At 45.7% G+C, this 205,408-nt stretch overlaps 2 protein-coding genes across 2 annotated transcripts in view; one reads left to right on the forward strand and one right to left on the reverse strand.

Moving 5' to 3' along the window:
* The first annotated feature begins 1,243 nt into the window (after positions 1–1,243).
* Positions 1,244–172,161, forward strand: ARHGAP45 (Rho GTPase activating protein 45). The gene is made up of 23 exons (XM_073547080.1): positions 1,244–1,547; positions 3,241–3,541; positions 118,074–118,217; positions 118,300–118,384; positions 118,467–118,539; positions 118,897–118,969; positions 126,002–126,139; positions 126,798–126,862; positions 128,115–128,225; positions 128,339–128,419; positions 128,510–128,677; positions 129,520–129,657; positions 138,641–138,825; positions 138,920–139,023; positions 144,984–145,064; positions 145,188–145,265; positions 147,952–148,121; positions 149,355–149,543; positions 149,723–149,860; positions 150,148–150,371; positions 161,815–162,037; positions 167,583–167,679; positions 171,528–172,161. Exons 1-23 carry the CDS (start codon positions 1,464–1,466, stop codon positions 171,878–171,880), a joined length of 3,303 nt encoding a protein of 1,100 aa, XP_073403181.1. The 5' UTR covers positions 1,244–1,463; the 3' UTR covers positions 171,881–172,161.
* A 7,024-nt stretch (positions 172,162–179,185) lies between these two features.
* Positions 179,186–205,408, reverse strand: part of POLR2E (RNA polymerase II, I and III subunit E) — a 27,241-nt gene continuing 1,018 nt past the window's right edge. Inside the window, exons 2-7 of the mRNA XM_073547146.1 lie at positions 193,623–193,797; positions 193,424–193,539; positions 193,187–193,267; positions 191,856–191,914; positions 184,259–184,337; positions 179,186–179,518 (exon numbers count right to left, since the gene is read on the reverse strand). Coding sequence (XP_073403247.1) covers positions 179,453–179,518; positions 184,259–184,337; positions 191,856–191,914; positions 193,187–193,267; positions 193,424–193,539; positions 193,623–193,797 — 576 coding nt within the window. The 3' untranslated portion in view covers positions 179,186–179,452. The remainder of the gene's footprint in view (positions 179,519–184,258; positions 184,338–191,855; positions 191,915–193,186; positions 193,268–193,423; positions 193,540–193,622; positions 193,798–205,408) is intronic.

Consider the following 205,408-nt stretch of genomic DNA (forward strand, 5'->3'; position numbering starts at 1 on the left):
CCTTTGCCTTTGTATCGGAGACCCTGCGGCGTGACGTGACATCCCGATCATTGCCATGGTGACCGGATGCTGTCATGACTACATCAGTGTCACCAGAGCGTAGTGCATAATCAGCAACTTTCTCTCATTGCAGAGCTGACAGTTTGCACAGCACAGGGATGCTTCTGCATCCCATGCTATGCAAGCGATTAGCCTGCAAAAAATGATAGTCCCATAGTGGGACAAAGTAAAAAAGTTTAAAAAGAAGTTAACAAAAGTAAAAAATAAAATAAAATTGAAAAATAATTGTAAAAATATAAAAAAAATAATGATAAAAGAATTAAAAATATTGTATCTATAAATAAATATTTGTATGAAAAAAATAAACAATAAAAGTACACATCTGGTATCGCCACGTCCGCAACAACACGACCTATAAAACTGTTCCACTAATTAACCCCTTTAGTAATCAACATTAAAAAAGGCAAAAAACAATGATTTATCATCATACCGCCAAACAAAAAGTGGAATATAATGCGATAAAAAAAAGGATATAAATAAACATGGTACCACTGAAAACAGCATCTTGTCTCGCAAAAAACGAGCCGCCAAACAGCTCCATCAGCAGAAAAGTTTGAAAGTTATAGCTCTTAGAATAATATGTTTAAAAAATTATGCAGGTGTAAAGAAAACATGGGGGAAATGTTATTTGTTAAACACTTGGTGTGGTATTACTATCTGATTTAAGGGCAAAATTTGTCAAATTTTTGATATTTCAATAGATGTACGCAAATCATATTGACCAAATTTTACCACCAACATGAAGTAGTAGCGTTCAGAGTTACCACATAAAGTGGCAAAGGTCGGATTTAAAAAATTTGGCCTGGTCATTAAGGTCAAAATTTGCTAGCAAATTAATATAAGATGTATTTATGAAAATCATTCATGGTGAACTGATATTATAAAAGGAAAAAAAAACAAAGTCTTTACGCTTCGTTTTTCCATCTTACTTTGTACCACCACCGCGTTAGGCCATACTTCCCTCTAGCTTCATGCTGTGCGTAGAGCTTTTTTTTTTTCAGAAGTTCTGTAACTCCTTATAACCTCTCCCTATAACTTCCTCTATTGTCTCACTGTCACATCACAAATGCTAAGTCTGTACAAAGAGACACATGACAGGCACACAAAGCTTTGGGAGGGGACAGGATGCTGCTGGGGTCCCAGCACTTACAGGGTTAACACCCTTTACCTCTTCCTGTCTGTGTCAGTTTTGGGACTACAATCGTCCAATCAGGAAACGCCTCAACATCACATGGCAGATGACAGGAGTTGTGTTGGGCACACAGCACCAGCTTTCTGAGTACCCCTAGAATCTGCCCCCCCAGGTGGGGTCGCAGGGGTTACCATAACATCAGATCTACTAAGGTGCTTAATAGAGGTGATAACACCATTAACGAAAGGGGCAGAGGCGACCTATATTCAGGATGTTTTCAAGGAAGAAGCGGGAACTGATGAAAACTCCGTCCTTATCAAAGAAAAGCAGAGCAGGAAGCCCAGCACCACAAAGCGTGAGTCTGAACCCTACACCCATCGCCTTCTCACTACTGACTACTAACAGTTCTCATTATGCTTATCATACATAGCACGGCTTTTCAATTATCTGTATGAAGTCCATTTTAAAGCATTTTTAAAAGATATATTAAAAAGCGTGTGTCACATGTCTAAAGAGATGATATACCTTTGGTGTATATTTTAAATATCTATATTAAAGTAGAAACTGTAAGTTTTGCTGTAATAGTTAGTTTCTATGTAGCCAGTAGATTCCACGCTTTATGGAAGAAGCTCCATGCCCATTTCACTGCTGCCCTACTACATGGGTATCTTAATAGTTGCTTAGGCTGTCTGGCTTCATTTATGCCCTAGCCGATATAGAACAGTATGCTTCCGTACAATATCTGCACCTGCCAAAAGGCAATCGTGGATTTGAGATATCGTGACTTTCTCTAACCACCTGCTGAGGTCACACATAAGCTTCTTTGTCAACGGACTTACATATTTGATTTTAATTTAAGAACATGCGAGTTCCTAATACGACAGTTGCTCTGGCCATGAAAGATGAATATAAGTTGGCCAAAATGGCAAATTTAGCGCTAACCTGTGAAATTGCTACTACCGATTGCATCAGAGTGGCTAATAGCATCTAACCAAAGAGAATAATAATAATAATAATAATAATCTTTATTTATATAGCGCCAACATATTCCGCAGCGCTTTACAGTTTAACAGTTTCAAAACACAAGTCATAAGTAACAACGCTAACAATACAATAATTAAAGCAAAATAAGACGAAATAAGACGACCCTGCTCGTGAGAGCGTACAATCTACAATGAGGTGAGGGAGATACAGAGTACAGGTGTGTATTTACAATGGTGTATTTACAATGAAGGTCCAGCCATCTTGCGGGAGTGAAGGATGGATGGAGATAGTGAATGGGCTACACACGCACACTTACACAGAGAATGACTTTGATTAGTGAATGTGATAAGCCGCTCTGAACAGGTGTGTTTTGAGGGAGCGCCTAAAACTATGCAAATTGTGGATAGTCCTGATTTCTTGGGGTAGAGCATTCCAGAGGATAGGAGCAGCACGGGAGAAGTCTTGGAGTCGGGAGTGGGAGGTACGGATTAGTGCAGAGGTTAGTCGAAAGTCGACTAACTCGACTAAGTCGACTAAGAGAAGCATAAATCAGGCTAAACTGTGTTCCAAATATGTAATGATGGTGTGAATAACACGTCAGGTCACAGGGCGAGTACATGAAATGTCAAAAAGTGCACATAAATTTGGACTTAAATGAAGCCTCATTAGGTTCGGTTTACATCTGCATTGGAAGCTTCATTTTGAAAATCAAGAAAACAAGAGTAGAAATGTTTAGCGCAGATGTGAACAGCCCTATGCAGGGATCATCGTCAAATAATTCTGTATGTAATGTAAGTTCATCTTTATGTTGATGCTTTCTAAAAGTGTTCCTGTGGTCACCATTGTATACAAACCTTCCAGATGTTATGATGCTGTCATTTCACAGATATGTAGAGGAAGGGAAGCTTACCATGTTTCCAAGAAAAGAAAACGTATTTATTATCCTAAACGTTGATATATATCTATGTTTCGGTATGAAAACAGATATGCTAATCCTTAGAAATTGTCGTATTTATTCCTCGTCTTAAGTTTCGTGGTTTGATTTTGCCTTCTCATCCATGTAGGAAGCTCCACGTAAAGATGCCATTGAGTCCTCAACGGAAGGATCCGGTAACCCTGCGGTTAGCAGCCCTCTCCCAAGTGGAACCCTGAAAAGACCGACAAGTTTAAGTCGCCATGCTAGTGCTGCAGGAATCCCCTTGTCTTCTCCCAGAAACAAAGCCAGTAAACCAGGAGGAGCCCCAAGCCCTCCCGAAAGTGGAGAAGGACCGTTTATTGAAGTGGAAGACATCTCACAGCTTCTTGGAGATGTAGCAAGGTTTGCAGAACGGCTTGAAAAGCTACGAGATGTGGTACTGACAGATGGTAAGTACTACTGTGATTGACCACATAAGTATCAGCTTTAACAAGGACATGATAAAAAAAATGGACACAGTTGCGATTACATTTTTCTTCCACTAATATCACATTATAGTGTAGAATGATAGTATAAGTAAAGAATGAAAGTCACTTCCTACAGCACAAGCAAAGAGAACCTGTCAGGTCTGATAACGCTATTAAACTGCAGATATAGGATTACTCTGGAGGCTATTGGTGTTATCGACGTACTTAGAGTGTGGGACCCGGGAGAAAAATAACTTAATTCCTCCAGGAGCCGCCGACGTTCAGTCATGCAGGCGTGCTGACGCGGCTACAGTTGCCGCTCACAGCACTGACAGCAGAGGCTGTAGGCACGCCCCAACACTTGATTTACAGCTCATTCAGCAGTGTATCAGTGCAGAGTCAGCTGTCAGTCACTTTCATAACTCTTTTAACCTGCAAATTAACCCTATAGTTGCAGGGTAATTATATTATCTAACCTGATAAAGGTTCCCTTTAAACTCCAACAGACCCATTAAATCCTCTCCTAAACAAGCACTCTTAACTGTGGCCTTCTAGCACCCTAATGTCATTTGTAAGGTTAGTTTCATACTAGCGTATGGAGGAGCTGCGGAGGGCTGCGGACTTCCTCCATGAAGCTCCGCCCATGGCCGCACCAACTCCGGTCAGCTTCGCCTCCGTCTGTATGCGGCCTGCGTGCCCTATCTTTAGCATTAGGTAAGCAGGCCGTGCCGATGTATGCGAATGCCTCCTGCATGCGTGGTTTTGACGGTGCGGCGACCACACCAAAATGCAACACGTTGCGTTCGGTGCAGGTCACTGCACCGTCAAAACGACGCATGCGGAGGCATCCGCATACATTGGCATGGCCTGCATACCTAATGCTAAAGATAGGGTACACAGGTCGCATGCTGACGGAGGTGAAGCTGACCGGAGGAGGTGCGGCCGTGGGCGGAGCATCACGGAGGAAGTCCGCAGCCCTCCGCAGCTCCTCCATATGCTAGTGTGAAACTAGCCTAAATTAGTGATTATTACTAGTTGTGTAGTAGTAATTCAGTCTTGGTTGTAGATCCCACCATCTGCATGCAGTCAATCTTGTATCTACATATTCCACAGTGCACCAAGGGAAATGTGGCCAGATCATTACAAATAGTGAGGAGGATTACGGGGATAAGACATATGGGAGTCTGAGGACTGAGCTTATGTAGCAGCATTTATATAACAGTTCACACACAAGCTCCAGCCAACTACATCCAGGCAGATCTGCAGTAATTGGCAAAGATGACTGGCCGCCAACAGCTTTACGTCACCAGCAGGAGTAACCCAGAAGATTCAGTGACAACAGCAGAATGCAAGGTGCAGGAAAATTGTGTGTTGTCACTTAGAGCAGATATGTTGGAATGAAATAGCCACTCACATCCTGCCTGATTATTAAAACTCATCAAACAGCATCATTTCTGGAGAGACTTCACATGTGAAACTATGGCTTTCCCCATAGTTTTTCTGTAAGAAAAGCAGGGTTAGAGTACAGATACAGTATAACCACGCTGATCAGACGACTAAAGGCCCCGTCACACACAGCGATCTCGGAGATCGCTAATTTTGTGACGCCACAGCGCTCACCAGCCAGATCGCTGTGTGTGACGGGGATCGGCGACCGGCCCCCCTGCCGATTATTGCTGATCGTGCAGCATCGGCCTGGGCCATTTTCCGATCGCTGGTCTCCCGCTGGCCAGCGCGCATCGCTGCGTGTGGCAGCGAGAGACCAGCGATCAACAGCGCTGGACGCTGGTTTCTAATGTAAACATCGGGTATCCAGGAGCCGCGGCTCCTGGATACCCGCTGTTTACCATGGAAACCGGCATACACGCTGGTTTCCAAGGTAAACAGCGGGTATCCAGGAGTTGCGCGGCTCTTAGATACCCAATGTTTTCCTTGGAAACCAGCGTGCATGCCAGTTTCCAAGGTAAACAACGGGTATCCAGGAGCCGCGGCTCCTAGATACTCGATGTTTACATTAGATACCAGTGTCCAGCGTCGCTGATCCTGATCGCTGGGGCTGTCTATGTGACAGCTCACCAGCGATCAGCCTACTGATGTCCCAGCAAACCCATCATGTCGGATCATTGGTGGGATCGCTGGGACATCGTTATGTGTAACAGGGGCTTAAGGCCAGGGTCACACTTGTGAGTGTGATGTGAGAAACTCGCACGAGTCTCTCGAATAAATGCCCGGCACTGCTGCCGCACTCGGAACCAGAGTTGCGCCTGCACAGAAATACATGCAGCCGCACACTCCGGTCCCGAGTGCCAGGTATTGATGCGAGTTTCTCGCATCACACTCGCAAGTTTGACCCCGGCCTAAGCCTCGAGTACTGCGTTATCCTTCTAAGGGCAGAGACAGACTGCCGTATTTCACGTGCGAGAATCGCATCATAAACCTCGTCCTGGCTGTCGGCTCTAACTAGTGTGCTCAATCAGGAGATCACAGGGTGAGCCGATCTGGAACTTGGGGTGGAGACATCAGGTACTCAGGTTGGAGACATCAGGAATTACACTGGTACTAGTATCTGATTTACCAAGGAACTGTCCAGTAAGATGAATAGCTCAGAGGGAAGAGCTACCGCCTTGTGCACAAAAGTTGCTGGGTGTGAGTCCTGACAGAGTATGTGTGACCATGCTTCTAGTTATGGGGTTATTATAGATAGTAGTCTTACTTGGCTTTTCCTGAGGTTCTTAGGGGTACACTGCACTGTAAGGTTAATTTCACACTATCGTTTGGGAGGGCTGCGTACTTCCTCCTTTCTTCCTCCTTTAAGTCCCGCCCACCACAGCACCTCTTCCATTCAGCTTCGCCTACATCGGCATGCGTCCTGCGTACCTATCTTTAACATTGGGTACGCAGGCCATGCGAATGTATACGGATGCCTGTGCATGCGTCGTTTTGACGCTGCTCCGACAGCAACAAAATGCAACATATTGCGTTCGGCACCGCGTTAAAACGATACATGCGCATACATACTTATGGCCTGCACACCCAGTGTTAAAGATAGGTACGCAGGATGCATGCCGGCTTAGGCAGAGCTGAATGGAAGAGGTGTGGCAGTGGGCAGAGCTTAATGGAGGAAGAAAGGAGGAAGTACGCAGCGCTGCAGAACGCTAGTATGAAACTATCCTTATTTAGACACCGCTGGAACATTGTAACATCCCTGCCGGCATTACTGCATGGCTTTCCATTTCCCATCTTACTCACCACTCCAGTCCGTGCTGTGAGTTCTGTCCTCTGCCTGCTCCATCCTGTGAACCTCATGTCCCTGTTTGCTGCATACTTCCTGGCTGTATGCTTAGGGCAGCAGCACCGGCACTTCATGAGTCTTAAAGAGACAGTGTGCACACTTCTAATTTGTCCCCAGCCTATTGCCAAGATGTATCGGGTACTTAAGGCATCTCCACCCATAAGGAGATGCCTGAGCAAAAAACTCTTGCAGTTCTTGTTCTGCTTCTGAGTTACCAACTTGTTTCTGTCACCCTGTGGGCTGTATACCCAGGCCTGAATCCTTCATCCTGAACTTGTTCCATTGTCCATCCTTGTCTGTACTAAGTCCGTTTCCTATACCTGTTTGTATCCTTGTCTGTTGCCTTCCCTACTCAGCTGTGTGTATCCTTGTGTCTGCGGCTCTGCTGTGCTTCCATCCCGCATTTTGCGGCTCTGCTCTGCTCCCATCCCGCATCCTGCAGCTCTACTCTGCTCCCATCCCGCATCGTGCGGCTCTGCTCTGCTCCCGCTCCACATCCTGCAACTCTGCTCTGCTTCCATCCCACGGCTCTGCTACCGCTCTGCATCCTGTGACTCTGCTCTGCTCCCATCAGCATCCTGCGGCTCTGCTCCCATCCCACATCCTACGACTCTGCTCTTCTCCCGTCCCGCTTCCTGCGGCTCTGCTCTGCTCCAGTTCCACATCCTGCAGCTCTGCTCCAGTCCCACATCCTACACCCTGCGGCTCTGCTCTGCTCCCGCTCCACATCCTGCAACTCTGCTCTGCTCCCGTCCCGCATCCTACGGCTCTGCTCTGCTCCTGCTCCGCACACTGCAGCTCTGCTCTGCTTATGCTCCACTATCTGCAGCTCTGTTATGCTCCTGCTCCACACTTTGCGGCTCTGCTCTGCTCCCACTCCACACCCTGCGGCGCTGTTCTGCTTCAGATCCGCAACCTTGCGACTCTTTGTCCCTCTTGTCTGTACTGGTTCTTACAGGTTCATTTATCCCTCTAGTCTGAACTGGTTCCTACCTGTTCCTATATCCCACTCACCCATGTTCCTGTCCTTCCCAAAACAGTTCCTATTCCTCCAGTCCGAACTAGTTCCTACCTCTTCCCTTATCCTACTCGTCCCTGACTGTGTTCCTGCCCCACCTGAAACGGTTCCGGTTCCTCCAGTCTGAGCCGTGCCCACCTGCCTGCCAGAGTGCCAGCCGTGCCCGCCTGCCTGCCAGAGTGCCAGCCATGCCCGCCTGCCTGCCAGAGTGCCAGCCATGCCTGCCTGCCAGCCAAAGTGCCAGCCGTGCCCACCTGCCTGCCAGCCGTGTCTGCCAGAGTACCAGTTGTGCCCGTCAGTACTTGCCCGCACCTGACATTAGTGTTTTGTCCCCCTGTGGGGTCAACTGCTACTGCCAGGCACAGCCCTGGAGTGGTACCTGACAGCTACCTGCTGCACAAGCCTTACCTCACCACTAGAGGCTCCAGTGAACACCATGGTAGCTGCTAAGTCACACCACTAAAGGGTAGTCTGGATCGTGGTACAGTGGGGCCACAATCCTCGCTCGTGCCAAATCTGGATGGATCTTACAGACATTTACTTATGTTCACCTTATGTGCTGGGAGCAGTCACGTGATCACGCACGTCATAATGTGAAATTACATTCGTTGGTATATCCTTCCTGCTTCACATTGATGTCACTTAAGAGGTTGTGGAAGTCGGCACATGCTTGCCCTATCAAGTGACATTACTGTAATGTTTTGTCAGCAGCTGAAGTAGCCTACAAGCACAGTGGTCATGAGGCAACATAAGTAAGGAAATGTATTTGTAAAAGTGTTCCTTTTGCAGTCATTAGTGAAGAAAGGAAATGTGAAAAAGTAGTGGACAATCCCTTCAAAGTGCTACTGTTGTCTCAGGTGACATTTCAGGATAATCTGCTGTGTATATGAAGAATGTGTTAAGATAATGCCAAAGACCTCAATTTTTGTCTCCTCTGTCTCATCTGACCACAGCACCTTCTCCCAATCATTCACAGAATCATCCAGGAGTTCATTGACAAACTTCAGACAGGCGTGCACATGTGCCTTCTTGAGCAGGGGGACCTTGCGGGCACTGCAGGATTTTAAACCTTAAGGCCTAATGTGTTACCAATGGTTTTCTTAGTGACTGTGGTCCCAGCTGCCTTGAGATCATTAACATGTTCCCCCCATGTAGTTTTAGGCTGATCTCTCACCTTCCTCATGATCTAGGATACCCCACGAGGTGAGATTTTGCATGGTGCCCCAGATCGATGTTGATTGACAGTCATTTTGTATTGCTTCCATTTTCTTACTATCGCACCAATATGTTGTGAGTTCATTTTCCCCTCCGTCACTGAGGCCTGGTGAACTCACTATTCTAGTGAAGGAAGGTAGTGAGCCTGATTATCAGACACCTGGGACTGATGAGGACGATTGGCTGAGTGGAGTCACTGACTGGATTTAAGGCAGCCTACGCCCTTTCTGCCCTGCGGGTGATTTCTCTGTGGACTCTTGGACTCCAGTCTGATTCCTGCTCTCCTAAAGCTAAGTTTTCTGTTTTGCCTTTTTGCATCTAAGATTTGTTTTGGTTTTTCTTGCTTGTTGGATTCTGCCACTCCCTGCTGGAGTGTGCAGTGTTCCGTGAGCTCTGTCTTCTGAATGTACCTGAGTGCTGATTTAGTTTTTGAAGCTTAGTTGCTTCAGGGCCATTTTTATATCAGCTTGTTGGCTTTTGTCTCTGATAGGGTTTTGGCAGATTGCAGACAGCAGCCTTCCGATCCGTTCCTATCTAGGTAGTTTTTGGGCCCCTTCTTTGCTCAGCCTGTCTTTCTGTCTGTGTAAGTGTTTTCATCTTGCTTCACCGTCATTATATGTGGGGGGCTGCCTATTGCTTTGGGGTCTGCTCTGGGGCAGTTAGATTTCCCCTTTCCTTCTTTAGGCCTATGTATCTCTCCGGCTGTGATCGAGGGGTCTAGGTCATCGTAGGAACCCCCCACGGCTACTTCTAGTTGTGTTGATAGGTTCAGGGGTCTGCAATCTGATAGTTGCCAACTTCTCTGGTTTTCAGGACTTAGCTAGCATGTCTGGTTTTTGCCTCCTACGGTGACTCGATCATAACACCAATAGTTGTCTCCTTCTCACCCCGCGTCTTACTTATGGTTTTGTAGCCCATTCCAGCTTTATGCAGGTCTATCATCTTGTCCCTGACATTCTTATAATGCTCTTTGGTCTTGCCTATGTTGTAGAGGTTAGAGTCTGACTGATTAATTGAGTCTGTGGACAGGAGTCTTTATACAGGTAACTATCTAAGACAGCTGTCTAATGCAGGTAACGAGTTGATTAGGAGAGTCTAACTGGTCTGTAGGAGCCAGAACTCTTAATGGTTGGTAGGGGATCAAATACTTATTTCTCGCTGCAAAATGCAAATACATTTATAGAATTTATACAATGTGATTTTCTGAATTTTATTTTTGATATTCTATCTCTCAATGTTAAAATTAACCTACCCTTAAAATTATAGACTGTTCATGTCTTTGTCAGTGGGCAAACGTACAAAATCAGCAAGGGATCAAATACTTATTTCCCCCACTGTATATACTTGTCTAATTGGGCTGCATTTACACAAACGTAGAAAAAAGATTGTATGGCATCTGTTTTAATACATCAGCAGTTATTAAAATTTACAAGACCAAAAACAGTTTTCTATGTTAATAATGGCAATGCTCCCATACAAACTGGATGCTATACAGTTGGTTGGTATTGGATTCCACTTATTTTGCGCATCCATAGACTTGAACAAGTGAGTCTCATCCGAAATATGGAACAGACTAACACATGCTGCTATTTTTGTTCATGCTGACTTTCAGTCCTTGAAAAAATAGGTATTTTATACAGCCCAACTGAATAACATTGAGTTCTGTCAGTTTTTTCCCATGGACAAAAATAAGGTCGTGTGAACCTAGCCTTGTGCAGTTGCTGTAGCTGTTGTTAAGCAGGCCCCATTGAATAAACGTAGGCCTGTGGTCCCAATCTTTGAAGAATGGCTATTTTCACATACTGGCTTATTGCTGCTGAAATTAGCAATTAATATAGTGCACAATGCATATAAAACACGATTCTCACACACCGGGTTTGAAGTACTCCACATGCTGTTTCCTGCTTCAGATCTCTTACAGACTTTGCCTTGGGGCCGGACTGGCCATCTGGCAATTCTGGCAAATGCCAGAAGGGCCTGTCTGGTCGTGGGCTGCCTTTTCTACTACGCTGTTAGCAGAATCTGTGTTCTCAAGACACCCACACTGTTAAGAGTTGTGACAGAACACAAACTCGCTGACTCTGTCACTTACCCCACTGTTGTGAACACTTTTGACCTGGCTTCTAAACAGTTTGGGCCCCATCATTTGCTTACTGTATTTTCTGCCTCATCTTGTCTCACCGGCAATATATGATCAGGGGCTATCTATTCCTTTGGGGGTCTACTCCGGGGCAGTTTCGCTTTCCCCTTTCTCTCTTTAGGCTTAGTTAATTTCTTTGGCTGTGCCGAGGCGTCTAGGGCATCGTAGGTACGTCCCAAGGCTAATTCTAGTTGTGTTGTCAGTTTAGGGGTCTGCAATCCGCTAAGTTACCAACCTCTCTGGTTATCTGGTTGCCCAGCCTATTCTCCTGCTATCCTCCTCAGTTACCTAATCATAACACCCCACCAGGCCACGGGAATAATTAATAATATTGGTCTTGTAGTAAATCTTGCTTTCCTCCATCCAGGGTAATATTAGTAATAGATCACCATCTGGTGTTTGGGGATGGGGACAGCTTGGGCCTGTTTGATTTCAAATGCCAGGGCTGAATTTCAGCCCCAGTCCGTACCTGCTGGGATCTCATGTATAGTAGAACATGGCACTCCTTAATGAAAGCGCTAAAGTAGGGGCCCAATCCATAATCCAATATATGAAGAACTTGGCATTCAAGTATAATGCGAGAAGATAATTTTAATTGCAATCGACAGTAAAATATATGACGTTTCGGTCTATTGTAGACCTTCTTCAGAAAAACTGTGTACAAGAAATAACAAAGCACATAATCAAAAAGTGATGTGTACAAGAAAAATAAGAAAAATGTAAGTAACACCATAACTGCAATAATGTGTTTTGCTATTTCATGTACACAGTTTTTCTGAAGAAGGTCTACAATAGATCGAAACGTCATATATTTTACTTATTATTTTCTCGCCAAGTTCTTCATTTATTTGCCTTGGATTACATCTGTACATTAGCACATCTGTATGTAGAGCGGATTTTCTCAGATTCTATTGCACATTATTTTCAGCAGTGGGAGAACGCAACCTCTACAGGCAAGCATGTTGCTTCATGTGCTTCTTTATGATTATTGACAGCCTACAAAATGTCTGCTCCTATAATTCTGACTACGATTATTCCTTTTAGTAAGCTCTGCCTTCAAGTTTGCAGGTTTGTGAAGTCTCTAAGATCATACAATAAATTTATATGTGTACGACACACATTTGGCAAAACGTGCTGCATCTGTTACATATTTGAAGGCATATCATGCAGACCACACACAGTGTGCGCTGGAAGACTTTGGCAGTCCAGCCAAGTAAGCAGCAGCGTGACACTGGAAGGTGAAGACATAAGCTGAGATGGGCAGGTTTGTTATACATGGTAGAAGGGGGGCAGCTTCCTGAGGAAGACAGATTCTCATCTGACTCGTTTCCTGTTTACTCAGTTTTCAACTGACTGGGGAGGGGAGGGGAGCAAATCTGGAGGTTTGTGCCAGTGGATAAATGACAATTTAGGGCTTTGGAACTTGTTCTTTTTTGTGGTTTACTGTTTTACAAAAAGTTAGGGTCTGGATATGAGGTCACCAAACCTTATCGGGAAGTGCTTGCCTTTCTGTGGTCTGGTATAGGGAAAATATCTTTGTACCGTGTTAGCCAGTAGATAGAAAATGTTAAAATTTCAGCGGCCACTGTGGTTTATTCCTTTTAATGGCTAAATGAAAAGATGGTAACAAATTGCAGACTTTCATCAGGCATAGTGGGCAGCAGCTGTCTTATCAGGAACGCACAACCTTTTCTGCTCCCAGCTGTCACACTCAGGTCAGAACAAGACCTATAGACAGTCAGTGCAATACGGTCCGTGCTCAGAATCATTTACACAGGCGTCTGAAGCAGCCCTAACTCATATATCTCTTTCTTGAGTAACAAAGAGAGGTACAGGAAACACATTCTGCAAAAATTTATGGAGGACACAGAGATGACTATATGCCACCCTTCTCTGATATGGAAACTACAGTCAAATAGCCACACACAGACAAGTATTTCTGTGACCAGATGGTTGGGATCCACACTGATTGCCATGACAGACAGGTTGTGCACCCATGGATTAAACAAACCAAGCCTCATATATGGGTTAAAGGAGGTCTGCACCTCTAGATTAAATTGCTGAAACAATAAATGGCCCATCACACATAGCGAGATCGCTAGGAAGATCGCTGGTTTTGTGACGCATCAGCGATCTCGCTGTGTGTGACATGTATCAGCGTCCGGCCCCCCTGCCGGGTATCACTGATCATGCAGGATCGTCCTGGCCATTTTTTGATCGTTGGTCTCCCGCTGGCCAGCACGCATCGCGTGTGGCAGCGGGAGACCATCGATCAGCGAGCTCCCAGCACTGTAAGCAGATGCTGGGAGCTGGTATCCAGGGTAAATATCTGGTAACTAAGCACGCGCGGCGCTTAGTTACCTGCTGTGTGCCTTGGATACCAGCGTGCTAGCGCTGGGAGCTGGTATCCAAAGTAAATATCGGGTAACTAAGCGCCGCACGCGCTTAGTTCCCGATATTTACCTTGGATACCAGCTCTCAGCGCGAGCACGCTGGTATCCAAGGTACACAGCAGGTAACTAATTGACGCGCACGCTTAGTTACCCGATATTTACCTTAGATACCAGGTCCTGGTCCTGATTGCTGGTGAAGCTGCCTATTTAGCAGCTCACCAGCAATCATGTAGCGAGGCACCATCGATCCTGACAAGGTCGTATCGTTGTCGGGATCGCTGGTGCATCGTTTAGTGTAACGGCACCTTTACTCAAAACTTAGGTCACTCATAAGCATACTGCCAAGAATAGTAATTTCTCCTAAACTACTGTCAAAATCTTTGTCAATATTCTTATCTGTGACCACAACTGATTAGCAGAATGAAAGGTCTTTACAGACCCCCTACATACTGATCAGAAAAAAACATGTAGTCCATGTTCATATGTGTTTTTGCAGGGCATCAATAGGTGCTGTCTGACTGGCCAAAGAAAGTGATTCAGTCTCAATGGAGCCATAGACTGCAGTGACATATATGTTAGGGTTGGCGGATAGCACTAAAAATAACTAAAAAAGTGCAATTGCAACCCGGGGTCCACCGTGCAGAGATGTTATTCTGCTGTTAGTGAACATGGCGGAGCCATGTGGCAAACGTTCATCAAGAAACACGCTGTGTTAACGCCACACAGTGTTAACTAAAGACACTGGAAGATGAAATACCAGCTCAGCTAACCGCTTAGTGGCAAAGAAAATATAACTAACTAATTCTGCTGTCCACCGAGTGGAGCAAAAATAAGAGCACCAAGCTCAGCAACCGCCAAGCTGTACAAAACGAGGTGTGTGCAATACCCAGTTAAACACTAGGGTTTAAGCATGTGGGTTGACTGTGCCCTGTAACTGACCCATGCTAACCGCACACATGGGCAAGACAGGTGCTAGGTCAAGCGAAAAGAAAAACCTGCCTCTCTAAGGCTGGCTTCACATTTGCGGATGGCCGAGCTGTGGACTTCCTCTGTGAGGCTCCGCCCATGGCCGCACCTCCTCCGGTCAGCTCTGCCTACATCCACAAACTTCTGCATGCGACCTGCGGACCCTATCTTTAACATTGGGTACACAGGTCATGCGGATGCCTCCGCATGCGTCATTTTGACGATGCGGCGACCCGCGTCAAACGCATCATGTTGGAATTTTATGCACGCACTGCATCGTCAAAACGATGCATGCGGAGTCATGCGCATACATCCGCATGACCTGCGTACCCAATGTTAAAGATAGGGTACGCAGGTCGCATGCAGAAGTATGCGGAGCTGACCGGAGGAGGTGCGGCCGTGGGCGGAGCTTCACGGAGGAAGTCCGCTGACCTCCGCAGCTCCTCCATACGCAAATGTGAGCCTAGCCTAAGGAAAACTAGGTGTTCATACAAGCCGACAAAGCGCACATGCACATAAAGGCCATCCTCTGCAGCGTGTCCACATCGGACATTACCTGTCTGAATCCTGCTCATATAGGTACTATACACATGACCAGGTTTTTAAATACATCAGTTAGGGACTGCTCTGATATGGATTTACCTTTATATTTGGTAGAGCAGCTAAGTATACATTTTTTGCAAAAATCGTATCAACCAAATACCTTGTTTCTATCATCTTTTTATTAGCACTTGCTGTCTACTGTTACTTCTTTACAACAGAGTATTTTTATACATTTGTTTTACTGTGCTTTTCTATGTTTCAGTCTTTTGGTGGTGTGAACACTGTCCTACAGACTTGTTCACTGTGTGTACATAGCCCATGTGTTTGTATTTAAGCCGACAGAGCGGCAGAGTCTCCACACACACGACCGCAAATGATACTAGCGCACAGGCATGCGCCTCTGAGAGCCTTTTATACGTTAGAGTCAAGTCCAGTCGGACAGGACCTTGCCCATGGACCAATCCGGAGCTGCCACCTCACCAGAGCAGCTGACGTCCGACCACCAAGTAGAAGCGAACAGCACGAGCCTGAGCAAGACGCTGCGACTGACATCTTTGCTCAGCAGCACCCACTGCGGATGAAGCATGCAAGGCTTGGGATCTACCCCGTGCAGCGGGAAAATCCCAGCGCCTAACACATTTATATCGTTCAAATGGACTCTGCAGTTTGTGGCAGTGTCCACCTTTCCAGATGGGCAAAAAATGTGAAATCCAAGCTTTGTGTCTAAGGCTGGGGTCACACTAACGGACGATAAATACGGTCCGTACTTTCCATGCGTAATACAGAGAAATGTCCCCTAAATAGTGCTCCGTATGTCATCCATAATCAAGGTGTGGCCACGTATTTTGCACATGTAAGCATCCGTATGTAATCCGTATGGCGAGATTTTCTCGCAGGCTTGCAAAATGGACATATAATGGAGCCCTATGACAGGTTAGAACCCAAATGAAAGAATAGATATATACACATAGAATACCTATATATATATATATATATATATATATATATATATATATATATATATATATTAGCTGAAGAGCCCGGCGCTGCCCGGGCATAGTAACTAACTACGGTTAGTTATAACAAATTATAATGATTATATATATATATATATAAAGCTGAGTGTATAGCCCGCCCACTCTGCAAAGCCACATTCACTAGAATATCCCACATCATCCCGATAGCCAGAGCCACTGGACTACTACCCCTAATATCCCACATCATCCCATCAAAGCCACCTGACTACTACCCCTAATATCCCACATCATCCCATCAGCCAGAGCCACCGGACTACTACCACTAATATCCCACATCATCCCGTCACAGCCGCCGGACTACTACCCTTAATATCCCACATCATCCCATCAGCCAGAGCCACCGGACTACTACCACTAATATCCCACATCATCCCGTCACAGCCGCCGGACTACTACCCTTAATATCCCACATCATCCCATCAGCCAGAGCCACCGGACTACTACCACTAATATCCCACATCATCCCATCAGCCAGAGCCACCGGACTACTACCACTAATATCCCACATCATCCCATCAGCCAGAGCCACCGGACTACTACCCCTAATATCCCACATCATCCCATCAAAGCCACCGGACTACTACCCTTAATATCCCACATCATCCCATCAGCCAGAGCCACCGGACTACTACCACTAATATCCCACATCATACCGTCACAGCCGCCGGACTACTACCCCTTATATCCCACATTATCCCGTCAGAGTCACCAGACTAGTACCCCTTATATCCCACATCATCCCATTAGCCTGTGTTCAGAACCAGAGCACTGAGTGGAACGGTCCTAACTTCCATACCAGGGATCCCTTTAAGAGAGGCCTGGGGTCAGAACCAGAGCGTTGAGTGGATTTGCCCTGACTTCCATACCAATGATCCTTTTTATAGAAGCCTGGGGTGAGAATCAGAGCGCTGATGGATTTACCCTAACTTCCATACCGGGGATCCCTTTAAGAAAGCCTGGGATCAGAAGCAGAGCACTGAGTGGATTTGCCCTGACTTGCATACCTGATTTTTTGCATTGATGAGTTCACCAGTGCCTTCTTTCTGTCTCAGGATGTACCAAACTGTAGATTTTGCCACTCCTAATGTTGTAGCAATTTCTCGGATGGGTTTTTTCTGTTTTTGCAGCTTTAGGGTGTGTGCACAAACTGCACACTCTGCGGATTCTGCTGCGGTTCCGCAGCGGATTTGGCCGCTGCGGAACCGCAGCAGTTTTTGCTGCGGTGTACAGTACCTTTAGGCTGTGTGCACACGCTGCGGAATGCTCTGCGGATTTTTCCACGCGGATTTAGTAAAATCCGCAGGTAAATACGCAGGTCAGAAGAGCTGCGGTTTAGCTGTGGATTAGCCTGCGGTTTTGCCCTGCGGTTTATCACCTCTACAATGGAGGAGATGGCAAACCGCAGCAGAATCCACAGAAAGAATGACATGTCAATTCTTTCTGCGGATTTGAAACCGCAGCAAAACCGCGCAGAAAATTCCGCAGCATCTGCACTGCGGTTTTCATTTTACATAGATTATAATGGTACTGTACAACACAGCAGAAACTGCTGCGGATCCGCAGGACCAAAACCGCTGCGGATCCGCAGCAGAATCCGCAGCGTGTGCACACACCCTTATAGCCTATGGAAAACGAAAACCGCAGTGCAGATGGTGCGGATTTTTCCACGCGGTTTTACAGCGGTTTTCAATCCGCAGAAAGAATTGACATGTCAATTCTTTCTGCGGATTCCGCTGTGGTTTGCCATCTCCTCCATTGTAGAGGTGATAAACCTCAGGGCAAAACCGCAGAGCAATCCGCAGGTCTTTTGACCTGCAGATTTACCTACGGATTTTACAAAATCCGCACAGCCAAATCCGCACTACAATCCGCAGCGTGTGCACACACCCTTAGGATGGCTTTTTTCACCTGCATGGAGAGCTCCATTGACCGCATGTTTCCTTCACAGAAAAACCTTCCAAATGCAAGCACCACACCTCAAATCAACTCCAGGCCTTTTATCTGCTTAATTGAGAATGACATAACGAAGGGGTTGCCCACACCTGTCCATGAAATAGCCTTGGGAGTCAATTGTCCAATTACTTTTGGTCCCTTTAAAAACAAGGTGGCACATGTTAAGGAGCTGAAACTCCTAAACCCTTAATCCAATTTTAATGTGGATACCCTCAAATGAAAGCTGAAAGTCTGAACTTCAACTGCATCTGAATTGTTTTGTTTAAAATTCATTGTGGTAATGTCTAGAACCAAAATTAGAAAAATGTTGTCTCTGTCCCAATATATATGGACCTAACTGTGTATATATGTGTCTCAATGACATGTATGTATGTATATATATGTATTTATATGTATATATATGTATTTTATGTGTATACATCTATTCTTTCATTTCTTTATTAAACCTGTCAATGTGATTTTATTGTATCGCGCACTGAATTGCCGGCTTTTCTCAAGGACACCGGGTGCGTATTTCTCGCAAGTCACACGTGTGGTCAGTGTGTAATGCGTTGTTTTTACGCACCCATAGACTTGCATTGGCGTACTACGGCCGTAGTACGCTGACAATCGCAGCATGCTGCGATTGGCACGGACCTAAAATACGCACGAGAACTACACGGCTGATGGGAGCTACCCCATAGAGAATCATTGGTCTGTGTGCAATGCATGTTTTTTACGCCCATCACTCGTCCGTATTTCTCTCTACACTGCGTTCCAAATTATTATGCAAATTGGATTTAAGTGTCATAAAGATGTAATTTTTTGTTTTTCAAGTAAACTCATAGATTGTATTGTGTATCAGGGCTCTTTGGATCACTGAAATCAATCTCAAATTCCTGTGATAATTAGTTTACCAGGTGAGCCCAATTAAAGGAAAACTACTTAAGAATGATGTTCCACATTATTAAGCAGGGCACAGGTTTCAAGGAATTTAGGAAAGAAAAAGGACCTCTCTGCTGCTGAAAAGCATCAAATAGTGCAATGCCTTGGTCAAGAGATGAAAACATTAGATATTTCCCAAAAATGTAAACGTGACCATCGTACTGTTAAGAGATTTGTGGTTGATTCTGAGCACAGACATGTTTGTGCTGATAAAGGCAGAATGAGGAAGGTTTCTGCCAGGCAAGTTCATCGGATTAAGAGAGCAGCTGCTAAAAAGCCATTACAAACCAGCAAACAGATATGTAAAGCTACTGGTGCCTCTGGAGTCCCTCGAACCTCATGGTGTAGGATCCTTCAAAGGCTTGCTGTGGTACATAAACCTACTATTCGGCCACCCCTAAAAAGTGTTCACAAGCAGAAATTGTAGCAGTGGGTCCAGACATACATGAAGACTATTTTTCATACAGTCTTGTTTACTGATGAGTGTCGAGCAACCCTGGATGGTCCAGATGGATGGTTGGTGGATGGCCACTATGTCCCAACAAGGCTGCGACTTCAGCAAGGAGGAGGAGGAGTCATGTTTTGGGCCGGAATCATGGGGAAACAGCTGGTAGGGCTCTTTAAGGTTCCTGAAGGTGTGAAAATGACCTCTGCAAAGTACTGTATATAGAGTTTCTGACTGACAGCTGTCTTCCATGGTATAAAAAGCAGAAATGTGCCTTCAGGAGCAAAATCCTCTTCATGCATGACAATGCACCATCTCATGCTGCAAAGAATACCTCTGAGTAGGGATGGGCGAATCTACTCGTTAGGACTCGTTACTCTGCGAGTAGTAGGGGACTCGCAGGAGTCGGTACTCTGCGAGTTTCCAAGCGATTACTCGCACAGTAACGAGTCCAATGCAAATGAATGGCAATCCTAGTTTTTGCAGAGTTTCTTAGCGATTTTGTGTCAGCAGCTGGACACAAAATCGCTAAGAAACTAGGATTGCTTGTATTAAACTGTGAAAAAACTAGCTAGGAGTTCTCTCTCTCTGTTTTGCAGCGATTCCTGTGCTGGGGGATTCCTATGCTGGGGAGGAGGAGAATGGGGATGCGAGTTTTGCAGCGATTCCTGTGCTGGAGGGGAGAGAGAGAGAGAACTCCTAGCTAGTTTTGTGTGTCCTAGCTGGACACAAAATCGCTAAGAAACTAGGATTGCTTGTATTAAACTGTGAAAAAACAAGCTAGGAGTTCGTTCTCTCTCTCTCTCTCTCTCTCCTCGCATCCCCATTCTCCTCCTCCCCAGCACAGGAATCGCTGCAAAACAGAGAGAGAGAACTCCTAGCTAGTTTTTTAACAGTTTAATACAAGCAATCCTAGTTTCTTAGCGATTTTGTGTCCAGCTGCTGACACAAAATCGCTAAGAAACTCTGCAAAAAAAAAAATCTGCATCCCCATTCTCCTCCTCCCCAGCACAGGAATCGCTGCAAAACTCGCATCCCCATTCATTAACATTGGACTCGCTAGACTCGCAACGAGTAGCGAGTTTCCAAGTCGGACTCGTTACAGCCTAGCGATTCCGAATATTTCAGGATTCGCCCATCCCTACCTCTGAGTCATTGACTGCTATAGGCATAAAAGGAGATAAACTCATGGTGTGGCCACCATCTTCCCCTGACCTCAACCCTGTAGAGAACCTTTGGAGTATAATCAAGCAAAAGATCTATGAGGGAGGCAGTTCACATCAAAACAACAACTCTTGGAGGCTATTCTGACTTCATGCAAAGAAATCCAAGCAGAAACTCTCCAAAAACTCCCAAGTTCAATGGATGCAAGAATTGTGAAGGTGATGTCACAGAAGGGTTCCTATGATAGCATGTAACTTGGCCTGTTAGGATGTTTTGGAGTTAAATAGCTTTTTTGTTCCGTGAATGTGACCTCCTAATGCTGCAAATTCCACAAATGAACATTTTCAGTTCTTTAAAATAGATCAAATGTTTAGAAATTCTTCTGTGCCTAATAATTTGGAACAGTGCAATTTGAGTTTTTATTCATTTTGGAGATTATACTGTTATCATTGGGAGGTTTCTTCAATAACATTTGATGTATACTCTAACGGGTGATGACTTTTATTAGACTGACTGTCATTTGTACTGACTATTTAGGAAAATCATAGAAAAATATCATTTGCATAATAATTTGGAACACAGTGTAGTGTGACCCCGGCATAATTCCATGATCTGGATAACTTTGCTGGACTGTTAAGGATGTTCAGATAGTCCAATAACTAATCTACTGAAGCATAGCAGCTTCCTTCAAATAGGTTGTCTCAATCCCTGGATCTGAATTATTTTGACTTGCAAGCTATCCCAACATAAAAAAAAATCAGGCTTATTGTGTATTGTATTATTTCTCAGAGATATCATACAGAAATGTCTTTCTATATGTATGGTTTACTGACAGGAGTTTGCCTGTGTTGTGCAGAGACGACTAATCCTAGGATGTACTGCTATGGCTGTGAACTATAAAAGATAAAAATACATTTTAGGAATATCTGTGTCTTCAGCATGTCTTGAAACCTTCAGAAATTGGGCAATTTCTGTATTATAATTGTAGACAACATACTAAGGGTCATATAGCTACGCAGTTACATAAGTATTCTTGCCCCAAAAAAATGGCTCTAGATACATACCACCATATATTCCTGATACATACCACCAAGCCATTTATTTTTATATAAATAACATATGCTGTAGGAAAAGAAAGCTTACACGCGTGGTCAAAATTGTTGGTACCCCTTGTTCAATGACAGAAAAACCCACAATGGTCACAGAAATAACTTGAATCTGACAAAAATAATAATAAAAAAAACTTTGAAAATGAACAATCGAATGTCAGACATTGCTTTTCAACAATGCTTCCACAGAATTTAAAAAAAATGAAACTCATGAAATAGGCCTGGACAGAAATGATGATAGCCCTGAAAATAAAGTGACAAAAGGGACATGTTAAATCAGGGTGTGTCCACTAATTAGCATCACAGGTGTCTACAATCTTGGAATCAGTGAGTGGGCCTGTATAGAGGGCTACAGATACTCACTGTGCTGTTTGGTGACATGGTGTGTATGTAAGGAGGTGGTAGGGGACCTCACGTGTCTCCTCTCTTCGCGACGCTGTTCACACAGTCACATGTGGCACCTCATACTTTATGAATGTTTATACACTGTAATGTCATGTGCTGTAATGTTTGATATTGTATCTGTCATGTACTGTTTATAGGCTCAGGTCTCATACTCACTTGCGAGAGACTCACACGATTCTCGTGCGAGTCTCTCGCATGAAAACCTGGCACTGCCACCGGCATTCGGACCAGAGCGTGCGGCTGCATAGAAATACATGTAGCCGCATGCTCCGGTCCAAGTGCCGGTGGCAGTGCCAAATTTTCATGCGAGAGACTCGCACGAGAATCGTGTGAGTCTCTCGCAAGCAAGTATGAGCCTTCAGGGATAGAATAGGATCTTAGGTAGTATAGGACCATAGTGGAGTAGAATAGAGGGGGAATTATAGAATTAAGGACTAGAGATAAAGAGTATTATAGAATAGGTTATGAGATAGGCAGCACAGGGGTTAACTAGATGGGAGGGGCAGCGCAGAACAGGGGAATTTAGTCAGGATACTTCCTGGTTGTGTCAGATGCCCGGGCAGCCTGCCCAAGGGCAGGACGTGTGAGCAGTGATAGAAGATCAGAGGATTATAGGTCATGTGGATAAAGCTGTGGATGGCAGTAAGTGGCCCCAGGCAGGAGAACAGTGTTGACGCGCACCAGCTGGAGAAGATCATCCCTAAGCAGGATCCGGGGTCTATGACCGGGGCAGGAACCACAGTGGAAGAGTTCCTGGCACCTCTTCCCACTGGAGATGGACATGGGGCTAAAAAGGAGCTGGTGATGGGAGAGAACAGGAGGAACATGGACTGTCCAAAAGATATGGCTGGGATTGCCAGGCAGTGGGAGCTGCTAGACCAGGGCCTGTCTGTGTAGAGATCAGCCAGGGCCGTAGTCGTGGCTGAGTTCATTGGACCTTGCATGCCCTGGCCTTCCAATATATAAAAATCACACTCCACTGTCAGCTTACTTGCATCTCTGTCCCCTGCATTGTCAGGGTTTGCTCTCCATTTTTTAGGGTCACCTCCGGTCGCTTCTGAATAAATAGAGACACAGTCCAGGTGCAACTCAAAACATAAAACTTTACTTTCATGACTTCGCAGCACATCCAGATTCGTTACAACATTTTCAACAGCTTGTACACTACACGTTACTTCATCTTTCTGTGCACCCCTCTCCCTGTCACACTGCATGTTCCTGGGTCGGACCATTTCCAACGGCTCCTCAGTGTCCTTCCTGGCCACCCTCACTGCATATGGGTGTTCCCTCAGCCGTTTTGCCCTGGTTCTGAGGGCATCAGCCCAAGCAATGACCTGCCACATGGTGAGTGACCTGCCCTGCTGTGCTGCGGTGACTTCTCTTGTATCCCAAGTTTCTGTAGATGCTGTCGCTGATATATCTGAGGCTATGCTGTCCCACTGACTCTGGATGGCTGGGTTCCTCCTTAAACATTGTGGGGTGCTGAGTAGCTCAGGCATTTAGCCCACCCAAGCACTTCGGGCTACCTAGAACTGACTCACTCTACCGAGAAAAATATATAGAATTGAGAGTCCTCAGTGGTTGATACGTTTTAATGGCTAACAAAGTTGGTAACACATTACAAGCTTTCGAGACTACTCAGGTCTCTTCATCAGGCTAGACTAATACAACATCTGAAGAATCACATATTTATACACAAAACAGCACAGAAATAGCGCAATAGAAAAGACAAGTGACGTTAAGTAGAATTGTCATTATGGGAGAGGGATAAACATAAATATTGGAACAGTTCATAGATAAGGAGTGTGAAAGTTACATTGTCCTCTGATTGGTGTCTGGTTCTATGTTGTGTGATGCCCCCAGAAAGTCAGAAGAGAATATTCCTTAATTGATGTAAAAAGACATAAATCCATGAGACACATTCATTCCTGCACTGAGTGTGTCAAAGGTTGTCATAAATTTATACTCCCAAACCCTCCTGTCTCTCTGAGACTTGAAGTTACCTTTTAATACAAGTAATTTAATGTCCATCATGCTATGACCGGGGATACAAAAATGTTTTGCAACAGGTAGATCCATTCTTTTTTCTCTAATTGTGTGGTGATGAGAATTCATTCTTGTTCTCAGTTTTTGCCCGGTCTCCCCCACATACAGACCCCCAGTTGGACATTTAGTACAAATAATTAGGTACACCACATTAGATGTGATGCAGCTGAAAGTACCTGGGATCTTGTAGTCCTAATGTGAGTTGGGGATCTTTATCTTGTCTGTGGTCATTATAAATGGACAGATTTTAAATTTTTTCTGGTTGCAAGGAAAGGTTCCTGCAGCTGTTGGGGAGGACAGAGAACTTCTGACAATGATGCTTATTAAATTTGGGGACTGCCTAAACCACAGCAGGGTCTGGGAGTGTAAATTTATGACAACCTTTGACACACTCAGTCATACAAATATACACACTAAACCGGGGCAAGTTTGGAGGTTCAGGACAGTTTCTGTAACTCCCTTACATCCGGATGACAGGGAAAGCACAGGATGTGATATGTGAAATGTGCTGTCTATGAGATGAAGATGCTGCTTCCCAGTAAAGTTGTGTTGTTTGAAAAAACTTGCGACTCAGATATTTTGTGAAACCGGAGTGACGGGACTTGAGGAGAGCTGGACAGTGACCGTAAGTGTTTTGTTGCACACACAGCAGAAAGGATTTGTTGTTTCATCTTGAGGCGTCAGGGTGTGGGAACAGTAAAGCCAGTTGCCACGACTACCACCCTGGCCGCCTTACATGTATCACACTCAACATGGACCAGAGGAAGTGAAGGAAATTAGAAAGAAAATTAGAGACAAACATGTTAAAGGTAAAAGTTTTAAGACCATTGTAACAACCCTGCCGGCATCACTGCATGGCCTCTCATCCCCCACCTGCCTTACACACCAACTTACTCACCACTCCGGGCCATGCTGTGAGTTCTGTCTTCTGCCGCTCCATGCTTTGTGCCTCTTGTCTCCTTCGTGCTCTCTGCATACTTCCTGGCTATGTGCGTAGAGGGGTGGTGCCGGCACTCCCTGGCTCTTATTGAGTCAATGTGCACCTTCCTAGGGTGTCCGCAGCCAATTGCCAAGAGGCATCAGGTACTTAAGGCAACTCCATCCATTGGAGGCTGCCTGAGCAATTATTTCCCTCAGTCAGTGTCTTGCTGCTGAGGTGCCAGGTCCTGTCTTGTTTCCACCTCTTCTGGGGGCTGCATTCCCAGACCTGTTACCGTGCGTTTTGTGTCCAATGTTTTCGCCCCCCCGAGGGATGCATACTCATGCCTGTGTCCTTGTCCAGTATCTGTTCCCATGTCTGTCCTTGTCTGTACTGTGTCCTATTCTTGTGTATTATCCTGTTCCTGTAGCTAACCTTGTCTGAACTCAGTCCTTACCTCTATCTGTTTGTCTCCTTGTCTGTGGATTTCTTTCCCTGCTGTGAGTATCCTCGTGTCCTCTCCGTCTGCCCTGATCTCGTCCCTTGCTCTGCAGTCCCACTCTGCTCTCGCTCTCTAGTCCTGCTCTGCCTTGCTCTGCTCCCTGCGATTCTGCATTGCTCCGCTCCCTGCATTTCTGCCTTGCTCCACTCCCTGCGGTTCTGCCTTGCTCCGCTCCTTGCGGTTCTGCCTTGCTCCGCTCCTTGTGGTTCTGCCTTGCTCTGCCACTTGTGGTTCTGCCTTGCTCCGCTCCTTGCGGTTCTGCCTTGCATCTGCTCCTTGCAGTTCTGCCTTGCATCCGCTCCTTGCGGTTTTGCTTTGCATCCGCTCCTTGCGGTTCTGTGTGGCATCCGCTGCTTGCAGTTCTGTCTTGCATCCGCTCCTTGCGGTTCTGTCTTGCATCCGCTCCTTGCGGTTCTGTCTTGCATCTGCTCCTTGCGGTTCTGTCTTGCATCTGCTGCTTGCGGTTCTGTCTTGCATCCTCTCCTTGCGGTTCTGCCTTGGATCTGCTCCTTGCAGTTCAGCTAGCCTCACTGCAAAAAGCGTCTCTGTTCTGCTCTCCGCTCTGCAACCTTGCGGTCCTGCTCTACTTCCGTTCTGCAACCTGCGGGTCATGTCCCTACCTGTCCCCATATACCCTCCAGTGTGAACAGACCCCTACCTGTTTCCACATACCTGCCCATATTCCTCTCCCTACCAAGTCAGTATCTGTCCTGCCAGAGTACCAGCCGTGCCCGCCTGTCCTGCCAGAGTGCCATCTGTGCCTGCTTGTCCTGCCAGTGTCTCAGCCATGCATGCATGCCAGTGTCTCAGCCGTGCCCGCGTGCCAGTGTCTCAGCCGTGCCCACGTGCCAGTGTCTCAGCCGTGCCCACGTGCCAGTGTCTCAGCCGTGCCCGCCTGCCAGAGTCTCAGCCGTGCCCACCAGTCGAGCCCATTGCCTGCTTGTGTCCTAGCATTCTGTCTCCCAGTGGGATCAGCAGCCACAGCTAGACACCACCCTGGAGTGGTTCCTGGCAGCTACCTGCTGCACAAGCCTGGCCTCACCATTAGAGGTTCCAGTGAACACCAAGGTAGCTGCTTAGTCACACCCCTTTCAGTGTAGTCTGGTTTGTGGCACAGTGGGGCCACACCCTCCATGCTCACACCAACCTGTCAAGGTGCGAGCCTAACAACCATCTCCAAGCAGCTTGATGTTCCTTTGACTACAGTTGCACATATTATTCAGAAAATTAAGCTCCATGGGACTGTAACCAACATCCCAGAAGGAAAATTGATGACAAATCAAAGGGACGGATAAAACGAATGGTAACAAAACAGCCCACAAAAAATTCTAAACAGATTAAATGTGAACTTCAAGCTCAAGGAACATCAGTATCAGATCACACCATACGTCGTTGTATGAGCTAAAGTGGACTTCATGGGAGACGACCAAGGAGGACACCATTGTGGAAAAAAAATCATAAAAAAGCCAGACTGGAATTTGCCAAACTACATGTTGACAAACCACAAAGCTTCTGGGAGAATGTCTTATGGACAGATGAGACTAAAGTGGAACTTTTTGGCAAGGCACTTTAGCTCTATGTTCACAGACGGAAAAATGAAGCACATCAAGAAAAGAACACTGCCCCCACTGTGAAACATGGAGGAGGCTTTGTTATGTTCTGAGGGAGCTTTGCTGCATCTGGCACAGGGTGTCTAGAATCTCTGTAGGGTACAATGAAATCTCAAGATTATCAAGGGATTGTAGAGAGAAATATGCTGCCCAGTGTCAGAAAGCTTGGTCTCAGTCACAGGTCATGGGTCTTGCAACAGGATAATGACCCAAAACACACAGCTAAAAACACCCAAGAATGGCTAAGAGGAAAACACTGGACTATTCTGAAGTGGCTTTCTATGAGCCTTGACCTAAATCCTATTGAGCATCCTTGGAAAGAGCTGAAACATGCCATCTGGAAAAAGCAACCTTCAAACACGAGACAACTGGAGCAGTTTTCTCTTGAGGAGTAGGCCAAAATACCTGTCGAGAGGTGCAGAAGTCTCATTGACAATTACAGGAATCGCTTGATTGCAGTGATTGCCTCAAAAGGTTGTGCAACAAAATATTAAGTTAAGGGTATCATCATTTCTGTCTAGGCCTATTTTATTAGTTTTATTTTTTTTTTAAATTCTGTGGAAGCATGGTTGAAAAGCAATGTCTGACTTTCATTTGTTCATTTTCATAGATTTTTTATTTATTATTACTTTTGTCAGATTCAAGATATTTCTGTGGCCATTGTGGGTTTTTCTGTCATTAAACGAGGGTTACCAACAATTTTGACCACGTGTGTAAAATACCGGCACACCGATAACTATATGGATGAAAATTTTCTGAGTTTCATCCAGAAAACTTGGACGATTTTCATACGATAGTCTGAACCTAGCTTTAACCCTTTCCGACATCAGGCGTAAATGTACGCCGATGTTGGACTCCTTCCGTTTGATGTGGGTTCCAGCGCTGAGCCCACATCTTTTCCGGCACATGTTAGCTTTTTTGAACAGCTGACATGTGCGTCTAACAGCTGCGGGTGGAGTCACAATCCAGCCACAGCTGTTAACTAGTTAAATGCCACTGTGAAATTCTTACAGCGGCATTTAACGCGCGCTTCTGGCAAGTGCGACGGAATTGTCACCCATCGGTGACCCTGTCACGTGATCGCAGGTCGCCGATGGGTTGGCATGACATCCAGAGGTCTCTAGTAGACCTTTATGGTTGTCATAGCCGAATTGTTATGAGCGCTGCCCGGGCGTCCGCTCTCATAGCAATTGAGCAATTCTGCTACATACAGGTAATCTGATCATCGCCTGTATGTAGCAGAGCCGATCGGGTTATGGCAGCTTCTAGTCTCCCATGGAGTCTATTAAAGCATGCCAAAAGTAAAAAAAAAAAAAAGTTTTTAAAGATATTAAAAAATAAAAAAATATAAAAGTTCAAATCACTCCCCTTTCGCTCCATTCAAAATAAAGCAATACAAAAAATCAAATATACACATATATGGTATTGCCACATTCAGAATCGTCGATCTATCAATATTAAGAGAACTAAACCGATTGCTAAACACTGTAATGAGAAAAAAGTCAAAACACCAGAATTATGTTTTTTTGATAGATGCAACATTGTATTAAAATGCTATAAAGGATGATCAAAAGAACGTATCTGCATCAAAATGGCATCATTAAAAACATCAGCTCGGCATGCAAAGAGTAAGCCCTCACTTAACCCGAGATCACGAAAAATGGAGATGTTACGGGTATTGGAAAATGGTGCATTTTTTTTAACAAATTTTAGAATTTTTTTTCACCACTTAAATAAAAAAGAACCTAGACATGTTTGGTTTCTATGAACTCGAAATGACCTAGAGAGTCATAATGGCGGGTTAGTTTTAGCATTTAGTGAACATGGTAAAGAAAAAAAAAAACACAACTGTGGGATTGCATTTTTTTTGCAATTTCTCCGCACTTGGATTTTTTCCCCATTTTCCAGTACATGATATGTTAAAAACAGTGGCGTCGTTCAAAAGAACAACACGTTCCGCAAAAAAAACAAGCTCTCACATGGCCATTTTGACCAAAAAACAAAAAAGCTATGGCTCTGGGAAGGAGGGGAGCAAAAAATGAAAATGCATAACCAAAAATACCTCTCGTCATTAAGGGGTTAACACCTTAAGCCCCAAGGGTGGTTTGCACGTTAATGACCAGGCCAATTTTTACAATTCTGACCACTGTCCCTTTATGAGGTAATAACTCTGAAACGCTTCCATGGATACCGGTGATTCTGACACTGTTTTCTCGTGACATATTGTACTTCATGTTAGTGGTAAAATTTCATTCAAATAACTTGCGTTTATTTGTGAAAAAAAAACGGAAATTTGGCAAAAATTTTGAGAATTTTGCAATTTTCCAACTTTGAATTTTTATGCCCTTAAATCACAGAGATATAGCACACAAAAAACTGAATAAGTAACATTTCCCACATGTTTACTTTACATCAGCACAATTTTGAAACCAAAATTTTTTTTTGTTAGGAAGTTATAAGGGTTAAAAGTTGACCAGCGATTTCTCATTTTTGCAACACCATTTTATTTTTACGGACCACATCACATTTGAAGCCACTTTGAGGGGTCTATATGATAGAAAATACCCAAAAGTGACACCATTCTAAAAACTGCACCCCTTAAGGTGCTCAAAACCACATTCAAGAAGTTTATTAACCCTTTAGGTGCGTCACAGGAATTTTTTGAATATTTAAAAAAAAAATGAACATCTAACTTTCTTTCACTAAAAAAATACTTCAGGTTCAATTTTTTTTAATTTACCAAGGGTAACAGGAGAAATTGGACTGCAAAAAGTTATTGTGCAATTTGTCCTGAGTACGCCGATACCTGATATGTGGGGGGAACCACTGTTTCGGCGCATGGCAGACCTCAGCAGGGAAAGAGCGCCATTTGACTTTTTCAATGCAAAATTGGCTGGAATTCAGATCGGACGCCATGTCGTGTTTGAAGAGCCCCTGATGTACCTAAACAGTGGAAACTCCCCCAAGTGACCCCATTTTGGAAACTAGACCCCCCAAGGAACTTATCTAGATATGTGGTGAGAACTTTGAACCCACAAGGGCTTCACAGAAGTTTATAACGTACAGCGGTACAATTAAAAAATCATATTTTTTCCACAAAAATGATCTTCTCACCCCCAATTTTTATTTTTCCAAGGGTAATAGGTCCCTAAAAAGATATTGTGCAATTTGTCCTCAGTGCGCTGATACCCCACATGTGGGGGTAAACCACTATTTGGGCGCATGGCAGAGCTCGGAAGGGAAGCAGCGCCATTTGACGTTTTTGGCTGGAATTGAGATCGGACACCATGTCGCGTTTGGAAAGCCCCTGATGTACCAAAACAGTAGAAACCCCCCATAAATGACACCATTTTGGAAACTAGACCCCACAAGGAACTTATCTAGACGTGTGGTGAGCACTTTGAACCCCCCAGTGCTTCACAGAAGTTTATAATGCCCGTGCGTGAAAATAAAATACAAAAATCGTATTTTTTCCACAAACATGATCTTTTAGTCACCAATTTTTTTCATTTTCCCAAGGGTACAAGGAGAAATTGGACCCCAAAAGTTGTTGTCCAATTTGTCCTGAGTACGCTGACACCCCATATGTAGGAGAAAACTACTGTATGGGCACACGTCGGGGCTCGGAAGGGAAGTATTGACGTTTTGGAATGCAGACTTTGATGGAATGGTCTGCGGGTGTCATGTTGCCTTTGGAGAGCCTCTAATGTACCTAAACAGTGGAAACCCCCCACAAATGACCCCATTTTGGAAACTAGACCCCCTAAGGAACTTATCTAGATGTGTGGTGAGAACTTTGAACCCCCAAGGGCTTCACAGAAGTATATAATGCCCAGGCATGAAAATAAAAAAATCGTATTTTTTCCACAAACATGATCAATTAGTCTCCAATTTTTTTATTTTCCCAAGGGTAACAGGAGAAATTTGACCCCATAAGTTGTTTTCCAATTTGTCCTGAGTACGCTGATACCTCATATGTGGGAGAAAACTACTGTATGGGCACACGTCGGGGCTCAGAAGGGAAGTAGTGACGTTTTGGAATGCAGACTTTGATGGAATGGTCTGCGGGTGTCATGTTGCTTTTGGAGAGCCCCTGATGTACCTAAACAGTGGAAACCCCCCAGAAATGACCCCATTTTGGACACTAGACCCCCTAAGGAACTTATCTAGATGTGTGGTGAGCACTTTGAACCCCCCAGTGCTTCACAGAAGTTTATAACGACCGGGAGTGAAAATAAAAATATCATATTTTTTCCACAAACATGATCTTTTAGTACCCATTTTTTTTATTTTCCCAAGGGTAACAGGATAAATTGGACCCCAAAAGTTGTTGTCCAATTTGTCCTGAGTACGCTGACACCCCATATGTGGGAGAAAACTACTGTATGGGCACACGTCGGGGCTCGGAAGGGAAGTATTGACGTTTTGGAATGCAGACTTTGATGGAATGGTCTGCGGGTGTCATGTTGCTTTTGGAGAGCCCCTGATGTACCTAAACAGTGGAAACCCCCCACAAATGACCCCATTTTGGAAACTAGACCCCCTAAGGAACTTATCTAGATGTGTGGTGAGAACTTTGAACCCCCAAGGGCTTCACAGAAGTATATAATGCCCAGGCATGAAAATAAAAAAATCGTATTTTTTCCACAAACATGATCAATTAGTCTCCAATTTTTTTATTTTCCCAAGGGTAACAGGAGAAATTGGACCCCAAAAGTTGTTTTGCAATTTGTCCTGAGTATGCTGATACCCTATATGTGGGGGTAAAACACTGTTTGGGCGCATGGCAGAGCTTGGAAGGGAAGGAGCACCATTTGACTTTTTCAATGCAGAATTGGCTGGAATTGAGATCAGACAGCATGTTGCATTTGGAGAGCACCTGATGTGCCCAAACAGTGGAAACCACCCCAATTATAACTCCAACCCTAACCCCAACACACCCCTAACCCTAATCTGAGCCCTAACCCTAGCCCTAACCCTAGCCCTAACCCTAGCCCTAACCCTAGCCCTAGCCCTAACCCTAACCATAGCCCTAACCCTAACCCTAACCCTAATGGGAAAATGGAAATAAATACTTTTTTTTAATTTTATTATTTTTCCCTAACTAAGGGGGTGATAACGGGGGGTTTGATTTACTATTTATGGCGGTTTTTATGTTTGGCGGCTGTCGCACGCTAAAAGACGCTTTTTATTGTAAAAATAGTTTTTGCATCACCACATATTGAGAGCTATAATTTTTCCGTATTTTGACCCACCGAGTCATGTGAGGTCTTATTCTTTGCGGGACGAGTTGACGTTTTTATCAGTACCATTTTTGGGCACGTGACTTTTTTGATCGCTTTTTATTCCGATTTTTGGGACACAGAATGAACAAAAACCAGCGTTTCATGAATTTCTTTTGGGGGGGTGCGTTTACACCGTTCCACGTGCGGTAAAATTGATAAAGCGCTTTTATTCTTCGCGTCGGTACGGTTACAGCGATACCTCATTTAGGTCTTTTTTTATGTTTTGTCGGTTTTTTGCAATGAAAACAATTTTATATAAAAAATAATTATTTTTGCATCGCTTTATTCTGCGAGCTATAACTTTTTTATTTTTTTGCAGATGATGCTGTATTGTGGCTCGTTTTTTGCGGGACAAGATGACGTTTTCAGCGGTACCATGGATATTTATATGCGTCTTTTTGATCTCGCGTTATTGCACTTTTTGTTCGGTGGTATGATAATAAATCATTATTTTTTGCTTCGTTTTTTATTTTTATTTTTTAAGGGGTTCTCTAAAAGGGTTAACTAATGGGACAGTTTTATAGGGCGGGTCGCTACCAAATATGTGTACTTTTATTGTTTTGTTTTTTTTATTTTCAAAAAATGAATTTATTGGGGAATATTTTTTTTTTTTTTACTAATTTATTTAGCGATTTTTTTTAAATTATTTTTACACTTTTTTTTAATTTATTTTTTACTTTATTACATAGTCCCCGGTGGGACATCACTGTCCTGTGACAGATCGCTGATCTGTCACATCACAGATCACTGTGACAGATCAGCAATCTGTCACAGGCAGTTCTGCAGACTTCCTCATGCCTGCGCTTTGCAGGCAGTGAGGAAGTCAGCTCCCTACAGGCCCCCGTCGCCATCTTGGATCCGGGGGCCTGTAGGGAAAGAGTCCCCCGCAGCAGCGCTGCACATTGCGCTGCCGTGGGGGGCTCAGGGAAGCACGGAGGGAGCCCCCTCCCTGCCGAAGCTTCCCTTTAACTCCCGGTACACCGCGATCGTGTTTGATCACGGTGTACAAGGGGTTAACGTGTCGGGGGTGGTCCGTGACCGCCCCTGACACATTGTGCCGGGTGTCAGCTGTGATAATCAGCTGACACCCGGCCGCGATCAGCGGCGCTCACCACGTGGGTGCCGCTGATCGCATTAGACGTATTATCCCATCCTTGGGAATTAAGTCCCAGGGCACATGGACGGGATAGTACGTCTAATGGCAGAAAGGGGTTAAAGGGAACCAGTCATGTAAAAAAATTTTATTAACCTTTCTGAACCTGCTTGTTACCGGCACTGAGTGCACTGCTTCCGTCAGCCCCAGGCTATCAGTCATAGGGGTTGGCCGATGTGGTTTCAGTCACCACTCTGTGTATAGTGAGCGGCAGCTGTAACCACACCATTGGCACTGATTGACAGCCAGCTCTGCAGTGCAACAGTACCCCTATGACTAAAAGCCCAGAGTGGAATGATGTTCATTTCATCTTGTCAGTGGAGCTCTTAGTGCGAGGGCCGGGCAACTTCAGAACACCATTAACCTGTAGATTAACCCCATATCTGCAGGTTAATAGCATTTTTTTACATGACAGGTTCCCTGTAAAAGGTGATCTGAGACTACCTGGTGGTTTCTAGATGTTACTAATTAACCCCTTAAGCCCCAAGGGTGGTTTGCACGTTCATGACCGGGCCAATTTTTACAATTCTGACCACTGTCCCTTTATGAGGTTATAACTCTGAAACACTTCCATGGATCCCGGTGATTCTGACAATGTTTTCTCGTGACATACTGTACTTCATGTTAGTGGTAAAATTTCATTCATATAACTTGCGTTTATTTGTGAAAAAAACGGAAATTTGGCAAAGATACGGCACACAAAAAACTTAATAAATAACATTTCCCACATGTTTACTTTACATCAGCACAATTAAGGAACCAACATTTTTTTTTGTTAGGAAGTTATAAGGGTTAAAAATTGACCAGCAACAATTTTGCAACGCCATTTATTTTTACGGACCACATCACATTTGAAGCCACATTGAGAGGCCTATATGATAGAAAATACCCAAAAGTGACACCATTCTAAAAACTGCACCCCAGGTGCTCGAAACCACATTCAAGAAGTTTATTAACGCTTTAGGTGCATCACAGGAATTTTTTGAATATTTAAAAAAAAATGAACATTTAACTTTTTTTCACAAAAAAAATACTTCAGGTTCAATTTTTTTTTATTTTAACAAGGGTAACAGGAGAAATTGGACTGCAAAAGTTATTGTGCAATTTGTCCTGAGTACGCTGATACCTGATATGTGGGGTGAACCACTGTTTCGGCGCATGGCAGACCTCAGAAGGGAAGGAGCGCCGTTTGACTTTTTCAATGCAAAATTGGCTGGAATTCAGATCGGACGCCATGTCGTGTTTGGAGAGCCCCTGATGTACCTAAACAGTGGAAACCCCCCACAAGTGACCCCATTTTGGAAACTAGACCCCCCAAGGAACTTATCTAGATGTGTGGTGAGAACTTTGAACCCACAAGGGCTTCACAGAAGTTTATAACGTACAGCGGTACAATTAAAAAATCATATTTTTTCCTCAAAAATGATCTCTTCAGCCCCAATTTTTATTTTTCCAAGGGTAACAGGACCCTAAAAGTTATTGTGCAATTTGTCCTGAGAACGCTGATGCCCCATATGTGGGTGTAAATGACTATTTGGGTGCATGGCAGAGCTCGGAAGGGAAGCAGCGCCATTTGACGTTTTTGGCTGGAATTGAGATCGGACACCATGTCGCGTTTGGAAAGCCCCTGATGTACCAAAACAGTGGAAACCCCCCACAATGACACCATTTTGGAAACTAGACCCCCCAAGGAACTTATCTAGATGTGTGGTGAGAACTTTGAACCCCAAAGGGCTTCACAGAAGTTTATAACGCCCGGGTGTGAAAATAAAAAAATCGTATTTTTTCCACAAACATGATCTTTTAGTCACCAATTTTTTTTATTTTCCAAGGGTACAAGGAGAAATTGGGCCCCAAAAAAGTTGTTGTCCAATTTGTCCTGAGTACGCTGATACCCCATATGTGGGAGAAAACTACTATATGGGCACACGTCGGGGCTCGGAAGGGAAGTAGTGATGTTTTGGAATGCAGACTTTGATGGAATGGTCTGCGGGTGTCATGTTGCTTTTGGAGAGCCCCTGATGTACCTAAACAGTGGAAACCCCCCACAAATGACCCCATTTTGGAAACTAGACTCCCTAAGGAACTTATCTAGATGTGTGGTGAGCACTTTGAACCCCCAAGGGCTTCACAGAAGTTTATAATGCCCAGGCATGAAAATAAAAAAATCGTATTTTTTCCACAAACATGATCAACTAGTCTCCAATTTTTTTATTTTCCCAAGGATAACAGGAGAAATTGGACCCCAAATGTTGTTGTCCAATTTGTCTTGAGTACGCTGACATGCCATATGTGGGAGAAAACTACTGTATGGGCACATGTCGGGGCTCGGAAGGGAAGTAGTGACGTTTTGGAAGCAGACTTTGATGGATTGGTCTGCGGGTGTCATGTGCGTTTGGAGAGCCCCTGATGTACCTAAACTATTGAAACTCTCCACAAGTGACCCCATTTTGGACACTAGACCCTCCACGGAACTTATCTAGATGTGTGGTGAGCACTTTGAACCCCCAAGTGCTTCACAGAAGTTTATAACACCTGGGCGTGAAAATAAAAAAATCATTTTTTTCCGCAAAAATGATATTTTTGCCCCCAATTTTTTATTTTCCTAAGGGTAACAGGAGAAATTGGACCCCAAAAGTTGTTTTGCAATTTGTCCTGAGTATGCTGATACCCTATATGTGGGGGTAAAACACTGTTTGGGCGCATGGCAGAGCTTGGAAGGGAAGGAGCACCATTTGACTTTTTCAACGCAGAATTGGCTGGAATTGAGATCAGATGCCATGTTGCATTTGGAGACCACCTGATGTGCCCAAACCATGGAAACCCCCAATTATAACTCCAACCCTAACCCCAACACACCCCTAACCCTAATCTCAGCCCTAACCCTAGCCCTAACCCTAACCCAAATGGGAAAATGGAAATAAATACATTTTTTATTTTATTATTTTTCCCTAACTAAGGGGGTGATAACGGGGGGTTTGATTTACTATTTATGGCAGTTTTTATGTTTGGCAGCTGTCACACGCTAAAAGACACTTTTTATTGTAATTTTATTGCCGATGCTTCCCTTTAACCCCCGGTACACCGCGATCGTGTTTCATTGCGGTGTACAAGGGGTTAATGTGTTGGGGGGCGGTCCGTGACACCCGGCCGCGATCAGCGGCGCTCACCACGTGGGCACCACTGATCGCTATGACGTACTATCCCGTCCCTGAGAATTAAGTCCCAGGGCACATGGACGGGATAGTACGTCTGATAGCAGAAAGGGGTTAAATAGATTTAAACAAGGTGCTGATCTTTTCTACATATTTTTAGGTTTTGTTACCTGTATACTCTTTTAAGTAGTATTTCTTTTTATTTCAACTTCAATCAATACTTTTTCTACTAAATATTTTATTATGGGAATGCAAATAATCAGTGACATAAAATTTGTTTGGTATGCCTTCCTTGTTACATACCACCCAACAGAAATATCTTTATCAGAAACTGTTCCTCCTCAATTTGCCGACCATAGTAAAGTTATATTGTGACCCCTGTAGCTTGAGAGATACTCTCCACCTTTCCTTTCATCCTAGTGCCATTTCCACCACCTGAGGTGCCTAGTATAACAATTGATAGTTTGATATCAGTTAACAGTAATCTGTCAATCATTTACATGATAATTGATGCTGACTTACAATGAATCTTACTGGATCACCAAGATACAAATCAAAAACTTGCTAAATTGTGGAGGGATTTAATCTCTCAGGAAGGCATTAGGTACTGTTCACACAGGCAGTGTGGTTTGGTCGAAACATGTGCCTGGAATTGCCTCCTCATAGGGTTTCTTACTGTACTTTTAACTTGCTCCCTGGATCAAAACTACCTAAATCCAGGTTATAAAATCTTTTGGGCCGCAAAAGACAGGCCATGAAGGAGTATATCGCTAAAAGTGTTGCCAAAGGACACATCAAACCTTCCTTTTGCCCTGTTGCTGCAGGTTTCTTTTTTGGCAATAAAAAACATTTTATCAATGATATCTTCTGTCATCTTGTGGGCAAATTTGTGTTGGTATACCTCAATGACATTTTAATTTACTCACCTGATTTTGGGACACATCAGGAACTCGTCAGACAGGTTCTACAGATATTGTGAGATAATAAACTTTATGCTAACTAGAGATGAGCGGTGTTCAAGTCGAACTGTTTGCCAATTTCAAATCCGAGTTGTTTGGGGCGATGTTCGAGCTGTTCGCCGAACTCGAACACTTTGCTTAAAATTCGGCTGTTCGAGGTTACGTTTGAGAACGGTTCGTTCACCAAAAGCGTAACTTTATTTTCACAGTAATAATGGTTTTCAATGTTAAGAGACAGTTTCATGGCATAGTGGCCGGGGGTGGGGGATAGGTCTGTGCTGAACTAATGCACATCTCCTTTTTTTTTTTTTTTTTCTTTCCCGCATTTATAGTGGGGCGGTGCAGTCTCACAGCCTATCAGCAGTGCACACACACAAAGCAAAGTGCATGTTTTTTCACACATGCAAGGGCATTGGCTGTGTATGTCACATGTCCTTGCCCTATAAGAAGCAGCCATTTTCCCCCATCGTCACCATTTTATCACTGCTGCAGCTTGTGTTATATGGCACCGCTGCTGCTGTGGGCGCTCTACTGTAAAACAGTGTGAATTTACAGCGAATTCAAGCTTACATATAGAGAGAGATTTAGAGAGTAGGGACTAGTTGTAATTACATCCCTTTTCAGGGCTACGTTACAGCAGTTCATAGCAAGTGTAGGCAGGCAGGTCTGTGCCAGTGCTGTGCTAGTCTTTTTCACAGCATCTGTCCAAATCTAGCTCAGCCAATCCTAGCATTGTCTGTTACTCAGTAGTGTAGTCCATTTGTCAAGGAGCTTCACTGTGTGTGTTTCTAATAATTTTTTACCGCATCTTGTCCAGAAAAACCTTTTGGGCATAGTAGCGGTGTGTGCTACTCAGCGGTGTAGTCCACCTGTCAAGGAGCTACACCGTGTGTGTTTCTAATAATTTTTTACCGCATCTTGTCCAGAAAAACCTTTTTGGCCTAGTAGCGGTGTGTGCTACTCAGCGGTATAGTCCACCTGTCAAGGAGCTACACCGTGTGTGTGTTTCTAATAATTTTTTACTGCATCTTATGCAGGAAAAACCTTTTTGGCATAGTAGCGGTGTGTTCTACTCAGCGGTGTAGTCCACCTGTCAAGGAGCTACACCGTGTGTGTTTCTAATAATTTTTTACCGCATCTTGTCCAGAAAAACCTTTTGGGCATAGTAGCGGTGTGTGCTACTCAGCGGTGTAGTTCACCTGTCAAGGAGCTACACCGTGTGTGTTTCTGCTAATTTTTTTACCGCACCTTGTCCACAGAATCCTTTTTGGCCTAGTAGCTGTGTGTGCTACTCAGTGGTGTAGTCCACCTGTCAAGGAGCTACACTGTGTGTGTGTTTCTAATAATTTTTTACCACATCTAACCCAGAAAATCCTTTTGGGCATAGTACCACAATTTGGTCGCTGAGCTCTGCTTGGTTTCCATCCATTGTTATTTGGGCAAACATCTACAGAGTTGCCAATAAATAACTTAACCACCAAAATGAGTGGCAAAAGACCTGCTGCAGGTGGAAAAGGGAATAGGCGTGTTGCAAAGGGAAAAAAAGGTTGTGTCCATGGGGTAGGTGCTAAAGCAACTGGAACATCTGCCAAAGAAAGACCATCTTCCAGCCAAAGTAAGATGTCTACTTCTTTGCGTGGACAATCGGATATGATCCCTGTTATGAATGAGTCACCGAAGGAGAAAAAAACAAAAATACAAGCTAAGTCCGTAAAACCGGAGAGGTTGGTAGCTATCGGATTGCAGACCCCTGATCCTATCCACAACAACTAACAGTAGCCGTGAGGGGTTCCTACGATGACCTAGACCCCTCAATCACAGCCGGAGAACTAAATAGGCCTAAAGAAAGAAAGGGGAAATCTAAACTGCCCCAGAGCAGACCCCAAAGCAATAGGCAGCCCCCAACATATAATGACGGTGAAGCAAGATGAAAACACTAACACAGATAGAAAGATAGGTTGAGCAAACGATGGGGCCCAAGCTAACTAAAAAGGACAGGATAGAAAAGCTGCTGTCTGCAATCCGTAAAAAACCCTACCAAAAAATGTCCCAACCGTCTGATAGGAAAAAAATTCTGAAGACAGAGCAAAGAGACAAACTGATCAGAGGCAAAAATGGAACTCAGCACACCCCTGACCGGGGATGGCTGAACACCAAAAAACAAGGTAAACAAAACAAAACTAATAAGTTCAATAGCAGAGCAAAAACTTATCTTTGGGAAGCAGGAATCAGACTGGTCTCCAAGAATCCAGCAGAGAAATCACCAGCGACTCAGAAGGGCGTCGGCTGCCTTATATCCAGTCAGAATTTCCTGTTACCCAGTCATCATCTACCAGATCAGGTGTTTGGTAATCAGCCTAACTACCTTCCTTCACCAGAAGAGGGAGTTCATCAGACATCGACGGTGAAGGGGAAAATGAACTCACAACAGATCCCTTTCTTGCGAACACGCCAATCACAAATTCCTGATGAGGCACAAAAAGAGCAGGTGCTTGAACGGATATCAAGTGCTCCCTCAAGTGGGCTCTCCTCCACCTCAACTACAACCTCACAAATACTCCAGACCTCAGAGTTGTCAAAGCCAGCGCACTTGCTTCCTCACAGATCCCAAGTCTCCAGCCGCCCGTCTGAGTATGGTGTATCACAGATGGTTGAGTCTGTTTACCCATACTATCGCCTGGGAATCAGAGGTCTGCTCCAAAGCTTATGTGAGTCCAGGCGAGGAAATGATGTGCACTGATGCCCAGAAGCTTTGTGAGTCAGATCCAGGCCCAGATGAACAAGATTCTTCTGAGCATAATCTAGACCCTCATTCCCAAACTGTAAATCATGTTTGTGGAGAAAATGAGGAAGATGATGATGAGACTAAGATACCTGATTGGTCACAGCAGGAAGAGGTTGGTTCTGAGGACGAGGGGTGTGGGAACACAGAGGGTGATGATGACGAGGTTGGAGATCCAACTTCCGTCAACACACAGTCCTCCAGTCGATGAGGTCAGCAGAGGAGGTGGAGGATGATGATAGTGACGAAGAGGTTAGGTTGCGCCTTCCTGGACCGAGACAGAGTACTGGAAGCACGTCAACAACTGCATCCTCAACCACAACTGTACCTGTGAGCAGAAGTCGTGGTGGCTCCTCAGGTCGCATGGTCTCTATTCTAATTCCAAAGGATGACCCAACTCATGTGATCTGTAAGATTTGTCACCAAAAGCTAAGCAGAGGGCAAAAACTCACTAGTTTGAGTACTTCATGCATGAACCGTCACATGGATATGAGGCATAAGGTACAGTGGGAAGCTCACTGTGCTACAATGCGGCCCAGCGGCCCTGCCCAACCACCGTCTGCCCCATCTTGTGCATCCGCGGCCTCTTCTTCCTCTGTGACTGGGGGGACAGCAGGCACACATGTGTTTGGACTCAGAACATCCACCTTTTTACCCGCAACAGCCAGTGTGCTTGGCAGGTCATCCTTTAGTTTGGAAGTGGAAACACCTGCTGGTGTCTCTGCGACTTCGAGAGCACCACATTCAGATCAAGGCAACATAATTGTTCCGCCTGCACCTTCCTCACAGACCAGCAGTTTGCCGGGGACACCCTACTCAACCCCGTCTACACATGGCAGTCAGCCCTCTGTCCCTCAGATGTGGACAAGTAAAAGACCATTTCTCCTACCCATGACAAAGCTAAGAAGTTGAATTTCACCATCTGCAAGTTCTTGGCTACAGAAATGCTGCCTTTCCACCTGGTGGACACAGAGGATTTTCGAGACCATATGTCAGTTGCAGTACCCCAGTACCAGATGCCCAGTCGCCACTACTTGTCAAAGAAAGCTGTGCCTGCGCTACACCAGCATGTTGCACACAACATCACCGCTTCCTTGAGAAACTCTGTGTGTGACTGCGTGCATTTCACCACAGACACGTGGACGAGTAGGCATGGACAGGGGCGTTACATGTCTCTGACTGGGCACTGGGTAACTATGGTGACAGCAGGAGGGGCTGCTGTCCAAGTGTTGCCGTCCCCACGAGTTGCGCGTCAATCCTCTGTAGGTCAAAGTTCCTCCACTGCTTCTGCCTCCTCAACCTACTCTCGGTCCTGCACCCAAAGCCTGTCTGGTAATGCCACCCACGTTGTAACTGCGCAGAAGGAATCCTGCACACCTCCTTACTATGCTGGCACCAGGGCTCAACGGCATCAGGCGGTGTTTACGTTAAAATGTCTGGGAAATATGAGTCACACAACTGAGGAGTTGTGGTAAGCTCTGGAGACCGAGTTCCATCGATGGCTGACTCCACTGAACCTGCAACAAGGGAAGGCCGTGTGCGACAATGCTGCAAACCTGGGTGCGGCCCTTCGCCGGGGCAATGTCACACACGTGCCTTGTATGGCCCACGTTTTGAACCTGGTTGTCCAGCAATTTGTAGCCTGCTATCCCGGACTAGATGGCCTTCTGCAGAGAGCACGGTCGCTGTGTGCTCACTTCCGCCGTTTGCATCCCGCAGCTCAACGACTCACATCTCTCCAGAAGTCGTTGGGCCTGCCAGTTCACTGGCTAAAATGTGACATGCCGACACGGTGGAATTCAACTCTGCACATGTTGCAGTGACTGTGGCAGCACCGACGAGCCCTGGTGCAATATGTTATGACGTATAGCCTGGGCCACCGGGATCCAGAGGTGGGGCAAATCATGCTGCAGGAGTGGTCTCAGATCAGGGACCTATGCACCCTTCTGCAGAGTTTTGAAATGGCGACAAAAATGTTTAGTGCTGAAGATGCCATTATCAGCATGACTATTCCCGTCATTTACATGCTAGAGCACATGTTAAACAGTATTCGGAGTCAGGTTGTGGGACAAGAAGAGGAGGAGGAACAGGAGGAGTTCTATGTGGAAGGGACAATATCTCCAAGGTCCAGACGGTCGGCAGTATCAAGGCGGCTGGCATTGGAGGGTCTGGGAGAGGGAATAACGAGGGCGCATGGTAGCAGCCAAACTGTTGAGGAAGGCGCAGGAGCCGAGGAAGAGTTGGAGGATGAAATGGCGATGGGCATGGCGGACTCATCAGATGAGAGAGAGCTTGATGATATTTCTGTTGTGTGAGGTTGTGGGAAAAGGCAGAGGAACGAAGCATGACTCTTGACTCGCCGCCACCAAGACAACAAGGACTTGGTCCTCCTGGATGCGCAAGACATATGAGTGCCTTCTTGCTGCACTACCTGCAACATGACCCTCGGATTGTCAGAATCCGAAGTAATGCCGACTACTGGGTTGCCACACTCTTAGATCCAAGGTGCAAGAGTAAATTTGGCGAACTACCATAGACAGGGATTCACGCATGTAGGAGTATCAGCAGAATCTTACATCTGCATTTCCACAAAACACCAGTGGTGCACGTAGTGAATCTCAGAGTTCTAACTTGGCACCCGTGGGATTGTCGAATCATCGCTCTAACCGTACCACTAACATCGTATCTGGTGGTAACAGCAATTTTTTGCAGTTGTTTCACCAATTTTTTCGGCCATCCTTTGCAAGGCCACAGGAAACGCAAAGTCTGACACATAGTCAGCACCTAGAGAGGATGGTACAGGAGTATCTCCAAGTTAACATCGATGCCATGACTGTGGAACTGGACCCTTGATCTTTTTGGGCTTCCAATCTGCAAAAATGGCCTGAGCTCACCACTCACGTCTTGGAGATCTTGTCGTGCCCCCCAGCCAGCGTTCTCTCTGAACGTGTGTTCAGCGCTGCTGGTGGTGTGCTGACAGACAAGAACATGCGACTCTCCACTGACAATGTAGACAGACTTACATTCATAAAGATGAACAAATCATGGATCCGCAAGTAATTTTCAACCCCTGTGTCATCCTGGGGAGACTAAAAGCGTAATGATTTATGAAAATCACCTCAGCAGAGTCAGCAAGCATTTTAAGCAACTCTTGGACAAGTAAAGCCACTTAAGTGGTTTCTGTGCCCCAATTTTTGGACAAAATGGAGACTCTTTTTGGATTCCCCTTGCTGTGTTTTACATGGCGTTGGCATCGGCAATTCTAGGTGGGTGGGGTCACCCCCCCTTTTAACCTTAAGAAACTACATAGACTATGGCTTGGGGTTACACAGATGGGTGAGTCTGCAGACCTCTTTAGTCATACTATGGCCTGTGATTAAGAGGTCTGCTCCAAAGCTTCAGTGTCTGCTAGTCAGTGGAGTAGCCCACCCGTGAAGCAAGCTGCAACGCCTGTTTATGTAAGAAATAGTTTTTAACTCCATTTAGCCCAGTGAATACTGTGGGCCTAGTACCTGTGTCTGCTACTCAGCAGAGGAGCCCACCCGTGAACCAAGAAACGCAGCCTGTTAAAGTAATAACTAGTTTTTAACTGAATTTAGCCCAGTGAATACTTTGGGCCTAGTACCTGTGTCTGCTACTCAGCAGAGGAGCCCACCCGTCAACCAAGCAACCTAGCCCATTCAATCTTTTTGGGCCTTGTAGCTCTGTCTGCTACTCAACAGAGGAGCCCACCCGTCAACCAGGCTATGCCGCCTGTTTATGTAAGAACTAATTTGTAACTCCATTTAGCCCAGTGAATACTTTGGGCCTAGTACCTGTGTCTGCTACTCAGCAGAGGAGCCCACCCGTGAACCAAGCTATGCCGCCTGTTTATGTAAGCACTGTCTGCTACTCAACAGAGGAGCCCAGCTGTTAAGCAAGCTACAGCACCTGTGCTTTGGACACTTCATTTTCTCATTCTTTCAGGAATGCCTGTTAGGCCTAATTCTGGAATTCCGGTTGACCTGCACTTACTGGGAAATCATCGTTCGCGGGAAAGAATTGGAGTCCCAGATCCCCATCACTAACGGGGTTCAGCGGGTTACCCGCACCTGTCAGCGAAGAGTAGACACATGCTGGTCCTTTCAGTGTAGCGCGCGTGCAGCCCCAGACATGTAAGGGCATGAAAGACCTGTTATTGCTCAATCACGCGTGGCATAGCCTCGCGTGTCCCTCTAATAAGCTGGACACGGACCGTGGGGGCATGCCGTAGTCTCGTTCGTTAACGGAATTAAGCTGACAAATCGCTAGCACAACTAAAAACGGCCATGCACCACCACCCACAGAATCAAGAAAGCTTGCAATCTGTCAATGCTTTCTGTGGCCGGCCAGGGTGAGGTTTCCCGTGTGGAGTCCAATTAAGCCGTAGGCTCTACTCCTGGTGGTGCCATTCTGGACATTCCTTTAAGGATCAGCTTTGCAACCATTCTCCCCCCGGAAACCAAAGACTGTGCCTTAATGGACGCTGTTCGGAGGGTCGTGGGAATAACGCCGCCTGATCGACAGTTGGCATCATTTATGGTGGGAAGTCCGACTGTATATGATCGCCTTCGATTTTAGAATTTTTTTTTATTTTAGATTTTTATTCCAGCCTTTCTTGATTTTATAAGGGCACGAAATGCCTATATCTGTGTCTCCTCCTCCTCCTTTTACTCCTCCACCTGTTTTCTATATTTAGTTGTCCCTTTTCCATGTGTTATTTGTGTCTTCTGAGCAGTTTGTCTGCTTTGGGACACCTTTGAAGGTGTTTTGTATGTGTTTGTATGTGTTTGTGTTTGCCTGCCATTGTTTTCAATGGGGTTCGACGATGTTCGTCGAACGTTCGACGAATATTCGACGAACTTTCCTCCTGTTCGATGAACTGAACCAAACTCGAACACTAGGGGGGTGGCTCAACACTAATGCTAACCTTGAGAAATTTGTGCTCACCATTCAGGAGGTGCAAATCCTGGGTTACCTGTTATCGACCTTAGGTGTCCAGATGGACCCTGAGATGGTCCGCACAGTATTGGAATTGGACATTTCTGAAAATCTTAAAGCCCTACAACTAGAGATGGGCGGACCCCTAGATGTTCCCGAAACCGGACCACATTCACTTGAATGGCGGGCCCGAACATCCAGTGTTTTTCACACTGTCATGTGCATGACAGCTTGGCAAACACTGCTTCTGATCGGCGGTAAAATCATTACTGCCAGTCAGACAGCCACGGTTCCCAAAAATGTTACTGGTATCAGTTGATGGGACTTCTGCTCTCATCAGCCTACTCCTCCTGCTGCTAATAACAGCGAGAGCAGGTGGCAGCTGATGGGAGTATTCATCAGCCTGTGCTCTAATTAAAAAATTTTTAAAAACTGTGTGGGTTCCCCCATATTTTTAATAACCAGCCACGCAAACTGACACCTGCGGGCTGAAACCCTCAGCTGTCAGCATTAGCAAAGCTGTTTATCAAAAATAGAGGGGTCCCCACACTGTTTTTTTAATTATTTAAATAAATAATTTTTAAAAATGGCATGGGGTCCCTCCCATTTTTGACAACCAGCCATGCTAAAGCTGTCGGCTGGTAATCTCAGGCTGGAAAAAGGCCATGGATATTGTCACCCTCACCCTAAAAATAGAAGTCCGCAGCAGCCCAAAAATGGCATATCTATTAGATGTGCCAATTCTGGCGCTTTGCCCTGTGGCGGTGGCAAGTGGGGTTTATATTTGTGGGGTTGATGTCACTTTTGTATTGTCCTGTGACATCAAGACCACGGCTTATTAATGGAGAGGTGTCTATAAGACACCTATTCATTACTAATCCTATACTGTAGTTAGTTATATTATAAATAAACACAAAGGAAGTATGAAGTCCTTTATTTGAAATTAAAAAACACACTTTTACTTTTTTATTTAAAAATAACAAATGGAGGAATTTATTCCTTTATCGGCTCTTCCGAATGCTAAAACAATGGCTCGGGTGTTTATCAGTGAGATCGTGAAGCTTCACGGGGTTCCCTTCAATGTGTTCTCAAACCGGAGGACCCAGTTTGTGCTTAAATTTTGGAGGGCTTTTTGTTCTCTCCTAGTAATGCATCTATCTCTTTCCTCGGCAATTCATTGGTCAGCCTGAACGTATGACGTATGAACCAATGCCTAGAGACACACCATAGCTGTTTCATTTCTGAGAATCAGGAGGATTGGTCATCATACCTACCCTTGGCTAACTTTGCTCTTAGCAATAGCCACCATGAGTCCAATGGTAAGTCACCATTCCTTGGTGCATACAGATTACAGATTTCATCCACAGTTCTGTATTTTTCAGTAGAGATGAGGCTTCAGGGTTTTTTGGGGAGAAACGTTTCTCTTTGTCGCTCTCTTTCGTGTGGCAAGGTGTACAGAACAACTTGAAGGTGATGTGGGATAGATCCAATGCATTGCTGATAAGAAACGAACACCAGGTCCTTTGCGTGAATTAGTGGCTGTCCACCAGGAACATTAAGATGAAAGTTCCTTCTTGAAAACTTGGTCCTAGGTTCATTGTTCTTTATAAGACAACTACCGTCATTAATCCGGTGGCTTTTCGTCTCGAGTTACCGCTAGCACTTAAGATCCATAATGTTTTTCATAAGTCACTGCTCAAAAAATATACAACGGCATCTGAACCGGTATCTTTACCTCCACCTTCGGTTATATTAGAATTTCAGGTTGCCAGAATTGTCAATTCTTGTCCATCACTCCCTCCAGTACCTTTATGCACTGGAAAGGTTATGGTACAGAGGAGAGAACATGGGTACCCGCATCTGACGTTAATGCTGATAGATTATATTGTTCTTTCCATATAGCACATCCGGATAAACATGATCCTGAGGATCCTTAGGCCCCTTGTAGAAGGGCGGCTACTATCATGAATTGACCACACACTGCTGGGACCTGTGATACATCTGAGATTAGAAGATCGCAGCTAATCTTTGCCAATGGGTTTCTTGTGACATGGAAAGGGTGTAGAGTTTGTTGTGGTATATTGGCTGTGCTGGTTAATTGAACCACACCCTTCCATTATGTAAACCAGTGTCTGGTTTCCCTCCATGCGAACAATAGAATCTTCGTTCTCTTCCTGGCTTAATTGGAGAAAGTGTTCTGGAGAGTTGCTCTTGTCGTCTTCAGACTGTTGCATGCGGCTTGTTGTGAATACCTCTACCCTCCACTTTTTGCTTTCTTTCTTGTTGCTTTTCTGCCTCTATTGTGTACCCATTTTCCCCTTTGTATTTTATGCTGTGTGACTGTCATTTGATTGTGCCTTGGATTTCCTCATGTCTGTACAAGCCGGTGTTACTCTTTTACGCCTGCCCCTTTCCGCTCTGGGGGGAAGGAGGGAGCAACTTAGAATTTCGTAAGAGCACAGAGATGTACAAGACCTGGGCATCTCCATATTCAGGGGTAATCATGGGTTTAGGGATAGACTAGGGCTCCCCTAGGTTAAGCGCCTGTATAGGGTTCCACTTCCCCGGCTTTCCTACAGTTACAGCGTGACACATGTGCAATTTTATTGCTTTTATAAAACTCAAAGGAATTCAAAAAGATATAACAGCAAATAAACAGTTCATTCGGCAGGGCACATACAGTATGTCAGGGCAGGCTCACCCGAACACATTACAGTCCTTGATCCTGGAGCAAACTTCATACACAGTAGAGGCACAAACCTATCACTCAGTATCACCTTCATCCCGAACTCCAGCAGCTTCCAGTGCCAAACAGAAGTGTTCAACTCCAGTAACAGTTCAAACTAAATGGGCTGCACCTTCCACATGATTCTCTGCAGCTCCCCCAAAAAGACTGCTCAGCTTTCCTAGCTGACTTATGCAGTCTTCATCCAGATACAGACCGGGCACGTCTCTCTCAGCTACGAGCCATATTTTGGCTGGTCACTTACCAACAGCACACTCTACTCTGCTCCATGCAGCAGACTGACACACTTAGTGAACAAAGGTCCCGGTTCTTAGTTAAAGCTAGCCAGGTGTATCTAATCAAGACGTGCAGTGTTTACCCTGTCCTATCTGGCTCTGCTACATACCCTACCTCTGCCGTAAGCTGGGGGCTAGGTGCCATCTGCCAACACACAGAGCCTACAGGGCTCATCTACTTACAGATTGCATGCAATGATCTGCAGCCTGCGCATCTCGCAAATAGGCTTTGCCACCTGCACATCAGGCACACAGGCTCTGCAAACCTGCATATCACGCACACAGGCTGTGCATACACATGCATTGAAGCTGGTCTGTGCTCAGTGCCCTACATCTTCCTCTCAGTACAGTGAAAGGAAATTAACCATTTATATCATGTGACCTAGTTACCACAGCTGCTTCCTGGCAGCATACCAAACTACTGGTGCTACAGCTTTACCCCAAAAGTCCCAGAATAACATAAAATCTCAACCAATGACAATAGCATGCAACAAGTCCTTAACACTCCCACTTTATGTGACACGGAACCACAGCCTGTGCGTATGTCCACCTAGGTCATGGGATAGTTCTTGGTGTCTTCATGGATACACCTTGCCCCCAATCACTTCCCAGGGACTAGCAGATGTGAAAGTGTTGTCCTTACGAGGGTCACCAACTCCCTAGTCCTGAAGTTCCATCCCTTGGACACCATTCACAGTCACCTGGCATGCCTGAGGCCACTCGCCAGAATAGCAGGGTAGGCAAAAGAGGCATTGTGCTGGCCAATGCTGCAGTCTACTGGCTCTGTGACTTGGTCTGTTCCATCATCTCTGTGTACAGAGATGTTATGGGAACCCTGGCCTCCCAGCATTGCGGACTCTGGTTCTCTTCCACACAACTCCACTATAGAGATGGCTCCCAGCTCTTTCAAGCCACACCAGCAACTCCATGACACCGCAGCAATGTCACCTTCCAGCAGGACAACTCCTCCATTCTTTCCAAATGTGTTTGCAATGCTGTAGCTGACTTTACTCAGGACCTTCAGTGTGCTTTCAGGGACTTCACAGCCACTTTTCATCCACCAATTGTAGGGGATTCACTCTCTCAGGTAGGAATTAGGTTGGGCAAAGCGGTTTGGTCCAAACATATGCAGTTTTATTGCTTTCATAAATCTCCAAGGGATTCAAAACCCAAACAGACTCTTCTGGGCACAAAGGCATCACAGCAAATAAACAGTTCACTTAGTAGGACACATATGTTAGGTGCAAGCTCATCCTAACAGAAGAGGCACAATCCCACCAGTCTCAGTATCACCTTCAGCCCGAGCTCCAGCAGCTTCCAATGTCAAACAGAAGTGTTCAACTTTGGTCACAGTTCACACTGAACAGGCTGCAGCTTCCTTACGTTCCTCTGTAGCTCCCACAAACAGCTGTCCCGGCACATCTCTCTCTCAGCTACAGCTCACATTTTTTCAGATTCTCAGAGGGTTCTTTGCCATGAAATGGTGTGCTGAACTTAAAGTGTCCAGTATGAGAGAGATAACATCAAATTTAACATACCAGCTCCCCATTCCCACCTGAGACTTTGTAACATTTATTAGTTACATGACACCTGAAAGGCTAATTAGGCACAATTTGGCCATTTTCACTTAGGAGTGTACTCACTTTCGTTGCCAGCGGTTTTAAGCATGAATGGCTGTGTGTTGAGTTATTTAGCGGGCACACCAAATTTACACTGTGATACAAGCTGTACTCTGACTACTTTAAATTGCATCAAAGTGTCAAATCTCCACTGTTGTCCCAAGAAAAGATATAAGAAAAATTTCATAAAAATGTGAGGGGTGTACTCACTTTTGTGAGATACTGTGTGTGTGTATATATATATGTATATATATATATATATACATATATATATATATATATATATATATATATACACACACACACACACACACACACACACACACAGGTGCTTCTCACAAAATAAGAATATCATCAAAAAGTTAATTTATTGCAGTTCTTCAATACCAAAAGTGAAACTCATATATTATATAGAGTCATTACAGACAGTGATCTATTTCAAGTGTTTATTTCTGTTAATGTTGATGATTATGGCTTACAGCCAATGAAAACCCAAAAGTCATTATCTCAGTAAATTACAATAATTAGCAAAAAAAACCACCTGCAAAGGCTTCCTAAGCATTTAAAAAGGTCCCTTAGTCTGTTTCAGTAGGCTCCACAATCATGGGGAAGACTGCTGACTTGACAGATATCCAGAAGACAGTCATTGACACACTTCACAAGAAGGGTACGCCCCAAAAGGTCATTGCTGGAGAAGCTATCTGTTCACAGAGTGCTGTATCCAAGCATATTGATTAAAAGTTGAGTGGAAGGAAAAAAGTGTGGTAGAAAAAAGTGCATAAGTTACTGGGATAACCGCAGCTTTGAAAGGATTGTTAAGAAAGGGCCATTCAAAAATCTGAAGGAACATCTAAAGGAAAAATGAAAAGCACAATAGGGTCTTATCTGAGAGAAAGTTCCAACAATACAATAGGATTGCACTCACCTATTACCTGTAGAAAATCACATAATAAATTCATAAGAGTTATCACAGCTGCTGCAGATTCACTAGGTCAGCTCGTGACCAAGTTAGGGTAAGCAATCTGGAAATTAAGTGTTTAATATCTGCGCTGCTGTAAAGATGAAAGTCCGGACATATAAAAAATAAAGGTGATGGTTTATTTTCTCAACGCGTTTCAAAGTCACTGGGACTTCTTCAGGAGATGCATTAATCATGATTCCATGATTAAGACCCTTACAGGTCGAAACGCGTTGGTTGCTGTTTGTATCTGGGACACTGTCCACATTATGTTTCACCATGAATTTAGATTTTTTAATATGATATAAATAAATTGAAATTTTACCCAAGTCTTCACGCTGGAGATTACTTCCTTCTCCTCTTTTTCCTGTTGTGGACAACGCCTCTGATCAAGGCTTCTCCGTGCGTGTTTCATTACTGCATTCCAGCTGGGACTGGCGTTTTGCAAGCACTGCAATTTTTTGCATTCCTACTGAGAGTGGTGAGCTGATTTTTTCCATTTACCCTTACATTTTTTCTAGTGTGAAGTTACCACCATCAGTGATGGTTCGGGGAGCCAAGTCATCTGCTGGTGTAGGTCAACTGTGTCTTATCTAGACCAAAGTCAGCGCAGCCGTCTACGAGGAAATTTTAGAGCACTTCATGCTTCTCTCGGCTGACAAGCTTTTTGGAGATTGAAATTTAATTCTCCAGCAGGACTTGGCACCTGTTGACACTGCCAAAAGTACCAACACCTGGTTTAAAGACAACAGTATCAGGATATGTGCCCACGTTGCAGAAATGCAGTGGAATTGTCCGCAGCATTTCCACAACTCCCTGCCACGGGTAAAACGCATGCGGAATTCGCATGCGTTTTCCCGCAAAACACTAGCGTTTTGCAAGCGTTTTTAGCTTGCAGAATGCTAGCACTTTTCCAAGCGATTTGAAGCATTGCTTGGAAAAGTGATTGACAGGTCGTCACACTTGTCAAGATAGATCGTTAAAAATAATTTAAGAAAAATTAAAAATATGGTGAAGTGTAGAGTCGTGGGCCAGGCTGGGGGGTGGTCCCTCTGTATACCGCGCAGTGACGTACAGACACAAGATAGAGGCAAGTTTCGGGTGCAACAGGTCCAAGTTTATTTTCCACCGTCCGACTGACGGCCCTCACAGCACACCGCAATATCTTTCTCACGGCCCTCCGTGTCCAGGGCCGCTTCACACACCGTACTTTACACCAGGGACGTATTTATACGTACCGCCCGTTTTTAACTCTGTGACGATCCTGTCAGCTCAGTCACTGTGGCGATCCTGTCAGCTCAATCACTGTGGCCGCCTTAGGCCCGTACACCATCAGCACTTTACTGGTCAGTTTCGTCGTTCCAAATACGGTGTCCTACACTCAGAGCCTCATCTATACTGCGGTTCTTTCTGTCAGGACCACCCCCCTGACTTCCTTTCACCTCAGTCCCCCTGGTTTAGTTTTCCTCACAGTGCACAAACTGTCGTAGTCCTCCTGTCACTGGAGCTCCCCCTGGTGACTGGAACTTTCTGGAACCCTCCTGTCAAATTTATATCATTCCCATTTCCCTGTAACTCCGCCCCCCATGACCAACGGTTTCCTAAGCCCTAAGCTGATGTCAAGTCCTTTGCTCACACTCCTCCCTGCCCTCTAATGGTCAACCCGAGGTACTGCACGTCCACTACACTTTCTCAGCTGTTTCCCCACTGTAGTAACTGACACCTGTCTAAACTGTGCAAACCTTCCTTTCTCTGTTCTGACACATCTGTCCGTCTGTCAGGTCTCCTTCCCTACACTCTCCCTTCCTTTGTCTATTGTCGTCCTCAACAATCGTAATCCCTGCCTTCGTCATTCTGAAGCTTCACCTACACTCTGTTGTCGGACCAGTTGTTGGGCCACACCCACTACCTGCGGGGGGCCAAACCATACTGGGAGCACCATGCTCTGAGCAGCCTACTGCTACTCACCAGCGCGCATGCCACATGACAACGTCTTTCAAATTGGGCTAGGTACACCCATATTCTCTCTATGGCGTGTACCTTCCCCTACTCTCACCTTCTGTCACCTTCCACTGTCCGGTACGCCATAATCGAGGCCTCACACCTACCAGATCATTGCCGGCATCCATCTTTCTCCTTCAGGGGTGTCCGTGGTGTCGGGGACCTGACTTAGGACGGCTGTCTTTCTCACGTCTTCCATCTCTTTTACCTTTCTTTCAGTTACATGTCATGGTCGGCGTCTCGGTCTCCCAGACCTTCTCCACACATAGACCCCTTTCGGATCTCACACTTCCCATTGGTCACACAGACCTTCCCTTACCCGGACCTGTTGCATTTTTCTTGTGCATATTATACAACAAAACAACTTTATAATATCACAAATACCCCATTTTCATATTTTTTTTTTCTTTTCTATTGCTTCAAAAATCAACATACAACAATAAAAACATCACATGTTCTCCTCCCCCCTTCCTTGGACATGGACACTCTCCCTTCTTGACAACCCCGCTTTGCCAGGCTTAATACCAAAAAGAAAAACCCAAACTTCTATATTAAACTCTTTTTTTTTTTTAACTCGGGCGCAAACTGTCCTTGTGATTTGCACAACGGTGCAACGAAATTTCGAAAGTTTAAACCATTTCCTAGTGGCCGGCAGCCAGGGGCCCCACAGCCGTGGAGCACCCGGGATGTAGGGAGTGTCCGCAACAGTCCTGTTTACGGGGGCTCGTGTTCTTCTGGCTCAGCAATCACAGGTACCGCGTAGTAGCCGCTGGGTCAGTACTCTTTGTAGTACGATACCAAGTCCCCCTCTTGTAGAGCCCGGCCGTGACGAATGGAAGCCACATTTACGTAAACTTTCTGGCCAGTCTCATCCCGAATAAAGCCGTATCCTTGAGCGATGTTGGTATACACCAGCCGTCCCTTGGATCTCTTAGCCGCCATTCCAGCCTCTCCCCCTGCGTTGAGCTAGTTCCATATCTCCCGCTCCTGGGCCTTCTTCTTCCTTATAACCTCTGCGACCCAAACAGAGGGTACACTACAGGCTCAGGAGTCTGGTGGGTGGGGCTTCACTGAAGAAGAGAGCGGGGCAGAGGCGGTTGATGATGTCAGTGGCCCAGCAGCTGCTGGGGCCGGGTGGCGGATGGGAGTGGCCATGTTCTTAGGAGATTGGGCCACAGGGCCTGTCACACAGGCCGCAGTCGATTCCAGTGCCGGCATAGCAGCCGCGGCCGCAGGGTAGGCCCTGCAATTTCATCAGAGCTGGGGCAGCAGCCGCCTTTGAAGATGCAGTCGCTAGCGGCAGAGGGGATGCAACAGTGTCTTCTTCGGTCAGGCTCCGCACCGGCGACACCGGGCGTGGCGCCACTGGTTGGAGTGGTTCGGGACCAGGAGCGAAGGCCCTGCTCAGTTCTGCGCATATAGTAGGGCACTCCTTGGCCGGGCTCTTGGGGGCACAGGCTGTCGTGCGCTGCGGCCGAATGGTAGGGGCCGCTTGCGGAGCCACTGTCGGGGCTGGGGGAACTCTCACCTTCCCCGGCACCGTGGCCTCCGTCTCCTCATCACGCGGCTCCTCTCGCAGTCTCCGCTCTTAATCCCGCATTCCGGCGGGGCTAGCCTCCAGGCTCAGGGGCTCCGCAGGGAGGCTCTCCGCTGGTAACTTAGGTGGCCGCTCCCGGTGGTTCCGCACAGGCTCCGCTCCTTCACTCAACATCCAGCTGCCTGCCCGTGGCCCTGAGGGGAACGTTTCCTGGCGTAACTCGACCTCCCGGCGCCACCGCCACTCTAGGAGCCCGATGCTCCGACATCCACAGCGTCTCATATCGTCCGATGGGCAGCACTCGAATGGCGCCAGACAGCCGCAGCCAAACTTTTTCTTTGTGCCACTCCCTCTGCTGGGTGGGGCGATGGCAGACCTTTCCACCCACTTGTCAGGGTCAAGTACATGGGAGCGCCAGCCTCCTGGTACATATCGCTGGCTCCAGGGGTACGTAGGAGGGGGCCCCAGTCCATTGGAATCAACAGCAAACACCTGGAACTCTCCTCTGCGCTGAAGCAGCACCGCCATCTTGCACCAGTCCTGGTACCTCCCCGGATCTTCTGCTGGCGACGCAGATACGCCACAGCGCTCCCAATTTGTAATCCACAGGTGGGTAATTTGGATTCCACAGGTGTTTGTAATCCAAGCAGTGTAGTCCAAGTCTTTCTACATTCTTTAGGGCAGGCCTGACGCAGAAGATGACGTATTAGCAGCGGCGATCCTGCCGACTACGCCAAGTGTAGAGTCGTGGGCCGGGCTGGGGGGTGGTCCCTCTGTATACCACGCAGTGACATACAGACACAAGATAGAGGCAAGTTTCGGGTGCAACAGGTCCAAGTTTATTTTCCACCGTCCGACTGACAGCCCTCACAGCACACCGCAATATCTTTCTCACGGCCCTCCGTGTCCAGGGCCGCTTCACACACCGTACTTTACACCAGGGACGTATTTATACGTACCGCCCCTTTTCACACTGTGACGATCCTGTCAGCTCAGTCACTGTAGCCGCCTTAGGCCCGTACACCATCAGCACTTTACTGGTCAGTTTCGTCGTTCCAAATACGGTGTCCTACACCCAGAGCCTCGTCTATACTGCGGTTCTTCCTGTCAGAACCACCCCCCTGACTTCCTTTCACCTCAGTCCCCCTGGTTTGGTTTTCCTCACAGTGCACAAACTGTCGTAGTCCTCCTGTCACTGGAGCTCCACCTGGGGACTGGAACTTTCTGGAACCCTCCTGTCAAATTTATATCATTCCCGGTTCCCTGTAACTCCGCCCCCATGACCAACGGTTTCCTAAGCCCTAAGCTGATGTCAAGTCCTTTGCTCACACTCCTCCCTGCCCTCTAATGGTCAACCCAAGGTACTGCACGTCCACTACACTTTCTCAGCTGTTTCCCCACTGTAGTAACTGACACCTGTCTAAACTGTGCAAACCTTCCTTTCTCTTTTCTGACACGTCTGTCCGTCCGTCAGGTCACCTTCCCTACAGTAGGTCAGCTGTGTCTTATCTAGACCAAAGTCAGCGCAGCCGTCTACGAGGAAATTTTAGAGCACTTCATGCTTCTCTCGGCTGACAAGCTTTTTGGAGATTGAAATTTTATTCTCCAGTAGGACTTGGCACCTGTTGACACTGCCAAAAGTACCAACACCTGGTTTAAAGACAACAGCATCAGGTTATGTGCCCACGTTGCAGAAATGCTGTGGAATCGTCCGCTCATTTCCACAACTCCCTGCCACGGGTAAAACGCATGCGAAATTCGTATGCGTTTTCCCGCAAAACACTAGCGTTTTGCAAGCGTTTTTAGCTTGCAGAATGCTAGCGCTTTTCCAAGCGATTTGAAGCATTGCTTGGAAAAGTGATTGACAGTTTGTCACACTTGTCAAGATAGATTGTTAAAAATAATTTAAGAAAAATTAAAAATATGGTTATTCTCACCTTCTGACGGCCCCCGATGTCCTTAGCGGCGCTCCCGGTACTGTTATGATTGAGTCACCGTAGGAGGCAAAAACAGAAATGCTAGCTAAGAGCGACTCACCAGATCTCTAGTACCAAAAATACCTGGATGACCAGCCAATGCAGAGCAATGAACTTCAGACATCACTCTCTTCTTCCACTGGTCAGGAACATACAACTTTCCACTGGGACAACACTCAGGTTTGTCCTCCTGGAACTCTTCCAGAGCACATCTCAAATCGGGCGAGATGGCAGAAAGAACTACCCCTTCGCCTAAGATGGTGGCAGGCTTGGTCACCACAGGAGAATCAGCAATGAAACTCCTAGAGAGGGCGTCTGCCTTGACATTCTTAGTTCCAGGAAGGAAAGAGACCACAAAATCAAAACGTGTAAAAAACAAGGCCCACCTAGCCTGTCTAGGGTTCAAGTGTTTAGCCAACTCTAGGTAAATCAAATTTTTGTGGTCAGTGAGGACCACAACTTGATGTTTGGCTCCCTCCAACCAATGTCTCCACTCCTCAAATGCCCATTTCATGGCCAACAGTTCCCAATTCCCCACATCATAGTTATGTTCAGATGAAGAGAACTTACGGGAAAAGAAAGCACAGGGATTCATTTTAGATGTTACCGGATCCTTTTACTCCTGCACCAATCTCAGAAGCATCCACCTCTACCTGGAACGGGAGTGAGACATCAGGTTGCAGAACCGGGGCGGAGGTAAATCTACGCTTCAGTTCCTGAAAGGAAGCAACCGCCTCCGGAGACCAATTCAACACATCCGCACCCTTCCTGGTCAGGTCAGTCAATGGTTTGGCAATACTAGAAAATTTTGCTATAAATTTCCGATAAAAATTAGCAAAACCCAAAAACTTCTGGAGGGCCTTCAAAGAAGTGGGCTGAACCCAATCATAAATGGCCTGTAACTTGGCCGGGTCCATTTCAATAGTTGACGGAGACAAAATAAATCCCAAAAAAGAAATTCTCTGTACTCCAAAAAGGCATTTTGATCCCTTGACATACAGAGAATTCTCTCTCAAGATCCGGAACACAGTCCGAATATGTTCCACATGAGAATCCCAATCCTTGGAGAAGATCAAAATATCATCCAGATAGATAATCAAAAATTTATCGACAAAGTCTCGGAAAATATCGTTCATGAAGCACTGGAAGACAAAAGGGGCATTAGTGAGCCCAAAAGGCATCACCAGGTACTCAAAATGTCCCTCCGGAGTATTAAACGCCGTCTTCCATTCATCCCCCTGCTTAATGCGGATAAGATTATACGCCCCCCTGAGGTCAAGCTTGGTAAACCAGCAAGAACCTCTGACTCTAGAGAATAGATCCGAAATCAGGGGTAACGGATACTGATATTTAATAGTAATTTTATTGAGGGCACGATAATCAATACAAGGCCTTAAAGAACCATCTTTCTTGGCCACAAAAAAAAAACCGGCACCTAAGGGTGAAGAGGATGGTCTAATATGACCCTTCTCCAACGCCTCCTTAATATAGGACCACATAGCCTCGTGCTCGGGTACAGATAAATTGAAGAGCCGACCCTTAGGAAATTTACACCCCGGGTTTAGTTCAATTGCACAGTCATAACTCCTATGAGGAGGCAAGGACGCAGACTCATTCTCACTAAATACATCATAGTAGTCCGCCAAATAGTCAGGAACCTCATGCGACTGAGGAGAGGTGGAAAAAAACGGAGCCTCACTAAAGGTACACCGGCAACCCCAACTCACCACAGACACAGACTTCCAATCCAAAACTGGATTATGAATCTGCAACCAGGGAAACCCCAGAACAACGGCATCATGCAGACCATGCAACACCAAAAATCTGCAATTTTCTTGGTGGTCTGGGGCGACCCGCATGACCAACTGGGTCCAAAACTGAGGTTTATTTTTAGCCAGAGGGGTAGCATCAATCCCCCTCAAAGGGATAGGCGTCTGCAGAGGTGTCAACGGAAATCCACAACGTTTAGCAAAATCCAAGTCCATTAGGTTTAGCGCTGCTCCCGAATCCACAAAAGCCTTGGCGGAAAATGTGGACAGGGAACAGATCAGAGTAATCGCCAAAAGAAACTTAGGCTGAACCCCACCAACAGAAAACGTGTGTGCAAAGCGTTTCTCACGTTTAGGACAAACAGAAATAACATGTGAGGCATCTCCACAGAAAAAACACAGCCCATTACGCCCTCTGGACTCCCGACGTTGCGCCTTAGGCAAAACTCTATCACATTGCATAGGTTCAGACGTCTGTTCAACCGGTGGCAACACCTCTCGTGTAATCCTGCGTTCACGTAAACGCCGATCAACCTGAATGGCTAAAGACATAGAATCGTCCAGACCAGAGGGAACAGGAAATCCCACCATAGTATCTTTTACGGCTTCTGACAAACCCTTCCGAAAGAGAGCAGCCAAGGCACTATCATTCCAGGTAGTAAGGACCGCCCACTTTCGGAACTTTTGACAGTACAACAACTGCAGATTCTCGACCCTGGTTCAATGCTAACAGGGTCTTTTCAGCCTGATCAATAGCATTAGGTTCGTCGTACAGCAACCCCAAGGCTTGAAAAAATGCGTTCACATTAGTCAGAATAGGGTCATCTGGTTTCAAAGAAAATGCCCAATCCTGGGGATCGCCGCGCAGCAAAGTGATGACAATTTTAACCTGCTGCGCGGGGCTCCCTGATGAGTTAGGCTTCAAAGCAAAAAATAATTTACAATTATTTTTGAAGCTCAAAAATTTAGATCGATCCCCAAAAAATACATCAGGTGTGGGGATCTTTGGTTCAACAGCATGTGAACGAGCAAGATAGGCAGAAATTCCTCGCACTTCAGCAGCGAGCTGCTCCACACGATCAGACACTTGCTTTATCTCCATTGAGAGAAAAAAAAATTCCCCCTACGGCCTCAGAGATATAGAGGAAAGAATATACACACTTTTTTTTTTTTTTTTTAAACACAATTCTTTCCTGCTATTGAGTACCCCAGGATCTGCGGTTTGGCGGGTGATTCTGTTATGATTGAGTCACCGTAGGTGGCAAAAACAGAAATGCTAGCTAAGTCCTGAAAACCAGAGAAGTTGGCAACTATCAGATTGCAGACCCCTGAACCTATCAACACAACTAGCAGTAGCCGTGGGGGGTTCCTACGATGACCTAGACCCCTCGATCACAGCTGGAGAGATACATAGGCCTAAAGAAGGAAAGGGGAAATCTAACTGCCCCAGAGCAGACCCCAAAGCAATAGGCAGCCCCCCACATATAATGACGGTGAAGCAAGATGAAAACACTTACACAGACAGAAAGACAGGCTGAGCAAAGACGGGGCCCAAAAACTACCTAGATAGGAACGGATAGGAAGGCTGCTGTCTGCAATCTGCCAAAACCCTATCAGAGACAAAAGCCAACAAGCTGATATAAAAATGGCCCTGAAGCAACTAAGCTTCAAAAACTAAATCAGCACTCAGATACTTTCAGAAGACAGAGCTCACGGAACACTGCACACTCCAGCAGGGAGTGGCAGAATCCAAAAAGCAAGAAAAACAAAAACAAATCTTAGATGCAAAAAGGCAAAACAGAAAACTTAGCTTTAGGAGAGCAGGAATCAGACTGGTGTCCAAGAGTCCACAGAGCAATCACCCACAGGGCAGAAAGGGCGTAGGCTGCCTTAAATCCAGTCAGTGACTCCACTCAGCCAATCGTCTTCATTAGTCCCAGGTGCCTGATAATCAGGCTCACTACCTTCCTTCACTAGAATAGGGAGTTCACCAGGCCTCAGTGGCGGAGGGGAAAATGATCTCACAACACGGTACATTCCGTTCCCAGGCGTGCTTTGCGCGAAGGACCTTTGTGAAGTCACGGTCACGTCATCTCAGGTGATTCACGCAATGCATCCCTGGGAATGGAAGAAGGTGAGAATAACCATATTTTTTATTTTAATTCTATTTTTACAGGGATATGGTACCCAGGGCATGGAGGAGAGTCTCCTTTCCTCCAGACCCTGGGTACCATCCGCACATGAAGCGCTCACTTCATACATGGTGGGCATAGCCACATGCGTAAAGTGAGCGTTTCAATGCAATCCTATGGCGGCGGAATCACCGCGATTCCGCAGAATTAATGAACATGCTTCAGATTTTACTGCTATGCGATTCTGCAGCGGAAAAATCTGCAGCATTAGCACAGCAACTGCGGAATCCCATAGGATTGCAAGGGAATGCGTTTTGTTAGCGTTTGTTAAGCATTTCCGCGGCGGAAACGCTTAAAAAAAAGCAACGTTGGCACACAGCCTCACTGTTCTTGTTTGGCCAGCAAACTCGCTTGACCTTAACCCCATAGAAAATCTATGGGGTACTGTCAAGAGGAAGATGAGACACACCAGACCCAACAATGCAGACGAGCTGAAGGCTGTTATCAAAGCAACCTGGGCTTCCATAACACCTCTGCAGTGCCACAGACTAATCGCCTCCATGCCACACCGCATTGATGCAGTAATTGAAAAAAAGGAGCCCCAACCAAGTATTGAGTGCATTTACTGAACATACATTTCAGTAGGCCAACATTTTGGATTTTAAAATCATTTTTCAAGCTGGTGTTATAAAGTATTCTAATTTACTGATATAATGACTTATGTGCTTTCATTGGTGTAAGCCATAATCATCAACATTAACAGAAATAAACACTTGAAATAGGTCACTCTGTTGTAATGACTTATAAATAATATACGAGTTGCACTTTTTGTATTGAAGAGCTGAAATAAATTAACTTTTTATGATATTCTAATTTTGTGAGAAGCACCTGTATATGTATAGTTATGTTTGCATCAAAGAACAGCAAAGATTGGGTGAAAACCCACTAATCTCTCACAAATGACAGAAATCAGCAACGAGACAGTATTATAGCATAACTTTTACTAACAAATGTGTCTAAAAAAGCTACCCCAAACAAAAAAGAAGTGTATAATAAAACACTAGTTGCTATATGTATAGCTAACCACAAAGAGAATAGGTATAATAAATCTCTAGGTCCAAAGAAATATACAACTGATCCCAGTTCTAAATGTCATCCAGACTGGATACAATTCAATATTGAGTCTAAAACTGTTAGGGGTAATGACCATTCAAAAAAGGAAATAAATCAATACAAATACACAATGTAGTTTCAACCCAGAGAAGGGTACTAGAGAAAATAAAAGACCATATGAAGGGTGAGAAATACACTTATTTCAATCAGAGCATAAATATAGGTGAGATCGTTCTCCATAGAGTTTGCTAAAACACACATGAAGGACTCCCAGACTATGAGAAATAAGATTCTCTGCTCTGATGAGACGAAGATAGAACTTTTTGGTGATAATTCTAAGCGGTATGTGTGGAGAAAACCAGGCACTGCTCATCACCTGCCCAACACAAACCAACAGTGTAATATGGTGGTGTCAGCATCATGCTATGGAGGTGGTTTTCAGCTGCTGGGACAGGATGACTGGTTGCAATTGAAGGAAATATTAATGCAGGCAAGTACAGAGATATCCTGGATGAAAACCTCCTCTTCCAGACTGCTCTGGACCTAAGACTTGGCTGAAGGTTTAACTTCCAACAAGAAAATGACCCTAAGCACACAGCTAAAATAACAATGGAGTGGCTTCAGAACAACTCTGTGACCATTCTTAACTGCCCCAGCAAGAGCCCTGACCTAAACCCAATTGAGCATCTCTGGAGAGACCTGAAAATGGCTGTCCACCAATGTTCACCATCCAACCTGACAGAACTAGAGAAGATCTGTAAGGAAGAATGGCAGAGTATCCCTAAATCCAGGTGTGAAAAATGTGTTGCATCATTGCCAAGAAGACTCATGGCTGTACTAGCTCAAAAGGGTGCTTCTTCTCAATACTGAGCAAAGGGTCTGAATACATAGGACCATGTGATGTTTCAGTTTTTCTTTTTTAATAAATTAGCAAAATTTCTACATTTCTGTATTATTTTCAGTCAAGATAGGGTGCAGGGTGTACATTAATGAGAAAAAAATGAAATTTTTTGAATTTACCAAATGGCTACATAGAAACAAAGAGTGAAAAATGTAAAGGGGTCTGAATACTTTCCGTACCCACAGTATATGTGCATCCAACCAGGCGGACCCATATACTGTATATGTGTGTACTATATCATATAAAATAATCTAGTGACCATAATTAAGGTAAGTATATACAGCAAACAGATATATAGGAACATTTATTAACCCCTTCACCCCGAAGCCTGTTTTCACCTTCCTGACCAGGCCAATTTTTACAATTCTGACCACTGTCAATTTATGAGGTCATAACTGGAACGCTTCAAGGGATCCCGATGATTCTGAGACTGTTTTCTCATGGCATATTGTACTTTTTGATAGTGCTAAAGTTTCTTTGATACGACTTGTTTGTGAAAAAAACAAATTTGGCGAATATTTTTAGAATTTCGCAATTTTAAAACTTTTAATTTTTATGTTCTTAAATCAGAGAGTCATATCGTACAAAATAGTTAATATATAACATTACCCACATGTCTGCTTTACATCAGAACAATTTTGGAAACATATTTTTTTTATTGGGAAGTTATAAGGATTAAAAGTTGACCAGCAATTTCTCATTTTTACAACCAAATTTGCAAAAACTTTTTTTAGGGACCACCTCACATTTGAAGTGACTTTGAAATGCCTATATGACAGAAAATACGTAGTAATGACACTATGGAAATAAAAGAATCAATTTTTTTCCAAATAAATCTTATTTAGCTCCATATTTTACATTTTCATAAGGGTAACAGGAGAAATTGCTCCATACAATTTGATGTGCAATTTCTCCTGAGTACGCCGATACTCCACATGTGGGGGAATACTACTGTTTGGGCAGGGCTTGGAAGGGAAGGAGCGCCATTTGACATTTTGAATGCAAAATTTGATGGAATAATTAACGGACACCATGTCGTGTTTGAGGAGTCCCTGACGTGCCTAAACAGAGGAACCCCTCCTCCCCCCAAGTGAAACCATTTTGGAAACTAGACCCCTTATGGAACTTATCCAGCTGTGCATTAAGAACCTTGAAGTCCCAGGTGCTTTACAGTAGTTTATAACGTTAAGCCATGAAAATAAAAATAAAAAAATCAAATTTTTCCCACAAAAATCTTTTTTTAGCTACGAATTTTGTATTTTCACAAGGGCAAAAGGAGAAAATCAACCCCAAACTTTGTTGTGAAATTTCTCCTGAGTTCACCGATACCCCATATGTGATATACAGATGTAGTGATGATTTTGACTTCATTGGTGTTTTACAGAAACAGACAGCAGTGGATGTTGCTGAGTGAAAATTGCAAATTGCCGTTGCAGTGACCAGTACACTGCAGTCACCAGTATGTTGCAGTCACCAGTACGTTATGCCCAGCTCGTGCTTCTGGAGACTTGCAGCTGTTAATTAGGCGGGCTCTCATCGCTTTAGAAATGCCAAACATGTGGGTGCCAAATGTTGTTTAGGCACACTGGGGCTCAGAGGTGAGGCATTTGGATTTGGGAGCGGAGAATTTGCTGAATTTCTTTTGGGGAGCGAGGAGCCATTTAGCTTTTTCAGAGCCTTTGTGCTACCAGTAACGTGGAAGCCCCCTATACTTCCATTAACAGGTGACAGATCTGAGTGGGGACTTGCTTTTTGTCATGAACCCAGTGCAGGTTTTTGACCTGCATGTCAGGGGTTAATGTCTTGAGATCAGTGCAGCCTTTGACCTGCACGCTTGGGGTTAATTATTATGGCCTTTCTTTGGTTCAGGGAGAGCTTTTTATAGCCCTGAGAAACTCCAATCCCTGCCTTTGGCCGAGTATTTTGAGCCCTGTGTGCCTGTTCGTTGTCTTATAGCTTGCTTACATGGTTCTGATCCGGTTCTGTCCCCCGTTGTGAGTTTGCCTGTTGATTCTGTACTGTATATCTGCTTCTCTAGTTTCTGACTTCTTGGCTACGTCTTGACTATCCGTTCTGTCTAGCCCTTTGGTAATTGTCATGCTATCTCATGCTTTGACCCCGACCTGATCTGGTTTATGTCCCTGTTTATGCCAATTAGTAACTTTGTTCCGTAGTTACCATTGAAGGAGTTTTCCTGCAGCTCCTAGCTCTCTGGAGTTTAGGCCACGCCCCCAGCAGTCACGTGCTTCAGGTCCTGCGGGTCTGAAGCATGCATCTTCTCTGCTGCTGCTGCTGGAGCAGGTATCTCTGAGAACAGTTTATCTTACTCAGGACACGCGCACGGCTCAGTGAGCAAGTGCAGTGCGATGTTCCTGACACTTTTTTTCTGGATTGAGTTGAAGCTTTTATTGTGAACATTTTCTATAACCTTTGGGATCACATTTATCTGGCGCTCTACCCTGACAACTTACTTTAGGGTTTCCATCTAAATCTCTGAGCGACGTGATTCAGTTGAAACCCCTGAGGGATCCGTTCACTATAATGAGGCAGCAGAGTTACTCTGGACTCCATCTGGCCTCTGTTCAGCAGTGTCCTTCTTTTCAGAAGTGCACAAATCTGTGGCCAACAGCACTGTTATGCAATCCTAAAAAGACGGACATATTACGGCCGACAGAGTCATGTGCAGCGTCGGACTGGATGACCTTGGGTCCACCAGAGAAAAATCATTCTTGGAGCCCACCATGCAGCTATATAAAAATATCACACAGGACAGATCCTATATACTACACCATAAAGGAGAGCTGACAGATCCTCTATACAATACACCACACAGGTGAGCTGACAGATCCTCTATATACTACACCACACAGGAGAGCTGACAGATCCTCTATATACTACACCACACAGGAGAGCTGACAGATCTTCTATATACTACACCACACAGGAGGGCTGACAGATCCTCTATATACTACACCACACAGGAGAGCTGACAGATCCTCTATATACTACACCACACGGGAGAGCTGACAGATCCTCTATATACTACACCACACGGGAGAGCTGACAGATCCTCTATATACTACACCACACGGGAGAGCTGACAAATCCTCTATATACTACACCACACGGGAGAGCTGACAGATCCTCTATATACTACACCACACGGGAGAGCTGACAGATCCTCTATATACTACACCACACGGGAGGGCTGACAGATCCTCTACATACTACACCACATGGGAGAGCTGACAGATCCTCTATATACTACACCACGCGGGAGAGCTGACAAATCCTCTATATACTACACCACACAGGAGAGCTGACAGATCCTCTATATACTACAACACACAGGAGAGCTGACAGATCCTCTATATACTACACCACACGGGAGGGCTGACAGAGCCTCTATATACTACACCACACGGGAGAGCTGACAGATCCTCTATATACTACACCACACGGGAGAGCTGACAGATCCTCTATATACTACACCACACAGGAGAGCTGACAAATCCTCTATATACTACACCACACGGGAGAGCTGACAGATCCTCTATATACTACACCACACAGGAGAGCTGACAGATCCTCTATATACTACACCACACGGGAGGGCTGACAGATCCTCTACATACTACACCACACGGGAGAGCTGACAGATCCTCTATATACTACACCACGCGGGAGAGCTGACAAATCCTCTATATACTACACCACACAGGAGAGCTGACAGATCATCTATATACTACACCACACTGGAGAGCTGACAGATCCTCTATATACTACACCACACAGGAGGGCTGACAGATCCTCTATATACTACACCACACGGGAGAGCTGACAGATCATCTACATACTACACCACACAGTGAGCTGACAGATCCTCTAGATACTACACCACACAGGAGAGCTGACAGATCCTCTATATACTACATCACGCAGGAGAGCTGACAGATCCTCTATATACTATACCATGCAGGAGAGCTGACAAATCCTCTATATACTACACCACACAGGAGGGCTGACAGATCCTCTATATACTGCACCACACGGGAGAGCTGACAGATCCTCTATATACTGCACCACACAGGAGAGCTGACAGATCCTCTATATACTACACCACACGGGAGAGCTGGCAGATCATCTATATACTACACAGTGGCGTAGCAACTGTTTGTGGCGCCCGGGGCGGTCGAAAAATTTGCCACCCCTTTGGTCGTTGATAATTCGGAAGCATCCGAAGAGCCCACACTACACTCAAAGATCTAATTTTTAGTCTGCTACTAACTCTGCTATTATTTCTACATTTCTAGACTTTCAACTTCTTGCAGTTCTCTATATATATGTATGTATTAGCTTGATGATGCTGGATGAAGACCTAATGGCTTTTTTTAATAATAATTTTTAATAATGTGACAGAAAAAAAAACAGAAAGTACAAATTATTTTGGCGGACAGGGGGCGGACACTGACAGCTTGGGGTCCCTGTGCAAGAAATGTGTCCGGGCCCCCCTCCTTTTATGGCGTCAAAGCTACGTGTGTGTATATATATATATATACAGTAGATAGATAGATTATTGATATTATATAGCCACACACACACATACAGGTATATATTACATAGTCTCCTTTATTATGTATATTGCTGTCCCATACACAGTGCCTTCTCTTGTTATGTACAGTTCCGTCCCTTACATATTGGATTATATAGAGCCCTGTTTTTTATTACATACCGTCCTGTCTTGTTAGCTGTATAATGCAATGATGGCTGATGGAGCATGGGAAAGCTTCCTTTCTAATGGAGGAGCTGATGGACTGGTCGTCTGGTCACCGGCTCCTCGATCAGCAGTCATTTTATATCTAACAAGAGAGGGGACCATGTAATAAAAGAGGGCACTGTGAATAACAAAAATAACAAAAATACACTATGTAAGAGACAGCACTATACATAACAGCAGAGGAAGCTATATAATAAGGGACGGCACCATATATAACTAGAGAGGATGGTAGGTAATAAGGGGCGGTGTTATACATAATAAAAGAGGAAACTATGTAACTAAGGATGGTGTTATACAGAATTAGTGAGTACACTATATACTAAGGGACTGTGTTAGACATAATAAACGATAATGTCTTCCTCCACCTCCCCCTGTTCCTAAGGCCATTATAAGTCCCCCTTCCTCCCATCCCAATCCCCCACACCCCTCATTGTCCTCCTCCCCTCGCATCCCATTATTGTCCTCTCCCCCACCTCCATCATTTTCTTCTCCACCACTATCTTTGCTTTCTCCCCCACCACTCCCATCATTGCCCATTCCACCACCTCCATCATTTCCTCCTCCTCCACCACCCCCATTTATTGCCCTTTCCACCACCACCATCATTGCATTCTCACCCACCACCCCATCATTGCCCTCTCGACCATCACCCCATCATTGTCTTCTCCCCATCACTGCCTTCTCCATCACCCCATCACTGTGCCTTCTCCCCATCACTCCCATCATTGCCTGCTCCATCACCCCATCACTCCCATCATTGTCTGCTCCATCATCCCATCATTGCCTGCTCCATCACCCCCATCATTGCCTGCTCCATCACCCCATCACTGCCTTCTCCATCACCCCATCACTGCCTGCTCCATCACCCCATCACTCCCATCATTGTCTGCTCCATCACCCCATCACTGCCTGCTCCATCACTCCCATAATTGTCTGCTCCATCACCCCCATCATTGCCTGCTCCATCACCCCCATCACTCCCCTCATTGCCTGCTCCATCACCCCATCATTGCCTGCTCCATCACCCCCATCATTGCCTGCTCCATCACCCCCATCACTCCCCTCATTGCCTTCTCCATCACCCCATCACTGCCTGCTCCATCACCCCCATCACTCCCCTCATTGCCTGCTCCATCACCCCATCATTGCCTGCTCCATCACCCCATCATTGCCTGCTCCATCACCCCCATCACTCCCCTCATTGCCTGCTTCATCACCCCATCATTGCCTGCTCCATCACCCTATCACTGCCTTCTCCATCACCCCATCACTGCCTGCTCCATCACCCCCATCACTCCCCTCATTGCCTGCTCCATCACCCCATCACTGCCTGCTCCATCACCCCCATCATTGTCTGCTCCATCACCCCATAATTGCCTGCTCCATCACCCCATCATTGTCTGCTCCATCACTCCCCTCATTGCCTGCTCCATCACCCCATCATTGCCTGCTCCATCACCCCATCATTGCCTGCTCCATCACCCCCATCATTGCCTGCTCCATCACCCTATCATTGCCTGCTCCATCACTGCCTGCTCCATCACCCCATCATTGCCTGCTCCATCACCCCATCATTGCCTGCTCCATCACCCCATCATTGTTTGCTCCATCACCCCATCATTGCCTTCTAGACCATCACTCCCATCATTGCCTGCTCCATCATACACACAGACACACACACACACAGACATACATACATACATACACACAAGACACCACCTCTCTCCTCTCACCTGTCCGCAGCATCGCCCGCGCTTCCTCCCTCACACAGCAGCGGCCGCTGAATGATGACGTCATTCAGCGGCGCTCCTCTGTGTGAAACAGGAAGCGCGGCCTCCGGGCAGGAAGCAGGACGGACCCTTGCCGCTCCGCTCCTGCTATTCACTCTTGCAGGCAGCGGAGCTGCCGTGATCGCATCGCTCCCTGCCCGCCGCTGCACTGCACTGCAGGGTGGAATTGCTGCTGCCGCGCCGCCCCCACACACATGCCGCCTGGGGCGGACCGCCCCCTACACTACGCCAGTGATACTACACCACACAGGAGAGCTGACAGATCCTCTATATACTACACCACACAGGAGAACTGACAGATCCTCTATATACTACACCACACGGGAGAGCCGACAGATCCTCTATATACTACACCACACGGGAGAGCTGACAGATCCTCTATATACTGCATCACACAGGAGAGCTGACAGATCCTCTATATACTACTCCACACAGGAGAGCTGACAGATCCTCTATATACTACATCACACAGGATAGCTGACAGATCCTCCATATACTACACCACACGGGAGAGCTGACAGATCCTCTATATACTACACCACACGGGAGAGCTGACAGATTCTCTATAAACTACACCACACGGGAGAGTTCGGGTGGGCGGAGTTATGTCCATCGAGCATCGGGATTTTATGCCCAGTGAGAGCCATTCAGGGATTTTAGTGGCTCTCACTGGGGTGCCGCCTCCCATCGTTCACAGCAGGGAGCCGGCTCTTTGTGTCGGATCATTCGCGAACGACACATCACTATTGTAGAAGAGGAGCTGGGGACTCGGCACAGGAAGCAGGTGACTGTGGTTTGCAGGTCAGCTGTTGCCTGTGCTGTCTCCTCTCAGACTCAGTCTCGCACAGACTGTGCCTGTGACTGTGCAGCCTGAAGCGAGGGTTAGCATGTACCGCTCTTCATAGAAGCCAGCAGGGACGGCAGGTGATGTGAAGGCGCAGCCGCTGCACTTCATGTCACTTGTGCAGCCTACCCATTGATGCCGGCTATAGAATAAAGTGTGCACCACTCCGTGCACGCTATTAGATTACAGGGTAGGCACAGCTGAACTAATGAAGGATGTATGAGTTGGGGCTGGGGGCGGGGCCCACAGGAGGATTCTCTGGTGTCCCGGTGCCCCAGACCAACCCTGGTCATGTTTTTTTATTTACATAAATAAATGTATTTATTGGAAAAAAAATTATTTTTTTTCATTATTTAGGGATTTTTTAAAAATATTTTTTACACTTTGTAATTTTTTTTTGTTACTTTTTTACATTTGCATTGCAGGAAAGGAGGCATCTCAGGTCCTGCTCCCAGCAGGCGCTCACAAACCACCTTCCCAGCAGGATCTGGAAGGACTTTGCGGCCATCTTGGGGCCGGGGGTCTCCATGGATATGTAATAACGTGCAGGAGGAATATATGTCACCACGGAGCAGGCAGACCAACAGTAAAAGGGGAGGTTTATTTATAGGGAGAATATCTGGTGAACATATAATATAACAGAGAAAATGCTGTAACAGGTGATATCAGAGACTGAAGAAATAGCAGAAGTGCAAAACAACAGACAGTTATTCTCTTATGGGGATGAAACTTATCAGTTCCTGGAGATCTTGCTTGTAGAGATCACTCTTCTCCCACGTAGGCACCCAGGCACCAGGGGTGCTTGATGTCATCTGTCTCTGGGGTCCTAGGTATAGTCCAACTAGCATATGGGGGGTTAACGTGAGAGCTCAAGGGGTATGCGGATGGCGGTATCCCCCTGTATGCAAGGTTCTTCCCTCTGCTGCGGCAGCGGCGTTCCCTCACCAGGGTCAGGGGCTCTGCCTGCGACAGTCTCTCTTGGCAGGTCAGTGTCTCATTACAGTATGTTCCTCGGTCACAGGGAAGCGTCTCAGGATAAAGCAGGGTCTCACTGCAAGGGAGCGTCTTAAGGCGCGCAGTCTGTCGGTGTGACAAAGTCTCTAACAGGAGGGGAGCGACCAGCCCTCCAGGCGGTGCAGTGACAGGCTTCTCGTACTCAGTGCTCACCGCCTGTGTCTGTGGTCCCTCAGTGTTCAGTCGCTGCGCCTGTCTCCTGTCCTCTCCTCTGTCAGCATCCTCTCTGCTCCCGTCCCTGCGCTGCGCTGCTGAAAGCGCGCCCAATTCTCCCGCTCTCCATCCTGCCCTCTTCCTGTTCCTGGTGCTCACTTAGTCCACTAAAGCATCCCCCGGGGAACCTAATGCCCTGCTCGATGGTTCCGGGCACGAAGCTAGGAAGGCAACTCCCCCTCGGCTCCTTCGGTGCTTCACCCCCCTTACAGATACATCGTGATGTCCTGATGGAAGCGCGCAGGGAGGCCCCACCCTGCGCAATGTTCCTCTATGCCACTGTCACTGCCAATTCCCACTGCTAGCACTGATCGTGGGCATTGCTGGGGGGTGTCAGCTGACACATACAGCTGACACCAACATCCAAACGCCACGATGCTCAGCGTAAGGCCACGCGATCGGTGTGCCGTACTACTACTCCTGTTTGTGGGAACGCATCTCCCGCAGAGCAGTACTAGTATGACGCATGTCGAGAAGGGGTTAATGGTGTAATGTACGCCACTAAAGTGGCATAAATTTTGGTTCATTTGCCAGGTGAGCTTCTCAAAGCCCCATCCTGCCCTAACCATTTTGGGGAGAGATGGCTGGGACTGGGGTTGAAAGGGCAAAAGTTCCACATTTTTTGCAGATTTACACTTGCCTGAATGTTTCTAGGGTACCAATGTAATAATGCAGAGTTTATTATTTGGAGAGTTATGATACAGATCCAAAGACTCAAGGAGAATTTACATGAAATGAATGAGAATCACTGATAGATATAAACTGGGCAATTATCTAATTTATAAAAGACAGTCATAGTTCCTTAGTTTCCAAATGTTTATGTATGAACAATGTTGCGGTGTTTATTAGGTGTAAACAGTTCTGTTAAAAAATTACATGATTTTAAAATAAGTCAACAGACTCTTCAGTACAGGCAGAGGCGTATCTAGGCTTTCTGGCACCCAGGGCAAGAATTCGGTTCGGCACCCCCCCCCCCCCAAGTACATATGCGACTTGCACACTTAGCCAAGTACCCACAAGCTGCACTCCCTTATGCTCTCAATGTTCAGTAAAAAACTGAAGGCAGGATGAGAGGCTTATTGTCACAAGACCATAACTGTGAAAATCGCATATGAGTGAAGAAGTGTCCATGTGATGACTGAATTCTCACAACGAATGCACTGCACACTTTTAGGGTTCTCCCTTGCCGATGTACAGTCATGTCAGCACAAGTATGTGATTTGTATACTTCTGGCCACATTCCAACTAGACGTGCCCGGTCTCGCTGTGTTCATTATCACGCGAGTCTAGTCAGCATGTGACCGCATGTATGTATATTACCGGCACGAGAAAATTCCCACACACACATTAAATCCCCCATCCCCACTACAAATCCCCCCACATTAAGTATCCCCCATCCCCACTCAATAACCCCCGTCCCTACTCCCAAATCCCCCCACACATTATGTACCCCCCACTCATTATGTACCACCCACTCCAAATCCCCACACACATTAACCCCCATCCCCACTCATTAACCCCCATCCCCACTCATTAACCCCACACACACATTAACCCCTATGCCCACTCATTAACCCCCACACATTAACCCCCATGCCCACTCATTAACCCCCATCCCCACTCATTAACCCTCACACATTAACACCCCCACTCATTAACCCCCATCCCCACATTAACCCCCATCTCCACTCATTAACCCCCACACATTAACCCCCATCTCCACTCATTAACCCCCCCCACACATTAATCCCCATCTCCACTCATTAACCCCCTCTACTCATTAACACCCCATCCCCACATTAATCCCCATCTCCACTCATTAACCCCCCACACATTAACCCCCATCTCCACTCATTAACCCCTCCACTCATTAACCCCCCATCCCCACATTAATCCCCATCTCCACTCATTAAACCCCATCCCCACTCACTAACCCCCCACACATTAACCCCCATCTCCAGTCATTAACCCCCACACATTAACCCCCATCCCCACATTAACCCCCATCTCCACTCATTAACCCCCACATATTAACCCCCATCTCCACTCATTAACCCCCTCTCATTAACCCCAATCCCCACATTAACCCTCATCTCCACTCATTAACCCCCACACATTAACCACCATCCCCACATTAACCCCATCTCCACTCATTAACCCCCATCTCCACTCATTAACCCCCATTTCCACTCATTAACCCCCATCCCCACATTAACCCCCATCTCTACTCATTAACCCCACATATTAACCCCAATTTCCACTCATTAACCCCCATCTCCACTCATTAACCCCCTTCCCCACATTAACCCCCCCATCTCCACTCATTAACCCCCCATCCCCACATTAACTCCCACATTAACCCTCATCTCCACTCCTTAACACCCCATCCCCACATTAACCCCCATCTCCACTCATTAACTCCCCCCCATCTCCCATCTTCGGTGGTTCTTCAGCTCCACAGTGGAGCAAACTTACCACCAGCGTTTGCTTTGTGCGCCGGGGAGTGACGTCAGCAGCGTGATCACATGACCTGATCACGCTGCTGACGTTGCTCTGACCCGGGGGTCAGAGCTTCAGTTGTAGTGGCGTCTGTGTAGACGCCAGTACAATTGCTGCCTGGGAGCCGGTGCGGCCTCCTTCTCTGCGCTGGCTGTCAGCTTGACAGCCGTCAGAGAGAACAGCCGACTCAAAGGACGGGGAGCGGCAGAACGCAGCCGCCGGGTGGAGACACAGTGGCCCGCTGCATTAGGCGGCCCGACTGCGCCCCCCTGCTGGCTGCGCTTGGGCAACTGCCCTGGCTGCCCCCCCCCCGGATACGCCTCTGAGTACAGGCCACTACTGATCCCTATCTACCAGGATTATAGCCCTGGAAAGTGCAGCATTCCACACACTTACGCAACTTCAGTTCTTGCCTTTATTGTTGGATGACCAGTTGGATTGCAGGAGTAATAACATGTGCCTTAGGGTATGGTCACACTATCACTATTTGTTCAGTAATTTTTCTCAGCATTTGTAAGCCGAAACCAGGTGAGGAACAATCAGGAGACAAGGTATAAGGCTATGTGCACACGCTGCGGATTTTGCTGTGGATCTGCTGAGGTTTTGGCCGCTGCGGATCTGCAGCACTTCTGCAGACAGTGTACAGTACAATGTAAGTCTATGTGACTTACAATCCGCAGTGCACATGCTGCGGGTTTTTCATTGCGGAAAAGCTGTGGTTTTAAATCCGCAGAAAGAATTGACATGTCAATTCTTTCTGCGTATTCCGCTGCAGTTTGACACCTATTCCATTGTCCAGGTGGCAAACCACAAGGGAAAACCGCTGGCCAATCTGCAGGAAAAACCGCAGGTCACTTTACCTGCGGATCCGCTGGTGAATCCGCAGCGTGTGCACCAATTCTACATGTTTGACCCACTCCGGGTTTTGGCTTACAAATACTGATGTGAAATACTAATACTGACAGTGTGGCCGTAGCCTTAAAGGGAATGTGTCATCAGAAAATGACTTATTGTTTAAATTGGCTGCGATTTTTTTCCAGTCCGATCATGATCCTATCCAAGCTGGAAAAAAATCATAGATGAACACACAATGATAGAATAACACTGGTCCAAATGTTTTGATTTTTAATTGGATTGCATTCGTCTGATTACATGACAAGTGAGAATGAGCCCTTAGCGCGATTATACAGAGCTCGGCATTTAGAGAACTGGTCGATCTGAACAGATAACACAGAGCTCATATAAAAATTGCAGGATGCAGACCAGTTAGTGATTCATCACTGGAATCAGGGTCCCTTTCCATACATCATACTACTCTCCGATGGTGAAAAACTTGTAACAGATTCCCTTTTAGGCCGGGATCAAACATGCGAGAATTTCAGACGAGTCTCGGATCTTAATACCCGGCCCTGCCGCCGACACTCGGGAGCGGAGCGTGCGGCTGCATGTGTTTCAATAAACAAAATGTTTTGGATTGTGTCTCCATTTTTAAAAGACCTGTAACATTTTAATTATTTAGTTGATTGGGCTGTGAGGAATCTTATTTTTTGTGGGGCGAGATGTTTTTATTGATACCATTTTGGAAAAGACGTGACATTTTGATCGCTTGTTACAGCATTTTTTGTGGAATTTCAGCAACCAAAAATACCAAATGTTCTTGAATACTTTTAGTTTATGGTGTTTATGTTTACCGATTGGGTTCATTGTTTTAATATTTCGATTGAACTTTTCTGAATGCGCGATACCACATAGGTGTATTTTTTTATTATTAGTAGTGTTACCGTATATACTAGTCAGTAGTTTATAGAATAAAAGAGCAATTTACATTTTACTCAAAAATCATATCTATAAAGAGAAAAATCAGACAAACTTTTGCAGTGGTCTCTTAATTTTTGCCAGAGCTGTATATAATTTTTTTTTTGAAGAATATTTCTTTTAAAAATGATATGTAAATGACTTAGAGAATTTCTCGATGTAAAAGCTCATTTTAAAACCGTATTGCAATCAGATAGCAATCGCACTGCATTCAGATGTAAATCGGATGCTAGGTGTGAGAAATCGTAATGTAATCGCTTTAAAACGTATGACACTTGCATGACAGTTGCATTACACTCTTCCGCCTCTCCTGCATTAAAATCGGACTGATTTTAAAATCGCTAGTTTGACTCCATCCTTTAGCTGGCATTCATAGGAGAATGTGATTTTAGCTTGTACAGTATACAGTATAGTACAAGCAATCACAAGATCGCTGCTTTATGTCCCCTAGGGGACTATGAAATACAAGAAAAGTTTTAAAAAATATTTTTAAAAATATGAAAAAAAAAAAACCCAGAAAAGTTCAAATTACCCCCTTTTACCTTACCTTAAAAATAAAATAATTTTAAAAAAACATAATACACATACTTGTTATCCCTGCATTCGTAAAAGTACAATCTATCAAAATATAAAATAAATTACCGGTAATCTGATGGATAAATGTTGTATTGAGAAATAAATTGAACTGCCAGAATTACATTTTTTTGGTCGCAACAACATTGCAATAAAATGTAATAAGAGGTGATCAAAAAGTCATATCCACCCCAAAAAGGTATCAGTGAAACATCAGCACATTAAGAAAACAAACAAGCCATCACATAACTCCATAACCCCAAATTTGAAAGCCATACGAATCTCGAAAAATCTCAACACAATCTAATTTAATTTTTTTTTTTTTTTTTGAACATGGAGGATAGAAAGCTTGGAGTTTTTCCCTGCTTTCCAGTGCATCACATGATAAAATGAATGGTGTCACACGGCTATGTGGATGGAAAAATAAAAAAAGATATGGTTCTTGGAAGAAGTGGAGGAACAAACAAAAATGGAAAAAAATGGAAGATGTATGCGGTGTGAAGGGATTAATATATTTGGTATATCTTTCAGCTGTTGGGCACTATCAGAGTCTGAGATACATTTCTGCCATAATTGACGCCATTTATAATGAATTTGCTGCCTGTGCTTGGCCACATCCCATCCAGGCTTAGCCCCAAGCTGGCAGAGCTGACTGAGCCTAGCGTAAAAACGCCAAAAGTCAAAACTTTTTTACATAATTGAGTTCTGACGTTTCAAGTAGTTTTAGGACAGAAAACTGTCAAAAATTGCATGATGGATTGCAGTCAGAGTATTTACGGGTCCGTAATTTGACTTGATGATAATATGGTCCTGTTACATCACTGTAAATTATATTATTCCCTAAGAACAGTGTTTTCAACTAGTATGTAGCAGATTATTTTAAATCCTGAAATTTTTTTAAAAAAATGCTTCCAGAGGCTACACTGCAAGCTTGCCTTCTGTCACTTTTTGTAATTCTGCCATTTGGAGATTTGGCATCTTTTCTGCCCATTGCACTTTTTTCCCCTTTAAACCCCTGCATATTTCCCCCTTAGTGGGCTGTATGTGGTATTTATACAACTTGCCCATGTGCTTTGAAAAGATGGAAGGAGGCATCTTCACCTCCCCCATCCTAAATCAGACCTTAGCCCCCAGGGTGAGGGGGAAGTGAATGAGAGAAAGAAAGAGGGTGAGAAACAATGTACAAGAGAGGTTGGACAGGGAGATAGAATGCAAGCAAAGAGGTCTAGTCACATATATGTGTGGCATCACCAATCAGTGCTAAGCTCTGTCCAGCCAAGAACTAGGATTATCCCAGGGTACTAGAAGCTACACATTCAGCTGAGCTTGGGGCAGAGGTGGCCCTGAAGTTATGATCTATTTGCAGACTTAGCAAAATGTGTTTGTGTTCCAAAATCCAGTCTATTCTCGAGCAACCCATCAATGGCCATCATGGGTTGTTGTGTCTTCTGGAAGGTAAGTTGGCATTCCGGGCTTGGATTGGTCCTTTAGAAGAGTACTACTCTTCATTTAACTGTAGCAAGCGAGTTAGTAGTTACTGTATCTTTATGAATGTTTTGTTTGGATAATTAGTAGCGTGTTCTAGGCCTTAATATGTAATGCTAATGCCGCGACGCAAACTATATATTTTATTTCACTCAGAGATTGGGGAGGTATATTTTGTGAATAGATTTTGCTTTTCTTGGAAAATACCTGCTTATACCACATGGTCGTCAAGTGATCCGACAATGATTGGCCAATACTGTTCTATGGGAGTCAGGAGTTAATGAAAGAAAGCTAAGCAGCAGGGGTCCTGTGATCAGAGGGGTTGGTAATTAGCATTCATTACCTATAATAAGGCTCTACTGGCCCTGAAGCTCCCTAACAATTGCTAATATTGATTTAAACCATTGGATATATGAAAGTCTGACCACAACACACTATGAAGTAACAGACATTTTAAAAAAAATGAGATTTTTTTTTAAACATTTGCCTCTGTGCACACTAAGCTGCATTTCCACTGCAAAATAATCGTGAATGAGCGTTGTTTCATGATGATCTTGCCATGTAAAAAGGCTGCAGATCACCTGATGAATGAGCAAATCGCTCATAGGGTTAAATGGTCTTTTAGGCAGCATAATAGATGATCATTCTCAGCAGTGCATCTACCTGTGTAAACCCAAGAACAATGGCAGCTTATGCGTACTAAGCGATCTTGTATAGACCACAGTGTGTGCTTTGCTGACTTTGGTCTGTGTAAATAGGTATTCAAGAGACCACCGCTTAGTAAAAGTTTACCGATTAGCAATCATATAATTGTAAATGGAACCATAGAATGCTTTGTACGATTTTGGGCTCCAGTGTATTAGAAGGAAATACCGTATTTTTCGGACTATAAGACGCACCGGACCATAAGGCGCACCCCAATTTTCAGAAGGAAAATAGGGAAAAAAATAATAATGTGTCAAATGGGGGTCCGTCTTACAGTCCGAATTCAGCTTACCTGGGAAGGGATCCGACACAGGTGGAGGAGTGGTCACCGGGGTCATTCAGTGGTCCAGGCTCGTGCGGTGGCGGCAGGTTGGTTGTGCCTGAGCAGCTGGGCTGTACTGGGGCAGCTGGGCTGGGCTGTACTGGGGCAGCTGGGCTGTGGCAGCTGTGCTGGGGTTGGGGCAGCTGGGCTGGGGCAGCTGTGCTGTGCTGGGGCTGGGGCAGCTGGGCTGTGCTGGGGCTGGGGCAGCTGGGCTGTGCTGGGGCAGGTGGTGTTAGGAGTCTGATTTCTCCCTTCTCTATGGTGAAATCTAGACCCTTACATGCTGCTGTCTCCTGCGGTTCATCTGCAGTAAAGGAGATTGCAGAGGAGAGTGCTTTGCGGCAACTCTCTCCAGAGGCTAAGTCCTCTGTTCCCTCCACTGAGCAAGCTCATGGGACGAGCTCCCATTGGAGTTCGGAAGTCACATGCTCAGGTCCTGTGTCTAATCCTATTGGCACCTCCTGGAGTTTGGGAGATCTCCGGAAGGTCCCGTTTGGTATAAAAAGCGCGCATGACTGTTCTGCCATGCGCTAGTATTTCATACTGCTGCTGTATGTATGGTGACGGATGCTTGGACTGGTGGCTGACTTATTATGAAACCCCTTTCCTCGGATAATACGAATGTGTGAGTGATTGGGCAGCCGCCAGTAGCAGCGCTTGCGCCAGCGTGCTCCAGCTATATCTGTCTCAGCAGCTAGCGTCCTGCATCACGCCAGCGATATTGCGGAGTCTCTTCCTTGGCTTCGTTCACACAGCGCTGCGATTGCAATTCTCCGAGCGTTCGCTGTTGCGACGCCACGCACCTCTTTTTCACGGTAGGTCCTTTTGGGAGTAGTCCTGATGTTTAAGGCTACTCCTGTGACTTTTTAATACTGTGTCTATATCGCTGTTGTTCTGTGAGTTAAACAGACACAGCGTTTTTGTGTGCTTTAAGTTTACAGCTCTGTGTCCTCAACAGAGCTTGCTTTGGTGCACTCTGGGTGCAGTTAACCCCGTGCACATTAACGCCACAGTGCTCTGCCTCTCTAGCAGCGGTCATATCACCTGCCGCACGGTGGACCCCGAGTGGCGAAGGCACTTTAATTATTTATTTTTTTAGTGCCTTCTGCCACTCCTAACATAATACTAGCGCCAGGGTCTGGCTAGAGATGGCAGATCAGCAGCAGCTGTTACAGCTTGTGCGTCAGCTCGAGGCTCGTCTTGCCACCCTCGAGAGGTCTCTCACAGCTGCGCACGCCACAGATGCTGCTGTTCAGGCACACACAGATGCCGTAGGGCGTATGTCCGTGTCCTCCCTTGTGCCGACAGTTACCCGCCTCCCGTTGCCCGAAAAATTTTCTGGGGATGGCGCCTCCTGCAGGGGTTTCATCAGCCAGTGCTCTATACACCTGGAGCTGCTGGCTGCGCAGTTTCCTACAGAGTGGGCTAAGGTTGCCTTCATTATCTCCGTACTGTCGGGCAAGGCTCTGGAATGGGAACGTGGTGACCTCGAGATTCGGACTGCGGCCAACTTGCTAACAGCCATCAAGCAAGTATTTCTCGGTCCTCGGGTCACGCACGATACGTCTCTGCAGCTGCTCGCCCTTACTCAGGGGTCGCTCTCGGTTAGCCAGTATGCCGTCCGTTTTCGGACACTGGCATCCGAGTTGGAATGGTCCGACAGAGCGCTTATCCCCGTTTTTTGGCGAGGTTTAGCAGATCACGTGAAGGATGCTCTCTCCACTGGAGAGATCCCCACCAGCTTGGAGGAGCTAATCTCCGTCTCCTCACGTATCAACCTCCGTTTTTCGGAGCATGGTATGGAGCAGGCTCACTCCAAGCGAAGAGCTGTCTCAGCTCCTAAATTTCTTGTACCTCCTGAGCTGTACGAGCCAGAGGTTACACCTCATGAGCCCATGGAGGTGTCTCGTACCGATCTCTCTACAGACTCTGACCAGGAATCTATTTGCGGTTGTCACCATGTATGTGCGGTTTCTCCAGAGACCAGCTCCCCGCAATGGTCAGAGTCTGAACCGTTCACTGAGACTTTTGTCCCTCCTCATCTTAGGGCTCAAGTTCTCGCATGGGCGCATGCCTCCCATGCGCCTCAACATCGAGGTTACATGCAAATCTCGAAGCTCTTGGCTGGAGCGTATTGGTGGCCTCATAGAGCTCGGGATATTCAAAAATTTATCCAGGCTTGCACTTTATGTGCCCAGGATAGCTCTCCTAAGGGAAGAGTGGTGACGGCCGCTGATTCACGGCGGCGTTCAGTTGCTTCGCCAGCTCCTGCCATCTCCCAGGTGTCTCTGTTGAAACCTGGTGACCTTGCTCCCACTGATGCCTTCCAGGTGTCTCGGTTAACTGTAACACCTACCAGGATATCAAGCTCGCCTTCGGGTGAGTTTGAGTCCAGGTTGATGGTTCGGAAGGCTCAGGGAGAAGGGGGCCCTAGGAGGGGGGGTAATGCTAGGAGTCTGATTTCTCCCTTCTCTATGGTGAAATCTAGACCCTTACATGCTGCTGTCTCCTGCGGTTCATCTGCAGTAAAGCAGATTGCAGAGGAGAGTGCTTTGTGGCAACTCTCTCCAGAGGCTAAGTCCTCTGTTCCCTCCACTGAGCATGCTCATGGGATGAGCTCCCATTGGAGTTCGGGAGTCACATGCTCAGGTCCTGTGTCTAATCCTATTGGCTCCTCCTGGAGTTTGGGAGATCTCCGGAAGGTCCCGTTTGGTATAAAAAGCGCGCATGACTGTTCTGCCATGCGCTAGTATTTCATACTGCTGCTGTAGGTATGGTGACGGATGCTTGGACTGGTGGCTGACTTATTATGAAACCCCTTTCCTCGGATAATACGAATGTGTGAGTGATTGGGCAGCCGCCAGTAGCAGCGCTTGCACCGGCGTGCTCCAGCTATATCTGTCTCAGCAGCTAGCGTCCTGCATCGCGCCAGCGATATTGCGGAGTCTCTTCTTTGGCTTCGTTCACACAGCGCTGCGATTGCAGTTCTCTGAGCGTTCGCAGTTGCGACGCCACGCACCTCTTTTTCATGGTAGGTCCTTTTGGGAGTAGTCCTGACGTTTAAGGCTACTCCTGTGACTTTTTAATACCGTGTCTATATCGCTGTTGTTCTGTGAGTTAAACAGACACAGCGTTTTTGTGTGCTTTAAGTTTGCAGCTCTGTGTCCTCAACAGAGCTTGCTTTGGTGCACTCTGGGTGCAGTTAACCCCGTGCACATTAACGCCACAGTGCTCTGCCTCCCTAGCAGCGGTCATATCACCTGCCGCACGGCGGACCCCGAGTGGCGAAGGCACTTTAATTTTTTTTTTTTTTTTTAGTGCCTTCCGCCACTCCTAACAGCTGGGCTGAGGCTGGGGCAGCTGGGCTGTGCTCTGCTGGGGCAGCTGGGCTGTGCTGAGGCTGGGGCAGCTGGGCTGGGGCAGCTGGGCTGGGGCAGCTGGGCTCTGTGGAGTGAGGGTGGCGGCTCTCTGTGCTCCGGTGCAGGGGTGACTGCTCCGCTGGCATTTTCTCCAAGCCCGGAGGCCCCCGCACATCCCTTGCTGGCCGCCGCCATGTTGCGGTGGGCTCCGGGAACATGGACGCCGGGAAGATGGCCGCCGGTCCGGGGACGGCGCATGCGCAGGTTCAGATTTCGTCCCGAGATCTCGGGGGACGAGATTCAAATCTCGACAACGAGGTCTCGTCCCCCGAGATCTCGGGACAAGATCTGAACCTTCGCATGCGCCGTCCCCGGACTGGCGGCCATCTTCCCGGCGTCCATGTTCCCGGAGGCCACTGCAACATGGTGGCGGCCAGCAAGGGATGTGCGAGGGCCTCCCGGCTTTGAAGAAATGCCGGCGGAGCCTCCGCCCCGGCACCGGAGAACAGAGAGCCGCTACCCCAGCACCGGAGCACAGCCCGCTGCCACCACCGCACTACAGAGCCCCCGCGGCACCCGCACCAGCCTCGGAGGTTAGTACATTGCGACCATAAGACGCACCCCCCACTTTCCCCCAAAATTTTTGGGGAAAAAAGTGCGTCTTATGGTCCGAAAAATACGGTAGGTGAATTAGGGAATGGGTGGATTGTAATACCAAGACAGGTTAGAAAACTTGGGCTTATTCAGTTTGGAAAAAAGAAGGCTGAGGGGTGAACTTATTACAGTGTACAAATGTATGTGGAGCGCCTGCTAGAGCCGTGGGGATACTCGGTATCAGGCCAGTTCTTAAGGGGATGTGTCACGGCAGTAGTGACCCGGTCCGTGGCCCTGGGTATCCAATGAAAAATGATGATGAAAAGGGAAATAAAGTTTATAAGAGATTATTCGTGACGCCATCTGTGGTACTCGGCCAAGGATGGCCGAAGCTGCTTAAAGAGACTGCTGGGGCTGATCGTGATGGAGCAGAGTTGATACAGCTCTCCACAGGTAGAGCTTAGTGCCAGGGCAATTATATTGTTAAAGATGGTGATGATGGATGTAGTGTAGGGTGGATGGTGCAGTAAATAACTCCGAGGACAAAGCAGGGTGCATTTTCCACACTTGTACTCATGGTTTGAGGTGCAGGCAGGGGCACTAGGTACACATGACAATGGAGGTCTGGGGAGCCTGGAAGCAACTTAGGATCCACTAAGCCAGAGGGGTTTTGAGGCCACCTTACTGCGCTGTCCTCTGAGGTCCTTGCTGCCTAAAGCTATGCTCAGTCCGCTGTTCCTTATTGTTCTGAAGTACTTGCCCGTATGGCAGGCAGCTTGAGCCTATTGCAGGTGTCACTCCTTTGTGGTGGCTCTGGTCTGCTGCTGTGCCTTCGGGTGTTTGCTGGGCCAGGAGACCTGCAATCCCCGGCTTCTAGCACTATACTCTGGGGTGAGCTTAGTCACAGCTCCACTCCCCAGGTTCTCTTTCACTTCTCCTCGCTCCTCTCTTCACTCAGACTCTGTCTCTCTCAGTCCCAGACACTGACTGACTGACCCCGCATCCAGGCCAGAGCAAATAGAGAGGCTCCCCTGAAACCGGGTTTAGAGCTCCCCCTTCTGGTCCGGAGTCAGGAAAAGTGTTGGATGTAAGTGTTATCTGGTCAGGGAACCCCTCCTTGCTTCCAGGCACGTCATCACACCCCTGTGAGGGTGGCAGTGCCACTGTGGCAACTGGACTCCTGGGGTGCCACATATGCATGGAGAGCCGCGACACATGCAACTGTGGCACCGAACAGCTGATTATCGGGAGTGCTTCAGGTATCCACGTCACCGATGCAGCTAATTGGTAAGCGCTATAGCGTGCCGAATAAGGAGGGAGCCGACGATGTTCGCTCATCTCTACTCTCTGCCACATAATGCGATGGTTGTTTCACTAAAAAAAAAGTTCAAGGAGGGTGACCCCTTGAGATGACCCAACCTCTGCTTTATTCAGACAAGGCTTTTAGAGCCCTGGTCATATGAAATTAAATCCACAATGGAGAAATGAGGCAACCAGTTGAGAACATGGGGTCCCAGTGAACAGCAGGAGTCCAGTAGGTAAGTTTATAATTTTTTTTTTATTTCCGACCATGGGCCATCCTTTAAAAGGGATGTAAAAATTTTAAAGCAGCAAAGCCCAGCGCCATCCAGTGTTTAGCAGCCGCTGCCGTGTCCTGCATATCAGCCTCCTATTCAAAAGAACAGGAGCTGCACTGTATTCTTTTTGCTCATGCTTTCTTTATCCCGATGCTGAGTTAATCAGGTTACACCCCCTTTCCAGATGGGCTGTTCTCTTCCTGGCATGGTGACTTGCTCTGTACAGCATGGGAGAAGGGGGCCCGAATTGGCTGTTGTTTGGGCCCTCAGCTCCCTGGTAAATAGCAAGATGCTGTGATCATGGAAGGTCCTGAATTGCGCTCATTGCTAAAACTAATTTCGCATCTCCTGTACAGAATGGGGCATGGGGCCCACTTGGGGATCCACCGATTCTCTGCTAGGCCATATAATCATAGAATGCTGGCGTTTGAAGAGACCTCCGGGGTCATCGTGTCCACCCCCTGCTCAATGCAGGAGTCACTAAACCATCTCAGACAGATGTCTGTCCAGCCTGCAATCACCTGATAAATGAGCAAAACACTCATTCGTGTGGCGAAATGATTTTTAAGCTTGCTTAAAAATCATCATTCTCGGCAGCTCATTGTCCTATGTAATCACGACTTGTGCTGCCGAGAATGATGGCTTATGCGCACAGCAGGAGCTATTACTGATCATTCCATGTGCATTGGAAGAACTGTCTGCCTGTCTAAACAGACTATTAGACAAAACATATAGCCGATCAGCAGTTGCTTAGCACCAAAAGTCGTGTGGTGTAAATGCACTTTATGTCTGTGATCCAACATCCAATCCTGCAGATTTTTTTTGTATAGTTAAGAGATACATAATATATATATATATATAATTCATAAATAATAATTAATGTTGTTAATAATAATAATAATAATAAAGTTTAAATTATATTATAAAATGAGCATAATTGACTGCATTGGAAAGTTGGTTAAAGGCATTTTCCCTAACACACAAAGATGCAAGAGAAGCCTGATAGCTCCTCATAATATCTTTCTAGCGTTTCCAGACATTTATTGGAGCTATGAAATAATGGTGGGCCCCAAGTCCCAGAACTGCAGTCTGATAGAAATGTTTCAATACTCAATAAATGACTTGCCCAATGTAATGTGATAGTTAGACAAGATGGATGATAGACATTGTCATGATGTTCATACTACCTTGTAGCAGAACACCTTAAGGGTATATCCGGGATTTTATGAAAAACAAAAATGTGCCTCAGCACTAACAGGCAGGTAGTTGTTACTTACTGTACCTTCCTAAAAACAAAAAAATTACGGAGAACAAGATGAGTTTACCATATGCCATGAAAATATTTATTATGAATTAATCCTTCAATTACATGAATAGTAAATAAAATTTACAATAAAATATTTTATAAATCAATTTAATATGTATGGATACACATGATCCACAAGACTACGAGTCACATGCTACAAGCATAATAACAGTATAGAGCACTAGCATTTCCCATTTCATTAAGCCAGCGGTGGTTGAAAAGAGTTAATATAACAAACAGCTAATATAATCAATATAAGGTGGCTACACTAGCTGACCAAGTAACTACAAGCTGTAATAGATGTCCACAATTATTAGTCCCCACCGCGGCGACAGTAATAAATATATAAGCACATAAGCAAAAACCGCTACATATACAGTGGGGCAAAAAAGTATTTAGTCAGTCAGCAATAGTGCAAGTTCCACCACTTAAAAAGATGAGAGGCGTCTGTAATTTACATCATAGGTAGACCTCAACTATGGGAGACAAACTGAGAAAAAAAAATCCAGAAAATCACATTGTCTGTTTTTTTTTCATTTTATTTGCATATTATGGTGGAAAATAAGTATTTGGTCAGAAACAAAATTTCATCTCAATACTTTGTGATATATCCTTTGTTGGCAATGACAGAGGTCAAACGTTTTCTGTAAGTCTTCACAAGGTTGCCACACACTGTTGTTGGTATGTTGGCCCATTCCTCCATGCAGATCTCCTCTAGAGCAGTGATGTTTTTGGCTTTTCGCTTGGCAACACGGACTTTCAACTCCCTCCAAAGGTTTTCTATAGGGTTGAGATCTGGAGACTGGCTAGGCCACTCCAGGACCTTGAAATGCTTCTTACGAAGCCACTCCTTCGTTGCCCTGGCGGTGTGCTTTGGATCATTGTCATGTTGAAAGACCCAGCCACGTTTCATCTTCAATGCCCTTGCTGATGGAAGGAGGTTTGCACTCAAAATCTCACAATACATGGCCCCATTCATTCTTTCATGTACCCGGATCAGTCGTCCTGGCCCCTTTGCAGAGAAACAGCCCCAAAGCATGATGTTTCCACCACCATGCTTTACAGTAGGTATGGTGTTTGATGGATGCAACTCAGTATTCTTTTTCCTCCAAACACGACAAGTTGTGTTTCTACCAAACAGTTCCAGTTTGGTTTCATCAGACCATAGGACATTCTCCCAAAACTCCTCTGGATCATCCAAATGCTCTCTAGCAAACTTCAGACGGGCCCGGACATGTACAGGCTTAAGCAGTGGGACACGTCTGGCACTGCAGGATCTGAGTCCATGGTGGCGTAGTGTGTTACTTATGGTAGGCCTTGTTACATTGGTGCCAGCTCTCTACAGTTCATTCACTAGGTCCCCCCGCGTGGTTCTGGGATTTTTGCTCACCGTTCTTGTGATCATTCTGACCCCACGGGGTGGGATTTTGCGTGGAGCACCCAGATCGAGGGAGATTATCAGTGGTCTTGTATGTCTTCCATTTTCTAATTATTGCTCCCACAGTTGATTTCTTCACTCCAAGCTGGTTGGCTATTGCAGATTCAGTCTTCCCAGCCTGGTGCAGGGCTACAATTTTGTTTCTGGTGTCCTTTGACAGCTCTTTGGTCTTCACCATAGTGGAGTTTGGAGTCAGACTGTTTGAGGGTGTGCACAGGTGTCTTTTTATACTGATAACAAGTTTAAACAGGTGCCATTACTACAGGTAATGAGTGGAGGAAAGAGGAGACTCTTAAAGAAGAAGTTACAGGTCTGTGAGAGCCAGAAATCTTGATTGCTTGTTTCTGACCAAATACTTATTTTCCACCATAATATGCAAATAAAATGAAAAAAAAACAGACAATGTGATTTTCTGGATTTTTTTTTCTCAGTTTGTCTCCCTTAGTTGAGGTCTACCTATGATGTAAATTACAGACGCCTCTCATCTTTTTAAGTGGTGGATCTTGCACTATTGCTGACTGACTAAATACTTTTTTGCCCCACTGTATAAAAAATGAAAGGTTAATTACCCATAGTGATTTCTTGTGCTGTGACAGCGTTCCCAATGCGCGTTTCGCAAGATATTTAGTTGCTTCCTCAGGGGGCGTTACTGTACCTACCTGTTGTGCCCGGAGCCGTACTTCTCTTGCACAGAGTGGTCACAATTGGCTCTCCCAGTCAGGCAGCAGCAATCCGGCTGTCCATCAGAATGACATCAGAATACCCGGCCCATGGACAGAGCGGAGTGCAAAAGAATCCACAGCTAAGTCGACGTGACCTCACCAGAGGCAGCTGAATCCCTGGCAGGAGGTGTCTGTCCGCTCTGTGCCAGCGAAGGGCGCCGCCATGCACAACAAGCAGGTAAGTAGCAATTACCTGCCTGTTAGTGCTGAGGCACATTTTTATTTTCCACAAAGTCTCGGATATACCCTTTAAAGTGGACCTGTAACCTGGTGAAAAGTGGCCAGTTTTTGTTGTTTTTATATTCCTGCTGCTCTCCTGAGTATGCTGTTTGTTGGGGGGGTATAGCTGGATTTATAGTTAAGGAAGAAATTATATAGAAAAGCTAATACCTCAGTACTCAGATTTAGAGGAAAAATACTTAAAAATATGGTAAATGTAAAAATAATGAATCTTGCTTATTTGATTGGCAGGAACCACATGATTCAAATTAAATTAGACAATTCTCTTAGACCATTATATTTTGTCTATTGATCTATGTGATAATTATATGACTTTTCAAAGAAAGTTATACTGATATTCTTGTAAGAAGGTTACTGGAATGCAAAACGCAGATAAGGACAAGGCGGAAGTAACCAAACTAACAGTTTATTTTCTTAACACAGATCCTGTAGACTGTGAGCCCTCGCGGGCAGGGTCCCCTCTCCTTATGTACTTGTGTGTCCTTTGTCTTACACATGTTTATTATACTTGTCTATATTTCCCCTTTTCACATGTAAAGCGCCATGGAATAAATGGCGCTATATAAATGTATAATAATAATAATATAGGGAGGGGAAGTTTTGGATAGAAAGTAGATCATTTCTCTTCCCTATCTAGATAACTGCTAGTGTCTATAGTGTTCACAGAGATAAGGGTGTCACTAAAGTGGTCCCACTCAAGTTACTAGCACTAACGGGGGTCATCATTTTATCCAGCTAGGCTGCAAGTCTTACAAACAAAGTCAATTAAAGCTTTCTGGGCCTTCCTCACACTGGCTGGCAGCACCACTCCAGACCAAACCCTGTACAGTACTTCAGCGTTGGAAGTCACTCAAGCCTCCCGATCACCACAGTGGACGTCCACTTCCAGATTACAGTCCACACTTGGTCTTCAGTACTTGACCTGCAACAGTCATCTGCCAGGCCAGGAATGAGACCTGGGCCTAGGATCTTGACAGGCATAGTGTGGGCCATGAATCTTGACCGGCACAAGGCTAGGGCTCAGGTCTTTACAGGCGTAGACTGGGTTTTGACCGTAGTCATCTGTATCCCGGTCACTGGCGCGCAATGCCTCCGAGCCCGTACTATTGACTCGGCTGTGGCATTCCTATCAGCACATGTCTTGCTGGTTTCACTTATTGGTGCCAAACTGCTTCCCGCCTTGTCACGCTAACCTTTCATATAGGGGGAGCTGCATCACAGAGGTCACCTGACCCAGTCGTCCTGTTAGACCTATCCCTCCTGAAACACTTCCCTCTTCTTTTGGTTCCGCAGGATTTTGTGTGAGCTGCACGTTGTAGTCTCCGATAATAAATGCTTCACAACGCTGGGGAATTTTATCATCCTCGGCACACCCTCTTACATACTGATGGATTCAGAAACTTACATTTTTGAGAAAAGTTTCTTCTATATTTTAGCCCTATTCTAATGTTCCTGGCAAAAAGCGATGTTTCTGCTATTTCCTTCTTTAATACATATACACATAAATCTCAATTGTAAGATCAAAAATTATGGTATTGATTGGGACCCGCCTGTCCGACTAGCCTAGAATGCGGCTCGGTCCATGGCATCTTTTAGGCTATGTGCACACGTGCGGAATTCCTGCGGATTTTTTGCATTTTTGTCGCTTTTTTTTGCCACGAAAATGCATAAAATAATCAACCCATTGAATTCAATGGCATTCCGCACATGCTGTGCTAATGCTGCGTATTTTTCCACGGCGGAATCGCATCGCGGTAAAATACGCAGCATGTTCATTCTTTTTGCGGAATTCCGCACACATAGGAATGCATTGTTCCGCTTACTTTCTGCATGTGGCTAAGCCCACCATGTGCAAAGTAAGCAGAAAATGTGTGGATGGTACCCAATGTCTCATTTTGATTACAGTTAGATGTCAATATGTGCATTGCACTTCATGTTACGCGTTCTGACCATCGGCAGCGCTGGCTTCTCTCTTTTATATTTGCATATTGCGTCGTGGCTGACCATCACTGTTGCCGTGCACGCTGGGTTATGTTCGCCATTTTTGCTGTATTCATTGTGATGGATCTAGGCTGCTGTGCACACACACAGCAGCCCCGCCCTGCCCCAGGCTTTATAATTTGTACATCTTTGTCTGAGCCTGCATCGCCCTTCATCTGTGTTTGCTGGTTGGGCAGTGTGTGGAGTTTTAACCTGAGATGTCTGTGTTCAGACCTGGTTGGCCTTTATCTGCACTTGTTTCATCTGGCTGCACGGGAGCGATTCAGACATGCTTCAGGTACATTTGTAATAGATATGGTCTTGCTTTTAAAATATTCAGGAGGCCGTAATGGCACAGTGAGTAATAAAAAATGTAGAGTAGGACCCCCCACATGAGATTGCCTTGGCACGGCGGGGTGGCTCAATGTATTGATCAATATTTTGCCAAATGTCTCATTTTGATTACAGTTAGATGTCAATATGTGCATTGCACTTCATGTTATGCGTTCTGACCATCGGCAGCGCTGGCTTCTCTATTTTATATCTGGAGGAGAGGAGACTGTCCTCCAGGCCCTGGGTACCATATCCCTGTAAAAAATAGAATTAAAATAAAAAAATCAGGATATACTCACCTTCCAGCGTCCCCGGCAGCCTTCCTAGGCCTCAGCGATGCTCCCCCCCATGTCGCGTTCCCAGGGATGCCTTGCGACAATGACCTGTGATGACATGGCGGTCTAGCGTGATGCTACGTCATCTGGGGTCATTGTCACAAGGCATCCCTGGGAACTGGACTTGCCGGGAGCATCGCTCAGGCCTGGGGATGCTGGAAGGTGAGAATATCATGACTTTTTATTATTTCTAACATTATATCTTTTACTACCGATGCTGCATAGGCGGCCTCAATAGTAAAAAGTTGGTCACCCTTGTCAAACACTATGTTTGACGAGTGTGATCAACCTGTCAATCAGTTTTCCAAGCGATGCTACAGATCGCTTGGAAAACGCTAGCATTCTGCAAGCTAATTATGCTTGCAAAACGCTAGATTTTCGCGGGAATTACACATGCGGAATATTCGTGTATTTCCCGCGGCAGGGAGTTGTGGAATTGCCATGGAAATTTCTGCGGCAATCCCGCACGTGTGCACATAGCCTTAAAGTACTGTACGTTTTTTTCTGAAACACTTCCTGGCTGAGATCATGCAGCTAGTGCCTGATACATGATGCCCTTGCATCGGGCGACATGTATCAGCTGTCAGGCTCTCTTTAAATCTTCTGCGGGTTAATGTGTAGTTTTTCTAGAAAAAAGGAATTGTCCTCTGGTTTCAAGGAGACAGAACAATATTTGACTAAACATGTTCCCTTATACCAGGTATACAGTAATCCGATTATGTTTCAGTCATAAGCATGCAGGACAAATAAAACAGGAGCTTAGTGTAAAAATGTAAATCTCTAAACAACTATGGGATCATATGTAAGTTTAGTGTGACTGCTTCTTTAGCCAGTCTGTACATTAGTAAGTGCATTTTAGCTGTCGTGTATTCTTGAAATTTTGAATTAAGCAGCTTCTTAAACTTTTCAGAGGAATTTATTAGTACTGTCATTTGATATTCCAGCCTTCCATCATATATTTATAAAAACACATAAGAAGAAAACATATATTATTTTACCGTGAAGTAGAAGTGTAATGTGGAACCTTGTACATGTAGTTTAGTTAAGTGCTTTTCACAAAATTAGAATATCATCAAAATGTTAATTTATTTCAGTTCTTCAATACAAAAAGTGAAACTCATATTATATAGAGTCATTACAGAGTGATCTATTTCATGTGTTTATTTCTGTTAATGTTGATGATTATGGCTTACAGCCAATGAAAACCCAAAAGTCATTACCTTAGTAAATTAGAATAGTTTTGTAACACCAGCTTGAAAAATTACTTTAAAATCCGAAATGTTGGCCTACTGAAATGTATGTTCAGTAAATGCACTCAATACTTGGTCATGGCTTCTTTTGCATCAATTACTGCATCAATGTGGCGTGGCATGGAGTCGATCAGTCTGTGGCACTGCTGAGGTGTTATGGAAGCCCAGGTTGCTTTGATAGCAGCCTTCAGCTCGTCTGCATTGTTGGGTCTGGTGTCTCTCATCTTTGTCTTGACAATACCCCATAGATTCTCTATGGGGTTAAGGTTAGGCGAATTTGCTGGCCAAATAAAGCACAGAGATACTGTTGTTGTTAAACCAGGTATTGGTACTTTTGGAAGTGTGGACAGATGCCAAGTCCTGCTGGAGATTGAAATTTCCATCTCCAAAAAGCTTGTCGACAGAGTGAAGACTCCGAAAATATGACTTTCATATCTATCATATCTATGCCATTCATAAAAACCTCAATATTCATAATAATTTGAATTGAACAAAGAAATTCACATCAGTCTGTTTGAAGTTCTGATACACATGCAGGCAAGGACTATAAATCTGTCACCCTCTGCATTCCTAAGCACCCTGAGAATGGGGCTCACATTTGCTATCCATTAGTTAACACTCTTTAATTACCTGTTGGCAGAGGAGGGTGCTAGAGAGTCCCAGGGCAACTATGGGTCTTAGAAAGTTTAATACACCGTTAATGTTCAGGTTAATAGCATTTTCAATTTGCCCGAAAGTACTAAAAGTGCGGCACCCAGGAGAAAATAAACTTTATTCTCCCAGGAGTCGCTAACTTTCAGTCACAACGCATAGTAGCACGGCCTTAGTCACCGCTGAGTGGCAAGTCTAAAGGCCCCGTCTCACTAAGCGATCTCGGTAGCGAGATCGCTGCTGAGTCACAACTTTTGTGACGTAACAGCGATCTCACCAGCGAGATCGCTGTGTGTGACAGCGATCAGCGAGCGGCCCCCCTGCCGGTATCGCTGATCGCTGGAAGAAACCTCTGGACAGTTCTTTGGTCGCTGGTCTCCCGCTGGCCAGCACGCATCGCTGTGTGTGACAGGCGGGAGACCAGCGATCAGGTGTAAAAAATAATAAAAAAAATAAAAAATATAGTTATTCTCACCTTCCGACGTCGCGTTCAGCCATCCTGCCTCTCTCCTCGCTACGGTCCCAGTGATCCTTTGCACGAATGACCGCGAGACTTTGCGCTCCCGCGCGACCGTGACATCTCGCGGTCATTCGTGCAAAGGATCACTGGGACCGGAGCGTGGAGAGAGGCAGGATGGCTGAACGCGACGTCGGAAGGTGAGAATAGCTATATTTTTTATTTTGATTCCATTTTTTACAGCGATGGCCAGCGATGCCGGGCGCTCGGCATCGCAGTGCTAATCGCTGGTGAAGCTGTCTGTGTGACAGCTCACCAGCGATCACATAGCGACTTACCAGCGATCCTGACACCTTGATATCGTGTCGGGATCACTGGTAAGTCGCTTAGTGTGACGGGGCCTTAAGTATGCCTGGAACTTTGACTGACAGTCGGCTCTGCATTGATGTACTGCAGTGAAAGTGCCAGAGTGTGCTTACAGCCTGCTCTTTCTGTATAGACATATATAGTGGTGTATATTAGCAGTGACAAAAACTGCACCAGCGAATCTGTATGGCTATGAGCCAGCAGCTCCCAGGAGAAATAGAGTTAATTTTCTCCTGGATGCCACACTTTCAGTACATCAGGACACCTTCATAACGCTATTAATCTGAAGATTAACACTATAACTGCAGATTAATAGCATTATCGGACATAACAGGTTCCCTTTAAATGCAGAAAATCTGAGGGTATAAAACGCAATCCTATGAAGGATGACACCGGAGAGATCATTCAGAATTCCACTGCTGCCACCACATGTGACAAACCTGCACCTTGCAACCCTGCCTGACCTATTATGTCCGAAGACTCACATGGTACGTTCTCCTCACTTGCAATAACGTGACGTTCCGCACCCCCTGTGGACACACAAGTTCAGCTTGGCACAGTTTTACACAGTCCACACAGGCCCAGGAAGGCACTGGGAGTGAGAGGATGTGGCCCATGCAGTCAGTGATGTGGTACCACACTCGCTCACAACCCTGACAGGCTGAGAGGCCCCTTTCACTGGCACGAGTGAAACAGATGGCTGCCAGCCCAGTAGGACTGCCACCTGTTCTTTGTTAGATATAAACATGGTCCGTTAACAGGATTATATCGGACCACATGTGGATTCGTGGATCGGGATAAAAGAGCAACACAAGGTTCAATATTTTTAATTGCCTTAAGGGCACACTAGACACAACTCTATATACACAATGGTTATACATACACAGTGGTCAGATATGCATATACAATAGTGTTAGGACAAAGTATGCAGAATATAAGAGTCAGTTACCACTCAGATGAAACGCCTAGCTTGTGAGGGAGGGGCTGCCACATGGGAGGCTGGGGGTCTCCTCTGTTCCTTGACTTCTGTCCACATGATGTGTCCTCATGACCTCCTCAGAGAAAAAACAATAGGCCATGCTTTACACAAGTATTTAACCCCTTGAAGTCACTCCCCTCCTGCCCTCTGGACTGAACCTAAATTCCCTCCCCTTCTCTCTATCTGCTAAAACTCCAAAACATAAGATGGGTCATAACTCCTCAATGGACAGTCCTAGAGAGACAATTTTTGCGTCATCCGATCTGGACGGGCCCCTGTAATGCATTGAGACCAAACACAGCTTTGCCACCTGGCTCCTATTAATCGTTCTATGTATCTCCCCACCCTGGGGTGATAGAATGGATTGAGACCCTGGAAGGCTTTCTGTTATGAATGAGTCACCGTAGGAGGCAAAAGCAGAAATACAAGCTAAGTCCAGAAAACCAGAGAAGTTGGCAACTATCAGATTGCAGACCCCTGAACCTATCAACACAACTAGCAGTAGCCGTGGGGGGTTCCTACGAAGCCCTAGACCCCTCGATCACAGCCGGAGAATTACATAGGCCTAAAGAAAGAAAGGGGAAATCTAAACTGCCCCAGAGCAGACCCCAAAGCAATAGGCAGCCCCCAACATATAATGACGGTGAAGCAAGATGAAAATACTAACACAGACAGAAAGATAGACTGAGCAAAGACGGGGCCCGCAACTATCTAGATAGGAAAGGACAGGAAGGCTGCTGTCTGCAATCTGCCAAAACCCTATCAAAGACATAAGCCAACAAGCTGATATGAAAAAGGCCCTGAAGCAGCTAGGCTTCAAAAACTAAATCAGCACTCAGGTATTTTCAGAAGACAGAGCTAAATGAATTCAGCACACCCCAGCAGGGAATGGCAGAAATCCAGAAAAACAAAGCAAAACAAAGTCAAAGCACAAAAGCAAAAGGCCGAGCAGCAAACTTAGCTTTAGAGGAGCAGGAATTCAGACTGGTCTCCAAGGATCCCACAGAGAAATCACCCGCAGGGCAGAAGGGCGTCGGCAGCCTTATATCCAGTCCGTAACTCCACTCAGCCAGTCATCATCATCAGCCTCAGGTGTTTGATAATCAGGCTCACTACCTTTCTTTACCAGAAGAGGGAGTTCCTCGGGCCTCAGTAATGAAGGGGAAAATGAACTCACAACAGTACCTCCCCCTTGAGGAGGGGTCACCGAACCCTCAACTACGCCACCAGGGCGATCAGGGTGAGCCCGATGAAAGGCACGCACCAATCTTTTGGCATGAATATCAGAGGCAGAGACCCAGGAATTATCCTCCTGACCATAACCCTTCCACTTAACCAAATACTGGAGTCTCCGTCTAGCCAGACGGGAATCCAGTACTTTCTCTACCTCATATTCCATGTGACCTTCAACCAATACAGGGTCTGGAGGTGCCACCCCCGGAACAACAGGTTCAACAAACCTCTTCAACAAAGATTTATGGAACACATTATGGATTTTAAATGTGACAGGAAGAGCCAAACAAAAAGAGACCGGATTAATAATCTCCACAATCTTGTAAGGTCCAATAAATCTAGGCTTAAACTTAGGAGAAGCCACCTTCATAGCAATATTTTTTGATGATAACCACACCATATCACCAACCTTAAACTGGGGACCAATGGTCCTATGTCGGTTGGAAAACCGCTGGGCCTTTTCCTGGGAGAGAGATAACTTATCCACCACTTGGTCCCAGATCTGGTGCATTCTCTCCACCACAGTGTCAACACCTGGGCAGGCAGAGGGCTCCACCTGCCCTGAAGAAAATCGAGGATGAAACCCAAAGTTACAAAAAAAAGGTGACATCAAAGTGGCAGAACTAGCTCTATTATTTAAAGCAAATTCGGCCAAGGGCAAAAATGAAACCCAATCATCCTGATCAGCAGAAATAAAACATCTCAAATATGACTCCAAGGTCTGGTTTGTTCTCTCTGTCTGCCCATTGGTCTGAGGGTGAAAAGCAGAAGAGAAGGACAACTGAATTCCCAGCCTGGAACAGAAAGTTCTCCAAAATCTAGACACAAACTGGACTCCTCTGTCAGATACAATGTTCTCAGGAATCCCGTGCAAACGAACCACCTGTTGTAAAAACGGGCACCAACTCAGAGGAAGACAGCAACTTAGGGAGTGGTACAAGATGAACCATCATAGAGAACCTATCACAAATCACCCAAATAACAGTCATCCTCTGAGAGACAGGCATATCAGAGATGAAATCCATTGAAATATGGGTCCATAGCCTCTTGGGGACAGGCAAAGGCATCAACAACCCACTAGAGCGAGAACACGATTTAGCCCGGGAGCACGTCCCACAGGACTGCACAAAATTCCTGACATCACGAGACAAGGAGGGCCACCAAAAAAACCGACTCACCAGATCTCTAGTACCAAAAATACCTGGATGACCAGCCAAAGCAGAGCAATGAACTTCAGACATCACTCTCTTCTTCCACTGGTCAGGAACATACAACTTTCCACTGGGACAACGCTCAGGTTTGTCCTCCTGGAACTCTTCCAGAGCACGTCTCAAATCGGGCGAGATGGCAGAAAGAACTACCCCTTCGCCTAAGATGGTAGCAGGCTTGGTCACCACAGGAGAATCAGCAAAGAAGCTCCTAGAGAGGGCGTCTGCCTTGACATTCTTTGTTCCAGGAAGAAAAGAAACCACAAAATCAAAACGTGTAAAAAACAAGGCCCACCTAGCCTGTCTAGGGTTCAAGCGCTTAGCCGACTCTAGGTAAATCAAATTCTTGTGGTCAGTGAGGACCACGACTTGATGCTTAGCTCCCTCCAACCAATGTCTCCACTACTCAAATGCCCATTTCATGGCCAACAGTTCCCTATTCCCCACATCATAGTTACGTTCAGATGGAGAGAACTTTCGGGAAAAGAAAGCACAGGGATTCATTTTAGATGTTACAGGATCCTTTTGGGACAAAACAGCTCCTGCACCAATCTCAGAAGCATCCACCTCTACCTGGAATGGAAGTGAGACATCAGGTTGCCGCAAAACCGGGGCGGAGGTGAATCTTCGCTTCAGCTCCTGAAAGGAAGAAACAGCCTCCGGAGACCAATTTAACACATCAGCACCCTTTTTAGTCAAATCAGTCAATGGCTTGGCAATACTAGAAAATTTTGCTATAAATTTCCGATAAAAATTAGCAAAACCCAAAAACTTCAGGAGGGCCTTCAAAGAAGTGGGCTGAACCCAATCGTGAATGGTCTGTACCTTGGCCGGGTCCATTTCAATAGCTGACGGGGACAAAATAAATCCCAAAAAAGAAATCCTCTGTACTCCAAAAAGGCATTTAGATCCTTTGACATACAGGGAATTCTCCCTCAAGATCCGGAACACAGTCCGAATATGTTCCACATGAGAATCCCAATCCTTGGAGAAGATCAAAATATCATCCAGATAGATAATCAAAAATTTATCGACAAAATCTCGGAAAATATCGTTCATGAAGCACTGGAAGACAGAAGGGGCATTAGTGAGCCCAAAAGGCATCACCAGGTACTCAAAATGTCCCTCCGGAGTATTAAACGCCGTCTTCCATTCATCCCCATGCTTAATGCGAATAAGATTATACGCCCCCCTGAGGTCAAGCTTGGTAAACCAGCAAGCACCTTTAACTCTGGAGAATAGATCAAAAATCAGGGGTAACGGATACTGATATTTAACAGTAATTTTGTTGAGGGCACGATAATCAATACAAGGTCTTAATGATCCATCCTTTTTGGCTACAAAAAAAAAAACACGGCACCTAAGGGTGACGAGGATGGTCTAATATGACCCTTCTCCAACGCCTCCTTAATATAGGATCGCATAGCCTCGTGCTCGGGTACAGATAAATTGAAGAGCCGACCCTTGGGAAATTTACACCCCGGGCTCAGTTCAATTGCACAGTCATAACTCCTATGAGGAGGCAGAGACGCAGACTCATTCTCACTAAATACATCATAAAAGTCCGCCAAATAATCAGGAACATCATGTGACTGAGGAGAGGTGGAAAACACCGGAGCTTCACTAAAGGCACACCGACAACCCCAACTCACCACAGACACAGATTTCCAATCCAAAACTGGATTATGAATCTGTAACCAGGGAAACCCCAGAACAATAGTATCATGCAGATTATGCAACACCAAAAATATGCAATTTTCTTGATGGTCTGGGGCGACCCGCATTACCACCTGGGTCCAAAACTGGGGTTTATTTTTAGCCAAAGGAGTAGAATCAATCCCCCTCAAAGGGATAGGCGTCTGCAGAGGTGTCATCGGAAATCCACAACGTTTAGCAAAATCAAAGTCCATTAGGTTTAGGGCTGCTCCCGAATCCACAAAAGCCTTGGCGGAAAATGTGGACAGGGAGCAGATCAGAGTAATAGCCAGAAGAAACTTAGGTTGAACACCCCCAACAGAAAATGTGTGTGCAAAGCGTTTCTATCGTTTAGGACAGACAGAAATAATATGCGAGGCATCTCCACAGAAAAAACACAACTTATTACGCCTTCTGAACTCCTGACGCTGCTCTCTGGAAAAAACTCTATCACATTGCATAGGTTCAGACATTTGTTCAACAGGTGGCAACACCTTTCGTGCAGCTTTGCGTTCGCGCAAACGCCGATCAACCTGAATGGCTAGTGACATAGAATCGTCAAGACCAGAGGGAACAGGAAATCCCACCATAGTATCTTTTACGGCTTCTGAAAACCCCTTCCGAAAGAGAGCAGCCAAGGCATTATCATTCCAGGTAGTAAGTACTGCCCACTTTTGGAATTTTTGACAGTACAATTCAGCAGAATCACGACCCTGGCTCAATGCCAGCAGGGTCTTTTCAGCCTGATCAATGGCATTAGGTTCGTCATACAACAACCCCAAAGCTTGAAATAATGCGTTCACATTAGTCAGAATAGGATCATCTGGTTTCAAAGAAAACGCCCAATCCTGGGGATCGCCACGCAGCAAAGAGATGACAATTTTAACCTGCTGCGCGGAGCTCCCTGACGAGTTAGGCTTCAAGGCAAAAATTAATTTACAATTATTTTTGAAATTCAAAAATTTAGACCGATCCCCAAAAAATACATCAGGTGTAGGAATCTTTGGTTCAGCAGCATGTGAATGAGCAAAGTAGGCGGAAATTCCCCGCACTTCCGCAGCGAGCTGCTGCACACGATCAGACAATTGCTTTATCTCCATTGAGAGAAAAAAAAAAATTCCCCCTACAGCCTCAGAGATATAGAGGAAAAAATATACACACTTTTTTTTGACAATTCTTTCCTGCTATTGAGTACCATAGAATCTGCGGTATGGCGGGTGATTCTGTTATGAATGAGTCACCGTAGGAGGCAAAAGCAGAAATACAAGCTAAGTCCAGAAAACCAGAGAAGTTGGCAACTATCAGATTGCAGACCCCTGAACCTATCAACACAACTAGCAGTAGCCGTGGGGGGTTCCTACGAAGCCCCAGACCCCTCGATCACAGCCGGAGAATTACATAGGCCTAAAGAAAGAAAGGGGAAATCTAAACTGCCCCAGAGCAGACCCCAAAGCAATAGGCAGCCCCCAACATATAATGACGGTGAAGTAAGATGAAAATACTAACACAGACAGAAAGATAGACTGAGCAAAGACGGGGCCCGCAACTATCTAGATAGGAAAGGACAGGAAGGCTGCTGTCTGCAATCTGCCAAAACCCTATCAAAGACATAAGCCAACAAGCTGATATGAAAAAGGCCCTGAAGCAGCTAGGCTTCAAAAACTAAATCAGCACTCAGGTATTTTCAGAAGACAGAGCTAAATGAATTCAGCACACCCCAGCAGGGAATGGCAGAAATCCAGAAAAACAAAGCAAAACAAAGTCAAAGCACAAAAGCAAAAGGCCGAGCAGCAAACTTAGCTTTAGAGGAGCAGGAATTCAGACTGGTCTCCAAGGATCCCACAGAGAAATCACCCGCAGGGCAGAAGGGCGTCGGCAGCCTTATATCCAGTCCATAACTCCACTCAGCCAGTCATCATCATCAGCCTCAGGTGTTTGATAATCAGGCTCACTACCTTTCTTTACCAGAAGAGGGAGTTCCTCGGGCCTCAGTAATGAAGGGGAAAATGAACTTACAACAGCTTTCGGCCCATTCCAGAGATCTCAAAAATGTAACCGGCGTGTGCCTAGGACATATGGTAAGTCCATAGTCTCCTTATGAAATACTAGCTGTCTAAACAAAGCAATTACACCGTGTGGTTTGAACAGGAGCTAAGCTGGTGGGGATGTGAATTTATTCTTTGAATCTGAGAAGGCTAGGCACCCTGCTGAGCCATGTGTCCTGTTACAGCTGCACACATTTTCAGGAGGATTGTAAGCTGCCAGTAAATCACCGCATCCTTCACATCACCCATGACTGTATGAATAAAGTGTTGTCAAAGTCAAATACCAGGAAGTGTCAAAAACAAAGCAGCTCAATTTTAAACCTGACATTCCAACAAGAGACAAAAACCATAGTGTCAAAAAATGTTATAAAAACACGTGTAAAAATATGCAAAGGAATAAAAAACAATTACAGTAACCTAATTTACCTAACTGCAACTTTTTAGTCAGTGTTGAACAAAGCATTGAAATAAAAATAACACGCCAAAACCACCCAAAATTTCCACTAGTGTTTTCTCACCACAGTTTGCATTTTCTCGGAGAAAAAAAGCTGCTTGTGAATATACTCTTCTAATAGCAAATGGAGGATCTATAAGGTGCATACTTTGTTATGAGACTGGAAGAAATCTGGTATTGTTTTTGGTGCCCGAGGACATCAATGATCCACAGACCAAATTAAGCTTATTAGTATTCCTGTGACTAGAATATGACTACCAAGCTGAGTAGCTTCAGGCCATATATGAAGGAAAACCGGTCTAATTTGTTCTAACATGCTGGGGCACACCCCACATGGGAACACTAGATTTATATCATTTAGGCTTCATTCAGATGTCAGTGATTTGGTACATACCTAAAAAAAACTACAAGTATCATCAGTATTGTTCATCTGAATTTCATCACTATTTGGTCAGTGTTTTAGTTTTTATCATCAATGATTTTCACATGTGAAAAAATAAATAGAATGGATCACACACTGATGGCATCCATGTGCTGGCTGTGATTTTCACACACCCATTGACATGAATTGGTCTGTGGCAAAAATCAAAAATGGACAGGTCTATATATATTGTGCAAGTTCTGTAATTCACATCATAGATAGACCACAACTATGAGAGTCAAAATGAGAAAACAAATTCAGAAAATCACCTTGTCTGATTTGGCAAGATTTATTTTGCAAATTATGGTGGAAAATAAGTATTTGGTCATTAACAAAAGTTCATCTCGTTATATATCTTTTGTTAGCAATGAAAAAGGTCAAATGTCTTCACAAGGCTGGCACACACTGTTGGTGGTATGTTGGCCCATTCCTCCATGCAGATCTCCTCTAGAGCAATTATGTTTTCGGCCTGTCACTGGGCAACACAGTCTTTCAAATCCCTCCAAATGTTTTCTATGGGGTTGAGATCTGGAGACTGGCTGGGCCATTCCAAGACCTTCATATGCAGGGCAGAATAAAAGTAAGTTTGAACCTGGTCAAGCTATTTGGACCAAGGAGTTTGTTTAGGAAAACTCGGTATGGGCTTTTATTTTTGAAACGGACTGCAGGAAGGTAGTAGGGTCCGGTCCGTTTCCTCCAGCCCAGTTCTTATGAGTGGCCTATGGCCACAGGTTGGAAAAGGAAAAAAAACCCTGCAGGGAGGATTGATTTGTGGTCAGTGTTGCTCTGGTGAGGAAACAGAGCAGGTGATCTGCAGAGCACGCCCTGTGTGAGTTAACACAGGGCCAGCGGAGCCAAAGGTACTGGCAACCCTCCCTGCATACCCGGCAGTACGTCTCTCACGGCAACTGCCCTGGACTGGTGTTTTGTTTACCCGGCTGCGATCCGGAAGATTCAGTGTGCTGTGCACTGAGGGAGTTTTTGTTGGACATTAAAAACCTTTTTGTTTTGAACTTGCTTGGGTCACTGCCTCATAACTGCACAGCGTGACACCGCTGCTTTACAATATATATATACATGTGTGTATATATATATATATATATATATATATATATATACACACACACTCGAGCTAATAAACTGATCTCATGGAAATGCTTGGCTATACAACCAGCAAGAACAACAGAAGTACGTGCACCCCTTGGAAAAGAAGACTGGAGACAAAGATCAAGGTGACAGCCAACTAACTGAGATATAGAAGGGTGTAAGGCCGGGGTCACACTGCATTATGGCAGTCCGTTAGACGGACAACGTTACACCGTGGCATAACGCGGTGTAATGCAGTCCGTTAGCGCTGCCATTAACCCCCATTGTCGGGCGCATTGCGACGTATGCCGTAAAGCGGCATGCATTAGCGATGTGCCCTCATTCAGTGATGGAGCCTCGGACGCGGGCTGCAGCGTCTGAGGCTCCATCACCGCTAGCACAGATGAATCATCTGCGCTAGCGGGTATAGCATAACGCGATCACATTATGCTATACCGTTTAACCAGCCCGTCAACGCTATGCGTTGAATGGGCTGGTTAAACGCAATGTGAACCTAGCCTTAAGATCATGAATAAGACCAAGCTGGACAAGTACAAAGGGCTGACCCCAACTGAAGCCCTAGAGACTGCTAAACAAAAGGCTCACAGCACTCCCTGCAAGACTAGGGAGATACACTAGAGAAGCTGAGGTCAAGTAGATAAATGCCCTGTTCTTCAAAGAACCGACCAAGGTGTACTCCTAACTATAGTGTAACAGCACAAAGGCAGCTGCAATGTGTATATATCTATTCCTCTAAAGGCCCCGTTACACATAACGATGTCCCAGCGATCCCACCAACGATCCGGCATGGATGGGATCGCTGGGACATCGTTAGGCTGATCGTTGGTGAGCTGTCACATAGACAGCCCCTCCAGCGATCAGGACCAGCGAGCATGCTGGTTTCCAATGTAAACAGCGGTTATCTAAGAGCCCCGCGGCTCTTGGATACCCGCTGCTTACCCTAGAAACCAGCATGCACTCTGGTTTCCAATGTAAACATCGGGTAACTAAGAGCAGCCGCGGCTCTTGGATACCTGCTGTTTACGTTGGAAACCAGCGTGCGCTGGTATCTAGGGAAAACAGCGGCTATCCAAGAGCCACGCGGCTCTTAGTTACCCGATGTTTACGTCGTAGACCAGTGTCCAGCGTCGCTGATCGCTGGTCTCTCACTGCCACACGCAGCGATACGCGCTGGCCAGCGGGAGACCAGCGATCAAAAAATGGCGCTGGACGATCGTGCATGATCAGCGATACCTGGCAGGGGGGCCGGTCGCTGATCCCCGTCACACACAGCGATCTCGCTGGCGAAATCGCTGTGGCGTCACAAAATCAGCGATCTCGCTAGAGAGATCGCTGTGTATGACAGGACCTTTAGTCAGTGTGATTTTATGTGGCACATGAATTGCTGGCTTTTCAAAGGACATCGGTGCGTAAAAATCAGATAGCACTCTCATGGTCCAAGTGCTGTGTGATTTTTTTTCTCACACCCATAGGTTTGCATTGGCGAGTCTCGGCTGAGTCGGTGACAATCGCAGCATGCAGAAATTTTTACACGCACATCTAATATGGCTGAGAAAATAAACGCTGATGTGAGCTTCCCAAATGATTAACACTGGGCCGAGTGCTATGCAATGTTTTCTTGCATAGCACTCGCCCATATTCTACGGTAGTGTGACGCCGGCCTTCATCAGCTGCTCCTGTACTATAAATAAATAATTTTAAAAAAAAACCTGCAAGGGTTCCCCTGTATTTTTAATAACCAGCCAGGCAGAACTCACTGTTGGGGGCTGCAACCCTCAGCTGTCAGCTTCAGCAAGGCTGGTTATCAAGAATAGAGGGGTCCCCACGCCATATTTTTTAATTATTTAAATAAATAATTTTAAAAAACATCATGAGCTCCCCATAATCCTTGTCTGGTGATAAACAGTTTTCAGCTTGGATGACGACAAGATGTGACCATCCAGGCTCAGAACCTCTGGTGACTGAGCTGCTGCGAGTGCAGCATCAGTGACCGGCGGTGAGGTTACCTCCGGTCACTGAGGCTGCGTTCCCAGCAGGGCTGAACTGCTGTGACCTCAGCACTGTGGGGAAAAAGCTAGGGATGAGGTCACCTCAGTTTAAGCACAGTAATCTGTTGTGAAGTCACGGAGCTTGAACTGCGGTGAATTCAGAGACTTTTTCCTACGGTGCTAGCGGGGGGTCTCACCGAGGTCACAGCAGTTCAGCCCATCAGGGAACGCAGCCTCAGTGACTGGACGAGACCTCAATGACGTCACCGCTAGTAACTGAGGCTGTGCTCGCAGCAGCTCATTCACCAGTGGTTCTCAGCTTGGACAAGTCGCATCTTGGCACCGTCCAGGTTGAAAACTATTAATCCCCCAGACATGGATTATAGCATGGGACAGAATGACCGACAGGTGAGGGATATTGTTGTTTTTTTATTTTAGTTTTATTACAGCAGAAAGAGGGCTTTGGTGGAATAGGCGTTATACTCACCTAACTGTGCTTGTTATTTTTAAATAAAATGGAAAACTGTGTTTAGTCTTATTTCTAATGATGGGCTTTATTCTGGCTGTCTTTTTTTAACATACAACTATAGGATTAGCAATGGATAGGTGTCTTACAGACACCTCTCTATTACTAAGCCGTGGTTTGATGTCACCTGACAATACAAAAGGTGACATCAACCCCACAAATATTAACCCCACTTGCCAGTGCTACAGGTAAGTGGGAAGAGCTGGGCAAAGCACCAGAATTGGCTCATCTAATAGATGTGCCTTTTCAGGGAGGCTGCGGGCTGCTATTTTTAGGCTGGGAGGCTAATATCCATGGCCCCTTACCAGCTCATGAATACCAGCCCCCAGCTGTCTCCTTTAGCAAGGCTGGTTGTCAAAAATAGGGGGGACCTCATGCCGTTTTTTTATTATTTATTTAGGGACTCCTCTATTCTTGATAATCAACCTTGCTGAAGCTGACAGCTGAGGGTTGCAGCCCTCAGCTGTGAGTTTTGCCTGGCTGGTTATCAAAAATACAGAGGAACCCATGCAGGTTTTTGGTTTTTTTTTAATTATTTATTTACAGCGAAGGAGTGGCGGATGAATACTCCCATTCGCTGCTCCTGCTCTCAATGTTATTAGTGGCAGCAGGTGTCAGCTGATGGGAACTGTAGTCTCATCAGCTGACATCAGTGACCAGAGGTAACCTCGATGATGTCACCATCAGTCACTGATGCAGTCATCAGTGGTTCTCAGCCTGAACGGTCTCATCTTGGCACCGTCCAGGTTGAAATCTATTTCTCCCCAAGACATGGATTACAGCATGGGACGGAATGACTGACAGGTGAGGGATATTGTTGCTTTTTTATTTTAGTTTTATTATAGGACAACGAGGGCTTCGGTGGAATAGGCATTGAGTATAACTGTGCTTGTTATTTTTAAATAAAATGGAAAACTGTGTTTAGTCCTATTTCTAATAAAAGACTTTATACTTGCTGTGCCTTTATTTACCATATAACTATAGGATTAGTAATGCATTGGTGTCTTATAGATGCCTCACCATTACTAATCCATGGGTTTGATGTCACCAGACAATACAAAGGTGACATCAACCCCACAAATATGAACCCCACTTGTCACCGCTACAGAACGAGTGGGAAGGGTCGAGCAAAGCGCCAGAATTGGCACGCCTGAGAGTACCAGCCCCCAGCTGACTGCTTTAGAAAGGCTGGTTGTCAAAAATGGGGGGACTCCATGCCGTTTATTCTAGTTATTTATTTAGATAATTAAAACTATGGCTTGGGACCTCTCCATTCTTGATAACCAACCGTGCTGAAGGTTGCAGCCCCCAGCTGTGAGTTTTGCCTGGCTGTTTATCAAAAATACAGGGGAACCCACGCAAGTTTTTTTTTAAAAAAATTATTTATTTACAGCGCAGGAGCTGCTGATGAATACTCCCATTCGTCACTCCTGCTCTCACTGTTATTAGCGGCAGCAGGTGTCAGCTCATGGGAGCTGTAATATGTGGTCTGAACATGGTGTGGTGGTATTTGTTCCTTGTATCTGGTATTATTGGTCATCATATGGTGGTAAAATGTGGTCTGGGCAGCATGGTGGCTCAGTGGTGGGCAGCATGGTGGCTCAGTGGTTAGCACTGCAGCCTTGCAGCGCTGGAGTCCTGGGTTTGTATCCCATCAAGGACAACATCTGCGAGGAGTTTGTATGTTCTCCCCGTGTTTGCGGGGGTTTCCTCCGGGTACTCCGGTTTCCTCCCACATTCCAAAGACATACTGATAGGGAATTTAGATTGTGCGCCCCATCGGGGACAGTGATGGTAATGTGTGCAAATTGTAAAGTGCTGCGAAATATGTTAGCGCTATATAAAAATAAAGATTATTATTATTGTCTGGACATAGTGTGGTGGTATTTGTTCCTTGTATGTGCTATTATTTTGTCACTATGTGGTGGTAATATGTGGTCTGGACATGGTGTGGTGGTATTTGTTCCTTTTATGTGGTATTATTGGTCATGATATGGTGGTAAAATGTGGTCTGGACATGGCGTGGTCGTATTTGTTCCTTGTATGTGCTATTATTTGGTCACTATGTGGTGGTAATATGTGGTCTGGACATGGTGTGGTGGTATTTGTTCTTTGTATGTGGTATTATTGGTCATATGGTGGTAATATGTGGTCTGGACATGGTGTGGTGGTATTTGTTCCTTGTATGTGCTATTATTTGGTCACTATATGGTGGTAATATGGTGTCTGGTCATGGTGCGGTGCTATTTGTCCCCTGTATGTGATATTATTGGTCATGTTAAAATTTAAAAATAAATAAAAATATACCTAAAATTGTATTGAATATTTTAACAAATGTTTAATAGGTTACAGTAGTGTAGGGCCCGGCCAAAAGAGTCTACCTTGTCATGGTGGCGGCTTAAAAAATCTTTTGACTGTGGACAGTTTGAGGGGTAGTTGTGGGGCTGGGGTGGAGCCTGGGCAGAGTCTCAAGGGGGCTCAAAAAATTTTGCTTGTATGTGGTCCCAAAATTCCTAGCGGCAGCCCTGCAAGTGAGCATCCACTAGTATTTGCCGTTCTCTTTTGTATGATGTCACCAGTTGTCTCATAACACTAGGAGATAAAATAACTCTGAGACAACACTCTTGCCCATGGGCATACACCTCTCTTTGTAGACACACAGGTATTCATTACACTCATTGATTAGCTACATGTAAAGACTTCCAAGAGCATTATCAACTCACGATCACAATTCCCTCCCTAATTCCCCAAGAAAGCAATAAGCTGGAGACCACACAAGATTGATGGGTGAAAATCGACCACAGCTACTATTGTTATTACATCACCCTTTTCCATTTTTTTATAAATCACATTAAAGGTAATCTGTCAGCAAGATTTTGCTACTTCATCTAAGAGCAGCCTAGGCAAAAATAAGCTCAATCAAACGATGTATTACTTAGATTATTGGGTGCAGCCGTTCTCACACAATCAGAGCTTTTAGATTTAGCATTGAAGCAGAGCTGAAAAGCTGCCCCCACCCACACAATGCTCTGTGTATACAATGTCCATAGACAATGAGCTGCTTATCACAGAAGGGGATGGAGTGGACCAGGAGGTTCCTGTTGCTGGATCACGCAGTGATAAACTCCTGGTGCTAAAACAATCATTGCAGCCAATCAAAACCTCAGAGCTTTATAAGAGAGGCATTGCAGAAATCTGTGTTTTAACCTCTACAGAATACTGTCTTCAGCTTAGGCTGGTTTCAGTTTTGCGGATGACAGAGCTGCAGAGGGCTGCATAGTTCATCCATGAAGCTCCACCCACTGCCGCACCTCCTCCTTTCAGCTCCGCCTATGTCTGCATGCGGCCTGCGTACCTATCTTTAACATTGGGTATGCAGGCTGTGTGGATTTATGCGAATGCGTCGTTTCGGTGCTGTGACGACCTGCATTGAATGCAACGTGCTGCATTTTGTTGCGATCGCTGCATCGTCAAAACGACGCATGCGGACGCATCCGCATACATCCGCATGGCCTGCATACCCAATGTTAAAGATAGGTACGCAGGCCGCATGCAGACGTAGGCAGAGCTGAACGGAGGAGGTGCGGCACACAGAGGAACTACGTAGCCCTCCACAGCTTTGACATCCGCAAATCTGAACTTAGCCTTGCATAGCAAAAATCTGCTGACAGATTGCCGCTAACCTGCTTTGTAACCACCCAACAAATTAACCATCTTTTATTTCAAGAAAAAACAAACTTGATGCCATATTCTGCCTTTGTCATTCCAGGGATGCAATTTAACTGTCAAAGAAAACATTAAGATCCATAACCCATAACACAGCTCCTCTGAGGGGGCATTTATCCCCCTCCTCTCTCGCACCAAATTTAATGGACACAGAGCTTGCAATATAAGCCTCCTTGATGTAGAATAAGTGGTGAATAAGTATAAATTTACCTGGCTCTTTTTTTGGTAGAACATCCAAGGGGAAGATACGCACATTTGGAAAGGGGAGCCGGGGAAGGTACCTTCTTGTCTCTCCAGAGTAACATAAAATATCCACAGTACATTTATTGGTCTAATTGATCTAACCATGGTTCCATCATAGTTTTGCTCAGCAGGATTCTTTGCATCAGTGACATTCTGCTTAGGGAAGGACTTGGGTGGCTGGGGGCAGCACTGTAAGGCCCCCCACAAGTCAATCATTTGTGCTTAAATCTTAACAAGCTGAAAAACCTGTAATGTTCCTTGTTAAAAAGCCAACAGGCTGGCAGAGTGAGAATGGCAACTGTCCTTTAAGCTGACCTTGAGCTGGAGGCAGTATCTCAGGATGGTGCTTACTAATGATTCAACCTCAAACCGTAAAGGCATGTAACCAGGTTAACCTACGGTCTTAAGGGCCTGTCACACTAAGCGATATTGCTAGCGATATCGCTATGTGTGATACTTACCTCCGACCGCTCCCCCGCTGGTTATCCCTGATCGTGCGAGAACGTCCTGGGCCGTTTCTCGTCGTCAGCTTCCTGCTGGGCTTCCTGTGGAGAGACGAGCGACGACCGTGGACGCGGGCGGGAGGACGTCAGGATCGCCTAGTGTGACAGGTAAGTAACGACCCACGACCCCTGCGATGTTGCTGGTGAGATCTGCCTGTGTGGCAGCTCACTAGCGACCACTTAGCGATGCACCAGCGATCCTGACCGGGTCATATCGCTGGTCGGAATCGCTGGTACATCGCTAAGTGTGACAGTACCTTTAGCTACCCCAATCTGCGCAGAGAACACTCTATTCTTCTTATAGTGTGCTGATCAGCAGTTACTAGGTACCAGATATCAATATTATCATCAGTTGAAATTTTCATCTCAATGTCCTCATCTACTTGGGAAACCAAAGGAGGGATACCATCAAAAGTAGTGCCCTTGTGGACACTATTCCTTGAGGTACAAGAAGATTTCTCAACTGTAGGGCCTTGGGGCCAGGTGGATTTCAGTTTTATTTTACAATGCCTTCGATACTGCGAGTAAACTAATCTTAGTGTCACCCTCCCCCCAGACCCTAGCCAAATCAAAATTATGTGACATCACTGTTGATGCAGTTGGTACTGCTGAGTCCTTCGGTACCAAAGGTGTCACATTTCCTGATCGGTTGAATTTTGGTTGAACCCAAAGGAATGAATAGGCTCCTGTCTTTGGCTATGCCTGTTAGAGCGACCACAGGAGATTCTCGAGGTGCATGAGCAGAATGAAGAAGATGGCAACCACCGCCTGGATGAAATTGAACTCCTGGATTGATGACTCCTCCCAGAAGATCAGGAATGGCAGCTCATTACCAATAATCTTGAGCACCTGTAGGAATGGTATCTATTATGACCTGCAAGCCTATGCTGCCTGCTATAGCTCGGGCTCGACGACACAACACCAGGAGTTGAATCCCACCCAGAACGCTCCTTAGCTTTTTGCTTATATCCTATAGGCGGTCAAGCCTGTAGGGGTGGGGAGAAGGGTTGAGCCACAAGCTCAGGCGCATCCAAAAAAGCAGGGTCTGCAGACCCATTCATCCCCTGCATTTGGGCCAGCTGAGGACAGCAACTTTTGCACGCTGAGGAGAAGGAGACAGGAGCTCCACAGCTGTGGAAGAATTTCTGATATTATTCCCTATTTGGATAAGAGAACCTGGATGGCAGAGAGGACTGACAAAATTAGTTCCTGCCCTTACTTTGCATGCTGAGGCAGAAACTACATGCCAAGGGGGTGAGTCTTGGTTTGGGTGAGTAATTGAGTCCTGCAAAGTCTCACTACTGCCGGCAGCAGCACATATACCATTGGTGCAGCGGCTCACATGTCCAAGAGGTAAGGGAACCCACTTCCACCTCCATAGCACATGTAATTGAGCATTATGATGAGATTTTGGAATGCAAATGGCCCTTATATTTTTCTTGCACAGGAGACCTCTTCTGTCTGTGTCTGTTCCCACTTGCTGGGCATTAACACTTTTATGTCCCCACTGGGAAACCGTAGTGGAAAGAATAGGACTTAAACATTGTGGTGGGTGGGCGCACTGAGTGGTTCACTTGCCACCAAGGGCGTTAAGTTAAAATAAACAAAGAAACTGCAAGGGATGGTATTCTGTCCCCGGGGCCTGTGGCTGCAAATATGGCTCTGTGAGATGCTGAATCTCTTCACCTCACTTACAATTGGCGACGGTCACAGATAGCTCAACTCAGCTGTCGGCATGCATGTTATGAAGAATCCAGAAGAGGCTTTGATTTCATTAAGAATTCTTGTTGAATGCATACAAACAGCAGCAGGTAAAAAAGACTTTCTTCAGACAGGCTGAAAACACATGTGCTTCTAATGAAGCCAAGATGGAAAATGAGACACAGGGGGAAGAAGAAGGAAGTGACATCACACCCAGAAGAGGGAGACAGGGAGACAGGAGGGGCAAACTTGATGGAGAGGGAGGATTTCAGCTATGCAAAACACAGGAACACATAGCAACAGTAAACAATATGAGAGACTGCAATACAGCATGTAAAATAAACAGGAAAGTCTGTAAAATGTCTCATTCATGGGACATAACACTCCCCGTCTGAAATCTATAGATTTCATAATTTTTATGATGTCCTCTGGATTTGTCACTGTCAACCTGAAAAACAAAGGGAAAACAAGCATGCAAGTAATAACAACAACAGTTGTAGTCCAATTGGCATGGTCCAATCTTCAGTTGGAGGCATGAAGTCCTCAACAGCAAAATAGTCCGAGTCCAAACGTAAACCCATCTTCAGATTGGGGAAGCCGCAACGTGCAAACACTTCCACCAACTCAATAATCCGCTGGAGAAAGTTCAAATGTTAGAATGTTCCAACACAGCTGGAGGAATATATGGCGGTAGGCTCCCCGCCGTGAGCTGTGTCCATAAACAACGACTTTCATGTGATGTCCTCCTTCAGCAATCTGTGATAATCAATCACTGGGTCCAATTCAATGTACAGGATCCTTGTCACCATGCTCGTTCGCAGCATACAATTTCAACTATGAATTTCTTATTTCTACAAGAAAGGTAAGCATTTATTCAGTATAAAAACGCCTTTCCATACATGGGATTAGTTTGACGTATAAAATCCTGATGACAGGCTCTCGGAGGTGAAGTGGGTTATATTATGACATGTATTACACTGTTCATGTTACCCTTTGCATTGGATTAAAGTGCTTTCAAAGTCTGTCGTCGTCCGTAAAGAATGTAATTGACGAACAATAGAAAAGTGACTAGATTATTAAATTAAACAGACATTTAGTATGAAATGATCCTTTAATTTCAGACCACTCATTTAAGGAGCGTGACATGTTCATGTATGCTGTGTGGTCCTTTAAATTGTGTTACTTTAATTTTAAAGAAGGTTTAACCCCTTCCTGACATGAGACGTACTATCCCGTCCATGGGACCCGGGCCCCTATGCCCATGGACGGGATAGTACGTCTACCGCGATCAGCGGCGCCCACGTGGTGAGCGCCGCTGATCGCGGCCGGGTGTCAGCTGATTATCACAGCTGACACCCGGCACAATGTGTCAGGGGCGGTCACGGACCGCCCACGACACGTTAACCCCTTGCACACCGCGATCAAACATGATCGCGGTGTACCGGGAGTTAAAGGGAAGCATCGGCAGGGAGGGGGCTCCCTCCGTGCTTCTCTGAGCCCCCCACGGCAGCGCAATGTGCAGCGCTGCTGCGGGGAGCTCCTTTCCTGCAGGCCCCCGAATCCAAGATGGCGACGGGGGCCTTCGGGGGCCTGCAGGAAGCTGGCTTCCTCAGTGCCTGCAAAGCGCAGGCATGAGGAAGCCTTCTGCAGTGCCTGTGACAGATTGCTTATCTGTCACAGTGATCTATAATGTGACAGATCAGCGATCTGTCACAGGACAGTGATGTCCCACCTGGGACTATTTAATAAAGTAAAAAAAAAAAAAAAAAAAAAGTGTTAAAATAAATTTAAAATAATCGCCAAATAAATTAGAAAAAAAAAAAAAATATTCCCCCAAATAAATTCATTTTTTAGAAATAAAAAAAAAACAATAAAAGTACACATATTAGGTATCGCCGCGTCCGTAATGACCCGCCCTATAAAACTGTCCCATTACTTAACCCCTTTAGCGAACTCCTTAAAAAATAAAAATAAAAAACGAAGCAAAAAATAATGATTTATTATCATACCGCCAAACAAAAAGTGTAATAACGCGCGATCAAAAAGACGCATATAAATATCCATGGTACCACTGAAAACGTCATCTTGTCCCGCAAAAAACGAGCCATGACACAGCATCATCAGCGAAAAAATAAAAAAGTTATAGCTCGCAGAATAAAGCGATGCAAAAATAATTATTTTTTATATAAAATAGTTTTCATTGCATAAAACCGACAAAACATAAAAAAACGACCTAAATAAGGTATCTCTGTAAGCGTACTGACCCGAAGAATAAAACCGCTTTATCAATTTTATCGCACGCGGAACGATGTAAACGCACCCCCCCAAAAGAAATTCATGAAACGCTGGTTTTTGTTCATTCTGCGTCCCAAAAATCGGAATAAAAAGTGATCAAAAAATGTCATGTGCCCGAAAATGGTACCAATAAAAACGTCAACTCGTCCCGCAAAAAATAAGACCTCACATGACTCGGTGGGTCAAAATACGGAAAAATTAGAGCTCTCAATATGTGGTGATGCAAAAACTATTTTTACAATAAAAAGCGTCTTTTAGCGTGTGACAGCTGCCAAACATAAAAACCGCCATAAATAGTAAATCAAACCCCCCGTTATCACCCCCTTAGTTAGGGAAAAATAATAAAATAAAAAAAATGTATTCATTTCCATTTCTCCATTAGGGTTAGGGTTAGGGCTAGGGTTAGGTTAGGGTTAGGGCTAGGGTTAGGGTTAGGGCTGAGATTAGGGTTAGGGGTGTGTTGGGGTTCGGGTTGGAGTTAGAATTGGGGGTTTCCACTGTTTGGGCACATCAGGGGCTCTCCAAATGCAACATGGTGTCTGATCTCAATTCCAGCCAATTCTGAGTTGAAAAAGTCAAATGGTGCTCCTTCCCTTCCAAGCTCTGCCATGTGCCCAAACAGTGTTTTACCCCCACATGTAGGGTATCAGCATACTCAGGACAAATTGCAAAACAATTTCTGGGGTCCAATTTCTCCTGTTACCCTTAGGAAAATAAAAAATTGGGGGCAAAAATATCATTTTTGTGGAAAAAAATGATTTTTTTATTTTCACGTCCAAGCATTATAAACTTCTGTGAAGCACTTGGGGGTTCAAAGTGCTCACCACACATCTAGATAAGTTCCGTGGGGGGCCTAGTGTCCAAAATGGGGTCACTTGTGGGGAGTTTCAATAGTTTAGGTACATCAGGGGCTCTCCAAACGCACATGACACCCGCAGACCATTCCATCAAAGTCTGCATTCCAAAATGTCACTGCTTCCCTTCCGAGCCCCGACGTGTGTCCATACAGTAGTTTTCTCCCACATATGGGGTGTCAGCGTACTCATGACAAATTGGACAACAACTTTTGGGGTCCAATTTCTCCTGTTACCCTTGGGAAAATAAAAAAATTGGGGACTAATTGATCATGTTTGTGGAAAAAATACGATTTTTTTATTTTCATGCCTGGGCATTATAAACTTCTGTGAAGCCCTTGGGGGTTTAAAGTGCTCACCACACATCTAGATAAGTTCCTTAGGGGGTCTCGTTTCCAAAATGGGGTCATTTGTGGGGGTTTCCACTGTTTAGGTACATTAGGGGCTCTCCAAAGGCAACATGACACCCGCAGACCATTCCATCAAAGTCTGCATTCCAAAACGTCACTACTTCCCTTCCGATCCCCGACGTGTGTCCATACAGTAGTTTTCTCCCACATATGGGGTATAAGCATACTCAGGACAAATTGGACAACAACTTTTGGGGCCCAATTTCTCCTGGTACCCTTGGGAAAATAAAAAAATGGTGACTAAATGATCATGTTTGTGGAAAAAATACGAATTTTTTATTTTCACGCCCGGGCGTTATAAACTTCTGTGAAGCACTGGGGGGGTTCAAAGTGCTCACCACACATCTAGATAAGTTCCTTGGGGGGGTCTAGTTTACAAAATGGTGTCATTTGTGGGGGGTTTCCACTGTTTAGGTACATCAGGGGTTTTCCAATCGCGACATGGTGTCCGATCTCAATTCCAGCCAAAAACGTCAAATGGCGCTGCTTCCCTTCCGAGCTCTGCCATGCGCCCAAATAGTGGTTTACCCCCACATGTGGGGTATCAGCGTACTCAGGACAAATTGCACAATAACTTTTAGGGTCCTGTTACCCTTGGAAAAATAAGAATTGAGGGTGAAAAGATCATTTTTGTGGAAAAAATATGATTTTTTAATTGTACGGCTGTATGTTATAAACTTCTGTGAAGCCCTTGGGGGTTCAAAGTTCTCACCACACATCTAGATAAGTTCCTTAGGGGGTCTAGTTTCCAAAATGGTGTCATTTGTGGGGGGTTTCCACTGTTTTGGTACATCAGGGGTTTTCCAATCGCGACATGATGTCCGATCTCAATTCCAGCCAAAAACGTCAAATGGCGCTGCTTCCCTTCCGAGCTCTGCCATGCGCCCAAATAGTGGTTTACCCCCACATGTGGGGTATCAGCGTACTCAGGACAAATTGCACAATAACTTTTAGGGTCCTGTTACCCTTGGGAAAATAAAAATTGGGGTGAAAAGATCATTTTTGTGGAAAAAATATGATTTTTTAATTGTACCGCTGTACGTTATAAACTTCTGTAAAGCCCTTGTGGGTTCAAAGTTCTCACCACATATCTAGATAAGTTCCTTGGGGGGTCTAGTTTCCAAAATGGGGTCACTTGTAGGGGGTTTCCACTGTTTAGGTACATCAGGGACTCTCCAAACGTGACATGGCGTCCGATCTGAATTCCAGCCAATTTTGCATTGAAAAAGTCAAACAGCGCTACTTCCATTCTGAGCTCTGCCATGCGCCGAAACAGTCGTTCCCCCCCACATATCAGGTATCAGCGTACTCAGGACAAATTGCACAATAACTTTTGCAGTCCAATTTCTCCTGTTACCCTTGGTAAAATAAAAAAAATTAAACCTGAAGTATTTTTTTTGTGAAAAAAAGTTAGATGTTCATTTTTTTTTAAATATTCAAAAAAATTCCTGTGATGCACCTAAAGGGTTAATAAACTTCTTGAATGTGGTTTTGAGCACCTTAAGGGGTGCAGTTTTTAGAATGGTGTCACTTTTGGGTATTTTCTATCATATAGACCCCTCAAAGTGACCTCAAATGTTATGTGGTCCTAAAAATAAAATGGTGTTGTAAAAATGAGAAATCGCTGGTCAACTTTTAACCCTTATAACTTCCTAAGAAAAAAAAATTTTGGTTCCAAAATTGTGCTGATGTAAAGTAAACATGTGGGAAATGTTAGTTATCAAGTTTTTTGTGTGCTGTATCTCTGTGATTTAAGGGCATAAAAATTCAAAGTTGGAAAATTGCGAAATTTTCAAAGTTTTTGCCAAATTTCCGTTTTTCCCACAAATAAATGCAAGTTATTTGAATGAAATTTTACCACTAACATGAAGTACAATATGTCACGAGAAAACAATGTCAGAATCACCGGGATCCATGGAAGCGTTCCAGAGTTATGACCTCATAAAGGTACAGTGGTCAGAATTGTAAAAATTGGCCCGGTCATGAACGAGCAAACCACCCTTGGGGGTGAAGGGGTTAATATAGGAAAGATTATACAGCTGAAGGTCGTCCTTCTGTGACAGCCTTCTGGCACCCAGAAAATGCAGAAGAGGTTTATTATCCTCTTCTCTGATGTATCATACATAGTATTTGTGTACTTTGATGCTGCTCAGTTAAAACCTATTCACACATATTGTGAGATATTCCAGACAGTTCAGCAGACTTCCTCCGTAAGACCCACTGCTTTAGCGTTTTTGAAAGGTCCTTTATAGCTGTGCTGTCTTATCCAGTTTATTACTAATACATTTATGTGAAGATATGAGTTTCAAAAGACAGAATAGGATGCCACTATCTTACATTGTACAGTATCTTTATTAGGGCATGAGGACAATAATATGGCACTCCCCCACTCAGGATACCCCATGTTTGTAAGCAGGGCCGGACTGGCCATCTGGCAATTCTGGCAAATGCCAGAAGGGCCTGTTTGGTCATTTGGTCATGGGCTGCCTTATCTGCTACGCTGTTAACAGAATCGGTGTTCTCAAGACACCCATACTGTTAAGAGTTGTGACGGAGCACAAAGTCGCTGACTCCAACACTTACCCCAGCAGGCCACGGGTATCATTAGAAATATTGGTCTTGTAATAATAATAATAATAATAATAAATTTTATTTTTATAGCGCCGACATATTCCGCAGCACTTTACATTTCAGAGGGGATTTGTACAGACAATAGACATTACAGCATAACAATAATCACATACAGTAGATTATAACAAATACCAAGAGGAGTGAGGGCCCTGCTCGCAAGCTTACAGTCTATGAGGAAAGAGGTAGAAAATCTTCCTTTCCTCCATCCAGGGTAATATTAGTAATACATCCCATCTGGTGCTTGGGGACTGGGACAGCATAGGCCTGTGTGATTCCAAATGCCAGGGCTGAATTTCAGCCCCAGTCCGTACCTGATTGTAGGTCTGGAGAGCTGCTGCAAAGAGCCACTTTTGCACTGTAGGACTCCAGCCTTATTATGCCATGGTGGCCAAGAGTCGACAGACAGAACAGGCCCTGTGCAAGAACAGTAATATGCTCCTCATAATGCACAATTCCATCTGCTTTGTAGTTGGAAATGGCCCCTCTCGGGCCCCAGTTGGGCCACACATGTTGCACCAATGGAATGTCCGTCTTTTGAAAGTCATCTATTCCGTACTACATTGTCTTGTAATACTACCGCTACCTGCAAGAGATATGGGCACCGTGGAACGTCCTCTGAATAGCAGCAGAACTCACTTACTGTGGCAGGATGACACTTATGTGTTGGAACCATGGTGTATAGCACCTATAATACATTTGTATAATTTAATGTGATTACATAAGTATCATTGCATCGTTATCGTCACTCGTCTGTAGTTATTCCCTTATATCTTTTGAACCTGTGTTAGTTATTGCTATGTCTATTTTGCTGTGCAGACAATTATGTGTTTGCTCTTTTGTGATCCACAGAGGTCAAAGAGACCCGTCGTCCACTGGCACATGAATGTCTTGGAGAAGCATTAAGACTCCTGCGCCAGGTGATCAACAAATATCCATTGCTCAATACTGTGGAAACTTTGACTGCAGCTGGGACCCTTATCTCCAAGGTTAAAGGTCAGCAATGGCCAAATTCGTATGTCTGATATGTATTAGGCCTACATTTTGCTTATTCATCTTTGTTTTTTGGATAACTCAGGTTTTCACTATGAAGCAAGTAATGAAAATGAGAAACGAGATTTTGAGAAGGCCCTGGAGAGCATGGCTGTTTGCTTTAGCAGCACGTGAGTAGTGACAATGACAGTATTTTAGGAAATTGGCAGCCCCATTGTAATCCCTGTGTACGTTTTTCCTTTCTGTTCTCAGAATCTCAGAATTTCTTATGGGGGAAGTGGACAGCAGCACATTGTTATCGCTACCACTTGGGGACCAAAGCCAGGTGAGACATTGTGGCCTAGTAGCTACAACAATTATTGTCTAGATTGCCACTTTAGCTCCACTGTAAAATTCAGTATGCATAATATACTTTGTGACAGATCATCTGTTTCCTAGGGCTGGCCACAGTGGCATGTAGTTGAGAGTACAGTAATTCAATGGACCGTTTATCTAAATGCATTATGTCACGTAAACCAAAAATATCCACTATGTGATACCAACAGTAGAACCTATTCTTCTTTGCATCCCTGGGTCACCTAATCGTTCTTTATCATATACATTTTCTAGCTGCATGTACATATATTTTGCTACCATTGTAAACGTTCAAGCTTTTTTTTCTTTTTTTTTTTTCTTCCAACAGTCCATGGAAAGTTTATATGGCGGTCTGTCTGGTAGCGAAAGTGCCCTCTCCAGTGCGGAGTATGTGGACACTGGTGAGAGAAAACATTGGGAATCATTTTCTTATCGAGAGAGAGTCATAAAAATAGTCATATATGTTATTATTGTTAACGTTAACCTCCATGTTTAGTCCCATTTATTGGGAAACACTAAAATGTAGCATTTATTAACAGCAGAACATTTGTGATTAGTGTTGAGCATTCCGATACTGCAATATCTGGTATGGGCCGATATTCGCGGTATCAGAATTCCGATACTTTTAGTATATTGAATACCGGAATCGGAAGTTCCCATAATGCAATGAGCCAGTTTGATTCTATTCAGCCAATGAGGATTCTAAGAAGTGTGGGCACATCCTGTTAGAGCATATTAGGCATGTAACTACTGGCATGGCTGTGATTGGCTGCTGAAATGATGTCATGATGCACTATAAAAGCCGCCGCTGCCATTTTGAGTTCACTCTGCTGTAAATTCAGTTAGGGATAGGACGCTGCTGTTCTGAGGGACAGTGTGACCTAGCGATTTGCTATATTGTGCTTTACCCAGGCTACTTTATCAACCGCTGTAGCTTTCTTTTGCCTTGCAGTGCTGTTCACGGCTGTCTGCAAGGTCTCTGTGTGTGAGTGCAGCTCACGCTGTAGTGTGTTCTGCAGCCAGCCACCTCCGGTTGTAATCCACTCAGCGTGCGTCACTGCCTCATACATTGTCCTTTTTTGCATTAGTGCTGCTCATTTTTCCTGATTTCTCCTATTAGTGTGGTTCCATCCGTATCCAGCTAGATTGCTTGCAAACACTATATAAAAGAGTAGATAGAGGAGCCTTTCTGCAGCCGTGCAGCGCTAGTGCACAGTTCTCTGCACTGTTCACGGCTGTCTGCGAGGTCTTTGTGTGTGAGTGCAGCTCACGCTGTGGTATGTTCCGCAGCCAGCCACCTCCAGTTGTAGTCCACTCAGCGTGCGTCACTGCCTCATACATTGTCCTTTTTTGCATTAGTGCAGCTCATTTTTCCTGATTTCTCCTATTAGTGTGGTTCCATCCGTATCCAGCTAGATTGCTTGAAAACACTATATAGGAGTAGATAGAGGAGCTTTTCTGCAGCCTTGCAGCGCTGTTCACGGCTGTCTGCGAGGTCTCTGTGTGTGAATGCAGCTCACGCTGTAGTGTGTTCTGCAGCCACCTCTGGTTGTAGTCCGCTCAGCGTGCGTCACTGCCTCATACATTGTCCTTTTTTGCATTAGTGCTGCTCATTTTTCCAGATTTCTCCTATTAGTGTGGCTCCATCCGTATCCAGCTAGAATATTTGCAAACACTATATAGGAGTAGATAGAGGAGCCTTTCTGCTGGCTTGTGTCCTGCAGCCCCAGCCAGATTAGTATTAGCCTATTTTTTGGAGCCTCATCTATTGCATTGTAGGATACTTTCCTACATTGTAATAGCTACAAAAAGTTTGTGATACTATCGGTTTTACATCTTTGGGCACATCCAGTGTCTTTTTGTGAAAAAAAAAAGGTTAATAAAGTTCACCAAACACTCCACTTTACAGTTGTGTAGGCCACATTAGCTCATATTAAAGTCTAGTCCACACTTTATAAAATTAGTGCTTCTTAGACCTGTTAGCAGCTGTTCAGGAATAAGCCTACTAAGCCCTTAGTACTTTTCTGCCTATCTTTATCAGTCTACCAAGATGAAGAAGGCAGGGAGTAAGGCACATGGTCGTGGGCGTGGAGTTTCTGCAGGGAGAGGATGTGGGGATTCTGTGCCTGCTGCGGGCACCAGTGACTCAGCATCCCCCAGTTTTCCCAGGGAACAGTCCTTTATGCGCAGCTTTGTAGGAGCTCGCCGTACCCCACTGCTGTGGGACGAACAAATTGAAGCCGTTGTCGGATGGATGGCAGCTAAACGCATCGACTTCAATTAGTTCCAGATCCTCTCAGGTCCAGAGCACTGAAGAGCATCCATCTGTCTCTTCACCACCTGCCAAATTGCCCAGGCAGTCAGAGAGCCCTGGACAGGAGCCATCTCTACTTCTGTTCTCTGAATCTGTTGGCTTGGAAAGAGGGGGCCAGCCAAGCAGCATTCGAGAATTTGAAGAAGAGGTAGTATGCAGTGATGCGCAACAGCTTTGTCTCTCTGAATCTGAAGAGGCGGGTGGGCCAGTGCCTATGGTCAGCACACCTCAGTACGCATCTGATGATGAGACTCAGGTGCCACTTTGTGGTGCGTACTGTGCTGTCGAGACTACCCAGGAGAAGCAGTCATTTGAAGAGGGTAGTGTAGATGATGAGGTCCTTGACCCATCATGGCGTGAGGTACAGGAAGGTGGTGGGAGCAGCTCTGAGGAAGAGATTCCCCGAGCGGCCAAAAAAGGAGGGAGAGGGAGGGGGCAGACTCGGTTGCCTGTAGCCTCCACTTCGTCACCCATTAGGAGCATGTCTCTTCCAAAACCCAAAACGGGCGCTCCCAAGACTTGCAGTGCCTGGTCCTTTTTTGACACAGTTGCAGATAACATTTGCTTTGTCATATGCAAGCTGTGTAATCAGAAAGTGAAAAGAGGGAAAAGTGTCAGCAGCCTCAATACCACAAATATGTGGAAACATGTGCGGACCAAGCACGTGGTGGAGTTACAAAGACACACTGAAGACCTAGGCCAACCTACAGCGCCACCTACCACCTCTTCAGCTCGTGTTGTAGCCTCTTCCTCCAGCTCACACAGCTGGTTCGGCTTCCTCACAGAATTGCCATGGAAGAACCTCTGGCACTGTTGTACAGAGACACAGGCTCTGAATGCTGGCATTGCAAAACTACTGTCCCTTGAAATGCTCTCATTCAGGCTGGTGGAGACTTACACCTTCCGTAACTTCATGGCATTGGCAGTCCCACAATACATTGTGCCCAGCCGCTTTCATTTCAGCAGGCAAGCCGTCCCTGCCCTGCAAAAGTATGTGGAAAGAAAAATTAAACATGCCCTACTAAACGCCGTCAGTAGCAAGGTCCACCTGACCACTGATGCGTGGACCAGTAACCATGGACAGGGACGATATCTTTCCCTCACTGCCCATTGGGTAAATGTTGTGGAGCCGGGTACAGATTTTGAGAGTGGCGCTGTACGTGTTCTGCCATCTCCAAGGATTGCAGGAATCCAGTCTGTACACATTAACTCCTCCTCATACTCCAGTTCCTCTGAATCAGCGCTGCAGGAGCCGTCACAGTCTACCTCCACATGGACCCGTGAACGCTTACCTGTTACGACCGATATGAGCACAGCCATGGCCAAATGTCAACAGGCCATATTGAAATTAATTTCTTTGGGGAATCGAAGCCACACAGCGCAGGAGCTCTGGAATGCCATCAAGCACGAGAGCGACGTGTGGTTTGTGCCAGCGAATCTCCAGCCAGGCATGGTAGTGTGTGACAATGGCTGAAATCTGGTGGCAGCTCTGGGCCTAGGCAACCTCACTCACATCCCACGTCTGGCACATGTGCTCAACTTGGACATGCAGAGTTTTTTGAGGGACTATCCAGATCTTGATGCGCTGCTGCACAAGGTCCGCATAGATTGCGCTCACTTGCGGCGTTCCAGTATGGAAAGATCGCGCATTGCAGCTCTACAGCGCCGATTCCGCCTTCCAGAACATCGCATCATATGTGACCTACCCACCAGGTGGAATTCAACGTTACATATGTTGGAGAGGTTGTGTGAGCAGCAGGCAGCAGTAATGGAGTACCAGCTGCATCAGGCGCAAACAAGTCGCACTGCGCACCGTTCACACTTCACCACCACTGAGTGGGTCTCTATGAAGGACATCTGCCACGTTTTGCGTGCCTTCGATGATTCCACGCGGATGGCGAGTGCAGATGATGCACTAATCAGCATGACTATCCCCCTTATCTGCCTGCTTGAAAAAACACTGCAAGCACTAAGGGAGGAGGTTGTGGAAGAGGTGGAGGATGAGAAGTCACAAATGCCATCTGCTTCTGGACAGTCTGCGCAACGTGGTTCCTCACAAAGGCCTAGGCAGGGGACACTTTGTGAGGCGGATGAGGACGAGTCAATGGAGGAGGAAAACATCTGTCCAGAGGAGGGAGGTACACAATGCTCTAGTAGTCAGTATGTAGAGCGAGGGTGGGGTGATGCAGAGAAGGCAGAGATGACGCCTCAAGCAGGGTACAGCGTTTCTTGGCCAGTTGGCAGTCTGCAGCACATGGTTGATTTCATCCTGCAGTGCCTGAGAAATGACCGCCGCATCGCCCACATTCTCAACACGGCTGATTATTGGGTGTACACCCTCCCAGATCCTCGCTACCGGGACAACTTACAAAGCCTCATAACACCGTTGAACCGGGAGCGTAAAATGCGGGAGTACCAAGACACACTGGTGCATTCCATCATGTTTTCCATTCCACCCGAGAGCAGTGCTCCTAGTGCTTTACAAAGCAGCTCAGTGCGTCGAGGCAGTGGAGGAAGCTCTGCACAAAGAGGGAGCAGAAGCAGCGCCTCAGCAAAAGGCAAGACCAGTATGGCCCAAATGTGGCAAAGTTTTGTGTCCCCGCCACAAATGTCTACACCATCACAGGCGGCTCCAGTCAGCAGGAGGCAACGTTTCCGTCAGATGGTGACAGACTACATGTCTTGCCATCTCAGTGTTCTCCCACACGGCTCTTCCCCCTTCAAGTTTTTGGTCTCTAAGCTGGATACATGGCCACAGCTTAGCCAGTATACATTGGAGGTGCTGGCTTGCCCTGCTGCTAGTGTATTATCGGAACGCGTCTTTAGTGCCGCAGGTGATGTACTAACAGACCGTCGCATGCGACTATCCTCCGATAACGTTGACCGGCTTACTTTTTTGAAAATGAACAAGGCTTGGATCTCGCAGGAATTTGCCAGTCCTCTTCCAGATTAAATAATTGGTTGGCAACAGTATCCAGGTCTCCTGTTGTGTTCATGTTTCTACCACCTGAACTGTAATCCCTGGGCTCCAACACCGCCAGTTGCTGCTCAGAAGTGCTGTCTGCACAGTCAACACATGCTCCAGCGTTATTGGAGTTCAGTAATGTCAGCTGATCCCCTGCTGTGTGTCCGGCAATTTCGCCTGCTCTGTCCACATTCACACTACTACAGATTTTAAACTTGCTCCAATTACGCCTCTGGCTACACTCTGTTTCTAGTATTTACCCTGGGCTCCAACACCACCAGTTGCTGCTCAGAAGTGCCGTCTGCACAGTCAACACTTGCTCCCGTGTTATTGGGGTTCAGTAACGTCAGCTGATCCCCTGCTGTGTGTCCGGCAATTTCTCCTGCTCCGACCACACTCACACTACTACAGATATTAAACTTGCTCCAATTAGGCCTCTGGCTACACTCTGTTTCTCCTGTAATCCCTGGGCTCCAACACCACCAGTTGCTGCTCAGAAGTGCTGTCTGCACAGTCAACACTTGCTCCTGTGTTATTGGGGTTCAGTAACGTCAGCTGATCCAATGCTGTGTGTCCGGCAATTTCTCCTGCTCCGACCACACTCACACTACTACAGATATTATTAAACTTGCTCCAATTAGGCCTCTGGCTACACTTTGTTTCTACTGTAATCCTTGGGCTCCAACACCACCAGTTACTGCTCAGAAGTGTCTTTGGCACAGGTACTCCCTCCTGCCCAGCCTGGTTCCAGCACGCCAGCTGTTTCCGGGTAGTGTCAACGTCACTTTGCCTCCAATACGTTGTACTGTCGTGTTGCGGTCAGGTTAACCGACTCTATGGTGCCTGCAGTTTAGGTGCTTCCTATGTGGGCTGCGGAATCTGGCAATGAAGGCTGGTTCCGTAGTGCCAATAGGACAAGCTCCCCCTGTAGGACTGTGGGTTTCGGTAACTCCGGCTCACGGCCTTGCAACTTTTTTTTTCATGTGTACCTTCTGCTGCCTATCTGAGTTCCAGTACCATTAACTGGTTCTTTGGAAGACAATCTTGAATATGTCCCCCTGGGTTCCAGTAACGTCAGCTGGTTCCAGGCAGAGCCTTTGACTTAGGTGCCTCCTTCTCTGTATCCGAGTTCCACCAACGTCTGCTGGTCCTTGGTAGTGCTTTCTGGCACAGGTACCTCCTGCTTAGTAACTGGGTTCCAGTACCATCAGCTGGTCCTCGGTAGTTCCATTTGCTCTTGTACCTTCGACTACCCATCCAGGTTCCAGTACCGTCAGCTGGTTCTCAGCAGTTCCTCAGCCTTCTTGTACCTTCTGCTACATTTCCAAGTTCAAGCTTTTTGAAATGGTTTTTGGTAATCACTCTGAATCTCCCTGACGACGACCCTAAAGACGACGACCCTGAAGACCACCCCGAAGAAGACGACGACCCCGAAAACGACAACCCTGGAGACGATGACCCTGAAGACTACCCCAAAGAAGTCGACGACCCCGAAAACGACGACCGTGGAGACAACGACCCTGGAGAAGACGACGAGCCCAAAAACGACCACCCTGGAGAAGACCAAGAAGATGTCCCTGAAGAGGATGATGAAGGAGAAAGTGTGGGAGAAGTAAAAAAAGAAGGTGAAGAGCATGGAAGTAGTGAAACATAAATACCTGACAAAATATAAAAAAGCTTAACATAGTCAATATCTTTGTAACTCCGAATGTCTTAAAAAAAATTAATTCTTGCTATTCCATTTGATTGGGCTAAACCTCTATGCCTTTAATGTCTCCTCCACCTCCCCAATACATTCTACTTTATTCTTAGTTGTTTTACTTCATGTAGAATTAACCTACAAGGAAAATAAGGGTTTATTTTCATTCCGATATTTGTGTCCCATTCACTTGCATTGGTTTCCGGTATCGGAATCGGCGATATCCGATATTTTTGGGGTATCGGTCCGATCCAATCTGATCCGATATTTCCCGATATCGGAAGGTATCGCTCAACACTATTTGTGATGCAAAGCCAATTCACCATGTTTCTATGAACACCTTGAGGAAAAGTACGTACCGGTATTTGGGAATATCGGCATCACAGGGACATCCCCTTTACATCCATGAACGAGACTGTATAATGCTACTGCTTATTACATTTATATGAATTTAGGGAGCCCTTCAGGCGACGATGTGGATGTAATACTGCAGAGGAGTGAAGGAGGAGTACGGGCTGCCTTTGTCTATGCCAAAAATTTAGCAAAATATATGAAGGATCTTACAAGCTACATAGAGAAGAGAACGATTTTGGGTAAGTTTTAAATAGACAATATGTTTTTCATTTAATTTTTTTCATCAATTTCCTCCATTTATCTTCAGTTATTTTTTAATAAGTATGTTTTCTAATAAAACCAAATTGTGTGTTTTTTTTATCAGTTAAGCGACAATTACTGATAGAGAAGCCTTTAGAAAAAAAAATGGCAGAAAAACGCAATATCTAAATGCAAACAAACTGCCTCCCAGCAACTGAAATCCATGATGCCTTTCTTATAGTCATTAATATTATTTCCCATGGATTTGAAAAGGCTTCAACAAATAACGTCTTATTTATTGAGCTTTTTCTATTGAGATTCTGTTCGGAAATCACACTAGATAGCACACACAGATTAGAGCCATTGAAAAGGGCTGATCTGTGAGCATACCTGTGGATAAATCCAAAGATTAGCATCAGATTTCTACTGAAGATTTTGACAGAAATAAATGTCACGTTTTACCAATTTAAAAAATTCCTCCATGTAATTGTAGTCTAAATGGCTTTCTTCCATGCGGTCATATTTTTGGAGCCATTTGTCCAAATTTTCATTTATATAGACACTGGGGACTCCTCAGGTCACCCTCTAAATTCTAACTCCTACAGCTGGATTGTCATCTTGACTTGTCTTTACAACTTTGTATGTATTCTTCTCCAGAGATGGAATATGCCAAGGGCCTCCAAAAATTAGTGAACACATCAAAAAATGCCCTGACTCAAGAGGTAAAATATTACAGCATACAGAACAGTTTTATGTATAATGGTTTTATGCATGTTGCCTTGTGACAAAACATCTCAGAAGAAAACATTGATGGGCTCGCAGGCCATGATGTGTGGCTCGTGACTTACTGCCAGTTTGGTGCATTAGCACCAGATCTAGAACAAGTCTCCAGATAGTAACTTTTGTGAATGGCCCCAAACAGAAGAGCAGATCTGGACGTATTTATACTGGCCTTGGGGTTGGAGAGATAAAATTAAGTATGGTAAACTGGAGATAGGATAATACTAGCTGTCGAAGGAGGTGCTTGACGCTGCATGCGATTGTCACGCACGCAGGTGGTGCACGTGGTTCGTGGACTCACTGCGCCATGGGGCAGGGCTTACCTAAGAGGTGAGTAGCTAAGCGGCTACCTGGTGTTCATTCGAGCTCCTGATGGTAGAGTCAGGCTTAAGCTGTAGGTAGCCACCAGGTATCACTCCTAGGCAGTCCCCACGGTACAGTAGCTGCTGAACCCAAGAGTCGCACACACAGACTCAGTCTCCGTTCAGACTACTACGCAGGTTCTGAATTCTCAGGCGGAGTGATACTCACACAGAGTCACAGACAGGACTGGATTCAGAGACTGGTTTTAACAGTCCAGACATAGGGAGTACACGTTCAGGCACTGGCCACACATGGACCAGGAGAGCGGATTCAAGCATTGGCCACACACAGACCAAGGGAGCAGGTTCAGGCAATGGTCTCAAACGGACCAGGGATTTGGTTTCAGGCACTGGCCACACAAAGGAGCCTTGGCAGTCAGTATGTCGGCGTCCCTGCATGGAGGGAGAAGAGGGACCATGCAGGGGTGCCGGCTTTAATGTTAAAGCGATAGTGTGATCAACTGCTTGATGCCATAATACTGAATAGCGTTAAAGTGGGAACCCCTGGATCTAGATATGGATGTAGTAGCTGTCAAGGTCAGAAAGGTTGGGGACCACTGATATATAGTAACAGCATCTGCTAGCCACTGCATCTCGAGTCCCAGCAGGTCCTTTTCTGGACCATTTTGTGTAACTGGTAGATATCTGAAATAGAGAAAAGTGTGATGTAATCATACACCATTTATGAGGATGAAAAATTGATGTCACTAGTCTTTGGGCATAAAATAAAACCTTAACTAAACGCAGCAGTGTCTACTATAGTATTGTGAACTCGTGACAACACAATAAAGTTCTTGCCTTTGTTCTTACCTGTTTCTTTTGTCCTTCTCAGCCATACATGCCTTTCCAGTCCATCTACTCTGTAGCGTTGGAGCAGGATCAGGACCATGCACACGGCGTTCTGCACACAGCACTGACACTGCAGCAGCAAACTTTTCTGCAGGTATATCATTCGATTATATTGTCACCTTTAAAACAATGACATTTATTAATGATAAATACCAATTTAAATTATATATGATTATTAATCCTGAAAATATTCCACTCTCTACAAAGCCAGTGAACATGCGGCGTTTGGAACATGAGAAACGTAGAAAAGAGCTGAAAGAGCAGTGGCAGAGAGCCCAGCGCAAACTGGTATGGACAACATATATAATCTGTCTTTTGCTGTTTACTCTTTATGTCAAATACTTCACAACTTCTCACTGTTTTCTTAACTCTTCTCAGTCAGAGGCAGAAACCAACCTGCGGAAGGCCAAGCAGATATACATGCAGCGCAGTGAAGAGCATGAGAAAGCCCAGTGCAACGCAGCACGTGCGGAAGAGGAGCAAAGTCATGGCGGGACCAAATCCGTTGACAAGAAAAGGAGGGCGGAGGAAGAAGCAAAGAACAGGGTAATTATGTCAGGAAAGGAACAGAAGCAGTCCCATGAAATGATGTATAGCCAGAGTGGGCAATTAGGGGAGCATATGAGAGACCCCGACTGATGTGGAGGGCCAAACAGGCCAAATTCACCCAAACCTAGTCCTGCTTATTATTGTTTTATATAATTTGTATTATTATTGAGCAGAAATTAGTACGTTGAGCAGCAGTTACTGTTAATACATGCTACAATAGGGATTATACCCATAGAGCGGGTGGGAGGTTGTACACCTTATCTCCACCGCAGGGTGTGGTCTCCTCCAGAGGCAATCAGGTTTCAGTAGGGCTGGAGAGAGGAACTCCATCGGTTTATGTCCTGAGGAGGAAAACCTGAACCTGTGGATGCGAAGTTCTAAGGAGCCGGCAGATCTCTGCAGATGCAGAGCCTGTATGCCATTTTGTTTTGCTGGAAGGGCTGTGTTTATTTTCACTTCAGTTGGTTTATGCTTCCTGTACAATAAAACCACAGGAGATTTAACGAGACAGTGTTCCTGTTTCTGTACTGCTGAGAGAGCTGATCCAACACACATTAGAAAAATATTAAAAATTCGGAGTCCTCAGTAGTTTCAATGGCTAAGTGAAAATATGGTAACAAATAGCAAGCTTTCAAGACTTCTCAAGTCTCTTCATTCTATATAGAAACAGGCAAAGTTCCACATGGGCCCGTGGGCTGTACTTTGCCCAGGTCTAATGTGCAGCATGATGTAAAGGTTATGCGTTTTTCAACATGGGAGGGATGCTATTTTCACTGCATATATTTAAATGTATCAAGACCTTTCACCCTCAGATATACACTCCATTTTATTTCTTACAGGCTGAAGAGGCAATGGCAACTTATCGGACATGCATTGCAGACGCCAAAACACAAAAACAGGAACTGGAAGATGTGAAAGTAAACGTTCTTCGGCAACTGCAAGAGATCATCAAACAGACGGACCAGATGCTGCGCTCGGTAGATAAATAGTGCTCAAATGTTCAGATATTCTTTTTTTTTTTTAAACTAGTATTCTGAAATCGATCTAAGGCCTCATCCAGACATTTGTGTTGCATATTCGCATTGTATTCGTTTTATTCATGGATACAACACGTACCCATTATATTCTATGCTGCTGTTCACATGTCCATGTCACGTGTGTCTATGCAAAACACACAGACGTCCGTTTTTTTTCTCGGCAGCACGGATGACATGGGCCAATACAAGCCTGTGAAAAACGCGTTCAGCACACGGCTGGCATCAGTGTACAATCTGTGCTGTCCGTGATTAGCATCACAAAGTATGGGAGAAGCTTTGTCATTCATGTCTTTATCCATACCGGAAACACACTGATGGTAAAAACGGGCAAACCGGTAGAAAACAGACACACTGATGGGGTGAAAATGTGAGCATGTTGCGGGATGCAGTGACAGACGGGAGACAGATCAAGGGTTAATGTATTTACTTGAACAGGGATATAATTCACGCAGGGAGTTAAGCAGTTTTGCAGGGTTATTACAGTAATGGGGAAAACAATAAGGAAATAAGGTTAATGAAGCAACACTGGTGATCAGGTGGAAATGAGTTCTTAAAGGATAACTTATCCGGTCAGTCGACTTCCAGGTGCTGGATTCAATGATGCGGAGCGGTGACGCCGACAGCAGTCAGCGAAAGCTTGTTCCAGTGGAGTCCTGAGGTAAGCAAGGATCCGGTGGAGTCTTGATGGCGACAGTTTGTCTCTGATACCCTATGCAGGATTCTTAATCCAGGGATTGTGGTCGCGGGTAAAGTATGGACTGCAACACAGTTCAGGCCCACTGTGGCTCGGCAGATATGGACCGGGGAGTCAGGGCACAGTTCACAGTCACGTACCCGGTCTCTCGGAAGCGGTATGAGCGCGGCACAAGCAGACCCACAGTGTTCGGCACCCTGGTTTGGGAGAGCCAGCGGAGGCACTCCCAGTCTCTGTCCACAGTCTTTGCGGGTGGCCGAGGGGCTTCTCAGGCGCAGGCCTGCGCTGCTCTGGTGCTGCAGGGACAGGGTGTTCACTTCTCCCTGTCCCTGCCGTGCGCTGTCTGTTCCCGCCAAGTCTGATCGCTTTTGCACATGCTCCGCTCTCCCTAAGTTAACCACACCCCCCACTACTGAGTGCAAAGGTCGGTCCGGTTGCTTAAGCTTTCCCCTGGACAACAGAGAAGACAACCTCGACAGTTCCGGACCTGTCGCAATAAAGGTACCCCCAGCCTGGTCCTTCTGCTTACAAAAGGACACACTGATGGTAAAAATTGTCAAACTGGTAGAAAACACTGGCACACTGATGGGGTAAACAGACGCTGATGTCACAGTGATGCACAATACTGACAACACCAGTACCATTTTGCACGTTTGTGTTTAAACACGGATGTGTACGTGACACCTTAGACAAAAGTACTTGCAATATTAGAAGAGTGTTGTCTGTACTCTCTACTGTACTATCATTATTATCAGGCTGAGTTCAAAAGAGCGTATTAAAAATCATCCAAGTTTCAACCAGAAAAAAATGGGTGATTTTCATCTCAATTGTCATCTATGTGCTTTCCATATGGGATCTGTTCTTATACATCAGCAGTTCTTAAAATTTACAAGACCAAATACAGTTTCCTATGTTAAAGATTTGCAATCTATCCATGAAAACTGGAAGTTATCATTTGATTTGTAAGGGATTCTTTTTTCTTGCACACCCATAGATTTGAATTGGGCAGCAAGGTGGCTCAGTGGTTAGCTCTGTTGCTTACAGTGCTGGGGTTAGGGCCCCGGCGTTAGGGGGCTGGCAGATTAGGCACCACATGGCCGCTATGGGGCACCGCTGGCACCCCCACCCAGCATTCAACTTATCTGCATCTTCAATGCTGATACAGTTGAAAGCAATGACGGAGGAGAGCGCCATACCGTGCGTCACACTGTCAGCAGTGGAGCTGATGAGACGTGCTGTAGAAGCCAGAGCAGCGGGGGAACAGGGAGAGGTAAGCATTGTATTTTTTCATTTTTTTGTAATACTGTGTGGGGGCTGAATTGTACTGTGTGTTTGTAGGGGGCTGCATTATACTGTGAAGGGACTGCATTATACTGTGTATGTGGGGGGGCTGCATTATGGTCTATATGACAGCTGCATTATACTCTATTGAGAAAAACAGTAGTGCACATGGCCGCAAAATACTTCCGGGACATAAGAAATATCTGCGTATGCCCCTGCGTATACCCCTCAGTTGGGCAAAGCATACTGCCCACCTGCGAGGTCACATTTCAATGCGCACGCACGATCTTCACATTGAAGAATGCTTACAGCAAGCTGAGGAGGGGTGGAGTGGCGGAACAGAGGCAATGCCCATCGGACTGGACCAAACAGATTAAGCCAAACAGATTAAGGCCGCTTTCACACGTCCTGATATTTCTGGTACCAGAAAAAACGGTACCGGAGATATCCGTGTTCGTGTGTCAATTTGTCACATTCGTGTGGCATCTGTGTGCTATCCGTGTGTCCATGTGTACCATCCGTGTGCTGTCAGTGTGTTCGTGTATTGAAACAATTTGTTTCAATGTTAACCCTATGACTTTTAAAACGCACATGGATGGCACACGGACGGCACATGGACGCCATCCGTGTGCGGTACGTGTTTATGGGTCACCCTCACACCCAGGGCAGTGGGGTACTTGATACCGGGCCGGTGTCAGGAGGAATGTGTGTCACAGCAGCGGTGACCCGGTCCGTGGCCCTGGGCGCCCAATATCAATGGCGGTGATGTTAATGGTGTAATCGTTTATTTGGATAGTTCGTGACACCACCCGTGGTGTTTGGCAAGTGAGATGTTGAGCCAACGCTGCATGCAGATCCGCTGGGACTGATGGTGTGGTGCAGCAAAGATGGTGTAGCTCCCCACAGGTGGAGCTGTAGTCCCAGGGCAGTGTAGGTGCAATGGATGAGGAGAGGCGCAGAATGGTATAGAGGCTGGTACCCAGGTGTAGCGGTGCTGGAATAACTGGAGGACACCAGAGTATGCGGTTCCAAAGCTTTACTCACTGTTTGCAGTTCACACAAATGCCTGCCTCCACACTGTGTTCTTCAGGTCAGGGCCCCAGCCAACCTCCAAGCAGGATAGGATTCTCCCCTCCACACTCCGCCAATATGTACCTTACTGAACGACTCCTCCAATGCGCCTTTAGGTGCGAAGCACTCCAGTACTTAGTTACCCTGGAATGCCTCTCTCTAGGTGTTCCTAGTCTCTACTTGTATGACAGACAGCTGTAGCCTGCTTCGGGGACTCCTCTCTGCGTCCCAGCTCACTATCCAGTTGCTGTTGTGTCCCAAATCTATGATGGGAGTAAGGCATTAGTGGCTCACTACTCCTCCGGTGTCTGTTGCCGGACGTAAAGATCCAATCAACCTCGGGGAAAAGGCCCCTGCCTTTGCGCTCTGGACTGGAAGGGTTCTCTCTCTTTCTCAACCTGCTTCCCACCATCCTTCTATTCTCCTTCCTTCCGATCTGTTGTATCTCTCTTATGGAATCTGTATTCTCCAGTCTACGTCTCCTTCCTTCTGTTCCTTTCCCATGCCAGCTGGCTCAGGTCACTGAGGCAGCTGCAGCACTCCTTCCTCCATCCCTCTTCCAGGGATCCTCACTCCTGTCTGAGTGACTTCCTTTCTCTCTCACCCTCTGTCAGACTGACTTGAAATCCTACACCTTCCCTCTCTTTTATATCTAACTCCATCTGCCTCCCCAGCACCTCCCGTGCTACGAAGCCAGGGACCACAAAAGGCATCCCATGACCTTTCCAGCATAAAGCATGGATGGGTCCCTGCTGAACTATCCTGTGTGTGGGTTGCAGGTGTTGGAATGTGAAAGGGAGTTTCCACCCTACCTGAATGGTGGGGTACCACACCTTAGGAGAAGGTGCAGTACCTCTGTGGCAACTGAAGCCTCAGGGGCGCCACATACCCCCGTTAAACACAGCACGTCCTCGGGCTGCAAGACAACAAAAGGTACAATACAGGAACACACAAAAATTTTAAGTGCTGTTTAACAATACTTATCTAATCTTCCTAATGTAGGAGGCACATTTCTTAAACGTTACAAACAGGCTAACTTCCTATCTTGGTATCAAAAATTTTCTTTAAGTGCAATTCCTAGTTCAAAGTGCAATTATTCTTTCTCTCTCTTTCTACTGGACGCAAGACACTGACCATCTGTACTTGGCCTGTCACCTGTGACATTCAATTCTTCATTCTTTATTCAATTCTCACATTCTATCTCAAAACTTTTCTAATTTTCTGTATCAAACATGCTATAAAAGACATTTACTTTTCATAAGACACCACATTATCCAATACATCATCATAAAACATTCAAAGATTCTTGCAAAGTGCTGAACACTGCTCCCAGCCTGAATTTCTTGCAGTGTCCCTTGAGGTAGACATCATTCTTCGAAAAGTGTCCATTCAAAAACATCATCTTCGCAAAGTGTCTTTGGGTAACCATTATCTTCACAAAAGGGTCCTATATGTAAAACCAAGAAAGGGCACCTAAAGAGGTGCAACTATTTACAATAAAAGTTTTTGGATCACTCCAAGTTCATGATCGCTAGTTCAAATTGTGAAAACGCTGCCATTGCAAAAACTAGGCAACAAAAGTGCTACCAGAAAAAACAAAACATGATAGCAAAAAAAAACAGAAAAAGGCACAACTGGGGCAAACAAACCCTCCTGGGTAACGAGATTTAATTTTTTTTTTAGCGGCTACCAGATTCAAGGTAGTCATTGGCAATCCGTAAGTACTCCTCTTCCCACGGTGTTAAGCCAGGGATCTTCTTAGGCTGCCAGGTTTGAGTCAACTTTGGCGTAGCTGAAATCCTGGTAGCAAGTACCTGGGGATCTTCGGTGTGGACCGTAGGTGGAGGAGCATTGACTGGTTTCGATGGCAGGCACCTCTCAATGGACTCTGTAGGGATGCATCGTACATTCAGGGCGTACCATCCCCTGAGCCCCTCATGGAGGATAAAGGTGACATGCTCCCCAGGCTGCAGGTTTCTATCAGGGTGTCCTTTGTGCAAGTGAGATTCGACGTCCCTCCGGTTAAAGAATAAGTCACTCATCCTCTTGGGGTCTGCAATGAATCCGAACCCCCATTCCTGATTAACATTGAGGACCTGCCCCCATCCTGCGGCGTCCTGGGAACCATAATGTACAGCACGGGTCCTCTCTTTTCTCTTCAGATCCGGGCCCAGTACAGCCAGTCTCCGCTGCTCCCTCTCCCGGTGCTCAACTGCCAGCTGCTTGATGAGAGTTCGGCAATGGGCCTCATTTTCTCCCTCCTCCCTGGACCTGCTTTTGCCTGCTGGGGCCTGCGGTACCACCGTTGGGGGTTCCGGTGTCTCCCCACGGGGATTGGCTTCCCGGCCCCAGACCAGATCCAGGACGACCTGGCCAGCCGCTGCAACTGCGGTACACCCCAGGGCCTTCCCAGGTGGAGGAACATCCGACATACCTGGGGCCTCCTGGCGGTGCGGCCTCTGCTCCGGTGCAGGTGGTGATGGAGCGGAGGGTGGCTCCGGATCCGCAGGGGTCTCTGCGGGGACCTGCGCAGCCGCGTCAGGTCCGGGCGGGAGCTCCGCTTCCACTCCCGGGTCCTCCGGTAACTCCTTCGGGCAAGCGGTACTCAGCCGCACAGTCAGGGTAGAGGTGTAGATCAGCGCTGCCCGGGGACAGTATGGTGTGGTAGCGGCAGGTACCGATGGAGGGGGTACTGCTGGTGTAGGCCCCGCCGGGGCGCCCTGCCGTCTCAGCTTCTCCAAGGCTTCCTTCCTCAGCTGCAGACTGGCTGTCAATTCAGCTATTTCAGCTTCTAGTTGCTGGCGGTTCATTCCGGAGTTCGGGTTGGAGCCGTCAGCCATGGCGCCAGGGAGATTCGTTTCCCCGCGCTCCTCAGGCCTCCTTCCCTCAGTCTCCAAAATGGCATTCTCGCGTTCCTCTTCTTGCTCCGCCCTTCTGCTCGCCAATGGCTTCCTCTGCCCCTCCTTCCGGGGGCGGCGTCTTCTTCCAGCGCCTCCATACCAAGCCAGTATACGAACCCCTCGGGGGTGGGCCATGCATCTGTCACATAGTAATTCAGGCAGGGAAGGCCCAATACTCTTCGCGGTCTTTTCTTAGGACCTCCCATCTCTTCACGCCCTTCTTCTCCGTGCCAGCGGCCATTTTTAAGATTCATGTCACAGTCTATTAAATTTGGTCTTTTGCACATTTTCAAAAGTTGTAAATCCAAGGCACACAGAAACCGATGGTATCGGGTCTCGTCATCCTGTTCGTGACGCCAACATTGGGTCGCCCTCACACCCAGGGCAGTGGGGTACTCGATACCGGGACGGTGTCAGGGGGAATGTGTGTCACAGCAGCGGTGACCCGGTCCGTGGCCCTGGGCGCCCAATATCAATGGCGGTGATGTTAATGGTGTAATCGTTTATTTGGATAGTTCGTGATGCCACCCGTGGTGTTTGGCAAGTGAGATGTTGAGCCAACGCTGCATGCAGATCCACTGGGACTGATGGTGTGGTGCAGCAAAGATGGTGTAGCTCCCCACAGGTGGAGCTGTAGTCCCAGGGCAGTGTAGGTGCAATGGATGAGGAAAGGCGCAGAATGGTATAGAGGCTGGTACCCAGGTGTAGCAGTGCTGGAATAACTGGAGGACACCGGAGTATGCGGTTCCAAAGCTTTACTCACTGTTTGCAGTTCACACAAATGCCTGCCTCCACACTGTGTTCTTCAGGTCAGGGCCCCAGCCAACCTCCAGGCAGGATAGGATTCTCCCCTCCACACTCCGCCAATATGTACCTTACTGAACGACTCCTCCAATGAGCCTTTAGGTGCAAAGCACTCCAGTACTTAGTTACCCTGGAATGCCTCTCTCTAGGTGTTCCTAGTCTCTACTTTTATGACAGACAGCTGTAGCCTGCTTCGGGGACTCCTCTCTGCGTCCCGGCTCACTATCCAGTTGCTGTTGTGTCCCAAGTCTATGAGTAAGGCGTTAGTGGCTCACTACTCCTCCGGTGTCTGTTGCCGGACATAAAGATCCAATCAACCTCGGGGACCGGGCCCCGGCATTTGCGCTCTGGACTGGAAGGGTTCTCTCTCTTTCTCATCCTGCTTCCCACCGTCCTTCTACTCTTCTTCGTTCCGATCTGTTCTATCTCTCTTATGGAATCTGTAGTCTCCAGTCTATGTCTCTTTCCTTCTGTTCCTTTCCCGTGCCAGCTGGCTCAGGTCACTGAGGCAGCTGCAGCACTCCTTCCTCCATCCCTCTTCCAGGGATCCTCACTCCTGTCTGAGTGACTTCCTTTCTCTCTCACCCTCTGTCAGACTGACTTGAAATCCTACACCTTCCCTCTCTTTTATATCTAACTCCACCCGCCTCCCCAGCACCTCCCGTGTTACAAAGCCAGGGACCACAAAAGGCATCCCATGACCTTTCCAGCATAAAGCATGGATGGGTCACTGCTGAACTGTCCTGTGTGTGGGATGCAGGTGTTGGAATGTGAAAGGGAGTTCCCACCCTACCTGGATGGTGGGGTACCACACCTTAGGAGAAAGTGCAGTACCTCTGTGGCGACTGAAGCCTCAGGGACGCCACATTTACACGGACCCATTGACTTGTATGAGTCCGTGTGATCTGTGCTGTTGCTCAAAAACGGTCAGTGAAAACACGCTGAAATGTACATAGACCCATTCATTTGAAAGGGTTTAGGTGTGTCAGTGTCTCCGGTACGTGAGAAAACTGTCACCACACGTACCGGAGACACTGACGTGTGAAACCAGCCTAACATACAGCACGGGACAAATAAAAAAGGTTTTTATGGACGATACATGGGGAGTCAGGGGGTTTCAGAACTAGTTGTGGAATGCATAGCTGACACTGAATTAAATGATATTTTTACCTGGTAGGCCAAAAAAGGTGGTGACAGGCTCCCTTTAAGGGGGAAGTTCACACTGGCAGATGTGTTTCAGACCCAATGGTCTTTTGTCTGTCAGTGTGAACTCCCCCTATAGGGTTAGTGGCTACTATGCTGTTATAATGGATTTTTAAAAATTTTCAATAAACATTCATCCAATGGGATTTCTGGAGCTGGATCCTTTTTTCTTCAGTCGATTGCTATTCCTGCTGCACTGCTGATCTGTCCATGCCTCGGATCATTGACCTCAGATGGGTAAGCTGACTTTTTCCATTTTTCTTGCTAGATTATGGGGGTGCATTATACTAGGTGGAGATCTATAGGGTGTATTATACTAAATCTGCAAAATGCTGCCTGTTCATTGAGTGATTGGATTGTTTATGTCGGAACAAAAATCATTGTTCTCAGCAGCACATCGCTTGGTGACAACAGCAGATATGCTGCTGATAACATGATACTGTGTGGGGACAGATTGATCTACTAATGATATTTTTGTACCTGTCATTCTTCCTCAGCCGGTGTAAAGAGGCTAAGAAATAAGTGTTGAATGACTTTAATATTATTGACCACGCTCATTTAAGGGCCTCAACTCAGGGCATGTAAATACAACCAAAATATTTCTGTGTGATGGTGCAATATGTAAGCATTTGGGGACCCACTTTAAGTTTTTTCCCAGGATCCCACTTTGTCTGGGTTCCTACCAAGGATAACATCTTCAAGGAGTTTGTATCTTCTCAGCATGTTTGCATGGATTTCCTCCCACATTCCATGTGGATAGGGAACTTATATTGTGAACCCCAATGGGGACAGTGATGATGTGTGTAAAGCGTTGTGGAATTAATGGCGCTATACTAGTGAGGAAAATAAATAATAAATACATAGGTGTGTCTCATCCAAAATATGGTAGGATGAGAAAATACAGTATGGTCATGTGTACTTGATCTAATTATGGACATTAATCTGATTGATTTTTCCCATTTCTCTCCAGGCGACCATCTCCTATTATCAGAGCATGCACATGGAAACAGCACCATTGCCAGTTGGGTTCCAAACTTTATGTGAGAGCAGTAAATTATATGACCTGGGACAACAGTACGCGTCATATGTTAGACAACTTGGAGCTGGAGCAGAGTCTGAAATGTCCTATGATTTCCAGCCATACACACCACAGATGTCAGTTTATCAAATTGTATCTTCTCTGATTGTACATTATTACGTTTTACATAATGATATCAATACCTGTTGAATATTGTTTTGCTATCTGTAGGTCACCATGCATTCGAAACAGGAAGTCAAGTTTGAGTTCAAAGGAATTTCTGTCTGGAGAAACTAAAGATACTCAAGGAGAGGACCGATCTGTGGAGAGGAGAGGTGAGATGGCAGATAAGCATTCTTTACAAGCGTTTAAGCCACATGAGGGCTGAGCAGAGGTTTCCATGGCTATGGGAGAGATGACTGTAGGCTAAATGACCATTCAGCCAACTGATACCTGCATTTTATACCAACACTGGATTTACTAGTGGGGTTTAAGAGGCACATTGATAAAGTTCAGTGACAGAAATTGTCATATAAATGCAGTTTATTCTAGAAGATTCTACTTGTAGGTGAAAAATACCACCGTAAAGAAGAGAAAAAATTCCTGACAAAATGAAACAGCCTTCTGATCAGGAGATGAATTGAAATACAGTACATTTCTGTATCTCACATGGGTATGGTGCATAAAAATGGAGGACTCATGATTAGGCTATTCATTTTTCCATGAGCAATCTGCTCAATGAAGATGGTATAAAATACAATAACTGTTTGCCAGTTGCTTTGCCATTCCGGCAAGGAAAAATTAAATGGTTGTCATAAAAATCTAATCTAACTTTATACCACATTTTCGCCAGCTTGAAGGACACTAAAAAAGTGGAAAAAGAAAAAAAATTGTCAAATGATAAATACTGCCCAACATGAGCCCACCATAAGGGAAAGAGGGAAAGGGGATGTGTCTAATGTGTAACACAATGCACCAAAGTTTTGGCTCAAATTTATAGCAAAAGGTAAGATTGGTGATGTAAGCACAAAATAAATATTGCTGTGCAGAGATAAAGTTGTTTTAGTGGCTGGATGATGCGTGCTGTTTGTATTGATCCCACAGGAAAGAGAAATGAATATTCTCTTCTGATGCCGCGGGCAGGGACTAATCCACTCTATGCGACTGCAGACTGTTGAATCATGACACAAACCCCCAGTATTAATGGTGCTAGTGGGTCGTAGTGTAGGGAGATGAACCGGGCCCATGGTACTTCTCTCTTATCAGGGCCAGAACTATTGGAGCTGACACCATTGTTGCCAGGGGGAGCACTTTCTGACCTGAACAGATCTTTGAACCTCCCCCTCTTATGTGCACGCTTGATAAAGCATGCATTCTCAATGGTAGGGAGGAATAAAGACGTGTTTGGCGGCGTCTTATATTCCTTGACAATAAGTGTCCAACGTGCCTGATCCTTCCATCCTCTGACATCTGCTGTCTGGAGAGAGTGGGTATATTTAGGTACATATGCAGAAAAAAAGAGAGGACAGCAGCTCCAAAAATCATACAATGATCTAATGCCACTAGGCAAAAATATATATAACTGAACATGAGGTTCTTAGTTTAACATTCTGATCAGACTGTATGAAGCCTACTGCCACGTCACGGCAAACCTCGTAGTGGGTCCTACCACCTAATGGAGCGGAGCCGTGCTTCGACCACCACCACAGCAGGCGGCCCGTGTCTACAGATCCCGCAGCTACACCGGTACAAAGCCACAGCAACAATGGCCGCCAAACAGCACCAACACAAATGAAAGGAGTCCCCATCGCCCCCACGGAGTGGAGCCGTGCGCCGACCACCACAGCAATGCAGCAGCAGGGCAGAGGGCCTGGTGGGTCACAGCATGCATGCTGCAAGACCAGTGGCGGATTATAATGAGGTCAATCGGGGCGGTAGCCCAGGGCCCAGTGGTGTGGGGGGGCCCAGGAGCCCAGGGAAAATTGCCCCATTATAATCCGCCACCATAGCGCCACGCCCCCCCATGTACTCACCCTTTCCTCCCCCTCTTAGACCCACCGGCCACCGCAGCATCAGCCCCTCACTGATAAATCCCTGCTCTGTGCGCATAGAACCTGTGATGAGGTCACAGGAGGGGAGGAGTCAGGGGTTACATGATCAGGGGTTTCAGTCGGAGGCCCCTGATCATGTGACCCCTGACTCCTCCCCTCCTGTCACCTCATCACAGCTCCTGTGCACACAGCCATCAATGTATTGTATGCGGGACTCTGCTGTACTCGCTGTAATGGTGCTGGAAGAGGGAAGTATGTGTGGGGTCAGGAGGGGTTTACAGGGTGGATGTAGCTGCGTGTGTGTGTGAGGTGTACGGAGCAGAGCTGCGAATGTGCGAGGTGTATGGAGCGGAGCCGTGTGTGTACGAGGTGTACAGAGCGGAGCTGCGAATGTGCAAAGTGTACGGAGTGGATCCACGAATGTGCGAGGTGTACAGAGCGGAGCCGCGAATGTGCGAGGTGTACGGAGTGGAGCCGTGTGTGTACGAGGTGTGTGGAGCGGAGCCGTGTGTACGAGGTGTACGGAGCGGAGCCGCGCGCGGTGTATGGAGCGGAGCCGTGCACATGAGAGGTGTACAGAGCGGAGCCGCACGCTCGAGGTTTACGAGTTGTATGGAGCGGAGCTCTGTGTGTACAGAGCTGAGCTGTACATGTGCGAGGTGTACGGAGCGGAGCTGCATGTGTGTACGAGGTATAGAGTGGAGCCGCGTGTGTGTACGAGGTGTACGGAACGGAGCCCTGTGTGTACAGAGCTGAGCTGCACGTGTGCGAGGTGTACGGAGTGGGGCTGCACGTGTGCGAGGTGTACGGAGTGGAGCCGCGTGTGTGTGTACGAGGTGTAAGGAGTGGAGCCGCGTGTGTACGAGGTGTACGGAGCGGAGCCGCATGTGTGTATGGAGAGAAGCCGCGTGTGTGTACGAGGTGTATGGAGCGAAGCCGCGTGTGTGTACGAGGTGTACGGAGCGAAGCCGCGTGTGTGTACGAGGTGTACAGAACGGAGCACTGTGTGTACAGAGAAGAGCTGCACGTGTGCGAGGTGTACGGAGCGGAGCCGCGTGTGTGTACGAGCTGTACAGAGGGGAGCCGCATGTGTACGAGGTGTACGGAGCGGAGCCGCATGTGTGTACGGAGCGAAGCCGTGTGTGTGTGCAAGGTGTATGGAGCGAAGCAACGTGTGTGTACGAGGTGTACGGAATGGAGCCCTGTGTGTACAGAGCTGAGCTGCACATGTGCAAGGTGTACGGAGCGGGGCTGCACGTGTGCGAGGTGTACGGAGCGGAACCACGTGTGTGTACAAGGTGTACGGAGCGGAGCCGCGTGTGTACGAGGTGTACGAAGCGGAGCCGCGTGTGTGTACGAGGGGTACAGAGCGAAGCCGTGTGTACGTACAGAGCGGAGCCGCATATGTACGAGGTGTACGGAACAGAGCCCTGTGTGTACAAAGTGTACAAAGCTGAGCCATGTGTTTACGGAGCAGAGCCGCGTGTGTACGAGGTGTATGGAGCAAAGCCGCATGTGTATAAGGTTTACAGAGCAGAGCCATGTTTGTACAAGGTGTACAGAGCGTGGCTGCGTGTGCATAAGGTGTACGGAGCAGAGCCGCATGTGTACGAGGTTTACGGATTGGAGCCATGTGTGTACTGAGTGGAGCCGTGTGTGTGCGAGGTGTACGGAGCAAAGCCGTGTGCACGAGGCATACAAAGCGGAACAGTGTGTGAATGAGGTGTGCGGCGCCATGCGTGTACAAGGTGTATGATGGAGAGCATTCATACCTCCCAACCGTCCCAGATTTTTAGTGTCTGCCCACCTGCCCCGACCGGGAGTTTACTTTTCCCGCGGACACAGGAGTATACGGTGGAGCCCCGAGGAGCACTAGAAGACTCGCACGTGACATTCCATCGGAAGTGACGTGCTGGAAGCTGACCAGAGGAGATTGTTATGGAACCATGGAGGCACTTCAGGGAATGCTTCAGATCATCACATATCCTCCTCCGACAGCGCGGACAGCGGGATCGCCTTGGACTCGGGGATGTCGGCCATGTGAGTGGATCATAATATGTCCTGCACCAGGAGGCTCAGGTGGGCACTACAATGTGAGCCGGGCTGGTATAGTATCTTTATAGAATCTTTCTTTCCCCTCTTTCCTTGTCTTTCTTTCTTTCTCTGTTCTTTCTTTCACTTTCTGTTCTTTCTTTCCCTTCTTTGTTTCTCTCTCCCTCTCTGTTCTTTCTTTCCCATTTCTTTCTTTTTTTCTCTCTTTGTTCTTTCTTTCACCTCTTTCTTTCTCTCTTTGTTCCTTCTTTCCCCTCTTTCTTTCTCTCTCCCTCTCTGTTCTCTCTTTCTTCTCTTTCTTTTTTTCTCTCTCTGTTCTTTTTTTCTGTCCCCTCTTTCTTGCTCTCTGTTCTTTTTTCCTTTCTCTCTGTTTTTTCTTTCTTTCTCTTTGTTCTTTCTTTCTCCCTCCTTTCTTTCTCTCTCTCTGTTCTTTCTTTCTTTTCCTCAGTACCAGTCAATGTGCCCACAGTACCAGCCACTGTGCCCATAATGCCAGCCACTGTGCCCTCAGTACCAGTCAGTGTGATTAGCAGTGCTAAATGGGTGTGGTTGGTGCATGGACATGGGTGTGACTAGTTGTGAAATGGGTGTGGTCGGGCGGCCGGTAACCAATCATCATAGTGGCTGTCATCTGTTTCCATCAACTTTGTTATATGTGGGCAGTGGGCACCTCTAGTAAGGTGGGCACGAGATGGTGGGTCTTGTCGCCTCTGCCTCACACATAAGTTACTATGAGGTGTACTTTATTCCTGCCACATTTCTTTCTTGGCCTACTGAGAGAAATGTTTTGACCAGTTGAAAGCTATACAACCTGAGGATTGTGCATGTGTACGCTGCCCGCATGTAGTAATATGTGTCTTTATATATATATATATATATACTTACTCCGATCCCTATATAAACCCTGCCCCTCCGACCGCCATCCACTTTCCCATGCTCCTGTTCCAATCCTGGGGCCTTTTTTGTCCCCCCTTGGTCCTCCACATGCTGAATATCTGGGACATGACTAACATTGCGCATTGTGCGCTTGTTTGTGGCCAGATGCAGCGTCGTGTCCAGTGTGTGAGGAGACGGCGACTTGTCTGTGGCGTTAACCTCTCTGCTGCCATGTTGGGCACAGCCTGTGACGAGGAGCGTCTCTTCCTGTGTATCTGGCCACAGGCTGCACATTGGAGGCTGCTTCTTCTATCTGGGGAAGTTCATGAAGCAGAAGCCTCTGTGTGACTCATGTGAAGTAACTTGTCTGACAGGTCATGGGTCCAGGTTAGCAGGTGATTGCACACTATTAGCTGGTTTCGATGTTAGGTACAGGTGAGTCAGGACTAGATGTTGGGTGGGAGCCTTCCAGTATTTGTAAGGCCTCTTGCACACGCTGAGTGTTTGGTGAGTTTTTACCTCAGTATTTATAAGGCCTCAAGCACACGCTGAGTATTTGGTGAGTTTTTACTTCAGTATTTATAAGGCCTTGTGCACATGCTGAGTATTTGATGAGGTTTTACCTCAGTATTTATAAGGCCTCGTGCACATGCTGAGTATTTGGTGAGTTTTTACCTCAGTGTTTGTAAGGCCTCGTGCACACGCTGAGTATTTGTTGAGTTTTTCACTCAGTATTTGTAAGGCCTCATGGACACACTGAGCATTTGGTGTTTTTTACCTCAGTATTTGTGAGGCCTCGTGCACACGTTGCGTATTTGCAGAGTTTTTTTACCTCAGTATTTAACCCCTTCCCGCCCCTTGACGCACCGTATGCGTCATGAAAACTAGTGACTTCCCGACCCTGTCACATGATCGGGGGCCCACAGAGTCTGAACAGCCCGGGGCCCTGACTACCCTTAATCCACCCCTGTGCAAGACAGAGTCCCCATGACTCCAGACCACACCGCCCCACCAGCACAGAACCACAGCAACAATGGCCGCCACACAGCACCACACCAAATGTGATGAGCAAAGAAACTGACCTCCATCGAGCTCTTCAGTGAGAGCAGAAATGGACTAGACCCATTACTTTGCAGTCTCCTGCTAATTAAAATCACCTGTGCCAAATGGGAGGAGTGCACATCCAAAGAAAAAAAAAAGGACAGATCATTCAGTATGCAGAAAAAAAAGAGCGAGGACAGCCCCTCCAAAAATCAAGGGGTGTCTTTTTTGTGTGTTTTAGGTGAACAGGTTTTCTCCTTTTATTATTTTATCAGGAGGAAAAGGCCATCAAGTACACAAGTCCTGGCCAAGCGCTCTGACTGAGGGGGACCTGACTGGAAGCAAGGAACTGACAGGTACTACACAATAGCACATGATAAATACCCCCACTATATGTATATACAACCGTGCCATACAATCAGAATCATCCAGCAGGCATTCTTCTCAAGTAATGATAAATGTGTGTTTTATTGGTACAGATTTCCCAGAAAAAACGATCCAACCTATTTCACCCAGAGGAGATGATGAAAATAAAAGACTTTCTTCACTAGAGCAAGGTTATCAAATTCTTCCCTGGCTTACAGTGCTTTACACTATACTTTACTAGTAAACAGTATTATCGGTAACTAAGCACTGAATCATAAATTAAAGCTGGTTTCCACTGAAAATGTTAACAAGTTCATACTTTTTATGAAATCAGAAATTAAGATATTGTTGTTTTAGTTGGGACAGCCATTCTTGCAAAGGTAACTATGACACTAGTCACAACCCACAGCTAGGCCGTGAATCAGCGCAGTCAGACATTTCGGGGTCAATACCAAAAGAACATGTAGTAAACCAAGGGAAAATATGAAGTCGTAAGTCAGGTCACATGCCAGCATCAGAATGCTAGAGAAATAGTGGATAATCAAAGGGGCAATATTAAACAGGTAGTCTGAACACGGCCCAAAGGTCAGCAGCAGAAGAAGATCAGAACTTACAGCACATGGTACAGGCGAACACACCAGAGAGCACAAGCTTAGAACAAGATTTTGACTGGCAATTATCTGGGTCAGACAGTTCACCTAAATAGCAGGGCAATTACTAAGAACATGGAGCACCTGTGGAAATCTCTTCCCCTTCCAGTCAGATAGGTCAACTGAGCTGTCAATTAAAGCACCGACAGCTCAGCACGCCCCAGCACAGGATGGAATGAAAGAGCTGTCCATCACAGAGTCCCAGACATTCTGAGCGGAGAAATCGTGACAGTAACAACATAAAGGCCAGCTATATTGGTTGCCACCTCTGGATCCATATGTGTTCCCATTGGAAATATACAGCTTTTCAGCTGCTCTTTATTGGTGCAACTAGGTGTGACCTAGTACAGTGGGTATGGAAAGTATTCAGACCCCTTTAAATTTTTCACTCTTTGTTTCATTGCATCCATTTAGTAAATTCAAAAAAGTTCATTTTTTTTCATTAATGTACACTCTGCACCCCAGCTTGACTGAAAAAAAGCCAGAAATGTAGAAGTTTTTGCAAATTTATTAAAAAAGAAAAACTGAAATATTTTATGGTTATAAGTATTCAGACCCTTTGTTCACACACTCATATTTAAGTCACATACTGTCCATCTCCTTGTCATCCTCCTTGAGATGGTTCTACTCCTTCATTGGAATCCAGCTGTGTTTAATTAAACTGATAGGACTTGATTTGTAAAGGCACTCACCTGTCTATATAAGACCTCACAGCTCACAGTGCATGTCAGACCAAATTAGAATCATCAGGTCAAAGGAACTGGCCAAGGAGCTCAGAGACAGAATTGTGGCAAGGCACAGATCTGGCCAAGGTTATAAAAGAATTTCTGCAGTACTCAAGGTTCCCAAGAGCACAGTGGCCTCCATAATCCTTAAATGGAAGAACCTTGGGACCACCAGAAGTCTTCCTAGACCTTGCCATCCAGCCAAAATGAGCAATCATGGGAGAAGTGCCTTGGTGAAAGAGATAAAGAAGAACCACAAGATCACTGTGTCTGTCTGAACTCCACAGATACAGTAGGGAGATGGGAGAAAGTTCCACAAAGTCAACTATCACTACAACCCTCCACTGGTCGAGTCTTTATGGCTGAGTGGCCCAATGGAAGTCTCTCCTCAGTGCAAGCTATATGAAAGCCCGCATAGAGTTTGCTAAAAAACACATGACTGACTCCCAGACTATGAGAAATAAGATTCTTTGGTCTGATGAGCTGAAGACAGAACTTTTTGGTGATAATTCTAAGCAATATGTATGGAGAAAACCAGACGCTGCTCATCACCTGCCTAATACAATCCCATCAGTGAAATGTGGTGGTGGCAGCATCATGCTATGAGGGTGATTTTCAGCTGCAGGGACAGGACAACTGGTTGCAATTGAAGGAAACATGAATGCGGCCAAGTACAGAGATATCCTCGATGAAAACCTCTTCCATAGTCTGGACCTCAGACTTGGTCGAAGGTTCACCTTCTAACAAGACAATGACCCTAAGCACACAGCTAAAATAACAAAGGAGTGGCTTCAGAACAACTCTGTGACCATTCTTTACTGGCCCAGCCAGAGCCCTGACTTAAACCCAATTGAGCATTTCTGGAGAGACCTGAAAATGACTGTCCACCAACATTCACCATCCAACCTGGAGAGAATCTGCAAGGAAGAATGGCAGAGGATCCCCAAATCCAGGTGTGAAAAACTTGTTGCATCATTCCCAAGAAGACTCATGGCTGTACTCACTTCAAAGGGTGCTTCTACTCAATACTGAGCAAAGGGTCTAAATACTTATGACCATGTGATGCTTCGGTATTTTTAATACATTTGCAAAAATTTCTACATTTCTGTTTTTTTCAGTCAAGATGGGGTGCAGAGTGTACATTGATGAGAAAAAAATGAACTTTTTTGAATTTACCAAATGGCTCCAATGTAACAAATATTGAAAAATTTAAAGGGGTCTGAATACTTTCCGTAACCACTGTATAAGATCCCTACATTTAGATCAACAATTACCAGAACATATGCATACTTATCAATATTTTATCACACCCCCCAGGAATTTTCAGGCAGCACTCCTGTTCTGCATAGGACAGGATTTAAAGAGCACAAAACAACCCCCTTTTTAAATAAATTGTCATAAATGTTGCATAAAAATAAAAACATTGATTAAAAACATACAAGTCTTCGAGGTGTTACTGATATCAGCACTTAAAAAGAAAAACTTTTTTTTTAATTCTGCAGACATTAATGGGCTGCCTTCTTCTTTGGAGGTTCCTATCTCTAGTGGTCCTTTCCGTAATGTTGGCTTATCCCGAGCAGCTCGGACACACAGGCTACGCAAATTGCGGACACCAAGCAAATGCCGGGAATGTAACAGTTATGTGTACTTCCAAGGAGCTGAATGTGAGGAGGTAAGAAAAGAGATTTAAACATGAGATGAGCACCTTTTTCTATTTAAAGGAGCTGAACTTTGTTAGGAAAGTGAACGCTAAAATAACAAGCACAGTAAGAATTCACCCTCATTGGAGCCAGCACTGGCTTTCCGCTGCTGCTCCGGTCTTGATATTTAGGATGTAGCAGTGATGTCACATCAACAGCTCGCATTACCTCTGTAGCTAGTCACCGAGCTGATCATTTGTGTTGAGGTAGAGAGCACGAATCACTAAGCTCAGTGATTGGCTGCAGCGGCAATGTACCTTGTGAGCCGTGACTGAGAGCTGGCACTAGACGCAGGGTGGGTGAGAACATGCTATGTTTGTTATTTAGGTATGTTACAGCATTTCGGGTCCACCTTCCCAAAAGCAAACAACCCCTTGTAGTAAGCAGTTTGCAGTGGAGAAACATTAGGCCACTGTAAAATTTCGGTAGCTCAATTTTCGATGAAGATTTTCATCTCTGCATGTGAATGAAATTTCATGGCACTACATCCATATCACTGCTACTATAATACTCAGTGGATTTTCCAGAAGCCAATTGACAGTGTATGTAAAGTGTAGGAACCTACCTTTAGGACTTATTCAGATGTCCAATATTCTCATGCGATTGCTATCCGTGGAATAAGCCTTAAGTCTGAAATCAGATGCTCTTTTTCGTGCATTTTTTTACGCAACACACAGGAGTGGACATAAAAAGTGCAACGATCCTAAGTTTTTCGTGGAACAGAAAATTTGACAAAAAACTGGCAATGAAATGACGTGTGATTCCTGCCATAACAGCTGATCATAGATAGATCCCTTCTTGATCATGTGGTTGGCAGATGAACTTTTCAGTAAAATAGGTTGCTCTCTTCCTTAATCTTGCATTAGGGCTCATACTCAAATTGTGAGAGACTTGCACGATTTTCATGCAAGTCTCTCACATGAAAACCTGGGACTGCCGCCCGCACTCAGACCGGAGCGTGCGGCTACATGTATTTCCATGCAGTCGCACGCTCCGATCCGAGTGCCAGCGGGAGTCCCAGGTTTTCATGCGAGAATCGTGCGAGTCTCTCGCAAGTGGGTATGAACCCTAAGGAGAAGATTATCAACAGTTGCCTAAATTCTACAAAATTTGTTTCATGTTAGAAGAGTAAAGTAAATGGAAAAGGCACAAATGCTAATCTTTTTTTCATTGCAAACACCCCATGTTTCTCTTTTTTTGCTCAGTGTTCCCTTGCTTGCCACAAGAAGTGTTTGGAAACTCTGGCAATACAGTGTGGTCACAAGAAATTGCAAGGACGATTACTCTTGTTTGGCAGGAACTTCTCAGAGGCAGCAATGAGATCTCCAGATCACGTGCCTTTTCTCGTTCGAAAGTGTGTTTCGGAGATAGAAGTTCGAGCATTAACCATGAAGGTGACAATAATCACATGATGATTTTTTTTATGTTAGACATCTAAAAGACATAAATATACCTTCTTTATTTAGCAGTTGTAACATAAGATATTAGTAGAAATGTCTGTTTCATCTGTTGATGGTTTTCATATAAATACTAAAATGTACTGATGTGATGATCATCTTCGATTGCCCATTAGGGTATATATCGTGTGAACGGGGTAAAGACTCGGGTGGAGAAGCTATGTCAAGCATTTGAAAATGGGAAGGAGTTAGTTGAACTTTCTCAGGCCTCACCGCATGATCTGAGCAATGTTCTGAAGCTCTATCTTCGCCAGGTGATGTATATTCAGACATCGTTTTTTCATTATTCAGGGTCCTGTTTTTCATTTTCCACTATTACAAAGCCAAGTCTAGCTCAACCAATCTTACATTAGAGACTTCATGGAAAACTAGAGGAAAAAAGTCCAGCTTCAGTTTCAGAGAGTGTTTTAGGTTAAAAACTCTCTCAAATGAGTTCCATTATTGTTATTTCTCCTGCTAGTTGCCTCACTACAAAGCGTTGTTCATGACAAGCAGGTTCACTAACTTTTAATAACCCAATTCAATATATTGACTTCTTCAGCTCCCTGAGCCTCTGATGCCATTCCGTCTTTATAACGGTTTAATGGGTCTTGCAAAAGAAAGTCTTCGTGATTGTGACAGTGGCAAAGCATCCAGACTTGAGGACAAAGGGTCAGAAACAGAGCCAGAGGCCCTGGCCATGGTGGAGAGACTGAAGGAACTGCTACAGGACCTGCCTTTTGAGAACAGGGTCACACTGCAGTATTTAATAAAGCATTTGTGCAGGTATGTCTTCAGTACGGGAGTAAAATAAAAAGTCTAGAATATTTTAATTGCAGATCTTGCATTTCCATCTTGTGTGTTACCGTAAGGCCACATTCAGTATTTGGTCAGTATTTTACCTCAGTATGTGTAAGCCAAAACCAGGAGTGGATGATAAATACAGAAGTGGTGATGTGTTTCTATTATACTTTTCCTCTGATTGTTCCTCTCCTGGTTTTGGCTTACAAATACTGAGGTAAAATACTGAACTTGTGAATGTGGCCTAATGATGATGTTTAGGTTTAGAATGTAAATCGTTTTTCCCTTAGTCTTGTCAGCCGCATGACATATGGGAAATTTCTTTGCCCTGTGAATTGATAGGCCTGATTCATGCACCACTTACACTTAATTAATCAGGTACATCCCATGCATCCTGGGGCTGGCGCACACTTCTGTAGTAAGTTACACCTACAAGTAGTTAGTGGTGTAACCTATGAATATGACAAGTGTGCATGGCCACACCCCATCCTGCCCATGCTACTCACATATTGGTGTAGCAGGCCAGGAATGGTTTATAAACACCAAAAGTCGCTGTTATGATTGTGTAACAACTCACACGGAAACTAGAAACTACAACTGACCCAGCTGGTTCCTGTACAGACTAGAGATTCTGTCCCCGCAGTCCCTAGAGGTTCCTACGTTGGCTGGAATTGACCTAACAGTCCAACCTATGGCAGCTCGAACCTATGCTGCCAGAAAGGACTTCAAATGCTTCACGTTCTTCCTAAGGAACCGGCGGGTAGAGCAGAGTGTGATTTATTTACAGAAGGGAAGGAGTGATGAGGTAGAAAGAAATCCCAAAGTGAGTTAAAACAAGTCTCAAAATACAAAATGAGAAGATAAGGTACATATTCCTTGAGAGTATGCTGCCTACTTCTTAAACAAGAAACAGAAGATGGGTGCATGGGGAAAAGCATAATCAGCAGACAGATAATCCCTAGATGGTGTTTCATTGGCTGGCATAAACAATGGCAGGACATCCAAATGAGAATATCACCAGCAGGAAATATCAGCAGGGGAAAAGTATATATCACCGCACCCAAAAGCTGATAGGGCAGACAAATGAAAACATCTGTTAATCTGAAAAGACAATGCAAGGATAGCATATAATAAACACCCCCCAAAAAAGGTGTAGCTTCTGTGGCTCAGCAGGTAGATAAGCCAACCACAAAACACATGATCAAAGGTTTGAACCCAGACGCATGATAGTTGCAATATTTTTTAAGGTGTTTACACTAGACTTCTCACGTATGCGCCTTAATTAATCACCCTCTATGACTTCATCCCCCTCCAACTCATTGTGCAATTTTTTGTGTAATTTTTTAATACTGACTAACTAGCAAAAGGGGAGGGCGTCTTGTGCTACTGACGTGACTAAGGGAAAACATATGCAACACAATGAACATATAAAGGTTTCAGCTTTATGTCCTTTATCAAGCAAGACAAATCTATTGCTATTTATTTTTGTCTTGCTTAATAAAGTCCAAATTGCCAAAATATTGCTACATTGTTTTGCTACTATTTTTGTCTTTTAATTTGATGGAATGAATAAAAGATGAAGTTTTAACCTATCTCTGAAGCCTACTTGTAATGCCTGCTGCAGTGCAGTAGCACACCACCTCCACCAGGGGGTGTGGGTGAAGGAAAATAGGTACTCTCACAGTGAAACCACAGAGCAGCAGGCAGGAGCCACTAGGTGGCGGAAGAGTAGTCAGAAAAGCCCGGTCAGCAACAGAGAGGGAACGAAGTACCAGAGGTCACACCAATACACGTGGTCAGAAACAAGCCAAAGAAGTCAGAGCCGGTCGGGAGAAGGAAAGCCAGAGACGGAAGACAGTCAAACAGGTCAGGAGACAAGCCGAGTCAAATACCAACAAGTCACAACACAGAGGGCAAGTACTATGACGAGCAAAGTCTCAGGGGAAAACAGGAGCTTGACATAGGTAAACGGGCAGGTTATAATGGGGTCAGCTGCTCAAGCCAGAGACAGGAACTATAACTGATGCTGCTTGCAGATAACAGTGGACTGAAATAGCCAGACAGATCCCAAATGAGGCAGGGAAGATTAACCCCCGCATGACCATCCCGGGGACAGAATAATCAGAAACAAACCCCGAAGTGGATCATAACAGTACCCCCCCTCTCAATGGGGGACCACCGTACCCCTAGGTTTCCCCGGATACTGAGCATGAAAGGCCCGGACCAGCCGAACCACATGGACCAAGCGTGCTGGTACCCAAGACCGGTCCTCCATACCGTAACCTTTCTAATGGACCAGATACTGAAGTGAACAGCAGAGCATCCAAGAATCCATGATCCGTTCCACATCATACTCAGTCTGATCATCCACCAAAACAGGAGGCGGACAAGACGGAGAGTCCCCTGAGGAAGAAACCCACGGTTTCAAAAGAGCCTTATGGGTCACATTGGGGATCTGCAATGATGGGGACAAGCGCAGGTGAAAGGCAACAGGATTAACTACCTCCAAAATTTTGTAAGGTCCAATAAACTTGGGGCCCAGCTTAGCAGAAGGAATCATCAACCTTATATTCTTAGTGGATAGCCATACCTTATCCCCAACCTGAAATTCCAGCCCCACCACCAAAAAATTTAAACTTGCCTAGAGCCTCCCCAATGTTCCTTTGGACCTCTCCACAGACCTCCCCCAAACGATGAATGATCAGCTCCTGGACACCCTAAATCCAGCTGAGAAAATTCACCAAAATGAGGGTGAAAACCATAATTGCAAAAGAACGGGGAAGTACCAGTGGGCACAGGGTCTTAAATTGGTTAACGTGGTGGTCCCTTGAGATAACACGGCCCCCACTCCCATCTCCAAGGTGGGAGTGATTAATGCGATTATTAAATACAAATTCTGCCAACAGTAATGAAGAGCACAAATCATCCTGACGAGACGTGGCAAGGCACCACAAAATCTGCTACAAAGACTGATTGGTCCTCACAGTCTGACCGTTGGTCTCCGGATGATAGGCTGAAGAAAAGGTCAAACTGATACCCAGCCTTTTACAAAAAAACCTTCAGAATTTAGACACAAATTGCACCCCTCTATCAGAGACAACACTCACAGACGCACCATGTAAACGCACAACATGCTTGATGAAAAGTTTTGACAAAGTTTCCGCATTAGGCAGCCCTGCCAATGGTGCAAAATGCGCTTGTTTGCTGAACCTATCCACCACCACCCAGACCACGGCTTTGCCATTAGAAAGAGGAAGATCCGTGGTACATGATGACCGTGATTTGATGGACAGCCCCATCCAAAAAATGCCTCCATTCTTCAAAAGCCAATTCAATGGCTAGTAACTCTCGGTTACCCACATCGGAATTCCTTTCAGCAGAGGAAAACTTTATAGAAAAGAAGGCACAGGGTCTTAAATTGGTTAACGTGGTGGTCGCTCGAGACAACACCGCCCCCACTCCCACCTCCAAGGTGTCCACTTGCACGATAAATAGCTCAGACAGATCAGGTTGAATCAGTACAGGGGCAGACATAAAACATTCTTTTAAAGAAGAAAATGTCGCTAAAGCTGGAGCTGACCAGTTTTTGATATCAGCCCCCTTGGAACTTAAATCAGTGTGAGGTTTAACCACCTGTGAAAACCCCTTGATGAATTTTCTATAGTAACTGGCAAAACCCAAAAATCTCTGAAGCCCCTTGAGATCTTTGGGTTGCACCCAATCAACAATAGCCTGTAACTTTCTAGGGTCCATGCGAAACCCCTCAGCAGACAAAATAAACCCCAGAAAGGACAACTCTTGCAAAAAAATTAATACTTCTCCAGTTAAGCTAAGAGAGAGTTCTCCTTGAGCCTCTGGAGGACAGCACAGAGATGACCCATATGTTTCATTTTATCAGCAGAATATATAAGGATATCATCCAGATACACCACCATGAAGCGCCCAATGAAATCCAAAAAAACATGATTAATGAAATTCAGAAATACTACTGGTGCGTTAGTCAGACCAAAGGGCATAACCAGGTTTTCAAACGAACCCTCAGAGGTGAGGAAAGCCGTATTCCACTCATCTCCCTCCTGAATGCGGATGAGATTATATGCTCCCCTGAGGTCCAACTTAGAGAAACATCTGGCCCCAGACAATTGATTGTACAAATCAGGAATAAGCCGGAGGGGTTAAGTATTCCTCACAGTGATCTTGTTTAATTTGCGAAAATCGAGGCGTGGGCGTAAGCCACCATCTTTTTTTCGTCACAAAAAAGAATCCTGCCCCCACAGGAGAAAGAGGGGCGAATGTGCCCTTTACGAAGACTATCAGAGATATATTCCTTCATAGCCGCCCGCTTACGGCCGGAGAGATTATATAAACGGGCTTTGGGCAGATTGGCAGCAGGGACGAGATTAACAGCACAATTAAATGGGCGGTGTGGTGATAGAACCTCAGCCTCCTCTTAGGAGAATACAACCTCAAAATCCTTCAGGTACTCCGGAATACCCTCCAGACTGACGGATGACACAAATACATTAACAAGGCAACCTTTAGAACAATTAGGACCTCAATTAACAATGCCCCGAGATTCCCAATCAATGATTGGGTTATGTAACAGTAACCAGGGAAACCCCAACACCAGTCCTGCAGGTAGATTGTCCAACACACATAATAGGTTATTGATGACAGGATCCCTTAAGGATAAACTCCTCGGAGATAAACTTAACAACATTCTTAGTGAGGGGTGTTTTATCAATGGCCACGATATTAATGGGAGTTTCCAATCTGACTGTCCCTAACTTACATTTGGCAACCAAATCAGAGTCAATCAAGTTCAAAGATGACCCACAATCCACAAAAGCTGAAGTGGAGGTACAACCGTTCTTGACACAAAGTTCTACTTCCAATAGTAGTTTAAGAGATGAGGAAAAAGGTACCTGAGAGTCTGGGCAACCTCCTCGACAGTTACCCAGACTTAGGCGTTTCCGGCACCTTGGGAGTAGGAGGACAGGAGGGACAGTCCTTTTTCCAGTGTGCCGGACTACCACAGTAGAAGCAGAGTATCCCATCACGTCATCGTCTCCTCTCCCTTTTCTTGATGGTGGTGACCCCCACCTCCATGGGCTCAGACTGAGGTGTAGCATCAGGGTTACTCGGAAGCAAAGGACCTTCTCGCTGCATGACCCCTGTCCCTTAGGCTAGTTTCACACTAGCGTTCTCAGGTGAGTGATTTTGCTGGCGCTGCGCCCAGCGCACAAAAACGCTCTGTGTTGCATTTTTGTGCACTGGGCGCAGTGCCAAAAGGGCGCAGCGCCAGCAAAATCATACCAGCGCACGGTCAGCGTACCCAACGCTAAATATAGTGTACACTGATCGCATGCAGCTTCATGCGATCAGAGGAGGAGCTGACCGGAGGGGGTGTGGCCGGGGCGGGGCTTAGTGGCGGCCCTGCGCTGCGCCCAAGAATGCTAGTGTGAAACTAGCCTAAGTCTTTGATCCATCCGGATGGCCTGAGTCATAGCCTCCTCGAAAGAACTAGGTGGTGGATGGAGAGCCAGAGCATCTTTCAAATGGTCAGACAATCCCCTCCGGTACTGGCACCTGAGTGCAGAGTCGTTCCATGAGACCTCTGGTGACTAAACTCCGAGCAATACCACTCGACTGAGCGTTTTCCTTGTGCAAGACCCATGATAGTATCCTCTGCCACCCTGACACGGTCTGGTTCATCATAGATAAGTCCTAGGGCCTCAAAAAACCTATCCACTGACATACGTTCAGGAGCAGTAGGGGACAACGAGAAAGCCCAAGATTGGGGACCTTCCCTGAGTAAGGAAATAATTATTCTCACCCGCTGACTCTCATCCCCAGAAGATCGAGGTCTCAGTGAAAACAACAATTTGCAGCCCTCCCAGAGCATACAAAACTTATCCTTCTCACCAGCAAAGGTGTCAGGGAGCTTGACTAAAGGTTCGGGAGAGTGCAAGGCAACATCTACAGAATCACCAGACCTGCTGACAACATGGGGGGTGGTACCCTGCACCGTCTTAACCATCTCTGTCAACTCTTTTTGCAATTGAGTATGAGATGTGGCCAGAGCCCTATGTTCCACCAACAATTCCTGTATCATCTGCGTCAAACTGGACACCTGGTCAGCCAGATTGCGCTGCGGATCCATAGCCAGGGAAAAAAAAGAATAAACCCCTCTAAATATATGGTCCGTTATAATTTAATGCCTGCTGCAGCGCAGTAGCACACAACCTCCACCAGGGGGTGCGAATGAAGGAAAATAGGTACACTCACAGTGAAACCACAGAGCAGTAAGCAGGAGCCACTAGGTGGTGGAAGAGAAGGCAGAAAAGCCGGGTCAGCAACAGAGAGGGAACAAAGTACCAGAGGTCACAGCAATACACGTGGTCAGAAACAAGCCAAAGAAGTCAGAGCCGGTCGGGAGAAGGAAAGCCAGAGACAGAAGACAGTCAAACTGGTCAGAGAACAAGCCGAGTCAAATACCAAGAGGTCACAACACAGAGGGCGAGTACAACAACGAGCAAAGTCACAGGGGAAAACAGGAATGGGACATAGGTAAACGGGCAGAGGACAAATCAGGGTATAACGGGGTCAACTGCTTAAGCCAGAGACAGGAACTACAGGGTGGGCAAATGAGGATGACCCAGATCGGCACGCTGAATTTTCAGAATGGGCCAAACAAAAACTGGAACATGACCCTCAGTTTTCAAAGAACATTATGTTCAGTAATGAGACAAACTTTTTTGGGTGGGCCATTTATATGGATACACCTAAATAAAATGGGAATGGTGACAGTTTTCTTGCGTAGGGTGTCTTGCATTGAAATCTGCTGCAATCACCCGGGTACTGTGTTTACCAGACATCAACACAATTACTATCCGCTCCTCACATGTTAACCTCTGCGACATGTCAATGGCTGTAAACAAAGAGGAACTTGTAAATAACTCATGAAAGAATAAAGATATGTTAAAACCAAGCACACCAGTGTTTTTCTTGTGAAATTCTCAATAAGTTTGATGTGTTCCATTGGAAAAAATAAAGTTGGATCCAAAATGGCCAACTTCAAAATGGCCCTCATGGTCACCACCCATTTTGAAAAGTTTTCTCCCTCCCATATATTAATGTGCCACAAACAGGAAGTTGATATCATCAACCATTCCCATTTTATTTATGTCTATCCATATACATGGCCCACCCTGTATAACTGACGCTGCTTGCAGTTAACAGCGGACTGAAATAGCCAGATACCAAAACGAGGCAGGGAAGATCAACCCCCGCATGACCATCTCGGGGAGAGAATAATCAGAAACAAACCCCGGACTGGATCATGACACTACTACCCTGAATGTTAGGACATTTTATGTTTCTTTGGGAAAAGTGGATGTAGAGCCAAGTCTGCACAAAGTTCTTGTGATGGATATGACATTTCACATTTATATTCTAAAACATACAGTAACTTTCCCTGCATACCTACCTTACAGCAGCTCATCATGTGTGGATATGGCAAGCATTTCCAGTGAGGAACACTAACCATAGTATTAAGAACAGACCTCCCAAGGGAAATCTGCTCCAAATACTTATTCTATGGTCTGTAATGACTGCTGATGGTATTTGTAGCGGAACAAGATGATGCACCACAAATCTGCTCAATGGAGACACATGAATCTTTACTAACAGAAAAGTGGAAGCAGCTCTAGGAGAGTGGGTCTTAATGCCTATGGGCAAGGGAATCCTGGCAGGGGCGTTACTACCGAGGTTGAAGGGGTCACTGCGACGGGCCCCCCGAGTGCTTAGGGTCCCGCCCAGTCCAGCAAAGAAGCAACCATCTTCATATGGGACCTGGGCTTCAATCACGTCCTGCGCCCCCTCCTCCAGCATGGACTCGGTTATTCCTCCCCCTGAGCTCTGCACTCCACTCCTCAGTGTCTCAGATGATGGAGGATGAGACCTGCTGCCATCACTCAAAGCCGACACCTCTCAGTGACCAGTCACATGGAGCTCTGTGACTACAGAGTGCAGGGGGAAGGCGCGCATTCAGGAGCATGCGATGGCTGATCTGTGCGCACAGGACCTGTGATGAGGTCACAGGAGGGGAGGAGTCAGGGGTCACATGATCAGGGGCCTTAGTGTACGCAGGACTCTGCTGTGCTGGTTGTCATGCTGCTGGATGAGGGTAAGTTTATGTGGGGGGTCAGGAGGGGTTTACAGGGTGGATGTAGCAGAGCTGTGTGTGTACGAGATGTACGGAGCGTAGCCGTGTGTGTACGAGGTGTACGGAGCGGAGCCGCGTGTGTACGAGGTTTACGGAGCGGAGCCGTGTGTGTACGAGGTGTACAGAGTGGAGCCATGTGTGTACGAGGTGTATGGAGTGGAGCCGCGTATGTACGAGGTGTACGGAGCGGAGATGTCCGTGTACAAGGTGTACAAAGCGGAACCACGTGTGTACGAGGTGTACGGAGCAGAGATGTGCGTGTACGAGGTGTAGGGAGTGGAGCCTCGTGTGTACGAGGTGTATGGTAGGGCAGCACGGTGGCTCAGTGGATAGCATTGCAGCGTTGGAGTCCTGGGTTCAAATCCCACCAAGGACAACATCTGCAAGGAGTTTGTATGTTCTCCCCGTGATTGCGTGGGTTTCCTCCGGGTACTCCGGTTTCCTCCCAAAGACATACTGATAGGGAATTTAGATTGTGAGCCCCATCCGGGACAGTGATGATAATGTGTGTAAAGCGCTGCGGAATATGTTAGCGCTATATAAAAATAAAGATTATTATTATTATTATGGAGCGGAGATGTAAGTGTACGAGGTGTACAGAGCAGAGCCACGTGTGTACGGAGTGGAGATATACGTGTACGAGGTGCACGGAGCGGAGCCGCCTGTGTACGAGGTGTACGGAGCGGAGATGTGTGTGTATTTTGGCATGGGGGGCCCCATTTGAAAGTTTGCACTGGGGCCCATAACTTTGTAGTTACGACACTGAATCCTGGCCAGTACATAAACACTGCAAATAGAGTCCAGTGGGAAATAGAAGACATGGAGGCTTTTTTACTTCTATTGAGATCAATCAAAGACAGAGGCAAGTTCTCATCTTTGCTAAAAATGCAGCTGTTTCAATAGAAATCTTGAAACAGAAGGACAACATGCCAAGAGACCTCAGGCGTAGAACTTGCTAGAAGGACAGAAAATGAAATAAGCTGGTTAATAATCACAAAAAATGAAATCTTTGGTCTAAATTGTGGAAGAAATCTAAGAGAAACTTTGTTTGCAAAAACAGAAATAAAGGGTTCACGAGAATCTAAAGGTTGGCGCTCACTAACCATTCTGGCTGACATTACAGACAGTAGAAAAATTACTTTTTGAGATAGATGATGTAAAGAACAGCTTTCTAGATGTTCAAAAGGAAGACCACAATTTTTTTTTAGCATTAGGAGGGCTTCACAGACTACCAGACTTATAATTTTAGGTCCAAGTCATCTAGACATAGTCATAAACACATTTTAACTAAAGAATCTGATGAAAAACATGCCCCAAAAGGGACTGGGAGGACTGGAAGCTGCACCCCAAGAACTGAAGGAGTAAGACATTTGGCAAACCAGTGTTCAATAATTCCAGGACAATTTTACAAGAAGGAGAATCAGTGAAAAAATTGTGAGAATTACACCATTCTAGAAATATCTTCTTAATCCCTGAAGAAATTCTGCTTGTAGCAGGACATATTGAATGGTTCAAGGTGTTCAAAAAAACTTTAGAAGAACCTTTGGAGGCTAAAATGGTCCCCATCAACCTACAGGCCACCAGTCTGAGTCTTTGGGCATTTTTGCAGAGCTAGTTGCTTTGAGACACTAAATCCAGACTTGGGGTACTACCCATATGTGAGAAAAAAAAGTTCTGCTATCTGGACCGAAAAAAACGGACGAGTGCCATGAGAGTGTCATGTGAGTGTCATGCGAGTACAATGCGATTTTCACATCTAGCATCTGATTTACATCCAATTGCAGTGCGATTACTATCCGATTGCAATGCGATTTTAACATGAGGTTTTACATACAGCAGTTCTCTGTCATTTACACATCATTTTCTAACAAAATATTTGTCAAAACACACACACATATATATATATATATATATATATATATATATATACTGTATATACACTGCTCAAAAAAATAAAGGGAACACTAAAATAACAGAATATAACTCCAAGGAAATCAAACTTCTGTGAAATCAAACTGTCCACTTAGGAAGCAACAATGATTGACAATCAATTTCACATGCTGTTGTGAAAATGGAATCGACAACAGATGGAAATTATTGGCAATTATCAAGACACCCTCAATAAAGGAGTGGTTCTGCAGGTGGGGACCACAGACCACATCTCTGTACCAATGCTTTCTGGCTGATGTTTTGGTCAATTTTGAATGTTGGTTGTGCTTTCACACTCGTGGTAGCATGAGTCAGACTCTACAACTCACACAAGTGGCTCAGGTAGTGCAGCTCATCCAAGATGGCACATCAATGCGAGCTGTGGCAAGAAGGTTTGCTGTGTCTGTAAGTGTAGTGTCCAGAGGCTGGAGGCACTACCAAGAGACAGGCCAGTACACCAGGAGACGTGGAGGGGCCATAGGAGGGCAACAACCCAGCAGCAGGACCGCTACCTCAGCCTTTATGCAAGGAGGAGCACTGCCAGAGCCCTGCAAAATGACCTCCAGCAGGCCACAAATGTGCATGTGTCTGCACAAACGGTTAGAAACTGACTCCATGAGGATGGTCTGAGTGCCTGACGTCCACAGATGGGGGTTGTGCTCACAGCCCAACACCGTGCGGCCCTCCAAAGAAATGCCATGTGTGATTTCTATAGGAGTTACACAGTGCACGAAACGGTAAAGTAACTTGCATGCCTCTTTGATTATGAGAACTGTTTCCCCAAGCTTACCAGATAGAAGTCCATATTGGTAACTTAAAAACAAGAATATCACATAGCTTACAAATTTTATCATTATAACTATATGATATATTAACAATCACTAAACACATTAAAAGGGGTATTCCCATCTCCAAGATCCTATCCCAATATGTAGTAGGTGTAATAATAGTAATAATAATATTAGCAAATACCTCCAGAAATTAGAAGTGTAGTATAATTCTTCTGATTCGCTATGTCGCTTACCCCCTGTTCAGGGCATTACAGTAGCTTAGGTATCCATGGTTATGACCACTAAGAACTAACTGTAATGGTCGTAACCATGGATGCCTAAGCTATTGTCATGTCCTGCACAAGGAATTGGTGACATAGGACTATACTACATTTCTCATTAGAGGTGTCTGCTAATGTACAATAATTATCATTACACCTACTACATATTGGGATAGGATCTTGGCGATGGGAATACCCCCTTAACCTTGTTTCACTTCTAGAGTTTCAGATCAAGAGCAAATCAATAAGATGAGCCCCAGCAACCTTGGTATCGTTTTTGGGCCTGCACTGATGCGACCGCGTCCCACTGATGCTACTGTTTCTTTGTCATCTCTTGTGGATTATCCTCACCAAGCTCGAATTGTGGAAGCACTAATTGTTTTCTTTGATAAGATCTTCGAGGAGAATCCCATATCAATGGATAAATTATCAAGGATCAGTGACGTAAGCTTTTTGCATAAATCTGTTGGATTTCTTTGATGTATAACTGTTGGGCCAATTTTACATTGCATTTGCTGTGCATATTCAGAGTACGCAAAGGGAAGGCTCCAGTGCTTCTCAAACTGTGAGGCCCAGGTATCATATTGGTCTGTCTGATGAGGCCTCAGTGGGAAAAATGTGAAGAGAAATGGTTATAATTTTTAACAGATTTACAGAAAATAAAAAAATGAACATTGGGCTGTCCTAAAAAACATAGCAGTGTGTGCATCTGTCTTTACAAACTCACAATATGTACTTTTTTGTGTATTTAGAATTCCTGTGAATCACTAACTGAATATTTAGTTGTATACCCTCAGTTTTTTAGAAGTGCTTCACATCTATGTTGCATAGTCAACCAACTTCTGGAACCTGTCACCTGTTATTCCAACCCAGGAGGCTTGGACTACATCCCACAATTTCATGGCATTTGTTGGCTTTGTCTCAGAAACAGCATTTTTAATGTCACCCCACAAATGTTCTATCGGATTAAGGTCCGGGGATTGGGTTGGCCACTCCATGGGGCTTACCAAAAATTGTAAAGGTGGGATTAGTAGAAACAGAACTCATCAAAAAACTAATACCCCTAAAAATTAACTTTCATTGAACATTTTAAAAATCAAATAGACTAAAAGTATAATAAATTGTCCTGCCAAGCACAAACAACACTATGGCTGAATGGCAATAGGGAAAGTTTAACCCAATAGTCTTATATTGTTGAACCTGTGCTGATGAGACAGCGAACAAATAATAATCATGAAGTAGAAATTCTCACTCACCCTAATCTCACCCTGAGGACAACCCTGCCTAACTGCAGAGGTTGGCACCCTAGCTTGAGCGTAATGTGGCAACCCCACTCCTCAAAGGCTTCTGTCACTGTACTCACAGCAGGGGTGAACCTAGCCTCTCTGCTGCCTGAGGCGAACAGCAAAATGACGCCCCCCCCCCGCACACAAAGTAAATTCTATATGTAAAACTGAGTACAATAGTGGACATTTTGATTTAGGTAAATAGAAAAAAAGGTGTCCAAACACAAGAATGTCAGCACCATGCCACGCACATACAAGAACAACACAGAAGTATCCAGAACAAGGGTCATTAATGGCAATGGTAGGCCTGGCACAGGGCCAGACTAGGACAAAAATGCAGCTCTGCCACACAAATCCCACCAGCCCACAAACTATAACAGTCATCAGCCCCAATCAGTGAATTTTTGCTATACTTTGTCATCCCCTCATCACTCTCTTAAAGGAGGTACTTGAAGAGCCACATGTGAATGGCGCCACAGTGTGTATGATTGACCACAGCGCCATTTACATGGTGCTCTTCAAAGCTACGTTTCCAACAAAGTCAGCCCCTATCCCCACATAATGCTCCATACAGTATTATGGGCCCCATATATTACTGCTTTCAGTATTATGGGCCCCATATAATGCTCCATACAGTATAATGGGCCCCATATATTACTTCATGCAGTATAATGGGCTCCATATCTTACTTCATACAGTATAATGGGCACCATATATTGTCCACTTGGACTGATAGTAATAGTGATTTGTTTGTACCCTGTTGTCTGGGGCTGGCCCACTTTATGGGGGTGCTCAGGGCATATGATTATACACCAGTAAAAAGTATGAAAGACTCAATGTGATCAGTGCCACCATGTTTCCTACCCCTCTTATTCTACCGGTACTGTGGGCACACTGACTGGTACTGAGGAAAAGAAAGAAAGAACAGGGAGAGAAAAAAGAAAACAGAGAGAAAGAAAGAGGGGAATGAAAAAAAGAACAGAGAGAGAGAAAGAAAGAGGGGACAGAAAGAAAGAGGGGACAGAAAAAAAGAACAGAGAGAAAAAAGAAAGGGGAAAGAAAGAAAGAACAGAGAGGGAGAGAGAAAGAAAGAGGGGAAAGAAAAAGAACAGAAAGAAAGAAAGAGGGGAAAGAAAGAGAGGGGAAAGAAAAAACAACAGAGAGAGAAAGAAAGAAAGAAAGAGAAAGAAAGGGGAAAGAAAGAACAGAGAGAGAAAGAAAGAGGGGACAGAAAAAATGAACAGAGGGAGAGAGAAAGAAAGGGGAAAGAAACAGAGAGAGAAAGAAAGAGAGGGGAAAGAAAAAACAACAGATAGAGAAAGAAAGAAAAGGGAAAGAAAGAACAGAGAGAGAAAGAAAGAAGGGACCGAAAAAATGAACAGAGAGGGAGAGAGAAAGAAAGAGGGGAAAGAAAGAACAGACAGAGAAAGAAAGAGGGAAAGAAAGAACAGAGAGAGAAAGAAAGAGAAATAAAGAAAGAACAGAGAAAGAAAGAACAGAGAGAAAGAAAGGAAAAACAGAGAGAGAAAGAACAACAAGAGAAAGAAAGATTACAGAGAGAAAGAAAGAGGGGAAAGAAAGAGAAAGAAAAACAGAGCGAAAGAAAGAACAGAGAGAAAGAGGGGAAAGAAAGAGCAGAGAGAAAGAAAGAAAGAGGGGAAAGAAAGAACAGAGAGAAAGAAAAAGAACAGAGAAAGAAAGAGTAAACAGAAAAAAAGAATAGAGAGAGAAAAAAAGAAAGAAGAGAAAGAAAGAACAGAGGGGAAATAAAAACAGAGAAAGAAAGAAATAGGGGAAAGAAAGAACAGAGAGAGAGAGAGAGAGAGAAAGAAATAGGGGAAAGAAAGAACAGAGAAAGATGGGAAAGAAAGAGAACAGAGAGAAAAAGAACAGAGAGAGAAAGAGAGGAAAGAAGGAACAGAGAGCGAGAGAGAAAGAAAGAAAGAGAACAGAGAGAGAAAGGAAGAACAGAGAGAAAGAAAGAAAAAGAGAAAAAAGAAAGGAGAGAGAAAGAAAGAGGGGAAAGAAAGAAAGAATGAAGAGAAAGAGAGGAAAGAAAGAACAGAGAGAGAGAAAGAAAGAAAGAAAGAAAAAAAGAAAGATTAGAGAGAAAGAAAGGAGAGAGAAAGAAAGATTCTATAAAGATACTATAGCAGCCCGGATCCCATTGTAGTGCCCACCTGAGCCTCCCGATGCAGGACATATCATGATCCGCTCACATGGCCGGCATTCTCAAGTCCAAGGCGATCCCGCTGTCCACGCTGTTGGAGGACATGATGATGGATCTGAAGCATTCCTCAAAGTGCCTCCATGGTTCCGTCACAATTTCCTCCCGAAATTACCTCATTTCTGGTCAGCTTCTAGCACGTCACTTCCAGTGGAACGTCATGTGCGAATTTTAATGTGCTCCTTGGGCCTCCGCCGTGTACTCCTGTGACCGTGGGAAAACTAAGCTCCCGGCCAGGGCAGAGGGGCAGACTCTCAAAATCGGGACTGTCCCGCTGGGAGGTATGGATGCTCCCCACCATACACCTTGTACACATATGGCTCCGTACACACACGGTTCCGCTTTTTATGCCTCGTACACACATGGCTCCGCTCTGGACACCTCGCACACACACGGCTCCACTCAGTTCACACATGGCTCCACTCCGTAAACCTTGTACACATGCGGCTTTGCTCCATACTCCTCGTACACACGCGGTTCCACTCCATACACACGTGGCTCCACTCCGTACACACATGGTTCTGCTCCATACACACACAGCTCTCCTCCGCACACACACGGCTCAGCTCCGTACACTTCGTACACACAGGGCTCCACTCAGTAAACCTTGTACACATGCGGCTTTGCTCCGTACACCTCGAGCGCAAACGCGGCTCCGCTCCATACACACACGGCTCAGCTCCGTAAACTTCGTACACACAGGGCTCCGTTTTTTTACGCCCCGTACACACACGGCTCCACTCTGTACAACCCGTACACACGTGGCTCCTCTCCGTACACCTCGCACACACATGGGTCTGCTCCGTACACCTCGCACACACATGGCTCTGCTCCGTACACCTCGCACACGTGCGGCTCCACTCCATACACCTCATACACACAGCTTCGCTCCGTACACTTCGCGCACACACACAGCTTCGCTCCGTACACCTCACACACACACACGGCTCTGCTCCGTACACCTCGCACACGTGCGGCTCTGCTACATCTACCCTGTAAACTCCCCCTGACCCCACACATAAAACTTGCCTTATTCAGCACGCAGCACAGCAGAGTCTTGCATAGTACACTGAGGCCCCTGATCATGTGACCTCGACTCCTCCCCTCCTGTGACCTCATCACAGGTCCTGTGGCAGAGACGAGAAGATAGGAGAGCAGTGATGGAGATGATCGATAGACCAACGGCTGATAAGCACAGGAGGGGAGGAGTCAGGGGTCACATGATCAGGGAGCCCTGACTCCTTCCCTCCTGTGACCTCATCAATTACAAGGCTCTGCACGCTACCGCAGCACCAGCGTGAAGAGGGCGAGGCTAAATTGTAGGTGCTGGCTGTATGGCACGTTATCTGACTGACTGCAGGGGGCGGCGCAGCGCTGCCGCCCCCTGTGTTCAGGGACTTGATGCTGCCTGAGCCGACAGCTCAAATTGCCCCATTATAGATGCGGCCCTGACTCACAAGTAACTTGAGACTGTCTTTGATCATCCGAGAGCTGATCATTGGTTGAGTCTTCGCCATTCTGGCTATTCTTCCATCCATTTGAATGTCTTCCAATTTCTTCCACATCTCTGGTTTGGCTTTCCATTTTAAAGCAATGGAGATCATTTTAGCTGAACAGTCTATCATTGTTTGCACTTCTTTATAAGCTTTACCCTCTCCAATCTACTTTTTAATCAAAGTATGCTGTTCTTCTAAACAATGCCTCAAACATGAATGCTGAGTCTGTTGGTTCTCTTGGTGCAGTAGATTCTAACTGGTAAATTGTGTGACATGTGGTAATAGAATTTATTCCAAAACAGTGATGAATGTGGTTAGACATATTGGACTGCTATTATTTTGAAAACTACTGTAGATGAGTAAAGAGACAGCATAGACAATTAGCCACGGTGAAGTAAAATCAACAGTCTGACCACCATGCTCAAACCCATTGGTCATCATTGCCTAGGATAGCAGCTAATAAGAGGCCTCATTCAGACATCTGTTTTTCAGGTACATGTTCTATCCATGTTTTCAAGGAATAGAATAAGTACCCATTGAAATCTATGAAGCTGTTTACATCTGTGTTTTTTGCCTGAGAGTGTTTCCGAAAATAAAAAGAGAGATGTCAGCTTTTGATCTAAGCCATGGATACAAGTCTATTGGTCTGTGAAAATCATGGACTGCACATTTCCATCTGTGTGCTGTCAACTTTTAACATTGTAGTGAATAGGAGAAGCTTTGCAATTTTTTTTTCATATGAGAAAATTACTGATGAAATTCAGATCCAAAACTCTCATGATAAATTGGCCTGAGGGAGGCTCTAATAAAACATACAATCTTGTAGCCCATAGCTATAACAAAGTCCAGCATTGATATGGTAAGTCCTCACTGAGGTAGCTCTGATCCATGAGTCATGAAAGGCTTCAAACAGGAACGATCTACAAGAATAAACCAGAAGTTTGCTTCAATGCGAATTTTGTTGTGTGTTTTATCTGCAGGCCTCCTCTTCCCAGGAAAATGTACCTGAACTTCACGTCACGGCTGAAGAGGAGGTGGTTGAAGTTGCTACCGATTTCCAGTCTACAGTGTTCAGAGGTGAGTTACTGTACATATCTGCTCGTCTTCTGATATAAATCCCTTGGTTACCTCAACACAGTCATAGAGTGAAATAACAGGCACTATAATCAGGAGCTTGGTACTAGTGATGACTAGTGATTAGAACATTCCCGTTGCCTGTACCTGTAATTAGTAGGAATCTATTACATGTGTTTCTACTGCACTACTTCTATATCAATAGGATCATGACTGTACATGTACCAAGTAGTGATGAGCGAAGGTGCTCGGATAACGACTCATCCGAGCATCAGGGCGTGCTCGTATATTATGTTCAAGTACGCGCGGCTGCATGATTTGTGGCTGTTAGACAGCCTGAACACATGCAGGGATTGCCTGTTTGTTAGGGAATCCCCACATGTGTTCAGGCTGTCTATCAGCCACAAATCATGCAGCCGCGCGTACTTGAACATAATATACGAGCACGCCCTGATGCTCGGATGAGTCGTTATCCGAGCACCTTCGCTCATCACTACTTGGTACATGTACAGTCATGATCCTATTGATATAGAAGCAGTGCAGGAGAAACATGTAATAAGTTCCTACTAATTACAGGTACAGGCAACAGGAATGTTATAATCGAACACTTCAGCTTTTTGATGGAAGCAAGGGATGTGTGTATGAGGCCAGAAGCAGGAGGAATAACTTCCTAGAATTGAGCATAGTTCAAATGCTTGGCCATTACTTCAAATTTTGATTAAATTGTTGAGCAATAGTATTAGTTCCAGTAACAAAGTATAACTACATCATTATCGCTCTAATTAAGCTTATTGGAACCAATAATAAGCCAACCAATAATCACCTCTATATTTTTAAGCAATTCTAGCTCACATTTCATTTTAAAACACATCGTTAATGCGCATGGTACATACAACAGTTTATTGGCAACCTTAAAGCTAAAAGACTGGTGCCTTCAAGGTTGTTTGTTTTTTTTAAGATGTACTAACACTACACATGTACATGTGCTTTTCTCAAAATTAGAATATCATCAAGAAGTTAATTTATTTCAGTTCTTCAATTCAAAAAGTGAAACTCATACATTATATAGCGTCCTTACAAATAGAATGATGTATTTGACATGTTTATTTCTGTTAATATTGATGATTATGGCTTACAGCCAATGAAAACCTAAAAGTCATGATCTCAGTAAATTAGAATAATTAACAAAAAACACCTACAAAGGCTTCCTAAGCATTTAAAAATGGCCCTTAGTCTGTTTCAGTAGTCTCCACAATCATAGGGAAGACTATTGACTGACAGATATCCAGAAGGCAGTCATTGACACACTCCACAAGGAGGGTAAAGGGCCAGTCACACTAAGAGATATCGCTAGCAATATCACTATAACTAGTGACGTTATAGCGATATTGCTAGCGATATCTCTGTGTGTGATACTTACGACCCGCTCCCCCGCTGGTTATCGCTGATCGCGCGAGAACGTTCAGGACCGTTTCTCGTCGTCAGCTTCCTGCTGCGAAGACGAGCGACGCGTGGAGCCGGGCGGGAGGACGCAGGATCACCTGGTCTGACAGGTAAGTAGCAACCCCCGTCCCCAGCGATGTCGCTGGTGAGATCTGCCTGTGTGGCAGCTCACTAGCGACCACTTAGCGATGCACCAGCGATCCTGACCGCGTCATATCGCTGGTCGGGATCGCTGGTACATCGCTAAGTGTGACAGTACCTTAAGCCACAAAAGGTCATTGCTGAAGAAGCTGACTATTCAAAGAGTGCTGTATCCAAGCATATTAATGGAAAGTTGAGTGGAAGGAAATAGTGTGGTAGAAAAAGGTGCACAAACAACTGGGATAACAGCAGCCTTGAAAGGATTGTTACGAAAAGGCCATTCAAAAATTTCAGGGATATTCACAAGGAGTAGACTGCTGCGGGAGTCATTGCTTCAAGAGCCACCACACACAGAGGTATCCAGGACATGGGCTACAAGTGTCGCATTCCTTGTGTCAAGCCACTCATGATCAATAGACAACGGCAGAAGCGTCTTACCTGGGCCAAGGTGAAAAAGAACTGGACTGTTGCTCAGTGGTCCAGGGTGAAAGTAAATTTTGCATTTCATTTGGAATTCAAGGTCTCACAGTCTGGAGAAAGAGTGGAGAGGCCACAATCCAAGCTGCTTGAGGTCTAGTGTGAAGTTTCCACAATCAGTGATGGTTTGGGGAGCCATGTCATCTGCTGGTGTAGGTCCACTGTGTTTTATCAAGACCAAAGTCAGTGCAACTGTCTACCAGGAAATTTTAGAGCATTTCATGCTTCCCTCTGCCAACAAGCTTTCTGGAGATGGAAATTTCATTCTCCAGTAGGACTTGGCACCTGTCCACATTTCCAAAAGTACCAATACTTGGTTTAAAAACAACAGTATCACTGTGCTTGATTGGCCAGCAAACTCGCCTGACCTTACCCTCATGGAGAATCTATGGGGTATTGTCAAGAGTAAGATGAGAGACACCAGACCCAACAATGCAGATGAGCTGAAGGCTGCTATCAAAGTAACCTGGGCTTTCATAACACCTCAGCAGTGCCACAGGTTGATCGCCTCCATGCCATGCCGCATTAATGCAGTAATTGATGCAAAAGGAGCCCCGACCAAGTATTGAGTGCATTTACTGAACATACATTTCAGTAAGCCAAAATTTCAGATTTTAAAATAATTTTTCAAGCTGCTGTTATAAAGTATTCTAATTTGCTGATATAATGACTTTTGGGTTTTCATTGGCTGTAAGCCATAATCATTAACAGAAATAAACACTTGAAATAGATAACTGTTTTTAATGACTCTACAGTGTGTCCGTAAAGTCATGGTGCACTTTTATAGTTTAAAATTGGCGCCCTTTCTCTGGTCCAATCATATCAGACCTGTTCATGAGGAGAGATAACAAGAACCAATCAAACAACACAAACTCATTTAAGCTGTTGCTGAGCCCCCAGTCAGATTAACCCCTGATGAACTGAACTCTGATTAATACACTGCCAGGTCTGTGACATCATGCAACCACAAGTTTGGATGTGTGTAGGGCAACAAATGGAGCCCACGCCAAACTGCACTGAATAGGTATGAAACTGGGAGAGTTTTGTCTTTTATTTGGTGCAGATTTCACTTTTCTATCGTCTTTTGTTGCTTTCCAGTGACTGGTCATTAGTGCACTATGACTTTACGGACACACTGTATATAATATATGAGTTTCACTTTTTGTATTGAAGAACTGAAATAAATTAACTTTTTGATGATATTCTAATTCTGTGAGAAGCACCTGTATATTTTAGCTCCTGACGCTGTACCGGCTTCACAGACATGCCACAAATATGTTATAACTAAGGCTAGTTTCACACTAGCATTACCAAGCGCAGCGCAGGGCCGCCACTAAGCTCCGCCCCTGGCCACACCCCCTTCGATCAGCTCCTCCTAAGGTCGCATGACGCTGCATGCGATCAGCGTACCCTATATTTAGCGTTGGGTACGCTGGCCGTGCGCTGATGTTTTTGCCGGCACATGCGCCCTTTTTGCGCTGTGTCGACGTGCGCCAAACGCACTGTTGCATTTTTGTGCACTCGGCGCAGCGCGAAAAGGGCGCATGCGCCGGCAAAAACGTACCAGCAAAAGGCCAGCGTACCCAAAGCTAAATATAGGGTATGCTGATCGCATGCAGCGTCATGCAACCTTAGGAGCTGACCAGAGGGGGCGCGGCAGGGGGCAGAGCTTAGCGGCGACCCTGCGCTTTGGTAAAGCTAGTGTGAAACTAGCCTAACATGACCATCAAAGAGGAGATCCACGCATCGGGTTGGTTTGCAGTTCTAAACTATTATTTTATTACTTTTAGCATCAATTGGCTCATCTGTAGATTCGGAATCAGAGTCAGATGGTGGAGAAGACATCCAACATACATGGGAAAGTTTATCCACACGTGCCCAATTTTCAAAACAGCACAGTGAGACTAGCACAGATGACATCCCTTACATTGGAGCTGATGCTCAATCCGAGTCTGAGGAAGATAATGCTCCAAGTCAAGGAAACTTAGCGGAAAATAACACAAACCAGTCTAACAATGTACTATTGGCCTCTCCATTTCTGAGGACGCCTCTGCACTGCCATCGTCCTCTCCCCAATATCTGTGTGCTACAAGGGAAAATTGTATTGCGCTCTTCAACTGAACACTGTCCACAGTTTGTATAAGTGACTGCAACCTCCTTATGGGATTTTTTTATCCATAGTGCCTAGCAAAGCAAATATTTATCATTTAAAGTGATAGATTTATAATAAAAGCAACAGCTTTCAGCTTTGTGTGTACTGAAAATCCATGTATCCTGACAAGTGATGGTACAAGGGAACTGACTGACCTTGCTCAGCAGCTCCGCAGAGACTGAGAGATTGTGCATTTGTGTGTGGAAATTATACATCTTGTAATGTGTAATTGCTTGTAATAAAAAAAAAACAACTTTTACTTAACCCCTTCACCCCTGAGCCTGTTTTCATGTTCCTGACCAGGCCAAATTTTACAATTCTGCCCAGTGTTACTTTATGTGGTTATAACTCTAACTCTTCAATGGATCTCACTGATTCTGAGGCTGTTTTTTCGTGATATACAGTGCCTTGCGAAAGTATTCGGCTCCCAGAAACTTTTCAACCTTTTCCCACATATCATGCTGCAAACAAAGATACCAAATGTACATTTTTGGTGAAGAATCAACAACAAGTGGGACACAATTTTGAAGGTGAATGAAATTTTTTGGTTATTTTTTTGGGGAAATTCAAAAACTGAAAAGTGGGGCATGCAATATTATTCGGCCCCTTTAACTTAATACTTTGTTGCGCCACCTTTTGCTGCGATTACAGCTGCAAGTCGCTTGGGGTATATCTCTATCAGTTATGTACATCAAGAGACTGAAATTCTTGCCCATTCTTCCTTGGCAAACAGCTCGAGCTCAGTGAGGTTTGATGGAGATAGTTTGTGAACAGCAGTTTTCAGCTCTTTCCACAGATTCTCGATTGGATTCAGGTCTGGACTTTGACTTGGCCATTCTAACACCTGGATACGTTTATTTGTGAACCATTCCATTGTAGATTTTGCTTTATGTTTGGGATCATTGTCTTGTTGGAAGACAAATTTCCGTCCCAGTCCCAGGTCTTTTACAGACACCAACAGGTTTTCTTCAAGAATGGTCCTGTATTTGGCTCCATCCATCTTCCAATCAATTTTAACCATCTTCCCTGTCCCTGCTGAAGAAAAGCAGGCCCAAGCCATGATGCTGCCACCACCATGTGTTCAGGGTGATGAGCTGTGTTGCCTTTACGCCAAACATATCGTTTGGCATTGTTGCCAAAAAGTTCGATTTTGGCTTCATCTGACCAGAGCACCTTCTTCCACGTTTGGTGTCTCCCCCAGTTGGCTTGTTGCAAACTTTAAACAACACTTTTTATGGATATCTTTGAGAAATGGCTTTCTTCTTGCCACGCTTTCATAAAGGCCAAATTTGTGCAGTGTATGACTGATTGTTGTCCTAGGACAGACTGTCCCACCTCAGCTGTAGATCTCTGCAGTTCATCCAGAGTGATCATGGGCCTATTGGCTGCATCTCTGATCAGTCTTCTCCTTATTTGAGATGAAAGTTTAGAGGGACGGCCGGGTCTTGGTAGATTTGCAGTGGTATGATACTCCTTCCATTTCAATATGATCACGGACCTGCCTGTTGTGTTCCTTGGTCTTCATGATGCTTTCTGTGCTTCAAACAGAACCCTGAGACTATCACAGAGCAGATGCATTTATACGGAGACTTGATTACACACAGGTGGATTATATTTATCATCATTAGTCATTTAGGACAACATTGGATCATTCAGAGATCCACAATGAACTTCTGGAGTGAGTTTCCTGCATTGAAAGTAAAGGGGCCAAATAATATTGCACGCCCCACTTTTCAGTTTTTGCATTTCCACAATAAATTTTGTTCAACTTCACAATTGTGTCCCACTTGTTGTTGATTCTTCACCAAAAATTTACATTTGGTATCTTTATGTTTCAAGCATGATATGTGGGGAAAAGGTTGAAAAGTTCAAGGGAGCCGAATACTTTTGCAAGGCACTGTACTGTAATTCATGATAGTCGTAAAATTTCTTCGATATGACATGTTTATTTGTGAAAAAGTTAGAAATTTGGCGAAACATTTGAAAATTTTGCAATTTACAAACTCTTAATTTTTATGCCCTTAAATCAAAAAGTTATGTCACACAAAATAGAGTTTAATAACTAATTTTTTATTAAGTTTTATACATTTTTAACAATCATAATAAGGACAAAAAATATTCAGATTCTAATAAAAATAGACAAAGAATAGAATCAAGAGGATAGGGTACATTATAGTTTAACTGATGGAAAATATTTCCCTCTAGAGGCATCAAAACATATTGCAAACTAAAACAATAAAAGTTCCAAATAAAAAACTTTATATATTAGTTACATTTGATACCATAAAACAATAAACCTAATTCACTTATTAAATTCAAATGTCTTATTTAACAATCAACAAACAGAAGACAGGACACACACACATTAAGGGGGTGGGAAAAAAGGGTACAGTAGTCCTAAAAGGTCGTAGCTATTGTTTTGAGCTCTGCAATAATCGCAGGGAGCCCAAATAGCATCAAATCTGTCCACCTTCGCATTCATTAAAGCTGTCATGTATTCCATTCTACGAATATCAGCCAATCTATTTAACATGTTTTGGTAAGAGGGAGGAGTGGTCTGTTTCCATTGAAGAGAGATCAAACACCTAGCTGGGGTTAATATATGAAATAATTTAGATGTGCTCTTCCCCATCCCTGTAGAAGAAACATTTAGCAAATAGATTGCAGAGTCCACCTCAACTTCCACGAAAAGTATTAAAACTTCAACCAGTTCCCAAAATCTAACCACCCCTGGGCAAGACCACAAGATATGATATTGAGAACCAGTTGCTGAGCCACATCGCCAGCAAAAATTTGGATACTGGGGGTTTAATTTATGGAGGAAACTATTGCTATACGGTACGCCTAGTATGAAAAGTGGTGCTCAAGCAGGATGTCCAGCCCGTATGTAACAGAAGTAAAACTTGCCACTCAAATGAATTTGCAGTGAATGGAAATTAGAATCATAGAATCGTAGAGTTGGAAGGGACCTCCTGGGCCAACCCCCTGCTCAAAGCAGGATTCACTAAATCATCCCAGACAAATGTCTGTCCAGCCTCTGTTTGAAGACTTCTATTGAAGGAGAACTCACCACCTCTCGTGGCAGCCTGTTCCACTCGTTGATCACCTTAACTGTCGAAAAGTTTTTTCTAATATCAAATCTGTCTCTCCTCCCATTCAGTTTCATCCCATTGCTTCTAGTCTTTCCTTGTGCAAATGAGAATAAAGATGATCCTTCTACAATGACAGCCCTTGAGATATTTGTAGACAGCTATTAAGTCTCCTCTCAGTCTTCTCTTTTGCAAGCTAAACATTCCCAAATCCTGCAACCTTTCCTCATAAGACAGGGTTTGCAGACCGGTCACCATTCTGGTCCCTCTTCTCTGAGCTTGCTCCAGTTTGTTGATGTCTTTTTTAAAATGTGGCGCCCAAAACTGGACACAGTATTCCAGATGAGGTCTGACCAAAGAGTAGAGGGCAATAATGACTTCACGTGATCTAGACTGTATGCTTCTGTTAATACATCCTAGAATTGCATTTGCCTTTTTCTGCTGCTGCATCACACTGTTGACTCATATTCAGTCTGTGATCTATTAGTATACCCAAGTCTTTTTCACATGTGCTTAGCCCTATTCCTCCCATTCTGTATGTGCTTTTTTCATTTTTATTGCCCAGATGTAGTATTTTGCATTTTTCCCTGTTAAAAACCATTCTGTTAGTTTCTGCCCACTGCTCCAAGTTTATTTATATCTTTTTGAATCCTCTCTCTCTTCTCTAGTATTAGCTATCCCTCCTAGCTTTGTGTCATCAGTGTTAGCGTGGCTGGTCTGGAGCCGGAATCTCCAGGAGTGGACCCTCTGGGCCGTGGTACCGAGGGGCCCCGGGCGAGCTGCCAGGTGGAACCGACCACTATACAGGGACCGTTAGGAGCAGGCCCAGGGGTTCGAGTACCACGGTAGTCGGTACCGAGAGGGGCGGCTCAAGAGGGACTGGAGTAGGAGTGTGGGACTGAAGTGTAGATGACAGGACAGAGCTGGAACACAGGAGACAGGAGTGGAGTAAGACTGTAGACTGGAATGTGGAGGGATGGTTGGAGCAGGAACACAGGAGACAGGATTGGAACAGGAACACCGGAGGCAGGACTGGAGTAGGACGGAAGGACTGGAGCAGGATGGAACAGGAACACCGGAGGCAGGACTGGAGTAGGACGAAAGGACTGGAGCCGGATGGAACAGGAACACCGGAGGCAGGACTGGAGTAGGACGGAAGGACTGGAGCCGGATGGAACAGGAAAAAAGGAGGCAGAACTGGAGCAGGATGGAACAGGAACACCGGAGGCAGGGCTGGAGTAGGGCGGAAGGACTGGAGCAGGACTGCGGAGTACAGCAGGGGACACGGATAGCAGGACTGCGAGGCTGCTGCAGGTAGCAGACGAGAACGGGACTGTGAGACTACACGGAGAAGCGAGGCCCAGTGTGCTGGAAACAAAACGATCAGGTGCCTCCCTCAGGGGGAAGCGGCCTGATATGCCCCTGTCTGGTCTGCCATTGGTCAGGGGGTGCTTCCTGGTCAGGGCATAACCGGAGCACAAGAAGCAGAAGGGAGACGCAGCCGCGGCCTATGGCGCATTACATGCAAAGACGCCGTCGGCCGCGCGCCTGTCAGAGGTGACCGCCGTGGCTGTCGGGCGGCGAGGGGCTGCGTGGGAGCGATGGCCGGGTGAGCATGCAGAGACGGCATGGGAGCGGAGGCCAGGTGAGTATGTCGGAAAGGCGTGACAATCAGCAAATTTAATCAGTTTACCCTCAATTCCTTCATCTAAATTGTTGATAAAGATGTTGAACCATACAGGGCCCAGGAATGAGCCCTGTGGTACCCCACTTGAGACATTATTTTATTTAGGCAACCAAAAAAAGGTTAAACTTTTTCGGTCTAACAATCAGACATTCATCACAAATTGCCTCCAGTTTGCTGGATTTACAGCATATAGCTGCGCTGGTGTGTGCAACTACCGTAACTATGGAATAGTAAATTCAGCAAACTGTTGGCAACCAGTTCTGATGAAGGTCTGATTGTAAGACCGAAGACATTTAACTTTTTTTTTTTTTATTGCCTGAATAAAAGAATTTCGATTCAACGCAAATTCCGTTGACTGCCAAGTTTCACTTCTGTCAATTTATGGAGGAGCTCTGGGGTGTGGTACCAAAACATCAAAATGTTATATCGATTCTCTTTGTATAACATGCAAATGGAGGATCTGGCCTCTTTGTCCTAAATAAGCTGCCAACATTGTGAGGACAGCTCTTTCCCAAGGAGAGACTTCCATTTAATCATATAGGGATGTTTCTTCAGAGGATCTACCTGAGGAGAGTTTATAACCTTATAAATATCAGATATCAACCCCTTGGTTGACGGGCCCTTTCTACATTACTTCTCAAACTAGTTGGTTTAATCTTCATCAACAGGAAAAAATTGACCATACAATTTGTTGTACAATTGGTCCTGAGCATGACAATAAACCATATGTGGGGGAAAACCACTGTTTGGGCGCACGGCAGGGCTCGGAAGGGAAGGAACGCCATTGGACTTTTTGAATGTAAAATTTGCTGGCATCAGTAGCGGACACCCTGTTGCATATGTAGAGCCCCTGATGTGCCTAAGCAGTGGAAACCTCCAACAAATAACACCATTTTGGAAACTAGACCGCTGAGAGTACTTATCTAGATGTGTAGTGAGCACTTTCCAACCCCAGGTGCTTCACAGAAGTTTATAACGTTGAGCCATGAAAATATAAAAAAAAATGTTCCCACAAACATGTTTAGCCACAAATTTTGTATTTTCACAAGGGTAACAGGAGAAAATGGAACCCAAAATTTGTTGTGCAATTTCTCCTGAGTCCACTGATACCACATATGTGGTTAAACCACAGTGGGTACAGAAAGTATTCAGACCCCTTTAAATTTTTCACTCATTGTTTCATTGCAGCTATTTGGTAAATTCAAAACAGTTCATTTTTTTCTCATTAATGTACACTGGACTGAAAAAAAACAACAAAATGTTGAAATTTTGCAAATTTATTAAAAAAGAAAAACTGAAATATCACATGGTCATAAGTATTCAGACCCTTTGCTCAGACACACATATTTAAGTTACCTGCTGTCCATTTCCTTGTGATCCTCCTTGCGATGGTTTTACGCCTTCGTTGGAGTCCAGCTGTGTTTAATTAAACTGATAGGACTTGATTTGGAAAGTTACACACCTATCTATATAAGACTTAACAGCTCACAGTGCATGTCAGACCAAATGAGAATCATGAGGTCAAAGGAACAGACCAAGGAGCTCAGAGACAGAATTGTGGCCGAGCACAGATCTGGCCAAGGATACAAAAGAATTTCTGCAGTACTCAAGGTTCCTAAGAGCACAGTGGCCTACATGCTCGTGACCTTCCCAGCCTGTGATATCTGGGATTTGTGGGATTAAGAAAGTCATGACAATATTCGTATTCCTGACACTATTACATGCAGTTCATGTTTATGCTTTGCTTAACAGCTTTCATGGACACAGGGATGCTGCTATTCCAGTTTTAAATGTTTTTAAACGGTTATTGTGTTTTGTTGTTAATAAAGTTGCGTTTCATATCTTTATACTTAGTTGTGAGCATTCCATACGAATTGATTTTTTTTCCTCTCCTCCATTGTCCATGGTTCTCTTATGCAGCACCCTTCTTGTTTTTCTTATTTACATTCATACCTAGTGGTGCACCCTACCCTTTATTGATACTGCTGTCCCACACTAAAATACCCTTTTTATTGGAAAAACTTTGCATTCCCATATTTGATGGCTATAAATTTTCCATATTTCGTCCAACAGTCATGTGACTGCTTGTTTTTTTTGTGGGACATTTTTATTGGTACCATTTTTGCAACTTTTATTGCTTTCCATTCCGATTTTTGGGAGGCAGAGTTAAAAACCAGCAGACGTCTTTGGCCCAGGGTCACCATGGTGAACATCATTACAACGTGATCACAATTGCATTGTGCCAATGGGAACAAAGAGGGAGCTCCCTCCCTATGCGATGCCCATTGATGTTGCGATAACTATTGACAGCAGCATCTGAGGGACTAAACGCCCAATATTGATACTAGCACTGATTGTGGGTGTTGCTGCAGGGTGTCGGCTCTCAGAAAGGAGATCTGCACTTAATTGCGGCGCCGCTCAGAGCGAGCCTGCACAATCAATAGGAAGTATAAGTTCGCCGGTTTGCCGGAACCCTATACATATACGGCACGTCGGGAAGGAGTTAAAGACACAAAAATATATATTTATATCAAAATGCATTTATTTACTTGAGGTACAGGGCAAAAGGGCAAAAAAAAATCACTTTATAAAAGCTAAATATAACCGCACCTGTGCCTCTTACTGAACTGCATATACAAAGAAATGCAGATAACATAATACACTCGTTTATAGTAATTAAAAAGTGCAGACTAAAGCAAATTAGAAAATCTTCCAAGGACGCTCTGCATTTTATTACTTCCTCTTTATGTGGATTCTAATAGGTGCTCCAGGTTGTCACTGCAAACCTCATTGTACCAGACGATATGTGATGTAGCGGCCAGCAGTCTCACTAGGACGTATGATCTTTACAACCTGCAAGACAGAAATATGATCGATGAGGTTTTCCCATGAATAAAGAACAAAGTATACTTTACTCAACAGACCTCAGAATAAAAAAAAGTTCTACAACTGGATGTGTTAAAATAAAAAAACACAACTGCTCCTGTGCTGAGATAATCTTATAAATGTGCCCCAGCTGTGTACTGTGTAATGGCTGTGTCTGACCATACAGGAACATGGTCTGATCACACAGCTCCTGGGCAGGAGAGGACACAAAAGAGTATATAGGCATTACAGCAGGGGGTTACAGCAGATTAATGTGAGGGTCTGTAAAGGGGTCTGGAAATAGACTGGCCACTCGTGGGAACATAGTGAGAGAAGTGGGGTGGAGGGGCAACACATTCTTGAGAAGGAGACTGTGGCGACCCGCTTGTCTCGAACAGTGCCTTCCCCCCTCCCACTAGTACCGTAATGAAAACAGACAGGCCTAGATGGGTTGAACAGGTCACAGTTTATTAAATTGGTATGCAGAGAAAGGCACTTATGTCTCATAACGGGCTCATCGCTGAACACCCTGCCTGCGACCGACAGGCGAGCAGGTCAATGAGTGGTTACGAAACTCAGCCTCTCCCACCATTTCCACCACGGAGGATCATGTGTATGACCTACACAGGACTCCAAACCCCACCCATCAACATTAGGGACTGTTCGACTCAGTCATGTAAGCAGGTCAGAAATATGTAAAGAGTCAAGGCGGGGGTTAATGTATAACCTTTATTAGCTGTTTGGACAATGATTGTGGGGTGGTGTTGTTGTATCAGAGGTGGTTGGTGCAGTTACTATTTGTGTATTGCTGCAAACATGCTGTAGCTGGAGGGCGCGCTCATCGGTCGGGTTAGACCAATCAGCTCCCTCCAAAGCTGCACAGAGATCTCTGCAGTGTCTCTCCATCCCCTTGTGCCGGCAGTAGGGCAGCGCCGGCAGGAGGGGCGGAGTTGGAGCGGCAGGAACTGACTCTGAAGTACCGGTAGCAAAGCGTACGTGATTTACCAATGGGGGCGGGGCCAGGTCGTGACACGCCGGAAGATGTCCCGGCTATATCTCCAGTGCGCTGCGAGATCAGGAAGAGGAAGTCTCGCAGCCTGCAAAACGCGGCAGATTTGGAAGGCAGAGCTGGCGCCACTGCCACAAGTCATAGAAAATGGGGGCGGAGTTTCTGTATGCGGCGTGGAGTAGGCCCAAACCGGGGCCTAAATTTGTATGCTGGCCGCAAGCGCCCAGGGGACAGGGGGTGAAAGAGGTAGCGCTACATGCGCTGTAACCGGAGCCCTCCGCCGGAAGCTACCACGCTGACTATGCTGCAGCCCGGACCCACACTTACCGAACGGTGCGAGTCCCGGTATTGAAACTGCCACAGCGCATGACCCGTATAGTGGAGACAAATCTCCGCACAGGTTAGCTGCAGCTTTGACGGTGGATGTGATCGCTTGGGGTGAGCGACCCTATCGGAGGGGAGGCTATCGGGAATTGGGCAGCACGGCGGAGGGAGAGTTCAGGAGGGGCTGTTGGGGATGGTATCCGAGGGGAGGAAGGCGCTGACTGAGGCAAGGACGAGGATTAGGAGACGGGAACAGGGAAATGAGCGCTGAGGCCAGCAATAAAGGCTTGAAGCCAGTGCTCACCCTTCCTGTGCTGCTCTCTGCCGCAGGGCCGCCATCAGGGTATCAGACACGGTCAACCGGGCCTTTAGGACAAAACTTGATTCTTTCTTTTCAAAAATGTCTAAAAAACACCAACCCAGTGAAAAAAAGTATATAGCCAGACATACCAGGATAAAAACTATCCTAACAGATACCCTACGATATGCCTATAATGATTCCTACCTGACTGTGGAGGTTGGCACCCTGGAAGTACGATTTTGGCGCCCCCACTCAACATAGGCTATCCCTCACTCCCTTATTGTACCCTACCAGTAACGGAGGGAAAACAATGCAAAATGAAGAAGAAATGAATTGAGTCTTTGAGCTATCAGGGTATCTGATAGAAAAAACAACACATAACCTGATTCACAATATTACAGTGGCTCAAAAAATGCCCATTTATAATTATATTTTCATAACAGATGAGGTCCCCAAAAAGGCATTTGCTTATATAGTAACTAATCCAGTGTTGCAACAGGACATACTGGTATAAACGAATCCCACACATTGGTCACTCCAACATATCAATGATAGAGATAGAGATGGGGCACAAATCAATGTGACAAATCAAATCACCAATGTTGTTGTGCCAACTAATGACCAAACAAATATGCAAAAAATCTCAAGCATATTAACAACATGGTTCTACTAAAGCAATGCAGACATGTCATTTTTAGACATTTTTGAAAATAAAGAATCAAGTTTTATAAGGGAATATACAGTATGCAGAGGGATACAGTAAGCGTCATGTTGACTCCATCCTTAAAATTTCTAAGACGGCAGTCCATTACAACAAGGTCAAGCAGCAGACATTGGGGCCAACGGAACTACAGGCCAAAAGAGGGCAAAACCAACTCTCCACTGACTGAGATGACTGTCATCTTATTCGAATGCCACTCAGGAACCGCAGGATGACATCAAGTGATCTACCCAAGGAATGGCAAAAGGCAGCTGGGGAGAAGTGCACGGTAAGAACAGTTCGTACAGGCTCCTAGAGGCAGGGCTCAAGTCATGTAAAGCTAGAAAAAAGCCTTTCATCAATGAGAAGGAAAGGAGAGCCAGGCTGAAGTTTGCCATAAGGATTGCACCATAGAGAACTGGAGTAAGGTAATCTTCTCTGATGAGTCTAATTTTCAGCTTTGCCCAACAACTAGTCGTCTAATGGTTAGATGGAGACTTGGAGAGGTGTACAAGCCACAGTGTCTTGCACCCACTGTGAAATTTTGGTGGAGGATATGTGATTATCTGGGGATGCTTCAGCAAGGCTGGAATTGGGCAGGTGAACCTTTGCAAAGGACGTATGAATCAAGCTGCATACAAGGTTATCCTGGAAAAACAGTGGATTCCTTCTGCTCAAACAATGTTCCCCAACTCTGAGGACTGGTTTTTCCAGCAGGACAATGTGCCATGCCACACAGCTAGGTCAATGTGATGAGGCAAACTTTTTGGGTGGGCCATTTATATGGATACACCTTAATAAAATGGGAATGGTGAGTTTTCTTGCGTAGGGTGTCTTGCATTGATATCTGCTGCAATGACCCAGGTACTGCGTTCACCAGACATCAACACAATTTCTATCCGCTCCTCGCGTGTTAACGTCTGCGACATGTCAATGGCTGTAAACAGAGAAACTTGTAAATAACTCATGAAAGAATAAAGTTACATTTAAACCAAGCATACCATTGTTTTTCTTGTGAAATTCTCAATAAGTCCAAAATGGCCAACTTCAAAATGGCTGCCATGGTCACCACCCATCTTGAAAAGTTTTCCCCATCTCATATACTAATGTGCCACAAACAGGAAGTTGATATCACCAACCATTCCCATTTTATTTAGATGTATCCAAATACATAGCCCACCATGTAGAATAAAAGAGCAATTTACATTTTACTCAAAAATATATCTATAAAGAGAAATATCAGACAATCTGAAAATTTTGCAGTGGTCTCTTAATTTTTGCCAGAGCTGTATATAGGTTCTTTTTTATTTAAGTGGTAAAAAAAAATTCCAAAATTTGTTGAGAAAAAAAATGACGCCATTTTCCGAGACCTGGGGCTGGGTGAGGGCTTATTTTTTTTGCGCATTGAGCTGACTTTTTTATTGATATCATTTTGGTGTATTTACGATCTTTTGATCGCCCATTTTTTTTTTTTTTTTTTAGAAAAGTAGCAGCGACCAAAAAAAACGTAATTCTGGCATTTTTAATTTTTTTTCTCGTTACGCCGTTTAGCAATCGGGTTATTTTTTATATTGATCAATGTCAAATATGTGTATATTCGATTTTTTTTATTGTTTTATTTTGAATGGGGTGAAAAGGGTGATTTGAACATTTAAAAACTTTTTTTTTTTACTTTTTGCGTGCTTCAATAGTCTCATACTAGCATAGCAATCTGGCAATGACAGCCACAGAGGTCTGCTTCAGACCTCTGGCTGTCATGCCGACCCATTGATGACCCACGATCATGCATGTGACAAAGGACGCACTTCCGGTAAGCGCTAGTTAAATGCTGCTGTCAACATTGACAGTGGCATTTAACTGGTTAACAGCCACGGGTGGATCGCGATTCCACCCGCATCTGTTGCTGGCACATGTCAGCTGTATAAATTAGCTGACATGTGCCTGGAAAGGTGCGGCTCAGCACCAGAGCCCGCACCAAACAGGGGGAGTCTGACGTGGACGTACTATTACGCCCAACGTTGGAAAGGGGTTAATAAAATTTCAGGGGAACTCTCGCCATTTTTTTTTCAGAAAATAATTTATTTAGTAATAAACACATTGTACTAATTATATATGTCACTGACATGTTTATATCTGTTCTGAATCAGAACGGCTGCAGCCAGTAATCCAAGTGATATAGCCCTGGATTCAGGGTCTCTCTGCCTACATTAGGTTGCTCTCAGTTGAGGTAGCAAAAATCTGCTGACAGATTCCCTTTAAATCATGTTACATTATATAAAAAGTTTTAAACGTTAATGGAATTATGCGTAAACCAGCATCAAAAAGTAGTGTATGGCCTAATCCACGGGAAATGGATTTTTTATGGCAATGTGCTAAAACTGCTATATCTCTTACCTGACCTCTTTTTAACCCAAAATATCTTGCAACTGGATCACCAGCCTGGATACGAGGAAGCTGGGATTCTCTGAGTTTACTGAATAAATGGTTAAGAAATTTTCATAATTAAAAACAAAAATCACCACTATACTTTTGTACCAGACATTTGATTACGAACCACTCAATATTGGTAAAACCATCTAAAATATAGTTAGAATCTTCCTTAGGTATTAATCTAACAGTCAATTGGACAACACTATTTAAATGGAATTATGCCCCATTAATCCAGAGTTTCCAAGCATACTTAAATAGATGGTCTTCGGCCAATTTGTCTTGGCTGGGTAGGTACACACAATAAAGATGGTCTCCCTTCCTCGTTTCTTATTTCTTTACAGATCCCTCCCGATATTTTTACCAACCAGAACGTTCACCCATTTACATTCTATGATATCTAAATTTCTTTGGTGGGGGAAAAACAGGATTTTTGGGTTGCTTACCGTAAAATCTGTTTCTCGGAGCCTTCATTGGGGGGACACAGAGACCATGGGTGTATGCTGCTGCCACTAGGAGGCTAATACTATGCACAAAAAAAGGTTAGCTCCTCCTCCGCAGTGTACACCCCACCGACCGGCAGGGAATTCCTCAGTTAGTGAGAAAGCAGTAGGAGAAGTAACAGAATAGATTGAAAACAGAACAACTCAACTGTAACCAAATCAACCAAAGTAAGAACAGGAGTTGTAGAACATGGGAGGGTGCTGTGTCCCCCAATGAAGGCTCCGAGAAACAGATTTTACGGTAAGCAACCCAAAAATCCTGTTTTCTCGTTCGCCTTATTGGGGGACACAGAGACCATGGGACGTCCCAAAGCAGTCCCTGGGGTGGGAAACAAACTTCCATCAGGCCAGTGGACTCACCACCGCTGCCTGCAGAATCCTTCTACCTAGGCTGGCGTCCGCCGAAGCGTAGGTGTGGACACTGTAGAATTTCACAAACGTGTGAACCGAAGACCAGGTTGCCACTTTGCAAAGATGCAGCGCGGAGGCTCTGTGACGTACCGCCCAGGAAGCACCCACTGCCCGGGTAGAGTGCGCTCTGATCCCCGGAGGGGCCACTCGATGATTAACCCGGTAGGCCTCCAAAATTGCCGATCTGATCCAGCGAGCAATAGTAGCCTTGGAAGCCGGGTGACCTTTCCACGCCCCATCTGGAATGACGAAAAGAGAGTCTGTCTTTCGCAAGGAAGACGTCCTAGACAGATAGACTCTCATCGCCCTGACCAGATCCAGCTTGTTCAGGGACCGCTCCCAAGGATGAGTTGGACTCGGACAGAAGGACGGCAGAACAATATCCTCATTGAGGTGAAAGGAGGACACCACCTTCGGAAGAAAAGAGGGCGGAGGCCGCAGAACTACCTTGTCCTGGTGAAGCACCAGAAAAGGAGAGCGGCAAGAAAGAGTCGCCAATTCCGACACGCGCCGGATGGAGGTGATGGCCACCAGAAAGGCTACCTTCCAGGAGAGAAGGGAAAGGGAGACTTCTCTGAGCGGTTCAAAGGGAGAACCTTGCAGAACCTCAAGAACCAGATTAAGATCCCATGGATCCACGGGCGCTCGATAAGGAGGAGCCGTGTGAGCCACGCCCTGAAGAAAGGTTTTGACCTGAGGGCGGGAGGCCAAAGTCTTCTGAAATAAAATGGACAGCGCCAAAACTTGACCCTTCAAGGAACTGAGAGCAAGCCCCACATCCAGCCCTGCCTGAAGAAACGCCAGAACGGAAGGGAGCGAAAAGCACATAGGCGCGATGTTATTGGCCTCACACCAAGTGAAATAGGCCTTCCAAGTACGGTAGTAAATTTTGGAAGATGATGTCTTCCTGGCTCGGATCATGGTATGAATTACACGACCGGAGAATCCTGCTCGTTTCAAAACCTCGGTCTCAACAGCCACGCCGTTAAATTGAGTGGCCGAGAATTGGGGTGGCAAATCGGACCTTGAGACAGCAGATCTGCCCTGTCTAGAAGCTTCCAGGGGGCGTCCGCGAGAAGGTTGACAATGTCCGCGAACCAAGACCTTCTGGGCCAATTCGGGGCGATGAGAATGACTGGAATTCCTTCTGCTTTGATCTTCAACAGCTTGGGAAGAAGAGGCAGGGGAGGAAACAGGTAGGGGAGCTCGAACTGTGACAAAGGAATGGCCAGAGCGTCGGCGCCCACTGCGAGAGGATCTCGAGCTCTGGATACAAATTGTGGGACCTTCCTGTTGAGGCGAGAAGCAAGCAGATCTACGTCCGGTGTTCCCCAACGACTGCAGAGCTGAAGAAAGACCTCCGGATGTAGGGATCACTCTCCTGCTGCGAGACCCTTGCGGCTGAGAAAGTCGGCGGCCCAGTTGTCTACGCCGGGAATGTGTACCGCGGAGATTGTCGGTACCGAAATCTCTGCCCACTGAAGGATCTTGGACACTTCTGCCAGGGCTGAGACACTCCGTGTCCCTCCTTGGCGGTTGACATATGCCACCGCTGTGGCATTGTCTGTCTGAATCCGGACTGGCAGACCCCTGAGGAGCCTCTCCCAGTGGACGAGAGCCAGATGGATAGCTCGTATTTCTAGGACGTTGATCGGCAGGGCTGATTCCTGAGTCGACCAACGACCCTGAACAGTGTGATGGTGGAACACTGCACCCCAGCCGAGGAGGCTGGCATCCGTTGTTACAATCTGCCAGTGAATGGGAAGAAAAGACCGACCCAAGTGGATAAGAGGTGACGTCAACCACCAGTTGAGTGACCGCTTGACCTGGCATGAAAGACGTACAGGGCGATCCAGGGACAGAGCCGACCTGTTCCACCTCGACAGAATGGCGTGCTGGAGAGGTCTGGCGTGGAATTGGGCAAAGGGAACTGCCTCTATCGCCGCCACCATCTTTCCCAGGACCCTCATAGCTGTTCGGAGGGACGGAAATTGTGTGGTCTGCAGCGATCGTACATCCTGCTGCAGGGAAAGAATCTTCTCTCGTGGGAGAAAGACCCTTGACCGACGCGTGTCGAACAGTAGGCCCAGAAACACAAGACGTTGAGAAGGAATCAGACAAGACTTTTTCCTGTTGACGATCCACCCGAAATTGGAAAGGCTGTCTAGGACAATCGTCAAACTTAGGCGAGCCTGTTGAAAAGAGGAAGCTTTGATCAGAATATCGTCGAGGTACGGAAAAAGAACGAGACCCCTAATCCTCAACAAGGCCATCAGCGCAGCCATGATCTTCGTGAAGACTCTGGGTGCGGTGGCGAGACCGAAGGGCAGCGCGACGAACTGGTAATGTTCCTGGCGAATCGCAAACCGCAGGAACTTCTGATGTCCGGAGAATATGGGAACATGTAGATAGGCATCTTGGATGTCTATTGAACACATGAATTCCTGCTCCTCCATGGAAGCAATTACCGAACGAACCGACTCCATCCGGAAGTGGCGAAGGCGTACTCTCTTGTTGAGAAGCTTGAGATCCAAGATGGGTCGGACCGCCCCGCCTTTTTTCGGCACCACAAAAAGGTTTGAATAAAATCCTGTGAACCGCTCCGAGACGGGAACGGGCACAATCACCCCGGAACTGAGGAGAGAGGTGATGGCCATAAAGAACCCCGGAATCAAGGCTGGATCCTTTGGAGGACGGGATTCGAAGAAACGATTCGGTGGAAAAGAAACAAACTATCTTGTATCCTGACGATACAACCTCCCTGACCCAAGCGTCCTCTACTGAGGCCAGCCAAACGTCCCTGAAGAAGAGAAGTCGACCTCCCAATCGGAAGGGACCCTCGGGAGTCCGACGATAGTCATGCAGATGTAGACCGTCCAGACCTGGATCTGGATGTTCTGCCTTGGGAAGAGTGGGATCGCCAGGAAGGAGTGGGTCTGAAGGAAACTTTCTATCTTGGCGCGCCTGCGGTCTTTGTTGGTTGGATGGGTTCTCCGCCGTATTGAAACGGCGGAAAGCCCGAAAGGGTCGAAACTGACGCCTTAGTGGAGGTCTGCGAGGCTTAGACTGAGGGAGAAGGGAACTCATGCCTCCGGTGGCGTCCTTAATAATCTGGTCCAATTGAGATCCAAAGAGGCGTACTCCCTGAAAAGGCAGATTAGTAAGAGACTTCTTAGAAGACAAGTCCGCCTGCCAGGCCTTGAGCCAAATTGTACGTCGGATTGCCACAACGTTGCTTGCCGCCTGAACCGCGCAGGATGCGGCATCCAAAGAAGCAGAAAGCAGATAATCCCCCACATGGGAAATCTGATTGGCGAGATCAGCCAATCGCTCTGGTTGTGCTTTATCTAGGATGCCCTGACGAAGATCCTCTGCCCAAGTCGCTATGGCTTTTGCTGCCCAAGACGAAGCAAAGCTTGGACATACCGCCGCTGAAGCCGCTTCGAAGGCGGACTTAGCTAGGGATTCTATAATCCTATCATTAGAATCCTTTAGAGCCGCCACGCCTGAAAGCGGGAGAACCGTGTTATTAGAAAGTCTGGACACGGGCGGGTCCACCGAGGGAGAAGCAGCCCAGTTGTCCGTGAGCTCTTTAGCAAACGGGTACAGTACGCCGAGACGCTTTCCTCTTTGAAAGCGTCTGGTCGGATCTTGTCTTTCCCTGGTAAAAATCTTTCCAAACTCGGAATGGAAAGGAAATACCCTGGAGGGTGTTTCCGCCCATCTGAACGAAACCTCCTGATCTGAGGATTTCGCAGGGGGGGGTCAGCAATCTCGAAGGTCTGGTGAATCGCTGCAATGAGGTTCTGCACCGTAACCTTCATGTTCGCATCCTGGTCCGAATCCAGCTCTAAAATCCCCTCAGAAGACCTGTCCGAGAACGCTTCACCTGACTCGGGAGAGGAGGCCCGGGAAGGAGGCTGCTGAGACGGACTATGCGGTGAGATGGGACGAGGGGAGGATTCCGGCTGGAGATCCTGCCTGGGTCTTTTGCGACTAACGCTGGCTGACTCAGACGGAATCTCTTGAGGCCTGCTGGACCCTGCAGAAGTGTCCAGGGGCAACTTATCCAGAGCGGCTACAAGGGACTAAGACACCCTGGTGAGGTCTGCCACTGATTGAGAAAGAGATGAAGCCCAGCCAGGCATGGGGGGTTCACTCTCACATGGGGCCATAGATGGCTCATGGGCGGTGTCAGGCTGAATTGGATTGCTACAGTCCAGGCAGAGGGGAGTGGACTGACCTGAGGGAAGTTTGCGATTGCAAGAAGAGCACGCAAAGTACTTGACTAGAGTGCAGGGGGGAGCCGTAGAGCGGGCACGATCAGATTTAGAGTTAGACATAGTGATAACTGAGGTAGTGCCGGAAGGTTGGGGGACAGAAGGCAGAGGAGGGTGTCAGTCTGCAGATGCAGCGCTACTCACAGTCCGGTGTCCCCAGAGACAATGCTATCCGGCTTGTCTGCAGGTCAGAGCGAAATCCGGCTGACGGTCCCAGAGAGCGATATCCGGCTGACAGAACGGTGTCCGGCTGACAGGCTGGGAAGATGGCGACCGCCTGAGAGGAATGGGAGAACGCGCGCTTCCAGGGGAAGAAGAAGGGTGGCGTTAACTGCCAGGCTGAAGGAGGCACCGCCCGCTGGCCAAGAATAGGCTGTGGTGCAAGAAGGAGGCGGCGGGAGGGCCTGGAACGGGCGGGAGAGAAGCCCGCTTAGAAGAAAGGGGCGGGGGGCGTGGCCACGACGCAGAAGAAGGCCCGAAATGAAGCCGGGGCCTAAATTAATAGCGTTGGCCACCTGTCAGCGCGGGGCGGCGCGGAAGTCCCGCAGTGCTGCCGCGGCAACCGCTCTGCAGAGCGCCGTTGCCATCTGCTGGGCCCAGGACTGAAGGCGGGGGGGAAAACGCCGGGCAAGGCCCCTTCTGACGCCAGGGCCAGGAGTAATTGCGGCGGCCGCAGTGGCCGCTTTGAATAAGATTGGAGCCGCCGAGATGCCCATCTAGGGATGAGGAGGACGTGACTCGGCCCCCATACTTACCTCCGTCTAGCAATTAATAAAGGTACCTCAATATCCCACGCTGTCTGTCTTCTGTAGTGTCCGCGTCTCATCCAGACCGACAGGCTCTGGTGGGCGAGTGGGTGGGAGACGGGGAGCGAGGACCATCTGGATCGCTGGCACGCATCCGTGCTGAGCTCTTGGTCCCGCTGTAGAGACCTATGAGGATACGGGGTGGCAGTACACGCCGTACTCATAGTCTCTTTGTGGGAGTACAGTTGTGACTCTTCACACTGTATCCCTCCGGAACCTGAAAAGGAACGACGCACATCGAGGTAGATATGGGTCTAATCAAAGACCCGTGTCCACCTCCTACTGACACTAAGCTAAACTGAGGAATTCCCTGCCGGTCCGTGGGGTGTACACTGCGGAGGAGGAGCTAACCTTTTTTTGTGCATAGTGTCAGCCTCCTAGTGGCAGCAGCATACACCCATGGTCTCTGTGTCCCCCAATAAGGCGAACGAGAAAGGCTTAGAATTGCGCAGAAGACCATGTTCCTCCATAAGAAATTGGGAGGATTGTCCTTACCTAATTTCGCACTTTACTATAGATCAGCCCAGATTGCCCAATTAGTCAACATCTGTCCACACGGGAATACACCTAGATAGGATTCCAGGAGAACCCTTCTAACCAGACCGTACTCATTTTCAGGCTTAATGTGGTCCACAGAGCGTTTGCCACAGAATCTAATAAATATGGCCCCTTACACGGTCTATTCACTAATGCTCTGGAGGAAAGTTAGGTTTAAATAGGAGATGCAATCCAACCCTTCACCACTGATCATTATTTTTCATAACCCTATGTTCCGACCACGGCTGGAACCACAACTTTTTTCGTGGTGGTTGACTAAGGGGACCTACTTACTCAAGCACCTCTGCTCTCCATTTAATGTATTGTGGGACAGACAAGAATTTATACAAAAATTCACACCTCCTGCAAGGGAAATAATGCGCGTAAACCAGGTATTTCATTTTGCTAAGCAAATTCTTCAGGGAAAAACTCCTCTCTGGATAACAGGTTTTCAGAACAAATGCTTGCAAGATCCATTGAGGAAAGGAATGATTTCTAGGGTTGCAGCCCACAGCTGCCAGTTTTGTCTGGCTGGTTATCAAAAATACAGGGAAACCCAAGCCGGGTATTTATTTATAGCGCTAGCGGCGGCTGATGAATACTCCCAACAGCCGCCGCCTGCTCTCACTTTTATTAGCAGCAGCAGGTGTAAGCTGATGGAAATAATAGTCTCATCACCCGCCGCCTGCTCTCGCTGTTATCAGTTGAATACAACTCAACATTCTACCCTGCTCCTGCTGATCACCGGTAGAGCAGCAAGCGACAGTGATGTGAGCGGTCTTCAGCACCCGGTCCTAGGAAACAGCGCTAACTGTACCACTGCTTCCAAGGCGCCGGTACATGTGGTACTGATGTGGCACATGGTTGCAACACGTTGCCGCAAGTATTACACACAGACATCACCAGTACTTGATTTTTCGGAACCGGAAATATCAGGACTTGTGAAACAGGCCTAAGGCTGTATCTTTTTTCTGTGATGCTTTTTGAAGTAAATATACTTGGGTGCAGCCCCATCAATAAAGGATACTATCTTGCTAGTAGTTCTGTGACTTCATCCTTTGTCATAACCACATGTTCAGGAACCAACTTAAAAAGGTTAAAAAGACAGCATAAATGATAGTAGTATTAGTAAATATGGCAATATCATACAACAATGTTCTCAACGGCCCTGAAGGCAGAGGTTAATATAGAAGTATGTGACACAAATGCGTGTCTACATAAACATGGGTAAATATGCTCAGTTAATGGGCCGAGAAACCTCGGACAGATGTCAATGATACATAGGATAGGCGACGAATGTCTGATTTCTTCCACACAGGTCACTTACATTGAGGACGAGCCTGAATGAGGAGGCCCATGAACATGCACCCTACCGCTCCATCCTGAAATCTATAGCCTTGATGCAAACAGAAGACCACAGCACACGGCTAGGTAAGTCAAGACATACTGAATGGAGTGGCAGGGAAGCATGTTCAACTGCAGCGCCATTCAAGATCCTCCTCACATAATTTGTGCAGTAAGTATTGAAGGTTCAGTAACCCTGTTCGAGTGATTTGTAGGTGTCCGTGTTGATCTGACTTTTTTTGAGGCGCTTCCATAAAAGGATATATCAATTCAGGAAGACATCAAACCAATGTACTACAGGCTATATGACCAGAAGATTAGCCATACAAATTGGATATGATGAACATGTGCACTAGTGATGAGCGAGTGTGCTCTGATATAGAGTTACCCGAGAATCGTGGGGGCTTGAATAATATGTTCGAATCCCCTTGGCTGCATGGTTTGCGCTGTAAGGCTAAGTGCACACGTAGCAGAACATTTCTGCTGAAAAACCTGACTCCCTTCCCAGAAACCGTGCGTTTTTTTTCTGCACGTTTTCTGCGCAGAAAACGAGCGGTTTTTATGCGTTTTTTTTCCAGCACGTTTTCAAAACGCATAGAACTAGCCAGAAACACGGAAAAATTTGCAAAATTATTGAGCATGCTGAGTTTTTTTTTTACCGCGATGCGGTTTTTTCGCGGTAAAAAAAAACGCATCAATATGCACAAAAAGTGCAAAATGCATAGAAAGTGCAAAATGCATAGAAATGAATGGGAAGCTTATTTTTAGCGGTTTTATTGGAAAAACCGCTAAAAATACTGCTAAAAAAATGCTGTGTGTGAACACAGCCTTAGGCAACCACAACACATGCAGGGATTGCCGACTGCCTGTTTGTTAGGGAATCCCCATGTGTTGTGGCTGTCAAACGGTTGTGAATGCTTTTTAGAAGGCAGTATGCCTGTTGCACAGGCCACTATAAAAACTGGCCTCCATCTTTATTATATTCAGTCTATTTCGATAGCTTTCTGAACTTACCTCATGCTCTGTGATGTTTATCAGAAGCTCCTGTTGCAGAAACTGCTCAAGTATGTATTTGGGAGCCATATCCACGAGAGACTAAAACATAAAAGATTAACATAGATCTAGTGAGATACTCAGATGGTAGCGCACATAGCCTGTAACTCATGATAAAACCTGAACTAAATCCTGATAAAAAGGGATTTCTCATCCCCATTACATCTATAACCTGCAGTAATAATAGCTGAGAAGCACCTGCTTAGCAGACGGAGTCATTCCTTGCTGCACCACAATGATGGCTCTGGTGATGTTCTCTTCCTGCATCCTCTGGCAGTACATTTTGATGGTCTTTATTCCAACTTTTGGTTCCTCTGAAATGGTACAGAAATGGAGATTATTTTTATTAATCAACACCTGTGATTACACATACACCCTCCATTACGTTTGCACTTACCAGGAAAAAATACGAACATCTGATCAGTGGGATCATCGTTGTGAGCCACCAACACAGTAAGATCAGTTCGCCGGGGTCGACCCTCACTTGGCTTGTCACCAAACTGTGCCTTGAATTCATCTAATGTCTGGTCCAACTCATCTTGTGTCACAAGGTAACCTCGGTCATGGCATAACTGGGTAAAAACAGTGATCGTGAAATGGCAACATAGGTGTTTGTGCAAATATTCCCCATTTCTAATAAAGGGCTACGTAGCAACTAAATAACCAGTACAAATTTAACCTTGTCAAAAAAGTTTCATATGGTGAACTCCAGGGCTTTGTAAATACATCAGCTTTTCCACATCAAATCATTGTTCGCCTAAATTAAAGCACAACGCCAGTGTTTTTTTTTTTTTGTTTAAAAATCTGGTATCGCACTGACCCGAAGAATACATCCTCCTTATTTATACAGCACGGCGAACCATGTAAAAATAAAAATAGGAACTATTCAGGTTCTGCTGTCTATAAGCTCACAAGAATTGGAACAAGGTCAGCTCACATTTATCCTGTGCTCTCCGCCGAGCGCTTACATTGGGGTTTTGGTGTAAATACCAAAAACAACGATTCAGATCAAATCCAGACAGAACCACTCACTTATGAGGAACATGAAGTCACTTTTAGGCATCTTTTTAGCGCACAAGTGTGGGCGACCACAGATCTGTTAACATCTAAAAAGATGGATTCCAGCAATAGAAACGCCAAAAGGAGTACGAAGGGTCTCTATCTGCCTCATTATGTTGAGCGATTTTGTTGGGGGGTTTGTCTCGATTGCATTTTTCTGGGATTTACACAGACACCCCGTCATAAGTGCTCAGTGCAGAACACGAGAATGTGATTCAGCCTTATTCTTGAAGTAATAAAAAAATATTATGTACCCCAAAATGTTACCAATAAAAACCCTAATGTATCCCACACAAAAAACATTATGCACTCAGGTCCGTCATCTGTCACTGGAACTATAGAGGGTTCCCACATTACTGGTAGAACAAAGACTCGGGAAAAGCATCATAGCTCCCACCCCCTCAAATAAAATCTAGTGAATTCTGCGCTCCCAAATTCAAATGCCCACCTCCTTCTGAGCCCCTCTGTGCCTAAATCACAGTAAGCGGCTACATGTTTGGGCATTATTGTAAGAGAGAAGGCACTTAATTTACGGGTGTGTATTGCCAGACACATAGGCTGGGCATAATGTAACAATGTATGGGGGCACTACAATATATGGGGGCTCTACACTGTAAGGAGACACAATGTATCGGTACTAGACTCGCAGATTTGCAATTCTACAAAGAAAAGTACGGCGTGGATGTTACAAAATACCGTATTTTTCGGACAATCAAAAAATATGGTCAATTCTGTACTTAATATCCCCATCCTGGTATGTATGCCTCCTCATCCCTAGCCTGGTAGAAATAGTCCCCATCCTCCTTATCCTGGTAGAAATAGTCCCCCTCATCCGTATACTGGTAGAAATAGTCCCCCTCATCCGTATACTGGCATGACTGGCCCCATTCTTATTCTGGTATGATTGGCCCCATCAGAAAAGATTAAAAAGCAGAGCACAGGTGCCGGAATACTCGCTGCCGTCGCCGGGAATGTTCATCGCAGAGAGTATTCATTGCTCTACAGTAGCGTGCAGTGTCAGCCTCCAGCTTCCTACTGCTGCCAGCGGTCACGTGTGCCAATACTTAAGAGAAATTAATATTCTGAATATTCATTTCTCTTAAGTATCGGCACACGTGACCAACGGTAGCAGCAGGAAGCTGGTGGCTGACACTGCGCGTTACTGAAGAGCAATGAATACTCTCTGCAATAAACAGTCTCGGTGAGTATTCCGGCACCTGTGCTCTGCTTGTGAGCAGCGCATGACGTCCCTGCTATGCACTGCTTACAAGCATTAAGCAGCTGCTGGCAACGGAGCAGGACGCTGCGAGGGAGCGGAGGAAGGTAAGTGTAACCGTTTGTTTTTTTTTAATCTTTTATGATGGGGCCATGTATTCCAGGACGGAGCCCAATCATACGAGAATAAGGATGGGACCAATCATACCAGGAACGGGATGGGGCCAATCATACCAGGATGCCAGAAAGAAATGAATATTCATTGCCCTCCACGCCCATGGGTGTGGAATGCAGTGAATATTAATTTCTCTTTAGCAGCAGGCACAGGAGTTAGCTACAGCCGTCTCCAGCCTTTGTGACCCGCTGCTCCGCCGAAACCGCTTCCCCACCTCAGCCAGAGCCGGTACATCCGGACTATAAGACGCACCCCCCCATTTTCCTCCACATATTGGGAGGAAAAAAGTACGTCTTATAGTCCGAAAATACGGTAGTCACTCGGAAGACTTAATGGTCGTTTTCTTCTCTTTCCCATATTGTAAAAGCCAAGTAGCGCTCCCTCCCATCCGATTCCTGCCATGTGCTTCCACATTAAGGAGAAATTGCTGAACAAATGATGGTGTCCATTTTCTCCTATTACCACTTGTGAAAATTAAAAATTTGGGGCTAAAATAGGATTTTAGCGGGAGAAATTTATTTTTTTTGCTTTCACATCTAAATCTTATCAAGTTTTGTGAATCATCTGTAGGTTAAAAATGTTCAGTACCCCCCTAGATGAATTCCTTGAGGGGTCTAGTTTCCAAAATGTGGTTGCTTGTAGGGGGTCTTTGCTGTTTTGGCATGTCAGGAGCTCTGCAAATGAAACATGGCACTCACAATCTACTACAATCCAGCCAAATTTACGCTCCTATAATCAAGTAGCTCTCTTGCCTTTCCTAGCCCTGCCATGCACGCAAACAGTAGTTTTTGACCACATATTGGGTATCTTTGTGTTCAGAAGGATTGCGTAACACATCATGGGGTCTGTTTTCACTACTATACATTGTGAAAACTATAAGAATTTAGGGCTAACACAACATTTTAGCAGAAAAAAAGCAATGTCTGCAGCCCCTAGGGCCAATCGATTATACCATAATACCGATTATTTCCCATAGTAAGGCCATGTGCACATGTTGCAGGTTCTGCTGCGGATCCGCAGTGTTTTTGGCCCTGTGGATCCGCAGATTTTGCTGCGTTGTACAGTAGCATTGTGTTCAATGGAAATTAAAAAATGCAGTACACATGCTGTGGATTTGCTGCGGTTTCAAATCCGCAGCATGTCAATTCTTTGTGCGGAATCCGCAGCGGTTTTACACCTGCTCCATTGTACAGGTGTCAAACCGCAGGCTAATCCGCAGGTAAACCGCAGGTCTTTTGACCTGCGGATTTTTCTAAATCCGCAGCACAATCTACTATGTGTGCACCTGGCCTAATGGTCAGTTCAAGAGAATTATGCACATCCTAACGCTGAACACTGTTCATTTGCTCTGGTGCCATACTATATTACTGCCTCTCTGAATTGGTGCTGGATCTCATCTATATTCCATTGACTGACCATGTATATGGATACACTTTCAGCTTCCCCTTTATCTTTCCATTGTCCATATTATTGTCCTTGGTGAATGTCCTAGTTTGTTCTGGCTCACCATTGTCCTACTATTTGGATTGTGTAATTGCATGCTATTGTCCGTCCATTGGTATACATTTACCTTTTATCTTTCTGAGATTTGTAATAAAATTTATATTTTATCGTTAAAAATCTATAATGGCTGATATGTCAGTGTTGTCCAGTTTGGGGGGGTCATTACTTCATTATATTGTAGGATATAGTCATTTGGGCGTTCTGCATTCCTTTGAGGGGTTACGGTCTCTGTACACACCCTTGGTTTCGGTGTTATGCAATTTCGTATAATCTTTTTTATGGCCTAGCGTTATGGGGGCTGTCCACTCCCTTTATGTGACTGCAGACTTGTGAATCCTCCCATATTGCACACTGCAACGATTCTCTGGTGTCAGCTCTGGGAATGGCGCTCGGGTGAGTACAAGTAAGCGATATGATTACTCCCGGCAAAATCCCAACTAGACTGTTTCCAGTCTCGCTGAATGAAAGTGTATTGCGCAAGGCCGAATACACTTTAGTAGGGATTTGACTGCATGTGTCAGAAACACGGCACTGAACTTGCTCACTGAGCCAGTGCGCGTGTCCTGAGTAAAGCGAACTGTGCTCAAAGATACCTGTGGAGCAGGCAGCAGCCGAGTAGATGCGTAATTCAGAACAGCAGGACCTGAAGCACGTGACTGCTAGGGGCGTGGCCTAAACTCCAGAGAGCTAGGAGCTGCAAGAGAACTCCTAGCAGGGTAACTGCGAGACAAAGGGGCATAGACAGGGAGGATAGTCTGGACGTAGCCAATGAGTCATACACAGAGATAGCTGCAAGGTACAAGAGGGGCGAGCAGAGAGTAGTCAGATCACAGGCAAAGAGTCATACACAGAGAGGGTAGCGCAGTACAGAATCAACAGGCAAACTCACAACGGGAAACAGAACCGGGTCAGAACCATATAAACAAACTATAAGAGTGAACAGGCACACAGAGGTCAGCACACTCGGCCAAAGGCAAAAGTATAACTGGCAGGGATTGGAGCTTCCCAGTTCTCCCAGAACCAGAAAGAGGCCACAATCATTAACCCCAGGTGTGCAGGCCAAAACCTGCACTGAGCTCCAGACATTAACCCCTGACATGCAGCTCAAAAACCTGCACTGGTATCATGACAGTACCCCCCTCTCAACGGGGGGCCTCTGGACCCGCAGGCTTCCCCGGGTACTTGGCATGGAAAGCCCGAACGAGGCGATCTGCATGTACAGAGCGATCAGGGACCCATGAGCGCTCCCCTGGTCCATATCCCTTCCAGTGGACCAGGTATTGCAAAGAGCGGCGCACCCGCCAAGAGTCCACAATATGTCCGACCTCATACTCCAATTGACCCTCCACCAGCACTGGAGGAACAACAGGCTCGGAGTCCTCTTTGACAGACCCTATGGATTTCAACAGAGATTTATGGAACACATTGGATATTTTAAGGAGGCGGGGAGACGCAACCTATATGCCACTGGGTTGACTATCTCCATAATCTTGTACGGACCAATGAACTTTGGTCCCAACTTAGCTGATGGTACCTTTAAGATGATGTTATGTGTGGAAAGCCAAACCTTCTCTCCCACCTGAAACATGTCTCCCGAGGCTCTTTTTTTGTCAGCAAAATATTTGTACCTCCCCTGGGCCTGAGAGATATTACGCTGGACTTCAGCCCAGAGGTTTTTTAACCGTTGAACGGACCCCTCTACCCCTGGACAACCGGAATCCACCCGTGAAAACTCCCCAAAATGCGGATTAAACCCATAGTTAATCAGGAATGGGGACATGTTGGTGGACTGACTTACCCGGTTGTTAAAAGCGAATTCCGCCAACGGTAACGCATCACACCAATCCTCCTGTCTGGCGCATGTCAGACACCTGAAAATTTGTTCAAGGGATTGCTTGGTGCATTCTGTCTGACCATTACTCTCCGGCTGATATGCCGACGAGAAGGAGAGCGAGATGCCCAATTTCATACAGAACGCCCTCCAAAATTTGGCCACAAACTGCACACCTCTGTCAGACACAACATTCAGGGCTATCCCATGCAATCGGACCACATGCTGCACAAACAACCTTGATAATGTTTCTGCTGAGGGTAATGCTGCCAAAGGAATGAAATGGGCCTGTTTAGAAAACCTATCCACCACCACCCAGATCACGGTATTGCCCCTGGAAGGTGGAAGGCCGGTAATAAAATCCATGGAAAGATGAGTCCATGGCCTATCAGGAACCGGTAAAGGTATGAGTTCCCCAGCAGGCCAGTTATAATTTCAGAAACACCGCACTGAACTGAGCCAGTGTGTGTCCCGAGTAAAGCAAACTGTGCTCAAAGATACCTGTGGAGCGGGCAGCAGCCGAGTAGATGCGTACTTCAGAGCCGCAGCACGTGACTGCTAGGGACGTGGCCTAAACTCCAGAGAGCTAGGAGCTGCAAGAGAACTCCTAGCAGGGTAACTGCGAGACAAAGTTACCAAGGGGCATAGACAGGGAGGATAGTCAGGATGTAGCCAATGAGTCATACACAGAGATAGCTGCAAGGTACAAGAGGGGCGAGCAGAAAGTAGTCAGATCACAGGCAATGAGTCATACACAGAGAGGGTAGCGCAGCACAGAATCAACAGGCAAACTCACAACGGGAAACAGAACCGGGTCAGAACCATATAAACAAGCTATAACAACGAACAGGCACACAGAGGTCAGCACACTCGGCCAAAGGCAAAAGTATAACTGGCAGGGATTGGAGCCTCCCAGGGGTTTAAGAAGCTCTCCCAGAACCAGAAAGAGGCCACAATCATTAACCCCAGGTGTGCAGGCCAAAACCTGCACTGAGCTACAGACATTAACCCCTGACGTGCAGCTCAAAAACCTGCACTGGGATCATGACACATGCTTGCAAATCGCTTGCTTGTGGTCATCCCGCTCCTCTCTCAGCACCACAGAATACTCAGCACAGGGCGATCCTCACTGGAGAAATACAGCCATCTGACTCTTTCCTTCATCAAAGCAATTTTAGAGAATTCTGGTACAAATTACTCTAAAATGTTGCGTAAAAAGTGTTGTGACTTTTGACATTGTCACTAGTTTCTCCAAGATTTGCCAACATGGGCAGAGCTGGGGCAGAATGGACGTGATGCCATAGCTCATCTAATTCATGAAGAGCCGAGACCTTCCTAAATCCAGCCAGAGGAGAGTAAGATTTGTGGCCAGGCGCTCAGGATTCATTAAAAGACATTCACCTGTAAGGAACAAGGAGCGTCTAACTCCTATATGTCCCCTTATCAAGACTGGCAAAGAAATCCCTGGACCTGAGGCATCGGGGCCAGACTTCCTGTACTTTCAGGAAGACTTTTCATGACAGGCAGGAATACAATGACCGGTAACCCCTATACGCAGTCGATAACACAAGACATTACAATGACCGGTAACCCTATACACAGCCGATAACACAAGACATTACAATGACCGGTAACCCCTATACGCAGCGAATAACCCACAGGATTACAATGACAGGTAAACCCTATACACAGGCAATAACACACAGGATTACAATAACCGGTAACCCCTATACACGGCCGATAACCCACAGGATTATAATGACCAGTAACCCCCTATACACAGCCGATAACCCACAGGATTACAATGACCGGTAACCCCTATACACAGACAATAACACACAGGATTACAATAACCGGTAACCCCCATACACAGCCGATAACCCACAGGATTACAATGACCAGTAACCCCTATACACAGCCGATAACCCACAGGATTACAATGACCAGTAACCCCTATACACAGCCAATAACCCACAGGATTACAATGACAGGTAACCCCCATACACAGCCGATGACACACAGGATTACAATGACCGGTAACCCCTATACACAGCCGATAACCCACAGGATTACAATGACCAGTAACCCCTATACACAGCCGATAACACACAGGATTACAATGACCAGTAACCCCTATACACAGCCGATAACCCACAGGATTACAATGACCAGTAACCCCTATACACAGCCGATAACCCACAGGATTACAATGACCGGTAACCCCTATACACAGCCGATAACCCACGGGATTACAATGACCGGTAACCTCTATACACAGCCGATAACCCACAGGATTACAATGACAAGTAACCCTCTATACACAGCCGATAACCCACAGGATTACAATGACAAGTAACCCTCTATACACAGCCGATAACCCACAGGATTACAATGACCAGTAACCTCTATACACAGCCGATAACCCACGGGATTACAATGACCAGTAACCTCTATACACAGCCGATAACCCACGGGATTACAATGATCAGTAACCCCTATACACGGCCGATAACCCACGGGATTACAATGATCAGTTACCCCTATACACGGCCGATAACCCACAGGATTACAATGACCGGTAACCCCTATACACAGCCGATAACACACAGGATTACAATGACCGGTAACTCCCATACACAGCCGATAACCCACAGGATTACAATGACCAGTAACCCCTATACACAGCCGATAACCCACAGGATTACAATGACCAGTAACCCCTATACACAGCCAATAACCCACAGGATTACAATGACAGGTAACCCCCATACACAGCCGATGACACACAGGATTACAATGACCGGTAACCCCTATACACAGCCGATAACCCACAGGATTACAATGACCAGTAACCCCTATACACAGCCGATAACACACAGGATTACAATGACCAGTAACCCCTATACACAGCCGATAACCCACAGGATTACAATGACCAGTAACCCCTATACACAGCCGATAACCCACAGGATTACAATGACCGGTAACCCCTATACACAGCCGATAACCCACGGGATTACAATGACCGGAAACCTCTATACACAGCCGATAACCCACAGGATTACAATGACAAGTAACCCTCTATACACAGCCGATAACCCACAGGATTACAATAAGTAACCCTCTATACACAGCCGATAACCCACAGGATTACAATGACCAGTAACCTCTATACACAGCCGATAACCCACGGGATTACAATGACCAGTAACCTCTATACACAGCCGATAACCCACGGGATTACAATGATCAGTAACCCCTATACACGGCCGATAACCCACGGGATTACAATGATCAGTTACCCCTATACACGGCCGATAACCCACAGGATTACAATGACCGGTAACCCCTATACACAGCCGATAACACACAGGATTACAATGACCGGTAACTCCCATACACAGCCGATAACCCAATAAACCACAGGATTACAATGACCAGTAGCCTCTGTACACAGCCGATAACCCACGGGATTACAATGATTGGTAACCCCTATACACAGACAATAACACACAGGATTTCAATGACCGGTAACCCCTATACACAGCTGATAACCCACAGGATTACAATGAACAGTAACCTGTTGTGAATTCACTTTCTGGCCTACCTCTGGTTACTAGTGAAGGTAATGGAGCTGGTTATATTGACAGAGGGGTTGCAAGTTCTCTTTCTGGGCTCCCTCTGGTGGTTACTGGAGGTAATGGAGTTGATTTGATTAACAGAGGCTTGCCACCTGATAATGAGGAGGACGATTGGAGATCTGGGGTTTCTGACTGGATATAAGACAGCCGACTCCCTCTATCCCTGCTGATTTTTTCCTGCCTCCTGAGGTCTTAGTTTCCAGCTCAGTCCCTGCATGCTCAGCTAAGTGTTCTTTGCTATTGTTCACATTTGATCTGGTTCTGTCTATTTCAGTGTTTTGTGGTCAGCCAGCTCCGGCTGGGGCTGTGCTGAATCACCATCCATATGTTACTGCTTGTGCCAGTTTGTTTTTGTCCCTTATTAGATTGGCCTGTTTTTGCTCGGCTTTCAGAATATACCACAGTGCTGATAGAGTGGGCGAAGTCGTGCGACTTCAGCATTTTTCTATCAGACGTGTTGGACATTTTTTGCGTGATTGCAGACACTGTCTTTCCTTTCCTGTCCTGTCTAGTTAGTGTGGGCCCCATCGTTTTCTCAGTCTATTTTCTTACCTGCGTTTGTGTTTTCATCTTGTCTCACCGACAATATATGTTTGGGGGCTATTCCTTTAGGGTCTGCTCCGGGGCAGTTTAGATTTCCCCTTTCTTGCTTTAGGCTTAGTTAGCTCTCCGGCTGTGCCGAGGCATCTAGGATCATCATAGGTACGCTCCACGGCTACTGCTAGTTGTGTGGATAGGATCAGGGGTCTGCAATCCGCATAGTTACCAACCTCTCTGGTTTTCTGTGGCTTAGCTTGGTCTTGCTCTCCTCCTCGGTGACCCAATCATAACAGTAACCCCTATACACAGCCGATAACCCACGGGATTACAATGACCACTAACCCCTATACACAGTTGACAACACAGGATCCACCAATCACAATACATGATGTCACAGCTGACCCTTCTCCTTTCATAATAATCTTTACACTGTTACAGGAAATTACATTTCAATACGAGACAGGGTCAGGATTAGGGATGATCGAATAGCTTCGGAGAAGAGCTTACACGAATAGCTATTACACTTTCGGAATAGCTGCATCGGGAACCCGGATACCTGGAGCGCTCCCGATAGTCAGCTGTTCAGCGCCACAGCTGTGTGACAGTCACGACACATGAATGGGAAACCTGTGTTTTGTGACTGTCACACAGTCGCGACACAAGAAGCTGCGAGGCCGAACAGCTGATTATTGGGAGTGTTCCAGGTATCCGAGTTCCCCATGCAGCTATTTGGGAAGCGCTATAGCTATTCGATCAACCCTAGTCAGCATCCTACCTTTGTGGCTATGTACAGGTATTGTTTCCTAAAAGGCCGGATCTTCCCCTCCTCTGATGTCATTTGCTGAGGAGAGTGGGATGGCCCCATATACAGCTCTGGCAAAAAGTAAGAGACTACTTTAAAATTTTCAGTTTGTCTGATTTTTCTCTTTATCGGTATATTTTTGAGTAAAATGTAAATTGTTCTTTTATTCTATAAACTAACATGTTTACGAATTTCCAAGCACTAAATATTGTATTTATTTTCCGAAAATGAGAAATGGTCAAAATAACAAAAAAAAAAAAAAATGCAGTGCTTGCAGACCTCAAATAATGCGAAGAAAACAAGTTCATAATCATTTAGAAACAAGAATACTAATGTTTTAACTCAGGAAGAGTTCAGAAATCAATATTTTGCGGAATAATCATGATCACAGCTTTCGTGTGTCTTAGTATGCTTACCACCAGTCTTTCACACTGCTTCTGGCGCAAAAATGTAAGCAGTTCTTCTTTGTTTGATGGCTTGTGACTATCCATCTTCCTATTGATTACATTCCAGAGGATTTCAATGGGGTTCAGGTCTGGAGAATGGGCTGCCCATGACAGGCTTTTGATGTGGTGGTCTATTAATTTTTGCCAGAGCTGTATATTAGGGCAGTGTTTTCCAAACACCGTCCTCACGGCCTCCAACAGATCATGTTCTGTTGCAGAGTTGATTGAATTCCTGATGCCTTGACGACACTTACATCGCCTGTGCAGTACTAAGGAAACCCTGAGCATGACGAGTTGGGGGCAGTGAGGACTGGAGTTTGGGAAACACTGCATTAGGCCTCCTTGACTACACATCAGTGTATCCAGCATGTGTGGGGCCAGAATCCGCTCGTAGGCTCATTCAAGTAAGTCTGTGCATATGTCCGTGTTTCCACGAACTGTGTATCTGTGGGCAAAACACGCCGACATGTCCGGTTTTTTACCAGCAGCATAGGCCATAATTTCTCACGGTGCGAGCGGTGACATCAGTAAGGGAACTGCAGTTAACAGGCAGACTCAAAAAGAGCTGCCCGTGGGAACAGCCGGCTGTGACCTTTCTGTGACCTCCAGCTCAGTGTGTCCTGGATGCAAGGGCAGAGCTGTGGCATCATGACACTGCAAGCAATGCATCCAGATGCAGCAGGAGTTGGGTTCTTTGTGGCACATATGGATTATTGACGGACAGGTGAGGAATACGGTGTTTCTTATTTGGATAACAATATGTGGGTAAAATCTCCATTACTAACCCATGGTCTCGAAGTCAATAGCCATTTAACAGCTGACATTACAAAGCTAACATCAACCCCACCTGCCACTGCCACAAGGCAAATGGGAAGAGCGAGACATTTCTGGGGCAGCTGAGGCCTGATGTTCTTTTAGTCTTGGAGGAAACCAATATTCCTGGCCCCTTCCCAGGCTATTAATATTAACCC

This window comes from Dendrobates tinctorius, unplaced genomic scaffold (assembly GCF_039654945.1).
Source record: "Dendrobates tinctorius isolate UK_male_01 unplaced genomic scaffold, ASM3965494v1 ptg000011l, whole genome shotgun sequence".
NCBI classification, from domain to species: Eukaryota; Metazoa; Chordata; class Amphibia; order Anura; family Dendrobatidae; genus Dendrobates; species Dendrobates tinctorius.

Bases quoted from the DNA above. Each gene is read 5' to 3' on its own strand.
- ARHGAP45 (XM_073547080.1), top strand. From the start codon at position 1,464: ATGTTTTCAAGGAAGAAGCGGGAACTGATGAAAACTCCGTCCTTATCA. The intron at 118,385-118,466 runs GTGAGTAGTGAC...TTCTGTTCTCAG, and splicing joins GCTGTTTGCTTTAGCAGCAC to AATCTCAGAATTTCTTATGG. The intron at 126,140-126,797 runs GTAAGTTTTAAA...ATTCTTCTCCAG, and splicing joins AGAGAAGAGAACGATTTTGG to AGATGGAATATGCCAAGGGC.